This window comes from Gopherus evgoodei, chromosome 14, assembly GCF_007399415.2.
Source record: "Gopherus evgoodei ecotype Sinaloan lineage chromosome 14, rGopEvg1_v1.p, whole genome shotgun sequence".
NCBI lineage: Eukaryota > Metazoa > Chordata > Testudines > Testudinidae > Gopherus > Gopherus evgoodei.
Genome location: NC_044335.1, coordinates 3,757,161 through 4,018,631, shown reverse-complemented (window position 1 = coordinate 4,018,631; position 261,471 = coordinate 3,757,161). Strand labels below are relative to the sequence as shown.

The 261,471-nt window shown below is 50.1% G+C and overlaps 5 protein-coding genes and 1 pseudogene across 14 annotated transcripts; 4 read left to right on the top strand and 2 right to left on the bottom strand.

Moving 5' to 3' along the window:
* Positions 1-34,244: 34,244 nt before the first annotated feature.
* STK35 (serine/threonine kinase 35) lies at positions 34,245-66,081 on the bottom strand. The gene is made up of 3 exons (XM_030532770.1): positions 65,520-66,081; positions 55,800-56,547; positions 34,245-39,361 (listed from the first exon to the last, which is right to left on the bottom strand). The coding sequence occupies exons 1-2, from the start codon at positions 66,025-66,027 to the stop codon at positions 55,835-55,837; spliced, it is 1,221 nt and encodes a 406-aa protein (XP_030388630.1). The 5' UTR covers positions 66,028-66,081; the 3' UTR covers positions 34,245-39,361; positions 55,800-55,834.
* A 19,016-nt stretch (positions 66,082-85,097) lies between these two features.
* Positions 85,098-98,389, top strand: PDYN (prodynorphin). 3 transcript variants are annotated; one of them, XM_030532772.1, is made up of 5 exons: positions 85,098-85,174; positions 85,754-85,924; positions 86,339-86,408; positions 95,135-95,282; positions 96,168-98,389. In XM_030532772.1, the coding sequence occupies exons 4-5, from the start codon at positions 95,154-95,156 to the stop codon at positions 96,825-96,827; spliced, it is 789 nt and encodes a 262-aa protein (XP_030388632.1). In that variant the 5' UTR covers positions 85,098-85,174; positions 85,754-85,924; positions 86,339-86,408; positions 95,135-95,153; the 3' UTR covers positions 96,828-98,389. The 3 variants fall into 3 exon arrangements, with proteins under 3 accessions (XP_030388632.1, XP_030388633.1, XP_030388631.1); XM_030532773.1 differs by lacking the exons at positions 85,098-85,174; positions 85,754-85,924 and adding an exon at positions 92,314-92,986 and having other exon boundaries at positions 86,387-86,408; XM_030532771.1 differs by lacking the exons at positions 85,098-85,174; positions 85,754-85,924; positions 86,339-86,408 and adding an exon at positions 86,809-87,633.
* Positions 98,390-108,497: 10,108 nt separating this feature from the next.
* On the bottom strand, positions 108,498-188,231 carry LOC115635018 (tyrosine-protein phosphatase non-receptor type substrate 1-like). 3 transcript variants are annotated; one of them, XM_030533203.1, is made up of 9 exons: positions 134,894-135,061; positions 134,658-134,748; positions 120,116-120,457; positions 117,723-118,037; positions 116,765-117,115; positions 115,005-115,118; positions 113,254-113,275; positions 112,295-112,334; positions 108,498-110,929 (listed from the first exon to the last, which is right to left on the bottom strand). In XM_030533203.1, exons 2-9 carry the CDS (start codon positions 134,737-134,739, stop codon positions 110,684-110,686), a joined length of 1,512 nt encoding a protein of 503 aa, XP_030389063.1. In that variant the 5' UTR covers positions 134,740-134,748; positions 134,894-135,061; the 3' UTR covers positions 108,498-110,683. The 3 variants fall into 3 exon arrangements, with proteins under 3 accessions (XP_030389063.1, XP_030389064.1, XP_030389065.1); XM_030533204.1 differs by lacking the exons at positions 120,116-120,457; positions 134,658-134,748; positions 134,894-135,061 and adding exons at positions 185,641-185,985; positions 188,081-188,231; XM_030533205.1 differs by lacking the exons at positions 134,658-134,748; positions 134,894-135,061 and adding an exon at positions 188,081-188,231.
* Positions 188,232-198,161: 9,930 nt separating this feature from the next.
* On the top strand, positions 198,162-204,198 carry LOC115635056 (annotated as a pseudogene).
* A 19,472-nt stretch (positions 204,199-223,670) lies between these two features.
* On the top strand, positions 223,671-236,712 carry NSFL1C (NSFL1 cofactor). The gene is made up of 9 exons (XM_030533218.1): positions 223,671-223,804; positions 225,517-225,614; positions 227,150-227,224; positions 230,348-230,513; positions 230,897-230,989; positions 231,724-231,833; positions 232,553-232,690; positions 233,473-233,637; positions 234,790-236,712. Exons 1-9 carry the CDS (start codon positions 223,703-223,705, stop codon positions 234,950-234,952), a joined length of 1,110 nt encoding a protein of 369 aa, XP_030389078.1. The 5' UTR covers positions 223,671-223,702; the 3' UTR covers positions 234,953-236,712.
* Positions 236,713-244,302: 7,590 nt separating this feature from the next.
* On the top strand, positions 244,303-258,451 carry LOC115634983 (sodium-dependent lysophosphatidylcholine symporter 1-like). 6 transcript variants are annotated; one of them, XM_030533140.1, is made up of 14 exons: positions 244,337-244,602; positions 246,145-246,267; positions 246,637-246,761; positions 248,079-248,211; positions 249,084-249,162; positions 250,015-250,172; positions 250,292-250,382; positions 250,902-251,023; positions 252,120-252,203; positions 252,531-252,614; positions 254,641-254,753; positions 255,393-255,536; positions 256,152-256,328; positions 257,424-258,451. In XM_030533140.1, the coding sequence occupies exons 1-14, from the start codon at positions 244,516-244,518 to the stop codon at positions 257,464-257,466; spliced, it is 1,563 nt and encodes a 520-aa protein (XP_030389000.1). In that variant the 5' UTR covers positions 244,337-244,515; the 3' UTR covers positions 257,467-258,451. The 6 variants fall into 6 exon arrangements, with proteins under 6 accessions (XP_030389002.1, XP_030388999.1, XP_030388998.1 ...); XM_030533143.1 differs by lacking the exon at positions 255,393-255,536 and having other exon boundaries at positions 244,332-244,602; XM_030533139.1 differs by lacking the exons at positions 250,015-250,172; positions 255,393-255,536; positions 257,424-258,451 and having other exon boundaries at positions 244,304-244,602; positions 250,292-251,023; positions 256,152-256,269.
* The last annotated feature ends 3,020 nt before the right edge of the window (positions 258,452-261,471 follow it).

Here is a 261,471-nt window from a genome sequence, read left to right as displayed (position 1 = left end):
CAGCAAGTCAGTGGCAGAACTGGGAAGTCCTGACTCCCTGTCTCCTACTCCAAACCAATAGGCTATGCTGCCTGCATGCACACTGTCTCCATGTCACACAGTGCATGCTTCAAATAGGAAAGCAATTCCACACCACAGTAGTTTAGAACCCCACTCCCACAGGGCCAGGAGCTGGCCTCTGTGCTCCTCCCTGGAGTCTGTGGAGGGGAGAGTGATGTTTTCCTTTTGAATTAGATATGTGTGTTTTCCTTCTGAAGCGGTGACTCAGGCTGCTGAGAATGAGCTGGAGAACAATGGCTGGCTAGCATTATCCTAGAGTGATGCATTTAGTGTATTGCCAGATCTTACGATTCAGTTTCCTGTACTTTTAAATGTGAGGCGTGTCTCTGCTTGAAGGCGATGCTGAGGAGGGTCTTTGCAGGGTCTGCCTGACTGTTTAGGTTCTTGGTATCTGAGAGCCCTCAAAAAAGAAAAGTCACTAAGGCCTGGAGCCAAAAGGCATGATGGCGCCTAACTTCCAATGCCTTTGTGGATCTGGGCCCAATTTCCTCCCTGCTTCCCCTGTGGCAATCAGGCTGATTGTGATTCACTGTTATTTCTCTCTTCTCGCTGCTCTCATCTGGGCTGTGGGAACGCTAATGTCCTGAAGGCTGTGTGATTTGTGGTCGATCTAAGTCTCCAAGCCTTGACTCTGCAGCTGAGAAAGTCCTGCTGCCACTGTCATGAGCTTTGCCTTTGAGGGTAACAGCTCCACCATTCCTGAGGAACAGAGCTGTTAGGGGAGGAGGGATGCTTTCTTCATTACCGTGGGCCAGTTCCATGGGTGACCCTGAAGCTTAACTCCGAGGCCTGGAATTTGGCCTGGCATTCCGCAGAGAGTCAGTACGGTGTGCAAAGCAACGTGTGCTGTTTGCAACTGATCACGCCGAGGAGGCGGATGCTGCTTTTCTGACTTCGTTAAGCTTGGTTAATATTGGTGTGTCGTTCCTTAATGGAGTGAGCTGCAGTGATCCAATCTTGAGACGTGGAGCAATACAGACAGCTCTGTGCTTGGTGAAATGGGGCACGTTCTCCTGACAAGTTGTAGATGAAAGCAAGTATTCTTTCTTTGACAGAGTTGACAGTCTGACAGTTGTGACTCTAAGTATGCTTGGGTTTTGCCATCCACCATAGGACTGGTGCTATTTCATGACGTTCCTAGGACAGAGGTAGTCAATTATTTCTTGGGCAAGGTCTAGTCAAGATCCGGTTTCCAGAGAAAATAACAATAATGATAATAATAAGTAACTAAAAGATTTTGGAGTCCATTCAAAAGCATCTGGCGGTCCAGATTTGGCCCCCGGTCTGCCTATTGACTCTCCCTGACCTTAGAGTTTTGTTAACTTTTTTAACAAATAAACACATCTCTTTTAAAGACCTTCCTCCCCAGAGTGACACTGGGACTGGGCATTAGTTGCCCCATCATGAGACAAAACCTCTTTTCTAAGTGATGAGATTTGGATACTCTGTTACCTAAGGGATGTGACTGGCCAAACACTCACTGGTGCTTTATTACAGATAACAGACCCTCTGCTATCACTCCTAGAGAGCTGAGTGTAATGACTGGTCCTTTCATCAGCAAATCTACCATGTGTCCTGTCCTCTGAAGCAGCTTGCAGAATCTCTGTGCAGAAATCATTGGATCAGAGCTCAAAAATGATGCTGCATGTAAGACATGCTGGTGCATCTCTCCTGAAGTTTCTTAACTGAATGAGAGTTGAGCTCCATAACGCCAGGCCTGAGCCCCTGCAGAGGAAGAGTTTGAATAGCATAGGAATAAGAGAGCTGTCACTTTAAGAAATCAGCATAGTTTTCCAAGGCAGCATGAGTTTGCCATTTCTTTTCCCAGTTGTGGCAAGATTAACTAGGCAATTGTCAGATGCAGTCCTGCTGCAGATTTTGAGGAAATAAATATGGGTAAAAAGGAAAGCGGAGTGTCCTTTTTCATGGGCAATGGGTGCTGATGGGGAGGGCAGTGGATGTACCTGGTCTGTAACCGAAATAATGAAATTAATCAGGAAATGATACACTGATATTTTCATTTCATAGGCCCAGATGCTGTTGTTTGGTCCTTGTGCACTGCTGCTTGGAGTTGTCCTTTGCCCCCTGCCTGTATAGTCTAGGAGCTTTTTGCACATCAGTATAATTTATAAAAGGACTTCATTTGAAAAGGGTCAAGTGATGGAGCAGAGGTTTCACCTCTAGAGGCCAGTAACCAAATCTGGATTAGATCACAAGTGAAATAAGCGACATGAGCTCATTTGGGCTCCACAAGAGAAGGTCTGCCACGCTGTAATGCATTGAATTTGAGTCTTGGGGCCCGAGAGGCCAAGGAGTTGGAGAGCTGACTGTCATAACGGCTGGGGTCACCAGTTCTTCCTCAGACTGGGGACTTGGGCTTGGTCCCTCTGGAAGTGATGTAGGTGATGGGGTTGTTTCCATTGCTGGTGCACCGCTCTCCGCTGGTGAGACGGGGGAGATTCCAGAAGACTGGAAGGGGGCAAATATAGTGCCCATCTATAAAAAGGGAAATAAAAACAACCCAGGAAACTACAGACCAGTTAGTTTAACTTCTGTGCCAGGGAAGATAATGGAGCAGGTAATCAAAGAAATCATCTGCAAACACTTGGAAGGTGGTAAGGTGATAGGGAATAGCCAGCATGGATTTGTAAAGAACAAATCGTGTCAAACTAATCTGATAGCGTTCTTTGATAGGATAACGAGCCTTGTAGATAAGGGAGAAGCGGTGGATGTGATATACCTAGACTTTAGTAAGGCATTTGATACAGTTTCGCATGATATTCTTATAGATAAGCTAGGAAAGTACAATTTAGATGGGGCTACTATAAGGTGGGTGCATAACTGGCTGGATAACCGTACTCAGAGAGTAGTTGTTAATGGCTCCCAATCCTGCTGGAAAGGTATAACAAGTGGGGTTCCGCAGGGGTCTGTTTTGGGACCGGTTCTGTTCAATATCTTCATCAACGATTTAGATGTTGGCATAGAAAGTACGCTTATTAAGTTTGCGGACGATACCAAACTGGGAGGGATTGCAACTGCTCTGGAGGACAGGGTCAAAATTCAAAACGATCTGGACAAATTGGAGAAATGGTCTGAGGTAAACAGGATGAAGTTCAATAAAAATAAATGCAAAGTGCTCCACTTAGGAAGGAACAATCAGTTTCATACATACAGAATGGGAAGAGACTGTCAAGGAAGGAGTATGGCAGAAAGAGATCTAGGGGTCATAGTGGACCACAAGCTTAATATGAGTGAACAGTGTGATACTGTTGCAAAAAAAGCAAACATGATTCTGGGATGCATTAACAGGTGTGTTGTAAACAAGACACGAGAAGTCATTCTTCCGCTTTACTCTGCGCTGGTTAGGCCTCAACTGGAGTATTGTGTCCAGTTCTGGGCACCGCATTTCAAGAAAGATGTGGAGAAATTGGAGAGGGTCCAGAGAAGAGCAACAAGAATGATTAAAGGTCTTGAGAACATGACCTATGAAGGAAGGCTGAAGGAATTGGGTTTATTTAGTTTGGAAAAGAGAAGACTGAGAGGGGACCTGATATCAGTTTTCAGGTATCTAAAAGGGTGTCATCAGGAGGAGGGAGAAAACTGGTTCACCTTAGCCTCCAATGATAGAACAAGAAGCAATGGGCTTAAACTGCAGCAAGGGAGATTTCGGTCGGACATTAGGAAAAAGTTCCTAACTGTCAGGGTAGTTAAACACTGGAATAGATTGCCTAGGGAAGTTGTAGAATCTCCATCTCTGGAGATATTTAAGAGTAGGTTAGATAAATGTCTATTAGGGATGGTCTAGACAGTATTTGGTCCTGCCATGAGGGCAGGGGGCTGGACTCGATGACCTCTCGAGGTCCCTTCCAGTCCTAGAGTCTATGAGTCTATGGGTTGATGAATTTGGGGTGTACGAAGGATTGGTGGATAGCTGACACTTGTGCCCCCGTGTCTCTCCACGCAGTAACCTTCTTTCCGCCCACTCTCAAATTTTCCCTTCGCTCCAAGGGTATTTGAGAGGCATGTGGGCCTGGGGATCTTTGGTGTGATGGTGGTGTAATGAACTGCACTCGGTTGGCGGTGTTTGGGCAGTTGGCCTTGATATGTCCCAGTTCATTACACTTGAAGCATCTTCCATCTGACTGGTCACTGGGTCGAGGTGGGTTACTGGAGACTGGTGAGGTGGAAGAATAGGGCGTTTGTGGCTTTACTTGGGTTGTATGTGGGGTCTTTGGCTGTCCTCGGTTGTAGGGTTTATGGTCGGTGTGCCCCCTGGGGTATTTGTTTTTCTTGACAGTAGCTTTTTTGCTTTTTGCCACTTCCATTTATTTGGCTTCAATCTTCCCCGCCTCGGTGAGATTTTTGGGTTTTCCATCTTGTATGTACTGTGTTATGTTCTTAGGAACACCATCCAAGAACTGCTCCATTTGTATGAGGAGGTGCAGTTCTTCCAAGGATTTAACATTGTGTTCTGATATTTAGGCCTTATAATTTTTTCCAACGTAGTAGGCGTGTTTGGGAAATGACACATTTGGTTTCCACTTTTGGGTTCTGAAACGCCGACGGGCATGATCCGGGGTTATCCCCATTCTGTATCTGGCCTTGGTTTGAAAAAGTTTATAGTCGTTCATTTGCTCCTTAGGCATTTCAGCTGCCACCTCTGCTAAAGGTCCACTGAGCTGTGGCCTCAATTCTACCATGTACTGGTCTTCAGGGATGCGGTACCCAAGACAGGCTCTTTCAAAATTTTCCAAGAAGGCCTCAGTGTCATCACCTGCCTTGTAGGTGGGAAATTTCTTGGGATGTGGAAGCATAATTGGCGAAGGGTTGTTAGGACTGGCTGGAGCCTGTTGCTTAGCCTTTTCTAATTTCATGGCCTGTCGGTGGGTCTCCCTCTGGAGTTCTATCTGTCTTCTGTAGGCTGCCTCTTCTTCTTCTTGTTTCCTGTGGTGGGCTGCACTTTTGGCGTCTTGTTCTCTTTTATGGGCTGCCTGTTTGATCTGTTCTTCTCTTTCTTCAGCTCCACCTCTTTTTCTCTTTTTTCCAGTTGTCGCCTGTGTTCTGCTTCTTTGCTTTGATCTTCGGCCTCCATTTTTGCCTTAGAAGTCATGGTTCCTGTTTTCTTGTGTTGGGGTGCCCTCTGGTGTTTATTGTCTGAACTGCAGGCTCTGTTGTCTCCTAGGGTCTGCCTAGCAACAGTGCCTTTTTCCCTTTCTTCCTCTAGTTAATCTTTTAAATGTAAAGTAAACCAGAAAAACCACTTTATTTGCATGTGTATAGTGCTGGTATTTGACTCCTAATGGGAGTGCTATTGTGTGACAAAAGACCCGTAATAGTTCCTTAATGGTTCCTTGCTTAATATGCAAGCCAGAAACTGCAAGAGAGAGCAGAGAAAAAAAAATTCTCTCTGGTTCCTTTTGAAACCAAACTGTCTCTGCTTAAAAGCCCCTAGCAGAGAAAAGAAAAATATAATATTCCTACTGGCTTCTGGATTCTATCTATCTCACCACTGCACACCATGTCATAACATATTCCCAGATTTGGACCTTAGCGTCCAAAATATGGGGGTTAGCATGAAAACCTCCAAGCTTAGTTACCAGCTTGGACCTGGTAAAGCTGCCATCACCCAAAAAATTAGAGTGTTTTGGGGCACTCTGGCCCCCCCCAAAACCCTTCCCTGGGGACCCCAAGACCCAAATTCCTTGAGTTTCACAACAAAGGGGAATCAACCATTTCCCTTCCCTTCTCCCTTCCAGGTGTTCCCTCCCTGGGTTCCTGGAGAGATACACAGAAGCAAGCTCCGTGAGTCTAAACAGAGGGACGCCACCCTCCCTGTTTCCAGTCCTGGAAACACAAGTACTTCCCTCTTCACCCAGAGGGTATGCAAAGTCAGGCTAGTAAATCTAACACACACAGATTTCCCCCTGACTTCTTCCTCCCACCAATTCCCTGGTGAGCTACAGACTCATTCCCTGGAGTTCCCCACTAAAGAAAAACTCCAACAGGTCTTAAAAAGAAAAGCTTTATGTAAAAAGAAAGAAAAATACATTAAAATGGTCTCTCTGTATTAAGGTGACAAATACAGGGTCAATTGCTTAAAAGAAATAGGAATAAACAGCCTTATTCAAAAGAACACAATTCAAAACACTCCAGCAACCACACACGTAAATACAAAAGAAAAAAACAATAACCCCATTGTTTTATGATCTTTGTACTCACAACTTGGAAACAGAAGATTAGAAAGCAGGAGATAGAAAAATCCTTCCCATAGCCGAGAGGAACAGACACAAGACAAGAACAAAGAACTCACACACAAACTTCCCTCCACCCAGATTTGAAAAAGTCTTGTTTCCTGATTGGTCCTCTGGTCAGGTGTTTCAGGTTACTCCTTTCTAGGTGAAAGAGACATTAACCCTTAGCTATCTGTTTATGACACTGACATGTCCCTGTAGGTCAGGATTGAGTTGAGGAAGATGGAGGCATAAGACTAGAAAAGTAGAAATGTTGCAAATCTAAACTAGGTGCATTGGCACAGCTCTTTAGGGACCTATGGTGAAATCCTGGCCCCACTGAGGTCAGTGGGAGTTTTCCCACTGACTTGGAGAGGCCTAGGATTTCACCCAGCACTTTTTAACGGTAAGGGTGTTGTACGTCTGAACTGGGGCATTGCTAGAGCTGTGTGGAGAAACTTGCACAGATCCTGCTCCAGGGAGCGCTATCAGTTCCTCACTGCCATAAATACCACTATCTACCCCAAATGTAATCAGAAAAAGATGGGGTCCCCTTAAAAATTCCCCACCCCACCGAGAATCCCAAATAGCCTGTGGGCCTCCATCTTGACTTTAGGAATGTAAAAATATACTGGCTGATGATCCTAGTTTCTTGTCATCCTTACTATAACTCCACTGAGTTTGGTGGCATTACGCCAGGGATTGGTTTGCCCATGAGACTTTACAAGACTCTGTGAATCTCTATAAATTAATATGACTATAAATTAACATGAAGCAATCGAACTCCGTGTACTCCCTTTTCCCCCTCTCATCAGCCAGGATAGGCCTGTAAGAGTGCTGACAGCTGCTATCTGTGGCATTAGTCAGTTATTCTGTCCTGTCCCCATTCCCACACCATTCCAATTAAGAACTGGTTGGTTCTGTCTTCGAGATCAAAGTATAAGGAGCCAATTGATTTTCCTCCTCTCCTCATTAGTGCGGTCTGACAATAAATAAAACAAATATTTCCAATCTTGAGGAGTGAGCAAAATGCTCAGATACTGCCTGTCACTGTGGGCTGGGGAGCTGGGGTTCATCTTTGCGGAAAATCTATAGCTGGAACAGAGGAATCAGCAGTACCCAAATTAAAAGTCACTGGCAATTTCTGTCCTCGTATTTCATGTCTATTGCTTTTATGAAATAGTAATTTACTGATAAATAAACCATCAGAGGAGAAAGTGAAATACTCGGCTGTATTATTTTTGAGCACGTTGTTCTGCCCCTGCCCCCTTTAAAAAGTTGGGGCAGATGGAGTTGCTTCAGAAGTGGTAGAGGGTTTGGGGAGACTAGATTATGAGCTCTCTGGGCAGGGACTGTTTTGTGGTCTGTGTTTACACAAAGCCGTACAATGGGCCCAATCTCTGGGGGATTTGAGTTTTTAGGATGTTAGGATGCCTTGTTAATAACATTCCACTTCCCTGCCACCAGCAATTCTGTGGTCACATCCATTCCTAGCAGTTGTGCAGTGGAACACCCCGACATTACCATGATCCTCCAACTGGACACTGCTAGCCACCTGCCTCCTCACACATGCTACTGACCCACATCAGGGGCGGGGGTGGGTGGGCCAGGGAGGGATTGATCTCCATGCCATATTGATTGGGACCTTGGAAGAATTTCCTCTGGAGCACCAAGAAGGGAAGGCACATTATGATCAACTGGCTACATCCAATATGATCAGTTCCCTGTCATCACAAGGGGTGGGCAATGGGGGCCTTGGTCCTCACAGTTTGTCTTTGATCCCATGTTTCAATGTTGCCTTGCACGTAGTCTCAAAGGTAAATAGTCCACTAGGGTCTGGGGGAAAAGGGTGGCCCTGGAAAGAAGCGGAGCAGGGGAGTATCGTTTCCTTCCCCAGCCACTTGTTCAGAAATAATCTTCATTTGGTGAAGGAGCTGCTCATTTGGGATGAGATGTACAAGTCCCACACACTGGGCCAGGGCAGGCAGGGTCTGTCCCAAACACAGTGTCTCAGATCTACCCCACCCACAACAGTTGTTACAAACCCAAGCCTGGTGGGAGGGCCCGGCAGCATTAGTCCGTAGAGAGAAGGGCAGAGAACAGAGAAGGAAGCAGGCTGGGCTCCTGCCAAGGGGAGACGAGTTTGGTAGGACAAGGGGCTTGCAGTGTTTCTCAAATGTGGCCACCAGGAGCTTTTCTTGTGGCCACAGCCTCCTTGCCTGGGTGGTGACTGGGGGGAGAAGGGGCAAAGCAGTGGCCCCTCCTCCAGGGCCACAAGCAGTGGTTGGGCCCTGCCCCCGAGACACAAAAGCTGGAGAAGCAGGCAGCCAATGAGTTCCCCACCTTCCCAGGGGCTGTGAGATTGGGCTTCAGCCCTGGGGTGGTGGGTGGCAGGCTCCAGCCACAGGACTTTGTGCTCCATTCCCCAGCCACGCGGTGGCAGGCTCTGGCCCTGAGTGCAACATCCCCTGGCCCGCGCGGCCTCCCCCAGTACTCCATCACCCCTGGCCCCCACCGCTTCCATAGCCACTTCCTCATTCAGGACTTAATTTGTCCCCAGGCTTGTCGGGGCTGAGCAAGTCTGCTGGGAAAGTGATATTTGTTTGGATGTTAATATCACATTTCCCAGCAGACTTAGTAGCTAGCAAGGCTTTAAAAAACAACCAAAAAACAACTGAAAAAGCAAAAGAAACAAGAAAAAAGACAACATGCAAAGCACCTGCTTTGTTCTGATCTTGTTTGGACATGGACATGTGCATATTTCTTTGTTTTTCCCAAAGCTGATTAAGTATTGTAGGAAAGATTGTCAGAGCAGCCACCAGCAAGAGTTGGTGGCCGCACTCTGAGGCAAACAACATTTTTGTCCTGAGAGCCCCTAGGGGAGCAGGTGTGATTGTCCAGGATGCCCTCAGTGAAGGGGATGCAGTGTCCAAAGGCTTCTGCTTCCTCTGACAAGAGGCTGCTCGACCAGTTGGTGATGGGAGAACCCAAGCAGCTTGTCTGAGACAGAAAAAGAAGGCCCAGTGAGGGCTGCCCCCTGCCCATTCCAACCCAGGCCAAGGTGCTGTGATTGGGTTAAGTGAAAAGGGCCTTATCTCGCCAGCGCCTGGTGGTGCGGGATGTTTCTGGCCCCCGTTGCAGCCAGTCACTGCTGGGATGACTCCCTCCGGAGAGCTGAGTGCAGCCCTGTGGGGCAGTGTGTTCTCTCTCTCCCCAGCCCCTCAGAAACTCCCCCCCCCCCGCTTCAGTGCCAGATTTCCCTGCTGTACACGGAGGGACACCGCTGGGCTTTGTTTCTGTGGCCCTGGTGTTGCAGGAGGTAGAAAGTCCCCGCTCCCTGCAGGGGCAGGAGGCAGAGGAGACGGTGACACACTGAGATTGGAGCTGGGAACCTGCAGACCAATATCTCCAGACTAGATGCACCTTCTGGGATTGGAGCCTGTTTGCCTGAAATTTATAACATGCTCCACAGGCTGCTTCTCACTCTAATCCCTCACTTTAATATACAGCACCAATGTACTGTATAAATCCAGCCAAAGTCTTACAGCCCCAGAGAGGAGAACGGATGGGAGCAGACGCTGCACAGCACCTGTCCCGGAGAGAACCTCAATGCAACAGTCACACAACAATGCAGGTGGTGGGCTGCTGCTGTCTCAGGTCCCAGCTCCTGTCCTGGCATGTTTACTCTCTTTAATTAAGGCTCAGGCTGTTTTGGGATCTAAATTACTTATCTGAGCACCTCACCATCGCAACTGTGTCCATCTGCCCAGCTCCCCTGTGTGGCAGGGCAGGGCTATTATCAGCACAGATGGGAAACTGAGGCACAGAGACTGTCAGCAGGGACTATCCTGTACACTGCACCCTCCAAGGGTTGTTCAGCCTTGCCCTGCGCCCTGCATCGCTAGCCTCTCTCCTCTTGTTGTGCCCCTGGCCAGAGGGAAGATGACTGGTTGGCTCGTCCCTTGGAGTGAAGGGTTCTTGTCTCTCCAAGAATTTGTGCTAACCAGACCTCCTGGGACTGGATGGCCATGTGGGAAGAGAGGACACATGCCTGGGAGCCAGGTGGGCTCTACCAAGGCAGCCTAGCTGGGAGGGTGTTTGTTGGAGACAGGATTTTGATGGATCTAGGTCTGGAACATCACAGGAGCTTCTTGGATCCCAGCCTGGGAGAAGGAGCCCAGTGGCTTCACTGGCTTGGGCGGATATTGAGTCAAGGGGCCGAAGCCGTTCTGAATGGCAGGAGGAACAACGACCTCTCCCTGCACTCCAGCATGCAGGATAGCCATCAGACATCGGCAGTGCGGTCCCTGCCATGGGCACGCTCAGCAGGCCCCCCTGAGCCAGGCCCCACTGGAGCTATTGCCTGGCGGCTCAGTTCCTGCCCGTTGCACGCCACTGGCAGTGATGTATTGCTGTGTGCTGGGGAAGAGGGGGAGGTCTGTCCTGTCACTCCCCCACCCCCACCACTTTACACACACACATTGTGGGGCAGGTAGGTGAAGTCATTCCTGTGTCAGCTCATCCATCTCTGCTGCTCTCAGGCTGGTCCCCGGGGAGGCACAGGCCTCGACAGCACTAAGTGGGTTGGAGGCGGATGCAATTCTAGAGAACAAGATTCCCTTGTAATTTGTTACATATTAAAGTTTGGGGCTGAAAACTTGTTTCAAGCTCATCTCTGGCAAGGAAATGAAGTTTTAATTCCCTCATTTCATTTGCCATTTGCCTCCTGCTGTCTCTGTTCGCTGGTGCTTAGTCCACAGAGGAGAAAGCCAGGCTATCAATCCTGAAAGAAAACAGCCATGAGAAGTGTCTTTGCTCTCTGAATGCGGGATCAACCTGAATTGTGATTGTGCAGTGCTGGGGTCTATGAAACTGATGGCGTAATAATGTTGGCCAGTGCCCCGCAGAACGTTCAGGGGCTGTGTGCGTTTCCACCCCAACAGCCCAGCTCCCCAGTCCTGGCTCGAGTGTGCCACCACTGGGTCCCCCCCAGCTCTGCTAGTGCACCTCCATTGTACTATGCAGAAACTCCTGCTATTCCAGGTCATAGCCCCTTCACAGCTCCATGCATATGTCTGAATCCTGACTGCTCCTCCAGCCTGCTCCCCTGCCTGAGCAGACACTGCAAGCTGAACCATCGGGTGCAATGCTAAAAAATACACTAGCGAGGGGACATTGCTGCCTCCATGCCAATCTGAAGCCAGGTTTCTGAAGATAGTTTCTCTTCCTCCTCGCCCCATCCCACTTGGTGCCAACTGCTGCTGGGAGTGGCTGAGACTGGATGGACTGGGAGCTCTCTGAATCCAATACCTCTTCCCTGCAGTGATTTCTGCTGAAAACAGGTGGGCTGGGTGTGGCTGTGAGTGCCCACCAGTGCTAATGGGTGTCCACCGTTCCCGACAGAGACGCCAGTGGTGGGAAGCTGGCTCTGGAGAAATGACAAGCTTCTTACAATAGTTTGACATGATTTATAGACAACTGACTAACTGGTAGCTGCTCCATCCTCCATCTGTATCCAATGCCGAGATCAGAGAAGGTTTTCCTACTCCTTGAAGTTGAGGCAGGTTGTAGATAACTCTGACATGGTCCATCTCTGTAGAGTCATCCCAGAAGTGATGGGGTAGGTGGGAAAAAGAAGCCCTTGTTCAGGTTCCGTCTGGCCTATGCGCTACTCCTGCCTGTCTTAGTGAGTCTGTGGCCTCCGCTCCAGAGTCCCCAGCCAGCGTTCCTGATAGTCCAATGCAAAGGGCAGAAAATGGACGGCCCTCACACCCCGCACTTGTCCACATGAAAGGTTTAGCAGAGTCCAAATCTCATTTCCAGCTCCTCCTGCAGCTAGGCTGAGTCATCTCCCTGCAAAGGAGGAGTGCGTGGGTTGGCCTCTGCGTTAGCCTGTTTATCTCTGCCTTCACCAAGCCTGACGCTGGCTCAACCATGGCCATTTGTCAGCCTGGGGATGAACTGAGATGAGCTCCCTGTGCCATAGAACAAGCCTCGCTGTCATCCTGCCCACTAGCTCAGCCAGTCCTCTGGCCAGAGCCGGCCCACTGGGTGTGGATGCTGCTGTGGGGACTGGAGGGCTCCTGAGAAAAGTATGGACTCAAGCCCCCAGCCGTGGTGTGAGTGGAATGACTGTGTTCCAGTCTTACAACCCAATGCCAGAGCCTCAGCGTTCAGGAGAGCAGATGCTTTAAAAACACTTGCTCCTCGTGTGGCTGAGTGACAGACTCTGCTCTGGGCGATGAGGTCAGTGTGGAAGCCCACACACTTAACCTATTTCTCCTTTTGTGTCCCTGAGCTGAACCAGTGGGGCAATAGGTTTGTACATGTGCTGCTAACCCGGATGCTGTCTATACCTCCCCGACATCTTGCACCGCAGCCCCTAGCAGTGCCCTGGGTGTCTGTCCTCTTGCTGTCCCTCGCAGCTGAGTAGCTGATTCCTCAGCCTCACCCTGTAGTGCTTTACCCGTCCCTCAGCTCCCACCACCTCCTTGCTCCCAACTGCCTCGTGCAGCCTGTGAGCTAGACACAGATCTGATAGTGCCCTGGTCCCCAAGAGAAAGGAGTTGGGTTTTTGGCAGCAGTAGAGGAGCTGAAGTCTTCATAGAGTTTAGCAGTCCTCTCTGCATGTAAAATGGAACGTCTCAGGAGAGCAACCCCAGCGTGAGCCATCTCTCCAGGTGACTGACTGACACTAAGCTCTCTGTGCTAATGATTTTAAAAGCTTTTCAGCTCTGTGCGGTCACCGGCTCTTACCTACTCACTGCTGCACTTTGGAGCTGGCTCATTTGCGATGTTACATAAATGCCGAACTGGAGACCTCGTCCCAAACGGCTGCTGGGTTTCGTCCCAGCCGCGCTTCCTGGGGCCGTCCAAGCAAGATGGTCTGAGTGGCCCCTCACAGCACCACGCAGGCTCAATCCTGGCAGTGGCCAGGCATCTTGAAGACAGGTGGCATCAAGGGTGCACAGCACCTAATGGGATCAGGCCCTTGCACGTCCGAAAAGCTTTCTTTCCCCAAGGGACCGTAGTGCTGCTTAGAGAGAACTGGAGAATGGAATTTTCTATTTTTCCACAGGGTGGTGCTAGTGCAAACTTCCCCACTCCAGGCCACCCATCCACCTCTGCCCAGACAAGAGGTGACCTCCCCTAGCCAGGAGAATGGGTGAGTTCAGTCCCCATGGTCTCTGGAAACTACCTAGTCTGGCTTCTGTGAAGGGGACACGCTCACTGGGGTGAACCTCTGTAGGGCTGGTGTGGCAGCATCTGCAGCACTGACTTGGGGTGAATTAACTCAAGACCTGAGCACCAAGAACTCTTTACTGGATGTCCCAGGGCCTGACACGACATGAGGAGCAACAGAGTGATTGCCCTGCCATGCTCTCCACATAGAAACACAGTGTCCAAGACCCAATTTATTCTGCTAGCACCCATAAGTTAAGGAGGGGAATAATGGCTGGGTACTTGGGGACGGAGGCTCAGGAATGGCCTAAGAAAAGAGAGTGACAGTAACTGGCTGCTTGTGAGATTTAGGGTTGAGGGGCCCAGGGGAGGAGAGTGACAGTAGCTGGTTCTTCAGGGACATGGGAGCATCTGTGACTGCTTTCAATCCAGTAGGGTGGCCTGATACAAAGCCAGGGCTGTGAGAGCACAAGAGAGGATACTGGGGAGGCTGGTCTCATCCAGCCCAAGGGGCCAGAGAAGGACCAATGGCTCTAGTTATTTTTTGGGAGGAGCTGTGGGCCCCACACTGGCTCTGAAAGGGTTAATGGGCCCAATGAACAAACTGGTCTGCACCTGGAAGGTGGGTCAGACTTAATGATGAGCCCCAGCTGGGGAAGGACCAGTGTGGTTAGTGCAAAGAAAGGCAGCCCTGGATCCTTCCCTGAATACAGACAGCTCGCAAGGGAGAGATGAAGCAGCCCCTGGGAGTGGAGCAAATTGATAAAGCCCTGATAAAAGGGGCAGGCTCCAGACTCCCAGGCAGAGACCACTGGGAGGGGGTCAGTAGAGGAACAGTGAGGAAAAGGCAAGTGGCATGAAAGGCCAAGCCTGAGGTGGGTGAAAGTTGGTTTGGATTTGTCAGAGGAGCTCAGGGGAGGTTGTGGTGGGAAGGCCTGGGCAAAGACCATGGTAGGAAGAAGTGCAGGGAGGTAGCAGGGGCAGGTCTGAATAGATGGACTTGGCCTGCTCACTGCAGTGTTCCTGTGCTGGATCCCTGGGTGGTGGGAGGGCTCAGGCTCCTCTGCCAGCCACTGGAGGATGTGGTCCTTGGCCCCTTACAGCGGGGGCTTCAGACATTGGAAAGTCCTGAACCAATGGGGTGTAAGGACCAGAGGACCCAGAGTTGAGCTGGAGACCTCATGTAAGGACCTTGGACTTCCGTTTGTTAGACTCATTACCCTGATGGGGTGGACTTCTTTACGGGAAGAGAGACCACTGCAGCACTGGCGTACCCATCAGTGGGGGACACTAGAGAGGAGAGAGCCTGCTTCACCACACCCAGCCATGAGGGGCCCACCACAGGTGAGTGTGCCCTTTCCAAGCCTCTGAGGCTGTGGTTTTCACCCTTTTTAGGCTGCATAGCCCTTTCCAAATGCAGTGTACTGTGTACCCCCATCTGAAATAGAGTATATTATACCTTGGATTAGATTGCCAAATCTAACTAAATCAAATGCATTGTTCACTGTTACAAGATTTTTCTTGTGTACGCCCTGATAAGAGTGTGCATGCCCCTAGGGATGCCCCTAAGGGAGGGCCAGTTTAGTGCACTGCTGGATTTTCAACCCATCCAACAAGAGACTGTCTAGGGGGACCCTGCTCTTATCTCATCTGCTTCTTAATGCTGCAGCTTTTCCTATAGCCACAAGGGAGCAGTATTGGCCCTGCTTACTGATCTGCAGATGTAGCCGTGGTTCTGTGGAGGCTTCCTGATGGAGCTGCTGTTCCTTCCCAACAGCCCTTCCACAAACAGGGGAGATCTTCTTTTCTCTCCTCATACAGCAGCTGTTCCATACCCCATATCATTTTCGTTGCCCTTTTTGGAACCTTTGTTGCCCTTTTCTGAGCCAATATGTCTTTTTTAAGATGGGGTGACCACATCTGCATGCAGTACTCAAGATGGATTTATATAGAGACAATATTCTGTTTTCTGTCTTCTTATCTATCCCTTTCTTAATGTTTCCCAATGTTCTGTTTGCTTTTTTTTTACTGCTGCTGCACATTGAGTGGATGTTTTCAGAGAATTATCCACAATGACTCCAAGATCTTTCTTGAGTGGTAACAGCTAATTTAGACCTCATCATTATACATGTATAGTTGGGATTATGTTTTCCAATGTGCATTACTTTGCATTTATCAACCCGAATTTCATCTGCCATTTTGTTGTCCAGTCACCCAGTTTTGAGAGACCCTTTTTTAGCTCTTCACAGTCTGTCTGGGACTTAACTATTTTGAGTAGTTTTGTATCATCTGCAAATTCTGCCACCTCACTATTTACCCCATTTTCCAGATCATTTATGAATATGTTGAATAGGACTGGTCCCAGAACAGACCCCTGAGGGACACCACTATTTACTTTTCTCAATTCTGAAAACTGACCATTTATTCCTACCCTTTGTTTCCTATCTTTTAACCAGTTACCAAACCATGAGAGGACCTTCCCTCTTATCCCATGACAGCTTACTTTGCTTAAGAGCCTTTGGTGAGCTTTCTGAAAGGCTTTCTGAAAATCTAAGTACACTATCCACTGGATCCCCCTTGTCCACATGCTTGTTGACCCCCTCAAAGAATTCTAGTAGATTGGTGAGGCGTGATTTCCCTTTACAAAACCATGTTGACTATTCCCCGACAAATTATGTTCACCTATGTCTGACAATTATGTTTTTTTATTATAGTTTCAACCAGTTTGCCCGGTACTGAAGTCAGGCTTACTGGCCTGTAATTGCTCGGGTCACCTCTGGAGCCCTTTTTAAAAAATTGGTGTCACATTAGCTATCCTCCAGTTATTTGGTACAGAAGCCGATTTAAATGATAGGTTACAGTTGAACTCTTGGGTGAATGGCACCTAGTGTCCAGTCATCAGTAGAAATGCACAGTTTGCCCCTCACCATCTCGCTATTGGTGAGTCAATCCCTGTGCACATCTCTGAAAAGTGCTTATAAGTGTGGGTGTAAGCAGGTGCATATTAAAAAGTTCTAGCAGTTGAGTATCTCCTCTTCCTGGGCTGATGTCACTATGATGACTGGCTGGTAGCTTTGTTCTTCAGCAGATCTTTTAATTAATTTCTTTGCTTGTTACTCAATTTGTACCTGCTGGGCTGACAATTGTATTATGGGTAATGACAGGTGTCCCTTGGACCATTATGGGAAAATTGTGGGTGGGGAAAGACAGGCCAATATGTTTACTGACCTCAGACTGGTAGCTATAATGGAGCAGAATTTCTGCATATGCGATTCAGCCCCTACAAGGGTGTGTGAGGGAGAAATGCAGGATTTGACCTGGTGGGACGATGCAGATTGTCACCCAAGGAATATTTATGTTAAAATGTGCTATGAAGGCAATGCCCTGAGCTGGATACTGCGTTTGAGACTGAACGGGGTGTGTGTGTGTGCTTGACAGCACTGACACTCGGCAGGCAGTTCCCGTGAGATTTTTGGTTTAGGATGACAGACATCTGTCAAGAACAGCTAACATGGGGAGAGCACCACCATTCTGGGGCAGGGTCTCATGGGAACAACGAGGGCCGGCTCCAGGCACCAGCGCAGGAAGCAGCTGCTTGAGGCAGCCAATGGAAAGGGGTGGCACGTGCGGGTCTTTGGTGGTGGGTCCCTCGCTCCCTGGGAACAACCATTTTTGCCTGGATTTGGCTGTGTTCAAACTGGCACTGGAACATAACCGCCTTCCAGTTCCAGATCCATCCTGAAATCCAAACTGCAGGGGTCAGCTTGTACCTGGGGATTAGTCCCAGCCAGTGAAATTCCAAGATCTGGATTAAAGGCTCCATTTTTGGTTCCCCTCTAACTAAAATGCATCCCTTGCTCCTGGTTGGGGGTACGTGCAGCGTGGAACAAAGGTGAGAACTCAAACAGCACTTTCTAGTCATGTATCAATGGAAAGACAAGGACATGCAAATGTGGGGCTAGTTGAGCTAATGTGTGCAATTGCGCACCTAATTTGCGCATGCAAATAGGCTAACAGCATACGAAGTGCCAGTTAGGTGCTCGGGTAGCTAATTGTACGAAGTATGTGTGCGATGTTGCTAAGTGTGTGTGTATCAGAGTGGTGCTGTTTTAATAGAAAAACTAAAGCTTGTGTGCAAAGCTTGTGCAGATGCTGGGGGCTGCTGGCCACTTGTCAACACCGTCCTCTGTGTTACACAAGTTGGGCTCCCTACTCTGTTTTTGGGGGAGAGGGTGTTTTGTGTCCTGGGGTTTCTGGAGGCAACTCAAGCTTCATGCGTGGAAACTAGGGTGGCCAGACAGCAAATGTGAAAAATCGGAAGACGGGGTGGGGGGTAGTAGGAGCCTATATAAGAGACCCCAAAATCCAGACATCTGATCACCCTAGTAGAAACCTAACAAACGCATGCCCATACCCCTCTATCATACAGCTGGGCCTGTTATGCAGGATCATGCAGTCTCCCCGTTGGTATGAACAACAGAGCTGATGTTGGGAGGACTCTTCTTTCATGTGTCTAGTGGGTTGGTACTTGTGCTGTAATGAATGCCAGCCATTTGGTTTGCCGCTTTGCGGACAGCTTCACATTTCAAAGGGTTGGTGATCCCAGTGGCTGGCAGGCAAGCTGAGCTCCATCTGGTTCCCATTAGCCAGCCTAGGGCAGAGGGGCATGTTCCCTGACCTTCTGGGTTATTAATAACTCAGGGCATTTCACATGTGTGTGTCTGAGCTTTGCAGGGATGCTTTTTCCCTTGGCTAGGAGTGGTCATGGGTCCCTTCTTGCCCATTCTGAACAGGCTGTCAGCAGGACTCTGGGAATATGGACCAGAGCATGGGCAGAGGAGCACTGACCTCCTCAATTCCGTCTTGCTTTCATCTCTTGTCATAGGGTGCCTTAGGGCCCCATACGGTCTGTACCACAGCAGGGTCCTAAACAGGCAGAGACGGCACTGATCAGGGAGGTGATCATGAGCTCCTCCCCAGAACTAGGTGAGCCACAGCTAGAATCTCGCATTCAGGGTTGGGAGCTTCAGTAGCTGCAAGATGTTTACAAATGGAAGGAAATCCACAGAAGTGCCAGCAAACGTGAAGGGACGAGGGGGTGGGGTGCATTGGGAGACAGAACTGAGTACGCACATGTACGGCTTGGTTAAACACGGGCCGAGGGAGGATGTGATTACTGTCTGGGAGAATATGAAAGGTGGGAATGCCAAGGACAGGAACTGCTTAGGCACCTCCAAGGGGAGGTGCACGAAGACTAATGGGAAAAGTGAGGAAAGGAAAGCGTTGAGGGTGTGTGTGTGCGGGGGGAAGTGTCCTGACATGGAGATCTTAGACAGCGGAACAGACTCCCTGGGGAAGCAGTGAGAGCCCTATTGACCAGGACTGGCTCCAGGCACCAGGGAAGGAAGCAGCTGCCTGGGGTGGCCAATAGAAAGTGGCGGCACTCCATTCGCTATTGGGGTGGCACGTCCGGGTCTTCAGTGGCAGATCCTTCACTCCCTCTCTTCCTCTTCGGTGGCAGCTCAATCAGGTCTTTCGTTCTTTCTCTCTTCGCCGCTTGGGGCAGCAAAAAAGCTGGAGCCAGCCCTGCCATTGACTGAGGTGAAACCCTGGAGAATGCATGCTGGGGAGCAATCCTGCCTTTTTGGGGGTGGAGAAGATGAGCTTGTAGGTGTTTGGTATCTCTAGCTTCGTTGAGCCAGTTACAATGAACTGGAGAGCACATGGGGCTGTTTAAGCCCTGGGGCTAAGCAGCATTAATTGCTCGTGGCGTATTGGTAGCAACGGAGTCTCGCTTTGCAGCGCTCACAGTAAGAACATGGACCCATGGTATTGGAAGGAGAGAGAATCTCCAACAGAGGAGGGGAGTCTCGTCCTGGAGGTAGAGCTCGTGCACTGGAGAACTTGCTCCCAAGGAGCCATGTGCTTTTAAGTGCTGAGGACTGGCCCCAGTCGAGTTGGCAGCTCTCCAGGAGCTGAGGTGAGGAGCCTCCTCTTAGCTGGTGAAGGCAGGAAGGGGTCTGGGGGAGATGGAGACAGGCGTAACATAAAGCATTTCTCTCCTGTGTTTGGCATCGAGAGAGATTGGAGCCTCGCGTGCTGCACCATGTACCTGGCTAGCCTCCTCTGGAGGGCTGGCACTTCAGACAACAGCTGGGCTGCACCAGAACGGCAGCTGGGAAAGGGTTGACAAGAGCAAACATTTGTCCTTGGAATGAAAGGACCTTCTGTCCTGACATCAGGTTTAGGTATGAATCACTGATTAGGGAGCAGGTCTGGGCTTGCAGTAAACTCCTGTCCATGTTTACATCAGTGTAAATCTGGAGCAACTCCATGGAAGGCACTGGGGGTGAATTGCATTTAAACCTGTGAAAACCAAAGCAGAATTTGGGCTGTGGTTTCTAAGAGTTTTGAGAGACTTGCCTGGAGTGAATGGCAGCTTGCTGCTCTTGCTGTGGCAGCTGGCTGGTCAGGATGAGGGTGAAGAGTTTGAGTGGAATAGAACATCAAAAAATCCATCTAGAAATCATGGAGTGAGCTGGAGAGGGGCAGAGGAGGGTTCAGAGCGGGCACTGCTGCCTGGAAGGAGCTGGGCTCTGAAGATGGCAGGACTCTGTTCTTGCTAAGAATGGAGGCCGAGTTGGTTCGAGGACAAAGATAGAAATGATGGTTCTTCTGTTTCCACATGGAGCCATTTGAATTTAAAAAAATCCCCACAAAATCTTCTTTCCAATTTTACCTCCTCTCCCCTTTGTTTCCTTTTCTGTTTTGCCAGTGAATGCAGCAGGTGGACAATAGCTGGAGGATTCTCTTTTCTCCCTTTCCTGCTCTCTTTTCTGAAGGGGCCTGTACCACTCATCAGTACAGTGCTGAGCACCATTCACTAGTGCAGGGAGTGACGTGATTCCTAGCCATTCTCTCATCCTCTTCCCGGGTGTGCCGGGCAGGGGCTTGTTTTGGGAAGTTTGGGGGTTTGTGACTGACTCTTGAAAAGCTGAGGATTGAGGAATTCTCCACAAGTTAGAGCAGCAAAACGAAACATGAGAATCATCCTGGTTCCCAGTCACTCAATCATATTAGCAGCAAACTGGTAACTGGGAGGGGATGGAATTTAAAACTGCTGCTTTTTTTTTTTTCATTTGATTTCATTGATAAGCTTGATTCTTTCCCAAAAAAAATCAATTTAGAAAAAAGGCCATTGATTGAAGGGGAAAAAGTCACTTGAGTGGGGGGAGCCAGCTGAACTGGAGCTTCCTTATCTTATCTCAAGGCCTGGTCTGTCCATGGAGCAATTTTGAGCAAAGCTCAGGACTGAAGGAAGAGGAAGACTATTTTCCCTCTTCCAAAAGGCTTGGCTTGAAAGGAAACCTGCTCTCCCTTGAGTCTAGCAGAGCATGTTCTATGGAATGAGAGAAATGAGGGAAGGCAATTTCACCCAGCAGAACGTTCACCATGGGAGCCCTGCTCTCACCGGCTGATCAGGGCACGGGTTGTACAGGGCCAACTGTGTTGAATTAATCCTCCTCTTGCCCTTGGAAAGTATGGTCCATCCAGGTCAGGGCTGGGGTCCCTGGGAGAGGCTCCTCAGTAATACAGGAGCATGGGGACGGTGTAGTCTCAGCTGGTCTAAAGTGGAGCAGAGAGAAGTTAAGAGCTGGACAAAGGTGGAGCTTGTTGGGCACTTTTGCCACTGGGGATGGGAATTCCTCCAGGGAGAGGCTTGGGTAAAGCAGTTCGAGACCAGCTGAGAACAAGCTGGCAGGGAGGGTGAATTCCATGTACCTCCCTGGAGCTGAGGATTCCTCCACATCAGGGTTGGGGATCCATGCGTGCAGGAGCTGGTGAGGCTGACAGCGGAAGTAATGTAGAAACAGTGTCCGCTTCTTATGGGGGTAGAGGTGAGTCCTGTGGGCTGGCCAGTTGGAGAAGGCAAGGACCTAAGTAAACTGAAATGGCACAAGATCCCATGGTGCCCTTGGGTAGGGGGGTGTCCTGAGGCTGGGGGATGGGGAAGCTTTCCAGTGCAGCCTAGAAGGGGTGATATTTCTCAGTCAGGGATGAGATGTATTAGTGCATGAATTTCCTTCTCCCTCTAAACGCTCTTCCCAAAGCTAGGATTGCAATAGCTCCCGTCTCGCCCAGAGAGCAGCTACCTTCCCACCAAGGGAAAGCAAAACTAGCCAGCAAACAAAGCTCTTGGAAAGCTTTTTCTTGGCTCTCTTCTCCTCTTAAGAATGAACTGAACCAAAGGAACCCAACTCGGAGCCCGGGAAGGTGGAGGATTGTGGTTCCCCGTGCTCAGGAGGAACCAGAAGCTTGCCCCCACCATTGGAACAGTGGTGGGGTTGGGGATTTTCATGTTACGGTCTGAAGACCAGCTTCACAGCTGAGTAGAGATGGGAGCATCTGGGCAGTGTAGAGTCCCACCCATTTACTAATGGAGGGAGCGCAGCCTCCTGGTCTGCATCTCCAGGAGGACAGGGAGGAATGATACATGAGAGAACAAAGCAGTAAGACTGGGGGAGGGCACTCGGCCAAGCCTCAGGGAGAAGATGACGACTGCATTATCTCTGTCTGGTCCCTAGGCCACCAGTGTGGTGAGGAAGCCACAGCACTGCCAGGGCTGTGAGTTTGCTGCATTCAATCAAATACAGCTACAAAAATCAGTGGCCCAAATAGCCAGGCCCTCAGCTGTGGCATGAAGAGACCTCACTTGTCACACCCTCCAAGGAGGGGGACTGTCCCACAATTCCATGGGCTTGCAGACTTGCAGACTGGTCAGTGCTGGGGAGGGTTTTCCATTTGACAATGAGAAGAAAACTCTGTTCTCGCTCCTCCAAAAAAACCTGCCCCTGCGACTCCAGTTCCAAAAAAATATCTGTAGGGGTTTGTTCCCTCTACACTTCCAGCCAGCCCTGGCCATGCGTCCGTGTGCGCATGCACTGGAGCAGACAGGCCATCTGCTAGAGGGCCATGGCATGTACCCAGGGCCACCCAGAGGGGGGGCAAGTGGGGCAATTTGTCCTGGGCCCTGCGAGCCCTGGCCCAGCAGCATTTCGGCAGCAGGGGGGTCCTTCAGTGCTGCCAAAGACGCAGAGCAACTGAAGGGTCCCCCACAGCCGAAATGCTGCCGAAGACCCGGACCGCCGCTGCAGCTCCCCCGCTTTGCCCCAGGCCCCCTGAATCCTCTGGCGGCCCTGCATGTACCAGCTCTTACACTAATGGGAAGCGTTTAATGAGCAGTTCCTACGAGTGGCAAAGCTGTGGGCTTTTGTTCTTAGGTGCTGGTGCTAGAGCTGCAGGAGCGACAGCAGGGGATCTCGTGCTATTGCATGGTGCGGTCGGCATGCGAAGGGATCGCTCCCATTCCTCACCACGCAGACCCCTTCTGCACACTGGAAATTGAATATCAACCCTGGGGCAAAGTGTGGTGGAAGCATTTAATGTATTTCTCGCTCTTCTAATGCCATTTCATAGCTGCAAATGAGGAGCCAGCACCATGTGACTGGCCAGCTCTCTGTGGCTCACCAACTGGTGCTCCAGGGACCACGGTTGACCATGGCTTGCAATCTGCTGTGCTAGAGCTTTGCAATGCTAAGGCATCACCCCCTGCGAGGGTGGAATTTATGTCTCCAGAGAGCTCAGCTTGGATGCAACCTCTGGCTCTCAGACAGACCCGGCTTCACGGCCACTTTTACCAGTGTGCTAACTGAGAGAATTCACATGGCTCAGCTGGTATTCAAAATCTAGGAACTCAGCTCTGTTCCACCTCTAGCCACCAGTCCACATGTGATCTGCGTGGTTGTCCCGCTCAGGGTATGAAGCTTCTGCTTCCTCCCCTGCACACAATGGAAAATGACAGAGAGGAGCCCTGTCAGAGGAACAGGTGTCAGAACGTGGTGTGGTGTACCCATGCGTTGTCTTCAGCCCACGTGGGGGAGAGGTGAGAGGAAGTGAAGTGCTCATCTGAGGGTTTATTACCTCTGCAGATGCTGGGTTGGTTCATTGCATTGCTAGGTCCTCACACTCCAACATCCTTTGGGGAAATCGAGCTCCTGGCAAGTCAGACTTGATCTTTGACACTGAGGCAGAGCCACTGCCCACTTTTGCCAGTGATGATGCCAGGCTGTAGTAAATCTGTGGACTCTACTCAACTCAATGTGCATTTCCCTCTCCATCCTGTTTCTTGATCCTGGCTGTATCTGGAGTCTCTTCTCTCTAGTCTCTGGGCTACGTGGACCAAGGAAGGCTACTACTTCAGATGCCATTGGCCAACACCTGGTCTGTAGAGCAGTTCTAGGTTTTAATTCTCTATTCTGATTTCCCCCTTTCCCACCTATGTGGCTGCACCTGGGTACTGGTCTGTGTGTCACAGGAGGCCTGGGCTCTCATGCTCCTCCCCAGGAAGCAAAGAATGTTTTTGTTTTCCCTTTACCACCATTTGCTTCAACTTTTTTTTTCTGACATTTCTCCAGCTGTGCAGGAAAAGCATCAGATGCAACTAGCAATTAGCTCAGCTGGCACCATCCTATCCCAGGGGACAATGCACAGAGGTTTCAGGAGAGTCTCTCCTTGGTAATTCTGCTCAGTCAGACAGCCAGGGGGAATAGGGCAACAGAGGAGGACTTGGGAAAGGTTCTGCTGGCAAGTGGGACTTAAGGACTGATCCCAGCTCTAGATGGAGATTCTGGCCTTGTGCGGTGTGAGTACAGCACATGGGAATGGTTCTGAACTCCCAGCAGCAGTGTCTGAGTGGATGCATGGCTGGGAATGGAAGAGCTCCCCCAGTGTAGGTGCTGGATTGACAGCAATGGTGCTTGACACCTTCCATCCACAGAAGAGGTACAATATGGGCAGTGGACTTGACTTGCAACACTCAGACCTGGACCCTTATCCACATCAGAATGCTCAGTTGTGGATCTATGCCCTGTTCAGCTCTTGACATGTTGGCCGTGTCATCAGAGAAGGGCTCCAACCTAGGGTATTTCATTGTGATGTGGACACTTGGCTATTAGGAACTGGAGTGGGTGAGAACCAGGCTGGGGTGTGTGATGATAGAGAAGCCCTTCCTAATGCTCAGCAGTGCACGTTCTGGTTTGGTGGGTGGAGCTCGGATGCACAGCCCAGACGTGAATAGCTGTCTCTTCACTGGACACCCTTTGGCACTTGAGCGCCAGGAGCTGCCAAGAACTTCCTCAAAGCAAGACAATGTTCCAGGGGTGGCTGTGCTTGGAATGAGTTTATCCTTGGAGAAAACACCCTCTGCACCCTCACTAGTAGCCTTTCTGCCTGCCTGATGTTGTCTTCGAGACACACGGGAATCTGGGGTGTAACTACGACAATGAGTTGAGTAAGAGTCCCTCCTCTTCACGTGCCCTCCCAGTCTATGTACCGTCATGCCCTGGTGATGGAAGAGATGCAGAAGAGACTTCCAAGATGCTGCAGCAGTGCAGGAGCCAGGGGTGACACTTGTCGCTATGGCTGCAAGACTCTGCAGCTCAGCTGGATTCCAGAGCAGCCTTGGGAAGCGAGTCAGAGCCTGTGACGTCTTTGCTGTGTGCTCCCACTCAAAGGTGTCGGGGCACAAGATCCATTTTTAAGCACTAAATGGAAAATTCCACTAACGAAGTGTGACCGATCACACTTCCCTGACTGAAGTGACACATTAGACAGGAGAATGCAGAGCAGCACTTCAGAATGTGCCGACACTCAGCTCTCCATGATGGGTTAATGAGATGACATGACAGGTGAATGTCACTGCAACCTCCTCATGTTGGACCCTTGACAGGAATTGCCCACGCTGCTGGACTGATCATGTGACCTCTTCACTGAACATCTGGTCTTGTTCAGCAATTGTCAAGGACTCGTCTTCTGTAACGAGGTTGTTCCATCATTAACCTCTAAGAAGGACTTGCCTCTGAGACTGCAGTGACTGCTGTGGGGGAGGGCAGATGGGAGGGAAGAAGGAAGATGTACCTTGAAGGACTGAAAGACCGAACCTTACATGGAGCAAACCCAAGAACGCCACAAAATTCTAGGGCTCCCAATCTCTTTTGTCAGCATATTGGAGAGAGGAGCCAACAGCACTAGCTAAGTCACACTTCAGGCAGGCATTGTGCAAACATCCTCCCTAAGGTCTGCCATGCACCTCAGTCCAGACACGCAGCATCCCTTGCTGCTTCTCCTCTGGACCCCACCCAGCTCTGCTAACGCACCTTCCCACTGGCCTGCAGTATGCTGGTCGTTCCAGTCCTGGATCTCGAATGCACAACTGGACACATGGAGCTGCACGGTGGTTGTGATGGGGGCAAGGGAGGCCTATGCAGAGTCCATCTCACAAGCTTCCACATCTGCTCTAAGCCCGTCTCTCTTCCCTGCTTTGTGCCAGGCTCCTTGGGCTTCTCTTTAAAAAAAATCTTTTCAGGGACCCATCGGAGGGCATGGGGAGAGCTGGATCTCCAGAGCTGCTGACATACAGACAAGTCAGCTATCAGTCAAACCAAGCTGCTGAGGGGCCCTGAAGGTGCTTGGATGATGGGCAGCAGTTGTGAAACAAGCTCACTCCAGTTCCTAGTGGCCAGGTGTCCATATTGTCCAGGCTGCCAGTAACACCTACAAAGAGGCTGAGGGCTGGAAGAGCTGTTGAGACTGAATTCCCTCTTGTCCCTAGAAGCGACCTCCTCCAAGGGAAGCCTGTTGAGGGGGCAGGAGCTAGCACTGCTGCTGTCCCTGCTCCGCGGATTTCACTTTCTCCTGCACTTTCAGTTGGGGCTATCCACCCTTCCCAAACAGCACGTTCACATCATTCATATGGCCAACAGTGCTATGAGCTCGCAGTGTGCACCGATGCCCTGTAGTGGGTAATTCCAAAACTCTTCAGCTGTGTCATGGGCCCAACGCCGCTGAGAAGTACTGGAGACTTTCCATTTTGTTCTAGTGTTGGGGGGCAAGGGAAGGGCTTGTGGATTTGATTATATTTGTTTTCCTCTGCTTTTAGCATGAGGTTCGACAGAGTCATGGGCTGCAGCCTGGTGATGGTTGAAGCCCTGCATGGCCAGGGGATGGGTGTCATGCCCTTTTCTATGGATTGTAGCAGTTCAAGTAGATCAGGAAGGGCTCTATGCTCCAGCCCTGCTGAGTGGTGGTGCTGAGTGTGCAGGCTGCTAACCTGGTGCATTCAGCACTGGGATGGCCTAGGCTGTCGTAAGTCAGCAGGGTGGAATGGACTGGTAGGTGGCCCCTTCTTACAGCCCAAGGGGCTCCGTGGAGGTCCCTTGGGCAGGTTTAACTCCCAGCCCATTCCCCAGGTGAGCAGTGCAGCTCCCGTCGGAGTCATGCAAATACATGCGCAGCCCTGGTGCGAGTGATGCTCGATTAAGCTCAGTGCCTGAGCCTTGTCTCTCTCTGCACCTCACTGGGGCTGACAAGGCCCATTCAGGCCTAGTCGGGCTGAATGAATCCGTTTCAGATCAGTGTCGGATGCGATTACGGAGGACAATGGTGATGGGGTCTGTTCGAGGGAGCCGGTGGTGATTTGCATGTTCTGGGCCGTTTCAGTTCCCCGGGGCAGGGTGGGGGTGTGGGTAGGAAGCATGTTCAAAACAGAACCGCGGAGGTCTTTGGGATCAGGCTGGTGCCCCATTACATAAGTTGGCCATATTGCTAGCTGCCGTCAGCTGTTATGCAAATGCTCGAGCTGCGTCATGTGGCTCCTTCCCTCTCTGGGGCTCTGAGCCCTGCCGCCTGCTAACCTGGATAGCCAGGAATGCTGCCTGGTCCCTGCAGAGGAACCTGGGTTTGCCTGTAGCTGACATTAGGATCTCTTGGAGGTGGGGGGGAGTGGGGCGCATTGTCCTTACTAACTACAATGGTCTGAGCCTACTGGCCCCTGAAGAGCCACCTACTGAGCATCCCTGTGCTAGCTGAGAGCTCTTCTGTTGGGGGGGGGTATTTGGCACTTGCTGTGGGAGGAAGCTGGCTGTGTCTGGGCCTTTCCAATGGCAGACCATCAGATTGGGAGCGGGGAGAGGTTTGTTTTCATCTCTGCCACGGGCCTGCTGGGTGACCTGCCCTGCCTCTGGCCACCCAAAACACAACTCCCTCTGGTGTCTTCATTACATGGAGGGTTTCACCCCTTTCACTTCACGTAGGTCTGTCTACACTGCAGTCGCGTGTGTGACTGCAGCAGGTAGGCAGACCCTCGATGGCTCTAATCTAGCTAGCGTGGCTACCAACAGCCGTGAAGCCACGGCAATGCAGGTGATATAACCTGCCCCGGGCCCTTGGGAAGCTAGCTGGTGCTGCAGTCTGTGCTGTCATAGCTAGCCAGATTCACCGAGCTGAGGTGCAGCTCCACATGCTGCAATTGCACGTCTGATTGCAGAGCAGACACCCGCTGGGTGAAATTCTCGGCCCCGTGTTAGACAGGAAGTCAGGTTAGAGGATCGTAACGGTCCCTTCTGGCTCTAAAGTCCTATCAACTTGGTGGTTACCTTCAGTCCTGACTGTTGCTGTGCTGTCAGTTGAAAACTGCATTCACTGGCCAGGATGCTTCTCTCCTCTTGGCCTGGCTGTTGGGGAGCTGTCCTGTGCCGGTCTGTGGCAGCAATTCCAGAACGGTTCATACTACAGCAAACCTCAGACGAGTCACATGCTAGTCAGTGGCTAAATCTCCAGCATTCTAGCCTGAGATGGAGGTGCTGGTTCAAAACCAGTCCCTCCCTGGATAGCTACGTACGTATTGTGATGCCCTAACTCTTAGCAGAGGTAGCTGCACTGTCTCGATCCTATTCCCGAGTGCTGCATCACTTGGAGAGAATGGATGAGCGGCTCTAGTGGTGAGAATGGGTTCAAAATCTGGACTCCTGGGTGTTATTTCTAGCTTTACCACAGAGTTGCTTTGTGACCTTTATTTGAAAGTGCATTTACACTCCTCACATGCAACATGCTTGTCTCTGCACAGGTCAGAGGTGCATATGCTGCATGGTGTATCCCTGCCTGCTGCACTGGACTTTTTACATTAAGGTGCACGCACCTGGTTTCACAAATGCTTAAAATTGTGGCCCCATCACTGCTAACCTAGCATAAAAACACTGCTGGAGGAGAGTGATCCTAAACTCATGGATGTTGCTCTGATTCTTTAAGAGCCCCACGGGAAAGGTCCTATAGAGCTGCAAGCCTAGTCTTTCTATGGGTGGAGGATTGTAACTTTGGACCAGTCCCTCTCCTAGTGCAGGGAGAAGCGTTGTGGCTCTGGGCCTGCCATGAATGCAGCGGCAGATGGTCTGGGCCAATCTCCCTCCGTGGATTGAACTGTCGTTTTGTGCTAGAGCTTGAAGCTGTCAGGAGCCAGGGCTTCCCGGAGGGAACTGTGATATTGCCTGTGCCAGCACTTGCACTATGATCAATGCGCAGGTTTGGCTGTGCCCACCATGCATGGGAGTGGGGTGTCTGGCTGTCTTTCGCTTGCTTCTATTCCTATTTTAAATCCTCCTGGCCCATGTGTCTGACTGCTGGGGAGGGAGCAGAGGGATTCTACAGAGTAAACAGTCTGTTTGTAGCTATTGAAGCCATAACTGTCTAGGTGGGTGCATTGTTGTGGCTTTGAGCCGAATGCTTTCCTGGGGCTGTGCAGAAAACCACTCACCCCCCTCTTATTAATGAACAGTAGATTGTTGGGGGAGGGGAGGGAAAGCAGAGGCACCTCTTGGAACATCACACCACTGCATGATCTCCCCCCTCACCTCCACAGGGTCCCCGGCTCCAGGGAAATGCTACCCTGAGCTCCTTGTTGAATGGCTGGGAAGCTCTGTGCCTTGGCCTGTATTGTACCTGGTGTGGAGAGAGCAAAGCTGCTTGTCTCCTCAGCAGTTTTATCCTGATGCCACAGGTGATGGAGTGTGCCAGGAAAAAGCATTACAGGGACTCACTGGCCTGAGTGCGTTGGCTTTGTGTGTAAGCCTCAGTCCACCTGGACTTTCTGAGACTGCAGAATTCCTAGCTGAGCTGACACAGCCTTTCATCCTTCCCTGGCAACCGCACTGACTATTGGGGGGTGAGGAGGCAGGGCTCTGGGGTAAGACTCTAAAAGCCACAGTCTGCTGCATGTGGTGGCTGGTCTATCCTGGGCATTTCTCTAAGTGGAACACCCAGTAATGTTGGCTTGGTGCTACGCTGAGTGATCAGCAAGGTAGTAGATAGAGAAGCTGACCTGGTCACGGTATTCAAATCTCAGGGTCTGATTCTAACCCATTCTCACCTGAACCTTGGCTGGGATGGCTCCTGTGAGCAGTGGTTACCAGATCTGTCCTCTTTAATTAGAATTCTTCACCTCCCCTAATATTTACTTGATTCAGTCCATTATCCTTCTGTCCTTAAAGAGCCACATGGCCAAAGCAAGAGCTGTTATCTAAAACTTTAATTAAAAAATGAAAGCAGGAGGCTGGCTCTGGCTTAGGGGTAAAAGCGATTTCTGTGGGCCAGAAAACAAGACTGAGCGTATTTCAATAACTGGTGAAATGTGAAGCACAAAACCAAGCTGAGCTAAGGCCAGAATGCCCTGGGGCTGTAGGGAGCAGCCAGCAGATGTTTTGACTAATCGGCTACTATGCTGCATACAGATTGCAGTCTTCCACCCCAGAGCTGGCCGCATAACACTGGTGCTGTATGTACTATGCACAGTTTGTGCTTTGTGCACTTTCAGGATGACAAGTGCTGAAAAAAATTGAGTTGTTAAAGAAACAGCTCTCTAAAAGTATGTTAAATGGTAGCGTACCAGGGCTGACACATTCTAGAAGGTCCTGGCTGTGGGCATGGGCATGCATGTGCACTCCGTCTAGCACAGGGGTCTCCAAACTTTGAGACAAGGACCATATTTGATTTTTTTTTTTTAAAGGGGCTTCACAGGCTGAAGCAACTATGAAAAAGATTAAATATATGCAAAATTGTTAAAAAACCAACTCTACTTTGTCAGTGTTGCATTAAATTCTAAATCAGGTATAAAAGTTAATCATGCAGGTACTGTGAAATCACACTATCTGTCAATATTAAAAATCATTTCACTTTTTTTTATTTCTAAAAACTCACATTTGTATCATACAAATACTGTTTGGTTCTATTAGTGCTGTAGTTAAAATGTAACCATTATGAAATTGTTAATTTCCATCTGCTTTACTCCATTTATTGGAGATATAATCAAGCATCTGGCTTGTATGTTTACTCTAAGGCAGGTGTCTGTGCCTGCTCGGCTTCATCAGCAACTCTTCCCTAAGTTGGCTCCCCTTTTGGGGGGACACTGGCTCCTGGGGGCACTCGCCCCTCTGCACAGCTCAGCTGAGCTCCCCCGCCCCCAAACCATGCGAGCTGCTGCCAGCAGCCCCTCCCCCTGCCTGCTCAGCTGTTCACTTCTCCCCTGTTGGTTGGAGGGCTGGACAAATGGAAGACCTGGCCCAGGTCCAGCCTGCGGTCTGTAGTTTGGAGACCCCTGGTCTAGCATATTTCAATTGATGATTTAACCTCCTATCCCCAAAAGGGTAGGATCTTGCCAAACTCTGGTAACAGGCTCGGAGTGACAGCTCTAAAATTCCATCCAGGTTACACAACACAGGGAAAGAAATGGACTTGTTGCTAGGGCTGTGATTTATCTTCTGTCAGGCTGGGAGACCAGATTCCTCCAAGACAGGGTGGGGTGGAGGAAGGACTGTCTGTATTGCTCTGAGCCTCAATGTCTGAGCAAGCAGGGGTGGGGAAAAAGCATCAACTAGACAAGTGTGCCTTTATGTGGGAGTCGAATAACACTTCAGGAGACTTGGCCTATTGCTTGGCTTTCTTCTTGGGTAGCACAGATCTGCTCTACAAAGTTTGCCCAACCTGCCATGATGTTTCTTTTCCCAAATCTGAGATCAATTTTAAATCACAGCACTATGAAGGATCTGAGACTAGGCATATCAAGCCGTGCCTTGTCAAATATCTGCCCGCCAGACACTTCTCCCCCACCGCCCTCGTTTTGAGTGGCTGCACTAATCCTCTCTTCCTGTCCTGAACCCTTGCTGTGTGTTAAACGTCCACCCCGGAAAGTGACTGGCTTTTTTTTTAAGCAGTTGCCCTATGGTTTGTGAAGTGCTTGGGGCTCATTCAAGTTTAAAGGTGATAAGTAAACTCAAGATTATTAATAGACCACAGTCAAGACAGCTGTCAGAAATTAAATGTGAATCCTCCCCCCCTGCCCAACATGTCACTTTGGTGCTACTCCCATCTATTGCTGTGCTTTTATTTTAGAGTAAGTGTAAAAGGGTCTGGTTTTGTGCTGACCTTGATCTGGGAGCAGCAGAGGAAACCAAACGCCCTGAACCATTACACTCTTTCTCCACACACTATCAGGCCTAGTCTACCCCAAGGGGGGGAATCCATCTAAATTAAGCAACTTCAGCTACAGGAATAACATAGCTGAAGTTGATGTACTTAGACCTACTCACTGCAGTGTCTTTACTGGGGTGAGCTGACTGCTGCCGCTCCCTCATCGACTTCACCTGCACCTCTCGTGGCGATGGAGTACAGGAGTCAATGGGAGAGTGCCCGGGGGTCGATGTTCGTGTCTAGTCTAGATGATCACTCGCTGCCCACCAATCCAGAGGGTAGTGTAGACCTACTCACAGCTGGGTCTAACCAACCTTGGTGGGATCCATTTTAAAAGGCCAGCAGAAGAGCTGCTGGGCCTCTTGCATATGAGTTCACTGCTCCAGGAATTAAAGAAACGAGCTCTCTTCTCTGCTGCAGGCAGGGGCAGGCTCAGTGGGAATTGAGGGCGTTCAGCATCTTGTAGGATACCATCCATTTAAGCTCCCTCTGTCGAAGGCGGAGTTCGGTGACATAGGCCAGCTCTGGCCCCTCTGCCTCTAGCAGGCAGCTGTCTGCACTTCTGTTACCGAAATGGACACACCACCGGCCTGTCTGCTTAGGGTCCTGCTACAGAGTTTGCTGAAGGTTCTCTGGTTCAGGGGCCCATAGTACTTACACAAGGTTCAGGGAAATTAGGGAGTATGTGCTTGCACCAGCGCAGAGATGGCAACTACTCCTGGATCATCATGCAGTGTGTTGTAAACAGTGACACAAGATGCAGGCTGATGACTTGGGCCCAAGGAGTTCAGTTCCAAGATGTTCTGTTTACATTTTAGCTAGTCTCATTCACCCATGGACAGGGGTGGGCAGGATGAGAAGAAGCCACTTACGTTGACTTCCCTGAAGCTGAAGCAGAACTTTAATTCCTCCTAGACACAGCGTAGGGGGAGCGTGGCTTCAGAGCACGTAGAGAACACATGCCACAAAAAGATGTCAAACTCCTCCCTGCTGTGAATCCTCGGGGTTAGACTACAAATGATAGTCTTCCGTCGTGCCTCCCCCGCCCCCCCGTGATTAGACCAAGTCATTCCACTGTAGGGGCAGGCTACTTACCCTCCAACCTCGTCAGACTGATACTAAGCTATAAAGAGAATTTTCTTCAGTTTCTGTTTTTGGTGTGACCTCTGAGAGCATCTTCACACTGGATTGCAGTAGGGATGCCATGCCGCTGGCCCAGGATGTCTAGCCACACTTGGAGTGGGAAGTGCTTCTCTGGAAACTGGCTTTCTGAAGTAGCTCTGAGGAGAGGAACATGCCCTCTCTTGTGCTCATGCTCTCCTTTGCTGCCCATCCCGTGTAAGAGACGGGACCTCTCTGGAGCAGCAGAGCCTATTTCAGAGTGTCCTTAAGTGGATGACTGCAGCTTGTCATCCCTGACATAAAATGGCTTAGGTCAGAGCTCCCAGAGCTGCTCTTGGAGGTCAAGAGTATGCTCAGCAGAAGCGGTTACCTTTTTGGCCCCAGCCTGATGAGTCCTTTCCCAAGGGAGGTTAGACAAGCCCTGAAGCCTCTCCCAGGGTAAGAAGTCATGGCTAGCTTAACCCAATGCTCTGCAATGGCGTAGGAGGTGAACAAGTGCAACCTCGATCCATTTTAGCCTCTGAGTTTCTTTGTTAACATGGCACCATTAGCTGCTGCCCCATTCATGCTCTGCCTGCTTGACCCCAGTCTGCCAACGTTTCCAATGACGCTATAGAATTTAAGACCCTGCCTTTCAGCCTCCTTCTCAAGGCCTGGAGCAGGAGACCCTCTCGGAAGCGAAACAGAAATAAACTCCCAAGATCAAGGCTTCAGTTTCAGCCAGAGCTCTAGCTGCAGCCCGCAGGAGCCTGGGCTGTGCTCATCACTTTACTTAGGGTTTCTTTGATTTGCAGGTTGCATCTTTTGCTCCTTACAATAGAAAAACCTATTCCTGGCTTGCTCTCACACTAGCACTATATTGTACGCTCTTGTCCCTCCTTTTTGTAAGACCCTGACAAGATCTGGGGGGAGGTTGGAAATCGCAGTGGCACAGGTGGCTGTAACAGGATAGAGGCAGAAGGGTAGCCTGGCTCCTGTCTTTCCCTCTCTTTCTAAATGCCACGGGGACTGATAGCTCAGCTCCCCCCGCCCCTTCTCTAGAGAGAGGAGCTGCAGGTGCTTTCATTTCACAGCTCTGGGAGATGCTACTTTCATATCTTAAGAACTTCTTGCCCACTTATCTGCTGGAGCTTGATGCTGGAAGACTCCCTAAGGGGAAGTCAAAGAACCATCCTGACCTAGCCTCTGCTGTTCTTTGTGACCATGGTGTGTGCTGCTGTTCCAAGGACTCCCATCTCTTAACAATATATTGCAGCTGGAAGGCTGAAAACAAAGAAACAAAACTCGCGTTTCAAATTGAGTATGGCTTTTCAACCCCAGCAAATTGCTTTATTCACACAAACGTCTCTTAATTTACAACGCCTCCGCCATTCATACACATCAGGGTATCCACAGTGTTCAAGGAACTTAAATACGTCTCATACCAACCCAAGTAAACCAAGTACAAAAAATATTTATATAAAGTTCACACACAGGTCCTAGATTACCAGCTTCTGTGCAAAACGAAAAATACAGATTTATTAACTAGTATCATGAAGTAACTTTAGTTTGGCGTCTGGGTTTAAGCCTTCCCACTCTATCTAGTTCAGTAGAGAAGATGCATTAAATATCCAACCACAGATTCCCCCTGGGAGCCACACCTTAGCGTTTAAAAACCATTGAGATGGCAAACTGCAGGAAGATGGAATTTGTCACGTTGCAGTTAGAAGAGGCCACTTCCTACTGTGCTTTTCACCCTGCCTCCCCTCCCCCTCTGACTCTAAAGTGTGAAAATGCTTAGATGTGAATGGTGTAACTGCTTTGCCACTGGTTGTTTCAGGAAAATGGCAGGCTGTCATTTCACACTGCAGTCAAATGTTTACACTGGAAGTGGACAGCACAACGTAAGCAGGCACCAGTTTACGTAGATAATAGCTAGCACTGTAGTGTAGAGAACAGAACAGCCTATGCAATGATTTCCAGGAACTATGGCCAGAGGTGCCAGCAGCAGATGTACTGCTTGCAACATGGAAGGAATGGATAAATCTGAATGCCAAGTAATTTGCTTTGTTCAGCCACACAAACTAGTGTTGCCAAGCATCAGAAGAAACACAAGGTCCAGCTCCAGGGGACGGCAGCCAAGCCTCAAATCTGAACTGCTTCAATAAAAAGACCAGTGTCTCCAAGAAAGTTGGTTGGCTCCAAAGCAATATGCAGTACACAGCTTGAGGGGAATTTGAGCAGCATGGTCTAGATCCAGCAACAGATGATGTAGGGGTGGATGCTGAAGAATGGGGTAAGTGCTTGATTAGTCTTCTAGAGAAGTCACTGAAGGGCACCAACTCAGCTCCAGAGGGAAAGGGAGATTGGCTTTAAAGCAACAGTAACACCAGTAGTCCCTGGGAAGGGTTTTGCCTAACATGCTTTGGCAGTGTGTTTAGAGGAAACCAAACAGAGCAGCACTGTGTTCCCCACTATTATGGCCTTTGTAAATTAAACTTGATATATTTGAATTTTTTTTGCCTCCATTGCAGCTGGCTGTTCTCTTTACAGCTGCACCCTGTCCGTGGGCAGGCTTAAACCCAGAGTTGATACTGCATAGTGAGAAGATTTACACAAATGAGGAATTTAACAAAAAAGTTACCATCTTTGTGGAAGTCTCTTATTGCTCCACAAAGGCTCTGGGAACCTCCTGATATGTTAAGGAGCTGGATCCTGAGGAGTAAAGGAAGACTAGAGAGGGACCACTGTCTAGCTGTCACTAGCCCCTCTGAACCTTAAACACAGCAGCAGGAGAACATGGGGGAAGCTAGTTTGACTCCTTCTCTAACCAGGCTATCGAGCCCATCTCAGCACCCCTCGCCTTATGGAATACAGCTGTGGTACTACAGCCACCCCAGTGTTGGTGTGATGCTGGAGGTGCAGACCTCCATTGCAGGTTGGTGCAGCTACCGCATTTCAAAGTTCTCCAGAAATGTGGCTAGTTCTTTCACCCCCACTGTAAACAGAATATTTAGAAGTAAACAATTTTAATACAATCCTATAACATGGACAGGGCCATGTCATCTGTTCTAGCAAAAACCTGGCTCGTGAGAGCGAGCCTCAAAATCAGTGGAACCTCCTTGGTAGGAGCCCTCAACTCTCCCCCCTCTGGTTAGGCTTAGACCTCATAACAGCTAGAGTTGTCCCTCCAGTGTCAGTTTTTAAGTTCAGTATCAAGCGTGGTCAGTCAGAAATCAGGAGACACTCTTGTATGAATATGAGCTGCAGAGACCAGGCAGTCCTGAGCCTTCGGCTTAGCTCCCCTTTCCCAGAAGCTGGAATTACCCCAGCTGTAAAGCCTAATGCCAAAAAATGTATACGATGGGTGAGATGTTTCAGCCAGCAGCAGTAAGGTGGAGGAGCTGGGCAGACACTTGATGTCAAGCAAGAGGAAAGAGATGCCGCTCCCCAGAAAGCTTTATGTCCTTGCAGGTTAGAGCTAATCCCTCTTTTGATGCTGTTGCCCTAGGATGAGTTTGGGCAGGGCCCAGAGGTGAGGTGTGGTGATACACCACGACCTGTAACCAGTATGGCTCTCTCATTATTCTAGTGATCTTAGAGCACTCAGCAGTAAAGCCGCCATCGGCAGGAAACCAAAGGAGAGAAGCATATTTAGACTGACCAGAAACTAAAGGGGAAATGACCCAAGTGGCCAAAGGCTAGCAGCCCCCGAACTCTTCCTGGAAGTGTTTTCTAAATCCTATAAGGCACTACGGTCTATCTAGTTAACAACAAGCTGTTTTAAAAGATATCTGCAATACAAAAGGTGAAGTGAAAATGTGAGAGCTGAAGTCATGGCAGGGCTGAGGGTGACTTTACACTAACCAGCTGGCTCAGCGCACGCTCTGCCTGCAGTGCATATAAGTCGGGGAGTAGTCATGTCTTCACTGAAGTTTCCAGAGAGAGGGAAAGGGGGCACTCATAGATATCCAATGGAAAGGATTCCTTAGTACCTCCTCTGCAGGTGAAGACCTGAAGCAAGTGGCACTGTGTCTGTTTGAAATCTGCCTCCCCACCACATACAGCAGTGCTGGAGAGAGCGCACAGTGTTGAAGTACAAGCTTGAGACTCTCATCCTAAGACAGGTGTAGTTAATACAGTCTTGGACTTTGGGGAAAGTCCAAGGAAGTGCGGGAAGCAGCTGGCTGCCTGATGTCGACCGCCACATGGAAGAGCAGTTCTCTTGTGAACAAGAGTGCAGGAATATTGGGTTGCTTCTAGAGAACATGGGTCAGGAAAACAGCAAGGGGGATGGAAAAACAATGGGCAGAACAGCACGAAAGCCTGTGTTATGTTTCAATGCACCCTGTGACTGATGAGGGGCTTCAAGTAGTGAGAAAATCCACTACTTCGTTACTCCAGAGGGTTGGGGCAGCTTAGATGCTGCTACAACAGCCCCCTGCTAAACTGGGAATCAAACGTAGACTAATGAAAGTGAATGGAGGAGTTACAAAGCCAGACAGTCCTCTGTGGTTGATAACCAAACCCAAACGTCCTAACCCCAAATAACCATCTTGGGAAGAAGTGAGGGTACTGAAGGTCTGGCTGTAGCTCTCCACAGCACAGAGAAGCATCTCAGTGGGGGTGCAGGAAAGAGGACTGGGTCCTAATCCTGGGCTTGTGCTACGCTGGTTACTATATCTGTGTGAAACCTTCAAAACACAAGGTGTTCAATCAGCTGGGGGAGCACATAAGTACAACTATATGCTATTGCTCTGCTATTCCCCTAATGCACAGCACAACCTTCCTGGTGAGGTGGCACCCAAATCTTCTCTGGTCACTGCATTCAAGCTCAGCAGAGCTGTCAAGGCATACAGGTTTAAAAAAAAAAACCACCAAAAACCAACAACTAGACACCATCCTTAATCTAGCCCTAATGGAGTTATTGCATTCTCATTCACTTTCAGGGGATGGTGCAGAATACTGAGTAGACAGACAAGTAGCAAGTGGGTGCACAAAAACGTCAATGAAGAGAATTAAGACCGACATGTCCGCACAGCCAGCAGGCATGTTAGTACGGTACAGATCCTGTATGATTAGGTCAGCAGGGCCCTTCTCTAACTGTGAAGCCAGTCACATCCTACCAGAGCGACAGTGGAATACGTAGGCAACTGGGTGAGGAAGATTTAGTCTGGAAGCACAACTAGTGGCTCCTAGACCAGTATCCCAGCAGGGGTTTGTTTGGGAAGCCATTTCTAGCATATTTAAGAAGTCACAAGGTAACAAGGGTGCTGTGCTTTACACTGAGCAAGGTCTAAAGCACTACTGAAGCCGTCACACAGAGTCAGTCCCAGAATGTCAGTGCAGCTCCAAATGCAGGCCAGGAAACTAAGTATTAACTGTTCAGCTTGAGATTCCCACCTCCTTTCCCCTACATCCCACTGATGCGTAACCTGAAGTGCCCAAGCTCAGCCAGCATTCTCTTTGCCCTTTGTAGACCACAGTTATCGTGCAAAGGGCAAACAGTCTTCTGCAGGAGCCTTGAAACCACACAGTGAGTGACTAGCTGTCAGGGCCCCCTACCTCCAATACTGCCAAGTCCTTCACGGCTGAAGTTTGGCACAAGTGACTTCAGATCTTTCTTTCAGCTACTTTCTTCTTTTGTCATATACATCCACCCTACAGTTCAGTGAGTCACCTGAAAATCTGTCCCATCCACTCCACAGGCCCATTACAGAATTAGGCTCTCAGTTGCCAAAATCCACAGATGACTTTTTTATTTGGGTGGGGGGGGGGGACGAGGATCTTTCCACTACAGCACTGATCTTGCATAATCAATTTATTTTCCGTCTCGTTATTTTTGCTATGCTACTCTAATGTCACTTGCTTTATAGCTTGGGCAGCACCTGCCTGTTAAGGAGCCATCAGGTTCTGAGCCACATGACTGTTTGTTTCCAACATGGGGCTTCAAAGACCTTGCTTTCTACAATCTCCCAACTACAGAGCAAGCCCAGTGAGCTTCTCTCCCCTAGATAAAGGATATTAACTTTAAAAAACCAACTTGGGCACATCCTGACTTTGAGCCTTGGTACTTGGCAGCAGTTGAGGGAATGCTTTGCAGAGCTTCTAATTGCAATCAGTGGTGGTAAAAAGCCACAGGTCTTTCCCAGAAGAACCTGGAGCATTCTAGTTGAATAACAAGGCTGAAACGGTGGAGGAAAGGGGTGGGGATGTGAGGGAAGAGAAACATGTTCTTCTTGACTGCATTCAATAGTCTTGTAACCAAATGGGCTGCAAAGATTCGGCTCTTCAGAAATCTCACGTGACCAAAAAACCCAAAACAAAGGGAAAACTTCCCATTGCCAGAGATCTTGTTGTCAAGTGATCTTCAAACCATCTGCTTCCCTCTGTGCATGTAAGTGATGGAGATTGTAGGTCCCTGGTAAATAAACCTAGAAACAAAAATAATAAAGAGAGATCAGATATTGCCACTGTTTCACCCATCAGTCTAGGGGCTGTACCTGGAAAAATGTAATGTCCTGAAAGCCTCTCCACGGGCTGGTCAAAATGGCTACCCCTGACACAGTGAGAGACATCGGACCTTTCAAATCCTCTCCTTCTGCTCACCTTGCTTTCCCGCCTCCCTGCATTTCACTTGCACCATTACCACCTGCCAGTTGCTGATGGATAAGAATTAGGGATTAAGGCTTCACACCGACTGGAATCCGCCATTCCAATTTTCTTTCATCTACTATAATGCAATGGCTTCTAGTGGCATAAAACAGTAGTTGCTTAAAAACAAACAAAAAAACAGACAAATTCAACTGGGAAAGGAAAAGTAAAATGGTAATAGAGTGAATGGATTCTGAGATCAGATACTTGGTAACTGGACATGAGTGGAACTGACTGTAGATAGATACCACTGCAGAGAGATTTAAGTACTTGTTTCCAGTCCTGATTAATCTAAAATATTGGTCTTTGAAACTCACACATCCCTCAGCCTAGCCATGTTGTCACTGATCCAGGACTGACTATAGCAGCTCTGGACCTCAGAATGTTGTTTTTCTTCTCCAAAACAAATTCACAGGTAATCCAATGTATTAATCTTGGCCACATGCTATTTATATGTGCCCAAACTGTGTTGAGTCTCTGAGCTCAGTCACTTAACTATGCATAACACCACACTATATTTAAGTACTGTAGCTACATCCTAAAAGGCGTCTGCCATGGTGTGCTAGATGAGTATCTGTTAAAACATGAAAGCACTTTTTCCAGAGGCTCCATATGATGTGTTCATGAGCATGCCCGTTTAAAAACCACTTTCAACTGTCTGTCCGCATGCCCGACTAAAGGAGGAACAGTGTGGCTGTCACACGCAGGTATGACCATCTTCAATTCACTAACAGTGAGAAAGCTTCTGAGGCTTCTCAAGTTGTTTTGCTGGAGGCAATTAAAGAAATCCCCCTTGCTGTACACTCAAGAGGAGCAGAGACTGTTTCTTATTGGCTGTGAATGTTAACTCTCAGGGATGTTAGATTCCATCTCTGCATGCTAATTGCTATGGTCTGCTAGTTAGCTCATTCATGCGACTTACAGAACAGACGGGGAGTCAATTTCGAAGGGGCTAGACTGGCAACACAAGAATGTTCCTATGCCTTCCTTCCATGTTTGACTTGTAACTAATCGCTAGACGTCACGCACTTTGTTGCGCACACCTGTCTAGTCCTCCCACAAGCTGATGTCTGCACTACCCAGATGCCAAGTGCATTCCCTGACATTCTGAAATTGATTGGAGGTGGTGTTCAAAAGTTATCATGTTACATCCCAACAGAGAGATGCTGTCATGTTGAGTGTAGGATCTCACTTTGCTGGGCCAGTAATAATACTAGAGGCTGGCCCTCTTTACTGCTGGTATAGCTAGGATTCCCAGCCCTCCAGGACTGTCCTGGGGTATCCAGAAATTAAAGATGGTCACGTGATATCTCCGGAAATACATCCAACCAAAACTGGCAACCCTAATTGTAGATCAAGCTCACTGCATGTATTGGAAGCTCCTGGCATCCCTTCATTCTGCACCACTCTCTGAAATCTTGGAACTGATCTGATGCAGTGTTCAAAAGTTATACGGACAAGCGGAAAAATGCCTTGCTTTTGTTTGGCCAATCCCATCAAGCTACATTTCTCTAATACAAACTCTGAGCCAGGGTATGGTGGCAGTGAAGTAAATGGGAGTTTCACTATCAACCTCAATGGGGACAGAATGTGCCCCATCAGAAGTGTCACCATCCTACAACCTTGGTATCCCAGGAGAGCCAACAAGTCCTTCCCCCTCCAATGACTGAAATCAGTTTCCCACTAAAACAGTGCTGCTGACTTAGCAGCGACAGAATTAACCTGTTGAGGAAAGATGGTTACGCCCCAGAAAATCACTGAAATCCCTTTGTGTACTAAAATCTTGTTAAAGAATAAACTTCTTAAAGGAAGAAACCTCCTCTCCTGGTGCTTGAAGCAGAGTGGATTGAATTTAAATCACTCAATTATAAGCATGATTTAAATCGGCAAGCAGGAAGCCTTGATTTAAATGAATTTTAACTAAAAAATACAAATGCAAAACACAATTATCTTCCTAAAGAAAACTTGATTCTCACTGATTGGTAACCATTAAAACATGTTGACTAGCAACTAAATATAGTCTTTACGCTACATTTGGTATTTTTCTGCTTACCAGGACAACACATTGTATCTACACACATTTATTTAAGCAGTCATATAGCTTAACATACATTTATTCAGATTCTTAATTTTTACTTTTTTATTATGTTAAAATTCTGAATGATACTTATTACAAGTTCAAAAATATCTAGTAAATTAGTGTCAAGCTCTATTTGGATGGAAATTGGAATTTAATAAATGTGCAGAAATGGGTTATTTATTTTTTTTAATTAAACAAAACTATCTCAAACATGCTGGGGGGGTATCAAAACATATTTTGCATTTAAAACCAACTAATCTGTTAAGCAAAGGAAGTATTATATGTAGTTTGTGAACTGAAGTGATTGTTTCTGGTCATCACGTCTTTCAGGATTTTAGAACTAGTAGATCTTATGCTCTCACACCTAGTTTTTAATCATTGATTGGAAGAGGAAAAAAGCCTTCCTGCTTTTTTCAATTCCCCATTGGTTTCTTAACTTTGAAAGAACTAGTCATTGAACTAACTTAGTTGAATAAACTGAAATGAAGAAAATATTGTCTGTTGCTGTCGAAGAGGTTACTACTGACAAAAACCGGTTTAGCACTTTAAGCAGCTGGAACCAGAGTTTGTTGGCCAGTGACCTTCCAGCAGTTCAGTGCTGACTTTCTTTAAAATTTTGGCAGAAAATATGTACAGCTTGAATTTTTTTATTTTAATAGATTAGGGTAAATTTAGGCCTTAATGTATCAAGTATCAGAGGGGTAGCCGTGTTAGTCTGGATCTGTAAAAGCAGCAAAGAATCCTGTGGCACCTTATAGACTAACAGACGTTTTGGAGCATGAGCTTTCGTGGGTGAATACCCACTTCTTCAGATGCATGTCTGGCCTTAATGTAGGTTGTCTAATTTTAATAGGTTGATTTTTTAAAAAATGTATTTATTTAAATAAATCAGTTTAATCTATTTTTATCTACCTTGGCTTGAAGTAGTGAAACGGGAATATATGTATTAACTGTGCTTTCTAGGAGAGTATAGATGAAAAATGCTAGTCAGAACAGTGTGCTAGTGCAGGGGTCGGCACCCTTTCAGAAATGATGGGCTGAGTCTTCACTTAGTCACTCTAATTTCAGGTTTTGCGTGCCGGTCATACATTTTAACGTTTTTAGACGGTATCTTTCTGTAAGTCGATAATATAGAACTAAACTACTGTATGTAAAGTAAATAAGGTTTTTAGACTGTTTAAGCAGCTTCATTTAAAATTTAAAATACAGAGCCCCTGGACCAGTGGCCAAGACCCAGGCAGTGTGAGTGCCACTGAAAATCAGCTGGCGTGCTGCCTTCGGCACCCGTGCCATAGGTTGCCTACCCCTGTGCTAGTGGATTGACCAGACAAACTTTCACTACAAAGACAAAGCATTCTGCCATGGGCAAAGGCACCTGGAACATCAGGAGCATGTTTCTTAAAGGAAATTACACAGGAAAATTTCTAGAATGTTTCTCTTATGCTGCAACCTCATAAGCAGGGTCATGTGGCTCTTCTGCTCCAATTTTACTGGAACCAGAGCATCTCCAGAAGAGATCCGCATTTGAGAGATTTCCCCAAGTTCAAAGTTTCCCAAAATAACTTTTGACAAAAGGAGAGATGAAATGATGCACGCTATTTCGAGGGGGTAAGTGCAAGAGTTTTTAATCCCTCTACTGATGACATTTATAGTCTTAAGTAGCTAAAAATGTTCACATGGGCATCAACAGCTTATCAATTACTCGACTGAGACCTGGTGCGTGTTGGGAGTTCTTGTACACAGTTCCTAGCATAGGAGGGCACCTATGGCCCAGGTCACACTGAAGAGAGCCGGAGCTGGCATGGGGGCAGTCCTGCAAAGGGTATCAGTCAGTTATTTTTGGTAGCATAGTGTTCTTACTAATGTGGGGGAGGCAGAGATTAACCTGCAGATTCTCACATTAATCACATTATCTCCCCTGCATGGGATGAAAGGGCACAGAAGAGGTAGGGGAGGGACTTAATCACTACCATGGTTTGCTAGATTCTACATCATGCTGCTTACAAAGCAACCTAATTTCCTTCTCTGACAGGGTTACTGGATTAGGGAAGAGGCCAGAGGCAGTAGATGTAATATAGAATGATTTTAATAAGGCCTTTGACACAGTCCCACAGGGCATTCTCAGAAGCAGCCTAGGGATATATGGTCTAAAGGAAATGACTATAAGGTGGGTGCGGAACTCGTTGAAAGGCTGTACTCAAAGAGTCGTTATCAAGGGCTTGCTCTCACATTGGGAAGGTGCATCTAATGGGTCCTTGAAAGGTCTGGCCTGAGTCTGGTACTAGTCAGTATTTTCATTACTGACTTGAATAACAGAGTGGAGAGGATGCTTATAAAATCTGCAGATGACACCAAGATGGGAGGCGCTGCAAACATTCTAGAGGACAGGATTAGAATCAAAATAACCATGACACATTAAAGAATTGGTCTGAAATCAACAAGATGAAATTCAGTAAAGATAAGTGCAAAAACCTTCACTTAGGAAGGAAAAATCAAATGCACAACTACAAAATGGGGAATAACTGGCTAAGAAGTAGTACTGCTGAAAAGGATCTGGGTTTACAATGGATCACAAATTATGAGTCTACAACGTGAAGTTGTGAAAAAGGCTAATATCATGCTGGGGTTTATTAACAAGAGTGTCGTAAGTAAGACACTTGAGGTGTCCTGCTCTACTCAGCAGTGATGGGGCCTCAGTTGGAGCAATGTGTTCAATTCTGGGCACCCCTTTTTAGGAAAGATAAACAGGAGGGAGCCCAGAGGAGAGTTACAATAATGATAAAAGATTTAGAAAACCTGACCTATGAGGAAGGGTTAAAAAAACTGGGCACATTTAGTTTTGAGAAAAGACGACTGAAGGGGGACCTGATATGTCTTCAACTACTATGGGTCCTTAGAAGCATTAGGGCAGTTAAGCTCTGGAATTGGTTTCCAGGGGAGGCTGTGGAATCCCCATCAGTGGAAGTTTTTAAGAACAGGCTGGATAAACATCTGTCACAGCTGGTCCAGGCTTACTTCATCCTGCGTCCCCCACAGCAGGCTGGCCTTGATGACCTTGTGAGCTCCCTTCCAGCCGTACATTTCTGTGATCCTTTATGGAATTTCCCCCAAACCATCCCCAGGCCCAAGCACATGAAGGGGGTTGGTGAAGTTTAACAATGGCTAAAGACTAATGAATCCAGCTCAGGTTGATAGTGAGCAAGAGTCGTTATTGGCTATTGGACGTTTGGGACCTGTGTGAAATGAGTGTGGTTTTTTCAGGCCAGTTTCCAGGAGACAAGCATCCAATCACAAAAGCAACGTGGCTTTAATTGTAGTCATGTTGATCAGGGAAGAGATGGGATGAGCCATCCTTTCATCCCTCAACAGGCCCCTCCAGATCAGGGTTGAGATCTTTTTGTTTAGCAATCTGGAGCTTGGTCCATTCTGAGGATATGGAAAAATTTTTTCTCCAAGACTGTCGGTCTAGCACTTTAAAACTGAGCTTACAAATGAAAGATAAAACAGAAGACTGCTCTTCTCCAGCCTGCAAGTTATTTGTGGGACTTAGTTCAAATGTATTAGGGCTGTTTAAGTTAATAATTTTAAATTAATGGCTTTCCTTTGCTGTTATATTTTAATACCAGATAGGACTGGACTATAGCCAACAGCTCAGCAACGAATTCACCACTGAGATAGCTTGTATAGGCTCCCACCCTGAGGATAGATGGGCAGTGGGACCAGCTGCGGAGAATTATTGAATTCCTTAGGAAAGAGGAAGAGCCGAAAGTAAGGGAACCAGCAGCTCTAGCAGACAGCTGAAGGCAAAAGCAGAGGCTGTGTGCTCTTGGGGCCATACTGAACCAAGACACGTGAAGTGAGCTAAGGAGGAATTTCTTATTTGGCCCTTAAAGGGATAAGGGTTTGGGGTTGGTTGCTTGCTTCCTTACCTAGGTGTTTGTAATCCTGACATACAAGGTGTTTGCTAATCCTGCTTTGACTGGCCTATTCTAACCCCTTCCCCAACTGTACAAATCCTACAGATCCCTCTTGAGGGAATGGAAGGTAGATGGGAGGAGTTAGGAAAAAACAGCAGCCTCCCGTTGTCTGGCCACAACCCCGATCCCTCTGAAAGGGTGCGCCCTGAAGGTCAAGAAGCTGGCGAAAGAGCGTTGAGGGGAAACCAATTCCATTTTACGTTGCATTGTGGCTGGACCTTCAGCTCTGGAGTTAGTACTAGCTGGTTTGCTTTCAGAAGCCTGGTCTACAGGTTTAGCTACGTTGCTGAGGGGTGTGAAAAATTCACCCTGAGATACATAGTTAAGCCAGCTTAAGCACTCACATAGACATCTGTAGGTCAACAGAGGAATTTTGCCATCTACCTAGCTACTGCTTCGCAAGGGGGTGGAAATACTATGGTGACAGAAAAACCCCTTCTGTTGCTGTAGTAAGAGTGTGCACTACAGTGGTGAAGCTGCTGAAGTGTAGCTGTACTGTACCAGTCTCCTGTCCTCAAAGACAAAGACAGTCATTAAACTGCTTCTTTCCCAAAGAGACAGTGGAGACACCATCCTTGCCTCTACTCCTCTTTCTTCCTCTCCAACTCAGTTTGTGGTTGATGACTCGCACGCCACCTTTATTAAGAGACTGGAAGTGTCTAGAGATCTCAGCTACTAGAATGTCAGTCACTACTAAGTGTCCTCATTTCTGCTGCAGAGTATGCAAGGGTACCACAGGAGACCCAAAGACTGTGCTGTCACTGCAGAGGCATCCAGACCTAAGCAATGTATTTTCGAACATGAGGAGATAGATGAGAACAGACATTTTGTTTTAAAGCAAGCAGATTGCTAAGCTTGTTTGTGAGATCCCTCCCCCTCCCTTCCCATGCGTCTGGCCCTCAAGAGGCATTTCTCCAGCGGGGGTGTGTTGGGTTAGTCCGTTTCAGCACCTAGTTCAGTAAACTGTGCTCATTAGGACTGAGGCCCATTGGAACTCTCAATTAGCTGAAGGAAACCCGGAGCAGAACACAGCTGTTAGAGTACATAGTAATTAGCAACTACCTCTTAGGCCTTAATTTCTTTACCAACTCTCTGAGAGTGCCTCTGAAACTAGATCCACACAGCTACAATTAGCCTCTAAAGAGAATGGGGTTCAGGTGTGACTGCTGTAATTAGAGGATCAGAGACCAGACAGGGGCTACTGCTCTTACAGAAAGGACTACAGTAAGGTCGGGAGAATTTCTGGCTGAGAGATGCTGGTTAGTGCCTAGAAACCAGATTTCTATGTCAAGAGTTGCAAATTGGGATAAACAAAAAGCATATGAAGAAAGACGCAAGAGAAGTATTGCAGGAGTTCTCCATGGATGGACACACGGAAATGGTATCCCAGTCCATACTTGGCACAAGACAGAGGGACTGAGGAGCAGCAAATCAGAAAGGAGATTGAATGTGTCTCTTCGTGACTTTGCATAGTAGCAGGAGAAAAACTGCCACCTCACTTAATCATAATGTGATCGGGTGAACAGGCAACTAGTCACCAGAAAATGGTAAAGACACTCAACGGACAAACTCCAGGGGAGAAGTGAACCTCTCTACTCGTTTCTCAGAATTAAGATGGTAGTTGTGATTGATCTCTGAAAAAAACTATTGCCAAGCTTAAAATGAACACAGGTTTTGTCAAAGTTGGGCCTCAAACATCCGCTTTGCAGAGGTGAAAAGGGCAAGATTTGCAGACATAAGCTAAGACTTGTGGTCAACCAGACGCAACACACGCAACCAGATAACACATTATGCTAACTCCTATGAAGAGAGATAAGTTGTGACCCCAGGCACAGCTTGTCTAACCCACATTTAAAACAACTGGCTACAAGGATATAAGTAAGCATAAATTATACAGCCCAAATGACAACGCTAACCACATTAAAGATTTGGCTGACCCTAATTGGTTGGCCTGTTTTAAGACATGGCTGACAGATCAGATAAAAAGTACAAAGGTACGGGACCATGTGTGTGTCTGTCATAAGGGAAACCTGACCCACCCCTCTGAACTGAAGGGACATGCACTTTTCGACACTTTATACCCGGACAGTGTGGAAAACGGCCGACTGAAGGGTAACGTATTTTCGGACGAATGCAGGGTAAGTTTATGGAGTAAAGAAGTGTGGTTGCTCAAGCTGAATTGATCAAGTTGTATCGATACTATAGTGTTGTTAATAGCAGTCAGTAGCTGATGAATAATAACTTTACATGTACTTGTCTTCAGTATAACTTTCCATTTATATTCATCCTTATTCAGTGTTGGTCTTTTTTCTTGCTTTTCTTATTTTGTCTGTGTTGCCTTTATAGTCAAAAGTCATTAAAAACCTTTTCTGAGGAATAATGAGTAGTTTTAATTTTTCTTATATGGGCACTACTCGACCTCATTGCATCTGTGTTGGGTGGTGGGAAGAAGCGATCACCCAGGGCCCAGTTAAGGTCCTGATGCGTATTGCCCTCTTCCTTCATCTCCGCAGTAGTTAGAGGCTGAAAGAAGAGGTAGTGCAAGGAGTGGGCTAGTCTGCTGGAATAAGTCAGTTTCAGAGAAAGACAACCTCTGCTGGGCACTGAAATCCCATCACTGCCCCCTACTCCACACACTCCAGCCTGAGAAGTATTCTCTACAATCAGACCACTCTTCACATTCATTTGTAATGTTAACAAAAGCCAGAGCAGCTCCGCCACTGGCTCATTCCCTTACCGAGCCCCTTTCACCGCTGTGCTAGTCAAAGGCTAGAAGCTACACCTCAGCTCCAGTATAAGCCCTCCTGATGAGAGTAGAATGCGATCTCTGCTACTGCTATGGCTGAACACCACCTTTTTAAAAGCAGACTCTCAGAGCTGTGAAATCCACAGATTTACATTGCTTGCCTTGAAATTTGCTGTGCCTCAGAAGGCTTCAGATAGGCTTAGTGGTCCGAATTTGGGGGTCATTTGAACGAAGGGTCCCTAAGATACTCAACCCCCTTTCCATTTTATTGCGCTCCGTTGCTCATCTAGTGCATGGCACCCCCTGACCCTTTCAGGAGGTGCTACTGGAAAAGTTATTGATCTGAGATCTCCACAAGGACATATGCCAAAAACAACAAGCCAACGAGACTAGGACCAGATGGTTTCCAGGCAGCTTGCTGTTACCGTGCCTGTGTGGCTGAAGGGGACGTGCTGCGGACAATGAACCTGAGACATCCATGCATGCTGTAAGTGTGAACCTTCCCCTGGCAGAAATCTGTGAATGATCAGTGGGCATGGTTCTATCATCTACCTGTTAAGGGGGTTTAATATTGTGTGCAATGCGTCTTGAGTAGTTCAGCTAATTTAGAAGGGCCTCTAACTACTTTCTGAAAGATTAATTACATGTGTTCTATGCGGCTGTGAGAATGATTGCTGGACCTGTGGCTGCTCTTCCACCTGCAGCATTATTAAAGGAGAGTGCTAGCACTGATTAAGGAGGATGAAACAATGATCCCGTAGTTACCCAAACTCACTCAGCACCTAACCTCTTCCAAGTCAAACTTCCTTAAGTGTCCGTGTTTCTGCCTCTGAGGACACGCACAGATGCCTCCCCCTAGGTGACTAGACACCTATTTCCTGCCTAAGTCCCAGAGTGATGAATGAATTACAAGACAACAGGCATTCGACTGCCTAAGTCACGTGCTCAAGGCCATCTACCAGAGTAGGTCCCCTTCGAAATCTGTCTGGATGAGGAGGTGGTGGTGGGAGTGAGGCTCACTTCAGAAAGAACAAGAGTTTCCCACCTCTCGGGAGAGTTTGCTAACCCTTGAGCTATGGGATATTCTCCTGTGGGGTCCCCCCAGTCTCTCCCATAGAAGCTATTGCACTCTGGGTAGATAATGAGAGTGGTTAGAGCAAGGGGACTGGGCCCAGGATTCCCCACCTCTCATGTGGGTGCCCTAACCCCTGGACTAGAGAGAGAGAGAATGGGAATGGCTGTCTCTGGACTATGATAGTCACTGGGCCAGAGAGAGGGAATAACTGCAGTCCAATAGTTAGGATGCCCACTTGGGAGGCAGGAAGCCCTGGGCCTAGTCATCCTGGGTGCTGGAACAGTGCAAGCAAGGGTGGGATGGAAAGGAGGGAGGGTCAGAACTATGTGGGGAGACTCCACCTGACCTCTCCCCCCCATAAAACCCTCCAATTATAGGTACTTGCATGGCCCCCATTACTGTAGAAGCTTAGTCTCATTAATGTAGTTACCCTCAGTACTCCTCGGGCCAGTGTTGTTCTCAGTTTTACAGATGGAGAACTGAAAGCCATACAGGAAGTCCATTGCAGAGCAGGGAATTAAATCCAGGTCTCCCACATCCCAGCTGCCTCCTCTATGGCCCTCCTCCAATTTCTGTCCTTCCCTTCAAAAGATGTCCCCATTAACTCCATGCTTTCCCCATCTCCTCTACCTGGGGGTCCCGTGTTAATGCCCGCCTCTCCATGGGGAGGACAGTGCTGGACAGGCAGACACTGCAGATGATACAGAGGCAGTGAAGGTACCAACGCCCAGCCAGTGCATTCTGTGGCCAGGCTAATATTAGCTGAGAAGCCTGAGGCAGTGCAGGGAGAAGAGCTGGGTGTTGAGAAACTTTTTTAAAAAGAACAATTAAATGACTAAGAGTTTAAGCCAGGGTTCAGGTTACCCCGTGGTGCCTCATGCCCTTCCCTAATGTGGAGAGGGGCTACACGAAGACCTCTGAAAACCAGGATATACAGTTAAGATAAACAGCATTGCAACCTTAACTCTGCCCCTCTGGAGCTGGCAATAGCCACTGGAAGTTATCTGCATGGACTTCTGCTGCATTCACTGTGCTATAGCCCTACTGAATGGTGGAGGGATTGCTAGAGCAGCCTGACAGAACTGTGATTGTGACAGGGTGATCTAGGGAGTCCGAGGCCCTCTCCCTCCTCACCACGTGTGAGCCAAGGACAGAAGTGTCCAAGTATCTTTAGGGATGCAATGTCTCATTTCAGTGCTGCACAGGGTCTTCTTGCCACGGTGATTGTCAGCAATGAGGTGGGACAGGAGTGAACTGTGGGTTTAATGATTGTCAAGTGAAAGCGTAACGCTGGATAGAATGCTGTCCATGAGGGCGAAGGGCTTGTAAAATGTGGTTGTTGCTGTGGAGCAGGCACAGTGAGTGTGGTGTAGGCAGCTCTTGTCCAGTACATCTCAGCTAAACACAAGTTTTACTGTAGCACAGGGAAGGTGTTAGACTTAGTCCTATAGTGCTCACGTAGCCTATTCCCTGTGTATTCTACACTAGCTGCAACGGCAGGGCACCAGCAGGTGTGTTATGGGAATATTACGGCATCACTCGGGGCAAGGGTCAGATTGTAGTGGGTGGTTTTTAGCTCTATATTTCCTGAGGGTTAAGTGTAGCCACTCTCCCCCTTCTGGAAGGGCTCAGGGCACTACCTGGCAACCTGAAACTGTCTGGACATGTGGGAGTTGTGTAATACCCAGTGCTGGCAGCTCTGTACAGCCCTCTGACCCCAATACAACTGTTCTAAAATAACTTTCCATTTGCAAAGAGGAACAGCTCTTGAAGTTTCAGGAGAGCATTAATCAGGATGTTTATAGCTTCTGGAAGGTAGTTATGCAAGATCACTCTAAGGGGATCAAAGTCTCAGCTATCAGCACAGGAGAGATGTTGCCTTTACTCATCTTATGATCTGCTTATTTCCATAGCTAGGTTACTAGAACCACTGTGATGAGAAAAACCAAAATTGATGAGATCTTACTAGTGTGTGCGCTCGTCCCCCCACTACCACTCACGTGAGCAGAGTAGATCTCTAGACAACTCATCCCTGCCAGAGTGCCCTAGGTTCCTGGCTGTATAAATAGTTAACTATGTCCAATACTAAACTGATGTCCAAATATAAACCACTTGCCTAACCTGTAACCATAAGGGGTGGTTTGCTGCCACAATTAACACCGGGCGAGGGAAACCTGCCGCATACATATGCCACAGTGGTAGCCATAACATTAGAACACAGTGCACAGCTGGGAAAAGGGGGAACTGATGCCACTGTCTGATCAAGCAGTACATTTGTTCACCGGAACACAACAGGATGATAACTGCAGAGTGAACAAGGAAGGAAATCCTGTGTGTCTCTAGCCACAAAGGAACTGGCTGGGCTGCTTCTGCCCCTTCAGTGTTGCTCTGCACCAAGGAACATGGCAAAATTACAAGGGCAGAATCAGACCCACAAGATGGAATCTACATTAATGCTGATGGTTACTTACAAGTAATATTATCCAACCACTTCCATGCTTACAGTCAGCCTCCCCCCTTGAGGCATGGAGAGGTTAAGTACTTGCTAATGTGTAATGCAGGTGCAGTAACAATGCTAAACACCTACAGGAATCAAGGGATTAACCTGAGGTCACCCACCAGGATCAAACAGCTCAGTTTCTGGTTGTACTAGAATGACTTCTGTATCACATACCTCGAAAGGGAAAGGTTGTATAAAGTGTGCATATAGAAGCAGGGGTCCTGTGAAAGTCTTACCCCCTGTGTCTACTCAAATGAGGAGGAGAAAAAATATTCCTTTTATGTCAGTGAAAGATGAACACAAACACTGCAGGGAATGCCTGCTACTCTTACAGAGTAAGTCTCAGGGTATGTGGAGTCAGGAGCAACAACTGGGACAGTCTGAGTAACCACATGGGACAGACAGCTCTGGGATACTCAGCCAGGCTGGTAAAACCAGTAGGAAGATCACCTTCACTGTCTCCAGCTCATTGGTTCTGGCTGGCTTCAGCAGAACAGCAGGTAACCATAAATACTGGTTAAATATAAAATCTGCTGCATGGCAGGTCTGTAGCATAAGCGCAGAGACATGAGCCCCCTTGGACCTTGAGAAGCCAGAAGTGGCCAGTGCAATACCAAGAATGGGCAAGCTCTGGCTGGCAGCACTGTGTGCTGTCTAAGTTAGGACATGAACTTCAGTTAAAGTCTGAAGTCTCTTGCCATTTAACTCCTCAAACAGAAATGAGAGGCCTTGTTCTGAATGGCACATACAGCAATTCAAGAAACAAGGTCCATAAGGGTCAAAGTTACACTTGCTGTGGGAACTGACTTGTGGTTAAATGCTCAAGTGCTGGGGCATTAATGCTGACCTCAGGCACTGATTTGTTCATTCTGAGCTTCTCAGGCAGTTTCTGACTTAAGCAGTGGGAATGTTACAGTAAAGCTCAGCAACAATGAAAGGGGCCTGTTGTGGATTTGAAGGTGTGAATGCTGTTTAAAAAGCCATGCCTGTAAGAGCACTGCTGCACAGTGAAGGAACCAGAGAAATTCTTCCCCCTCGTGTAACATGATGCGCCAAGTCTACAATGAACATATCGCCGGCACTCAGCTCAGCTACTGGGGACAAGCAAAGCACGGCCACTGTGGCACATTCAATTTAGTTACTGAGTGGTAACCACCTCTGTGGCAGCTGGGTCACTAAAGGAAACATTTGGTGAAGATGAACTGCTGGCTCCATCCATGGATAGGGAAGGGGGGAATCTGAACAGGCAGCTAGGGTCTTACATAAACAGCTGCAGAGCAGGACTGTCCTCTATTATCCCTGCATTTACTATTCTGCAGATATGCGCAGAATGGATTTTCCCCAGAGGGCACTGGCTTGTTACATAACTCAGCAGCATAGTGTTAGCAGAGCATGAGTGATCACAGATGGCAACAGCAGAGGCAAAACATGGACCACTTGGGAGATGCATGATGCTGGGTGCTTTAAAAATAGCATATTCCCAACCCCCACAGGAGCAAAACATCCACCTCTTCCCTTAAAACCAAGAGGTGAAGTATGCTATTCTAGTAGCACCTAGTCACACCAGAACAAGGAAGGATCAGTTATCACTGAAGTCCATTTCAAGGGTTCACAATTCTGCTCATTCATTCTTAACCCCCTACCTCAACCCCACCAGGAACCTGCATTATACACAGCCAACGATCCACCAGCCTGTGCACTATAGCAGCCCCACCATTCAGTCACTCACTGTGATGGACCTTTTATCACATACATGGTACTAGAGGGCGAGTATCTAGAGCAAAGTCTCAACTAAGGGTGTCTTTGCTTTCCTAGGTAAAGTCATATCCTTACCTCCAAAAAATAAAAAAAAATTAGTTTCTCACAGCAGCTCTTCAGCTGAGAAAAGCAGCTGTCGATTGATTGATGCTGGTAAGAAATGCCCCAAATAACCTACTTGTCTGGGCACATTCCAAACTGGTGCCTAGAGAAAGGGGACGGAGAGCACATCTTTATTACATCATCTCTGGAATGCTCACTTCAGGTCAAGGCACATCAATAGCAGCAAGGAAATTAGGAGCCAAGGCTGCCAAAGTGTCCTTAACTCATCCTGTTGTACATGCATATTACTGCAGAGGCCTGTCTCTACTCTACGGGTTGATCTTACCACATGTTGCACAACTTCACCATGAGGGGCGGGAAACAGTGACATGTGCCAACCAGCTCCAATTTGTAATTTCCTTTAATATCTAATTTGAGTCTAAGCTCCTCAGTCCCTGAGCACAGCGAGCAGAACAGGTGGGCTAAGTTCCAGTTTAGTCATTTTCCCACTAATGAAGTGTCACGGATCTCTCCTGATCAGCATTATACAGAGAGCACTGCAGGAGCTTTTGACAGGCCAAGGTTCTCCAAAGGCAAGTTTTACTTTCATCTCCCAGATCTGCAATTTTCCAGTTTCAACCTGGTTCTCTGGCTGGGAGAGCCCCTAGTAACTGCTTCTGTTTCTAAGTGGCTCTGCCACAAATAAATACTTCCCCGTTACTGAGGACACCAGCTCAATGTAACCCCATTTCCCAGTTCTACAGCTCTGACAGACTAGGCTTTTGGCTATTGGAGTCCTTTAGGTTCTGAATACAGCAGTGGCAAAAGCAAATGAAAGTTTCACTTCCTCCTTGAATTCTGGAGTTTCTAGATGTGGTTTAGGGAACTGAGCCTAGAAGGAAAGTGGTTCCATTTAAACTGAGCTGCGAGCAATCTGTTAAAATACAACAATTCTGTAAACTTTCTGCCTGTGAATGCTTATATCACCCAACCGTGCCAAATACAGGAACACGTGCCTGGCATTGCACAAGTATGTTTCACATTCAGAGGAACTCCCTTATTTAGTACTGGGAAGTAAAAATGAAACAAGACCAGTTACATTCCTTCTAGGTGAAGCAGGATTGTAAATGTTGAAAACTCACCTGTCACTTTGCCCAGTGTATTCCTAAGCAGTTTGTAGAGCTGTTTTACCTCTTCAAATTCAAGAGGGGTGTTATCAGTCCAGTACATTATATTGGGGTGGGAATGGATATGCAGAGCCCAGGAAATCTGATGTTCACTCTTCCAGCTTCAGGATTGTCTAAACTAAGCTTAGCCTGATTGCAACCATTAAGCAGAGGAGGATGTGGAAAGGAGGATGAAGTAGCTGAGCAAAACTGTATTGCATCTAAAAGATAGCTAGTGAGTAGAATATGGCACCTTATCATGGGAAAGCCTCTGTGCTCACCTCAAGTGGCCTCTGAGCACAGTGATAAGCTTCATTTTTGTATAAACAGAAGAAAATTGCTATATTACATGCAAACACCACAATTAAGAGAACATTAAGGCCGCTCTAGTTATCGACAAGGCTGCCGGTGAAGCCTTCTGTCCCCTCGTGTACACATGATACAAGGATACTATTCTTCCCCAGCAGGATCCCTCTCTCTTATTGGTCAGAGCACAGGGAATGAGCCAGCAGGAAAGTTTCTATCCCAGTTGTTTGAGTGGTCCCTTGCCTCACCACACACTAGCCAGCTTGGTCAGTGAGTGTGGTAGGGGTCCTCTCAGGCAACTGAGACTTGTGTTAGACATGTTTCCAACACAGGATTTGGAGAACATTAGACAGGGCTGCTGCTAGTTCTGTTTTCCATCTCCTTTTTATGATTTTTTTGTTTAAATAAAGGTGGTTGAAAGCCTCAGGAAGTAGTGCTTACATGAGTCAGTGGATAAATAGCTCTAAGAATATAAAAGGCTCCACTGTGCCATTACACAGTACAGCCAATAAGTGGGATGGTGCAATAGGTAGAGAAAAGAGTTGCAGAAAAACTGCAGAACACTTACCCAATTGCAAAGCGCACTAATGCTTTGCCCTGAATTTAAGCAGCACATGTAACCTGGTCCATTCTGGTTTCAAGCTCAAAGGCATCAGGTCGGTCCTGTGGGTTAGCAGCTAACATGTCTTTCAAGAGTTGCTTGATTCCCTCAGACATGGAAGTCCTGCGTTTCTGGGGAATATGCAACTCCATCTTTGGGTTTTCTAGCAGTGCTTCCCCAACGGGCACAATCTCTGTGCCCTGCTTGATGTAGGTCCCCAGTAGCTCTTTCTTGGTCTCTGCATCGATGAAAGTTATCCTCTCAATCATGGCCCAGATGATGATGCCCAGGGCAAAGATGTCTGCCTTGGCTGTGTAGTGTCCCTCCCAGACCTCAGGGGCCATGTAGAAGTCAGAGCCGCAGGCTGAAGACAGCCAGTACTTGTTCACATTCACATTTTTGTTATCATTCCCACCTTCCTTGCCCCGAGCCGTCAGGCCAGCACAGACCTTGCTCAGTCCGAAGTCTGCCACCTTGAGAACAGGGGTGCCAGACTTCTCGGTGATCAAGATGTTGTCTGGCTTCAGGTCCCTGTGCACAATATGGTTCTTGTGCAGGAAGGCAATTGCGCTGGTTAGCTGTAGCATGAAACTCTTGTTAGTGGCTGGGTCCGGTCGCCGCGAGAGCACGTACTGATTCAGATCTCCCCCTTCGCAGAACTCCATGACGAACCAGAGATAACAGGGCTCCTCAGCATAGCCCAAGATTCTCTCACCTTACAAAAGAAAGAAAGAGGCATGGTAATGGCAGACACAGCAAGAGTTTAGCAATGGTGAGGACAGTTATGTTTTAAATGCAGCGGAAAGTCCTGATGAGTCTAGCCAGAGCTGCCCTCATGAGGACATGCTGGTGATCACTACTGCTAAGTGTGTCATTTGTAAGTTATGCAGAAGGCTGCAGACTGGCTGACTGACACCCTCATCTCTATAGTTTAACTGCTTTGGTGTCCTGTGGAATAAGGGGGCTATAGAATATTTTTCATTTCCTATCACAGTCACAACTGTACCCTAGACACCAGCTTAAAGGATGGTTTGCTTTAAAAGTTGTTCTACAAGTGGCTCTGAGAAAAAGTAAACATGGATCCATCCTCCGTAGTTTCTACAGAGCTCAGATTGCAAGTAAACAGTTTTACTATCAGTCCTGCAGGCTCCACCTGGAATCTGAAAACCAAGCCATGTTCTTCAGCTTCTGCATTTACCACCAATAAGATTCTGCAGTTCGAATTCTCGGCCTTGCTGATGATCTAGGAATCAGAAGAGAATCGAGCTTGCTCTCCTATAGGGTTTCTTCTGCTGTGGTGACCGGCACCACTAAGGGCTGTCCTACTCTTAAGTTTCACTGGCAAAACTCCATTGGTAAGTATCAGAGGGGTAGCTGCGTTAGTCTGTATCCACAAAAACAACGAGGAGCCTGGTGGCACCTTAAAGACTAACAGCTTTATTTGGGCATGAGCTTTCATGGGTAAAAAACCATTTCTTCAGCTTATGCCCAAATAAATCTGTTAGTCTTTAAGGTGCCACTGGATTCCTCGTTGTTTCTATTGGTAAGGGGTAGGTTTTTTTTTGCTAACTTAGGTGTATAAGCCTCATGTACAGTACAAAGCCTACTGATTACCATTAGAGATTATTTGGGATGATATCTGTGCCTACAGCCATATTTCCAGCAGGGAGGGGAGGAATCTTGAACTGTTTGCCTTCTAGCAAATAGCACTTCCTGAGTATAGTGAACTCACGTGATGCAGGAGAGAAGATGGAAGTTGACCTTGGTTATACAGACAGAAGCTGTTAGTGCAACTTATTTCCTCATAAATTGTTGAGAATTACACTTCACCATAAACCCAGAGTACTCAACTTGATTGCCTCTACTTTTTCTATCAAATCACATGGGCAGAGTTGAAAAGTTAAAATGTGTTAAAATGACTCCACCCTCCAGCAAATAAACATTCTAGCACAGGCTCCAGAGAACGCGTGGGAAAGAAACTAGGATTTCCAATGGCTGATAAAGCCAAAGAACACCAAACAAGCCAAGTCATCAGCTCTTTAATGGCCAGTGATTGGTATGGGTAGGTGGAGAGAAATGTTGGTTATTTGCATAAACAGTCTGTAACCATGACTACTACCATGGAAATTAGAAAAGGAGAATCTGGCTGCACCTCCCTGTCCTATGTGAATAATAAATAATAATAGGAGATTACCTATCTCCTAGAACTGGAAGGGACCTTGAAAGGTCATCGAGTCCAGCCCCCTGCCTTCACTAGCAGGACCAAGTACTGATTTTTGCCCCAGATCCCTAAGTGGCCCCCTCAAGGATTGAACTCAGAACCCTGGGTTTAGCAGGCCAATGCTCAAACCACTGAGCTATCCCTCCCCAGCAATGAAAGTTAGATCATAGGGAGGAGTGGGAGGGAGACCCTTTAAACCAGCAGTTCCCAACCGGGGTCCAAGGCCCTCTTAGGGCCGCAAGCAGGTTTCAGGGGGTCCACCAAACAGGGCCACCATCAGAGTCATTGGAGCTCAGGGCAGAACGCTAAAGCCCTGTCACCCAGAGCTGAACCTGAAGTCTGAGCAATTTAGTTTTGTGGGACCACCTGTGGTATGAGGCCCTGGGCAATTGCCCTGCTTCCTACCCTGCCAATGCTGGCCCTGGCTTTTATATGCAGAGAAACAGTTATAGCACGGGTGGGCTGTAGAGTTTTTATAGCATTGGGGGGGCGTGCTCAGAAAGAAAAACGTTGAGAACCCCAGCTTTAAACAAGCCATCAGAAAGTGGGGTGCTGGTGGCCAAATCAAGGCTCCCTAATAAGAGTATTGAAAGAGGGAATCCCTCCAAGCTACAGTCTCTGTGGCAAACAGTCTATTTGGGGAAAGAAGGGTTATTTGTTTCTGGAGATGAAAACTCAGAACAGGAAAACAGCATCTACTGTCTGAGCCGCCCTTGGTGAGAGAATGGGAAAAGGACATGACAAAATGGAAAACCAAAGACAGAACTACTGGTCTTGGGAACAAAAACGTTTGCACAGTGAAAACAGTTACGTGCACTTAGTTTATAATTTTATTAACTCAGCTTAATTAAAACTCTGACAACACCTCCTTAAGACACAAGGTTTGTTTGTGTATACCCTTCAGTCAGTGCTGCTCCAGCCCTCTGCAGGAAGATTTTGGGTGGGATGGCTATTCCTGTTCTGGTAACAACTCTGAACAGCTGTTCTACGAGTTGTGTATTCTATGCATGAGGACGTATGGACTCTGCTTATAACAGCAATGTCACACCCCTTGTGTGCATGTTATACAGAAGTAGGAGTGCAGGTAGTACCAGGCTATAGGGCACATGTGGGAATGCAAAAGCATTCCGATTCTAGTGGCAGTGATGGCACCTTTCTACAAGTGTGACCTGTGTGGTGGTGGCCAAGCTCAGTAACAAAGCCAGTCAGTTTCCAACTGGCTGAAGTATTGGCTTAGCAATGAAGAAAAAGCCTTCAGTTTTTAAGAGCAAAGTGAGGAGTGTTGCGTTTTGAAGCACATTCTCTGCCACTGGACTCCCACAAGCCAAGTGCTCTCGTGTCAAGACAGCTGGACCAACAGTAATAGGCCAAGTACAGGCTAGTAACTAGGGGTGGGACACTGACCTACCAGGTCTAGGCCAGGAGCACTATTTATTCCCTTACTTATTTTCTGGGTTATAGAAAGTATTTTAATTTGTTAAATCACCTTGCTGCTGTCAGAACAAAGAGCCTCCATTTAAAGAGCTGACAAAGTAGCTAAAATGGAATTTCTGAAAGTGAAATTAAGTGACCAAGAACAATGAAAAGTTTAGACAATAGGTGTGATTAGAGCTGGGAAAAAAGCAGCTCTTTGCACCCGAGCCTGGGCCAGATGGGGACCAAAATGACCTTCAGCGTAATTTAGGAAAGTCCTTAGTATGCTTTGGGTTATGCTGGTTGCAGTGATCCCATAGGCTCTCCCCAGCACTCCCCTCTGGCATGTCCCCTTACTCACACACCAGGGAGTAAGGGGCATAGAACTGGCAATGGCAACTACCTCCCCTATATCAGGACCAATCCTATACTGATCCTTCAAGGCTGCTTTCAAGCGATTTCGTGCTATCGAGACAGCGCAAGTCAGCTGGAACCAACACAGAGAATCTGGCCCAATAGTTGCAATAAGTGACAAGTAATGTTACACTCTGGTTGCATGTGCACACTCACACAACTGTGGCGGCGGGTCTGAAGACTGCATGCAGCGGAATTTTGAAGAGGGTGCTTGTTGGCACTCGTGTGGTGAGGACCAGGTGACGATTTGTGTGGGACCATAAACTACACTGAGACTAATCGTAGGAATCCTATACATACAGGATAGAACATTGCCCTTGGGTAGGAATTTTGCATTTGAAATTCTGCTAATTATCCAGTCTCCTATTTTGACTTATGCGGGAATGCTACACACCAACAGCAGCAAGAGCAGACACCTTGCAGTAGGTTTAGTGGGAAAAGCAACATGGGACACCAGCCCCCTTCTGTTCCTGCATTTGCCTTCATCCTCTCCTTGATCTTTGCCCTTTCTTTATTTGGCTTTTGGGGTGATTTGTTGGCCACTCTCCTCTTCTCCTCTCTCCCCTCACCCCCATTGTTGGGGTCCTTCCCTTTTTTGTCTCTGAAGGGTGCATAGAAGGACTGAGTTCTAGTTAGTTTTCCTCAGCAGTTTTTGAACTTAGCATAGAGAAAATTACTGGGAACAGTCTCCTTCTGCCTCTGGGTTTTTACTAGGGTGACCAGACAGCAAATGTGAAAAATCGGGATGGGGGTAGGGGGTAATAGGAGCCTATAAAAGAAAAAGATCCAAAAATTGGGACTGTCCCTATAAAATCGGGACATCTGGTCACCCTACATTTTACACACAGAGCAGGCAGCAAAGGGAGACTAAGAGAAAAGACTGATTTACATCATGGATCAGTCTCAGAACTTGTCTGAGTGTTTACATAAAGTCCCACTGAATTCAAGGACACTGCACTCTAGTCTAGGTGGTGTAGGATGGATAACGTGCGCTAACCCCTTCATTGCTGCAGTGACGTTCTCCTGAAACACCTATTGGAACCTCAGCATTTCAAAGTGACTTAATTTAGTCAAATCACTGAGCAAATTTAACAGCTATCGAATTGGTGTCCCTTTCGCCATTGTTGAAATTAGATGTAATCTTAAAATACACTTGTTAGCTGTTAAGATTCATATGCCAAACAGATATGGCTAGCACACAGCACTGAAAAGAGATGGCCACAGACACTGTATAAGCCGGTGGCATCTGAAAGTAACAGGCTATGCACTGCTATGTTGTAACCTGTGTACAGGCCGTAGAGTCATGGATACTGTAGAAGTATTTTGAGAGTTATGGCAGGGAGTCCAGGCTGCTGTGCAGCCAGCCTGCTCATGTTAGGGCAGTGCTTACTAGCACGTCAGCTATCTATGTTCAGTTTCTCTAGTAAGCTAGTTCTGTACATTGACACCATTGGCTAGAACAGTCCATAGGGCACGTGGTCGAACATGAGCCCTGAACATGTGTATGTATGAAGGCTTTGCTGATGAGGGAGCAGTGAGAGGGAAGTACACACAATTGAGACTAATGGAACTCCAAGCCAGGTGCTCAGCTTCAGCTGTATTTTGCTTTAACCAGAGATGCCGAATAATGAATTTTGGATCATAAATGACATTCACTCTGCAAAAGAATTTGAACCCTACAGTCTAGTGGTCTGTTACTTGAGACTCAGCCAAAATGAGGAGCACGAGTTAATCCCCACATCCTGAACCTTGGCACATTGGCACAACATCTGTGCATGCCTGTAAATAGCCTGGCTGAGGTCAGGCAGAATGGCACGGCAGGGATTCTAAGCACTGGGCACATGGGCCAGAACACTGTTGGTAGGGGGGAACAAGAGGGGCATGATCAAGCCCAGGTGCCTTGGGTGACTGGGGAAGGGGTAACTGAGGTACAGTAGCTTTCGGTGAGGTCTCCCCCACCTATCAGTATAAGTTACATAGCTCTGGAAGTAACTGAGCTGCAATCTGTTGAGGTTTTTTGGGGGGTGAACCGATGCATTTTGGAACATATAGTGTTCTTCACCTAGCAAATATCAGAACTCAAGCTTACTGACAGGTCTGTGATGACAGGATAGGTATGGGGGGTGCAGTAGCTTTGAGGGAGAAATTCACCAAATGCAGGTTCAAGCTGGCTTTGATTGTTGCAACGCAGTGCATGTCTCCCCCTCAGGATAGGAAGGGGATGGGGGTCCCAAGGTAGTCTCCCCAATTTACAGCTTCTTGCAGCAGAATCTTTTACTCTCCTATACAATTGGCTCCACTTGTTGCCATGAGGGGAGGGAAGGTCTGAGGGAGAGGGGGTGGCTGCTGGACCTCTCTGCCTGAGGGAGTTTCTAGGGTAGGGGAGAACATACCAGAATCTTTCAGGGAAGAATATTGTCTTGGGGATCCTCTTTCCCCAATTTCCAGGGAAGGACTCCACTACAGGGACCGTACGAGGGCCCCGAGGGGAGCCCCCATGACCTTTCTGCCAGGTCTCCAGACTCAGATAAAGCTGGCTCTGCTTATTATAAATAAGGTGGGTCCCACTGGAGGAGGGGCAGGGCTCTCGCCCTCAGGGGTGGTACCCATGTGTAGGATTCTAATTATCTTTCAGAAAGTTCTCCCTGAGGAACATGCATAGTTGATTGCCTGTTGCTGGGTGTATGAGAAGGAATCCCTATGAGGGGTATGGGAGCCTCCCTCCTTTCTTGGGGGTGGGAGCATATAGTGGGACCCAGAGGTGTGGCTCAAGCAGAACAGGTCTTCCTTACAGCTGAGTGGGAATATATGGGCTATGGAAGGCCCCTGGCTGAAGTTGTATGTGGGGGAAGAGGTTGCGGGAGGGGGACCCTATACCAGATACAGGTAGAGCGATCTCTGCTTGCTGCTGTGCAAGGGGGTTTATGGAGGATCCCCCTGAGGACGTATAGGAGATAGCGGAGGGAGAGGGGGGAGAAGCAATACTTCTCAGGGATATCTCCACCAGGTGCAGGTAAAGTGGACAGCTTGCTACTGCATGGGTGGGTATTATGAAGGGTTCGGGGGGGTGTGTGTGTCTGAGGGAACTACAAGGGTGCCAGGACTGTGTACAGGTCCTGTGGGCAAGTCCCAGTAACTTTCAGGGAGGTCTCCACCAGGCTCAAGTTGAGTTACCTCTGCATGTTGCAGAGTGGGTGACTGGGAGTCACTGTGTGGGGTGTATAGGAGCTCCCAGGGCTTTAGGAGGTGCAGAGGTTGCTGTGGGGGTGTAGGGGGATCTGATAGGGCTGTGGGGGCATATGGGAGTTTCAGAGCTATAGGGTCACCATGTGGGTTGCTGTGGGGGCCCGGGTATCTTTTAGGGAGGTCTCCACCAGGCACAGGTAGAGCAGACTGTGGCTGTAGCTAAGAGGGCGTTATAGCGGGGGAGGGGGGTCGCTGAGTGGGGTTTGGGGGCTCCATGGTTGGGAGGAGTACCTTTCAGGGAGGTCTCCATCAGGCACAGGTAGAGGGGTTGTGGCTGTCACTGGGGGGGGGTGTTATACAGGGGGTTGCTGAGGGGTGTTTGGGGTCCCAGGGCTGGGGGGGGGCGAGGGGAGGGGTCTAATACCTTTCAGGGAGGTCTCCACCAGGCGTAAGTACAGCTGGTTGTAGCTGAGGTGAAGTTATATGGGGGGATTGTTGAGTGGGGTTTGGAGGTGTCTATAGGGGGGGCGGTATCTTTCAGGGAGGTCTCCACCAGGCACAGGTAGAGCAGGCTCTGGCTGTCGCAGAGGGGTTATACCGGGGGGTGTCGCTGAGAGGGTTTTTTTTAACCAAGAGTTAATTGGTTTGACACCTCTGCTGGATGACAGCTTGGCAGTAAATAAATCCATGGTTTTGGGGGAGGGGGGTACCTTTCAGAGAGGTCTCCATCAGGCACAGGTAGAGGGGGCTGTGGCTGTCACTGGGGGGGCGGGGGGGGGCGTGTTATACAGGAGATTGCTGACAGGTGTTTGGGATCCCAGGGCTCGGTACCTTTCAGGAAGGTCTCCACCAGCCGCAGGTACAGCTGGGGGGTGTACAGGGGGGTCCCAGGGGGTGTACGGGGGGGTCACTGAGGGGGGTTGGTACCTTTCAGGGAGGTCTCCACCAGCCGCAGGTACAGCTGGGGGGGATACAGGGCTGGGGGGTGTACAGGGGGGTCCCAGGAGGGTCCCAGGGGGTGTACGGGGGGTCGCTGAGGGGGGTCGGTACCTTTCAGGGAGGTCTCCACCAGCTGCAGGTACAGCTGGGGGGTGTGCAGGGGGGTCGCTGAGGGGGGTCCCCGGGGGGGTCGCTGAGGGGGGTCGGTACCTTTCAGGGAGGTCTCCACCAGCCGCAGGTACAGCTGGGGGGTGTACAGGGGGGTCCCAGGGGGTGTACGCGGGGTCGGTACCTTTCAGGGAGGTCTCCACCAGCCGCAGGTACAGCTGGGGGGTGTACGGGGGGGGTCCCAGGGGGTGTACGCGGGGTCGCTACCTTTCAGGGAGGTCTCCACCAGCCACAGGTACAGCTGGGGGGTATACAGGGGGGGTCCCAGGGGGTGTACGGGGGTTCCAGGGGGTGTACAGGGGTCGCTACCTTTCAGGGAGGTCTCCACCAGCCGCAGGTACAGCTGGGGGGGATACAGGGGGGTCGCTGAGGGGGGTCCCAGGGGGTGTACGGGGGGTCGCTGAGGGGGGTCGGTACCTTTCAGGGAGGTCTCCACCAGCCGCAGGTACAGCTGGGGGGTGTGCAGGGTGGGGTCCCAGGGGGTGTACGGGGGGGGTCACTGAGGGGGGTCGGTACCTTTCAGGGAGGTCTCCACCAGCCGCAGGTACAGCTGGGGGGTGTACAGGGGGGGGTCCCAGGGGGTGTACGGGGGGTCGCTGAGGGGGGTCGGTACCTTTCAGGGAGGTCTCCACCAAGCGCAGGTACAGCTGGGGGGTGTCCAGGGGGGGTCCCAGGGGGTGTACGGGGGGGGTCACAGGTTATACAGGGGGGTCGCTGAGGGGGGTCGGTACCTTTCAGGGAGGTCTCCACCAGCCGCAGGTACAGCTGGGGGGTGTACAGGGGGGGTCCCAGGGGGTGTACGGGGGGGGTCGCTGAGGGGGGGGTCACAGGTTATACAGGGGGGTCGCTGAGGGGGGTCGGTACCTTTCAGGGAGGTCTCCACCAGCCGCAGGTACAGCTGGGGGGTGTTCAGGGGGGTCCCAGAGGTGTACGGGGAGTCGCTGAGGGGGGTCGCTACCTTTCAGGGAGGTCTCCACCAGCCGCAGGTACAGCTTGGGGGTGTACAGGGGGGTCCCAGGGGGTGTACGGGGGGGGTCGCTGAGGGGGGTCGGTACCTTTCAGGGAGGTCTCCACCAGCCGCAGGTACAGCTGGGGGGTGTACAGGGGGGTCCCAGGGGTGTACGGGGGGTCGCTACCTTTCAGGGAGGTCTCCACCAGCCGCAGGTACAGCTGGGGGGTGTACAGGGGGGCCCCAGGGGGTGTACGGGGGGTCGCTGAGGGGGGTCGGTACCTTTCAGGGAGGTCTCCACCAGCCGCAGGTACAGCTGGGGGGTGTACAGGGGGGGTCCCAGGGGGTGTACGGGGGTCCCAGGGGGTGTACGGGGGTCACTGAGGGGGGTCGGTACCTTTCAGGGAGGTCTCCACCAGCCGCAGGTACAGCTGGCTCTGCTTGTTGCCGTGGCTCATGCGCTGGCCCAGCCCGTCGCGCTGCAGCACGCACTCCTCGAAGCGCACCACGTTGGGGTGGCGGCGCCGCAGACTGGTCAGGGCCCAGAACTCGGCCAGCGCCAGCTCCACGTTCTCGGGCGCGTCGCAGCGGATCCGCTTGACGGCCAGGCGGGCGCCGCTGCGGCCCGACACGGCCTCGTACACCACCCCGTAGGAGCCGCGCCCGATCTCCGCCACCAGGCTGTAGCGCGGCGCCCCGGCCCCGCCGCCCGCCGCCGGCTCCATGGGGCCCCTCAGCGCCGGGCCCCGCTCCTGCTCCGGCCGCCGCCTCCGCTCGGCCGCGGGCCTTTGTGTCCCTCTGCGGCCGCCGTCCGCCGCGGCCGTTTCCATGGCTGCTCCGCCGCGTGGGGCTCTGGCTGCTGCCGCCCGGGACCCCCACTCCTCATCCCGCCGCCCGGGGCGCATAGGCCGCCTCCGGGAACCGGAGCCTGCGAACGACACAAGCCCGACAGGCAGGGATTGAGACGGGGGGGCGTGGGACTAAGTCGGAGGACAGAAAAGCGCGCCCTGCCTGCCCCTTTAAGGGTTGAGCCAATAGCAGCTGCCGAGGCCGAACCATTCTGGGGGGAGAGAGAGGATAGAAAGAGGTCGCCCACCCCAAACGCCTCCAAGACAAACAGGAGCCGTAGGTTCCACGGGCAGCTAGACAGAAGCCAATTAAAAATCCTAGTGGGGCATTACTAGCCTTGCCAAACTTTACCATTGTCTCAGCTCCCAATCCATTGCCTGGGTCCCCCCCGTTTAGAATGGTTTGTTCCCCGAAGTGTAAACACTCCATCGCTGGCTTCCGGGAGTTGGGAGAGTCCATTATGTACCCAGGGGAGGGGGAGAGAGGAAGTGCTCATTTACCTGTCTCCCTGCCTGCCCGTGTAAAGCCCACGCGGCTGGGCCTCGGGCCGCTGCCGGGCACGGGGCGGAGGTGCTGCTGCGGGGCTCAGCGGGCGGGGCAGGGGGCGCTGAGAGGCCGCGGCTGCTGCTGCCGCGCTCCCCCCGGCCGCGGTGCTGTGGCCTGGGCGCTGCGCGCGGACAGTGAGGCGGCGGCGGCTGGGATAAGAGCCTGGGCGCAAGAGCCCCTTACGTAACCCTGACGTAACAGCGGCCGGCTCCGGCCTGGGGGAGGGGAGCCCTTGCGCCGCCCTCCTGCGCGGGGCGCGGCTGGCGGTAGCTACAGATCGGCGTGGGGTGCGCAGTGCTGGGGTGTGAATGGGGGAGGGGCGTGCAGTGCTGGGGAGTGAATGGGGGAGGGGTGCGCAGTGCTGGGGTGTGAATGGGGGAGGGGCGTGCAGTGCTGGGGTGTGAATGGGGGAGGGGTGCGCAGTGCTGGGGCGTGAATGGGGGAGGGGTGCGCAGTGATGGGATGTGAATGGGGGAGGAGTGCGCAGTGATGGGATGGGGGTGTGAATGGGGGAGGGGTGCGCAGTGCTGGGATGTGAATGGGGCAGGGGTGCGCAGTGCTGGGGTGTGAATGGGGGAGGGGTGCGCAGTGCTGGGGCGTGAATGGGGGAGGGGTGCGCAGTGATGGGATGTGAATGGGGGAGGAGTGCGCAGTGATGGGATGGGGGTGTGAATGGGGGAGGGGTGCGCAGTGATGGGATGTGAATGGGGGAGGGGTGCGCAGTGCTAGGATGTGAATGGGGGAGGGGTGCACAGTGATGGGATGGGGGTGTGAATGGGGGAGGGGTGCGCAATGCTGGGATGTGAATGGGGAAGGGGGGTGCAGTGATGGGATGGGGGTGTGAATGGGGGAGGGGTGCGCAGTGATGGGATGTGAATGGGGGAGGGGTGCGCAGTGATGGGATGGGGTGTGAATGGGGGAGGGGTGCGCAGTGATGGGATGTGAATGGGGGAGGAGTGCGCAGTGATGGGATGGGGGTGTGAATGGGGGAGGGGTGCGCAGTGCTGGGATGTGAATGGGGGAGGGGTGTGCAGTGCTGGGGCGTGAATGGGGGAGGGGTGCGCAGTGATGGGATGTGAATGGGGGAGGAGTGCGCAGTGATGGGATGGGGGTGTGAATGGGGGAGGGGTGCGCAGTGATGGGATGTGAATGGGGGAGGGGTGCGCAGTGCTGGGATGTGAATGGGGGAGGGGTGCGCAGTGCTAGGATGTGAATGGGGGAGGGGTGCACAGTGATGGGATGGGGGTGTGAATGGGGGAGGGGTGCGCAATGCTGGGATGTGAATGGGGAAGGGGGGTGCAGTGATGGGATGGGGGTGTGAATGGGGGAGGGGTGCGCAGTGATGGGATGTGAATGGGGGAGGGGTGCGCAGTGATGGGATGGGGTGTGAATGGGGGAGGGGTGCGCAGTGATGGGATGTGAGTGGGGGAGGAGTGCGCAGTGATGGGATGGGGGTGTGAATGGGGGAGGGGTGCGCAGTGCTGGGATGTGAATGGGGGAGGGGTGTGCAGTGATGGGATAGGGGTGTGAATGGGGGAGGGGTGCGCAGTGTTAGGATGTGAATGGGGGAGGGGTGCGCAGTGATGGGATGGGGGTGTGAATGGGGGAGGGGTGCGCAGTGTTAGGATGTGAATGGGGGAGGGGTGCGCAGTGATGGGATGGGGGTGTGAATGGGGGAGGGGTGCGCAGTGTCCTGCCATGAGGGCAGGGGACTGGACTCGATGACCTCTCGAGGTCCCTTCCAGTCCTGGAGTCTATGAGTCAGTGCTAGGGGGGGAGTGAATGGGGGCAGGGTGTGCAGTGCTAGGATGTGAATGGGGGAGGGGTGTGCAGCGATGAGATGGGGGTGTGAATGGGGGAGGGGTGTGCAGCATCGGGATGGGGTGAATAGAGAGGGCTGGGCAGTGGTGGGATGGGGTGAATGGGGAGGGATGGGTAGTAGGGGGTGCAGTGTCAGAATGGGGGTGTGAATGGGGAGGAGTGTGCAGTATCGGGATGCGGGTGTGAATGGAGTATGGGTGGGCAGTGTTGGGATGGGGGTGAAGGAGGGGTGTTAAAGGGAGGGCTGGGTAGTGGGGGCTGTAAATGGGGCTGGGCAGTGGTGGGATGGGTTGAATGCGGAAGGATGGGTAGTAGGGGGTGCAGTGTCAGAATGGGGGTGTGAATGGGGAGGAGTGTGCAGTATTGGGATGGGAGTCTGAATGGGGTACAGGTGGGCAGTGCTGGGATGGGGGGTGAGGGGTGTTAAAGGGAGGGCTGGGTAGTGCAGTATTTGAATTTGTTTAGCTACACCTTCTCAAAATCCTCCTTAGGGTGCACTAGTCTGAATAGCTTTGTCTCGTCAACAGCTTCCTCGAAGCATTAATAAATAGTTGTGGACACAACACCACTTCCAGGGATATCTCACTGAGAGCCTCTCAGTCTACACTGAGGGGAAGCTGTTGGTTAGATGATGAACTGCGGAGGTCACATTTTGGTTTTGATTTTGTAATCCCCAAAGCCAGAGGTGGTTCAGATCAAATCCAATTTTATCTAAATCATCACAGGTTTTTTTAAAAGAGGATGGTAGAGTCTGGCTGAAAAAAATCAGTTTTGGTTCATCTCTATTATTTGTATTTATGCAATGCCATAAATGCACGTGGTTCTTTATCAAACAGTGAAAGACTGTGAGGCTGAACTCTTTAAGGACACAGGCTTTGGAGGCATAACTCGCACTCATTCTAATGGGAACTGTGTCTAAACCCCTAGATGGCTTTGAAAATCTCATCTTGGGACCATGCCTTGAAATGCTTGTGGCTTAAAGGTAAGAACAGGAGGAGAGGACAGACACAGAAGCTGGGAAGACAAAGATGATAGAAGTGCAGATGAGTGATGTGTGGATTTTGAGGTCTACATGGTGGTTCATTTTTTGACAAGTATTTTTCATCCACACCAGGAATTAGCCTCTGAGACTGGTGGTATCAAACATTTCATAAAGCCTGCAGACACTGGGCCAAATCCTGCTGTAACTCCATTGAAATATATGGGGGATTTTAAAATCTGCAGCAGTTTTGGCTCTTAGATGTATACTGGAGCATAGATATTGTAGCACTAGACTGACTCATTGGAATCACTAATTTTTACTACTATATACCGTAGTCTGTTTCTAGAAGCTGAGCGAGAAAATTTCTGGGCTATCAGATAAACTTCTAAATGTGTTTGCCCCGCGATGCATTGCTACAGCAGTTCCCAACGCCCAACAAATGCAGTTTGCAAAGGCCTGCATTGTCCCAGTGAATCCTGATTGTAGTTTAGTGACACCTTATCAGCCATTTGAATGTGTGCTGCTGCAAAGTCTGTCCCATAACTAACTTTATCCAATCACCTGCTAATTTCAAATGCCATAGTTTCATCTGACAAAGTTAAACAAATGTCTGCTCCCTATGGCCAGCTTGTCAGGATTTAATAACCTTTTTTCAAATAGAAAATTCCTTGCGAACATCACTGATCATGAATCTGAAGCTTTAATTCTGTCCAGTGTTATTTCTCTCAACTTTGGAACAGCTCATTCTGGTGCTTTGGGTTTCCAGGCTTGCGATAAAGAGAGATTTGTTGCTAGGGCTTCTTAAAGCAAAATAAACTGTTGGAGATGGCTGCTCCTTGCCAGCAATACAGGATTTAAAGCAGCACCCATCCCTGTTACACCTTGCATCACAGGGCATGGCATGGGGTCAGTGATCTGCCTGAATCAGTCGAGTTCATAATATTAAGATTAAGCAGTGAAACCCAAGAGTTAATTGATTTGACACCTCTGTTGGATGATAGCTTGGCAGTAAATAAATCCAGTACTTAATACACTTGGAGGCACAGCGGAGGTTCAAGAGCTCTGACAGCTATTTGGGTTATATTAAAAAAACAAACCCAAAGATAATTACTAAAGAGTCAAAGAAACATCTGTGAGTCTCCATCTGTAATTACTTCCAAGTCTGTATTCATCCTTGCAAAGCTCTCCTTGATATAAAGAACATTGAGACTCTCAGGGTGACTCAGTGCATAAGGGGTTGGGTCTCCTGTACTTGTTAACCCTCTGCTCCCAGTTACTGGCCATGTGATTATGGCAAACTTCCCGAATTTCAATCCCTCCAAGTCACTTTTAGCCTGGGGCGGTGGTGACAAACCTGGAATCTGTCCTGGCACCGTTCTTACTAGTGGGGCTGAACTTAACTGGGACTGAAGCAGTCAAACTGCATTTCCTTAATGCCTCTTGTGAGGGTCTCAGAGTGTTTGACAAGCATCCATACAACTTGTCTACATGACAGGGGTGCGGGTAAGCATCAAGGGCCCAATTCTGTAACCACTTCGCATAGTACTTCCTACTGTGAACAATCTCACTGAAGTCAGCACAGCTGCTCGTGTGAATAAGGGCTTCAGGATTTGGGTAACTAGAAAAATTAAGGGCAAGACTTTAAAAATATAGGTGTGCAGAATGCACCCCTTGGGGCCCATCAGAGGTGCTGCGGGCCGTCTGTTTCCATTGCGGGAGGTGAAAGGCAGCAGGATGAGGCTCTAACTTGGCCCGCTTTGTTGCTCTCAATGTTGCTTCCTCACTCCAGATCAACCTAAGTATAAAGAGGTCGTTGGGGGGAAATCAAACAATTATTTTTCATAAAGTGTTGCAAACAGATATTTGCAATTTCTTTTGGGACCGTTACATAACCTCAACTATAACCCTTTCCAGGACTTTTTATATATGCACGATTGGCAGTTTTGGCACCAAAAATTACAGCTTGGCATAACTTCTGATAGATTCTTTGGAACTGAAATTTATTAATTTAAAAATTGTGGGGTTTGCCCCCCAAATTCAAAGTATTTCAAGTGACTACTAGGTGATTTTTAGCTCCTAAGTGATGATAATTGAGCGGGAAAACATATTCCATAGGCGGCTTTTGCAAAACTGGATCGACATTGTGAGGCTGGAAAAAATGTGAAATATAATGGGACTGATCCAAAGCTCATCAGTCAAAGTCAGTGTGTCTTTCCATTGACTTCAGTGGGCTTCAGTGGGTCAAGCCCATTTCTGAGAGTCCAAAGTCCGTTGTGAGTATCGCAGCACCCACAGTAGCTATCACTGTGAAGTGTATCTCTAGCTGACTGAAAGCTGCCACCTGCTGTGCAACCTCTCCCTGGGAGATCCAGGCCATGTCTTCCAGAAAAGCTTGTGCCAATTCCCCTCTGGGGGAGGTGGGAGATTGGCGGATCATGGCACACCTCCCCTCTCTTAAGCAAAGTCAAAAGTCAGTGCAAGGTCCCCTCCACCCATTCACTTTCTGGGATGCCGGTGGCCCTGCCAAACCCAGAGCACATCACTCAGGGCAGCCAGCATGCCAATGAGCTGTTGGGAAGAGGTGGTTTTGTGTTCAAATGGGTGAATAAAATTAACCTTTGGTTCATTCCCAAGCTGCTCTAGGTGGTTGGTGAAGGCATGGGAGGGCCTACAGGGTCCCAAGGTGCTGCCTCCCCTAGTTTCCAGCTGCTTTTATAGCAGTCTGTTTGTTGGTGTAAAGATGGCTAAAAATGCACAAACACTCTGAAGGGGTGGTGAGGCTGAAAGAGGACAATGTAGATGGGCGCTGGGGCAGGGGCCATTCCAAGTGGAGCATTTCTTTCAGTGGATGTCAGTTTAGCCTTTAAAGAAGGGCAGAGATGGCAGCACATTTCAATACTGAAGAGAGAATCAAAAGTGGAGTGGATCCCGAGGGTTACAGTCATGGGGGTCGAGGCGAAGTAGTGATGTTTGGCAAGGGGAAAGGCAGAAGTGAGGGGCTGCAGACCAAACTCCTAGTGGAGAAAGTCTCCTAAGAGTGGGATTTCCTTTTGCACTTCAGCAGAGTGTCCAAGGTGACCCAGGGGGATTTATACCCATGCTCCGTATGCAGCTGATTCAGGCAGCATGGAACACAATCCTCCCTCCAGGTACACACGTGGACCATAGAAATGTACATTTATGGGCTCGGCAGATTGCCAAAAGGGAGGCGTGTTCCTGTGCCTGTTTTGTCAGAGCTCCCTTTCTGATATGTGCAACTGGCAGGCCAGTGCTTGTATGCAAAGCCGTCCCTCAGTCAGCCACTTAACCTAGGATGCTTTAGTAATAACTGCTTATAATTATCGCTGATACGTTGTCCTTCTCTCTTATTTTCTGTCCCTGCATTGCTTTCCATGAAGCCTGCTAGCACATTGTCCCTTAGATCCCTTTCTGCAAGTTTGCAAATCCTACCACAAAAACATTTCTTATTAAATAAGAAAAAAGAAAAGCTGCTTTCCCTGCTTTTTTCTTTCCTCTTTCTTTTTTCTCCCCTCGTGATGCTGAAGGCCTTTAAAAATGGCATGTAAAGCTGGAGGCGATGACCGTAAAAGCGAGTTTTAGCATTATTATTATGTTGGCGCTCCTCTTTTTTTAGTTGTTGAACTGATCCCCTCCTGAATAGGATCTGGGACAAGGATGCTCTGTCTGAAGCAGCATTAGAGAGCTCCCCTACAAATGGAGTGTGGCCCTCGCCGCCTGGTGCAAAACAACACTGGTGATCAATACATTGGGAAAACCAGGTCCCCTTGGAAGATGGTACCTTTGTGAGTGTTGTGTTAACCGATGGATTTCAGTTTGTGCAAGGCGAAGTACAGAATGGCTGGTGATGGCGGGGGCTGGGATGGGAGATTTGTTTCTTAGGCTTTCTGACGTGAACTTGAAGTGGGAAGATGCATTTGATCTTTACATGCTGCTCCTGGTTGAAAAGTCACTGCCTTAGAATCTTCAGTCCTCCTCTTGCTGCTGGACTGAGTTTAATTTGCCTGCACAGTTCATACAAATGCATCTAATTAGCCACTTGCATGCACAGTTATTTCACTTGTGTGCACAATTATAGTAATTGTGAATTTAAATTAAGCATATGTTTCCATGCATATTTTGCATGCCTAGCTTTTTTTCCTTATAAGATCTAGCCAGTAATGTCCATACAGAGCAGGTAGGAGCTCTGTTTTTACAGTGTCACCCTGAAGACCCCTACACCGCAAACTGCATCATTCTCAATTTATCTGCTGCACCTTGGAAGGACAAAGGTTTGTGTAGATCCAGCCAAGATTTTAACCTGTGGTTTCAGGGATTTGGTACCTAACTCATTAAGAAATCCCACCTCTAAGCAGTGAAGCCTTAAAAGCAAAAATTATTCCATTTTCATATTATGGGCCTAATCATGCCTCATGGTGAATCCTTGTGTCTGCAAAACTCCTGCTGGCTTCAGTGAAAGCTTGTCTATGTTAGAGAAGTTTACCATGCTAAGAGATCCTCTGTTACAATGTCACTGTCACCTTGCCTTCCCTCGAACGGCCAGCCACACAAGGAATTGCTGTGTCTCTCACATGGCTGAGATGCTGGGGGTTGAATTCTGCACTGTCAAACATCTTGCTTCTCACTCCGCGTGGCTGAGCATAAATTATGTTATGTTTTGAAAGCCCGCATGCTCGTTACCCAGCTCCCTCTTCAGAAAATAGCAGGACAGGCTCCAAATGCTGCCGTGACACTAGAGCGTGGTTCAATGGCTGTGACCATTACGGCAGACTATGATAGCTTTTTTAGAAGGGGCTAGGGAAGGAACAGCGAAGGGGAGCTGATGGGCCTGCAGAGAACCTGTGGACCACACTTCAAGTGTTTTGTGTTTCATTATAACCCACTTCTTCACTCAAGTCTCCATATATGGGAAGGTGAAGGTTAAACAAAGAGACCTTTAATTCCTTTTCAAGTGGAAGTGTTAGTAGGGGAAACATGCTACCTTAAATCTCTTGATACTTGCCTGCAGGCTGGGTTTGCCTTGGCTGTTGGTGAGGATGGGGCTTTGCAGAGCTAGCTGTGTTTGTTGGTGCCAGTGCAGCCTTGTAACAAATGACACGAATGTCTGCCCCTCCTGCCAACCGGAGGGCAGTTTATCAGGGCAGGGGATGCTCATTACAAGGTTGGAAGGGCTTGCTGGTGCAGTCGGCAGCTTTTTCACTAGTTAATTTTGTATGAAGGAGTGGGCTAATAGATGGAGATTGCAGTTTGGTGTCAGATCACTTGGCACATGCTGTGATGGAAGATCTGATTAAGCGCAGATTCGGCAGAAGTTACAAAGTGAGAGTAGGTGGCTGCCGAGATCATCTTTTTTAAACTCAATTCCCTTCTAACTAAAGTCACTTTGTCTCCTGCTACTGACTGAGAGGGGCCATTAACACAACTAACAGCTCTTGTGGTAATGCCTTGTTAGCAAGGGTAGAGTTCTGAGTTCAGGGCAGCAGAGGCCAGCATGTTTGCTTTTAAGAGGCTCACAGTATTCAGTGACATGTCAGGCATAATGGAAGTTATGTGATTCTTTTGTTTATTCGGGCTCATCGTTTCATAACGGCATGACGTAGCTGCTAGTGTTTGATTGCACAAGCAAATTATGTACTTTTGTGTGCACAAGAATTATGTATGCAAATGGCTAATTAGTACGAATAGACACACTCATTGTCTTTGAACATTTATGGTGGGTTTTCTGAAGAACTGTGTTGTGTTTTTTTTCCACCCAGATGCAGGAATCAGTTGAAGATGCACTTTGAATTTACAGCTGACTGGGCTGTTTTCTTGTGATGTTCACAGTGTCCCCACCCTGCACCATCCCCTCTTCCCTCTCCTTAAGGAACACTGCCATTTCCCTACCTATGTGAGGCTCTGTGGGTAGCCTATGGGACTACAAACCAGGGAATTGCCTCTGCTACTGCTGTGATGCTGAACACCCTCAGCTCTTATTGCCTATGCTGTGTGGAGGGCGTTTGACATATTGCAAGATTAGGCCCTTATTCAGTATCCCTAGCTGTAAAAGGAGATTATACTCTTACACAGTGATGAGCTGGTAGTACTGGAGAGACACACTTCACATCTCCCTGTGGCCCTTGAAACATAAAAGGTGTTTCTCTTGGAGAAGTATCCGTTAAGAAGAGGTAAGGATTAGATGCCTGTAACAAGGAGAACTTATGAGAAATGTAACACATTTCTGCCAGCTGTTCATGGTTCTTCCAGGATTTGCTTTGGTTTTCCAATAAATTAATCAAGACATTTTGAGCAAACACTTCTCAGTCCCATCTCCACACAGGGGGCTGGCCTAGATGACCTCTTGAGGTCCCTTCCAGCCCTACAGATCTATAAGTCAATGGATAGCATTGCAACTGGCAGTAATGGGTGGCTTGGCTGGCTGTGCCTGTGTGGGCTGAAAGTAGTTTGGCCTGGAGGGCGAGCTATCCCATTGGTCTCTGCAAATCAGGGTAAAGGCATGGCGATGGGGTGATGTGGGAAAGCGTGCCTTCCACTGCATCTGGTCTGTGGATAAGCAGAGGGCTATGTGCCAGATTCATCCTGTTCTATGAAGACCGTGGACTTGCACCAGGGTTTAAATTGGCCCTTCTCTAGGGCCATCAATCTGGCGCCTTTCCCCAGCACTGACTTCAAGTAGAAAGGAGATCAAGGCTGCTATTCTCATCAAGAACATTAAAAGCACTTTTAGCTTTGGCTTCTTTTAGCTGGGTGAATCCTTGCAGTTCCATGCAGTTATGGTAACTAAGGAACTGGTCACTTTTGAGCCTCTTGTGAGGCATTCACTTCCATCATTAGCGACAGCCGCTCATTCTCTCCCACGTCACTTCATCTCAGGCAGCGGCATTCGAGTTCCGCTGAATGGCGTTCTTAATGATGGCACCAAGCAAGGTGTCACGAAGAGCCTCAATTCCCAAGGCTGAAATGAATCAGAATATATTCATAAATAGATGCAGATACAGCAGCATATATAATAGCTTCATGGTGTCAGGGCAGGAGGCTGACAGTTTGACTCATCCCAGGGTCTAACCCCTTTGTGCCATTGTTTCTTTAGGAATCCTTCATCTTGCGCATGAGAGGAATAAGCCACGTCATCGGAGACAGGCTATTTTAGCAGTTGCTTCTCAATCTTACAGCTCCACCTATGAAAGCTGCCCAGTTTTCTGGCTGGATTCCTCATGGTGGTCTGAACCAATTCCCATCAAAGTAAACAGGAGTCTTTCTACTGACTTCAGTGGGCTCTGGGTTAGGTTCTTGGGTGGCAAGAGAGATGCAGCCCATTCCTTCAGTTGGTTAGCTACCAAAAGCAGAGATGGCTATATATGTTGGAAAGACCTTGGGCTCAGATCCTCAAACGTATTTAGGTGCCTAGCTCCCATTGATTTCAATGAGAAATATGTACCTAAATACCTTTGAGGATCTGGGCCTGGGGACTGTATTGATTTGGCTACAGGACAACTACCACATGGACAGCAAGAAGGCAAGTGGATACCAACCCATAAACATACGTTAGCCATGACCTGGAGAGGAGAGATGCTAGTTGTCTCCATTGGTTTATTAAGTCTCGGTCCTCTCTGCAGGACATGGTGATGCGGGTGCCAGTTTTTAGCTGTCTTTGTGAGGCAGGTGCCTGTCCATCAGCACTGGATTGAGACCCCCAATCTCACTGCATGTGGGCCACCAAACAGCTGTCAAATGATGACAGATTTCCATCACTGCCAACGACCTAGAAAGGCTCCATGTCCCTCTGTCAATCCCCTGAACTACCTGTTCTCCCAGGAATGAAACGTGTGTTCTGCTGATGCTTAGCTCAGTACTCACCAGATTGGAGTTACCTGTCTTGTCACCAGATGAGCCCCGTCCAGTGATGAGCAATGGCTTTGGGCAGTATGTTGAGAAGGGACCCCGACAATGGACATTGCTGCCCTCTAATAATCGAGCACCTTCTCCTCACCTTCTTGGGAAAATAATACACTGTGTGCATAGCCTTATGTCACATCTGTGCTGCAATGCCAGTGGGTAGGCAGTCAGTGTTGGGTAGTACCAAAGGGGGCCGGCTAAGGAAGCCGGTGCTTGGGGCAGCCAATGGAAAGGGGTGGCACATCCGGGTCCTTGGTGGTGGGTCCCTCCGTCCCTCTCTTCCTCTTTGAGCTGCTGCCAAAGTGCTGCCGAAGAGGAAGAGAGGAAATGAAGGTCCCGCCACCGAATTGCCGCAGAAGAATGAAGCGGCGCCATTGAGCTGCCACCAATGGGCTTTATATATGTAATTTTTTTTCGCGTTGCCACTTGGGGTGGCAAAAAAGCTGGATTCGGTGTTGGTACCAAATGCCTTCATTTCACTGTGACCTTGCCCTCCATTCCCTCTTATGGGTTTTCTCCACCTGTTGCCTCTCGTCACATGCTGAAATTGCAAGCTCCTTGTGGGCAGGGACTGACTTTATTCTGCCTGGCACAATGAGTGCTGAACCTGGTTGTGGCCATCTGGTACTACCGCAATAAAAACAGATGGGACAGTAATTCATCTGAGGATCTCAAAGCACTTTGCAAATGTCAGTGCAGCTGACCTGTAAGTTAGTAGTTGGGCCCTTTCCTGCTGCCCCAAACTGGTGGTTGTGAAGGTAAGATTTGTGCACCTCTGACTCTCTGCCGTCGCTGATGTGGTGAATTAAGGGGTGCCTCCCTGTAGAGCATTGGGAATCACTGCAGCTGAATCCCAGGGAGTAAGGTTCTCTTGAAGTGAGTTGGCCTCACGCTCAGATGTTTTCACATCATTGGATTTTATTCTAGTTTGTAAACAACAAACAATCGTTTCTAAATGGCCAGTGCAGTGAGGCTTCTGGGCTGAGCTGAGTGGAATCCTGAAACCTTCCGTTCATGGCAACAAGGGATGCTGCTGCAAATGGATATTTGGTCCAGGTCCCTGTACTAAGAAGACTGCCAGGGACTTCCCTTGGTACCCTATCCTATCCTTTACCTCTGTCCCCCTTCTTCCTCCACTCACTGACAAAATCCGGCTTCACACCTAGCATAGACCTAGTAGGGCAGCAGGTTGCATCTGCTCAGGGAGAATGAGGGGTGAACAAGCTACTTAGCACAGGCCTTTTCTGGGAAAAGTGTACAATGTAATAAGATTGAAACCAACAGAATAATTTAGAAATTGCTTTTAAAACCAGAGCGCTATCTCCTTTCTGCTCAACAATGCAACAGAATTTTATTGCAGCCATATAGCAATTAATAGAGAATTTATATCCCTGCTATCGAATTACCTCAGACCTCAGTAGGAAAGTTCTCCTTTTCTATTCAATCCCATAAGCTCAGGCCAGGGGGACTTCTGAAGAGTTGTGGTTGCCTGCTGTTAACTTGTAGCTCTTACAATTATCAGATAAGCAGACTTGAATTAACAGTTGTAGCAGCAGTGTTTAACCAGTGATTTCTTTGTCTAAAGCTTCTATTCAGGTTGGGTAACTTTTTGTGACTTCGGGCACGGTATGGCTGGGAGGTTCACAGCCCAAGCTCAGTGTGACCCAAAGGACGCTGATGGCCACTGCAGTGGGGAAGGTGGAGGTACCACTAAAGATGCTTGATGTCTCCAATCTCCCAGAGACATTAGAGAAGCCTCAGCATGCAGCTCCCCCTGCTGGCTCCATCCCCATTCTACAATGCAGTGATTTTTTCTTATTTGGATCTGTATTTAGTTTTTACTGTGGGCCAATTAACCCTTGCACCCGGGTTGGCCAAGGGGTTCACAGAATACTAAGAACTGCCCTGACCATGTAGTTACTGCGTATTTATAGGCCTGGAATATTCTGAACCAGCAGAGTCCAAAAAGCTACGACTAGTGCTGGGGTGGAGGCTTCGAGGCGGTGTACAGAGCAAGAGCCTCTCACTGTATTAGCTTGTTTCATTTTTCCTGCTGCTGTCCTGGTCCAGTTAGTCACTGGGTTTAATTGTAAAAAGGCATATTTGGCTCATGGGGTCTCAGGTGACAAAACAGCCCAATATCTCCAGACCTCACTGCTCCCCCCGCACCCGCTGCCTACTGCCAAACGGAGGAGTTTCCTTCTTCCAATAGAAGAGTGTTGCCTGGTTTCTCCTGAAAGAGGCCTCAAGAAGCAGGGCAGCCGGCCTACTGAGGACAGTGGCTGCTGGAATCTGGGGCTGGCTGGTGGGAGATGAACAGTGGGAATGGTGGACACCAAACTCTGGCAAATGTTTTGTTCTGACTAGCCGGAGTAGCTTTGCTTAAAAAAGAAATCCAGTTGCCATCCCTCCCCAAGCAGATCTTGTTGTAGTTAGAGTGAAAGTTACTGGGGAAAATAACCACGCTGAAGATGGAATTAAACTGTGTTTAACTGACACTGCAGGAGCACCTGGGAGCTAATCCCAGCTCTGCTGGGTTCCACCAAAACTCTGCCACTGCCAGAGCTCTCCAAACATCACTCACCAGCGTGAACTCTCGTTGGCTGATCGTACCTGGAGGGCGGGATACGCCTTGGTCCTGAGAGTTCTCCGTTGCTCGAGCCCCTTCCCAGCAGGCCGAGGCGTGGCTGCTCTGCTCTCCAGTGCAGACGCATTGTAGGAACTGTATGAATTCTTTTCTCATGTTTGGGACTGAACCACTTGGTTGCTAGCAGGCCTCTCTGCCATTATCTGACCCAAGACATTATCCCCATCTGATCACCACTGTAAGAAGCTCTGGCTCTTTTCTAGTATGTGAGAATGACATTGCCCCTGCTTAAATATTGATCCAGAGATGGTCTTTACGTGGTCTCCATGGTACAGGCCTTATTCTCTTCTGTCATATGATTGGCCACCAGTGGTGTACGATGGGAGGTAGCCGGGCATGAGACTGATGCCAGTCAATGGGTACTCAAGTGCTGGGTGGCTGTCACTTTTCTTTCCTACACCTCTCCACAGTGTGCCTGGTCTCTGCCTATCCCCTGGAGAAAATCCTCAGCCTCCTTCCAAACCTGGATGTGGGCTTCTCCTACTTACTCCCAGGTGATTTCTTTAACGTCTCCTTCCCTCCCTTCTGCCCTGTTCTGTTCCTTCCCAGCTCCAGGCTTTTGCCCTCATCAGGATCACTTTGATGTCCATGGTGCTTAAGAGCTGAGTGGAAGTAGGGAGTGAATCCGTGCCCTGCTGCCAGGAGCGGCACCAGGGTTTTTGGTGCCCCCAAGTGCAGGGCCGGCTCGCCTGTCCTGCGACCTGCCGCAGGCGTGCCTGCAGATGCTCCACCGGAGCGCCGGGACCAGCGGACGTTGTCCGCAGACACACCTGTGGGAGGGCCACCGGTAGCTGTGGGACCAGCCGACCGTCCGCAGGCACGCCAGCGGGAGGGCCACCGGAGCTGCTGGGAACAGCCGACCGTCCGCAGGCACGCCAGCGGGGAGGGCCACCGGAGCCTGTGGGACCAGCCGACCGTCCGCAGGCACACCTGCGGGAGGTCCACGGAGCTGTCTGCCTGCCCTCCCAAATCCTGGCGGTCGCCTAAATGGAAGCGCCGGCCTGCCTGCTGTGCTGCAGGTTTAAGTTGGGAAGCTGGGTACAAAGGCCAGGGGCTTTGGTGTGAAGTGAAGAGGAAGGAGCTTGGCACACAGCCTTCCTGAGCTGATATTTAAGGATCTTCTGAAGGGCTGTTTATTTCTATGACTTCTGGTCTCATGCATGTTGAAAGGAGCTCACTGGTCATAACCAACTTTCCCCTTCTATCTATTTGCTGAGACTGCCACTAAAGCAGCAATGTAAGGCCAGTTGTCATTTTGAGGAATTTTTTTTTTGATGTAGGAACAAGACCGAGAAAAATAAAACTCATTTTCCATTCAGCACCGACGTCATGTGTGGTCAGATGGTGGTAACTCTCGTTCGCATTCTGGGTGGACTGGAAGTAAACTGGCACTCCAGAGATGCCATATCACCATGACCAAGCCTTTGAGCCATCCAGTCTCCAAGGGCTGCAGCTTTATGTACCTATTGTGGTTCCATCAGGACTGTTCAAACAACCTTTGGGAAATAGCTGGTCTCTTGAAGACCAACATGTTTCTATCATCAGATCTAGTGAGCAGCAGTGCCACTTTGCTTCCCTGAAAATTGCAGCCAGTACCTCCATTTTGATGGTGATACTTCCAAGAACTGCTGCCCGAGTTGGGCATGGTGGTTGCTATTGCATGGGGACTTGCAGCTAGGCATGGCCCCTGGGCAGTGAGTTACCTGCTCCTGTCTGGGAGTCAGTGCTGGCTCTGGGGTTTTCATCTGCCTGGGGACAGCCTGTAGTCATGCACACGGTGAACCCATAAGATGCAGTAGCAGGAGAGGGCCAGAGAGGGCTAGAAGCACCTCGCTGAATGTAATAATGTTCTATCTAGATGCCATTCATCCTTTATTTAGGGACAGCCCCATAAATCCCAGTGCACTGTGATCTGTCTTGGTAGACCTGAGAAGTAGGTGCTCGGACTTCCCTGGATTTTAAGTGAACTCACAACAATGTAATGGCTCCACCATGTTTTTTCCAGACTGTTCCCAGTAGGTATGCATCTGCTCACTCTGCTCGACTGGTGCTGCTATGGATACAACATGCTTCTTCCAATATAATGTTCTACTGCTCCTAGTATTTTGTAGTCCTCGGTGTCCACCTCCTCTGGCTTGTATGGCAGAGCTGGTGCTGGCTGGAGCATGTTGTCTGAACGGTTACGTGGTATTCCCTGGAGATTGACCAAAGGTGACGCTTCCTGTTCCAGGCAGATCATCCTGGCCATCGAAAGGGGGGGACTCAGGAAGAAGCTGATTTCATTCAAGGAAATTTGGAAAGTTCCAGGGAACTCTGCAAGCTGCCATCAAAATTCAGGGGTTTTCAAGCAGCTGCCAGTTGGCCCTGGTGAAGAGGGGCTACAATTGTGAAGAGAGGAGCTGTGTGACATTAGCTGAAATTAACTCCACTTGTTTTTCCACTAGCCTGCGACTCATGTTAATCCTCTCTCCTTCCTACCCAGCTTTAACTGCTCTAGTTAAGAAACTTAACTTTTCTATTACTGCACATTTGTCTCCTTTACCCAGGTGCTTAATTAACATTGTCCCAGCGAAATGTCAGCATGAGTCAGAGACAGTCTCCATTAGGAAGAGACAGATGAATATTAATTACACTTACTAGTGAGTGGGTTTTCTTTTTTGTTCATTTCCCTGACTCCGCTGAGGACCCTGTAGCTACATGCTCCCTGGCCTGAGCAGCTGAGCTGGCACCAGATGGTCAGTGAACTGAGAGTGTTAGTGGAAGTCAGGCTGTGGGAGATGGAAGGGAACTCAGCAATGCGAGACGAGAGGACTCTCAACACTAGCTATGCAGAGCCGAAGATGAGAGAGAGAATCTGCAATATAAACTGAGATTAATATAAACTCATCTGCTCTAGGAAGAGAAGCAATTTTGACTTTCCCCTCTAGCCAAAGGAAACAAACTCTTATTAAGAAATCTTATTACTAAGTACTTTAATCTTAGAGTGAATAACCCAAGCCTGGTGCTTGGTCTCCCAAAGCAGGTTTTTCTACGGTGCAACTGAACTGGTTCAAAGCAAAGCAGCTGCGAGGACTTTCAGGTGCCCTTTGGGGGCTGAATTCCATCTGATGTCCAGGATTCTCTGTGAATTCTGAGTCTCTAAAGATAAGCAGGGTTAACAGGGAGCAGGCAGCTCTTCTCTCCCTCTGTCCTTGTTTGTGAATTGCACACAGCATGTGTGCATTCAGTATGTCATACGTTCGGGGACAGATTTAAAAACAAAAAACAAAAAAAACCCTGGCTTCTAGTTTTGCACTTGCAGTTGTGTGGGCACAACAGATGTCAGATCAATGTTTGATGAAGTGGTGCGTTACAGTCAGGTAACGATGTATCTGACATCCATTTCAGCTCTCACAATAGCTGGTGCAGCATGGAAGCTGAGACAGGTTCCGTTTCCAGTCAGGCCTTATAGCTGCGCAGGCACTGTTATGGGAACGCGGCTGATGGCACTCAGAGGTGATCAGACACTAACATGACATCTAACGGGTCCATATAAATACAGGTTATAAAAAAAGGGAGCCTGGGTTTTAAACATCTGGGGTCTTAACTTGGGAGAATAAGTTGCTAGAAATGACAGTTTTCTGTGTATGGAGAATGTTTCCAGTATTAAGCATTATGCCCACATAAAGCCTCATCCAAAACCTACTGAAGTTAACGGGAAACTTTGACTTGTCCTCAGTGGCCTTTGAATCTTACCCATTGTGCCTAACAACAACGGTTAAATCGCTCTGAGGATAGCTGTGATCTTAACCAGCTAGACCAGGGGTGTTTGTGGTTTGCAGCTGCTTTTTACTACACTGGTGCCTGAGTCCACGTATGCAAAGCCAAGCAGAGGAATGGGCTGAGTTAAGAAGGTGACTCCAGCCCCTCGGTAGTGTGCCCTCCCATGACAAGTCTCTTATCTATTAATGTCAACACACGTTAGTCAGTCAGATGTGAGCAGCAAGCTGGAATCTCTGCTCCTTCATGTAGGTTGGGGAACTTCTCTTTCAACTCCCTGGCCAGAGCTATCAATGGAGAGTGGTGGTTTGTCTTTCCAGTGGATCAATGAAACCCATCATCTGTCCCTGAGGACCGTTTTTAGAAATGCACAATGCTTTGTAATAACTCTTTACAGAGTATTGTTGTGAGGGCACCAGCCTTCTGTGACTGGAAGCATCTTATGGAAAGGTAGAAATTGCTGCTGCCCCTCCATTTCCACTCTTAGTCTGGCGAGCAAAGATCCTGAACACAAAAGTCCTGTCTCAAATGGCAGTGTCCCATGGCCTTCCCCTTCCTCATGCTACTTTTGGAATAAAACTAGTCACATTGACTTCTTGTGGAATTCAGTGGCTAGTAACATAGGGTGAAATTTACCCCATGCAAAGGGTCAGCAGAAGATCCCATGCTTGAACTCAAGCAGAACTTAGGTGGTTCATGGGCCTTATGTCGATCCTCTGGACAGGCGTGATTTTCACCCCATGTGATTACACAGGTGTTCCATGTAACCTGCCCTGAATTGGAGCTGGATTTTCAGAGGGCCTGCAAGCTGTACATCTGCAGAATTAGCATGAGCAAAGGTCACATGTAAACAATAGTTGGGTTATTGTGCTCCTAACAAGCTGACATCTGTGCACAAATTCCCATCTTTATGTGCAAATGTGGAGTTTGCGTATGCAATAGGCTTGGCCAGTTAGGTGCAGAATCACCCTAGTTTTGTGCACGTCCCAGTAAGAAACTCTTTGAAAGGATTGGGATTTAAAATACTTTTATTAAAAGCTGAATGTTTCTCGTATCTCATGGGCATCTCTCCATCCCTACCAAGTGGCCTCCTGAGGCTTTTGTAGAGAACTAAGATTTACCTGCTAATTCAACCCATCTCTTTATTCACAAGAAGGAACTTCAAGTATCCAGCAAGCCAATTTTCAAGCTAAGGGGAAGGGAGGGGTTGCTGGGAAACATCCCTCTGGAGAGAGAGATGGTAAAAATAGTACGCTCTTCAGATCCTGGATTATCACTAATATTTGAAAGGCATCACGTGCAGTAACCATGTCAGAGCCTCTCTCATTTTTAAGGCATAAACTTTACTGGGGGAGGAGGAGGGAGGGAGAAAGAGAAGAGCTTTTTCTGTTTGTGCCCAGGCATCCATGCTGGTGCAAAGGAGATGCAGAATCATAACCTCTTGTGCGTCACCCCAGTCAGGCGTCTCCTGCTTGCTGGTCCCTGCTGGTTTCTTTCATTTGAGACTTACTGGAAAGAAAGAGAGGGAAAGATAGTGAGTAAATTTCTGGGAGTTTTTCACACATGTCTGAAAGAGGATGAGGTAAAGGGCGACCCTAGGCACATTGCTAAAGCGCTATAGCCTCTGCTCAGTCTGTTTTTGTGGCTATATTTGCTGCTTGGGGTGAAACTGGCAATAAGGAACTCTACCGATGAGAATGCCCCTTGTGTAGCTTCTTTCATCTAATGCTCTTACATGATGAATGACCCCTCTCAGATAAATTGAACCGCTATTTTACAGATGGGAAAACGGGATGGCACAGAGGGTTTTTGGTGACTTGCCTGTAGTGCCCAGATTTTCCACAATGTACTTTAGTCCATGCCCAGTTTTCCTCAAGCTTAACCCCTGATGCACGTGTGCAATTCAAGGCTTGTACACTCAAATTTAGCTTGTGCACCTGCACTGAGGGTTGGCAGATGTTTAAAAATGCCCTGATGCCAGTCTGGGCCCTAGTGAATCAGAATCAGGGTGGGGAATAGAATCTGGGCACATTTCTGTCTCTCCCTTGTCCGGCTGCCTCCACTCCCCTCCTCTATGTTAATGGTATTCCCATCTCTTTGTCTCTTTCCCAAGGTAATTATCAATAGCTCGATGTGCAGGGAAAGAGGAGGTGGAGTGTGCGATGGGGGAAAGTACAACCAACCCCTGGCTGTGAATAAAAACCTGCATTTCAATAGCAAGCGCAGAGGTGGAAGCTTCGAACAAGTGAAGAGGCTTGTTCCGTATAGAGCGCAGAAGGTCAGGGTAAGGGACTGCTGGGAGGGAGGGAGGGAGGGAGGAGAGAGTTGAAGCAACCGAGGAGAGCCCCTGTGGCCTGCGAATCTCTTTGCCTTCAGACACACTAGTCCCCTGGTGGTCCCTTCCAGCTCTTTTCTGAGAAGAAGCAGCTGGAGAACATAGGTGTCTTGGCATAGTTGCCAGTAGAGGTAAATTCTGGGCCTCCCTGGCCTTGTGGACAGATGTCTCAGCAGCATGAGGGTGCCTGGGTGGTGGTAGAGGGGGGGAGTTGAGGGTGGGGACAGGGGGGAGGGCAGGAATCTGAATGCTGAAGGCCCTGTGTCCCAGGTTTAATATTTGGAAATACACATCCAGTTAGTTGGGCCAGGCCTTTCCCCAGAGTCCATGTGACTGTGCATTCTCTCTTTGTCTTGTCCATAGCTCTGGAAGCTTGACTCCATCTCAAAGACGTTATTGAGCTGACGAAGGCTTTCTGGCAGCTGGAAAACAGGTGAGGGCAGGTGGCAGCTTCACTGGTTTTGACTCTTTACGGGTGATGTTTGAATTTTGTGCTGGTGATAGATCAACAGGCCTGGAGGCTGAATTCCTTTCTTGAGCCACAGGACAGACCAAGCAGGGCAGTGGCAGTGCCGTCTCCGTGTGCTGCCTCCTGCCAGAGTGGCCTCCCCTCTGATCCCAAGGAGCCATGTCTGGGGGTGGTGGGGATGGCAGTTTAGTCCCCAGGGTGTATTCAGTCCTGCGCCTCTTTGCCAGCTACTGTGTTCATAGTGAGTTTCATCTATTCCCTGGCAGCTGGACTGAGACCCACCAATCTCATCTCATACGGGCTGTCAGATGGCCAGCAGGTGGGTGACTTTCAGGTGACTACCAGTCTGGGCTGGATTTGAATCAGCTACCAGAGGTGAGAAGCACCTTGCTCCATTGCCAGCCTACGAGAGGAGTCTGTCCGTTTGTGTTGCAGCTGGTGACTTTCACCCTAAGTTCCAGGCTGCTTGGGAATGGCTCGTCTCTGGGTCTGGCGCATCCTCTGGCTTATCGCAACATGGCCAGCAATCCCACAGCCCAGCAGTGTCACTAGGAAAGCCACTTGGCAGGGCAGGCGCTCAGGAGGCTGGAGTGGGTTAGACTTGGAGATTTGCAAATGTAACCACATTCGGTAACCTCTGTGTGTGTGTGTGTGTGTGTGTGTGTACTCTCCTCCTTCGTAATCCCTTTTGCACACTCTTGCTTTGAGCAGATGCCTCGTGCATGTTCCCAGGAGTTACTGTTTAAAGGGCCTGGGGACATTGGAGGCCGTCTCAGGGTGGTGGAGAGGAGTCTCTGACTGATTATTCACAGCTTCCGTCTCCCCCCATTGGCTCTGGAGAGCCTATGCTGAGCTGGGGCTCAGTGACAGGAGGAGGCTCCATGTCAATAAAAAGAGGGGATCGAAAGAGTAGGGCTGTAATTCCAAAGGGGAACAAGCAGAGCTCGGCCATCCTTGGTGCCGTCAGGGGGCTACAAAGCCAAAAGCTACAGCTGCAAAAAGAGAGCAGTTTCCTCCCCCACCCTCCCTTAACTGATGACCAGATTATCCTGAAGCTGAGGAAAGGAGGTGGACAGAATCTGCTGAGACTCTCAACTTTCCAAGGGAGGCCTGCAGCTCCCAGAATCAACTTTCCACCCAAACTCTGCCTGGGGTGGGGAGCTCTCCAGGGACTGGGAGGAACACACAGGTAAGACACCAGCTGTGTGTGTGTGTGTGTATGTGTGTGTCTGTCGGTCTGTACAGGTGTGTGTATGATGCACTTCTCTGAATCCAACACTTTTTGGAGTTTAATTCTCTGCTTTCAGGTTTGCTTTTCCTTTCCTTGCATTTCAACTTCTAATAATGATGCACAGGCTGCAGCTTGGGTAGCAATTCTGTCATTAAAAGGGACTTGATTTGCTTAAAACCCCTGGTTGGTTTCTAGTGCCAAGTACCTCTTCTCAATTGCTAAACTACTTAACTACATGCAAATAAGGCTCCGTGTCTCCAGATATGTTTTTCATCCCTATAGCTGTCTGTCGCCTACTCAGTCTATCTGTGTAAATGTCTTTCCTATACTTCATTTCAGTTCAGATACCATATCTTTCTATTTTCAAGAAAGGACAGAATTACTTATGCTGAAACAAATCACATTTCAAAATAAACTAGAAAGTGCACATGGAGGTTAAGGACAACACCTATTTCCTTCCTTTATAACTCCCTTAAAAAAGACTAGTATTCGACAGCAGTAGCACCTAACTCTGAAGTAGCAGCAGTGGAAGTTGCAAAATAATGGCCCATTGCTGTAGAATTATGCAGCGTTTCTGGTTTAAGGGTTGGCGTTTTGTTTTTGTTTTATTTGGTAAAACAAAACATGCATAAAAGACATTTTTCAGGTCATTTTAAGAGACAAAATGGATGCAAATGAGAGGGGAGGGGAAATATTAGAAATGTTTATAAGGTCCTGAAAACATCCAGAATGATAGATTTTAGAGAGGAGAAACTGGTGTAACCGGGCTGAGGTAAGTGTACTCTGTCTATGTTGTATAAAGTGCAAGGTATGTTAACTTTATATTGCCAATAATAATTATTAAAAAAAATTATCTTCATATCTTTCACACCTTTCATCTGAAGACCTTGCAGCCCTTCTTAACCACTAATTATGTTGCATCACACCGCTTATCAATCCAGTAGGTGAATATATAGAAAATCTGATTCTGAAATGATCACCTACAGGAATAGCCTTCACTTCCCATTTTTCATTCTGTTAGTTAGTTAAATACACTGTACATTTGTTGCTTTCTTTATAATGGCACACAATGTCCTCAGAAATGGCTGAAGGGATTTTGCATGAACTTAAAAACATAATCCACTTTTGATCAGAGACCAAGCAGGGAAGAATTCAGCCCCAAAGGTGCATATTTAACTTAATTATAGGTAGCTGCAAGCAAGAAGTTAAATTGTATTACATCTATTAAAATTCCATTAATGAAAAGATCTATCTCTCCAGGATGTGTCTGTAACATGGTGTGTATTGGTGTGTGTGTGTGTGTGTGTGTGTGAATATATACACACATTATAGTGTGGGTATTGCGTACATATATAAAATATGGTAGATATTTATAACTCTGCTTTTCCTCTTCTTTTCTTTATCTCTTCCCTTCCTTTTGTTCCCTCCTTTGCTTTTATCTTACATTGTTTCTCTCTCTCCTTTTCTTTTGTTCTATTTTTATTGGTCACTTCTCCATTTCTGAGCAGAGCACAGCTAAGCTCTGTGTGGAGTACTTCTTACAGTGCTGGGTGAGTTATGTTCACGGGAGAGGTCTCTGGCTGCCTGATGACTGGTGACCGTAGCCTGCAGTTTGCCCAGAGGATTTACAGCTGCACAGGGTGTCATGAAACCCCCTGTCCTCTGGCTGTGGAGGGTGTGGGGATTAGGTTCGGTGCATTGTGCCTGATCCAGTAGCTTAACTATCAGGCAAATGCTCTGATTTCATAGTCTGTTAGTCGCTTCTGGAATTGTCACACTCAGGTTTGAAAACGCCTGTGTGATAAATATTATCAGATGTGTAAGGTGGTGCCCGGCTTCTCCAAATGGCACAGAGGGCTCCTTTTCTGATCTCCTCTCTGAAATCCAATACCAGATAGCCAGGGATTTAATTCACTGCTCTGCATTTTACAAGGCGTTTTAAATCATCTTGGTAGAAATCAATATATAGGAGCTGATGTCATGGAATGCCGTAGCTAACATAGCAACAAATAGGTGCCAGTTCCCTGGTGCCAGACATTTGTTTCAGTTTAGAGATCAATGATGTTTTCAGTGCTGGATCAGACAGAGAAAAGCTATTAATGCGGAAAACTCTGGATCGATAGTGAACAGGGAAAATACGAATCTCCAGGCTGTATCTACACGTAATTTAAGCAGGTGAAGCGCCAGTGAAGCCAAGTAGTATCTGGAAACACCAGGTGTGAATTTGGCCCTTCTGTCTTGACTTAACCTAGTAAAGGAAGGAAGCAGAGTTGGGCCCCATTAATCCAAGCAGAATGTAGAATGTGGGGCTGGCTTGACTAAATCGGGATTTGGATAAAGCAGGGCAACTCTTCACTGGAATGGCTGTATGCGTGGGCCAGTCTGAGACCGGGAGGTGTTCAGAGCGAGGCTCGACTGCATGCCCCAGTGAGAGGCTGTGCCACAGGCCCTGTCGAATGCAAACCTGATTGAAGGCCTTGCACTGCTTGCAGAATGCTGGGCTTCTAGGCAAGAAAAACGCCAGTCATCCTGTGTCAGGTCCCGCTCTGTCAAGCACCACTTTCCCAAGCCCCCAAGTGTGTGTCTCCCTCCCCTCTCCCTCCCCTCATCCCCAGGCCTTGCCTTGGGTAGGGGATTTTCATGGCTAGAAAATAGGACTCGTTGCTGTCTTCTTTCCATGTGCTGCTGGAAACCTTCCTCAGGCTTTTGTGTGATGCCAAGCGTCCAGTCCCACTGGGCACCTGGATCGAAGTGGGGCACTGGGGAGTCTGATCTTGTTAACAGACCTGGCATGAGGAGCTGAACACGTTGTGTTTATTGACAAGTAGCATATTGGTCTTTTTCTCCGTCCTTCCTTTTAACCGGTTCTATACCAGCCCCTCCTCTTTGGTGCTTCCCTTCCCCTTTTCTTCTTTGCTTTCCATGCAGAGCCAAGACCTTCAGCATTTCAGTCTTCCAGACTGAGAGCATTATAAATTAGGCTGTTAAAAATCAGTTTTGTTTTCGTGCTGTATTGAGCTTTCTCTTCCTGTTGTATTACAGCAGGGGTAGGCTCCTATGGCACGCATGCCAAAGGCGAAACACGAGCTGATTTTCAGTGGCACTCACACTGCCTGGGTCCTGGCCACTGATACGGGAGGGCTCTGCATTTTAATTTAATTTTAAATGAAGTGTCTTAAACATTTTAAAAACCTTATTTACTTTACATACAACAATAGTTTAGTTAGATATTATAGACTTCTAGAAAGAGACCTTCTAAAAACGTTCAAATGTATTACTGGCACGCGAAACCTTAAATTAGAGTGAATAAATGAAGACTTGGCACACTGCTTCTGAAAGGTTGCTGACCTGTGTGTGACAGTTATGCATCAATATTGGCATTAGCTGAGTTTTCTCTGACCAGTTCTATTTGCATGACTAGCAGAGAGGCTAATAAAGTAACAGGGTATCTCATATTCCTGTTTCTAATGACACGTCCCGAGAGGTTAACAAGGAGGGAGAGTGACTTAACCATTAGTGGTTTGAGTGGGAGGCTGGGGATAGGGACTCCTGGGTTCTGTTCTATTGATTTGCTATATGACCTTAAGCAAATCACTTACACCTTCTGTTCCTTTTATTACTCACCTTTATAACTATGATAACACCTATCACAGTCATGGTGTGAGGCTTCCTGGCTTTTCAAGTTCTTTGAGATCCACAAATGAAAGGCACTATATTAGTGCAAAATATTGTCATTATTCAGCCATTCATTTACTGAGCGTCTTGATAACAGCTTTGAGCCTGGTGAATTCGATGTTCTATTAATGCAGATAGTTCAGCATACGATAATGCAGATAAATCAAATTACATTAAAGCGTAGCCTGAATTAATAATCGGAACATTAACATATTTCTTCATTAGTGCCAATTATGGTCCATTAACAGATACTGACTGAGAATGCAAGAGACTGCAGTACTCGTCAGTAATCCCTGATGGACTGCTTCTGAGTTTTGCCATTGTCCTGGAGACAAAAGGGACCAAGAAGGTAGCAGGATATTTATCACATGGTCACAATAAAGCAAGGGGACAACTGGTGGCTAATTTTCTGCTTAAGCATGTTTTGGAGACAACTAAACTTCTTACACATGTGGTTCAAGGAGCAAAATGTTCAACAGTGCCTCAATTCCATTGAAAGTCAATGGAACTTAGGTTCCTAATTCATATGGGTACTTCTGGAATTGTACTGAACATAAACAATTAATGACCTAGGGATCCCAGGAATGAAGGTTCGGGAGTTGGGAGTTGAGATGTTCCAGGTATCTTGGGCTTGTGTGACCTGCTGTGCTTCTAATTTCTGAAAAAAATGGCTTAGTCCAGGATGTTTAGGTGTCATGCAGTGGAGGGGCACAGGGACAGTGGCTGGCGCATGTAATCTCATGGCAAGTGTGAGGGTTGGCCTGTGTTGCAGGCAACGTGGGTTAAATGGCATATTCCTGTGCCAGGCTGAGTTCTCACACTGCCTCTTCTTCACTGCTGGTTGGAAAATAAAAGCACCTCTGACATAATTTTCTCCTTGTCGAGGGGTGTAGGGATCAGCCACCTTCACTCCACAGGCCAACGGCATTTTGCTTTATCCTCAGCCACCCATTTCTCTATTAGCAGAGGAATCTTGGCAGGAACAAGGCATCACATCAAATCCCCGGCTTCTCTGATGCAATGCCAGTGAACTCCACAGCAAGACTCACTTTGGTCCAGTTTAGTTACCACTTACTCTGTTCCTAGTGGAACAGTGGATGTAAGTGTTCTGAATGCCTGTCCCTGGGAGAGGCTGAGTTTGGGTATTTGGGAGGCATGGGGTTTGTGTGTGTGTGTGTGTGGGGGGGGGAGGTACAGAAGACTAGATATTAGGAAGGAAGGTGTTTGGGGGGGTGCAGAATATTGTGAGAGAAGAAAGTTGTGGTGAGGACAGGGCGCGCTAGCAGGCCATTAGGGAATCTTTCTAGGGTGTCTCTGGGGTGGAAATCTCCAACTAATATGGCTGGTGCTGTTAGCCAATTCCATGTGTCACGGCCCAGCTGCACCATCTGCTCACTCATGAGTGTGACGCGATTGGACATAGATCCAAAAGGGAGAGGAGTGCTTCGTGTGGCCTCTCATTTGATGGATGAAGAATCCAAAATGTGACATGGAGGTAGGTTAGTTTCAGAGCCTAGTTTCCTGAACTCCACCTCTTCCCGTCTCCTCCTTCTGAAGGCTCAACGCCCGTAGGGAAGAAGACCAGAGTGTGAAGTTTTCATTGCAGCTGGGAACTGAGGAAGTGGGCATTGGAAAGGTACTGCCATCCGTCACTGGATAATGCAAAGACCTTGAATTCCTTCCTTCCTTCCCCGTGCTCTTCTTTTGTGAATAGCTGCTGTGGATTTCATTGCCTTTATTCTTCAAGGCCATGTGAGAGAAGCAGTGATTCACCTTCTCTAAGCCCCTCGGTAGCGCAGGGACAACAACACTGCAGAGAAATTCATGCTGCTGTTGATTAAGAAAGAATCTCTTTAAAATGATAAATAAAAGGCTTTAGAATAAATGTGTTTGAGTTGCTCTTACTCATGCACCGGGAGGAACAGGTTACTGAACAGCATTACAAGAGCAGGACCCACATCTTCCACGAGCTGATGAGACTAGAAAGATCCTGTTGATGAGAGACATGCTGTATGCAGGCATGTTTAAAATAGTCCCCAGGACATTAGGAACATTGAGAGACAGGTCAGAAACGTACACAGGGACACTAGGACTTCCTTAAATACAGTAAGAACTTTGGTATCTAGCATATTGGAGGAATGGGGAGGCAGTTAATCAAATATTCCTGTTAACTAAGAATTCTACCTATCAATGGAATACCAATTTTCAAACAATTAGAATACGATAAAATGAATGAAGTATAAAATAGCGTACAGGTACTCACCAATCCAGCAGTAGTACTGCACTGCAGAGTGGTTGGTTTCTTGAAGCACTTAGGTGTAGACGGGTAAAGTTTTCTATACAGTAGGTTATCCGATGACACTACATATCACTATGGGCAGTGCATGGTGTACACCCAGATCACTAAAAATACACTTAACACTGAAACTATACTGAATATAATTTAATCTTTCTTTGATGATTCAGAAGGCACTTCAGGATCTTGCAGTGCCACAGGGTCATCATTATCAACCTCAATTATCATTGTAGCTGTAGAAGGTGTAGGAAATTGGGCTGAATCTGTAATGATCCTGACAGACCCTGGAAGCTGCTTTTTTGAATAAATCCCTGATACCATCTTGCTGACTTGCATAACGTGCTGGGCAGTATACTCGTCCCCGTTACTAGACAGAAGATTTGTATTGGGAGATATCAGAAATGCCAGCTAACAGAGCTTTCCAGCTGATAAAGTGCTGGATAACACAGCTTTTACTGCATATTGGAGTCAAAAAGCCAGATTCTCAGCTTGTGTAGCTTGGAATTAGCTCCATTGACTTCCATGAAGTTATGCTCATTTATATGAGCTGAAGTTCTGGGCTAAGTTGTGTATTAGGCACGTGTGCAAAACTTACCAGCTGGGTGGAAGTGGTGGGTTTCTGAGACATCTAGGTGGAACATGTGTGCATGTGCCTCTGTGTGTTTATGTCTGCACATAGGTGGCGGGGTGTGTTTATGCCTATATGTTTCGCGCTGAAGTCGTATCTTGCAATTCTGTATCATCATTCATGCTGCATCAAAGATCAGCAAACGCCCCCTTCCTGCCATTCAGAGCAAATGTCAGTGGTGATGCCGCTCACGCCCCTGCAACCTGTCAAGCAGCTCAACAGCCTCTAGAGGAAATTCCTCAAGGATACTGCTGATGCCCAGTGGCAGCCATTTCCTGTGCATGTCTGTGGGACTAATGTGAATGTGCAATGCTAAGCACAAGCTGCAAGGTCACAGCTAACCCCGCCCTCCCACTGGCAGCCTGAGGACAGGCTGCGTGGAAGTAAAGCCTCATAGACTAGGCACTGGACAGGGATTCAGGAGATCTGGGTTCAGATCCCAGCTCTGCTCCACACTGCCTTTGTGACCTCAGGCAAGTCACTTTGAGTGAGGAACTTCAGACCTGTGCCCCATGCTCCATTGCCTTGGGATCGCCTATACGTAGGTACTGTTGGTTAAGGGCAAGTGTGACATCGGTGCAATGCCCTCTGTTGGCGGACTATCATCTGCCTTGGCTGGGGCATGTTGCTTTCTAACTCCTATTGGCCCAATAGTTTTTGCTCTGGAAGCTACGCTGTGGTCTCTGACTCATGGAGGACTCCCAGGCCAAGTACTGAATTTTCCACACAGTGGGCTCACCCATGTCCAAGTGCTGTGGGTGCCCCTGGCTATGGGAGGGTAGTGCTGGGGACCCATTGCCTGGGGTTTGCATCTGATGGTGAAAGATCAGTGGTTTTTCTCTCTCCCCTCCTCACCACAGGAAGTGCCTACTGTGCAGAATGGAGTGGCAGGTTCTGGTGTTGGCTCTTTGCATGGGTTTGGCTCATTCGGCCTCTGCAGACTGTGCAGCCCAGTGCTCCATGTGTGCCGTGCAGACCCAGGATCTGGAGAAACCCATCAGTCCCCTGGTAAGTGCTGGGTCCTATGTCAGGTGCAGTCTGGAGCAAACTCAGCTTTGGAGCTGAGATAAAATGAGCTCTGTATCCAAACTGGCCCCTGTTTTAGCCTATTTCCCGTCTGGGGTAACACTTGATCTACAAAGACCCAGATTTTCCAGACTTGCACATCTGTGTTTGCATGCCTGATTTGGGGGTGTCGTTGCCATGGTTGTGTGTGTGCAACTGCAGTAATTGTGCACACTAATGTGCTTTTGTGCACACAGTTCTGAAATCTAGCTGAACGTGAGCATTTCTTCTTACCTTGTATAGGGCAGTGGCAGAGCTGCAGAAGTAGCTGGTCCTGCTAGGTGGGGAAAGGTTGGACAGAGAGCATAACTGCTCTCAGGACTTTGCATGCTCTAGCAGAAACCAGAGAACAACAACACGGGCCCAGTTCTCCACTGCCCTGCACTTTGTGCAGTCATTTACACTAGTGCAAAGTCTGTGTCAAAGCTACCAGTCTGATGTGACAGCATCTCACACCCACTTTGCACTAGTGTCTATGATGATCCCAAGTGCCGCGCGACGCAGAATCAGGGCCGTGGGGCTGGGGCTCCTTTTGATCTCTGACGACCTTTCCCTCTCTGTATCTGGCTCTGGAGGTTAGAGGTGTGGAAGCATCTGCTTCCCACTGTGGGACCAGATTACTCAGCCGTCCACTGCAGCAGGGTGGGATGCAGGCTCTTACAAGGTAGGATGTGGTGGGATCCCAAGGAGTAGAGCTAGAGTCCATTCCAGGACTGGGAAGGGGAATCCTAAGACATCACTCCTCCCTCTCGAGGGTACTGGAGAGAGCCCTGGTGGTTGGGAACAGCCGGCGGGTGTTATGGGTTTGCTCTCATTGGTGTGTTGCAGATCTGTTCACTGGAGTGTCAGGGCTCCTTGCTGTCCCGCGCAGAGTGGGAGAGGTGCCAGACCGCTCTGGCTCTCCTCGCCTCACTGATGGCAGCGGTGGAGGGCCAGGGCCTGTCCCCTCTGGAGGCTGAGGCGAAGGCAGAGCCAGAGGGGAGCCCCATCCCCGGCGAGTTCCCCAGCAACCTGGTCAAACGCTACGGCGGCTTCATGAAGAAACTGGACAAGAACAAGATTTTCTCCCTCTTTCGTGAGAACGCCCACAGCAAAGGCAGCATGACTAAGAAGTATGGTGGCTTCTTCCGCAAGCCAGGGGAGAGGGCGGCCTCTGAGGTAGCGGAGGACTACCCAGAGCTGGAGGCCAGGGAGACAGGCGACCACAGCGAAGAGCCTGAGGAAGGAAACCTAAAAGACGAGATGAAGCGCTACGGGGGCTTCCTCCGCAAGTACCCCAAGAGGAGCTCAGCGCTGGCCCCCGACGGGGAGGGGCAGGAGCTGGAGGACCTGCACAAGCGCTACGGGGGCTTCATGCGCAGGATCCGCCCCAAGCTCAAATGGGACAATCAGAAGCGCTACGGGGGCTTCCTGCGGCGTCAGTTCAAGGTGACAACGCGGTCGGACAAGGACCCCAACGCGTACTCGGGGGAGGTCTTGGACCTATAGAACCCCCTCTACAGCCGGAATACTTCCAGTTTGGACTGCATCACTCCTCCCGACCCACATCGCCCTCCCATGCTCAGCCAAGCATCCCAGGCATCACACACAGATCCGGCCTGTGAGCGGAGACCCAGGCGCACCACTCTGCTGCTGCTTCCCTGAAGAACCAGATATTTCGAGCCAGGAAGGGATTGCAACCTGCAAAGTTCCTCCTCAGTTTCTGTCTCTGTCAGCTCTGGGACTTGCACCTGCTGTTGTTTCCAGTACCGAACCGATCAGCCCAGCTATGGGTTTAGTTCAGCTGTATCGAAAGCAGATTACTTTAATTAAGTCTCAGATGACTGACTATTGATCCTCCCTGTGATCCTTAGCGATGAGCCCAACTCACCTTCCAGTCGGAATACCCCAAACGCTGGGGAAGTTCAGCTCTGGATCCAAACTTGGTGGCTGGCCCCTTTGGTCCATCACGGACCAACCCAGAGCTCCAGGTCCAAAGGCCTCCCAGCTTTGGGGGAGTTTGGCTCTAGCTCCAAATCAGAACCATACCGCTGTAGTTCTTTGCCGTGGAATCCCATTTTCAAAGGTCCCCAGTGCTGGCACCAGGTGCTGCCAGGCATTTCCAATTTAAATATTCTAATGGGAACAGAGGCATCTGCTACTTGCCTTCTAGTCTATCCATTCAGATGCCTCTGCTGAGAACATCCAGTGTCTCCCAGAGGGACCTGTATTTGTATGGGAAGGCATCTTGCCTGGAGAGCAAGGTGGGCTTGCCCTATGGACTTCATTATATTCCAGCTAAATCACAGCTGTGATCCGTTCTAATACACACAAGAGAAGCACGATCCTAATGAAGCAATGAAATCACAACAGCGTTGCACTTCTGAAGGCACCCGAGTCAGCCTCTCGTTTGTCGCCTGGGGTTTTATGCACACAGTCATTAAGGGAGCAGAGTGAATGGAGGTATTATGCTGCCAGATTTGCTGGCAGAGTCCGGTTCTTTATGCCTTGGAGTGATTGTGCGCACAGAATTGCAGGTGCAAATAATTAGGAGCGCAGACTGACGCTAGCTGTCCCCATTCTCTCTCTCTGCTCACAGGAGATCGCTCCCACACCCAATGACAGAAATCAATGAGGAGCCATGTCTGAGAGTTTGGCTCATCATGGAGTTCTCGTTGCAACCATCAGTGATGTTCTCCATCCTCCAGCTAGTGCTGAATTGCAACAGGCCAACAAAAATACCCTGAGACAGAGGCAGGAAAGGGCGGGGCTTGGCCCATTGTTTCCTTTTCCAACCATGGGCAAAACTGGGAAATTAAACTAGATGAAAGCTATGAAAGGGAATGTAGACGAGGTCTGGACTCTGCCTGAGATGCACTGTTTGGCTCAGCACAGGCCTCCATCAGCCCTCACCTGCTCCCTTGTGCTGTTCTGAAATGTACAGATTGTTTCGGAGTCTGGTTACTTTTCGTTATTACGTTTACAAGAAGAAATAAAGTTTGGTCTGTCTTGAGATGGGTCACGGTCACCCCCTTCCTTTTCTGTACGGTAAATAAAAAGATGTTAATGAGTCTGTGTCTGGTGATGCATCTGTCCACAGCATGGGGGCCGGGCCGGGATGAGGACTTATCGCAGTGCCACATAGGTCTTTGGGGAAGAAGCCCTGGAAATTAGGGATGCTCTAGGTGTACTTGGTCCTGCCTCAGTGCAGGGGTTGGACTAGACGACTTCTCACTATGGCTCCTTTGGGAGAGCAGCCAGCATCTCATAGGAGTGAGCCCTAAACCTGCTGTATGTGCATGGAGCAAATGTGGGTGCTTTTAGATTCACTGCTGAGTACTCGGATTATTCAGCTGGGGGAGGGGAGCAGCAGGGGCCAGGACAAGGACACAGAAAAGAAAACAATGAATGCCCAGTACCCCTGCTTCGGCTGGGCATGAAGCCCTGGCGTACAGAGGGACACAAAGCATAGAGAACCCGTGGAATTATGACCCTCATCCAGGATAAGGGAGGAAGAGTCCAGAGAGTTCTGCTACTCCCATCTGAAAATGTGTCTGTGGGCTTGTCTACATCAGAAAGTTGCAGCGCTGGTGAGGGAGTTACAGCGCTGCAACTTTGAAGGTGTACACATCTGCAGGGCACCACCAGCGCTGCAACTCCCTGTTTGCAGCGCTGGCCGTACTCCCGTTTTGTCTCGGGTGTAGAGGATCCAGCGCTGGTGATCCAGCGCTGGTAATCCAATGTAGACAGTTACCAGCGCTTTTCTTGACCTCCGTGGAAGGAGGAATCCTCTGGTAATCAAGCTGGTTTCCTTTCCCGGTTTGCTCTCTCGGTCCCGGAGCCACCCAGCAAACCGCAGGGAAGGAGACCTGCTTGCTCGGGGTTCCGGGACCGCGAGAGCAAACCGCGGCGAAGCTGGTCTCCTTTCCCGGTTTGCTCTCTCGGTCCCGGAACCCCGAGCAAGCAGGTCTCCTTCCCTGCGGTTTGCTGGGTGGCTCCGGGACCGAGAGAGCAAACCGCGGCGTTCCCGGTTTGCTCTCTCGGTCCCGGAACCCCGAGCAAGCAGGTCTCCTTCCCTGCGGTTTGCTGGGTGGCTCCGGGACCGAGAGAGCAAACCGCGGCGTTCCCGGTTTGCTCTCTCGGTCCCGGAACCCCGAGCAAGCAGGTCTCCTTCCCTGCGGTTTGCTGGGTGGCTCCGGGACCGAGAGAGCAAACCGCGGCGTTCCCGGTTTGCTCTCTCGGTCCCGGAACCCCGAGCAAGCAGGTCTCCTTCCCTGCGGTTTGCTGGGTGGCTCCGGGACCAAGAGAGCAAACCGCGGCGAAGCTGGTTTCCTTTCCCGGTTTGCTCGGTCCCGGAACCCCCCTTGAAGCCGCCCAACAGCGCTGCAGTGTGGCCACATCTAACACCACTTGCAGCGCTGGTTGCTGTAAGTGTGGCCACTCTGCAGCGCTGGCCCTATACAGCTGTACTAATACAGCTGTAACAACCAGCGCTGCAAAATTTTAGATGTAGACATGGCCTGTGTTAGAAATATAATAATTCCAGCCTCTCACCCACACATCAGGGCAAGGGAAATATCAGCGGGTCCTCGCCCCCTTCACAGTCCGAACGGGTGGGTTGGTATCGGGTGGGAGCTGGTAATTGTTCCTGACAGGTTTGATCTGTACAGCAGAGCCCACCCCCTGTGGATCCACCTCCACCCAGTCGCACCCACCTCCTCAGCCCACTCAATCATTCCACTCCAGTCAGCAGGCGATGCTGCTCTCTGTTGAGAACACACCTCTTCCTGGTGCTTTCTGTGCTCTGAAACAAGCCATGCCAAAAACTTCCCAACCGCAGCTCCCAGACTGCAGGTGAGCAGAGCTCTGCCCAGCAGAGACAATCCCCCAGTCTCCTGCCATTCTCCTTAGGAGAGCCATTATTACAACAAAACCAGCAATTTGCAGGAGATGTCAGGAGGGCAGGAGCTGCAGTAGATGAAGGGAGACCATGTGGCATACTGGGCAGGGCAAAGGTCTGGGAGGCAAGAAACGTAGCTTCAATTCCTGGCTGTGCAACTGTTGAAATTCAGCCCTGTGCAGCCAGCCAGCACCAACCTTAGGCACTGCATGCATCTCTCTAAAGTCCTTTCCCCAGGGCTAAATTTCACCTTTTGCAGCCCGGAGCAAAACCCTTAACCCCCTGACCTGTGTCTCCTGGGCCCCATGGACAACAGAGGGCTAAGGAGACTTCTCCAGATACATGGAGCTAGGGATGAAACAAGCAGCATAAGTGCAAATGATTAATTATGAGTGTGAGACAAGTTAAGGAGGGATTCTTCTATCTTCCCTAGCACTAGGCAGGTCCCAGTGTCATGTGTCAGCTCCCAGCTGGTCCGTCATTCCCCTGGGGCCCGCAGGAGGGAGGCTCAGAGAGCTTGAGCCTGATTTTTCACCCCTTGGTGATTCCAGAGGAGTTAGTCCTCATTTACCCCAGCTAAGTGGGATCAGAATCAGGCCCTGCTCCTGCTGAGGAACCGCCTCCTCTCCTTCCCCTGGAACACAAGAGTAAAGCTGACAAACAGTTCCCATGGCAACAGCTGCCCAGGGCCCATCAGCAGGTGTGACTCAGCGCTAGAAGTGGCTGCCATGACCTTCAATGGAGCAGGAGCCATCGGCCAACAGCTTCACAGCAAGAGGGCGTTGGAGCAGGGGGCCTCTGCGTGAGCGGCCCAGGACACCCCCCTCAGCAGGAACAGCTGGCGGGTGTATGTGTAAATGCCCCAACAGCTCCCAGAGGCAGAGAATAGCTGCACCCTGGAGAACCTGCCTGGGCTGACAATTGGGGAGGGGGTGGGGCTGTCCCCCAGCTGGCTCGTTAGGAGGGGGCGGGGGCTATAAAGAGAAGGCAGCAAGCACCTTACCCAGGGTGGGGCTAACAGAAAATTGGGGTGTGCTGGGTCAGAGGCAGTCAGCTGGTCTCCTCAGTGCCCATGTCCAGGAAGCGCAAACCTGGCCTGGCTGGAGAAGACTCTGCCTTTTTCTGGAGCGCAGTAGCAGGGCTTTCACGGGTACTTTGGGCCGGGGTGAGGGAGGCCTGCAGGGGGGCATGGGGCTTGGAGGGCCAGGGCCTGGCTGGGTTTCTGTTTGTGCTGCAGGATCCAGGGCAAGTGCTGTGCACGTAGGCTGACTGTGGCCTGGGAACCATCATGAGGCTTAGATGGGGGTGGCCTTTCCTGTGTGCCCATGCGATCTTGGTTGGATGCAATTTGAAGCAGGTTGTGCCTTCCTGTAGCTGGGGATGAATGCTGTGTGCTGGCCCTGAGAGCTGTGGCTTTCCTGCTGCTCTTCATCCCCTGTAACTCCTTCTACTGGGCAGCCCAATTAGCCACCGAAGGGGGAGGCTGCCCACTGGTGCTAATGCTGCTGAAAGCTCCTCGGGGAGGGCGCCCTGAGATGCTGCCTGTCTCTGTAGATGATTTGCATGGCAGCCCTTTGGGGAACACTTTCTCTGCTTTACAAACTCTGGGCTTGGGGGTCTATCTGCTGGGGCTGTGCCTGGGGGCTATTAACCACTGACCTACAGCACCTGTGGTGTGAAGGGTGGCTGCCGACTCGTGGACAGGCTGGTGTGTACCCTGGAGGGTAGTGGTGGGGCTGGTAGCAGCTGTACTGCTTAGCAGTGGCTGCAGACTGGGTTGTATGTTTCATGGGGGCAGAGAACTTTGGTCTGCCAGGGAATGAGTTTCTGTGGCCAGCTCAGGCCCATGGGAAGGAGGGCTTTGCTCACAGGACACCCCAGTGCCACCCTCTTTCCCAGGGGGATGCTTGATGAGGCATCACCTTGGTGGGGAAGGCACCCTGCCTCCATCCTAGGTGTGCTCTAGCGTGGTATTGCTGGCAGCTGCCAGGTAACTTATCCTGTAGCCTCCCCTTGTGGCCTGGAGATGCCTTTGTAGCTGCTTTGTAACATGCAAAGTAGGCAGAGGGGTGTGTGTGTGTGTGTAAACCTAGAGTTGCATAATGGGAGTTAAAATGAAGGTGTGTCTAGTGAGTCTTCCCCACCCCCAGTGAGTGAACTGTCCTCTCCAATGGTTAATGATCCACCCTCCTCCCCAGCAATTATGGCTCCTTGGGCCACAAGGGCTCTTCCAGTACAGCTCGTGTGTCAGTTTATCTGGGGACTGATAGAGGTACAGACCCTGCTCCGGGGAAGTACATTTCAGGCTTTCCGCGTATGCGACAGACCTGCAAGTAAAAACAGCAGCGCGGGGTGGCACCATCTAGCCAGTGAGAAAGAGCTCTGATCTCTCCAATAGCTGATACGTGAGCTCCCCTTAATGGTGAGTCTGGGACAGAGAAAAATCAACAGGCTGCTAGTTAATGTCTGGTGTCAAAAGCTGAGGGTCCTGACAGAAGCTAGAGTGAGAGGAAAAATCTGGCAGAAACAGTTCAAGTTTAACAAACACAGAATAAAGGGAAAAACCTCAGCAGCCCAACAGTGTAGCATTTCATTTCAGAAAGGAGGACTACACAAAAATGAGGACGTTTAGTGAAAGAGAAATTAAAAGGTACAGCGCAAAAAGTGAAATCCCTGCAAGCTGCATGAAAACTTTTTAAAGATACTAGAAGAGACGCTCAACTTAAACATAGACCTCAAATTAAAAATCAGAAGAGAACCAAAGAAGAGCCACCATGGCTAAACAACAAAGTAAAAGAAGCCGAGAGAGGCAAAAATCCTCCTTTAAAAAGTGGAAGTTAAATCTTAGTGATGAAAATAGAAAGGAGCGTAAATTCTGGCGTATATAATTAGGAAGGCCAAAAAATGAATTTGAGGAACAGCTAACAAAGACTCGAAGTAATAGCAATTTTTTTAAAGTACATCAGAAGCAGGAAGCTGCTAAGCAACCAGTGGGACCACTGGATGATCGAGGTGCTAAAGGAGCACTCGAGGATAAGGCCATTGCAGAGAAACTAAATGAATTCTTTGTATCAGTCTTCACGACTGAGGATTTGAGGGAGTTTCCCAAACCTGAGCCAGACTTTTTAGGTGACAAATCTGAGGAATTGTCCCAGATTGAGGTGTCATTAGAGGAGGTTTTGGAACAAATGGATAAACTAAACAGTAATAAGTCACCAGGGCCAGATGGTATCCACCCACGAGTTCTGAAGGAGCTCAAATGTGAAATTGCAGAACTACTAACTGTCGTCTGTAACCTACCATTTAAATCGGCTTCTGTACCAAATAACTGGAGGATAGCTAATGTGTCACCAATTTTAAAAAAGGGCTCCAGAGGTGACCCTGGCAATTATAGGCCAGTAAGCCTGACTTCAGTACCAGGCAAACAATTTAAACTATGGTAAAGAACAAAATTGTCAGACACCTAGATGAACGTAACCTGTTGAGGATGAGTCAACATGGTTTTTGTAAAGGGAAATCATGCCTCGCCAATGTACTAGAATTCTTTGAAGGGGTCAACAAACATGTGGACAAGGGGGATCCAGTGGATATAGTGTACTTAGATTTTCAGAAAGCCTTTGGCAAGATCCCTCACCAGAGGCTCTTAAGCAAAGTAAACTGTCATGAGATAAAGAGGTAAGGTCCTCTCATGGATTGGTAACTGGTTAAAAGATAGGAAACAAGGGGTAGGAATAAATGGTCCATTCTCAGAATAGAGAGAGGTAAATAGTGGTGTCCCTCAGGGATCTGTTCTGGGACCAGTCCCATTCAACATATTCATAAATGATCTGTAAAAGGAGGCGAACAGTGAGGTGGCAAAATTTACAGATGATACAAAACTACTCAAGATAGTTGAGTCCCAGGCAGACTGTGAAGAGCTACAAAAGGGTCTCTCAAAACTGGGTGACTGAGCAACAAAATGGCAGATGAAATTCAGTGTTGATAAATGCAAAGTAATGCACATTGAAAACATAATCCCAACTATACATGTAAAATGATGGAGTCTAAATTAGCTGTTACCACTCAAGAAAGGGATCCTGGAGTCATTGTGGATAGTTCTCTGAAAACATACACTCAGTGTGTGGCGGCAGTTTAAAAAAAAAAAGGCAAACAGAATGTTGGGAATCATTAAGAAAAGGATGGATAATAAGACAGAAAATATCATTGCCTCTATAAATCCATGGTACGCCCACATCTTGACTGTGTGCAGATGTGGTCGCCCCATCTCAAAAAAGATGCATGTGACTGGGAAAAGGTTTAGAAAAGAGCAACAAAAATGATGAGGGGTGTGGAAAAGCTGCTGTATGAGGAGAGATTAATAAAACTGGGACTTCTCAGCTTGGAAAAGAGACGACTAAGGGGGAATATGATAGAAGTCTATAAAATCATGCCTGGTGTGGAAAAGTAAATAAGGAAGTGTTATTTACTCCTTCTCATAACATAAGAACTAGAGGCCACCAAATTAAATGACTAGGTAGCAGGTTTAACACTAAAAAAAGGAAGTACTCATTCACACAACACACAGTCAGTCTGTGGAACTCCTTGCCAAGGAAAGTTGTGAAGGCCAAGATTATAACAGGGTTAAAAAAAGTACTAGATAAATTCTTGGAGGACAAGTCTATCAATGGCTATTAGCCAGGCTGGGCAGGGATGGTGTCCCTAGCCTCTGTTTGCCAGAAGCTGGAAATGGGCGACAGGGGATGGATCACTTGATGATTATCTGTTCTGTTCATTCCCTCTGGGGCACTGGCATTGGCCACTGTCAGAAGACAGGATACTGTGCTGGATGGACCTTTGGTCTGACCCAGTGTGGCCGTTATGTTCTTGTTAACATTCCTCACCTAATCAAACAGTGCTTCTTGGCAGGGCTAAAAGCCAGTCTGCAGACTGGCCAGGCCAGTTGGAAATGGGGGCGTGTGTGATTACCCCACCTCAGGAAAACCTGCCCTGTCAATGGGATGCATTGAAAGACCATAACTTTAAATTGTTGGAGGAGGAAGAATGAGCAAAACGAAAATTCTACCTGGGCATGATCTGCCACAACACTGCAGGGTGACTGGCTTCTTTGTGTGGAAGCTGCTTTGGGCAGAGTGTGTCTGTTTCCAATGGGAGGCTAGCTTCAGCCGTAGCTGGGGAAACAGGCCTGTGCCATAAGTTGCAGCTCTCCCACTAACAGACAGGCAACCCCTTCTCCTGCCTCTTTAAGGTTCTTATCCTCACCCCTCTCTGACAGGCACTGGTGAGGGGTTAGCTGAGTAACGCACAGGGAGGCTATTCAACAGCTGGGGGTTTTTTCTTCTTTCAGAGCACCAGGTAACCCATCTACACTGCAGCACTGACCAGTAGCAGGCCTAGTTGTTAGGGTCCCAGCCTTCAGCTGTGTGCTGTGAGGAGCTGGAGCAACTCCAGAGACCTTCCTCTTCCCTGGAAGCTCACTGTGATGAGTCTCTTTTCGAAAGCAAACTTTGAATGGGGGCTGGATTTGCACACCCTCCGCTCAGCCGTGGTTGAACAAACAGAACCAGCTGGAGCGCTGGGACGAGATCCAAAGGGCGGAAAGGCTGGACTGCAGAGAGAGGAAGCAGTTCTGCTCCAGTGATAAAATGGTGGAGGGGGGAGGCTCAGCACTTGCTTCTGAGCTGGGGGATTGTAAATACTGAAACCTGGGGCTCCTAGTGCCCCGCTGACCATAGGAACAGGAAATCTTCCTCTCTGTGTACTCAGTCTTGTTCGTTTTGTAGTGAGAGTGGCTGCTGGTTCAGCTCTTGGGCAATCCGAAGTGAGTTTGCTGCTTGAACTTCTCCTCTGGCTTCAGTCAGCCACAGCTGTACTAAAACTCATTGCTATACTCCCCAGCTCCCCAACTCCCAGGACCGCCTTCCCCCACACACACGGCAGGCAGGCTTACTCCCCAGATGGCTATCAGAAGGACACTGCTGGGAGGCCCTGCTGGGAGAGGGGCTCTGGAGGACACAGCCCCGCCTTGCTCAGTGGGCCTTGAAGGACCATCTGCATGACAAGCAGCTTTGGGCCGGGGACCTGTTCACTGTTTTAGGCTGATGTTGGTTAATGGGTGGCTCAGTTTGGGAGAGTAGGCAGGAGGGAGCAGGGCTGAGTTACTGCTCGGACAGGGTTAATTCACCGAGGGGGACAAGTCGCTGCTGCAGGATGGAATGTAGGGGGCTGCCCTGCTTAGGAGTTCATGCCACCCCTAGACCTAGCTGTGCTTATCATTGTAGACGGACTGTACAGGGGATCCCGACAATGCTGGAGCTCCATAGCTGGAGCAGTCATGGTGGAAGGGCCCATTTCCAGAAGAGGGCTCCTCTTCTAAAACACCTGTTACTATTGACTTCCACCTGTCTGCATACAGGGCTACGCCTGGGGGCAGCTCCATCAACAAAGCTAGGATTTGATAATTCACAGCCCCTGTGGCCAGACCCCAGCCCTTCACTCCCCCACTTCCACTCCCCTGGGCCACCCACCACAGCAACACGTTCCCTGGGGGAGAGGTGGAACAGCAAGAGTGGAAGATAAAGACGCGTGGGCACGCAGGTGGGTTGTAAATACACAAGTGGCCCTTGGACAGGGTAAACAACTCTTGAATCTTGGAAAGGATCATGGCTGGTCTAAAAACATTTTGGGCTTCCTGACAGTTGGGAGTCACTGAACTATTCCTCCTAGGTCTCTTGTTCTTAAGAACGATCCCAGTATTTCTGCTCCCTCCTGTTCCCAAACACAGCAGACAGCCGTGATGTCTTGGATCATTCTTGTTGCAGGCCTTAGTGTTTTCCCATCATTATTCCCACCACACGTTCTTCCTTCTGGAAAGCTCAGTTCCACCGCACAGAACCATCCAATGATTACTACCCTAGACTTATGCTCCTGAGTCCTCCTGTAGTCTGCTTGCTACTGCCTGCAGGACCTGGTCTCTGCAGTTCTCGCATCCCCCTCACAAGCTGTAGGAGCCCTGAAGGTCAGCCACAGCCTCATGGGAATCACTTGAAAAGTTTCCACACACAGTGTCTGCGTCACATTGTTTTTCTCACAGCTGTATGGAAATGGGATCTGTGGATGTCTTGTTGAATTGCTTCATGGCAGCTGATAAGCCTGGCACGAGAAGTGGGGAACATATTGCATGCCAGCGGCTTATGTCACCAGGTTCTACTGCTTCCTCCCTCTCCAGTTCAGTGCAATCTCCTGACAAACCCCCTCCCACATAGATCCCCTCCTTCTCCACATGATGCTGCTCAGGTACCTTGCCCTGCTTTTTGAGTCTTCTGTTGCAAGGGATGGACCTTTGTCACCCTCCAAACAATGAGCTTCATCTCAAACAGAAGTAGGCTTCAGCCAACAGTAGTTATGAGAACCTGTTTTGGGGTTCAGCTGGGAGCTACCATCAGCACAAGCTATGGAGTCTTTTACAAGAGGCCCAGCAAGTCTAACCACAGGCAGATGGTTACTGGACTTCATCTGAGATCCAGACATCTAAGCCACAGAAAGCTAAACTAAGAAAGAGGAACACAGGCTGGCTTTCAACACTGGTTTTAACCGCCTCTGATAGCATTCTTGGATGCTCTGCTATGGACTGAGCAATCAGCAAAACCAGATGACTGGCAGAAAGCTTCGGGGGGGCAGGGGAGGAAGAGATGTGAGGGAAAAGGAGCATGGGCTGGTGTTTAGAAAAGCACAAGACTAAACTAGCTCCTGAGTTCTAATCCTGGTGCTGGCTGCCTTACGATAGGATTTAAATGCACAACTACCTATCTGCAGTTGTGCATGCAAATTGTCCCACTTGCCTGAATTGCATGTGCAGTTGTGCTCAGTTTCCATGACCGCACTTGCACCTTTGAGTGGCAGACTTGTTTAAAAACCCGGCTTTTCACCGCCCTGTGGCTTAGTCTGCCCGTCTGCTCCATGGGGATCACATTGCCCTGCCTTGCAGAGGGGTCACAAGGCTGCACTGTGAAGCCCCTGGAGCTTCTTGGATAGAAGATGCTTTAGACGTACAAAGCAGCTGTGCTCAGCCCTGCAAATTCTTCTCCCCGACACCTCCAAGGGAGGGACGGAGTAAAACTGGGCAGTACAAAGAGATGGGGCGGGGGGAAGGATCTGAGAACATGAATGACTCAGATTGCCATCCCGCTCCCCCAGGGTATCTAACCCAGGAAGGATGTCCTGGCTTCCCTGTGGCAGGGGGCCCTGAGCACTGCAGTTGGCACTGACACACAAGCAAGACAGAACTTTGAACTTTTTATTACAAAAATATCCTGCAAGCAAAACAAAACAAAAAAATAAAGTTGCAATCTGTACAAGTGGTCACCCTGCTGGTTTTGAAACATCCTGTCCAGATCTCCTGGCTTCCCCTTCCTCCTCCCCTGCTCCCTGCAGGATCAAGCAGCTAGAATACAATCTGGTTTCCAATGCAACTTAGTACTAGATTATTTCTCCCTCGTCCGCCCTCCTTCCAAGGAATAGTACCACAGGTCCCATGTGTTCCCTTTAATACTGCTGAGGAAAGGAGGGCAGTGAAAGGGCATTTGGCCATCACAATAACTGGGCAAAGGGGCTACATTCAGGCCTGGCATAAACGAGTATAATCCACTGCCTAGAGTGCCAGCTGCCTAGCCCAGCTCTTCTTGGCCCTGGGACTCTTGAAACCTGAATCCTAGGGATAAGGTGAAAATTGAACCTGTGCATTATCTGCAACCTCCCATGGAGAAACTCAGGAAGATGGCTGCTTCTGAAATGCCACTCGTGGCTACATTTCAGCTTTGTCTGTCACTTTTCTTTGCTAGGACGGTAAGTCTGCCCGGCAGTGGGGAAGGCCGCGAAGTCAGAAATCCGCTCCCCTCCCCGCAGCGCTGATGGAAGGTTACTTGCTTACCAGAACTTCACTTGACAGGGTTGGGGATTAGCACGCTGACTTTGACACTTAGTTTTGCACGTCTCATCCTAGTGATGAACACACAGCACTCCATCCATGGATGACACACAAGCATTGGCTTTTAGCTCTAAAGATTAACAGTTTGACATGTCAAACAGTCAAAGCATGGTGACGTTGTTCTCTGGGAGATGCCCTCCCCCGTGCATCAAGGCTCTCTTCTTCCTTCCAGGCACTGGGGCCGGGAGTGCTGGATGAACAGGAAGTGCTGAAAGGCAGCATAGCCCTGGGATTAGCCTGTGCTCTGGCAGTAGAGGTTGGCTTGCCTCTTCCCCCCACCCTGGCTAGCACAAGCTTCTGTAGGAAGCCCGTTGGTCCCAGTCTCAGAGGATAAGCTCCGTGGTTGGTAATGAGGATGCTCTGTACCAGGGGAACACAGGCCTGGAAGAGGTGGTGCCTAATAGCTCAACTAGTGTAGCTTGCGATTGGCTCCTGGGTCAGATAAAGAATCTCCGCTCTGCCCAGGGAGCTCCGCAGGCTGTGTTCCCCAGCCCAAGCTGCTAGGTGCTGAGAAACATCCTCACTTTGTTGATCTGATTGCAGAGCGTGAGACACACAGCCTGGTGTTCAACCCTCAAGGGCAGGAGGGGGTCGCTGGTCTTAACATACTGCCCAAGGATGGGATGATTGGGGAGGGGAAACCTCAGGTGGAAACTTAAGGAATTACTTATGACACACTTAGTTTGGAGGGAAATCTGGGCCTAAAATGAGCAGTCTCGTTCAGAAGCAGGTTTTGGAGCAGGGGAAGGGAGGAAGTTTGAGAGGAAGAAGTAGTAGTCACTCCAGATCAGTGTCTGCTCTTCACAGAGGGACTCCAGCAGGCAAGCTAGTTCGCTTATGTTGCCTTGAGAACAGCAGTCCAGAGCCTGCTGCCAGAGAGCTCTCTGCCACTAAGTTATCTCCCAAAATGGCCGCTGCCGCCTTCAGGTGGCTGATCTGAGGCAGCCTGGCTGGTTCTTCCACGCACACGACGTGCTAAATTGGCTGCAGAGAAACTCAGGTGTTCACTAGACTGACACAGCCCTTGTTTGGAGAGGTTACGAGATGGAGTAGGCCACTGCACCAGCAAAGCACTGAAAACAGTCTGTCTGCTTAACACGTGTGAAAGCAAACTCCGTGCACTGAGCAAAGGACCTCTCCAGTCTTGTGACAAATCACTGGGAGAGTAGAGGGAGAATAGCAGAGATACTGGTTCAGAAATAAAAGCTGTGCTGTGTGAAGGTCTGGGCCTCTCCGGGCTGGGTGTGGAAGTTGGTATTAACTCAAGTGAGGAAGGACACAGTGGCATGGGGAGGCTTCTGCACGCTGTGTGAAGTATTCCAGACCCAGGAATGCAGCGCCCGTGGCTTGGCACACACTTCCACTGTGCTCCTGGTGCCTCCATTGAGAGCCAGCGTTGGAGGACCAGGGCTCCACGTCCAGCTGGGGGCCCGGCATACTTCACCGAAAACCCAGTGAGCCTCGGACTGCTTTTAGCCCTGATCATTTCCTTTGGATTTGGACGCTGGCATACTCTGAGATGGCTTCCTCAGGCCGGGGGGCAGGTCTCTTGGGTGACTTGCTGAGGTGGACCATGTCCAGGTCAGCATAGGTGAGATTGTCTTCAGTGGCTGCCGGCTGGATGCAGGCATATTCCGACTGTGGACTCATCTCCACAAACCGGGGCGTCCTCTTCTTCTGCTTGTCAAAGTTCAGGTCTGCGTAGGTCAGGTTGTTGGGATCAGAATCCTGAGTTGGGGGAGGCAGAAAACGGAGTCAGTAGGGAGCTGTGTCACCTACAGATGGGGTATTAAGCCGTTCATCCTGAGTTAAGAGCCTGGTCTAGTGGCTATAGCAGGAGATTGGGGAAAGAGCTAGATTCTACTCCCAGCTCTGCTGCTGACTGACCCTGGGCAAGTCATTTAGTAGCCCAGTGCCTCAGTTTCCCCATCATAAACTGGGACTACAACTACTTCATTAATGACTACAGTGCTCTGGGGTCCTTGGATGGACCTGCTAGGGCAACACAAGTATGATGTGCTCAAACCTAAAGTCCTACCACCTGACACCTGGGGTCTGTGATGAATTAGTGGTGCTGGATCCTGAGACAGGTGTCCCCATTCCAAAACCAACCCCTCAACTATGGGCATCAACTGTTATCTGCTGAATAAGCCAGCCAGTTGGCAAAGACGGAAATGGCTCTGGAGACTGATCTACCATCCTGGGCAGGATGACGGCATGCTGGTGGGACAGTGTGGGGTAAATCTAGCCAGCAGCAGTGCAAGCTGTACTGTTGTCAGATAACTTGGCTCTAGAACTGTCATTCAACCTCCTGGGAACACTTGCTAGTGTTTCAAGAGGGGTGGAGAAGCACGCTAGTCCACAGGGCCCAAGACTAACCAAGACACTCGCTGGCTGCCTTCAGGCTTCTCAAGCAACTGAGCTGCACTATTACCATCCACTGCAAGAATTCTCCCTTCAGTCTGCTGGCGAAGGATGCTCAGAAGGAAGAACCAGCTGGCAATACCAAGCTAGAGACTGCAATCCACTGCACCCCTGTCGGTCTGGAGATGCTCCACTGGAGTCAACAGAATTACTCTAGACCTGCAGTGGTATAAGTGAGATCATGGTCTGGGCTGCTGTGTCCTGAATGGATGAGGTCTTACCAGTGTTCGGCCAGCTGTGTGCCTATATGAGCGTGAGCATGTGGACAAGCTGAGGCAGGGAGGATAGAGCTCAGTTCTGATCGGTAAATTACTCATAGCCGCATCACAGAATGCAAAATAACTCTAGAAATAGCTTCCCTGATTTATTGTACAGCTGGCCCTAGTCACAATAGATCAGACTTGTTCTTTGGGGAGGGGTGTGGATGAGGAGAAGAGAAGAGAAATTCAGTGCGATGGCGGCAACATCCCTATGCAATTTAGAGAGGGAGCATTTGTCCTGAACTGTCTGTCTCCCCCTCCCACCCCAGCCACGGAAGTAGGCTTGTATAGCTGAGATTCTGAGCACTTAATAAACTGCCACGATTTTAGCCTGATGCTTGGTATTTTCATGGTATCTTCTGCTGCTCAACCCTCTCCACTTCCCCAAAAGAATCTAGTTGTTACACACCTGGGGAGCTGGGCCAGGGCTCTTCTCAGGCTCGTGTAGCCTACAGAAAAAGCAACAGAACAGAGTCAAACAGTCATTGTATTTTAAAACAGTAGCACTGCTGGGTGACTAATGGGCTTAAGTGGGGACACACACAATTGACTGTATAAAATTGATTTTCTATAAATTCAACCTAATTTCATAGTGTAGACATACCCTAAGTTTTGCAGAGGATTCTTTCAGGTTAGGATGGCTGAGGACTGACTGACGGTTGATCGCAGGACAGAGGGGAGAACCATTGGACATAAGTGCATGATAACAGAACTAACCGCACTCCGCAGAGTTTATCCTCGCACAACACACAGATATAAATAACCAGCTGGCCATAGGATGAAGATTTGAATTCCCTCAGGCTGCCTGTGTGTGGCATGGACAATGCAGAACATGTGGCTGGTTGTCTGCTCAGTTAATGAATGTGAGGGTGTATGCTCAGCCGGAGCCTCCGTTCAGCAATGCTATGGGAGAACCATCTCCAGCGATGTCGGCTTGCTGGCTCGTAGCTGTGTTTGCACAGAGTGACTTCGCTGAGCTGTCTCTGGGTGGTAATTCTTGAACAGTCGTGAGCTGTAACAGGCTGAGTTGTGGCTCATGAGCTACTCTTGCCTTTACAATGGCTTTGAGGTATTCGACCCTGCCATGTCACTAGAGCTAGAGACCAATGTCTCCATAGCACGGATCTCCTCTTCCAGCCACTAGTGACTGAGCATCACATCAACCACCATGTACAGGTGAAGAGCTTTCAAAGTGAAGCATAGACCATCCTAAACCGTAGGGATTTAAGTTACAAACTTGGAACCTAGCTAAAACTTGATTCAATTCATCCCTGGTGTCAACACTTTGACTTCATTAGCTCCTGTGGCTTTAAATTCCCTCATTGATTACCCAACAGTTCAATGAAGAAAGTGGAGAGCAGTGCTTACCTTACAGAAGGGGAGCTTTTTCCTGTTAAAAAGAGAAACACAACTTAAAAAACCATACTGTAGTAATCACCCCTCCCCACAGCATTTCATGTTAGTTTATATTTTTTAGCTCTTTTGCACACTATTTACTTTTTTTCTAACTTTTTTGGTGGAAGTTGCTAGATCAGGTTTTCCAGAAACCCAATAACAGCATCTTCCTGCAAACTCTGCTGAACGTGTTGCAAAGCTCCTTTCCTTTGATTGCAGGACAAATCTTTGTGAATGGAGTCTAAACCTTTCCTATTTTAGGAGTGTCTTTTGCACGACACACAAATTGTATCAAATACAATATTACGGACAGCCTGGGGGTTTTCAGAATGGGCCTGTTTTATGAAGCTAAACATGGCAGCATGCTAGAGTAGTGATGGGAAAGGGGTCAGAAGCCTGTAACAGTATCAGAGTTCTGAGGTCTTATTGCTCTTGCTGTTTAAAATGTTATCAGTTCTCCTTGATGAGATTATCCCCTGGTAATTCCCCTCCCCTCTTATTTGTGGGATGAATCTTCCAATGCCTTCCAAGCACACTACTGGGAGCTGTGATTCCTCTAGCAATTGGCAGAAACTAGATGGGGGATGGTAGCAGTGAGACTTTTCCCATTTACCCTCCCATCAGACAAGGGGGACAACCCTACTGAGAAACCCTGAGATCACAACCAGCGCTGATGTTTCAGTGATGTATTAATGGGGTGCTGCATTGTTAGGCAAGAAAATACTGCAACAAACCAGTGTCTGAAACACCCTGAGCTTACAGCAAATGTACAAACACACCCGCATCCCCACACGGGCTGGTCTGGAGCCTCTACAATCCCTTGTTGGACTAGCTGGTGCAGCATCTGAAATGAGGTCTTAGTTCACGGCCTGGCAGAATCAGTGATGCGTTTAGGAGCGGTATTCCCTCCATGCGGGGAGTGGAACAAGTGGTGCAGCTGCATTCGTCCTTCCCGCAGTGCAATGCTGAAGTTATCCCAACACCTGCTCCTAGCAGCCGTGCTGGGCTCTATGGGATGGGTGCTAGAATCTATGGGATAGTGTTAGAATCTTAGTAGCACCCATATGTTCTAATGCACGGGGGTGAGAGTGTCTCCATCCAAAATGGGGTTGCCCCATGGACATGCTAAGCCTATTACAAGGACAAACACAACCCATCCTTTCATGCAGTCAATGCTTTCCTTGCTTGGTGTCCATACAGCATGCCCTCTAGATAGGGTGTTAAACTAAGGGTCCTTTTACTCCTCATCTGTCCAGGAGGATATCAGATATCCTCTGGGCATTTTTTTTTGAGAGCACTAGGAGAGAACCCTAGTGTCCTGGCCAGCATTCTCCCTCAACTAGAGCTTTTAAATTCCCATAACTGCCCTTAACATCTGTAGTCATTGTCCCTACATCTCTCTAGCTTGCATCTTAGTAGAGAGTTTCAGGGTCCCTAGATGCTATTTAAAGAGAAGAATACAAAGTGTGACTCATTCATATGAGTTCCATAATGCATAACAAATCTATTCCAGTGGCTGTTACCCTTAAGCTATAACTGACTTTTCCCTATAGCTGCGAGTGAAATTCTCTTCCACCTTCCCCAGGTGAACGCTAACCAGTTTGGTTCAACCCTCCCTTCCTGATGCTTGTGTGTTTGTAAAGCACTGCCTGCGTGTATGGGAAGAGAGTGATCTAGCCAGGGCACCCCCTGGCAGGCACCCCTGGAAAATAATTCATTTTTACCTTTGCGTTGTCGTACTCTGATGAGGTAAATAACGGCGATTACCAATACAACCAGCACTGCACAAACCACTGCTACTGCTATGTAGATCTTTTTTTCTTCAGATAAGTAACTATCTGTAATGAGAAAAATTTGGGGATCATAGGAGGCCAGCGTCAGAACAGTCAAACAGAAAAACTCCTCGCCAGACGGAGTGAGTTAAATGTAGAACATCTGGGTGTGTATTTACAGGTAAAGGTGAGCTAGGCCTCAGGAGCCTAAAGGAGCCAGGAGCTCAGCTCATGGAAATTCAGACTCCCTTTGGTCTCTTTGAGAATCTCAACCACAGCTCAGGTCTGCAGTTTGGTACAAATGGGAACTTCCCTGGAGTTTGATTGTACAGACCTGGGGTTCCTGCTCATAGCTGTTGTAGAGATGACAGGTCTGTTCTGAAGGAGAGCTCTGCACTTCTTGGAAGCATGTCCATTTCACCAACAGAAGTTTGGTCCAATAAAAGAGATTCCCTCCCCCACCTTGTATGTCTCAGGCCTAGTCTGTGGGGTTTAGAGGAGGATTTGGAATCCAGTTCGCTAGGTGCTCTAGATGTGTGGATATAGTTGGCTGAAGTTTTTCTGGCAAACAGTGAAGTTACCAAAAAGTGTACGTGGTTGGGTTCTTTATACCAGAAAGACTTGTGAATTCAGGCCAAATTCAGCTAATCTTTCAGCGGAAACAAACTAAAATGGCTTGTTTTGGCCATTTCAAAGTCCAGAGTTGGCTCTTGTTTATTTTGAAATGGTGTTTTGTTTAGATGTTTAGCTAAAGTTCTGTTTTACATAGAAAAAAGGGTGAGACACCCAAAGCAAACTTCCATTTTTGGGTCAAAATAAACCGTATTTGAGGTGTGTGGTTTTTTTTTTTTTAATTTTGTCCCTGCATCAAAAATCCATTATTTGCTCAGCTCTAATAATGACCAGTCTCAGCCCATCTGCTGAGTGCATCTAGTGAAGACCAGCAACTCAAGTTAACGTGTTCCCATTAGACTGCCCCATAGCTATAGAAAAGGGGCAGGGGAAGCCTTTGAGTCTCGGTATAACTTCTGGCAGCACTAGACAGCAATCCCCCCCAAGCGGCACAGCAGCCACTATAACTGTTCATCTCACACAACAGTGGGCTGGAGAGGAATATGGGAGAGACCCTTAACCGACAGACGCACACCATGTGGAGGGGTTAAGTTCTGTCTTGGGATACTGAGGAAGAGTCAAGAGGTAAGTGATCAGCTGTACAGAATGTTCATAGTGAAACCTCCAACAGGCCGAAGGCTGAACTCAAGCCCCCAGGCAACACACAGGGGCTGGCTCATCCCCAAACCAAACACACAGGTTCAGTTACTCAACTGAACCCTCTGCGTTTGCCCAGCTCCGGCTGCAGCTGTTTGCATAAGATACTAGCTGGCCGGGTGGAACCTCAGCTTCATGTCTGCAGGAGTGATGATGTCTGAGCCCCTTGGCAAGGGCCTCTGTCACAGCCCTGCAGGGCTGCTGAGATCATCTGCCCTGGGCACAGAGTGTGGCCAAAGTGACAGTTCCTGCCCTTAACCTTCCCCTTCCCGCTCTGCCCAAGGGCCCCAGGGGAGCAGAGCTGAGCTATCATCCCGGAATAAAAGAGTGGCTGTTACACTGAGGCGCTCCCCTGGCGGAGATGGGCTGAAATGGCCCCTGGTTCCGCAGAACAGACCTGGCATTTCCCAGCAGTGCAGGGGAGGGTTCGACTGCACATTTACCTGCAGCAGATGAAGTGGGATCTTTGCCTGGCTCAGCAGGTGGCTGGGAGAGTCTCAGCATCGCACTGGCATTGATGGGGGGCTGGGAATCATGCACAACCCGACAGGTGAACATGGACTGACTCCTCTGCTCGGTTGCTTTGACCTCCAGGGAGCTCTGGAGTGTGTACGTCCCATCTGCATTCTCGGACAGGGCAGAGGACTTTCCCAGATTCGTCTCATTTCCGTTCTCCAGCCAGGTGAGACTCGCATCCTTCGGGTAAAACCCCTCCGCGTGGCAGGTGAACGTCACAGATGTGTTCAGTGCGACGGGCACCGCTGGGGCAGTGCCCACTTGCAGCCTGGGTGGAACTGAGAACATAAATATCCAGCGCTCGGCATCTACAGAAATTCTCCTTTTCCTGCTGAGTTACAGGGAAATTTCTGGGGCTGGACAAACAGACCTTCCCCCAGAGCCCATGTTCCACTTGTGACGTGATATTTTTCCATGGGCAAAGAACTTGGCTATCTCTAAGTTGTCTTCCCATGTGTGAGAGCTTTGGCCCTCCCACAGGAATAAACCCAGGGGAAGGCAAATGTTTTAAAAGGAACAGAATGCAAAACCCCAAATCGGCCGTGTCCCCAATTTCCCTCCCCTTCTCCCTGGAAAACCCCCTGACAGACCCAGCCTGGGACATTAAAAGGGAGAGTGGTGTCTTACCAAGGTTTAAACAAAGTCAAACACCTTCTCCCCCCCCCCCCCGCCCTCTACTAGGCTGGAGTAGAGGATGTGCCAGCCCAGGGTGAAGAGTCTCAAAGTTTTAAGGGCACAGGGCAGAGTCCAGATCTGAAACTGGATTTCAGTGACTCCCCTCTTACCCCCCTGACCCTCCACCACCCATCCCAAAGGCTGAAGGATCCATCTCTGCCCCTCCTCAGTAGCGGAGCCCCCAGTCATCAGCCCCGGCTGCGCTCCTACCTCGCAGGACATCGCTGAGCGTGTAAGTCGCACGCAGGGGAGCCGGTAAGGTGCTGTGCTCTATCTGACAGGTGAGCTGGGAGCGGGCATCTGCTCGGGTCAGGCTCACCCCTACGGTGCTGGACACGTTGTAGGAGACGCTCTGGTGTGCAGGGAGAACCTGGGTCTGGGGGTCTGGGAGTTTGGCCCCATTTTTGAGCCAGGTCACAGTGATGTCTCTGGGGGAGAATCCTCCTGACGTGCAGGTGAAAGTCACTGGGGGACCCGGCTCTGCCCTGCTGGGGGGGCCGGACACGGACGGGGCCGACGGTCTGGCTGCCGGGAGGAGCGTTTATCAGTCAGATCCCCCTGTGACTGAGAGCCCATCCCCCCGCCCCATGGGACCCATCTTCCCACAGGGACAGCCGGAGAGCAGCGGAGCCCCAGCCACTGCCCCACAGCAAACACAAAGGGTGGGGGTGTAGGGAGGTTAGTCATGGGCAGAGATGCTGAACCATGTGGATAGTGGGGGTGCTGAGAGCCATTGAACCAAACTGTAAACCTTGGATAAAATGGAAACTACTTCAAGCTGGTGCTGGTGGTGGGGGGGGAAAACAGCATGATATCACCCCTAGTTCCAGCACCTATGGTTATGGGGGGGAAATAGCCCCCCCTTCTTCCCCCAAAAGCAGGGCTAGATATGCGCCTTAAACTGTGCCCCCAAGAGCCCCACGCGAGGCAGGGAGCTACCTGAGCACATGGGAGAGGACTAGGACAGGCCTGTGTGCTAAGCCCAGCCCTCTTGTGGTAATCGGGCTTAAGTCCAGCTTTCAGGGGGTGCCCAGCTCTATGACGTGACCCATGAATAGGAACCCCTGGCCTGGAGTCGGGCAGCGGAGGTGCCTTAGGTGGTTGTGGTGTGAATGAACCAGGAAGGTGTGTAACGCCACACACCAGCTGGAGTGGTGATGGGGGTGTGTCCCCCTTAGCCTGGCGCTAGAGTGCTCAGCTGGGGTGGGGTGACCCAGGTTCAATTCCTCTCTGCCTGGGGGGTGAGGGAGAGAGTAGAACAGGGGTCTCCAGGTGAAGATGCTCCACTGTGGAGCCAGAGAGAGAGGAGGAGGCTGGAGCCTGCTGGTTTGGTCACCCAGGTTGGAGGTGAGAGCCCAGGGCTCAGACCCCTGCTCCAGTGACTCTCTGCACAATGGGACAACTTCAACGGAGGGACTGAGGGAGCCCCCCAGAGGGTCCCATGGGTGCAGGGGTTAGAGCACTCTCCTGGTGGGGGAGGAGACCCCTGTTTAACTCCCCTAACAAAGGGGGATTGAACCCAGGGCTCTCACACCCAGGTGAGTGCTCGAACCAACAAGTTTAAGGGGAGGGGGGCTGCCTCCACCACCACCACCTCCTCAATTCTGAATGGGACCCAATACACTAGGTGGCCTCTGAGCACGTCAGGCAGGCAGGTGCCCAGTTCCAGGTTTGTGAATTGCTCTGGGGCTGAGGCAGCTGGATGGCCGAGGGGAAAACCAGAGGCCTCGGGAAGTTCAACCCTGAGTTCAGGCTCCGGCAGGGCTTGAGCATTCGGTGGGTTGCAGTGGACCCTACCTCTGGATTGCGGTGCCTAAATCCAGCCTAAGGCCCCCAAGTCTGGGGTTTAGGTGCCTCAGCATCGGTGCTAGAACTGAAGTGGTTTCCATCATATGCAGGGTTTATAGTTTGATTCAATGGCTCTCAGCACCCCCCCGATACACATTGTTCCAGCCCCCTGGTGCCTCCGTACCCTTGTGAATATAGCCCCAGTTGCCTCATGACTCATTCACATACCCGAGCTCAGGGGCAGTGAGCTTCAAGAGAAGGCATTAAATGAGTTGAGGAGAGCGAAGTCCCCCCAGGATTGCATCTGGCTGCAGCTCAGTTGCACACACAAGGAGCGAACTAGGGCTGGATGCTCCAGCCTCCCAGGTGCTGTGGGGCCTCCCCCCAGCTCTGTACAAGGCAGGGGAAATGGCCCTGCAGGTGGGACTCGAGTCCCAGCTTGGTACACTGGCATCAGTGGGGTGATGCCTGGATCAGCCTGCCAATGCCAGCAGCACCTGCATGTTTGTGGGGGAAGAGAAGGGAGGAACTAAGCTGACACCTGCCTCCTCCCACCAGACCCCCCTTCTGGTGCTCATCGTAATGTGAAGCCATCTTCAGGGGGCCAAGGTAGGAACAGAAATGGAGATTTTTTGCCTGGTGCTCAGATCCCCCAGACCCATCTGTCACAGGGCAAATCTCCACCAGGCTGCTTCAGCACCAATGTAGGTGAGTCCCATGGGAAATGCAGCTCCCTGGGCTGAGCTGGGTTGTTCCCCGCCCTGGTACCAGCCCCGGTGGGGAGGGGCGTGTGGCTGGGGGGAGCTCGCACTCACCGCTCACAGACACGGCCGTGCCAGAGCCGGATCTGAACTCCTCATCGGCTCCCAACCCCTTCTTAAACTTCACACAGTGATAGACCCCAGCGTCCTCGGAGCGGGTGTCATTGATGTGGATGGTGAAGTCCGTGTCAGAGCCACTCACAGCCCGTGTCACCCGGGGGAATGATCCTGCGTCTGCATAAACGAGCCGGCGGCCACTGCCCGAGTCCTTGAACCACCTCACGGGTCCTGCTGGAGCGAGCCCAGTCACAGAGCAGGTCAGAGTGAGAGTCTCTCCCGCTGACACCGACACGGCGCCCTGGGGCTGCAGCAGCTGGAACTCCTGGGCCCCGGCACCTGTAACAAAAACAACCTTCATCATCCAGCTCTTTCTTTTCTTAGACACACCCCTTGCCCCGGGGGCGGGACACAGCCAGTGGCACTATTACAGGAGGTGACCTTTAGAGTGACAGGCAGCACCATTCCTCCCGTGTCCAAGGGCTGAGCCCATCATGTCTCTTTTAGCAGGAGCTTACAGCATTGCTCTGCATTACAGCAACATCCCAAACCATCTCCCCATCGCTCTGGGGCTGAGCTGCCGCCTGCAGAAGACAGGTACAGTCGAGCCTAAAAATACCTATCAGGTTTATCTGTGTTGACTGAAAATAGCTGGGCTGGGCCAAATCTGCTGGCCCATGCCCCAACCAAGGCCCTCTGGGCCTGTTGGTATCATACAAACAGTTCCCATCTTCAGTACCCAGGTGACAGGCACCTTATACTTACCCTAGAGAGTTACACACCTTCAAAGTCTCTATCCCTTCAAATTGCACACACAATGAGGTGGAAATATCAGTCTAGACAAACCACAATTTGTTGTTGTGCTGGATGATTGCCCTGGAGAAACTAACATTTAGTCAAAGCAGCCAAGAGTCCTGTGGCACCTTATAGACTAACTGACATATTGGAGCATGAGCTTTCGTGGGTAAATATCCACTTCAACATGCATCTGAGGAAGTGGGTATTCACCCACGAAAGCTCATGCTCCAATACGTCAGTTAGTCTATAAGGTGCCACAGGATTCTTTGCTGCTTTTACAGATCCAGCCTAACACGCCTACCCCTCTGATACTTAACATTTAGTCATGCATATAAAATGTATGACTTGTCTGTGGGTATCTAACAGTGCTTTAACCCTTACCATACAATCCCAGGTGAGGATGGCTTACTATCTCTTACTACCTGTGAGTCATGGTTTTTTTTTCTTTTACAAGAAAATATTGTAGGTGAGACAGGGACCCCCAAAACAATAGCAGTTACAGCACTGCCACAGCATCACAAATTCTTCTGTGTATTACTGATAGTAATTTCATTCAAGAAATCCCCCTGGGCTGAGATGTGGTGGACATTCTTGGTCATGATCAAAGAAGGGATCTACAGCACTGAATACACTCCTACCCCAAAACATGGCTGAGCAATCAAGCTGGGCCATCTTGAAAAGTTTCAGTGGTTCCTCACAAGGCTAGAGGCCTGTCTGCAATAATCCCAGCCTGATAGCTGGGGGGCTGGTTTGGGCTTTGCCCTAGTTGTTAGGTGGTGTGGCTTCACCCAATGCCTGTTGCCCAGTTATTTATACTCTGCTGAAACTATTCCATTCAAGGTCCTCTAGCCCCCAGTTGTACAGGTTTGAGCTCAGCGCAGGAGGGTTCTTGTGTGGAGATTAGTTATGTCACTTGGGTTATACCTGATGCCGCAGGTCTCATCCCCATACAATCTACCCAGAGGTCTGAATGGTGAAAGGAGGACGGGGGGAGAGGTTCTTCCAGCCACCACTTCCCTCTCTCCAGCTCCTGCTGCCCCCAGTCTCTGTACAGGGCTCCCAGGAAGAGATGTCCTCCTGGCTCCAAACTCTGCAACAGCAGTAGCCGTGCTGCTGAGTTACTGGTAAACTCCCTCCTGGAGGATGGGGCGGAGCGGGAATGAGGGGCCGAGCTGGAGAGCGACGACATCCTGCTAAGGTATGAGACTGAACCCAAGTGTTCATCAACAGAGCAGCCAAACTGATACTCCCCCCCCCACCCACACACACTGCTGCCAAATGCAAACTAAAGAAAATATTGGTCTTCTAATCAGCCAGTTAGTCACCTTTACAGGGTGTTTTGTATTGATGATATTAGGAAAATAAACTCCAGACAAGTGTGACTTTCCTGGTGACTGTTTAACGTGATCAATATAAATGGCTGGGTTTACAGTTAGAGGGGATGTAACTGACCTTTTCTTAGTGGGTGACAATGTTGTCCAGCTATATTCTCCTGCCAATCCCAGCCTGGCTCTGACGCTGCAAAGAAACTATTTTAACACAGGAGAGATCTATTCCTTTCAGTAGGGTATCATTAAACTTCTTAATTATGTAATGAATGCCCAGGGTGGCCACCTCAGAAATGGATCTTGTAACAACAGATGCTGGTTTTACTTGTGAACCACGTGGCACTTCCTTCATGGGCCTGACAGTCCTCTTACTACAATGGAGTTCTTGGGAGTAGCTGTTAAATGATACCCGCACAAGAGAGGCGACTCAGGCTCCTTATCTCTATGGTGTAATTGCTCTAATGATTCTGTGCTCCATACATTACATCACTTCTTTGCTCTTAAGTTAACACAGGAGAGTATAAAATTCTCCTGCTCACAGGAAACAAGAACCGATCTTATTTAACCTTTTTATTACTGACCTTGGCACAAAGAGCGGGAATGTGCTAATAAAGTTTGCGGATGACACAAAGCTGGGGGGTATTGCTAACACGGAGAAGGACAGGGATACTATTCAGGAAGATCTGGACCACCTTGTAAACTGGAGTAATAGTAATAGGATGAAATACAATAGTGAAAAGTGCAAGGTCATGCACTTGGGGATTAATAATAAGAATTTTAGATATACGTTGGGGGCGCATCAGTTGGAAGCGACAGAGGAGGAGAAGGACCTTGGGGTATTGGTTGATAACAGGATGACTATGAGCCGCCAATGTGATACGGCTGTTAAAAAAGCAAATGCGATTTTAGGATGCATCAGGCGAGGTATTTCCAGCAAGGATAAGGAGGTGTTAGTACCGTTATATAAGGCGCTGGGGAGACCCCACCTGGAATACTGTGTGCAGTTCTGGTGTCCCATGTTCAAGAAGGATGAATTCAAACTGGAACAGGTCCAGAGACGGGCTACTAGGATGATCCGAGGAACGGAAAACCTGCCTTATGAAAGGAGACTCAAAGAGCTTGGCTTGTTTAGCCTGGCCAAAAGAAGGCTGCGGGGGGATATGCTTGCTCTATATAAATATATCAGGGGGGTTAACGTTAGGGAGGGAGAGGAATTATTTAAGTTTAGTACTAATGTAGGCACGAGGACGAATGGGTACAAACTGGATATTAGGAAGTTTAGACTTGAAATTAGACGAAGGTTTCTAACCATTAGGGGAGTGAAGTTCTGGAACAGCCTTCCGAGGGAAGTAGTGGGGGCAAAAGATTTATCTGGCTTTAAGACTAAGCTTGATAAGTATATGGAGGGGATGTTATGATAGGATAGTTTAATTTGGGCAATTGATCTTGGATTATCACCAGATAAGTCTGCTCAATGGTCTGCGGGGAGATGTTGGATGGGATGGGAACTGAGTTACTGCAGAGAATTCCTTCTTGGGTGCTGACGGGTGAGTCTTGCCCACATGCTCAGGGTTTAGCTGATCGCCATATTTGGGGTCGGGAAGGAATTTTCCTCCAGGGCGGATTGGCAGGGGCCCTGGAGGTTTTTCGCCTTCCCCTGCAGCATGGGGCATGGGTCGCTTGCTGGTGGATTCTCTGCAGCTTGAGGTCTTCAAACCAATTTTGAGGATTTCAATAACTCAGTCCTGGGTTAGGGGTTGTTATAAAAGTGGATGGGTAGGGTTCCGTGGCCTGCCTTGTGCAGGAGGTCAGACTAGATGATCATATTGGTCCCTTCTGACCTATGAGTCTATGAGTCTATGAAACTAGCCAGTCTCTGCAGCATGTTGGGGTTACACCAAAACTTTCACTGGGCTCCCCTGATTAACATTTGGTCCTGCAACCAGTTGTGGTAGCATGGAGTCCTGGGCCTGTGCCACGTACCATTGACTTTGTGGCAGTATGTGAGCATGGAAGTCCCTGCTAGAGGAACTGGCAGCAGGGTCAGAGCATTAGTGAATAACAATAATAATTGTTAGCCCTTACAGCGAGCTTTACAATTCTAATGCACTGTACAAAGATGAATGCATTGATCCCTACGTTAGCCCTGTGAGGCAGGTTGGTGTTATCTCTGCTCTATCAGCAAAAAGGGCCATTTGAAAAACACCTCACGAACTTAAGAACATAAGAACGGCCATACTGGCACAGACCAATGATCCATCTAGCCCAGTATCATGTCTCTGACAGTGGCCGGTACCAGATACTTCAGAGGGAATGAACAGAATGGGGCAATGAGTAAGTGATCCAACCCCATTAGCCAATCTCTGCTTCTGGCAGTTGGAGGCTTAGGGACACCCCAAGTATGGGGCTGCATCCCTGACCATCCTGGCTAATAGCCATTGATGGTTTTTTCCTCCATGAACTTTTTTCAACCCAGTTATACTTGTGGCCTTCGGAACATCCCCTGGCAATGAGTTCCGCAGGGTGACTGTGTCTTGTGTGAGGTACTTTCTTTTGTTTATTTTAAACCTGCTGCCTGTTAACTTCCTCAGGTGACCCTTAGTACTTGTGTTCTGTGATGGGGTGATTAACACTTCTCCATTCACTTTCTCCACCCCAGTCATGATTTTATAGACCTCTATCATATCCCCCCTTAGTCATCTCTTTTCCAAGCTGAACAGACCCAGTCTTATTAATCTCTCCTCTATGGAAGTTGTTCCATGTCCTGCATCATTTTTGTTCCCCTTCTCTGCATCTTTTCCAATTTTAATGCAAGAAACAAACTAATGTAATTAATACAAATACAAGAATAGGTCTTATTTCCTGCATTTAAATCTTTATCTTTACTTGGCATCTATTGAATTCAAATACTGAATCTTAGAATAGCAGGCCTGGGCAGCACCACTTGGCACTAAGCAGATGCGATATTTATGCCAGTTCTTCCTAATTAACCAAAAGTTACTACCGTTCCCTGCCAATAGGCTAAGGCACTTCCCTAGGAGACATCTCAATAAAGCAGCTCCCCAGTTAACCAGAGTGTGCTCTATTAGTTAATGCAAGTGGGCACTTTTGCACAGAATTCTCCACCTTGTGAGCCTGAATGTTCATTTGCACTTGCATGGCAAGGCTGTGTGTGTGTGTCCACATGCATGTGCAGAAACAAGCCACTGGTCAACTATGTGGGAACTTTACCTGAGGTCTCTGAAAATGTCCTGAACATTCCAATTTACCTTCAAAAGGTAATGATGATGATGATGATGATAAAGCAGCCTCGGATGAAACTTCACTGTTACCCTGACCTGTCATGCTCAGCTGACTGAAACACTACCTGGTTATCTAAAGTAAATTAAGTGCTGCAATACCTAGGCAGAATAAAGCAGGCAAGGTGAGGGCTCAAGACAACCAGAAATAATGAAAAGTGCTGTAGTCAAGACCTGTAGAAGCAGCAGCAGGAGGAGCAACATAGGTGGAGATGCTCTGTAGCCTATACAGATATTTGATGTATGTATTTTGGCAATACTTGTCATTCTCGTCATGCTAATATAGTTATTGGAACTGAACTGGACAAGATTTCTATCCATGCCATTGCGTACGGTTACATTTTTAAACGCTCCATGGAGGGAAGTGTAATATAGTTGCAGAGCTTCTGTGGATGTTAATGGCACTCACAGCTAGAGTAAATCACTGCATGCCATATTATTATGGGGAGTCAATAGATGGCAACTGTAACAAATGGTGTTAAGTTTAACCAAACATGTAAGCACTTAGCTCTTAAGGAAATGCTTAGTGTTAGCTGTGATGCGCTTTTTTAAAATGCTGAGCATTTCACCAGTAAGGTCTGTTCTCTTTGCCTGAATCCAGTAATAGTCTTCAGTGCAGCAGCTGCACACAGGTTATATCCCCACCAGAAAATTAAAGACTTGGACTCAATATTGCCCTGTGAAGAGTTCCCAGTGGTGCAAAAGGGTCTTACAACTACTGTAGAGACCAGATGATTTTCTCAGTTAGCCTAAATCCCAACTGAATGCCAACCACTTTCCCATCATGGTGGCCAATATCAAAATGCTTCAGAGGATGGTGCAAGACACTCCCTACTGGACAACTATGGAATGACTTGCCATAGGGGAAGTTTCTCCCTAGACCCTGTTAGTTAGTGGCTGGTTGATGCCCTGCCACAAGGTATTTTTTTAATCACTTATAGTTTTTTATCCTCTATAATGTAACTCATTAATGTTCTCTTCATTCATATACATTCTCAATCCTTTGATACCTGTGAAATTATTGACATCAATTATTCCTTGTGGCAGTGAGTTCCACAGGTTAATTGTGCGTTGTGTAAAAATATCCATTTTAAATTTGTTGCTTTCTGCATGTTGTTCCTTTCACAGATAAATCCTGGGTTTTGGTGTGACTAAGAACACCAGGACACTGAAATTTCCTCAAAAATAGAATGGGGCTGATACAGCATCAGCATTTTGATCCTGAGACACAAAGTGTGTCCAAAAGGACTTTTTTCATTTCAGTAGGAGCTCAGTGGCATTTCAGAATGTGCAAGCTCAGTCTAGTCCCCATTTCATCTACCCATGAGTGGTGTCAGTCTAATAACTCTGGGCTCATACAACATTAAATGTTACTTTGTCCCTGAGTTTCTCAGATACCCATTTACAGCAGTGTCCCTCTCTGGAGCACGTGCCTGGTGTGTGAGAAGTTCTTTAAAGGGCAGTGGGTAGAGAGACTAGAGCATGTGTGAGCAGTGAGAAGAGAACGTTAATCTCCACTGGACACAACTGTGAAACAAGCATCACACTCACTTTCTAGACTCAGACATGCCTCCATTAGTAGCAACCAGCAAAGAGTCCTGGGGCACCTTATAAACGAACAGACGTATTGGAGCGTGAGCTTTCGTGGGCGAATACCCACTTCATCAGATGCACCCATGAAAGCTTATGCTCCAATACATCTGTTCGTCTATAAGATGCCACAGGACTCTTAGTCTGGATCTGTAAAAAGCGACAAACACAGCTACCCCTCTGATACTTGACATTAGTAGCTTTGATCTATTCCTGCAGCGAAGCAGCCGAGCGTTCACAGACATTTGAACATGTGAATGTGGCTGAGCCTTACTTGTACCAATGGTCAGAGACCAGGTTTAAGCTGCGTCTTTGAGAACTCTCTCCAGAAGCGACTCTGTTTGTTTGGCTCAGCACGGAACGAGTGTTCCTCAAACCCATCAGCAGAACGTAGCACAAAGGCTGTGAAGAGCTGACGCAGATAAGCTGTCCTACTGACACCTTATCTCTGAATGTAATAGATACAGATCGAGCATTTCTGTAACAGAGCCCACTAAGCAGCCCAGATAAGGATCTGACCACACTGGTCATAGCTAAGGCTGCACTCAGACGCAGCTACTTGTGTGCACAGGAGAAGGGAAAGTTAAACTTCTGCTCTGCACCTAGCCAGTACATCTAATAGTCTAATTTTTCTGGGTGCCTCAAGCAAGGCCTGTGTGACCCAAGAAGTAAGAGATCTAAAAGCTTTCTGCAATATTGGTTCTCGTTCCTGCTTCCTGAGATTTAGAGCTCCCATAGCTTCTCCAAACCCTCCTATGCTCTCCCAAGAAATAGAACCAATAGCATGTGACTTCTGATCATCTGACCAAACACAACAGCTCAAATTTTGTCTAAAGAATCCTTGCAGCAAACCGATCAATTCAAAGAGTATAAAAAGATGAAATTCATACAACAACCACATCGGAGGAAATCACAATCATTTTGGTATGCACGAAGAGGCCAAGCTCATCAAAACAACTGTTAACCACGAATAATTCACTCGGCTCTACTGTGCACACAAGTTTTGTTAGCTCTGGATTTAATTTTTGTAAATGACTACAACTGACCAATAGCCTTGAAACACAGGGAACAGATGATAAGGAAAAAAATCCCACATCTCTCCCAGCTAATTTGGGATTGTGTTCCTCATTTGGGTCTTTATCTTACCTTTATCAAATAAGATCTCCTTTCCCTATGCATCTCCATAATGGGTGACATCAGCTGGGTTTCCCCTGTTGACAGTCACTAGATTTAAGTATAACCCGTTGGTGACTGTGTGTTACAGATTCCTCTCTGTGCCCTATGCACAGAGGATATAAATCTCTAGAGAACATTGGCTTTTAGCTCTGGAGGTCTCTGGTTCAATCCCCTGTTTGTGGGCCAAGCTGGTAGCCATCACATAAGCTCTTGGGACATGGAGTTAGGTTGTCGTTGGTGGATGGCTCCCTGCCATGGAATTGGCACCAGAGTCATTGTGTTGGGCTTGAAGGAATTGTGCCAGGGTTGTCATCTTGACTACTCATTTGCTGGAGTCTGGGCTCAACTCTGGACGTGATTTCCACCTGGCGGGCTGGGACAGAGGGCGTGGGGGGAATGGTTCATACTGCTGCCTAATGCATGCAAGGCTGGCTGACAGGTTTAGATATGTATACTGTTCCCAGAAGCCATGAGTGCAGAATTATTACACAGAAGTAATATTAAATATCGGCCTTTGCATGTTGTACAGAGATTGCTTTGAAAATGGACCTAACTGGCTAGCAGAGCTGTTCTCTTCCATGATCACTTGGGGATAACAGGAAAGCAACTTCTGCTGGAAAAATAAGAGCTTCTATTGTATTGCCAATGCATTGGCCTCATTTTTGGTATTAGAACTGCTTTGTGAAAGAATTCTAGGACATTCTTGTCCATTTCCCACTGCAATCCTCACTAGCAGCCCAGTCCAGCAAGTCTCACTCAGGTGCGACTCACAATGTTTTCAGTGGCAGTTTGCCTTGGAGATCCTTCAACCCTATCTAGGTTCCTATGCTGACACTCATCACCGTAACCTCTGAGCTTCCTGTGGACTGGGCCCTAAGGAGAACGTGATGGAGGGGAACTGAATGCTCGCACTGCAGGTGATTTATTTCTCCAACAAAAGTTCATTGAGAAGATAATTTTCCTTCTGCATCATGCTCACAACAGCAATGTTTGATTAAATTACATCTACTAAAGAGGGGGCAGTTTCCAACATTAACTGTCTGAAACAACCTCACCCTGGTCTTATCAGACAGCAAAACAAAATTCTGCTCTGTCCAGAGGAAGATCCTGGATAAACTTTTCCAGTTGGAATGAACCTGTCAATATCAGTAGCCCTAGGCAGAGGGAGTGTGTAGGCTAGTACAATATACAGTGTGTAATGGACGTGAGAGAGCTGTCTTCTTCCTCCTCTCTCTCGCCATCTGTCGATCTCACTGAGAGGCAAGCACTATACCCAGAGAGGAGGAAGATGGGGAAAGTGTCTGCTCTGGAATCCTGGGGGGTCTGAGGAGCCTCAGGAACAGATATCAATGGGTCTGGATATGGTTCAGCCAAGTGGTGTGTATTATTTATCGGTTTCTATTATCAATGCAGGCTTTCAGAGGGACGGAATCTGATCTCAGTTACACCAATGTAAATCTGGAGTAACTCCATGGATGTGAACGGAATTACTTTGCATTTACACCAATATAACTAGGAGAGGAACTTGGGCCATGAACTGTAACTGTTGGTCACTGTTGTTGAAACCCACTATACATAGTCTCCAGTTAGGATGGCATTTCCCCTCCCTGGCAGCCCCGCATCTTCAAGCTACTTAGCATGTATAGGAAGTGGCAGAGTACTAGAGACTTTCTTTCGTGCTCCTGGAGCTCAATCCCGTCTGTGTTTTGAAGTGAGGATCTGCAGGCAGCTCGTCCGTATCATGCACTGGCTCGTCCAACCCTATTCTTGCAACGTGTGCGCATCTGAATGGCTGTCAGCTTCTAATTGAAGAGGAGTTTGTGGTTAATGAGTCTGTTCATTGTAGTCGAGTCCAACTGGTGACACACATTCGGCCACAGGTCAGCCAGTTGTGTTGTTGCAGCTGGTGAGGTCAGTGCACTAGATGTGGCTGTTTGTTTCAGATGGAGCTGGCACTTGGAGAGGAACGATCAGTGTAACTATGAAACAAATAGCCAACAGCAGCGATGGTGTGAAGCTGCCACTAGCTTATCTGGCGGCTTTGGTTTCCGAGTCATCTCTGTCAACGTTGCCCAGCTGTATGCGCTTTGGGAATATATTTCAAATGTTGCTTTTGCCCAACCTGTATCAGCCCTTCTCCCCCATTCTCCCAACTCAGCCTCTTCTCCATAACTTGTGATGACCTGTTGTTCCGTAGATCAGACATAAGCAACTGCTGATATTACGATTTACTGTAATGGCTCAGAAGCATTTGCAGGATGGGCACAGCACGCAAGCTTCTGCTATGATCTGCCATGCTAGCATTTCCTAGCTTCAACTAGAGGTATTTACATCACACGTCTTACAAGTATACAACTATCACTGGAGCTGCCATACAAAACAGGCCTACCTCTCAGCATGCCTATTGACATAGTGGGCTAATTAATTCCTGGTATAATTCTAGCAATGTCAGCAGAGTAACTCCAGGGATGCATTTGGCCCAGTATTAGTTTAGAAATGGCTTGAAATGCCAAGACCCACTAGTGGTGTGAGTCCCTTCCCCTCATCACTATGAAAAAAAGAGGAAGCTGCGCTGAAAACCCCTGAAAAGACATGCATACCTCAGCATACAAGCAAGAAAATGCAAAGTTTAGGCTGAAACTCCATTCCCTGTCACACTTCAGTGACTGAATATTTTCTCTTCCGCTACTTACTTTCCCCACAATTAACTCCCTCCCCATTATCTCTTCAAAGCAAAATATAAGCTTTGTTACAGGTGAGCTTCCGAATCCACCGGTATTTCAATGAGCTTAAAATCAGGCAAGAATCCGCCCATCCCCTTCATGAAGGCTCTTACTACACAGCACCGAGGCACTGAGTGGGAAGGTGTTCAGAAAGTTTCTTCTAATAGTCTGTGCAACTCAGCTACTGACTCAGATGCTGATCATGTGACACACATACTGTACAGTGATCAAGATCATGAGTTCCTTCTGCTGCATCACACACATGGAAAAGAGATAATTTCCACAGCCAACTTCCACAAACGAAAGACAAGCTGTTCCTCCCAAGTGAACACTCATTCAGCAACAAATCACTTCCCATGCACAGCACTGAACAGTTTCTTAGAAAACCCATTTTCTTAGGAAACTGGCAACTTGTGTTTTAGGACCCAGTCCTGCAAGGTGCTGAGCACCCTTAATGCCTTTAAAAATTAGAATTAAGGATCAGTGAAGGAGAGTTAAGTGTGTGCTCATCCCTGCAGGATTGGAACCTTAATGCTCATCTGCTGCAATCTACTTTGCCATGATGTTAAACTTCAGGGTTAGCGAAATGTTGTTTTTAAAAGCACTATATCTCATCATGTAAGGCAACATCCTTGTAAGTGTGGAAATCCTCATATCGCAGATCCAGAACTTGTACGGTATAGAATTCATCATGGGGGGAAGTGGCGAAGTCTAGAGTGAATTACGGTGAGCCTAGCTGAGCAAGGAGGCACCAGCATGCACAGCGTCCCATGGCACATGCTCAGTACCATCTATCCTCACCTTGGTTTTTGCTTGGCTTAGGAGAGCAGTAAGTTTTCTGTTATTTGTAGTTTAAACTTTCCGGTTTGGTGAGTGATTAATTTTTCCTTTCTCCCCATTTTCAAGTAACTTGCTGCTAAGTGGGTTGGAATGGGCTACGGTTTAATTGCAGGCGAGTTGCAGCGCTTGCCTAAATTCTTGCCAACAAAAATAGCTTTCCTTCAAAAGCAATTTAAAGAAAACTGGAAGGAGCATTGTGAGCGTTACTAGGAGAAAGGACTTCACATTAGTAAAGAAATATGCAGCTGGTTTGAATATTTGCAGGCAGTGCCACTGTCATTTGTTGGAATGAGACAACTTCAGCTGGAGAAGGAGCCCAGAAATAATTCACTAGGTGCAATGCTTAAAATTCCCCCGCAATGGGGATACCCAGTTAAGAAAATGAACAGGTGCTTGCTATAAATGAGGATGGAATTTGCAACTTGGAAAAAGGAAAAAAAAGCCACAGATATATTTACACAGCGCTATATGGAGCCCCAGACAGCCTCTGTTGGGTTACAGGAAGGGTGTATTTCACCTGGGTGACATCAGCCGAAAGAGTATGTAGTTCACAAGGGAAATATCATCTGCTTCAACAACTCTTACTTGTGACCCGCTGTCTCCCCAGCACTGGCAGAACCACAGAAACATTTATCCGACTCTCCTACACAGGGAGAACTTAGAGAAATGAGACCCAGAACTGAACTAGGAAAATCGGTGTCGGGGAGGTGGTGGTGGTGGTGGTGGTGGTGAGTCATGGCTTTGATTTGGCAAATCTCTAGTTCAAAGTCAGCTTTACCAGTGATCAGCCAGTGCTGCTTTTTTGCAAGAAAGAAATATGCTGGGTTGTTGTGCCTTTTCCCCACCCCCTCAGAAACCTCTTTGTGGCAACTCTCCCTGAACCCATCAATCTTAGACAGCAGTGGTCAGAGTCAGCATGGAAAGAAGCCTACATACATTTTCACCTGAAAATGTTTCCCTTATTATTGGTATGCAAAACCCCTCTTGGTAACTGACAGCCTAGAGAGGCACTCGCTTTCTCTCTCTCCCCTTTTTTTTTGTCTCTGGTCAATGGCATTTTCTGGCTAATTGGCTGGCTTTCGAGATGGTTGGACATTAGCAGGAGCTGGCTACTCCAGCATCTTTCCTCTGAGGGCTTCCAATGAAATGCAGGCCTTGACTTTGGTCGCACATGGGGCCTTACATGAATTAGAGAAGGCAGGTTAACCAATTGCTTAATCCTGAGATAGAAATAAAATTACTGCCAGCATTTCAGCTGCCAGCGAAGCACCATTGAAAGCAGCCACCTCAGGGCTCATTTCCTGGTGGAAGAGGGAGCTTTACTGATCCTGATGGAGGGAAGGGAGTGAAAAGAGGGAAATGCAAACGACAGGAAAAATAAATTCTTTAGATGCACCACAGTCACACCTTTCATCATAGATCTCAGAGCCTTTTGCAAGCATTAAACAAAACTGGCAGAGGCAGGAATGTGAGCCAGGAGCCTTGATTGATGCTCAGATACCATGGGGCGAACACTGTGTAAATGCCTAGATTAGGCTCTGTCTACACTAGCACTTTTGTCGGCAAAACTTTTGCTGTTCAGTGGTGTGAAAAAAAACACCCTCCTGACCGATGTAAATTTCGATACGAACAGTGCTGTGTCAGCTGAAGAGCTGCTCCCACCACCAGAGCTACAGCCCCTCGGTTTCATTGTGCTACTGGGAGAGCTCTCTCCTGCCGGCATACACCGGCTACACAGGAGACCACTGTGCCACTGTACAGTCCGGCGTGTAGCCATAACCTAGACAGGGTCGACCGGAGCCTGGCGTCAGTGTGTGCAACTTCCCTTGTGATGCAAACTTCATGTTGGGCGTAGTTTGGCCAGAAAACTGATGCACAGTGGTGCAAGTTACACTGATTTGATGTTCAGTGATTGTGCAAAGTGAGTGAGCTTTGCACACCACACAGTGCAGGAAGGAGGTTAAGCAACAAGAAAAGCAACTATCAACAGTGGGTAAGAAAACAGCTATTTTACAACTGCCCATTTTACAGCCTCCTACACAAGCTCATGAAAATTAATCTGGAACAAAATAGGGTGTGAATTTAAAGCAGATCAGCTATTCCTGATTAACTCCCTATGTGGATGCTCTTATTCTGGACTAAGAGCATCCACACCCTGTGTTAAGCAGGAACAACTTCCTGTGCAGACATGCCCTTAGTTGCTCTTCTATCATGCTGACCCTTGGTGTGTAAATTACACCAATTCTGCACATTGCTTGAATGGCAGATTTGTGCAGTTTTGACAAATTCATCAGGTACCCCCATCTGCTGACAAACTCGCATTAGCCCTACAAGCGATTTGCCAGTTCAGAGCTGCTGAATTCAGCCCCTCCTGCTCCTTTTTCACCAGGGCAAGGCAGAGGTGTTTACCTTGTAGCAGAATCCATGGATCAGAGCAAATCAAACAAACCCTAGCCCTGAGTCAAGCCACACAGTGGCATCCTGGCTTCCCATAACCCAGGTGGAACCAGGGGGGCCAGAGCCGGGTTACCACCATCCAGAGCAGCCCAGTTACAATCTCCCCTGCCCCTTTAATTCCCATCTGTGACCCCCTCCCCTGCAGCAGTGCTGCCGTAGTTGAAGGTCAGTACGCATTTATATTGCGCACCAGACACTCCTGGCTGGAAAAGGTTTCTGTAGGGGACCCAGACCTCAGGGAAAGGAAGAGAGGGGGTGGGGGTCAGGATCAAGACGGTACCTAACGATCATTCTGGCAGGGATATCCAGCTCTGCCAGCAGCACTTACCGGGCCAGCCGTGCAGGGCGAGAAGCAGCAGGCAGGGCAGCCAGCAGGCAGGGCAGCAGAGACGGCTGGCGACAGGCTCCATCGCTGGCCCCTGGCAGGGACAGAAGGGAGAAGAGTCGCGTGAAGAGCAGGGGCCTGGGCCGGGCAGCGGCAGGAGGAAATTGCGCTGGCGCCCCAGCCCGAAAGGAGGAAGAGGACTCGGACTCGGACTTCCCGGGGAGCCGCCACCCACCCACCTGCGGCAGCCGGCGGGTTGTGCCCAGGCGGGATCCAAATCCCCGGCGCGGTGACCCCTGCGAACCAGCCGCCTTCTTCAATCACAAGCCAGCCGCTGCAACGCCCCTAGGCGGGCGGAGCGGGCAGGAGCCCGGGGGCACCTGGGCTGCGAGCCGCAGGGGGAGCGCTCAGCCCCGGGGCGCTGCAGCCGAGAACCGCGCGCCCTGTGCGTCCCCGGGACAGCAGCGCGGACCCTGCGGCCGCTCTGTCCCCCAGTCCCGGTTGGCGCTGAGCAGACACCCGCCTCCCCGGTTGCCTAGCAGGCGGGGCGGGGTGAGACGCTGCTTCCCCCGCCCCGCGCTTGAAGGTGGCTTGCGGGGCTGGTGCGCCGGGGCCCTGCCTGGCGCCGCACACGCTTGTTTGTCTAGGGTCACCCCTGGCTGCCGGAATCAGCCCCACGCTGCGGGTTTAAGGTGGGCTGGGAGAGTTCCCGCCCCTCCGTCCTGGGCTCCCGCCTCACTTCGGCTGCTGCTCGCCCATTGCCTTCGCCAATCGCTTCCCCAGCCAGGGGAGGGCGTGGAGCCCGGAGCCCGCCTTGGTCTGCACCAATCCTCTCCCGGATGCTCCCCATGGAGGCTAGGGAAAGGCCGAGGAAGAACTGGAGGGCAGGGCAGGAAGCAGTGGGGATGAGAGGATGGGCTGCCCAGTGGTTAGAGCACTAGTTTATGACCGGGGTACTAGTCGCTGTTCTAGCCCTGACACGTGTTTGTCCAACCTGCTCTTAAAAATCTACTGTGATGGAGGTTCCACAACCTCACGAGGTAATTTATTCCAGTGCTTAGCCACTCTGACTGTTAGGAAGTTTTTCCTAATCTTCAACCTAACCCTCCCCCCCCTTGCTGCAGTTTAAGCCCATTGCTTCTTGTCCTGTCCTCAGAGGTTAAGAACAATTTTTCTCCCTCCTCTTTGTAACAACCTTTTATGTACTTGAAAACTGTTACCATGTTCCCTCTCAGTCTTCTCTTCTCCAAACTAAACCAACCCAATTTTTTCGATCTTCTCTCATAGGTCATGTTTTCTAGATCTTTAATCATTTTTGTTGCTCTTCTCTGGACTCTCTCCAATTTGTCCACCTCTTTCCTGAAATGTGGCATCCAGAACTGGACACAATACTCCAGCTGAGGCCTAATCAGCACAGAACAGAGCAGAAGAATGACTTCTCGTGTCTTGCTTACAACACTCCTGCTAATACATCCCAGAATGATATTTGCTTTTTTTGCAACAGTGTTACACTGTTGACTCATATTTAGTTTGTGATCCACTATGACCCCCCAGGTCCCTTTCCACAGTGATCCTTCCTAGGCAGTCATTTCCCATTTTGTACGTGTGCAGCTGATTGTTCCTTCCTAAGTGGAATTATTTGCATTTGTCCTTATTGAATTTCATCCTATTTACTTTAGACCATTTCTCCAGTTTGTCCAGATCATTTTGAATTTTCATCCTATTCTCCAAAGCACTTGCAACCCTGCCCAGCTTGGTATTGTCCGCAAACTTTATAATTGTACTCTCTATGCCATTATTTAAATCACTGATGAAGATATTGAATGGAACCGGACCCAGAATTGATCTGTGTGGGACCCCTCTCGTTATGCCCTTCCAGCATGAGTGTGAACCATTGATAACTACTCTCTGGGAATGATTTTCCAACCAGTTTTGCACTCACCTTATAGTAGCTCTATCTAGGTTGTATTTCCCTAGTTTTGTTTATGAGATAGTCATGTGAGACAGTACCAAAAACCTTACTAAAGTCAAGATATACTACATCTACCACTTTCCCCCATCCACAAAGCTAGTTACCCTGTCAAAGAAAGCTGTCAGGTTGGTTTGACATGATTTGTTCTCGACAAATCCATGCTGACTGTTATTTATCACATTATCTTCTAGGTGTGTGAAAATTGTTTGCTTACTTATTTGCTCCATTTGGCGGTGACAGCCCCACCCTGCCCCGAGGAGAGCAGTGAGGCGAAACACATTCCCAACTGTGAGGGGCTCAGAGACGTCGGTAATGGGAGTAGGGTGACCAGATGTCCCAATTTTATAGGGACAGTCCTGACATTTGGGGCTTTTTCTCATATAGTTGCCGATTACCTCCTACCCCATCCCAGTTTTTCACTCTTTCTATTTGCTCTCCCTAAATGGAAGCTCTGTGGGACAGAGACTGTCTTGTTCCATGTCTGTACAGTGCCTTGTGTAATGGGGTCCTGGCCCAGGACTGGGGCTCACAGGTGCTACCATAATACATGTTAATAATAGTAAGCGCCTTAGCTGGAAGGGTAGGAAGATGTGGGGCTGGGAGCAAATAGGGGAGAGAGGGGGAGAATAGAAATAGGAGAAAGGAGGAGTCTCTCTGCAACCTCCTGAAGAGGCCCTGGGAATCCCTTGTTAAATTCCAACAGCTAACTGAAGGAAGGGGAGAGGTGCCCCCGACAGCACTGACCCCCCTCTCACAACCATCCATGCCAGACAAACCCCCGACTCCCCTGGCCCTCACCCCAAAGCCTGGTCTCCATCTCCCCTACCCACTGCACTGCCCTCCGAGTCCTCAGGAGCTAAGAAGAACCCTTCCAGCAAGTGCACTTAATAGGAATTTGGTTGCCAACTGGTACCGACTCCTTCTGTGGTATGGCGATGAGGAGAGCTTTGTTTGAGAGGGGAAATGGATAAACGGATGCCCTGCGCGACGTGCCGTTTGTCACAGGCTGACAAGGCCTGTTTTCCATCAATGGAACAAAAGCCCAAGGCGGCGAGGGAGGAAAGGGGGGAAGTGCGAGGATGAGAGGATGGAGGCAATGGGAGGGTGAAAGCAGAGGAAGAGCAGGGCAGAGAAAGAGCGTGAAGGGAGAAGGCAAGAGTTTGGTTCTCCCTTCTCACACTGCAGCGTATTCACGGGTACGTCTACACGGCAGTAAAAACCTTGTGGTGCTGAGTCTCAGCTGACTCAGGCTCAGGGGGCTTGGGGCTAAACAGCAGTGTAGACCCATGGGCTGGTGCCTGGCTCTAAGACCCTCCCCCCTCGTGGGGTGTCAGAGCCCAGGCTCCAGCTGGAGCCTGAACGTCCACACTGCAATTTTCTAGCCCTGCCGCCTGAGCCCTGAGAGCCCAACTTGGCTGACCCGGGCCAGCAGCACCCCTGCCATGGGTCTTTGATTGCAGTGTAGCCATAGCCCAAGTGCTGTGCGTATTCCTGCAAGACACCAGACCCACTATACTGGGGACGATGGGCATGGCATTGCTACACTACTACGCTTCTCACACACACACAGGCAAGCAGAGCCTCCATTACCCATTCAGACCTTGGTTTTCTCTGTGAACAAGGGGCCAGTTGTGGCCAGGGTGCTTCTTCCTGGAAATGAACAATGATCAACTCATTGAACAATGGTCAGCTGGTAACAGTTTTCATTCGCTGCCAACCTGGGTCAGAACAGATGGAATGACCTACCGAGTAAGGCTGTGGCTGCCCATCGGGCCCCGAAGGATTTCACCACTGTACCTGAGCCTACCCTACAAGCAATATGAATGCATAGCACACAGGGAGTCAAAGTGGGCTGGAGAGTGGCAGATATTTGGGGGGAGTCTTTGCTGCTGTTTTAGCTTCTTATCAGAAAGAAAAATCCTTGATTGGGGCCAGATAGACCAAATATTCTTATGCTCACACTGCCTAAGACAGTTATCCATACCCAGGAGCAGGAAGAGCGCAAATACCAGCTAGCTACTGTCCCGCACTAGACTTCAGCCAGAAGGTGGCGGCAGACCTTGCTCTGCGACTGCTCTTCTAGAACAAGAATAATTCCAATGTTCTGGAGAACTTTGCTGTAATTCTTCCAGCAGTTTGGCTTGCAGCCTCCCTCCGCCCCCATTAACCGTAACACCCTTGGGAGGGTGACAGAGTGCCATAGCTAGTTTCTTGATTTATGTCATGCTGTAAACAAAAAACAAAGCTACTTCAAGAGATTTGGAAATGGTCCCCCCAAGCTGGGCGCATTGTCAGCCCATATAACTTCATGTTCTTACCACTACAACCCCTCTCCTCTGTCCTGTAGTTTGCTACACCCACATGTTGCATCTGGTCTTAATTTGCATGCTCTTGAAAGCAGGGAACGTATTTTCCTATGTGCCTGTGCTGTGCCTTGCTCAGTGAAGCCTCAAACCTGATTAAGGGCTTCTGGGTACTATCATAATGCAAATATCTTTGTGGTCAATGTTATTCCAGTGGAAACAGCGGCCATCCTATGTAAAAAAAAACTTGCTACCACCATCTTTATCTCCCTTGTCTGTCTGGCAAGCGTGTAAGTGAGCAGTAGGGAATGGGGTTTGTGAGCACACTGGAACCATTTTGTCTCACGTTCATGCTTCATGTGGGGCTTTTTGTAAGGCCAGAGGAGCTTGGTCTGGGCTTAAAACAATTCCTTGCACAGTGGTGGGCATCCAAATGGAAAGCAGGAGGCACTGGGCAGAGGGTTATTAAGATCCTATAATAGATCCTCTTATAGAAGCATGAGAGATCCTCCTCCCTAGATTTCGATTCATTGGCACCCCCCAGAACTGAATTCTGGAGCAGTTGGTGCTGGGCGGACCAGAAGGAAGGGGGAAGATATATGGGTGCGATGCATGCAGCTGTCTGTGGCATTTCTCCGCCCTGATGGTTATTTTTAAATGGAGCCAGAATTCCTGGAGGCCTGTTTGACTTCAGCGTGTCTGGGCTATTCTCCTGTGCCATGCTGAAGGTTCAGACAACCTGTTTTGAGGCGATTACAAAGTGGAGACAGCCCGTGTGCAAGCAGCAGCTACAGAACGGTTAGGAAGGGAAGTTACAGAGCTAAAAAAAATTGCAAGGAGAAATGTGCTGAAGCAAAGCAGATGGTTGTGGCGTGAGCTCATCATGGAGCTAAACTGGTGTTGCTTCCTTATAAAAAACATATGGGCAGGCCAGCGGGCTCAGCAGTCTGCCCCCCTGCCCCGTCCCTCCGGCTCCAAGGCTGTTTGGGTTGGTTACACAAGCTCCCCATCAAAGCGAGTGGTGTTTTCTGGGGCCCGCCCACTCAGGAGGCCCTTGTGCCATAGAAGGGGCTGCAGGTTAATAATCTGTTTGTGATGAAAGCGCCATTTCCCCTGGCTGCTGAGTGCCTGCGAAGGAGCGAGAGCTCAGAGCCTTTCAGGAGATATAATGCCGTAATTAGTAGTTTCCTTCGGAATCAAACTCCCACCGTTAGCAGGCAGCTTGCTGCGCTATTCATCGGGGTGGGTTAGCGCTGCCAGACGTTAAATACTATTATTGGGCAGCCAGGCTCCGCTCGACAAGTTTAGCTTCTGCTTTTGCTTCTTAATTTAATCTGAAACTACCATTTGAGCTGGGGTGGAGGCATTGGATTTTAAAGGCCATTTTTTCCTTAGTCAGCCCCACTGGCCTTTCCTATCTGCTTCAGCAGCCATACAACCAGGTGGCTCCGGCATCCGTTGGTGTTAAGTTGCTCCTAAGCAATCCAGACCTGGTGCTGGGAGAACTCTGTGCATTCAGAGCCGCTCTGACAGGTTGCAATAATAAATAACTCACTGCTTGCAGGGTTTGCTTGGCCGGTATAACTGAAGAAGAGGAAGCCCCAGGTTTCAGTCTTTCAGGAGAGCTTTTCAGGAACAGGTTTGCTTTCACAGCTTCAAGGGCTGGACCGAAGAGCTTTCCATGCTTTCAATCCCTTTCTTGGGGAAGCATTACAAGGCCAGTGGCAACAGTGCTGGATATTTGAGCCCTCTATGTCTGTGGCTGGATCAGTCACTCTGTGGGCTTCAGGCCTTAAATTTTTTTTCAGTGACCCCCAACAAACTGACAGGCCCGATTCTCTTTCTAAGAGGTTGGTTGGGGTTTTAGCTTGTCCCCCGTGACACAGGAGCATGAATGAAATCTGGTAAATAGCTCAGATTATTTCTGGACTCAGAAAGTCTCCCTATTTTATATTATGCATTCTTCAGGAATTGCAGCAGTAACACAGCTTGTACGTAGCACCACCACAGTGTTTATTCAGAACACTGCAATAAAGCCACGTGCCACTGGCACCAATTAGGAGGGGCAGTGGAAAATGCAGTTCTGTCAAAATCGAAATGCTTTGCAATCACGTTGATTTTGTCTACATATCATTTGGGGGGAGGGGAATTCTGGCAGTGGAAAACATCCCTTTTTGACAATTTTTAAATGAATGTTTCATCATGTTACATATAATTTAAAAGTTGAGATTGAAACAAAATATTTTAATGCAAGCTTAAGTAGAAAGGGCATGTGATTTTGTACTGGAAGATCTGAGTTCTACTCCTGAAACTGCTATCCAATTCTGGGTGGCACCATAGTATCAAGGGATGTCTGGGCTGTCCACAGATTCTTGACAATACTTGAGTATTTATCCAGAACATTTACATTTTTAAGCACTGTGCCAACATCAGCACAATTCCTTCCGGAAGTGGGTAAGTGGCACTGCCCCTAACTGACAGACTGGGACACATGGAAAGGTGGAGGATGGCATTTTCAAAAGTGGGCACTGATTTTGAGTGCCCAACTTGAGACACCTCAGGTCTGATTTTTCAGGGATGCGGAGCTCCCTCCTCTGCCATCGACTTCAGTTGGAGTTGTGCCCACTCTGTGTCATTGAAAATCCAGGTCCAAGGTGCTGCAGGCTGGGAACTCAAAAAGCCAGTAGGGAGTTTTGAAGGTTGAAGCTATTTGAAATGCCTCCTTCTCATTCCCCTCGCCAGTGGTGTCAGAGCCAGGATCAGACAGGACTCCTGGCTTCTGAGCTCCATGTCCAGTCCAGCATAACAGTGATTTTCAGCCTTTGCTCCATCACGCCCCACTTTCTCAAAGGCACTGAGTCTGGAGCCCACCTTCCCATGTGCTAGAGACAATGTTAATAACCTATCCAGATGCTGGCATCTTTATGGCTATAGTGGCCTTTTTTCTGATGCATCTCGGGGACAGGAGGCAGCAGGTTTGTAAGCAGAGAGTTTATCCGGCTGGGGACAAACTGACCCATGAGGCAACCAGACTGTGACTTGTGAATCCCTCCTGAGGAAGGGGGACAGCATGGGCAGAACCCTGTGCCTGCAGCCTGTTCCACACTGAGTCCCTGTACTCTCAGCCTACTTCCTTTGCAGCTGACAGCAGATCCCTCCACCCACATGCCCACCCTGCAGGCTGAGCAGTAGCGGGGGCAGCATGGAGTGGAAAAGGAGAACATCTCCCTGCATGCAGCCCCAGCTGCAGACTCACTACAGGGTCAGACCTGTTCAGTCTGGGTGCATGCTGGAACTGGCATAAACACACGGAGGGAGTCCATAGTGGACTCCAGGCTGCCATGGGGATTTATCTACTACTGTAAATGCAGACACTAAATGCAGACGGACAAGCATTTGAGGCCAGAGCCACCAGCAGCATGGTCAGGCCCCATGATTTGTGAGCCAAACCAGTCACAGTGCTGGGTGGGCAACGGGCACTGCTATATAGATTATTGGCTCTTTCACACCCGGATTCCTCATGTAAGGGGGAGCTAGCCTGAGTCCCTAGTATAGGCTGCCCCTCATTCATCGCCAGCTTTGCTCCCCTCTTTTCTTGGTGTCAGAATAGAGTGTTGAGTGTCTTTTGCCTAACAGAGAAACACAAGTGTGCTCAGAAAAGGAAAGAATTTCGTCTGGTGGGATTCAAATGTTAAAGTCTTTAAACATCGACTCCAGTCAGGTTTTCTCATCCCCTTTTCATCACGCTTCCCACCCTGCTTGGTTTCAGACAGCCAGGAGAACGCTGGTAGCTGCTCTTTCTACACCGAGAGAGTGATTTAAAATTACACACAGATGTGGAGAGGTTTTCAATTCTTGCGCAGTGGGACCACACACTGCATTCCTGACAAGTTCTAGTTCTATCAAAGTAGCACCATTTTATCACTAATGGAAATATTCCATTCACTCACTTGCTAGGGCTTTTTCCTTTAGAGACAAATATTTTACAATCTTATTAGGACAAAGCAGTTTATATTATGATGTAACAGGGACCTGCCTTAGAGGTTAATAGCAATCAGCCTTCAGCCTTATGGCCAACCACTTCTAAAAGGTATGGCCATATGAGGCCATACCACCCAGCCTGTTGGGTCTTCCAGCTTCATTAAGTCTCTCAAAATCCCGGGCAGGTGAGGAAGTCTCTTAAAATGATAATCAGACAAGAGGAAAGAATACCACAGGCTAACGTGTAGAAACTGAAATCGATGGGGAGTTCTCCTTTAAAATCAATGCCACAAGAAGACCTCAGTCTAGGGTCTGATCCAAAGCCAGCTGAAGTCAAATCAAAGATGCTTATTGACTTCAGTGGGTTTGGATCAGGCCCATAAAGTTCCTGGACCTCCACAACACATCAGCCAGCATGCACAGGAATTCCTCCACCCTTTAACGATGATCTCAGATTATTTCACATGCTGAATGACTTCTCTCCCAGTTAGAAAGAAGAAAGGGAGTGGGAGGAAGTGCTCCCAGCCTGTGGAACCTGAAGGGGGAATGGGGGACCCTCTGATAGGAGGAATGGGGGGCAAACGGAGGCCCTGGCAGGGAAGCCACTGGGGGGAATTGCAGGGAGTCCCTGAAGGAGGGGGCGCTGGCAGGGTAGCACACAGGGAGCTTGTGGGTGGACTGAAGGGCTGCCAGGAGTGTATGCAATGAGCTCAGCCTCCATAAACTACCGAGTGTAGCTCTCATTTTCAGCCCCAGACACTGCGCAGACCACCAGAGCTCTGAGCCACTCCTCAAATTAACTGACTTTTGTGTTTTCTCACAACCAAACCAGGCCGTGAACTCAGAATAGAAGTGATGCACCACACTGCTCAGTCTCCTGGCCTAGCCCCGAGAAGCCCTCTCTGACTCGAGAGGCAGGAGCCTGGAGCAGATTTTGTTATGAGCCCTTTAAAAGCTAGGTATTGCTATTGCACTTCTGATATTTAGCACCTCCAGGGAGCCAAATGTACCTTCAGCCTAGTTGGGTAGCCTGCCAAATTAATCCAAGACACCCAGTACAGAAGGAGCTTAAATTAGTTTGATCTGATGTTAGCTTATACTAAACAATATGTTAACTTGATGATGGAAAAATTCCCTTGTGCCAGTGAGAAGGAGTGATGCATAGAGCCTGCTGAGCCTCAGATGAGGGAGAACGTAATTTATGGGGGGGAAGGGAGCAGGCATTCGTATCTGTGTGAGGGTCAGACTCATGGGCTCCTAAAGAGACCTTCTGACCCATTTTAACAGCCGCAGACCATATCCTCCCTGGCCTCCTCATTGCACACTCATCTGAGCACAGCTGGCTTGTTTCACTCCACTGCAATAGGTCTCTGCTCTCATGGGTGTCTCACAGTCAGAGACGACTAACCTCAACAAGATTCTTATGTAGCCCAGGGAAACAAAGGGACAGGTGCTGCATTAAGAATCTATTTGCTATCCCTCTACCCTCAACTACTTATCAAAGAAGCAAAGGCCATTATGGCAGCGTCGGGTAAAGCTGCCTTGTGAAGCAGAACAGTTGTTTGATGGTGGCTTTTCTTCTGTGTGTTTCCTTCTCATGTGTTTCTGATGAGCCTTTCCTTGGCTGTGATATGTGTCACTGGTCTCGCTCTATTTAAAGATGAACGGCAAAGTCAAGAAACTTGCGTACTGTGCCTTTAGGAGGGGGCCTCAAAGGAATTGTCTTTATTATTTATTCAGCAAGGATTTTTACCACTTGATTTGCTTTTCATAGCAGAAATCCCAGGTCCTCTGGCAGTCCTAGGAAGCTGTGGATGGTGGTTACAGCTGGAGGCTGAAACCTGAGCTATTGCCCTACCAGTCCCAAAGCGAAGGGCAGGGGGGCAGGGAGGACCCAAACTGTGTGCGTCTAAAGGAACAGTGAAACTAGGACACAACAATACAGCTTGCTTCACAGCTTACTGTGAAAAGCCACCAGTTATTGTAGGCCAGTGGCTCTCAAACTTTTGTACTGGTGACCCCTTTCACACAGTAAATCTCTGAGTGCGACCCCCCTTCCTTATAAATTAAAAACACTTTTTAATATATTTAATACCATTATAAATGCTGGAGGCAAAGCAGGGCTTGGGGTGGAGGGTGACAGCTCGCGACCCCCCGTGTAATAACCCGACCCCCAGTTTGAGAACCTCTGTTGTAGACTAATTGGGGAGGAGTATTTCTAATCACATTCAACTTAATTTTAGTCACACTCATGTTCCACTGGGAGATTGTGCTGTTTTGCCCTTGGTCAATGACTTCTGCAGAACTGCTTACGTCTGATTGCTTAATGTTAAAACCTGACTCCCAACGCACTGTCTTCTCGTCTGCCCCAACAACCACAGCCGAAATCCATCTCAGCTCCTGAGCACAGGAAAGCGGCCTTTACTCTATGTGAATAACAATACAAACCCATGAAAACGTTATTGGTTGTCTGTATTGTGGTAGTGCCCAGAGACCCCAATCAAGATCTGGCTCCATAGCTCCAGGTGTTGCATGCATGCAGTGGGACGGTCCTGAAGCTGTTACTTGGAACTTAGATGGTTCTGTGTCTCTCAGAGCTATGCAGGGACCTGTCAGCTGCTTTCTGGCTCTGTTTTTGCTGGAATATGGCACCTGCAGCGGTGGAAGCAGAGTAATTCATCCAGGCTTCCTTAACATATTCCTGCAAGTTTCCTGCTGGGGAATTCCTATTGGCCTGAGTCAGAGCAGGAAAGGTGGGCATATCCTGGAAGCCTGCCCTATCTTGACCTGTATGGACTTGAAGTGTAGCTGTGTAGAGGTACCAGGGTGCTCCGGCTGTGGGCTGAAAACCTGCTCCAGAGCATTCAGAGTCAGGAAGCGCTGAGAAGCTGAAGAATCTCTGGAATTACTGGCTGGTTAGTTACAACGAGGAGTTAAACGTCCTGGCTGGGCTCACGTCACAGGGAACGCTCCAGCAGCGTCCCACTCCAATCTCTTCCCTGGCTTCCTAGGGCCCTGTGCGCCTTTCTGCTGTGCAGAGCCCTGGGACACACACCGAAACCCTCAAGCTGGGAGCAGGAGGGGAACAGACCCTGGGCAGCCAACTCCAAAGCTGGAGTCCTTCTGCATGAACCCAGCATGGTTAAGGCTTCAAGGGCATTAGAAGGATGTGGCTGGCGAAGGATGAGGATCAGGGGACCTGCACCTCTGTACACAAACTCCTTGGCAAAGCAGTTTATTTTCAGAGCCACATCTGCTTCCAGTGTGCACCTTCTGCCCCCATTAGGTACATGACTGGAGCAGGGACCAGTGACCCAATGGCTCCTGCGCTGCCCTTGCTGCTAGATGGGAAGGAGACCCAGGGGTTTTCATGAAGAGGCATCATCACAGTGCTGACTGTAGGGTTGGAGTTTTGAATTTTCAGGGGCCTGGTGCAGGTGGAGGGCTCTGTGTTCTTATCGACATGGTGATGGTGTGGTCCTAAATGAAGATCCTGATTTTGTGACTTGTGCTCCAGTTTAAGGGCCAGCGTAAACCTAGCGGAGCCTCGCTGGCTTCAGTGGAGTCACGTTTAGTGTTCGCTGGTGTAAATAAGCTAGATTCCTATCTTAGTTGCTCAGGTGTAACACTTTGAGGGGCTCTAGGATTACACTGGAGTAACCAGGATCAGAACGCAGCCCAGAATCTTGACCGAGCTGGTATTCTCCAGCCTGGTTCCGTGTTACCGCGTTGTAGCTTCACTCCGTTCTGTGATGTTACTTCTGCCTCAGGCTGCCGGGACCAGAATATGGAGAGCAGGTGTTTCCACATTAATGGCTGAGGACGTCAGGGAATGCTGGTCCCTGGGTAGTTTTTAGTGAAACATAAAATACTACACAGCTCTGGTGGTAATGCTTGTTTGTTCCCCTCTAGAAGGAACAGCTTCTCCTCATGCTTTCAGCAATGTGCTGGAGAGTTAACCGGCTCTCTTACAGCAAGTTTGACCTACTGTCCATTATCTCTTCATCTACTTGTGCAGCGTGTACGTGAGCTCATCCTGGTGATCTCTGCAAGGTGGGCGTTACTATGAGCACTGGCTGCAAAACAGGGACTTCACAGCTTCCTTTGCTGGTTCTTGTTACCAGAGACAAGAAATACATAATCCGCCCTTAGCCCTGGGACACTTAGCAGTGGCGCCAGCTGAGAAACTCGGAGAAGCAGCAAGTGCTGGAGGACAGGAGTGGCACAGAGGTGCAAGCTGCCAAACCTTCAGAGAGTCCCTAACCCTCCCCTCTCAACTAGGGGCCCTGAAGAGCATGGAAAACTAATTACCAATCCCTAGTTCCCAGCCCTCCTCCCACTCGTCAGGGCCGAGGTAGTGTTCTTGGCAAGCACTGGAAAGCGAAGCCTGCCTGTGCCAGCAGCAGTGTGCTCTGTGCATGAACAGACAGAGACAAATATACTTGCCAGCGGTGTAAAGTCCTTCACTCCTCACAAGGCCTGTTTCCCACAAACAGCACTTAATTGTTCCTGATGTCTAGCTGGGCTCAGCCTGTGCTCGGGGGACGTGCTCTGCTGCTGGCTGTCACATGGGGAGCGGGGCTATGAAAAAGAAAGCGGGGGAGCAGGAGGAATATACAAATCGGAACCTAGGCTTGCTGTGTTCAGGGCTGAGGATTATTTCTTGCCATGATAATTGTAAAATAAGCTGTGACTTCTTAGCTGAAAGTAAGAATGCCGCAGGAAATCGGGACTGATTCGGGAGCATTCATGTCTGCCAGAGGGCAAAAGCAAGCTAGTGTGGCATGTTCTGTGACTCCCATCTCCCTGTGGGACAAACACACCTGCCTGTACCATGGAATGGAGGACAGAATAGCTGCTGGGCTTCAGTTCAGCAGGCAGGCGTCCTACCACTGAGATGAAGGCACAAGGCCGCGAGCTGGATGCAAACAGACCTGAGGTTCTTGGCATAGTCTGGGCGAGGTGTGATCTGTCGCATCAGTTGCAGGGTGTGTAGGTACCAGCAGCCCAGAGCTGCATGCCCTACCTTCTGAGTGGAGTCCTGGTGCCTTTGATTGGGTGAGGAGGAGTAACAAGCACTGCTGGAGCCTTTGATCTTGCTGAGCAGAGGCCTTTTAACTTTCCCTGGCTGTCTGCAGTCTCTCTGTGGCCAGCGTTGTTTTATCCCGGCATCTACCTACGTTTCCCAGCACTGTTGCTTGGCTGCTGGCTGCACCTGGTCAGACCTCATGTCCCAGTCTCCCAGGAGCCTTCTTTGAGGACATCCCCAGGCCCTGTGCCATTCTCTATCTGGGCATTATCCTTAGGGCAAAACCAGAACCTCAGCCATAAGCCACCCTGCATTTTATAAGAGGAAGGAGTCGGATCTCAGTGTCTGGAGCCAAATCTTCCCCTAGGATTTTGATTCCAGGTCAAGCCCAGGACCGGACAGGGGCTTGATTTCAGGTTCCCATTCAGAGGCAGCTAAAATCTTTCAGGAAGAGACATTGAATAGGATTCTTTCCATTCTGGGCCAAAAGCTCCAGAATTCTTGCTCTTAGAGAATTCTCCTACTCTGGGGCCTGTCTCTCACCAGAGGAGATGTGATGGGGGCTAACCCATCCCAGCCTCTGGTTCAGCTTTGACATCCCAGCCTCACCCACATCTGCATCCAGATGCTGCTTCCTCAGCCCATCTATTTATGTTCCAGGGGCTAATAAGGGGACTGGGGTCGTGCTGATGCCTGATGTATTTATTTTGCCCTTTCCAGGGGCTGCAGCTGAGCCCATCTCTGATTTGTGTTGTGTCCCCTGTCATGACCACTGTGCTGAAAAGATAGCTGCCATTCCTCAGAAAGTAAACATATGTGCATGGGTTGTTTTTACACAGCACTTCTCCTCCTCTGGGTATCCCAGAGTTCTTAAATCGGATGCTGATGGTGCAGCGTCTGGGTCGGCTGACGTGGAATCGTGATGTGCCCTGGACTGGTTCCTTTGTTCATCACACCTAGTGAATGGGAAACCCCATCATCCGGCCCCACAAAGGGCCCGGGGACAAGACTGGTGCAAGGATATTTTGCGCCCTAGGCGAAACTTCCACCTTGCGCCCTCTGCCCCCACCCCTCCCCCCAGAGCATTGCTTATTATAAACTTTCAAAAATGAATACTCATAAAGTGGCATTGTTCATTAGAATTAATACATATTCGGCTTGAAAATTTATTAATTTCATTATTTAGCCTACATATTTAATGAAAATAATTGAATAACCTGACAGGGTGTGGGGCTGGCTGGCTCTGGGCAGGGCAGGGGATGCGAAGCTGGTTGGAGATGGGGTGTGGGGTTGGCTGGAGACAGGGGGTGCGGGACTGGCTGTGTGCAGGGCAGGGTGTGGGGCTGGCTGCAGGCCAAGTAGCACTGATGCCCTGAGCCAAGTAGCACATTGTCAAGCAGGATCTCCTGAGGGGGCTGCTTTCCAGTGGGAATTGCCCGGATGCAGCGTGTCTGGGGTGAGGGAGAGATTGTCTGGATCCTGAGAGAGAAATTAACAGCATCAGTGTGAGGAAATGGGCCGATGGTAGCACACTCCCCCCTGCAGATGTGCTCACTCCCTGCCAGCCACTCCAGTCCTTGGCCTAGCCTGAGCCGAGACGACCCAGCATGTGACGGACTGAGATGGAGACTTGGAGGAAACCGCCACCTTCATTTTCACCTGTGACCAGCAAAAGGATTTGAGCCCAATGTCTAGAGATGCCGTGCAAGGCCACGAGCCCTCTCTCACACTTCGCTAGCTGAAGGAAATCGACTCTTGTGTCTAAGGCACAGAGCTGGGTTCTGTTCTCTGCTTGGCTACAGACTGCTCCATGACCGGGCACCATAATAGCTCTGTGTTTTCCATCTTCCCCTTCCATAAAATGGTTCAGCTACCGCTCGGCAGTGTCTGTGCAGTGCTTGGAGATCCTTGGAGGCAGGGTGCAGTAGAAGTTCTTAAATCCATCCATCCCCTTTTGATGCCTCCAGGATCTGCAGTGGGCTAATCCCTCAGCCCTATACTGGATACCATCTGGATTCTTTTCACTCCCTCAGAACTCTTCCTTGATTGCAAAGTGTTATCGCGAGAGAACATCCAGTGCTGAAACTGCAGATAGTGCTCTTCTGTCTTCCAGGCCTAGGTGACTGTAGCTCATTGCTGGCTGGGCTGCTTGATAAAATCTCACAGCAGCTGTTGATAATTCAGAATGCTGCTGCTGGGACATTTATCACATTCGTTTTTCGCAGCCCATCGCTTCCTGCTTGCCATGGCTTTCTGCTAAAGGAGGCTGCAGGACTTTGAAGTCCTGGCTTTGAGATGTCTGTTCTCTTTGGCATTTTTTAAAAAGAGCCCAGGCCAGACAAGCCACTGGAATGGGTGGTGCGACATCTGCCGAGGATGTGGCCCTGTGTCCTATATGTGTTGTTCTATGTTGCTGATTGTGTCCCAGTGGGGCATTAAAGCACTTGGGTGGAGGAGATAGATAGGAAGTGTGATCACACCCTAGGGGACAATGTCAACGGGGGGCGACAGTGATATGAGTGGCTGTGATAACAGTTCTAAAGGTTATTTGTGCACAACCCACATCTAACCCTTGCCACAGTAGTTAGGGCAGTTTGCAGATGCCAAAGTGACAGCCAAGCTTGCGTGAACATAGAAGCCTTGTTTCTGCTGATTCCCTCTAGGATCTAAACAGGGATTTGCTGCTGCTGGGTCCTGCCTTCAAGCTGGGGCAGATGGGGCAGGGACAGGACCCCCCATAGGAGTGTGGCTTTAACCCCAAATGCCTGCTGCTTAGATCCTCCTGTCCTGACATCAGCCGAGGTGACAGCCAGTTCAGGCATGGAGAGAGACTCCCCAAGGCAGAGTGGTTGGTGTGCAGCAGCTCTGCAGACATGAGGCTGTTGTGGCTTGTGAGCGCACAGAACTCTTTATTTCAGAGCACAAGAGACTGTTCATACTTAGTGATTTTCATGCTTTCAGCTGTCCACCATAGGGGAGGCTGCGACTGGCCTGCTGGGGGAAATCCTTGCTGGAAATGGATGGGAGAGGGTTTCTCAAATCCATGAATGCAGCAAAACCGCCGTGATTATTTCCAGCTCTGTGATGTCGACGCACATACAAGCCTTCAGCTGATGCACTGGTCCCAAGGCCAGCTGCTTTCTGGGGGCTGGCATGGACTAAGTGATATGTCACAGGTGACAAGCGAGAATGTGACATGCCATTCACTTCGCCGACATACAGACCACAAAATGCTGCACCCCCTTCTCCTGGAACCCAGCCCACTAGTGCCAACAAGGATGAGTAGGCAGAGGGTCTGTACTCGAGGGGGTCGGGAGTTACTGGTTTCAGGGTTAGGGATCAGGGATTCATACAGCCTAAGGGCTGTGTACTGTGCAATCTTGAAGATATTGACCAGGGTTAGCCATTAACTGTTGTGACCCAAATTATTCCAGCGCAAACGTACACTTGCATCAGGTGGCGGTAGCTCCCAGCTGGGAGGATGGTCTGTGTAAATTCAAGAGAGGGCCCATTCTGTGCACCTGGCAGTTGCAACAAGGCTCCTGAACCGGCAACATGCTCTTACCTCTGGCCCCCCAGCTACAGGATTCAGCAGTTGATTCCGTGCTGACCGTGTGTCTGAGCACTGCAGAGCACAGACCCCCTCTAGTCCGACCCTCAACCCCCAGAGACGTGCCGGGCAGAGGGGCATCTGAAATTATAGTCACTGCCCCGCGTGCGTGTGGAGACGCGGAGACAAAGATCTAGACATAGAGGAGGAGGGGTCCCAAGCTGTGCTGTTGGGGGCTGGCTATAGACACCCACTATTTTAATGGAGAATGAGCCTTTCCTTCACCCGACATCATTCCCAAATGACTGACACTGCCCTGCCTCCCGCGGGTAGATAAACAGCACCTTGCCTGTTGGCCTCTGCGTCTGATCTATTATTTGGCCAGACATATCTGTGAGTATTTATATGCATCAAAAATGAATGGAGAGACTTAAAGAAACACCACGTCCTGGCCTAGCTCACAGAAGTTCTGCACATTCTTATCTTATCTCTTTCAATCATCAACCATCTTTCCCACCGTGCAGTTCTGTAACTAACCACCGTTTACGGAAGTGCCTGGTGCAGATATTGGTTCCCCATTGAGATCGGATTTGTGGAAGAAAACTCCAGACGTGTCCAGGAGTTATTAAAGTGTGTATTGAGCGACACCAAACTGGAGGAGTTCCGCTACAAATGATTAGGTGGGGAATTTTCAATGACTGCTAACTGCTCCTCTCCCAAGAGCGAGGGCCCCTTGGATAAAAAGCCCCATGTAAATACAAAATGTGATTAGTGACAGACTTAGTGTGGCCATGCTCTCCAAAGAGACAGGAGAAGTACAGCCCCAGTGGCAAAACAGAAGCTCAGTAACGTGAGAGGAAAAGAAATTCAATCATGTAAGTCTTGCCAGTAAAATGCTAGGGTGATCGCTGCGCTGTCACCACAGCTTCTAACCATGTGCATAAATATCTGCCCAGTTAGCTACATGTGAACTCTCTGTAGCCTGAAGGATTAACAAATGAAATTATCTACATCTTAATGCGAGTTACCATCACCAAGCGTAAGCAGTTAACTCCATTAATTAGTCACTGCATGATTCTAACTGAAACACCAAGCCTTTCACAAGACTGGACATTGGGGAACTGTCTGAGCCTGTGCTAATGAGGAAATGATTTAACATGCTAGTGTCGCAATCCACAACACCGGATACAACCTCCGAACCGAGCTGGACTTCCTTAAAGCACAATCTTTCACCGTGGATGATTAAGAACAAATAAACCTTGGAACACAGGCATTTCTGTGACGCTCCCCTGGTGGTATCTGAACTGGTGATCTGTTAGGTCACTCCAGTCCTTGATGCTGGGAGCTAGCCTTACCCTGCTTTGCTGGGAGAACCCCCACTCCCAGGCCGTTCATGCACAGCCTGTAGCATGTAAGCTGCTCCCAGCTATGTGAGTGAGCACTTTTGGCCAGCCGCTGCTTGGATTGTGCAACCGAATGACACTAGCCAATATCTCCAGTCCCAGACACAACCTGAGGAACCTCCATCTTGCAGGGTCAAGTTATGCCTGCTGGACACTGCAAGCTTATATGAGTTTGTCAATTTAACAAAGAAATTGATATGTATGAGGCTAGGTATCCCAAGGGGAGTCTCTGACATGCATCAAACCAAACACGCTGCTTCAAGTAGAATAAACAAACAAATTTATTAACTACAGAAGATAGATTTTAAGATTTTAAGTCAAAGCACAAGAAGTCAGATTTGGTCACATGAAATAAAAGCAAAATGCATTCTAAGCTGATCTCAACACTTTCAGAGCCCTTACAAACTTAGATGCTTCTCACCACAGGCTAGCTGATAGCTCTTCAGCCAGGCTTGCCCCTTCAGTCGCTTGGTGGTGGTTTTTGTAGATGGAGGTGGAAGAGAGAGGAAGAGCATGGTAAACGTCTCTCTCTTTTATCATGTTCTTTTTTCCCTACTGGCTTTGCCCCCCTCCCCTACAGGGTCAGATGAGCATTACCTCATCGCAGTCCCAAACTGACCAAGGGAAGGGGAGTGATTCACTCAAGAATCCAACAGATACTTTGTTGCTACCTAGGCCAGTGTCCTTTGTTCCTGTGAGGCTGGGCTGGGTTTGTCCCATACCTGCCCTGATGAGGTGTGAACTGCCCCTCTGTTCCATACAATAGCAGATCTTAAAGTGGCCATCCTGCAGCAAAAACAACTTCAGGACCAGACTTCAAAGAGAAACTGCTGAGCTTCAGTTCATCTGCAATTTTGACACCATCAGCTCAGGATTAAACAAAGACCGTGAATGGCTTGCCAGCTACAAAACCAGTTTCTCCTCCCTTGGTTTTCACACCTCAGCTGCTAGAAGAGGGCCTCATCCTCTCTGATTGAACTAACCTCGTTATCTCTAGCCTGCTTCTTGCTTGCATATATATATCTGCCCCTGGAAATTTCCACTACATGCATCCGACGAAGTGGGTATTCACCCACAAAAGCTCATGCTCCAAAACGTCTATTAGTCTATAAGGTACCACAGGACTCTTTGCCTCTGTTCCTAGACAGTTTTGCCTGAGTTTCTTTTAAGCCATTTTCAGCCTCATAACTATATACATGAAATTACAACCTATAACATTACTATATCAACAATGCTCAGAACCTCGTGAGCCTTCCGAAGACACCCAACATGACAAACTTTGCATTGGATACCACACAATCCTATTATAAGGATGACCATGAGGGTGCAGGGTGTTTCCCCAAGGTACATAGTGTCACAGTTCCCATTCCCTGTGTGTTAACCAGTTATTACCTAAAGCAAATCCATTCTCTTCCTTCCCTGCCAGCCCAAGTCTTTTTTCCTTTGTTATCCGCTCTTGTTCACACATCTCAGCAACAATCTGCTGTGCTCTCTGAGTGAGAGGGTTTTTTTCAAAAAATATTGTGCTTAATTCACATGTGGAACTCACAGCCGCAGTATATAATAGACACAAAGAGGTTGGTGGAATTCAAAAAAGGATTAACCATTTATAAGTACCGGTAATAAAAATATATTATATTAGGCATGATCAAAATATATAAACCAACACAAGCCAAGCACTGATTGTTTCCCTCTGAGCAGTCGATGGCATAAGTGATGTTGCTTAGATTTTTATTATTATCATTATTTGTATTTATTTGTATTACCCCAGTGCCTAGAGTCATAGTCATGGATCAGGATCCCATTGTGTTAGGAGCTGTAGAAAGGTTTTAGTTTCCATTTTATAGCTTATTCTGAAGTAACTGCTACTGGCCATCGTCAGAAACAGGCTACTGGACTAGAAGAACCATGTCCTGTAGGCAACGAACTAATAATATGAAATCTACTTTACATATTAGCTTCCTCCTGTGCCCAAGTGCACATTCGGAGCTATTCCGATCAGATGGAAATGTTTCCTTATATCTAAGCAGGAGATTTCCCCTTGGGACTGGTAGGAGAAGTAGAATTTGCCCTATCGGTTTCTTTCTCAATCTGCCCTGGGCATTGCCGCAGCGAGGGACAAAGAGCTGATGGTGCTCTGGCTGTCTGAGCCAAGAAGCTATTAGTAAGTCCTTACATTAAAAACTTCACTCTTTCAATCAGAGGATCTCTACTTTGGTTAGTTACGCTTTACTCAGGATGAGTTTCTCATAGGTCTCCTGGATTTGAGCTGGAATTTCCTTCTTGAACAGTCTGTTCTCCATGTTCTTTTAGGTACTTACCCTTTTCCTCACCAGGCTAACTGCTTCTCTTGGTCCTGACATCTCTCCTCTTGCAGCGCGGTTCTCTTCTCTGAGCACAGCAGCTTCCTACTCCTCATGTCTGCTGCCTGGACATATCTAGAGTCTGATCTTCGGACTGCAGTGACAAAAATAAATTCCTGTTGTGTCTCACTCCAGTTAGCCCTGCAGAGGCCACCCGCTTCAGAGAGAGTTAGTGGGATTTATTGCTCCTTGTTCATAGCTCACAGGGTGGTTTGCTAAGTTCCAATTAGAAGGCCCGTCAGAGACATTTGTGCAAACCCAGTAAAGTCACTAAAGTTGCACAGGGCAGCAGCCTGGGCTATACTTTGAGCTACAGAGCCAAGCACCTTAATGACTGCTGACAATGCCCAAAAAGGAGAAAAGAAGCCAGCTTGGCAGTCAGATCCTAAACTCTGTCCGCAGGGTTGGCAGATAGCACAAACTCTCTTGTAAGCTCGGCCCAGCCAGTCTGTAAGATGGTATAAATGTGGGAATCCCACAATGCCATTTTCACAGAGTCACTTTTCTGATTAGAACCACTAAGCACCCTAACCCTAAGCACCTCTCAGGAACAGCCTCTCGTCCGGATCCCATTCAGTGCAATGCCCGATTTCTGCCTGCCCTGTTGTAGGAACTGGTACTGCACTCATGTGACAGAGGACAAGATAGGAGATGCACAAGTGAGCAAAGGGATTTTATTAGGAAGCAAAGCGCCGAGTGTGGAACGTGCTGTAAGACGCCGTGTTCTGTTCTGCTCACCTTCGCCCTCCAAGAAAGTGGTGGTGATTTTTTTTGTTGGTTTTTTTTTTTGCTGCCAGAGTGGGCGGGCCAGACTCATCCATATTTCTCACTTTCTTGCTCGCGAAAATGAGAAATGTTTATTGATACTTTGCTTTGCTGTGGGGTACGTTATTTTTACACGTTGCTATAGTTACCGATACCATTATAAAATTAAGCTTGAACCTCGTGGTAGAACTGGATCTGTCAGAAGCAATTATTTTAAAAGAGCGAGTTGTTTATTCCCCCCGCCCCCCAGGTAACGTTGGGCTGTAATGTATGCTTGGGGAGGGCAGGCTGAGGGCTGGAAGTGGATGCAGCGATTGTGGAAGGAGCTGGGCCGAGAGCTTAGGGGACTGAAGTTTGCAGTTTATCCCCAGGGAAGGTAAAGCCAAGGCGGCACAGGGCAAGTCTCGCGTACGTGCTTCCGGCCTGAGCTAGGGGGCTCACGCTGGGGGGAGAAGCTGGGTCACTTTGAGAAGCATCATTACTAGTGTTATGTATTTGGTGCCAAGGGCACCAGTCCTGGGCCAGGACCCCACTGTGCTAGGAGCTGTACAAGATGGTTCCTGCTCCAGGAGCTTAATCCTTGGGTTAGTGAATGAGCGCACTAGCCAGGGAACCCCTTCTGTGCTGGGAACCGGGGGTGTTGGCACTCGTCAACTAGGCGCTGGGATGGGATAAGCTCACAAATGACTTTCCTGTGGGCTCCTGAACAGGCCTGGCTTTGGGTCACTGCTTGTCAGAGTGGTGTGAATTTGAGCCAGGCACCTAGAAGGGAAAAGCTCCCAGCCCCCCTTTTTGCATGTTTCCTGCTAAATCCTCTCTCCCCTCTCCTGAGCGCGCTGGGACACTCCACTATAATACAGCGTCCACGTGGCATCCAGGAGACATTTCGTTTTTGCATATGGCTTTCTCCTGGTGCCAAGTGCATTGTGTACACTCAGAGCCTAGCACAAGCAGATTTGCTTCCCCGTTTGTGTTCTGAAATTGCTTTCAGCACTCCTCTTGGCTTCTTCCAGCAGTTTCTGTTGCTTCATTCTCTAGTTCTCTAAATATTTTTTCCTTTCTTTTGCACTTCCCATCAGAGGGTAGCTGTGACTGCCTGGTAGATGCTGCTGCCAACTTCCTGAGGCGTGCAGCCAAGCAGAGGAAAGTTTTAAGGAGGCTCCACATGCACGGCATGAATAGCGACTGGGATCGCCACATGGTGATGGCTTCCTATACACAAAGAGCAGCGGCATCCTCTCTTTCTGAATGGCTTTCCTTAGAGTGAAGGGAACAAGAGAAAACCAAAGTACAGTCTTTGTGGAAGAGCACAGTGTGTGTGCATCCCTTCTGTAACATGCTGCATCGCGCACGGCCCCTTTGCAAAATGATGGCTGCCCCTGCGGGCTGGCAAACACCAAATACATTTAAAGATACAGTACACTGAAAAATAAACTCACAAGTCCAGAGGCACATATGCCAGCCAGCCATTTCCAGGGATATCTTTTATAGGCAGCGCTTAAATCCTGTTTCCAACAGGCGATGGAAGTGAGGCAGGTCATGAAGAATATGAGATCATCTAAAAAACAGATATAATCATCTCCGAATTACAGACGAGTTTGGTTTAGGACCCCCCTGCCCCGCTAACAAACAATAGTTCTCTTTTATTTGAAAGACACCCTCAGCAGAGGAAGTTAGGGCACTAGCCTGTACATTGGAGACTGTTTCTTTAAGGGCTGAGCTTTCTAGACAAAGAGTTGGGATGGGACACTGTGACTGGCCCCTGACCGAGCTCTCCCCAAGTCGGGCTCTCCCTGGCAGGGCTGGGGTTGCACACATCTCACTGCTGCTGATGCGGGGGGGTTGTGGCGCAGAGATTTGGTGGCTGGGGTTCAGCTGAGTTTATTTTTGGTTTTGGTTCATGTGGTTTCACACGCTTTGGTTTCACACTCGTTTTGGAGACTGGACTCAAAGCCAGGTGCAGCTGGGGCTGGCGAGTTTCATGTCATTTTTGAACAAAACCTCAACACTGCTCTTCCCCCCAGTACTTCTGGGTTGAGTCTTGAGGCTGTAACTGCAGCAGGCAGGTTTTGAGCGGTTTGAGGGTTGTGACGAAAGGTTCTCATGCCTCTTGCAGGAAACTCGATCACATGCAGAGCTTCAGAAACCAAAAAGCAGAAGTCCCCAGGACTAATTGCGTCAGCAGGTCGAGGGAAGCCTCAAACATTGACAGGAGCAGAATGTGGCCCTCAGCAGAATAACTGCAACTAGGTGCCAGCCTGGATCATTCCCTGGGTCTGTCTAGCTCAGTAACGTGTCTCGGACACTGCCTGGAACCAAGTGGTTCAGAGGGAGCTACAAGAACCGCACAATAGGCAGATGTGAGTTATTTCTGCCCTTCATCCTGATCCCGAATAGTTCAAGATTGGCTTAGACCCAGGGAAATTTTTCTCCTTTCCAATAGATATTTAGCATTTACTACTCTAGCTCTGGCTATTCCTGTGACCCATGTAACCACCAAATCCTTCTTTGACTCTTGCTAAGCTCTTGGTATCAATGGCACCTTGTGGCAGTGAGTTCCACAGGCTAATTGAGCATTGTGTAAAAAAGTATTTCCGTTCGTCAGCACTTAACTTTCCACCGTTCATTGTCATAGAACATCCCCTTGGCCTGGTGATGTGAGACAAGGAGAACAGCAGCTCCTGATCTGCCTGGCCTGTATGGTTAATTATTATATTTCTCTTCCTTAGCAAATAGAACAAACTCCAGGCCAGGGGGCTGTAATTCACAGTCCTGTGTCTGAACATCACCAGATGTCTAAAGCCCAGTCTAACTCAGTGGGAGCCTCCCTGTTTGGGGTCAGCTGGAGCTGGGTCAGGTTACTCATGGAGTCAGTTATTCTTCAGCCTGCATAAGAGTGGCAGAATCTGGCTGACAGGGAGCTATAATTAGATGCTACGTCAAGGGAGGGAAAGCCCATGCCCTGTGCGCAATACAGAGCCACTAGATTTGGAAGGATGTCCAGTGTGGCTGATGGATGTGGCTTTAGCCTCCCTATTGTGTGGCAGAGGACAGCCAGTTCGACAGATCAAGCATGAAGCAGAGAGCACAGGTGATAAATATAGATCTGCCAGCAGCAGATTTGCTGAACTTTGGGGTTTGATGTCGTTTGTTCTTTTCAGCTTCCTTTTTTTCCCTGCTTCCATCTCGCAGCCAACAGGAATGATAGACTCTCTGGCTGGGGGTGGATGTGTGTGTGTCCTAGAAACCTGCTTTCACAGCTGTCTGTAGAGACACAAATGGGAAATGAGTTTGCCGTCCTCCTTCCACTCCTCAAAGGATGTGTATCCACAACAGCACACCGCACCATGCGATTTAGTGGGGCTGGCAACCTCTGTGCAGGGGAAGTTGTGATGCTGGCATATGTGGAGTGCTGCAGGCTATGATTGCGGTGCATTGATGGACAGAGAACACCTGCACATCACCTGTTCACCTGGGGGGAGAGTCACCCCCTTGGAGGAGTGAACTCCATCCACTACATCTGACCTTAGCTGCTAGTATTAGCATTAACACTCACCTGGCCAACTGTACAGATACAGACAATTATATTCCTCTTAGGCAGGGCTCTATAGACCTCCCTATTTTCTAATTCCTCAGACATCTTGCTTTATCAAGGCCAGTTCATTGCACGCAGATTAACAAAGCAGAGACGCCAATTTTAAAAGTGTGTGGGGGGAGTCATTTTGCTGGCTCCTTTTTGTTTGATGAGGGAAATTTAGTCAGAAGTTTTAACCAAGCGAACCACAGTTACTGTGTCAAACTGACTGGCCAACTTAATTAAGATCCTCTTGCTAATGTGTTTTCACTCATGGAGGCCATGCCTATGCAGTTGGAAAAATGTCTGTGTCGTGCTGGGGAGAACTGAATCCTTGCACTAAATCACTAATGGCGGGGAGGAGAGAAGAATATATCAGAGGCAAGTGCACGGTACCGAAACAGTTCCTATGACAACCCCAAATCTCAAACCTGTTTATCCTCTTTCATAAAAAACCTACAGTAAGCCACAAAAGAAGATTTAATAACTGGCATATGAAGGAGATCAATGACACCATAAAGTGTATGACCCTTTTACTTTCACTTAGCTCATTTCTCCATAATGAAAACGCTGTCCTAATAAGTAAACAACCAAGATTCATCGCTGGTTTGTCCTCTGAGTTTCGACTGCCTCCCTTGAGCTTGCTGAGAAAAACACATTCCTGAGGAAGAAGACTAATGGCATTTTAGACACAGCTTCATTTTCCACCCAATGGAAACATGCATGTGGTGGCACGTAGTTCTTGCTACTTTTGGAAGCAGGGGAATGAAAAATAGGATTGCGCGTGTATGAGAAGTGCCACAGGGTAGCAATGGGGTTCAAAACATACGTCCATTTTTGCAAGAGAGTGGCTTTGTACAATAGATTATCCGAGTCCCTGAAAGGAGGCAAAGTATGATTTGAATATACATAAAGACCATGGGTTACCATGTGATAGCTGGCTGGTGCCACGTGTAACACGTTTGGGGGCCTCAGGCCGGTTCCTACTGGATGTACCCACTTTCCAAAACAACCACCCTCACAACTGGCTCCTTGCTGGCAGACTCAGCAGAGATGCCAAGGATCGAATGGCCCATCAGACTGAGCTCCCTTCCCCCCCAGATCCATAGCAGCAAAAGGCTTTTGAATGGAGCATGAACAAGGGTCCCTAACTGGGCATGATCTCTCTATTAAACCACAAATAACTAGCTGTTGCCTGCCGTGCCGTGCCTGGCACTGTGATCAGTATGGGTTGGTGGGCCTCTTTGGGTCCGTGATAGCAGGCCAGCCTGGGGGAGCTTACACTGGTGCTGTCCTCTCCTCTGCCTCGCACAGAACAGCTCAGACTCCTGGCACTGGAGTCTAATATCTTTCACAAGCTCTTTATGTTCCTCTTAAAGAAAAGTGAGACGTACAGGTCTGGGAACACAACCATCCCAGCTGAATGTGCACACACAGTCTGTCCGCAAATATCAAAGGTCAGCAGTGCTGCTGACCTGGCATCATGCAGGGCACTGTTGAAATGTCTGCTCTTTACACTGTAAGAGTGAATTTGGCCTGTGGTATGGAATAGTTCAGTCCCAGGAAGGCTCTGTACCCACCATGCTCTGGAAATACTCCCGTGAGGAGGAGAAAGTGACAGCCCCAACAGCACACAGACATGTAAAAACGTTTCTGCATTGGCGTGAGATAGCCTGGGATGGACCTAGGGGCTGTGCACAAGGAGCCTACAGCTACCTTTCTGTTCTGCCCACCTGATCCTGGAACCAGCCTGGGCCAGTTGTGCTCTTGGCACAGGATAGAGCAGCCTGGGGGCTGCTCTAAACTGAGCCTGGCTGCAGTGGCCCCCCAAGGGGCTGTTCTGCATCCAGAAATAGGCAGAGCCTTGCAAGCACTGTTGCCACACTTCCTTTCCCAACACATGCTCCCTTGGCCAGCATAGCAGCCTGTAAAGGGGCAGTTACCCTGCTCCCGGGAGAAAAGGTGGGCTGATTGGGGAAGAAGCCACTGCTGGGGCCACACCTAATCAGGCCACATCAGGCCCTGATAAAAGGGCTAAGGGAGGAGCTGGGTCAGAGTCTCTCTCCAGCCTTGGAGGGAGAAGGGCCTGGCTGCCTGGGAACAGAGGGTACCTGACACAGAACAGGGCTGGGGAAAGGCCAGAGGAGCTGGGGAGCTCCAACCTGACAACTCCCCAGGCTGAGGCCTTGGGTGAGGCCTAAGGAGGTTCTGGGGCTACAGCGGTGCAGCCCGGGGATAGACATAGGCTGCTGGTCCTACCCTTTTGCCAGTGATGTGTGGCCATTACAGGCTGCAGGCAGGGTCGGCTCTAGTCATTTCGCCGCCCCAAGCATGGTGGCACGCAGCGGGGGGCGCTCTGCCACTCGCTGGTCCCGCGGCTCTGGTGGACATCACACAGGCGTGCCTGCGGATGATCCACCAGAGCCATGGGACTAGTGGACCCTCCGCAGGGACGCCTGCGGGAGGTCCACCAGAGCCGCCTGCTGCCCTCCTGGCAAGTGGCAGAGCGCCCCCCGCAGCGTGCCACCCCAAGCGCGCGCTTGGCGTGCTGGGGCCTGGAGCTGGCCCTGGCTGCAGGCTGCCCCAGAGAACAGGACTAGATGGCAACTGGCAGTAGCCACTGTGGCAAGGTGGGTTTAGTGGGTTGGGGGTTCCCCTGGGAGGGGAGACCCAGAGTGTGGGATGCTGCTGGGGCAGAAACCCGAGGTAAAGGGCACCGGGGTCCAGGAGGGACACAGGGGTCTGAGGCAGGCGAGACGCTGGCCAGCAGAGGACACTCCGAGAACTGGAATTGAGCTAATTCCCGAGGCCTCCAGGAGGAAGCGCCGCTCCAGTCAGTGCTTGGTCTCCTACACAGCTCCTCCACCACCGAGGGATTCCTGTGAGTGTGACTGCTCCCAGAACCAGCTAAGCCAGCTCTAATGCTGCTTTCCTCCAAAAGAACAGTGTGGAGCAGCCTTCACAGGGACCAGAATCTGGCAGCAAACGTTTGAGCCAAAATATAAAAGCCAGTCAGTGTTCCCAGACTTGTCTCCTGGTTTCTGACTTGTGGCGTGGAGGCCAGCACAAGCTCATGTTTCCCAGCTGCGCTGGCTTTCCTGGGGCAGGCTGTGGATGGACCCCTTCCTGTCGACGCTGGGCTTTGAGCAGGGTCAGGCCACCCAAGTGTGATGGAGCCCCCTGAGGAAAGCAACCTGTTCCCCTTGTTCCTACCCTGCAAACATAGACATGTCAAGGACCCTGGATCCGGCGCGGCTAGTCCCTAACCCTGGTGACCTCTCCAGCAGAACACAGCGAAGGCAGGATGGGGCTTCATGCGCCTCGGCTCTTCCTGGCTGTCTGGGGTCACAATAAGGAGAAAGTATTTCCATTTTAACATGCGTATTTGATCAGCCGAGTCCGTTGTCCTCCTGCTGGTGTGAACTTGCTTTCCACCTTCATGTGTGCTTCCCAAGCAAATAAAAGGGAGACTAAGTCTGTTTGATCTCTCTAGTGGGGGGGAGTATACGGGGGACAGAAACTCAACCCTCGCAGCCGACAGATCCGGCCTGCGACTAGGTCTTGTGGGCACAAAGCAATGCAGCAGTGGCATCAAACGCAGAAGACTGTCCTGGAGCAGAGGCAGAAGGGACCTTTGGAGACGTTCCTGTGTGTTTGGAAGCAGGCTAGCCCAGCCAGTGCCATCTTTCTGCAAAAGGAGAGAGGCAGCGCCATGCAGCTACTGTAGGCGGCCAGCTGGGCTTATTCAGCTCTCGACATTTCAGGAGATAATCACTAGCTCATCTAGTATCTGTCTAGTCCCCATCACCATAGCAGCTGAGCAGAGTAATTCAGACAAGAGCCCTGTCATGATGAGAGATTAGACTGCACTGAAGCACATCCCCCCGCACCCTCTCTCCCAGCTCCGGGTCAGACTCCATCCTGCTCCCCATTCAGTTGGTGGAATCTTTGCCATTGACTTCAGGGGAGGCTGGTGTGACCCCACGGTCGCTCTTCTACAGAGACATTTCAGGCTGTCCCTGGTTTACAAAGCCCCCATCAGCATTCTTGTGTGATCATGTATCCGCTTGTTGTGTAGCTCCCTCATACTGTTTCCTGGCTCATTTTTACCTTCCAGTCCTGGTTGTGTTTCTCCAGTGCAGTCCCTATTGACACTGGTTTACACGGCCCTGGGGCTGGGGACAGTAGTAGATCTTTGCAGCCTGGCCTTGGTCTGCAGCAAGGCTGGCAGTGCACCGGGTGACAGCTGATGGACATGGGTTCAGATTATCTAGCTGTTCCTCTCCAGCACTCTGTGGGCGGCTGCTGTCTCGAGCCCGACCGGGGTTCTCAGATGCAGGATAACACAATTTTTATTCAGACAGGGCCTTTCACGGGAGCTGTTCAGCGCCGCTTTGCTGAGAGAGAAAGATCAAATACAGGAGATGAAAGTGGCTGCTCAGTCAGCACTGGATGAGGAGACCAAAGCTGGGCCGGCCTGGGAGTGAGAACAGAGAAGTGGCGAGGTACATGCAAAGATCAGTCTCCCAGTGGAGACCAGCTCAGCTCAGCTCCTATGGCGGAGGTCAGAGGGAGTCTCTGTTTTAGTTCACTGAGCAGCACTGCTGCCTAGGGACCACGGGAGTCTTGGCTTAAGCCTCAGCAGGAGTCTCATCTGCAGGCTGCACACACTGAATGGGCAAACCTCCTTGTTCCAGTCTGTCCCGCTGGCAGACTCGAAGGAAGCTGCAGGTGCGAAGTGGGCAGGGATGTGATTTCTGGGTCTTGGGCCTGTTTGGCCTTCTGTCTCGCCTGGGCCTGGACAGGCTGCAGAAGCAGCACCCTGGCCGTGTGGTGGGACAGGTGTCCCTTGTATTGGCCTGAGGCAAATCAGAGCAGCATTGGTGGGCTCCAAAGGGCCCCTCTCAGCCTGAGGGAGAGTCTCTGAGATGCAGAGCAAAGGAAAATGGGGAGGCAGGGGGACAACTCTGTACAGCCGAATGAAAATAGTCCAGGACATTCTCTGGAGGGGGGATATGCATCGATGTGCTGTAAGGTACCAGCATTAACTGCAGTCCCCAAGATTTCAAAGAGCTCCTGAGACATGAAACTGCCTCCCTGTGAGCTGCCTTTCCCTGTCACAGTCCAGTGACACTGTCTGTTCATCCATCCGAGCCAGAGACTCTCCAGTCTGTGAAGCGCTGAGAACCCCAAGCACATCGAGTCGTGGGGCAGGAGGAATCAATGCAGGCAGCGGAGCGCTGCTTTTCTTTGAGCTCACCCAGGGCTCCAGCACAAGCTGTTTCTCCAGGCTTTCTCTTCTTTGCGGTTTATTACCAACCTGAGCCTGTTTTCTGGGTCTCTAGGGAAGATGTTTCCCTAACATCTGGAGTTTTCTGACTTCAACGGTGTCCCTCCCTGGGGTAACTGGTTCCATACGGTGGTATTCTCACTCGCTTGCCTCTTATCTTTGCCAGGCTGGATGGCGCAATACTCTTTGTAACAGTGCTAGAGGTTCCACAGCTTTGCAGACCCATCCTTAACCCCCTCCCTATTAACATATCAATGGCAGCTCAGAGCCTCAATATCTTTGAGGATCTGGGCCAAAATGCTTTACAAGCATTCATTAATCTAGCCTCACTTCCGTTCTGCAAGGCAGGCAGGTTGTATTATCCCCATTTCATAGATGGGGAAACTAAGGCATAGAGCATTTATGTGACCTGCCCGAGGTCACACAGTGATTCAGTGACACAGCTGGGAATGAAACCCAGCTGCCCTGACTCCTGCTGCTGTGCACTAATTGAGACCGCACTCCCTTCCCTTATTAATTAAATCATCCCTTGGATTGTCCTTTTTTCTGAATCCTGTTCTCTGAACTAATTACTCGGCATTATTGCAAGCTTTCGTTCAGCTGGGTGTGCTTCCCTGGCTGTTTGCAAGCCGTGTTCTTTCCTTGATAGTTTCCATCCATGCTAGGCGCAGATAATAATCTGGCACTTTTGTAACTAGCTTGGGTAGCCAACTGCTTTTTCTTGGGCTCCCCAGAAGCTGTTTCCCATCTCCCATTTGTGTCCTGGGGTTAAGTTGGGTGCACTGCATGGAACTAGTGTCACCCTGGCAGGGCTGGTCTTCAATCATGGCATTTATCTGTCTGGCGAGAAACCAGCCCGAGCACTCCGTGCTGGTTTTGAAAGGCACAGGGTCCCATCTTGTCAGGATGGACCATCTTTTGTATCAGAATACAAAAAGGGGTTTGTTTGCAGCAGCAGGAGCCATTCTGTTTGCTTCTGACCAGTTGCCAGGAAGTCCAATTTATAGCATCTAGAGACGAACTGGTTTCTCTTTTTGTCCAAGGCCAGTTGATTGATCCTTAGCTTGTCTTTGTCAGGAAAGCAGCGGAGGGCCTGGAAGCAGACTCTGCCCAACCCCCTGGTGTATCTGGGGCCTGGCCGCTTCTCACTTCCAGGGCTATTTCTATTTCTCTTCCCTCTCCGGACTTCAGGGCTTTGCACAGAGTCTTGCTGTTGCGTAACTATGAGAACAGCCTCCTTCCAAAGCCTGTCGGGGCTTCGCTTTTCTTTCCCAGCTCCTCTATTGTGTTGGGATGAATAAAAAGCTGGAACACACTTACACACAGGCTTCCACCAGCCTATTTCTCCAGGTCACAAATCATGGAGATGGAAAAGCCCTGTTACATTCCCCAGGCCGTCACCTGAGTGAGAAACTTCTCTCCCAGCAGGTCAGGGGCCCTGCAATTCTGAGGTCCATGTCCTCATTATCCCTGTCACTGTAACCCAGTGAGTTCAGCAGAGCTCCATTCCTAGGTGCTCCTGGGACTGCATCACAACAGTGCTTAGAACCAAAGAACAGCGTCCCAAGTATAGTGCTGGGGCCAGTGGGGCTTTTTGCTTTGGGGCCAGATGCAAATCCAGATGGGGTCTGATTTCTGGATGTCGCTCAAGATGGTTGTGGGTGTGTGTGGGGGGAAGCCAGCTTGTGAAATTGCATCATTGTCAAACTCAGCCCCTCTCTGTGGCTGGGCTTTAGCCCAGAACCCGACCTTAGCTCTGATCTGGAACCAGATGCCATCTTCCTAGCCCATTTCTGATAAACAGCACTGCATACATGACGCCCTGTAGCTCTACTCTGTTTTACTCTATTCAGGTTCTCCTACTGTGCCCATCACCGTGTTATCTGACAGCTACTGTACGTAATTGTGCGCACGATTCCTGAGCACCCTGTAACTGTAAATGTACAGAGGGATCCTGCCTGTTTGCCGAGAGCTCTGCCATTTTAGAGAGAGTCTCTGGGCAATGTTACACTCTGCTCTCTTTGTCATGGGGACAGAGCTGGTCTTTCTTAATGCAAAAAATAAGTTGCCCATGTTTTGCTCATTTGTATGAAAACCATAGTGATCACTCTCCAGGTATTTTAGCTGCCCGCCTGGACGGTGACAGGAAACCGACACTATCAGCATTTCTTTGTGTGGTGGAGCTAACCAAGAACTGTCACCTAGGGCCAGCCAGTCCACTCTACATCCCAGGCCTGTCAGTCCCTGCTCTCCATAATCAGGTCTCTCTCACTCATGAGCTCATTTATACTTCGTCAGACCCAGCAACTCATTCTGCTTTGCTGCTTTTCCCTTCGTGAGATAGTCCAGGCAGGTTCCCATGCGTCCCCTGAATGTCCCAGGGCCTCCACTGTTTGCCCCCGGGAACGTAAATCCCTCTGCAGTTTGAACTATGCACCTCACCAGTTCTCCATGGACCCACTGTCACCTCTAATTCTGGCTACTTCCAGAGCCCAACTCGGGACCCCCAAGCCCTGCTGTCAGTGGCTGACCAGTAGCCACGTTTTCAGAAGTGGGTGGTCACGGATTGCAGGTTCTTGGTACTCAAAGTGAGAAGGTCCTCAGGGGATCTGAGCTCTCCCAGCTCTGACTGGCTCCAGCTGGGACAGTGGGAAGTCAGCCTCTCTGCAAGCAAGGGGGTCAGAAGTGTCTCAAGCTGGGCACCGCGAACTGCGGTACCTGAAATCAGTGGTCACTACTGAAAACATCCCTGGCCTTTTCTTGTGAGATAAATCCTGGACTCATCTTGGCCTGGCAGAGAAGAGCTAGTCCCTCTCCTCCCCTCCCTCTTCCTCCCTCCGCCCCCCGGCCTTCGCTGCCTCCCTCCAGGACAATCCTGAGCACTGCAGAGTCTCTCTCTTTACTGACTTGCTATTCATTGCCTGATACTTTCCAGCTGCTCAGCCCAGGCAGGCTAATGCGAGATCCCTAAGGAATGGGAGGCGCTCTCCCCGCCACAGCCCCTCCCCCAGATTTAAGTAGCCCCAGAGCTAACTGGTGCCTTGCAAAGTAACAATACACCGCCCTGGATTTGTGTTCTTACCGCGCTTTGATACAGGCCAGGAGCTTGTTTTGTGCTTTCACTGCCAACCACACACTAGGCGGGTGGCTTAAAGGATTTTCCCACAATAGCCATCAAATCCCTCTCCTGGCCAGTAAGCCGCAGAACTGGTCACTTCCCAGGTGCACCACTCTCGGGAGGCTTCCTCTCCTGCTGTTTGTGTTTGTTTACATCAAAATGGAGTTTCCCTTTCCTGGCCCAGCCAGGAACGCAAAAGCCCTGTGAAACACTGAGCCTGGTTTCATTTCCCCTCATCCCCCCACCCTCTCTGGTTTCGGTCTCAGTGTGGTGACAGGTTTCAGCAGCAGCCGTGTTAGTCTGTATCAGCAAAAACAACGAGGAGTCCTTGTGGCACCTTAGAGACTAACACATTGATTTGGGCATAAGCTTTCGTGGGCTAGAACCCACTTCATTGGATGCATGGAGTGAAAAATACAATAGGCAGGTATATATATTACAGCACATGAAAAGATGGGAGTTGCCTTACCAAGTGTCGGGTCAGTGCTAACGAACCAATCAGGTAAGGTAGAAGTGGGCTATTCTCAACAGTTGACAGGAAGGGGTGAGTATCAGTAGAGGGAAAATTACTTTTTGTAGTGACCCATTCACTTCCAGTCTTTATTCAGGCCTAATTTGATGGTGTCCAGTTTGCAAATTAACTCCAGTTCTGCAGTTTCTTGCTGGAGTCTGGTTTTGAAGGTTTTTTTGTTGAAGAATTGCCACTTTTAAGTCTGTTATTGAATGTTCAGGGAGATTGAAGTGTTCTACTGTTCTACCACAAGGACTCCTCGTTGTTTTTGGTCTCAGTATGATTTCTCCTTTTCGAGATCCTTTCCTAAATTGTTTGCACAAAGTATGTGTTGGGCCCCTCCTCTAAGGGAAAGGACCCTACAGATGCTGTCGGTTTCCTGTTCAGGGAACAGTTTTTTTAAATGAGCAAAACCAGGGCTGGCTCCAGGCACCACCAGGGGAAGCATGTGCCTAGGGAGGCATTCCGTCCATTCTTGGGGCGGCACAGTTCGGGTGGCTTTTTTTTAATTTTATTTTTTTGCTTCGGCAGTTTGGGTGGCAGTCCGAGAGGCTTTTATTTTTTTTTTTAGTTGGGGCAGCAAAAATGGTAGAGCTGGCCCTAAATAAAATGGAGGAGTGTTGTCTAGGGGAATGTCTATCCTATGAAGCCTACGTCAGCACAGCTCTGCTCCCTAGTGTAGACACAGCCTTCACCAACAGAGGGAGCTCTTCTGTCGGGGTAGGAACACCACCTCCCTTAATGACGTTAGCTCCTCTTCCATCGACATGGCTGAATCTACATTGAGGGGTTTGTTGGCGCAGCTGTCAGCCAGGCATCTCATTTGTTCCCCCCACACCCAAACTCTGGACCAATGTAGCTTTGCTGACATCACTTTTAATTGCAGACCAAGCCTAGTATTGGCTAGAATGAGAGACGTAGGTGTAGGACTCCTGGGTTCTGTTCCCAGATCTGCCATTTTTGTGTCCAGCGCTACAAAAGGAAGTCTGGTTTACAGGTTAAATTTAGATCCACAGAGCTATGTTGTGCAAAGGTGTGAGAAAATTACAAGCTGCTGAGCAACCTGACTCTGCTGACCTAACCTCTGCTCTAGATGTGGCTAGGTCAATGGAAGAACGCTTCTGTCAACCTCACTACCGCTGCTGGGGGAGGTGGAGTTTCTGCAGCGACGGAAGACCCTATCTATCACAGTAGTCTGCATCTACACTCCGGGGTTACAGCAGCCTAGCTATGGTGCTATAGCTAGGCTGGTGTCGACCCTGTAGTGTGGACAAGAAGCCTTGAGTCATTTCACTTCTTTTGTCTTGGCTTCTGTATCTGTCCAATGAGGATAAAACGTAACAACCCTCTGAGGAGGTTGTGAGACCTACTTAGTGTGTTTGCAACATGCTTTGAGATCCTCTGTTGAAAGGAGCTATAGAAGTGAGAATGTTAGTACCAGAAGAGTCCAGATCTGGCTCTGGCTTGCAATTACTCTGAAGTTCAGATATTTTGGATTTAAAGGGTTTCTTTTGGGCCCATTAGAAAGCTAAGGGGCCTTCTGCAAAATGGACACTGCCATTTGGGTTCAGCCTTTGAACAAAGAACCAGAGTTCAGGGATAGTCTGACCTAGTGTTCTACCAAGGGCCAAGCATGCATTTTTAAGCTACTTCACTCTTGCTACCCTGATCCCTCAGCTGCCACTAATGATCACCAGTGTGGAGCCTTTGCCAGTGCCTCTGAAATATTACGTGTGCAGCCTCTGCCAAATTTCCTGTCTCCCTCATTAAAATAGTTAAACACCTGCTTTACCACTTACCAGAGACAGTCTCTGCACTGCCCCGCTGAGCTTGGATGCTGCTTCTGTGCATGGAATTCACCTGCTGCTTAATTCTCCTCTTTCCAATCTTTTATTTTTTTCCAATGCTTTATTTCCCAGTGAGTTACATGCACCAGAGAGTGGCCGGGCACCTCCCACTGCCTCTTCATGCAGCTTGACTTTATGAACTCCTTTAATACCCCACACCAAGGTAGTGCTGGGCTGGGCTATTGAATACAAAGCTTGTCATTGTCATTCAGCTTGAAAGCACCAGCACCCTCCATGTTTCCTTCCCAGGCACTTGACTATCAAAACGACTTTGCAGTCATGCAAACAGATTTCACAAACAGCTTCTCCGAGGGTGGCCAGACAGCAAAAACCGGGACGGGGTGGGGTGGGGGGTAATAGGAGCCGATATAAGAAAAAGACCCAAAAATCAGGACTGTCCCTATAAAATCGAGACATCTGGTCACCCTAACCTCTAATCTGGATTGCCTAATAACTGTTGCTTTTAATAGAAACTCGCTTGACCTGTCATGGGAGCCGTGATTAAGCTCTGTTGTATTGATACGTATCTCTTGCCGTCTCATTTCATGTCCTCGTTTCAGTCTCTGAAAGAGAGCCTGAGAGAGGAATCTGGAAGCTGGCATCAGCCAGAAACCTCCAACGTGATAGAGCCAGTGATTGGCACAGAGGGGTTTCAGCTCTGTACAGAACATGTGTGGTTGGACTTCTAAGTGTTCTTTCGAATTCTAGATGGAGAGGTGCCTGGCTGAGTGCATGCATGGCTGGATGCTGTGTATCAGATTGTGTGTCTGCCTGCTGCACATGTATCAGATTGCGTTGGAGTGCGGCAGGTGTGTTGGACTGGGTGTAGCACATGTGTCAAATGGCTTGCTCCCTTCCTTCACCCCGATTTATAACAGGGACGAGACACCCTTTTTAATCAGGATTTTCCTCCCGGACCTCCCAGATGTGTGTGTGTGGCTGCTGCTAGGGGAACATCTGTATTGATGATGTTTTCTTCTGCAGAACAGACAAACACCGGCAGACTGGAATCAAATTCAAACCTGCAATATCCTGAATGCATCGACTGCAACAAGTTGGGGGAGGGGGAAAAAGGAGACGTTCCAATTTCCAAGCTGCTGTGATCCCCAGCTCCAAATTGAGATTTTTGATATCTGGAAAAAATCCCTTTATGGGGTTAGTAATAAAAGCTAAAGGAAAATGGTAGAAAATGTCCCTTTGATACAAGAATTAGCTTAGTTTTCCTTTGAATTCCAGGGGGGCATGTCAAAGTGCTGAGAGTGCTGAGGCCTGAGGCGTACTGGAGCTCACCGATCCAGTGCTGCTAACTACACACCAAATGCTCTGACAGCCAAGGAGTAAGGCAGCTCTGTAATGGGAGAGAAATTCAAAGCACTGCACAGTGACACGGGAAGCAGCAGAGACAGCACAGTGTGTGCTGCAGCGTGTGTCGGAGAAGAGCACAGATTCCATAGTGCAGAGGAAACTGTTCAGAGCAGAGAGAGTACCTGGGCAGAGAAAGATAACCAGCAAAGAGGCTTTTAGGGCTGTCGTCAACAGAGCTGTTGTTTTTTAGGTGTATTAAGCATCTTCATCTGGGGAAACTGAACCACGTGAATGAAATTACACAGAAGTGAGAAGCTCAGCCAGCACAACACGTTCGGTGCCCCCTGACATATATTGTGACAAACGCAGACCAGTGGGGTACAGGAGTCTGGTAGAGAGCAAATATACTGGTCACTGGATGAGTAGTTTTCTGTTCCCTGAGTGACCAGAGCAGGGGCTGCACTAGAGTAATCAGGAACCTGCTAGAACCAATTAAGGCAGACAGGCTGATTAGATCACCTGCAGCCAATCAAGGCAGCTAATCAGGGCACCTGGGTTTAAAAAGCTGCTCACTCCAGTCAGGGAGGGGGGGGAGCCAGAGGAGAGGAAGTGTGTTTGAGGAGCTGGGAGCAAGAGGTGCAAGGAGCTGAGACTGAGAGGCTGTGCTGCTGGAGGACTAAGGAGTACAAGCGTTATCAGACACCAGGAGGAAGGTCCTGTGGTGAGGATAAAGAAGGTGCACAAGAACAAAGTGGGAGAGCCAGACAAGGAATTCCATTGACACACAGCCACGTAAAGCCTGGGAGCTTCATGCAGGATTTCTCATGTTCAGAGAACAGCCGGATCTCAAGAAAACGCAGTGCGACTGAGCTGTGCTCCTGAAGGATGAATGCAGGAAAGTCAGGAAAGGACCCAGCTCCCAATTGAGGCAGGGCTTGACCCCGAGGAGAGTTGTGCATCCAGACACTGATGTAGCGGGACTCCAGTGGAAGTCAAGTCAGCCTCATACAGTAACATCTGCCACAAAGAGGGACTGTGTGTCTTTAAACAGCAGAGGCTGGTGGGGGTGGCAGCCATTATGGTGAAGCTCACTCCTTCCCCTTCTTGTGTCTTTCAGTCAGCCAATGTAGCAATCCATCCCCCCCCCCCGTCCTTCCCCCAAGCCTCTTGGTTCAAGGACCCTCGAAGAGGAGAGATGGGCAGAACAACCCGTCCTCTCGTTATTTTGGCCACAGGTTAGGCCAGGGTTTCTCCAACACAGGTGACTGCTTGTGTAGGGAAAGCCCCTGGTGGGCCGGGCTGGTGTGTTTACCTGCCCCGTCCGCAGGTCCGGCTGATCGCTGCTCCGAGCTAATGGGAGCTGCTGGAAGCGGTGGCCAGTAAGTCCCTCAACCCGCGTCGCTTCCCAGCGGCTCCCATTGGTCCAGAGCAGCGATTCGCGGCCAGTGGGAGCCGCGATCGGCTGGACCTGCGGACGGGGCAGGTAAATACACCAGCCCAACCCACCAGGGGCTTTTCCTACACAAGTGGAGACCCCTGTTTGAGAAACTCTGGATTAGATCTAGTTTTCGCCATACCAATTTTTGGCTCACTGATTTCCGTTCCTTCACTTTTCTCGCTCACCAGGCATGATCTTAACAATGTCCTTGAGTTCTATCCAGTTGCCTGTTTACTGGACTAGGTCAGTCTGTCCGTCTTGCTTTCTTGCCTTTTCCCATCAACATTGGCTGTCATAGATAACAGGTACAGTGACATTTTTGTGACCTTTCACTCACTTTTTACAGTTAAGCTGGCAATTAGGATAATTTGTTGCTGCCTAGGCCAGTATCCTTTGTTCTTGTGAGGCTGGGCTGGGTTTGTCCCATACCTGCCCTGATGAAGTGTGAACTGCCCCTCTGTTCCTGGGCAGTTTTGTCTGAGCTTGTTTTAAGCCATGAGGACACATTTTCAGCCTCATAACTATATACATGAAATTACAACTTATATCATTACTATGTCAACAATGTTCAGTGCATCATGAGCCTTCCACAGACACCCGACATGACAAACTTTGCATTGGATACCATACAATCGTATTATAAGGATGAACATGGGGATGCAGGGTGTTCCTCTGAGGTACAGAGTGTCACACTGATTCAATTCAATTCACTTGACAGTAAACCTGGATGTTCTAAGTGCCACAGGTGGTTGTATTGATGGGGCCTTCCTACATCGTAGGCAGGGGTGACTCTATGTTTTTGCCGCCCCAAGCATGGCAGTCAGGCGGCCTTCGGCAGCTTGCCTGCGGGTGGTCCGAGGTCACGCAGATTCGACGGCGTTTCTGTGGGTAATCTACCTCTCCTGTGTTTTCGGCATACCCACTGCCAAATTACTGCCAAAACTGGCAAACCTCCTGCAGGCGTGCCACCAAATGCTGCCTGACTGCCGCTCTCATGGCGACTGGCACGCTGCTCCCCTGCAGCTTGCTGCCCAGGCATGTGCTTGCTGCACTGGTGCCTGGAGCTGCCCCTGATCGTAGGAGCTGTCTGGGGGAAGTTGGGAGTTTTGGTAGCTAGTATGGGGGCAGTAGGGCACTGTGGGTGGTGTGCCAGGCCCTGTGGGAGCCATGGAAACCTGGGCATCTTTGCTAAAATCATCAGCAAAGAAGGCTCCAGTGGTTGGACTGGGCCACCTTGGGGGCATGGCCAGTGCCCAGCCCCACGCAGATTGTATCTGCATTGTGCAGATGGCTGTAGCGTCACAGACACCATCAGCACCTGCCCCTCCTACCTGCATGGCTCCAGGAGCTGGGGACAGCGCAAGGCCATTAGCTTGTTCCAAGGGGGTTGGATGGTGAACGAGGGAGAGACTAATCAACACATTAAGTTGCTTTAAAAAAACAGATGAAGTTGTGAATCAGGAAGTTTACTTTTACCAGGGTAAAGCAACAACCTCCTCCTCCTATTTCTCTCCTTCCTGCGCGATCACGGTAGCCTCTGAGAAACTGACCCCTGTAGCGTACGAATGGCCCATGTGCTGGGGGTGATGTACAGCGTGCTGCTAAGCAGATGCTCCCTTAAATGATTCACGTCGGCAGAAGGCCCAATCCTGAGGGGTGCTGAGCTCTCAAAACTACTGTTGATGTTCCTGGGAGCTGCAAAGGCCCCACATCGCTCAGGATTTGGCTTGCTGTTTGCAAAGCGCATTGGGATTCTCTGGGAGGAAGATGCTTTATTAAACGCATGATATTACACAATCTGAATGCTCCAGAAGGCTTTGAACATGATTAAGAGCTACGGGCTGGAAAGGCAGCTTGAGAGGCCAAGTTACATGAGGACAGTTCTAATACAATTAAGTAGCAAAAGCGCCATAAAAAGAGGCAGGCAGCTGGGGTACGGAAAGCACTTTCCCGGTTAACCGCTAGAGGGAGCGGTTATATTAATTCAGTCTGTATTTGCTGTTGGGGATGGAGAGTTTATTTTGCTCCCAGGTTATTCGGCAGGAACCAGCAGGAGGCTGAATTTGATACAGTCATTTTGCTGGGCTGTGAAAGGGCATTTGCGTTTCTGAGTATTGCATGGAAAGGGACTGTCCGAGAGTGAGGCCAAGGAAAGAACCTGGCTTAACATGATCAACGCCTCTCGATTCCTCGCTCCTTCCATGTGCTCTCACAGCACTTATGGCTGCAGACCCTAGATGCCGGCTGGGGCTTGGGATTTTCGTGTATTTTAAACTGTCTTTCTGGAAAGGGATACAAGGTTCAGATGCACAAAGGGTTACAAATGCCGCTGGCCTGTTCCCTGGGCACTGTGCCGGATTCCTCCTCATTTATACGCGGCAGGAAAGAAACAGGAGCTCGGATCTGTCCTGTGCAGAGGTGCTGTAGGGTCCAGATCCGCATTTCTTACTAGTCTAATCTCTGTGCTACAGAAAACTCTCTGCTTGTTTGGTGCTGGGTGATCCTCTTTGGAAACCCATTCAGACGCTGTGCATGTAAACTGCCCCTGTCATTTCCTGCCCCTCGTTTGCATGCAGAGAAACTCTCAGGACTTTCTTCCTCCTGACGCTAATGAGCACAGCAGGCCGCTCGAGGGTACACTGGAATCAGATCCAACCCCATCTGTGATGAGAATACAATCTAGCACCACTCGCAGCCCTGGCCCGCAGGGCCTGCTGCTCATGCCATGTACACAGAGGTGACTCAGGAGCCACGCCGCTGAAGCCTAGGGGGTGAGGGTTTCGCTGGTTCGTGAGAGGAGCATCAGGCCTAATGAACCTGTGTTGGTTTCAAGTCATATCCTTCATCCAAATCTGCTGTTCGCTATGACAATGAATCATGCAGGGCCAGATGGTGCCTAGCCCTTAGATGGGGGCGTGGAGGGGGTGGGCGGCGGAAGGACCCTTATCCCCACCCCTTTCCCTGGCTTATGTAAGTGTAGGTGAAATTACAGCCCTGGCACCTGGGGCGTGCAGGGGTTACTCCCGCCCTGTTCCCCTGGTGCAGACATTGCCGGGACTCTGCCCCATCTGTGCATGAACCAACGCAGCTGTCTGGGCATGCGGGACTTTGCTGCACCTTGCAAAGAAGGCAGCCAGGAGGCAGCCGCTGAGAGTCTGCATGCTACTCTGGGCCAGATCCTGAGCTGGTGTAAATTGGGGTAGCTTCACTGCAGCCAGTGGAGCTACTCTGATTTATACCAGCTCAGGATCTGGCCCCCATGAGGCAGAATTGCCACCCTTGCCTGCCCCCGGGCAGTGCTGCTTCACGCCATCCCTTGCTAGGGGCTGTACCAGCACAGCCCCATCCAGCCCTTCGTTATGGAATCATTTCCCTTCAGTGAATATTTCAACCCACCTCTCCAAAGTGCCGAAAACACCACGGGCTTCCACAGGTGCTAGGAAACCTTCAAACTGGGGGGGCTGATCCCCTGAAATGGAAGGTCCTGCACAATTTAGCAGCCCCTTCATTATCTTCAAAAGGGCCGTGCCCCAATGCCGAGTTCCTTTAGGCAGGCTAGCTGTCTATCCCCTCGGTAGGGCTGTGTCTACAGCACCGTGGTGTAGATGCTCCCCACCGTGATGGGAGGGTTTTTTCCATCAATGTAGATAATCCACCTCGCTGAGAGGAGGGTGCTAGGCGACAGGAGAGGGGGGGAGCTAGGCCGACAGAGAAGGGGGGAGCTAGGCCGACAGAGAAGGGGGGAGCTAGGCCGACAGAAGACATAGCTGCACCTACAGCGGGGCTTAGGGTGATCTAACGACATCACACTAGGAGCGACATATTTCAAGGCCCTGAGCGATGTGGCTGGGTTGATTGAATTTTTAGGTGTAGACAGACCAGGCCTAAGGTTCCCAGTTTATAAGGCTAGAAGGTTTGACTGCGATCATCTAGTCTGACCCGTGTGCCACAGGCCATAGGACTTCCCTTCATTAATTCCTGGTTGAACCAGAGCAGATCTGTTAGAGAGAAAAAACCCAGGATGGAGAATCCACCACAGCCCTTGGTAAATTGTCCCAGTGGTTAATTATCCTCCCTGTTAACATGCATTAGTCTGTCTATTTGTCTAGCTTCCTCTTCCAGCCGTTGGATTGTGTTATATTTTTCTCTGCTAGATTGAAGTGCCCTTGATCAGGGCCAGCTCCAGCTTTTTTGCCGCCCCAAAAGGCGAAGTGAAAAAAAAAAAAAAGATCAAAGTGATTGGCGGCATTGCGGTGGCAGCTCAATCACGCCACTTCATTTTTAGGTGGCACTTTGGAGGCAGCTCAAAGTGGAAGAGAGGGACCGATGGACCCGCTTCCGAAGACCTGGATGTGCTGCCCCTTTCCATTGGCTGCCCCAAGCACCTGCTGCCTGCGCTGGTGCCTGGAGCCGGCCCTGCCCTCGATTATCGATGGGCTCCCCTTGTAGGTACATACAGATAGTGACCAAGTCACCCGGTGGTAGGATGAGTTCTCCTGGCCCCCTCCCCGAGTCAGGATGGGGGTAAAGAGCTCCTCTGGGCACAATCAGCCCCAAACCAGCCACCGGTGCGGCTTATCAAACCTGGAGAGGGGCAGCCCCTCGAAAGTGGGGATCCAAGCCCGGTGCAGGCTGGCACTCGGAGGGACACAGGGCTGGAGCTCCCAAGCCCCTCTGAGAAGGAGCTGTGGGTCAGGAAAGCTGCCGAAGATCCTCTGGAGAGATAGAGGAGCCATCTGTAGTTTGCTTGGCTTCCCCTAGAACCCAGGGTGCTGAGTCTGGCCCCTTCCCGATGCCCGGGGGGTTAGAAACCCAGCCTCCCTTCCCGAGGGCAATTTGCCTTGCGCGGGGCGAGTCTGGGCTGTTTTGTGGGCTGCAGGATTGTTTGGTTTGTTATTTGGGACTGCAGCCAGGAGGCCCCAAAGTCGTTCAGCGGGAAGGGGTGGAGTGAGGATGGAGCACCCCTGGGAAAAGGAAAAGTCAGCCCCATGTGTGCATCCCACCATTAGAAGACTTCATCCTAAGAACAACCTCAGAAATCACAGAGGCAGTGCATATGCTGGCCTCTGATAACATCCGTTCAAAGGCCACAGCTCAGATTTCACAGGCAAATAGTCGTTGGCTCTACTTAGAGAGAATATAATTGAAATCTTTAATTGTTTATGAAAACAGGAACATGCCAGGCGGCTGCTGCCTTTCCAGGTCATGAGTTCCCCAATTCTGAGTCACACCCGCGATATCGCAATAAGGTGCCAGGGAACAAGAGACTGTGTCAGTTTCGGGCCCCCCACGGGGCACACCTTGTGTGACCTGATGACTGTGCGCTGCTTCCTCCTCTGACAGTCTCTCCGAGGCTGTCCAGAGCCACGCTGCCTTCTCCCTCTACCTGGCGATGGCCTGGGTTACCTTCACGGCAGCATATTCAGAATGCTCTGCTGGGGCGCTCTTCTTGGGCTGCTGGAGCCCGGCCGAGTGCTGCAGGTCAGCGTAGAGCACGTCAGGGTCTTTGTTATCAGTGGGCTGGAATGAAAGGGTTTGTGAATTGGTTCCTGGGTGCAGTAGCAAGCTATGTACGTGCTGAGTTATGCATGAGCACAGGCACAGTATGGTATCCTCATGTTTAGAAGAACAAACTGCCCTTGTCTTATCCCTCTTAATTACTCCATGGCCCACTGTGGTGTAGCTTTGCACCCAGGGAACAGGGAGGGGGAAAAGAGGAGAGATTGCAAAGTTACAGTCAGCCCGAACCGGGCAGTTTCCTCCCCTGCTCTCCAAGCAGTTTATTTCTTCATCCCGCCTCTGCTCTCAGCACATACGGCCACCAGAGCGGTACGTGATGCCCTGGTTTGAGCTGAATGCTGTTTCGTTCAATAAAACATTCCTACACGGCCTGCAAACTCCCGACTTCCCTGGGTACAGTCCATGCCTGGCACTGGAGGGGTTAATGCCAGCTGGGTTGCCAGTGAATCACACACACAGACGCTAGGTTTAAAAAAAGAACGCGAAGGCTCTAGAGAAACCTCAACAGGAACCTGAGCTAGCGGCTGAAAGGCCACCCAAGCTGCAGTGCGCCACGGGGGAAGTAGCCACAGGCTGGAAAATCTCCCTGTGCCTGGGCGACAGCAGGGGCTGGAAGGGGTTCAACTCTGGTACCAATGCAAGCCAGGAAAATCAACATGACCCCTTCCTGGGCCAGGTGCTGCTCCCCGCTGCTGCCCCTTTCCTGGTAACGTCCGGGAATTGCCAGGATGACCTTGGGTATATTTGCGTTGCAGTCAGAGGTGTGATTGCAGCACATGTAGGCATTCCGGAGCTAGCTTCCATCTAAAGAGCTTGTCAAGAGGGCAGTGTATGTGTAGTGGAGGTGGGCTGGGCTTGCCACCTGAGCAGGTCCCTGGGCTGGGTCCCCAGCAGGCTCATACCTAGGGTGGCATGCTGCCATCCGTGCAATGTGGACACACTGCTATTGTTAGCAAGCTAGCTCGGATTTGTCTACAGTGCTGCAGTGACACACCCTGACTGCAGTGTAGACAGGGCCAGAGAGGCCTCTGGTGGGACTGTCCCCCACCTAGGAATAGCGCATAAGGTTGCTCCTGCTTTGCTTCACCTCCGGAGAGGCCCAGCACAGAGCCTGGCCCCACATGACTGACTTCCCTTCCCATGGGAATTACTGTGGTCTCTTCTATTCTCTGTCTGTCTCCTGGGGCTACTGAGTCAGTGTGCGGGTGCTGGGCATTGGTGGCCTGGCCCTGTGCCATACAGGAGGTCGGGCTGGGTGATCTGGTGGCCCCTTCTGGCCTGGATCACTATGACCCTGGTGTTTTAACAGCAATGACAGGGCGATGAGCCTCATTCTCCCCCAGTTACACTGATGTCGCTGCGTTGGCCTCAGTGGACTTACTCCCGCCTTACACCAGTGAGAGAAGAACCTGGCCAGTGCCTCAGCGCGCTGCTGGGAGGTGACGCAGGCTGGAAAGTGACAGCCCAGGTGGCCTCTTGGGCCACTCGGTGAACCCATTTGGGAGGCCGGAAGGGGAGCAGCTGGGGAGCTTCCCTGCACTCCAGCTGGGGCTGCTGCGTTGGGTTTTGTGCAGCCTCAGACATCCTGGGAGTGGGACCAAATGCTCGCGGCCCCTACGCATCAGGGCGAAACCCTGTGGGCCTGGTCCTAGGAAGCAGGGAGGAGGCCCAGTGCAGCTGGGGGTATGTCCAGAGGTGAAGGTAAGCCGGTACAGTACGGTACGGCATACTGGACTGGCTTCCCAGGCCGGTGATGTGAAAGGCCTGGGGATTTAAAGGCCCCACCCCTTCTGGTTGAGATCACCCCCCTCCCCCCAGGACTCCAGCTAGCTTCTCCCGCTGCTGCAGCTAAACTCTGATGTTAGCACCTAAGCGTGATCTGAGCCAGTGCAGGTTACATGTCTCCTCAGGCTGGGAACCGCACCCCTTGCTTGAGCTGTGAACTCTCCCTTTTTATCAGCATCCTGCCATACCTGGCTCTGAGTCCTCGTGTTCTCTGGAAGGGGAATCTGGGACCTGTGGGAAAGAGAATCCTAATAAGACACAGAAAAAAGGCTTTTGCCCCCCCAAGAACTGAACTGTGTAGAAGAAAAGCAGCTGGGCCCATCCGCGGGACAGAATCTGGCCCTGAAAGTTTGCCCGGGGTTCTTGGCCAAACCTGAAATTGGCTTTGTATTTGGGGTGATTTTGGAGGCAGACATTCTGTGTGCTTGCTTTTTATATTGCTTTGCTGGACTCTTAAATACCAAGGTAACAGGTGCCTAAGAAACACCTAGACCACAGAGCAGTGTCCCAGCATAAAGACAAACTACTGGGGTCTGGCTTCAGGTAGAATTCAAGTCACAATAACCAAACACAGCTACGTGCTATGGATAAAAGATCTTTTACAGAACAAAATGCGGTGAGGGGTTTAAGCCAGGAGGCTGTTGGGTCAGACAGAGAGAGAATGGGTTAGCTTGACTAACAGAGCTGTTGGATTAACATCAATTTTATACAGACCTGGCTGTGCGGGGGCTCCTACCTAGATGGGCAGAGGAAAGAAACAACGGGTCAGTTAGTTGTGATAGGAGCAGCAAATATCCCTGGAGTAAATGGAACAGGCTGGTTGAACCGCTGTACTCACCTCTCTTCTTTCTCACAAAGAAGTAAGTGGAGACAAGGAATAAAATGACCAGGAGGACACAGACTGTCCCAGCAGCAGCAGCCACAGGTGAAACCTGGGTGTGACCTGAGGAAATAGAATCTAGAGGCACAAGTTGCACTTCAGGGGGTGGCAGAGACCATTCTGCAGCGCATAAATAATTGACAGGTGGGTTTGTCTGCGATGCTTCTGTACCACGGTCCACAGTCCTTCCAGGACTGCCGGGGAGCCTGGGTACCAAAAAGTTATTGGAATGGCTCCTTTATGAGCATACATTCCATCTAGGCAGTGTTACTGACACCTGGTGGGAGGATGCGCACTATTGGAATGTTAAAATCAACAGTTACAACCTCTTTAGGAAAGACAGAGTGGGCAAAAGGAGAGAGGGGGGTGACACTCTATGTCAAAGATGGCATCATCTGTTTCTGAGTCACTGATAACTTAGAAGAAAATGATTTTGAATGCTTGTGGATCAATGTCCTAACAGGTAAAGCACCAGATGGGGTGTTAATTGGGGTCTGCTACAGACCCCCAAATTATACTAGGGAATGGGATGGGGCACTTCAATTTGAGTGACATATGCTAGGGGTCTCATGCTGCCAGGATTAAAACATCCTCGGAATTTCTAAACAGTATAGATGACAATTTCCTAACACAAAAAGTGTTGCATCCAACACAGGGGAATTCTCTATTACAGCTTGTCATGATAGATAAAGAGGAACTGAACACAGGACTAAAAGCAATGGTATTTTAGGTACAGGTTGTCATGATCTGATCAGATTTATGATGTGCAAACAGAATAAAGTCCAGACAGGTGATATAGATATATACATGGTGCTTTCAAAGGGCCAGTTTCACAAAACTGAAAATAATTATGAGCCAAATCACATGGGAGGAAGAATTTAATCAGAAAAAAGTGAACAATTAGGAATTGTTTAAGAACACTCTACTAGATGTCCCAAAAGCCACAATCGATGAAGAAGGCCATGTTGGTTAAAAAACTTACCTAGTTTAAAAAGGCAGTGAAGGCAGCTATTATTTATCTATATCTATATAAATAAAACAATTGGAAGAAAGGAAAAGTTGGTAGTAATGAATAAAATCAGAAGCTAGGAATTTTAGAAAATTGATAAGGGAAGCAAAGGGGATACAAGGCAAAATCTATGACCAGCAGAGTTAAGGACAATGAGTTTTAAAAATATATTAAGAACAAAAAGAATCATAACAATGGAACTGATCCATTACTTGAAAATGGTAGGGTTATAAGTAATAATGGAAAAAAGGCAGAAGTGTTCAATAAATATTTCTGTTCTACACTTGTGGAAAAATCATATCATGTAGTCATGTCATATGACAACACTCTTTCCATTCCACTAGTGGTCTCTGGAGAATGTTAAACAGTAGCTTCTAAAGTCAGATATTTTAAAATCGGCAGGTCTGGATAATTTGCATTCAAGAGTTTTAAAAGAGCTGGCTGAGGAGCTCACTGGATCATTAATATTGATTTTCAATAAGTCTTTGAACACTTGGTAAGTTCCTGTAGACTGGAAGAAAGCTCTTGTTGTGCAATATTTAAAAAATGTAAGAAGGATGATCTAGGCAACTATAGGCCTGCCAGTCTGACATCAACCCCTGGCAAGATGATGGAGGAGCTGATATGGGACTTGATTAATAAAGAATTAAAGAAGGGTAATATAATTAATGCCAATCAATGTGGGTTTATGGAAAATAAATCCTGTTTAATTTAATATCTTCTTTTGATGAGATATTAAGTTTAAGGGTAATAGTGGTAATATACTTGAACTTCTTTAAGGCATTTGATGCAGGATATTTTGATTGAAAAACTGGAAAGATATAAAATTAACATGGCAAACATTAAGTGGATTAAAAACTGGCTAACTGATAGGTCTCAAAATGTAACTGTAAACCAGGAGTCATCATTGAAAGAGTGTTTCCAGAGGGATCCTGCAGGGATCAGTTCTTGGCCCTACACTATTAAACATTTTTATTAGTGACTTGGAAGAAAACATAAAAACACCACTGATAAAGTGAACAGATGACACAAAAATTGGGGAATGGTAAATAATGAAGAGGCCAGGTCACTGATACAGAGTGATATGGATTGCTTGGTACTCTGTGCACCAATTAAACAATATGTTTTTTAGTGTGGCTAAATGCAAATATATACATCTAGGAACAAAGAACGAGGCTCCAATCACGCAATGGGGGACTCTATCCTGGGAAACAGGGACTCTGGAAAAGATGTGGGGGGTGTGCTGGCTAATCAGCTGAACATGGAGCTCCCAGAACGATGCTGTGGCCAAAAGGGCAAATGAGATCCTTGGATGCATAAACAGGGGAATCAGGAGTAGAAGTAGAGAAGTTATTTTATCTCTGCATTTGGCACTGGTGCAACTGCTGCTGGACTCCTGTGTCCAGTTCTGGTGCCCACAATACAAGAAGAATGTTGATGAATTGGAGAAGGGTCATGAGAATCATTTAAAGGATTAGAAAACTTGTCTTATACTGATTGACTCCAGGAGCTCAATCTGTTTAGCTTAACAGAGAGAAGGTTAAGGGATGCTGTGACATTGCACTTTATATGATTTTATGAAAATATGCTAATGAGTGTGAATATAATTTAACTGGAATATGCTTCATGCAAAAGGGCTCTTGTAAGGTATCATTACAAAGTTTATAATCTACTGAGTGTGATCATTCTATTTGTATGAATGTATCACTCTTGTATCTGAAACTAGTAATGTGAAATATAACTCTGAGGTCCTATTGTAATGATGCAAAGTGTGGGCCATTAATGGTGGTTTGGAATCTTGATGGCTCCATTAACCAGGACAATTGTCTGTAGATGGCTCTGTTTTACTTGCCAGCACACACGTATACAGGAAGACTTACAAGTGGGTAATGAAGTCTTATAGTGACATATGAACATGTCACCTGAGCTGGAATCCATCTTAAACCTGGTGCTCTTCCATTTAGAAGGGGCGGGGGAAGACCCAGAGAGAAAAAAGATTCCCGCCTTGTGCCAAAGCTATATAAGGGGGTGGAACAGAACAAAGGGGGCTGCAATCATGAGGAATCCCCTAGCTACCACCTGAGCTGGAACAAGGGCTGTGCCAGGGAAAAGGACTGTGCTCAGACTAGGAAGGCATCCAGTCTGTGATAGAAGCTTATTGAAACATCTCTAAGGGTGATATTTTATCTGTATTCAGCTTTCTTACTGTATTAGGTTTAGACTTGCATGTTTTATTTTATTTTGCTTGGTAATTCACTTTGTTCTGTCTTCTATTACTTGGAACCACTGAAATCCTACTTTCTATATTTAATAAAATCACTTTTTGCTTATTAATTAACCCAGAGTATGTAAAAATACCTCTGGGTGTGGGGGGGGGGGGGCGGAACAGCTGTGCATCTCTCTCTATCAGTGTTATAGAGGATGAACAATTTATGAGTTAACCCTGTATAAGCTTTATACAGGGTAAAACGGATTTATTTGGGGTTTAGACCCCATTGGGAGTTGGGCATCTGAGTGTTAAAGACAGGAACACTTCTTAAGTTGCTTTCAGTTAAGTCTTCAGCTTTGCTGCACGTGGTTCAGACCCTGGGTCTGTGTTGGAGCAGACAGGAGTGTCTGGCTCAGCAAGACAGGGTTCTGGAGTCCTGAGCTGGCAGGGAAAACAGGGGCAGAAGTAGTTTTGGCACATCAGGTGGGGATTCTGTGATCCAACCTGTCACAGATGGCTTGATCATATTCCATAAGTACCTACATTGGGGAACACATTTAATCACGGGCTCTTCAGTCTAGAAAGGTCTAACATGATCCAATGGCTGGAAGCTGAAGCTAAACAAGGCGTATTTTTTTAACAATGCAAGTAATTAACCACTGGAAAAACTTCCCACAGGTTGTGAGGATTCTCCATCCCTGACAGTGTTTAAATCAAGGCTGGGATGTTTTTCTAACAGAGCCGCTCTAGGGATTATTCTGGGGCAATTCTCTGGCCTGTGCTATCCAGGAGGTCAGGCTAGACACAAAGGTCCCTTCTGGCCTTGGAATCTATGTTAAAAACCCAGGCCAGGATTCAGGGGGATGCTGTGTGGTGACACTGGGCAGCACAGGCCGTGTTAGTCTGGAAGCTGGAGAACCACAGGGTGTGCCTGTGTCCTGCAGCCTTACGAAGATTCATCATTATCTCAGTTACTGTTGAGTCCTGTGTCTTCTATAACGCACAAGGCCTGTTACAGCTGCAAGAATAGCGAACAGAATGGGCAGGAAGAGTTTGAGTTTGGTTTGTTCCCTCCTGCCCTGGTACCAGCCCCTGGTGGGGAGGGGTGTGTGGCTGGGGGGAGCTCGCACTCACCGCCCACAGACACGGCTGTGCCAGCGCCAGATCTGAACTCCTCATCGGGTCCTTGCAATCCCTTCTTAAACTTCACACAGTGATAGATCCCGGCATCCTCGGGGAGGGTGTCATTGATGCGGATGGTGAAGTCTGTGTCAGAGCCACGCACAGCCCGTGTCACTCGGGGGAATGATCCTGCGTCTGCATAAACGAGCCGGCGGCCACTGCCCGAGTCCTTGAACCACCTCACGGGTCCTGCTGGAGCGAGCCCAGTCACAGAGCAGGTCAGAGTGAGAGTCTCTCCCGCTGACACCGACACGGTGCCCCGGGGCTGCAGCAGCTGGAACTCCTGGGCCTCGGCACCTGCAGTGCAGAGACAGTGTGGGCGAGTTTTAGTTAATGACAAGGATAAGAAGTTGTTATTATTCCTTATATTGTGTATTATTTGCAAGTGCTCACAGTATGTTGGGTGAGATCTTCCTCTCCACCCATGAGGAACTGGAGACTTGGTTCTGGAAGCCCATAGTTGGTCTGATGTCTCTTGGGTTTAACCATTTACCTCCCTGCACTCTGCTCAGTCCCATCTAAACTCCTCACTTTGTTGAGTCCCAGGAGATCAAGATGGGGGGTTGTTCCCACCTGAACCTTTAATGTTCCTGGTGCTGTAAACAAAAACCAAGTTACAACCCAGGGGCAAATTCCCAGCCTGGGCCTCCACACTGGCATGTCTTAAATCAACAGGTACTTTTGCCCTAGCAGATGGGTGGTTGGGCACCAAATTACCCAATTCCTATGCACAAATCTGGGGACTGCATGTGCAAAGCTTTGTGTGTGTCTGTGCGTGTGTGAAGTGCACAATTTGCATGCCCTATTAGATGCCTGGTTGAGGCTGGCTGAATGCTTTGGCCCACAGGCCCAGATTCTGCTCTTGGACTGGCTTGTATTGGGATTGGTAGTCCCCAGATCCAATAAGATTATGCCCCCCCCCCCAAACCCTGTGGCAACGTTGCCCAGCAACCCCATGCACCCTCTTCTGGAGCTTCACTCCATGGCATTGAGCCCTCCACTTATGAGCATCAGGGAGCAGCTGCTGGCTGAGGGAGCCTTGGCCGTGGGGTTTCCATGGAGCTGTGCTGCCAGGAGCTAGAGGGGAGCTGAAGAAGGCCCTGGAGTCAACGTGAAGCTGCAAGCTTGGAAGCTGGTGGCCATGCTATCTAGTGGATCCTTCAAGATCCATGTTTGGGGATAGTGCTGCTACTGGGGGCAGAACAAAGCCTGCCCTTTTCCCTGCCCCATGAAAAGAATTCAGAGAGCCGCCCAGGGCACATCCCATGGCTAGTACTGCAGAGAAGTTGAGTCTGGTTCTCTCGGTGCAGAGTCTGGGGCAGGTCATGGGTTGCCATGTTCCTGGCTGGATGCTGGTGAAGTCACTTGTTTGGCAGAGGCAGAATCGGCTCCGTGTGTTGCTTGTGCTGAACATGCAAACCTGGAAACAACGTTCTGTGCAGAGTGACTCTGCAAGTTATGCCTGGGCATTTCTCTTCCCTTTTTTTATTTATAAACTCGGGGTGGTTGCACGAAAGCAGGAACTTTGTCTCTTTAAGAGGTTATGCGTTATTGCTGGTTATTCCCCACCTGGAGCAGCTGGGCTGGGAGATCATCAAAGCTGTGATGGCAGAGGGGGATGGGAAGGGGAAGCGGATGGGTCAGATGATCTCTGCACAAACCAAGACCCTGTTCTCCTGCAGATCTCCTCACTGAAAGGAAATAAGCCCCTGGAGAAGCAGTGAATGCGGGAAGAGGCGGGGAGGACTCATTTCTAAGTATAAAGCTTTTCAGGAGTTTTCTGTCCAGCGTCAGCTGCTCTTTAAGAAGCTGGGTCCCAGCAGCTCTTCCAGGATTAACATCACTCGCTGCTCTGCTGTAAAACCAAGCAGGTGATGTGGAACCAGCTCTGCCTTGACTCCATGCAGCCCAGCTCTGCAGGAGGGAGGTCACAACAGTGCAGAGCTGGGTGCAAGCAAAGTGCACAGGACACGTGGGTGCTGCCTGGTCTGTGCTCTGTGCATGTACCTGGAGGAAAACTGCAGAGGAGCTCCTGGAAAAGAGTCCAAGAGCTGTGATGTTTTTGCAGAGTCGAGTCCCATTCACCAGGAAATACCTTTAACCTTGCAACGCCATGTCCCAGGCTCCCCGGGAGGGTAAATGCTCTGTGGTTATTTTAAACACACACACACACACACACACACACACACACACACACACACACACACACACACACACACACACACACACACACACACACACACACTTTCTCTCTCTCTGTGTCTTATAAATAGACATCTGTCTCTGTCTCCCCCCTGCACAGAGATCCCTAACTGGCTGATTCCTTTCCCTGTTCGTTAACCCAGCCAAATTGTATTGCGAAGCTCCCATCGCTTGCCTGCTGTGTACTCACCTGACCTGTCCATGGAAGAGAGACCCAGCAACAAGCTCAGCAGCTGAAGCCGCGCCAACGTGCGGAAAGCCATTTGCAGGGCTGAAGGTTGGAGACCAGTCAGCCCTGTAGGTTTAACAATGGTCTGAGCTCAGCCAGCTCAGCTGGCAAAGGAAAAGGAGAAGTCACAACAGGAAACAGAAACAACTGGCACATACGTAATTATCACGTTCAGTGCCTGCCCTGCTGCTTGAGCCATCGCTCAGGAAAAGACCCGGCGGTGCCCAAACTAACGAAGGGTTACAACACGGGGAGGGAATGTTCATACCATTTGAACACTAGCAATGGACCCAAAGTGGTGTCTCAAATCCAAACCCCTTCAAGGCAAAGGGCTCTTGTTCATCACTCCATCCATTTACTTCTTCATTAGCGTTATTACAGGGTGCTGGAGGACACAGCAGCGTCTGGGCCCCGTTGCGCTAGGCGCTGGTAATTGACGGTCCCTGCCCCACAGAACTTGCTGTCTATGAAGCCGAGACAGACAAGGGGCAGAAGAAGGAAGGTGCTGTTATCCCCACTGCACCGCTGGAGACAGAAGCACGGAGATAGTAAGCGGTTTGCCTAAGGACCCACGAGGTGACTCCGTAGCAGATATGGTGAAAGAACCCAGCTCACCTGTGCCATAACCACAAGACCTTCCTGGCTCCCGCAGTGTGAGTTCTGCATTGGACCCAAAACTGGAAAAGGCCATTTCGTGGCTCAGGTTTGGCTCTCCAGAGAAAAGCTCGTCTCATAAGATCTCCACCATCAAACCCAACCCCAGCCTAGACCTAATCCAGATCCAACCCCACCTCCTTGGCCTGTTCACATGGTTCATGTGCTGTGAGCAGTCAAGTGACTTCCACCCTGTCATAACATATTCCCAGATTTGGACCTTAGCGTCCAAAATATGGGTGTTAGCATGAAAACCTCCAAGCTTAGTTACCAGCTTGGACCTGGTAAAGCTGCCACCACCCAAAAAATTAGAGTGTTTTGGGGCACTCTGGTTCCCCCCAAAACCTTCCCTGGGGACCCCAAGACCCAAATTCCATGAATCCCACAACAAAGGGGAATAAACCATTTCCCTTCCCCCTCCTCCTTCCAGGTGTTCCCTCCCTGGGTTCCTGGAGAGATACACAGAAGCAAGCTCCATGAATCTAAACAGAGGGACTCCACCCTCCCTATTTCCAGTCCTGGAAACACAAGTGCTGAGAGAGAGAGCCAAGCTCCCCCCGACCCCCCTCCTTCACCCAGAGGGAATGCAAAGTCAGGCTAGTAAATCTAACACACACAGATTTCCCCCTGACTTCTTCCTCCCACCAATTCCCTGGTGAGCTACAGACTCAATTCCCTGGAGTTCCCCACTAAAGAAAAAACTCCAACAGGTCTTAAAAAGAAAGCTTTATGTAAAAAGAAAGAAAAACACATAAAAATGGTCTCTCTGTATTAAAGTGACAAATACAGGGTCAATTGCTTAAAAGAAATAGGAATAAACAGCCTTATTCAAAAGAACACAATTCAAAACACTCCAGCAACTACACACATGTAAATACAAAAGAAAAAAAACAATAACCCCTATTGTTTTATGATCTTGGTACTCACAACTTGGAAACAGAAGATTAGAAAGCAGGAGACAGAAAAATCCTTCCCATAGCCGAGAGTGACAGACAGAACACAAAGGACTCACACACAAACTTCCCTCCACCCAGATTTGAAAAAGTCTTGTTTCCTGATTGGTCCTCTGGTCAGGTGTTTCAGGTTACTCCTTTCCAGGTGAAAGAGACATTAACCCTTAGCTATCTGTTTATGACACGCCCACTCAGATGAGCACTGAAGGGGCCTGTCAGATTAACAGCCCTGTTCAGAGAATCACTACAGAACAGGGGTCTCAGGGAGTGGCTGAACATGCCGCGGATAGTACATTCTCTGGTCTGACTTTGGGGGGTGTGGGCAGATTTCCTTGTCTTAAACATCATTGGGGAATCTCCTTCCCAAAGAACAGCCCTCTGCCAAGGCCCTCTCTTCCCCCTTAAATACCCCAGCAGTGTTAGCCTGGGTGCTTTATTTCATGGGGGTCAGAGGGCTGGACTATGAAGCTTCATGGGAGAACACGGGTCACCAGCCACTTTGCTGTGAGAAGTAAAATTAAGAGTGGGGAAAAAACAGTTTTGCCTGCACAGATTCAAAACTGGAAATGTCACTAATGCAATCCACTTCCTTCTGCATCAGGGGATGGTCTGATCCCTAACTCCGAATTCTCAATATCTCTTGAGCCAATGGGGAACTGGCAAAGGCTGCAGTGTTGAAGGGTCTCCCCACTGCCATCATGATGGCTTTCTTGACCCATACGTCTGCATTGTCTCGGCCATGCCTAGTGCTGCTGCTTCTCCTGGAAATCCCTGGTAAGTGACACGTGTATTGCCCATGCGGGCACAAACCGTCTAGACTGCTTTCCTGCTCCTTGAAACAGTAATAAATTCCCGATGCGTCAGTGGAAGATCTAAGCCCCTGTATTATTTTATACCATGAGAGGAAACTTCTTCCTGACCCCAGCTGGTGACAGCTTGCTCCTGGCGAGCCGTTCTTTGCCTCCGTCCCATCACAGTGGAAGGGGTTCTGTGGTGTACAGAGATCCTATTTGGATACAGGAGCGGGGCTGAGACCTTATTGCCCAGCCCCCTTTTCACAGATTCTTCGGTCTCACTCCATTCTTTTTGCAGTTCATGTATACCGAGAAATTGTCTTCACTGAGCTGCCCCCAGAGCTGCCTAGACCTTTGTCCTGAGAAATTACAACAGGGTCAGAGCCCATGAGCATGCACTGCTCCTCCTGACCCCACCGTCCCCGTCACCCCAGCTTGATCAATCCAACGGTTTCCAGTTGTCACCTTACTGAACTGCTGTTGTGGACACTTAATAAATACCCGGAAGATCATCCAGCCTGATACTGAGCCCTGGGTTCCCGTACCCTTCCCAGACTGAGAACTGGTCATTGGTTCCTACCCTTTCATTCCCTTCGCTTCACTTGACACCTCTCATCCCAAAGTTGGCGCCTGTAAAAAGTCCCGTGGGGGAGTTTACCATGGTCAAGTCTGTGAGAGTCTCATTTACTCAGCACGTTGCTACAGAGCTCTGCCAACCCAGTGGGGCTGCCATGTCGGGTGGCAATGTCTGAGGAGCAAAGTGTCTCTCCCTTTATGGGAAGTGGGTGACATCCAAAGCAGCCCTCGTCGCTAGTGGTCCCTCTGTAACATACACTGAGCTGGTGATTTATCGCTGAGGGAAGCAAGGCCTGCAGCCTACTCCTCTCCTGGCTGGACGTAACACAGGAACTTTTGAATTTTAATCTATCAATCCCAACACTTCAGGAATGGTTATAGGTGCCAAACAGGAGGAAGCCAATTGATTTTGGTGAAAACTGGAAAAGCAGAAGGCAGAAGTGGGGGACACATGGAGCCCCTTGTCTCTGGTTAGCTCGCACACTGGCTTCAGCTCGGTCAGTAACTAGCTCGAGATCGAAGAATTGGGTGATGACAGCCCATAAACACCTTCCAGTTTAACAGGTCAGCTCTGCCCGACATCCCAGGGCAGAGTAACATGCTGATATCCTCCATGACTTCTCTCCCGGGCAGAAGGAAAAGAAATAATAACAATCAGGGCTGGTGTATCCACTAGGCAAACTAGGCGGCCGCCTAGGGCGCCAAGATTTGGGGGTGCCAAAAAGCAGTGCCCCAAAATTTTTCTTTACACTACAGTGGAGTCACATCTTACATGGGGGGTTAGGTTTAAAGTCACTGTGTAAGAGGAAAATCGCATATAGTGAAAATTACCATAAAGTACAGTATACACTAGAACAGGGGTCCTCAAGTTATGGCACACATGCCAAAGGTGGCACGCAAGCTGATTTTTTTTAATGGCAGGCTGTGGGCCCCGGCCACTGCTGAGTGTGCTGCCGACCTGGGGTTCCGTTCGCCCAGCCGGCAGTGGGCTGAGCAGGGCTGGCAGTGGGGTCCCAGCTGCCAGCCCCGCTCAGCCTCCTGAAGGCCTGGGTGAATGGTCTGGGGTTCCGTTCACCCAGGGTTCCGTCTGCCGGCCTGGGGTTCCGTTCACCCCGGCCGCCATGAGGCTGAGAGGAGCCGGCGGCTGGGATCCCAGCTGGCAGTGGGCTGAGATTCCAGCTGCCGGCCCTGCTCAGCCTGCTGACGCTCTGGGGTTCTGGCTGCCGGCCCCTTGCCAGCCAAGGTCTCGGCCACTGACCCTGCTCAGCCTCCTGCAAGCCTGGGTGATGGCAGGAGGCTGAGTGGAGCTGCCAGCTGGGACCCCGGCTGGCAGCTGAGTGAATGGAACCCCAGGCAGGCAGCAGGCTCAGTGGTGACTGGGACCTGCAGCCTGCCATTAAAAAAAAAAATCAGCTCATGTGTCACCTTTGGCAAGTGTGCTGTAGGTTAAATATATGGCGCTATACCTATCTTCTAGAACTGGAAGGGACCCTGAAAGGTCATTGAGCCCAGTCCCCTGCCTTCACTAGCAGGACCAAGTACTGATTTTGCCCCAGATTCATAAGTGGTCCCCTCAAGGATTGAGCTTACAACCCTCAGTTTAGCAGGCCAGTGTGCTAGCCACTGAGCTATCCCTCCCCCCATCAATAAATACATGGGTTGAGGACCCCTGTTCTGGTGTATACTGTATTTACTGTACTTTATGGTAATTTTCACTATACACGATTTTCCTCTTATGCGCTGACCTTAGAACCTAACTCCCAAGTAAGATGTGACTCCACTGTATTCATTTTTGAAAATTTATAATAAGCGATGCTCCGGGGGGGAGTAGGGGACGCAAGGTGGAAGTTTCGCCTAGGGTGCAAAATATCCTTGCACGGGCCCTGATAACAGTGAGGGAAATGGCAGGGCATGGTGGAAGGGGAAAATGGGGGACTCTGGTACAGGGGAGATGGGCAGGGGGCACACAGAGCCACTGGTTTATGGCAGAGGGAGGAAGGGGAAATGAGGGGGGGCGCACAGAGCCCCTGAGGAAAGGGGGACCCTGGTGTGGGAGACGGTGGAATGAGGGGACACTTAGAGCCTGTCATGAGGCAGGGAGTGGTGGAGTTGCAGGGAGGCCCTGAGGTGGAAGGGGCTGGCAGGTGGTGCACAGGCGGGAATGGAGAGGTGCCACGAGCCCTTGGTGGGTGGGAAGAGCTGGGCTTGGGAAGCTATGAAGCTGGCCTGCCTCTAGTTTACCCCTGGGATTTGTGTGGCTGGAGCAGCGCAGCAGCAGGGGCTCTGGGCCCTCGTTCCTGCTCGTGCCCCTGCGGCTCTGCCCCTGCCCCGGCTCCCCTGCTTACGCTCAGCACAACAGCTCTCTGGTCCCTGCCTGCTCCTAGGAGCCGGGGTGGAGCTCTGGAAACGCGGCTTCGGGGCAGCCTGCAGGGGTCGCTGTGGAACGACACAAAGTTGCTCCCCAGGCAGCTAACACCCCTCCCGGGGCAGGGCCCGGCTCTAGGCAGGGCTGGGAGCAGGATCCACACAGCGGTGCCAGGCGTGGGACTCAGCCCCCTGCTGCTGCGGGACTGGGGCTTGTCAACCAGCATCCCCCACCTGGCCTGTTCTCTCCTTCCAGGGGCCGAGGCCCAGGAGTTCCAGCTGCTGCAGCCCCAGGGCGCCGTATCGGGGTCAGCGGGAGAGACTCTCACTCTGACCTGCTCTGTGACTGCGAATGCTACAGCAGGAGCCGTGAAGTAGTTCAAAGGCTCGGGCAATGGCCGCCACCTCGTTTATACAGACACGGGATCATTTCCCCGGGTGACACAGGCTGTGCGTGGCTCTGACACAAACTTCACCATTCGCATCAGTGACACCTTCCCCTAGGACACCGGGATCTATCACTGTGTGAAGTTGAGGAAGAACATGACAGGACCCAATGAGGAGTTCAGAGCCGGTGCTGGCACAGCCGTGTCTGTGACAACTGGGGCATCTCTGAGCCAAGTATGACCTCAGTAGCTCCACTAACATAGCAGTGATGGGTGGCACCTACGCCCTTCCTGCGTTTAGGGCACTCTAGGGCCCTTGGCCAGCCAGTCCCTGCCCCAAACACCCAGCTGGGGCAGGATGAGCCCTGCCAGCCCAGACCAGGTGGGAGATTTTCTTCTGTTGCTAAGTGTAAGGTCCCAAACAGGTAGCTGCTGGAAAGCTTCCACCAGTGTATTAACCCTCTCCCTGCCAAACCATCTCCTCCCTGGCGTTACCAGGCGGCTGATCCATTTCTTGGTGGCGTCTATGCAAGTGGCCATGCCCGATTGCTGTCTCTGGGGTGGATTCCAGCAGGACTCCTTAGCTGGAGTGCAATGAAGCTGATGTAACACGCCCTGCCTGGTGGTGGGCCCCCTCCCCAGGTCACTCTGCCTTATCTCAGCTCACTCCGCTCTGGGCTTCCCTGTCCTGGCCAGCCCAGGTTCCAACCCAAAGCTGGTTGCAACCTCCCAAGAAGGTACCAGGGGGACAGCTGTAGTTCTCCCTGTTCTTAGCCTTCTCAGTCCTTCCTACCATCCATATCCTGATCTATGACCTGGGGAGGTCGTCCCCTTTCCTAGGGGAGGGGGAATTCAATTACCAGCTTCTCATAATCGCAGGACATTTCAGAAGCAAAGTCCCAACTACCTTTTTTTCTCAGTTTAAACCTTCAGCTGGATGATGATTTACCCTTCTCCTGACTGGGCATGTGTGGCATTTGCCCTGGGGAGTCTCCTTGCTGGGCTGGGTTAATGCTACGGGAAGGTCATGCACTGACTCTCCTCTTTCATCTCTGTGGTTCCTTCCTTTACCAGCCCCACGTCTGTTTCCTGGTTTTCTTGCACCCTTTGTGGCCTGCCAACTTCTCTGTCTGCCCGTCGGTCCCTGCAGTCTGGGAAATGAGTTCATAGATGGGGCTGCAGTGACCCCCGCTGGCCAGGCCAATGGAGCCCAGGTCTGATGAGCTGTACCAAACTCACCCACCTCCTGATGGAGCAGCTGACAATGAATTCCTGACGTGGCTCCCTGCCCCCTTCATCCTGTCTCTCTGTGCTGTCTGCATTGACCTTCGCTTCGGGGAGCAGAGCTCGAACATGGGGTACAAGGCACAGGATTCAGGTGTAACACACAGCATGTCTGTGAGACCCAGTGGCCCCGAAGCAGCTCACCTGAGTCCTGCGGGTTTGACGCTGATGTTCAGACTCTTGCTCCCTGGGCTGGCAGGAGCTGGGCGTTTTACAGATGTGACACCGTGATTTACAGGAGAGAACTAGTCTAGTGGGGCTGCCCTGGCCCAGTGATGGAGCAGCCTGATTCAACTCTATTCTCCTCTTGCAGGAGGCCTCTGGGCCTGACTGTGAGATGGGAGGGAGGAGAAGACACAGTGGTAAATGGAAGCCGAAGTACAGTGAAAATGAAACAATTTGTGGCACCCCCGTTCCCCCCTGTTAAGCATCCGCCTTCTGCTCTGGGCAAGATTGGATCCTGTAGTTACCCTGCTGGTCTGTGCTCTGGGACACGGAGGCGATGGGAGCAGGGAGCCCTGACCATCTGTAGTGCTGGTTTGTGCCTTTCTTGTGATTCTGGACTCCGGCTGGAGCCTCCTGCCTCTGCTCAGCTGTGAAGAGGCAGGAGAAATTTGTGCAAAATCTGGCAATGCTTGAAGTCACCCCTGACTGCAGAGTCTGCAGCTCTTGTGCTGCTGAGCCAGCTGGCCTGCCCCATACCAGGATTAAAGCTGCTGTTCCCATGGGGATGGAGTTGGGGGCAGGAATGTCATGGAGCAATTCCCTAACGTTTGCAGCTGTTTAATGTCTCACGTCTCTGGTGGGCCTGGGGGGAGGGGGGGGGCAGAGCCCCCTCCCCACACTGTGCAGGAGCTTCCTTAACCCCACCCTAGAGAAGTGTCTGTGAGTGAACAGATAATGTAGCGACTCATCTGTTCATTGCAGGTGTTCTTTATAAGGTGCTTCATGGTTATTGTCAGTCTGGGAACCCTGTCTCTGTATCCAGCCGAGCCTGGAGACTCTGCTCGGGGCGCACGGTTTATCTGGACACTAGGACGGTTCATGGTGTATTCCCCACCCTTTGTGCTGGCTGGGCCTGCTTCGAATTTGGAGTTCTCTGGCCACCCATCCAGATCTGTCCTTGTAAAACCAAGTTACACACTAGGGTCGGATCTCCTGGCTCAGCCTCCCAGGTGGTGAGTATAAGTCCGCAGGGACCAGGGGGCCTTGGCACAAGCAGGGGGAGCTGAGCACCACCCAACCAGTTCATGTGCCAGATTGGGGGGACTCCACGTCCAGAGGGTGTGGGCGATAAATGGGCATGTGCAATTTCTGGAGATAAGTTGAAGCCACCTAAAAGCTGGGCCCAAGGTGTTTCCTGCCAGCAGACCCTGCCCTGGGCCTGCTTGGGTTGGGCATCTTCTCCCAGCACCAATGGCAACTCTGCCCCTACAGCCCAGGTGGTCTGTCATTTTCCAGAGATCCACAACACACAACACAACCTGCCTCCTTTTAGTGGCACCCAGGAGCAGCTATTGGCAGAGGGAGGCCTGGCAGTGGGGGCCATTGAGTCACCCTGCCAGGGAGCTGAAGGGAGCCGCGAGGGCCCCAGGGGCTGGTGCAGCGTACAGAGCTTTCCGGCTGATGGCCCTGGCTTCTGATAGACACTGCGAGCTCCACAATGTCTGCGGCCAGACCAATTGCTGCTTTTATGGGGGGCAAAGGCCACTTTTTCCTCTGCCCCCGACAGAAGAATTTAGAGGCAGTTCCCTGGGCCCCCCACAGGACTTTATGGCAGGTAGTTTGGATCTGGCCCATTGGGGCTGTTTCTCTTGGCAAGTCCCAGGCAGGCTGTGCAGAGTCTGGGGCCGGATGTGGTGTGGATGTTCATGGCGGAAGGGTGGGGAGTCAGTTTTTGAAAATTGATGAAACTTGCACTGTGGCTGCAGAACCTAAAGCCCTTGTGTCACACCCTTTGCGATTACACTTCAGAGACCCAACACCTGGCTGCTGGGTACTCGCTGGAGTGTCTCATGAGAGACATAATCGATCAAGCAGCTCAGAACCAGGGACCTAGAAGCACAGACATGAAAACACAGAGGAGCAGAGGTTGATGGAGCTTTAAGATTAGAAATGGGACAAAAACAAAAACAGACTCTCAAATCCTAACCCATGCAAATATTTGAAGGGGGCATGTTTTAATGCCGGCCTCCATTTATTTATTAATGATCATCAGGATTATTTGTACAATCTAGAGCACAGTGCTGAGATCTAGGCCCCACGGTGCCAGGTGCAGTACAAACACAGGGTAAGAGACAATTCCCTGCCCTAAATAATTTACCATCGAATGAGCCAAGTCAGACAAAGGCAATTTCAAGATGGGAACAGAGGCCCTGAAGGACTCAGTGACTTCCCCAAGATCACAGATAATTGAACGTCTCCTGGATCCCAGTCCAGTGCTTTTAGCACAGACCTTCTTTCTCCTCTCAGCCAAACTGGATCCAAACTAACTCCCAAAGCCAAACTCCAGCCTAGATCTAATCCAGATCCACCCTCTCCCTGCCCAGCCCATCTCTAATTAACAGATCAGGTGCCCGGAGTGGCCATGTGCTGTCCCCCCACTGAGACATGTATTGAAGGAGCCTCTCTGGTAGCAGTCACAGCCAGGGACTAGCTCCAGAGCAGGGGTCTCTGGGCCCAGCTTTCAGACGTCTCTGTGGACAGTGTTTCTGAACGTGCAGTGGCTGGTAAATGCTCTGGTATGGTGTTCGGGAAAGAGATTTCAACACTGTCAGGGAATTCCCTTCCCAAAGAGCAGCCCTCTGCCAGGGCCCCTCTCTCTGCCCTTCAATACCCCAGCAGCGTTAGCCTGGATGCTTAAGCTCGTGGCAGTCAAAGGCTGGATTACGTGAGGCTTCACAAGAGAACACAGGTCACCAGCGCTTTGCTGTGAGAAGTAAAATTAATGGTGTGAAAAAATGAATCTGCAGAGAAGTGAAGCAGGAAATGTCACTAAACGCAATCCACTTCCTTCTGCATTGGGGGACGGTCCAATCCTGAACCTCAAACTTCTCAGTATCTCTTTGGACAGTGGAGAGCTGGCAAAGGCTGCGGTGTTGAAAGGTCGCCCCTCTGACAACTAAATGGCTCCGTCGACCCCTGTGTCTGGATTGTCTCTTCCATGCTTGGTGCTGCTGCTTCTCCTGGAGATCCCTGGTGAGTGTAGGACATAGATACTGCCCAGGTGGGCACAAGCCACCCAGTCTGCTCTCTTGCTGCTTGCAACAGAGGGAAATTCCAGCTGCTCTAAACCTTGGGTTGGCAAACTTTCAGAAGTGCTGTGCTGAGTCTTCATTTATTCACTCCAATTTAAGGTTTTGCGTGCCAGTAATGCATTTTAATGTTTTCAGAAGGTCTCTTTCTAGAAGTCTATAATATATAACTAAACTATTGTTGTATGTAAAGAAAATAAGGTTTTTAAACCCTTGTGTATTTTATTTTGCAAGAGGAACTTCCTGACCCCAGGCTGTGCTCAGCGTGTGCTTTGGAATGTGAGAACCGGTCACAGTGTTTACACTTGATCCCAGCTGGTGTCACTGCAGGGGCTGTTCTTATTTTTGTAAAGGTCTGATCTTTTGTAGAATCTTACTGAGCAATTAGATTCAACAACATCTTGCAGCAGTGAATTCCACAGGTTGGTTAGAACTGGGTTAAAAATATTTCTTTTTATCCCTTTAAATCGTGTTGCTTTCAGACTTCGTCGGGTGCCATGTCTGTGCGGGGCCATCAATGGGGCCAAATAACCCCCCGTTAATGGGCAGTAAGTGACACCCCCAGAAGCTCCTTCTCTGCGGCTGGAGCAGCGTAGCAGCAGGGGCTCTGGGCCCTCGTTCCTGCTCAAGCCCCTGCGGCTCTGCCCCTGCCCCGGCTCCCCTGCTTACGCTCAGCACAACAGCTCTCTGGTCCCTGCCTGCTCCTAGGAGCCAGGGTGGAGCTCTGGAAACGCGGCTCCGGGGCAGCCTGCAGGGGTCGCTGTGGAACGACACAAAGTTACTCCCCAGGCAGCTAACACCCCTCCCGGGGCAGGGCCCGGCTCTAGGCAGGGCTGGGAGCAGGATCCACACAGCGGTGCCAGGTGGGGACTCAGCCCCCTGCTGCTGCGGACTGGGGCTTGTCAACCAGCATCCCCCACCTGGCCTGTTCTCTCCTTCCAGGGGCCGAGGCCCAGGAGTTCCAGCTGCTGCAGCCCCAGGGCGCCGTGTCGGTGTCAGCGGGAGAGACTCTCACTCTGACCTGCTCTCAGACTGGGCTCGCTCCAGCAGGACCCGTGAGGTGGTTTAAGGGCTCGGGCAGTGGCCGCCTGGCTCGTTTATGCAGACGCAGGATCATTCCCCCGGGTGACACGGGCTGTGAGTGGCTCTGACACAGACTTCACCATCCGCATCAGTGACACCCGCTCCGAGGATGCTGGGGTCTATCACTGTGTGAAGTTTAAGAAGGGGTTGGGACCCGATGAGGAGTTCAGATCTGGCTCTGGCACGCCGTGTCTGTGAGCAGTGAGTGTGAGCTCCCCCCCCAGCCACACGCCCCTCCCCACCGGGGCTGGTACCAGGGCGGTGGAACAACCCAGCTCAGCCCAGACACTAACCGGGGAGCTGGCGCTTCCCACCGAGACTGCAGCAAAGTGGGACCTGGGTTGACACTAGCACCTGTATGGGGGGGGGGCGGTGGATTTTAGGGGGATGTGGTGGGGAGAAGAGGGAAAAATTTCCATTCTAGCCCCAGGAATCGCTGCCCCCCAACGAAAACAAGTGTCAGGCGCGCCAGGGTGTGCGGGGGGGGGGGTGACTGGCTGGGTGGGTGCACTGTGGGGGGGCAGGTGTTGGGTTGATTCTTCTCACTGATCCCTCCAGAAGGAGCTGGCGGGCGGGGGGGGGGCGCTCTGCCGCCCTTCGCAGCCTCCAGCCCAGCCGGCTGTGACTCCTCACACTCAGCTAGCGGGGGAATCGCTCCCCAGCCCGGGGGGTTTCTCCTCCCCTCCCAGTGCCCGGGGCAGCCCCATGGAGACAGGGAGCGAGGACCAGGCATTTGCTCAGCCACAGGGGCTGGGGCTCCGCTGCTCTCCGGCTGTCCCTGTGGGGAGATGGGTCCCGTGGGGTGGGGGGGCATGGGCTCTCATTCACAGGGGGATTCTGACTGGAAAAAACGCTCCTCCGGCAGCCAGTACTCCGTCGGCCCCGTGTCCGTGGTCCGGCCCCCCCAGCAGGGGCTAGAGCCGGGTCCCCAGTGACTTTCACCTGCAACATCAATGGAGGATTCTCCCCCAGAGACATCACTGTGACCTGGCTCAAAAATGGGTGCCAAACTCCAGAACCCCCAGACCCAGGTTCTCTCCTGCACCACCAGAGCGTCTCCGACAACGTGTCCGCACCGTAGGGGTGAGCCTGACCCGAGCAGATGCCCGCTCCCATCTCACCTGTCAGATAGAGCACAGCACCTTACCGGCTCCCTGCATGCTACTTACAAGCTCAGCGACGCCCTGCGAGGTAGGAGCGCAGCCGGTGCTGATGACGTGGGGCTCCGCTCCTGAGGAGGGGCAGAGATGGACCTTCAGCCTTTGGATGGGTTGGTGAGGGTCAGGGGGTAAGAGGGGAGTCACTGAAATCCAGTTTTCAGATCTGGACTCTGCCCTGTGCCCTTAAAACTTTGAGACTCTTCACCTGGGCTGGCACCTCCCCTACTCCAGCCTAGTAGAGGGCGGGGGGGGGGGGGGAGAAGGTGTTTGACTTTGTTTAAAACCTTGGTAAGACACCCACTCTCCCTTTTAATGTCCCAGGCTGGGTCTGTCAGGGGGGTTTCCAGGGAGAAGGGGAGGGGAAATTGGGGACACGGCCGATTTGGGGTTTTGCATTCTGTTCCTTTTAAAACATTTCCTTCCCGGGTTTATCCTGTGGGAAGGCCAAAGCTCTCACACATGGGAAGACAACTTAGAGATAGCCAAGTTCTTTGCCCATGGAAAAATATCACGTCACAAGTGGAACATGGGCTCTGGGGGAAGGTCTGTTTGTCCAGCCCCAGAAATTTCCCTGTAACGCAGCAGGAAAAGGAGAATTTCGTAGATGGCCGAGCGCTGGATATTTATGTTCTCAGTTCCACCCAGGCTGCAAGGGGCACTGCCCCAGCGGTGCCGTCGCACTGAACACAATCTGTGACGTTCACCTGCCACGCGGAGGGGTTTTACCCGAAGGATGCGAGTCTCACCTGGCTGGAGAACGGAAATGAGAACGAATCTGTGGAAAGTCCTCTGCCCTGTCCGAGAAATGCAGATGGACGTACACACTCCAGAGCTCCCTGGAGGTCAAAGCAACCGAGCAGAGGAGTCAGTCCGTGTTCACCTGTCGGGTTGTGCACGATTCCCAGCCCCCCATCAATGCCAGTGTGATGCTGAGACTCTCCCAGCCACCTGCTGCAGGTAAATGTGCAGTCGAACCCTCCCCTGGCACTGCTGGGAAATGCCAGGTCTGTTCTGCGGAACCAGGGGCCATTTCAGCCCATCTCCGCCAGGGGAGCGCCTCAGTGTAACAGCCACTCTTTATTCCAGGATTATCGCTTGGCTCTGCTCTCCTGGGGCCCGTGGGTGGAGCGGGAGGGGAAGGTTGGGGGCAGGAAATGTCACTGGTCTCACTCTATGCCTGGGGAAGATGCTCTGTGCAGCCCTGCAGGGTGTGAATGTCCCTAGAGAGGGGCTGGAACATGGTCAGTCCTGCAGAGCTGGGGATCCAAGGACTCTGACACTGCTCAGGGATTTGAGACTTTGGGGTAAGAGTGCAGGTGGCTCCTGAGTCCTTATTCTCCTGCTCTGCGAAGCTCGAGGTCTTCCTGGGGCCAGCCAGCAGCGTGTGGATACAGCTGCCAGCCAGAGCTGGGCAAACTCTGCAGGGGCCATTTGCCAACCTGCTGTTCACAGACAGGAACTCGCTAAGGCCCATGAAAGGCCAGTTTCCTCGGAGCCCATAAAGGTGCACGTGAGCCGGGGCGGGATGGTCAGGAGCCAGCAGTTCTCTTGTCCGCGGGGGGGTTCCTGTCCATTGGCTGATCTGATCTGATCTGATACTGCAGGTCAGAGCCTGTTCTCCAGCCCAGCTCTTTGGATTGGCTCTTTCCTGGAGAAGGTGCTGACCGCCACCTTCCTCCTCTTCCTCTTCCTGAGAAATAAAGAGTAAAAAGGTAAATGTAGATTTGCTGGGAGTTACCCTGGGAGCCAGAGGGAACGGATTGCAATGCTGCAGCCCAGGAGCAGAGCAGGAAGCATTAAAGTCTCATAGGGAGTCAGTGTGGTGGGGTTGGATGCCTCTGGGGCTGCTCATAAGATACAGACCCTCCCAGTGTGATGCCAGCCCAGATCACTAGTGGTTTTTTCAGGGCCCCAGTGCAGTTCCTAGAGCCCATGTGGCCCCATCCCCAGGTGGCCATCTCCCTGGGCACTACCTGCTGCTCTCACCAGGCATCAGAGACCCCAAGGATTGGGTACAAGTGGGAAGTGAATTGCTCTGACCCATAGAGTGGATCCTGCTGGCTCAGGGTGAGCTCCATGGCGAGCTGGCGGGGCTGGCCAGGCTTTCCATCACTGGCTGCACCTCCGTCACAGAGAAGCCCCTTTGCTCCTCTCCTGCCCACCCGCAGCCTCCTCCCCACACACTCCCTCCATCTGGAAAATGCCTCCCGGGTTCCGCTGGGGCAGGTTCCCTGGGGGACACAGTCCAGGGCCCTGGTGAGCTCCGGAATCCCTGCCCCAAACAGCCAGGCAGGTCGGGGGAGCCCTGCAGGGGCCAGGGACACACAGGGGATCAGTTCCCCTTTATCTCACATTAGGCACATTGTCTCAGTCATGTCGCTGCTGAAAATCCTGCCCCAAGGTATTCACCCCCCAGAACAAGAGTCCCACTCCAGCCCGAGGGCCCGGCATTCCCGGGTCCCTGACCCTCTCCTGCGCCAAGTCTGTATAGAGCGTCCCAGCGACCCATTGGTGGCTCTGGACTGGATTCCTTAGTTCCAGAGCCCTGTGACTGCTGTTAACCAGCCTCCCCTGGCATTGCTGCCCAGGTCCCCGTATCTGTGCCCCAAAGAGAAACTCCTAGCTCGTTCCATCCTGCTCAGCCTGATCCTCAGCCCAGAGCTGGTGGCGCCGTCCCTCGGGGAACACAACGGATATAGCTTGAATCCACTCCAGCATCGCTGTCCTCTGGGCTTCCTAATACTCGTGCCCTGGTCCTGATCCCTGACCTGGAGGGACCCTCCCCTTTCTAGGTAGGGGGGAATTCAAGTACCAGCTTGTCACAGTCACGGGAAATTCAGGAGAGTCAGAGCCCCAAGTAAATCTCCCCTCAGTTAAACGTACAGCGTGGGATGACTGCTCCCCGACATCCCCAGCTCAGAGCATGATGGGGGCTGACATGGAGCGAACTAGAGCAGTTTGCCCCTGGGCCGGGTTAATGCTAAGGGAAGGGTCATTGACTGACTCTCCTCATTCACCTGTTGGATTCTTTCCTTTTGCAGCACCTGGTCTATTTCCCGGTTTTCTCGCACTGTTGCCACCTGCCAACTCTGTCCCCGCAGTGCAGGAAATGAGTCCCTAGATGGTGGAGCTGCAGTGACCCCTGCTGGCCAATCAGATGGAGCTCAGGCCCCTGATGGGATGTACCCTCCACTCACTTATGCCTACTGATTGCGAAGCCGCTGGAAGGAATCCTGACCGGGCTCCCTGCTCCTTTTAGCCCATTGGTTCTCAAACTGGGGGTTGCGACCCGGTTGTGTGGGGTGTCGCAAGCCCCAACCCCTGCGTGGACTGCAAGCCTCGACCCCTACTCCCATGCGGGGCTGCGAGCCCCAACTCTGGCCAGGTGCAGTGTTGTGATCCCCGACCCCAACCAGGAGTGGGGCTGTGAGCCCTGAACTGGGGCATCTGGGACACAGTGAGCCCTGACCCCTGTACCTAGCCCTTATCTCGGTCAGTGTCTCCTGCTCGATGCTTCTCTTGGAAATTTCTGTTGAGTGTGAAACATATAAATCACCCACGTTGACACAAACCAGCTAGTCTGGTCTCTTGCTGTCCGCAATTCCAGATGCTTCCAAACCCTCCATAATGCAAGAATTGTGACATTTCTACCATGAGGAGAAAGTTCTTCCTGACCCTAGGTGATGCTCTGGGATCTGGAGCATGAGAATTAATAACCCTATAGCTTTAGCTCAGCTGGTGTCCTGCAGGGCTGTTCTTGTGTGAATAAAATAAACTCTCTGAGCCATTAGCTTCACTAATACCCTGCAGCAGCAAGCTCCACAGGTTAGTTATTACTGGTCTAAAAATAATTTTCTTTAGACTCCATCAGGTGCCTACTATTAATCCTGTGCAAAGAGGGCAAATAGCAGCGCTTGTCTTTTGCTCTTCACTATTTTACCTCTTTAATTTCTTTTTCCTCTTTGAAACAGGCCTGTTCTTTTGAAGTTGCTCACTATCTGAAATGGTCCTCACAGCCTTTCCCAAGGTCTCTGCTAGTTTGGTTGCTCCTCCATGTCCCTTTCTGATTTCAGCTGGAGGAATATCATTTTAGATGAGGCCATTTAACGGGAGTGCAGAATTCCAGGGGAAAGAAACTACTGAGTGATACAGCTGCAGAGTATAATTGTCTCATTGCTTCTTCCTAAAGCTTTATTCTCTAGTCACTGGTTTTTAGCAGCGTGCACCGAGCAGACACCTTCACTGAGCTGCCTGCGAAGTTGCAAGATCACTGTCCTGAGAAATTCTAGTTCCTTTTTGTGGCGTTTCCCTCAATCTCCCGTGCCGCTCTCTCCCGAATCTTGATTAACCTAAAAAAATCAGATCACTCAGAACTGTATTGAACAGCCCCATCCTAGTGCTGATCCCTTGTTTTCCTGCTATTTCTCTCTTACCATGCAGAGCATGGGGCATTTGGTCCTACTTTTCTTTTCCTGTCTCTTCACCTGGTCCGTGACAGCACTTTACTCCTCACTCTGTAGCTGTTTCCCTGAAACACTCTTACATGGGGACATCTCAGGAAGCATGTGAGAGCCTGATTCTGTTCTGCGCACTGGGTATGTTCCTGAGGAAAGCAGCCAGGTTAAACAGAGCTGGGGAGCTTCCCTGGCTATGTGTGGTTATCTGAGGAGCAAAGTCCCTCTGCATTGATTGGAAGTAGGTGACACACAAAGAAAGTCCCTCATCACTGGAGATCACTGTAATTTGCATTGAGCAAATGATTTATTTACTGTGTCCATTTTATGACCCACTGCATCCGCCTGGGGCCAGTTCCATTGGCCTGATGCAGTCTGTGATGGAAGCTTCACCTGCCCTAGCTTTTGAGGCCACTGAAATCAGAGTAAAGACACTGACTGATGGCAATAGGTTTTGGACCAGGTTCCTACCCCGTTACAGGTGCCAGCGGCCAGAAGTTCCAGGTGCTGCAGCCCCAAGGCCCAGCAAAAGGAAAACCTGACGTATGGAGTGTGCAATGCAGATGATTTCATGTGAATTATATGAGGTTGCTGTTTGACCCAATGGGTCCCTGATAATGTGGGTTTGATCCCAAAGCTCAGCCTCTTGCTCCCCTGGGGCGGTAGGAGCGGGGAGCCTTGCACATGTCACTTTTTAGCTGATGGGAATGGAAACAATCTGAGCTGTTACAGCCTCTGTAGCTGGCCTGGCCCCAGAGCAGCCTGGAGAGCTTTCTTAAGGGAGCTTTGGGCAGGCTGCTGGCCGTGGGGCCTGGCTGCAGGGAGTGGGGGATGATCCCTACACAGTGACACTGGGGAACGAGGAGCGCAGAGGGCCCCATTCTGTGCTGGTCATTTACGCCAGGCCAGCTGGGCATGCAGTGTGGGGAAGTGCTGCTCTGCTGGTTAGCGAGGGGTTGCACTCACCTGGCACTGTTCTATGGTAGGTCTACACGGCACACTCCATTCGACGGTGTGCAGGGCACATACACCACACGCCTCCCGAGTGTAGATGGTGAGACTTTGGTTAGGCAAGTACAGTAAAGACATCCCTGAAGCCCGTGGGTGGGTACCCGTGTATGTACCTTACAGGGCTCTCTGTTCACCCAAGCAGCACGTCCCTGCATAGGCACTGACTCTGGGGGTGCTCCAGGGCTGAAGCACCCATGGGAAAAAATGGTGGGTGCTGAGCACTCACCAGCAGCCCCCCGCCGATCAGCGCCACCCTTTCCCCCCAGCTCCTCGCACCTGCTGGCGGCCCTGCCAATCAGCATCTCCCCCTCCCTCCCAGGGCCTCCTGCCTGCCATGGATCAGCTGTTCCATGGTGTGCAGGAGGCGCTGGGGTGGGGAGAAGTGAGGGTGGGGCATGCTTGGGGAAGGAGACAGAATGGGGCACAAAGAGGTGGGGCAGGGCAGAGCGGAGGCGGGAATGGGCTGGGGCCTGAAGAGGTAGGGCAGGGTGGGGCCTTGGGGAAGGGATGGAGTAGGAGTGGGGGTGGTGTTACCAGATGTGCCTGTTACTTTGGGGTATGCTGATTTATTAGGGGTACTTTTCTTGGGCAGGGGTGTGTGTCTGTAATTCTATCAATGTGCTGCTTGTGTCATGAGTGTTTTCATATGGAGCTCTACTGCTCCCTTCTGCAAGTCCTCCCCTCCCCCCCATGGAGCTATCCTGCAGGTCCTAGGTTCCCCAGGGCTGGGTTCCTCCAGCCCCAGAACCAGATAAACACATACACACACTCTATCTCTAACAGAGCCAGTCTGAGCAGAGCGGTCAATCAACACTCTCAGGGTGACCCCTTATATGCCCCTGGACTCAGTAGTCTGGGTTGAGCAGTGCTTCCACGCTGTCACCCTTGTCTGTCGTAGCTTCAGCACGTCCCTGTCCCCACTTTCACATTACAATAGTACTGGCAGTAACCCACTTGATGAGCAAACCTCACGGTATTTTGGGGCACTGCAGGGATCTTTAGCTTAGGTAAGAGAAGTGTTGCTGCAGAGTAAATGGGGAAGCTAAAAACGCAAAAGAGTAAAGTTCAGAGAGAGAGAGAAGCAACCAGCTTAATCATCAAAGTTATTTATTGAATAATAGTGATAACCACACAAGAAGAGCCTGAACCAAGATAACAGTTACATTAGTAAAGGTTACAAAAGTCAAATATAGAAAACTGTACCTGCCTGAGGCAGAAAAGAAAACAGAGAGAGCTAGAGCTGAGATCTCACTCCATGAAGCTGGAGCTGGTCGGGGTTACCAGGTGATGGTGGGAGCTCAGGTCCTGAGTGCTGGAGACAGGCAGCGCCCCCAGCACCATGCGGAGTTTGGATCCAGGCATCAGAACACTTCCTCGAACATAGGTAGGGGGTTTTGTAGAGAAATAACAATGATTCAAGGGAGAAGACTGGATTTGTTTATGGGTAAACATATGACCCAAGGGTTTTCTTTAGGCTAGACAATAGGGGCTGATCACTCCTAGCTATGGGTGGTTTTCCTTCCAGGGAGCTCACAATGCAATTAGGAGGCTTCAGTATTTTGGATACCAATCAAGGCTTTACTACTAGAATTGATCTGCTAACGGTTGAGATGGGAGTGTGCAGGAATAGGTTCATTAACATCTGGAGCAGGGATCCCCCAGGGCACAGTGCATCCCTGCTTTTCTGGTCCCAGAGTTCAATGTGGTCCTTGCCTTGGAATCACTGTTCTCCATTCTCTAGGCTAACGGAGATGCCTGCCAGGCCCATCTTTGATGCAGATGAGGCTGGGGAGTTGCCTTAATCCTGTCACCCCTGTCAGGAGGGGTCTAGGTGTGTCTCCCACCACCCTTCACTGCTCTCTGCAAGTCTTTTCTCTGATCGGCTTTGGTTCATGCAGAGGCTGGGGGTGTGTGTGTGGGGGGTGTCCTTCATGAGTCAGACAGGCTGGATGCTGTGCCCTGGTTCCCCAAGAACACACAGAGCTGACTGGTATCAGTGAGGTCTGGGGCAGAGCAGGGGTCAAGCACCCCCCAGCACAGGAGAAAGTCGGTGCCTCTGACTCCCTGTCTACTCTGCTTTTCTTAGCAGTGTCGTTTCCCGCTGCCTCCCTGCTACCAGAGCCCATCCCTGCCTCAGGGAGCAACCGGAGCTTGTCCCCTGCCACAGGGAGCAACCGGAGCTTGTCCCCTGCCTCAGGGACCTACCGGAGCCTTTCCCTGCCACAGGGAGCTACCGGAGCCTGTCCCCTGCCACAGGGAGCTACCGGAGCCTGTCCCCTGCCACAGGGAGCTACCGGAGCCCCTCCCTGCTGCAGGGAGCTACCGGAGCATGTCCCCTGCCTCAGGGAGCTACTGGATCCCGTCCCTGCCGCAGGGACCTACTGGAGCCTTTCCCTGCCGCAGGGAGCTACCGGATCCCGTCCCTGCCGCAGGGAGCTACCGGAGCCTGTCCCCTGCCTCAGGGAGCTACCGGATCCCATCCCTGCCGCAGGGACCTACCGGAGCCTTTCCCTGCCGCAGGGAGCTACCGGATCCCGTCCCTGCCGCAGGGACCTACCGGAGCCTTTCCCTGCCGCAGGGACCTACCGGAGCCTTTCCCTGCCACAGGGAGCTACCGGAGCCCGTCCCCTGCCGCAGGGAGCTACAGGATCCTGCTTCTGCAGCAGGGAGCTACTGGAGCCTGTCCCTGCCACAGGGAGCTACTGGAGCCTGTCCCCTGCCTCAGGGAGCAACTGGAGCCTGTCCCTGCCGCAGGGAGCTACCGGAGCCCGTCCCCTGCCGCAGGGAGCTACAGGATCCCGCTTCTGGCAGCAGGGAGCTACTGGAGCCTGTCCCTGCCACAGGGAGCTACTGGAGCCTGTCCCCTGCCTCAGGGAGCAACTGGAGCCTGTCCCTGCCGCAGGGAGCTACCGGAGCCTGTCCCCTGCCACAGGGAGCTACCGGTAGCCTGTCCCCTGCCACAGGGAGCTACCGGAGCCCCTCCCTGCTGCAGGGAGCTACGGAGCATGTCCCCTGCCTCAGGGAGCTACCGGATCCCGTCCCTGCCGCAGGGACCTACCGGAGCCTTTCTCTGCTGCAGAGAGCTAACGGATCCCGTCCCTGCCGCAGGGAGCTACCCGGAGCCTGTCCCCTGCCTCAGGGAGCTACCGGATCCGTCCCTGCCGCAGGGACCTACCGGAGCCTTCCCTGCCGCAGGGAGCTACCGGTATCCCGTCCCTGCCGCAGGGAGCTACCGGATCCCGTCCCTGCCGCAGGGATCCTACCGGAGCCTGTCCCCTGCCGCAGGGAGCTACAGGATCCCGTCTTTCTGCCGCAGGGAGGCTACCAGATCCTGTCCCTGCCACAGGGAGCTACCGGAGGACCATCCCCTGCCTGCAGGGAACTACCGGAGCCTGTCCCCTGCTTCAGGGACCTACTGGAGCCTGTCTTCTGCCGCAGGGAGCTACCGGAGCCCATCTTCTGCTGCAGGGAGCTACTGGAGCCTGTCCCCTGCCTCAGAGACCTACTGGAGCCTGTCTCCTGCCTCAGGGAGCTACCGGAGCCTTTCCCTGCCACAGGAAGCTACCGGAGCCTGTCCCCTGCCTCAGGGAGCTACCAGAGCCTTTCCCTGCCGCAGGGAGCTACCGGACCTGTCCCTGCCGCAGGGACCTACCGGAGCCTGTCCCCTGCCACAGGGAGCAACTGGAGCCTGTCCCTGCCGCAGGGAGCTACCGGAGCCTGTCCCCTGCCTCAGGGAGCAACTGGAGCCTGTCCCTGCCGCAGGGAGCTACCGGAGCCTGTCCCCTGCCACAGGGAGCTACCGGAGCCTGTCCCCTGCCTCAGGGAGCTACCGGAGCCCCTCCCTGCTGCAGGGAGCTACCGGAGCATGTCCTCTGCCTCAGGGAGCTACCGGAGCCTTTCCCTGCCGCAGGGAGCTACCGGATCCCGTCCCCTGCTGCAGGGAGCTACCGGAGCCCGTCCCCTGCTGCAGGGACCTACCGGAGCCTGTCCCCTGCCTCAGGGACCTACTGGAGCCTGTCTTCTGCCGCAGGGAGCTACCGGAGCCCATCCCTGCCGCAGGGAGCTACCGGAGCCTTTCCCTGCCACCGGGAGCTACCAGAGCCCGTCCCTGCTGCAGGGAGCTACCGGAGCCCCTCCCTGCTGCAGGGAGCTACCGGAGCCTGTCCCCTGCCTCAGGGACCTACTGGAGCCTGTCTTCTGCCGCAGGGAGCTACCGGAGCCCATCCCTGCCGCAGGGAGCTACCGGAGCCTTTCCCTGCCTCAGGGAGCTACCAGAGCCCGTCCCTGCTGCAGGGAGCTACCGGAGCCCATCTTCTGCCGCAGGGAGCTACTGGAGCCTGTCCCCTGCCTCAGAGACCTACCGGAGCCTGTCTCCTGCCTCAGGGAGTTACCAGAGCCTGTCCCCTGCTGCAGGGAGCTACCGGAGCCCATCTTCTGCCACAGGGAGATACCGGAGTTTTTCCCTGCCACAAGGAGCTAAATCAGATATTAGGAATGGCAATATACAAAAACCTGTAGGAGAACAAAACACTTCAACCTCCCTGGCCACACAATAGCAGATCTTAAGGTAGCCATCCTGCAGCAAAAAAACTTCAGGACCAGACTTCAAAGAGAAACTGCTGAGCTTCAGTTCATCTGCAAATTTGACACCATCAGCTCAGGATTAAACAAAGACTGTGAATGGCTTGCCAACTACAAAATCAGTTTCTCCTCCCTTGGTTTTCACACCTCAACTGCTAGAACAGGGCCTCATCCTCCCTGATTGAACTAACCTCAGTATCTCTAGCTTGCATCTTGCTTGCATATGTATATCTGCCCCTGGATATTTCCATTACATGCATCTGAGGAAGTGGGTATTCACCCACGAAAGCTCATGCTCCAAAACGTCTGTTAGTCTATAAGATGCTACAGGATTCTTTGCTGCTTTTACAAGTGTAGAAGCTACCCAGCAACATATCTATTGCCCATATGGGCACTAACTGTCTAGTCTAAAGCTTGTTGCCCTTCTATGGATCTTTTCTATTTCTCCTTTTCCACAGTGGCATGACAGCATTCCCTGTTATCGTCTGAGCCCTTCTTAACAGCATCTGATTTCCTCTCTCTTTCTTGACTGCTGCTGCATAGAGATCAGTGTCTCCCTTTGGCTAGGCACAGTGCTGCAGACAGTTTGTTTTCCTCTTGGCAGTTCAAATTAGCTCGTAACCCACCAGCATGGAGTTTTTAAACTTCCTTCCGGTTTGCACTGAGAGATGAGTAATGGTGTGTCGCCATAGGAACCCGAGGTACGTTCTGGGGGAGCTAGCCCGTCCTGCTGCCAGTGCAGCCAGGGCTATGCTGCTAGTTTTAGGGCACTCGCTCAATCAAAGCTAGTGGGGGGCATGTCTCCTGCGGCTAGAAATCCTGCCCTCCAGCTCCAGTGTAGACAGACCCTTAGCCTGGCTGCTCTTTGGCGCAGTGCCCATCATTTTGCTCTGTGTTCACAGCAGCCCCTCGGACAACGGGATCCCGGTCTGTGGCTGGGCCTCCCAAGTGCTCCCACAGTGCAGACGCACAATGAATAAGTAGTCATGAGCGCTGAGTCTGATCTGCTGGTGTGGAGCACTATAGTGCCTTTGTCCAGCTCGCCACCGTCCTCCATTGCCCTGATTGAGCTGACTAATGGCGAGGATGCCACGTGGCTATTCAACTGCACTTCGAAAAAAGAGCTGGCCCAGCCCCCGTCCTAGCACTGGGCACCCCAGCATTTGCCTTCTTTCCCCGCTGAGCTGTGGCCATTTGCTCTTTGCTTCCAGCTAGTGCCATAACCCAGGGCAGCACTTCACCCCTTAGCCTGCGCTGCCAAGCATTCCTCTTCTGATGGGGGGCAGGCAGAAAGGGTAGGGATTCCCTTTGCCTAGGCCCTTGCTAACTCCTTAAGGAGTGCAGTCAGGGAACTGGGGAATCTGACCCGTCAGGCTAGGCTGTAAATGGCACAGTCTCAGTGTTGCCGACTATTATGAGTTTATCGTGAGTCTCACAATCCTGGGAGTGTTTCTTAGCTGCTGGAATCAGCAAACTGCCAGTTTTGCTTTGCTTTTCTATATTGTTATTTGCTTTTTTATTGTGTTTAATTTTTTAACATTTTTAAAGTTATTTTAGTTTATTTTTAACCTAAGTTTCTCGCCCTCCTTGTGGAGAGAAGCTGGAGAATGTGAGGTGAGTGTGCCCTACAGGCTGATAACCCAGAAAAAAAATACACCCCCACCCCAAAAATCTATTTTTAATCTCCTGATTTTAAGCCAACCTCGTGATTTTGGGGACCTGACTTGTGATTTATTTTTTTAATGTTAGGGGCTGGCAATCCTGCTGTCTCGCCATTGACTAGATGCGTAGGAGATGCACCAGGAAGCCCCTTGTCACAGGGAGATCCCTCCTTGTATTTCTGCAGTGAGCTAGAGACGTCTTTATTTTAATTTCAAATCCCCACTGAAGAGCCTGACTCTGTGTGAGTGAGTCTGGGAGGGGTGGCTGTGCAGTGCTTCGGTTCGGCCCTGCAAACCCTGCTCTTCTAGGAGACACTGGGACACTATGCCCCATATTCTTCATAGAGATATGATCATGATATGATTATAGCAGATCTAAGATGTATTTTCTGCGAGATGGGTCATGTGAGGTATCATGGGAAAGGTTCTGATTTACTAACTGTGATTATCCTATTCGTATGCATGTATCATTTCTGTATCTGACGTTAGGAATATTGAGTATGTATCAATTATACCTGGCGAACGCCCCCAGAGAGAATGCAATCAGTCTAGATGACTGCTGTGAAGAAGAGCCATTAGAGAAAACAATAGGTCTCAGAAGATGTTTATCACCCACAGAGAGGTCTTCCTGGGGACCCTGCAAACTAACTCTGAGTTATGGTTGCAGGGTCATGTGATCAAGTCACATGATACCGGACTCCATAATAATATGAGTATTTTTCCACTGACCGGAAGGTAGGAATCACACTGGAAGACAAGGGATTCCTGCCATATGTAAAAACTATTTGAGGAAGGGGAGTGTCATAATCATGGTTCATTCTTCACTGGCTCCCCACCCAAGAAGACTGCTGCAAACACCTAAGAATCAAAGTCTGAGGGGGAGAGGGGAGAAGAACTGAACCCAGGCTAGTAGGTGGACTAATCTGTGAATGAAATATCTGAAGTGTTTTAGCTGCAGGCAAGTACAGCTGGCTGTCAAGAATCTCTGCAATCTGCCTAAAACTGCATTTAGGGTGAAAAATTACTTCTTGCCACCAGTTTCTTTAGTATCTTAAGCTTAGCATGTATGTTTGTTTTATTTGCTTGGTAATCTGCGTTGATCTGTTTGCTATCCTTTATAATCACTTAAAATCTATCCTTTGTAGTTCATAAACTTATTTTTGTTTTCTCTAAAACCAGTTTGTGCAAGTCGTAACTGGGGGGGGGGGTAAAAAGCTGTTCAAATCTTCCTCCACATTGAGGGAGGGGGCAAATTTCATGGGCTTACACTGTATAATTTTCTGTGCAGCGCAAGACAATACGATTTTGGGTTTATCCTCTAGAAGGGGGCGTGCACTTGAGTGTTTGGGTAGTTCCTTAGCCTTCCACCTCCATTGTTAACGCCACATACTCAACACCAAATGGCAGGATAAAGTCAGCAATGTAGAGGTTCTTCAAAGGGCAAATTTACCACGTGTGACAGCCCTGCTCAAGCAAAGACGACTGTGCTGGCTGGGCCATCTGCAGGGGCAGCTCTAGGGATTTTGCTGCCCCAAACACGGCAGGCAGCCTGCCTTCGGTGGCTTGCCTGCGGAGGGTCCGCTGGTCCCATGGCTTCGTGGTGACCGGCAGAGCGCCCCCTGCGGCTTGCCGCCCCAAGCACATGCTTGGCCATCTGAGTAGGTTGGAAGATGGATGCATACCCAAGGACACGCTGTACGGGGAGCTCTCAGAGGGAACAAGAACAGGACGTCCCAAGCTTCGCTAGAAAGACACACACAAGCGAGACATGAAGGAATTTGGAATTGATCCTGACTAGTGGGAAATTTTGGCAAGTGATTGTGACAAGTGGCGCCATTGTCTCCATCAGAGTATGACAGTCCATGACAGAAGCTGACTCCCCAAAGCTTGAAGAGGAAAGAGCCTGTAGGAAGCAAGAAGCTCCCAACCCAGACACAGCCATTTGCAATAACTGCCAAAGATCATGCAAATCTCACATTGGCCTATTCAGTTACATGAGACATTGCAAACCATCTACATCATGGGCTGCAACTCCCACCATCTCTTGCAGACAAAAGGATGCCAACAACAGGCCTAGGGGGAGGGATAGCTCAGTGGTTTGAGCATTGGCCTGCTAAACCCAGGATTGTGAGTTCAGCCCTTGAGGGGGCCACTTAGGGATATGGGGCAAAAATCTGTCTGAGGATTGGTCCTGCTTTGAGCAGGGGGTTGGACTAGATGATCTCCTGAGGTCCCTTCCAACCCTGATATTCTATGATTCTATGAAGCATCCCATGCAGGGGCTAGTCAGAAAGCCTCTTTGCATGTTACAACAGCTGGGTGTTTCCCTGCTTGTATGTGGGCTGGTGAAAGCATGAGACTGGGAGTAGGCCTGCAGCTTGTCACAGCAGTACAGTTAACAGGAGCCCAGTGTTGGTGGGGGTCCAGCTCTCTCTTTCCCCAGACAAAGTTCACTGGAAAATAACAGTCCAGAGTCCAGTCAGCAGGCAATGCGATGGGTTTAGCAGGGCTAAACAAGCAAGCATATTCCAAAGCCCTTCCCACCCGTCAGCCTATCTCTATATGCCACTGGTGTTTAGGCTTCCCGTTATAATGGGCCCGGGTTGTCTGGTACACTCTGGGGTGGGTTTACTACTATTTACACACCTTACAATTGATTGCTGCTTTTCATTTTGCTGTGATATTATTGTTTAGTCTTTACCCTATTTATTCACATTCTTCTAACACCCAGGCTGGAGGGTCAGGAGGGTGGGCTCAGTGGTACCCTAGTTCCAAGTGGCACTGGAGGGGGGGGTCGGGATAACCCATCACAGACATCTCCCCTGAACATGAGCTGTAGCATGATCTCCGTCTCCCTCGGTAATTCTCTCACCCGTGCAGGGCTCCCAGCTCCAGGTGGATGTGAGAACAAGTCTCGAACAGCAGGGCTCAGACTCAGGCATCTAACAGAGTAGCATGGATCCTTGATACTCTGCTCAGGCTGTCCAGATTCAATCTCTCTCTCTCCTCTCTCCGCCTGGCCTGTTCTCTGTGTTAGGTGCCGGGGCCCAGGGGTTCCAGCTGCTGCAGCCCCAGGGCGCCGTGTCGGTGTCAGCGGGAGAGACTCTCACTCTGACCTGCTCTCAGACTGGGCTCGTTCCACCAGGACCTGTGAGGTGATTTAAGGGCTCAGGCAGTGGCCACCGGCTCGTTTATGCAGACGCAGGATCATTCCCCCGGGTGACACGGGCTGTGCGTGGCTCTGACACAGACTTCACCGTCCACATCAGTGACACCCGCCCCGAGGACGCTGGGGTCTATCACTGTGTGAAGTTTAGGACGGTGTCGGGGCCCGATGAGGAGTTCAGATCCGGCTCTGGCACGGCCATGTCTGTGAGCGGTGAGTGCGAGCTCCCCCCAGCCACACGCCCCTCCCCACCGGGGCTGGTACCAGGGCGGGGAACAACCCAGCTCAACCCAGACACTAACCGGGGAGTTCACTGAGCTGGTGTTAAAGTGGGGCCAAGGGGAGACTTATGCCTCTACGGTGGGGGCTGCAGTACAGGAAGGACCAAGAGGAATTTCTGCTCTAGCTCTGGATTTGCTCTGGAGATTCCCCCTTCCTGCCCCCCCACTACCCTCCTCACCTAGCTGAGCAGCAAATGCTTGTGTGTGTGAGAGAGAGAGAGAAGCCGTGCACAGCAGGGTCCCTTCTTGCTCATTTTCCTCCCAGCGGGGGAGACATACGGGACTGAACTGTTAATTTCTCTCTGCGAATCTCTCCAGCCAAACAGGGACCTGTGAGGGTCTCAGCATCCCCTGCTGGGGTAGATGCAGGCTCAGATTGACCTGAGCCAGGGGCAGGGGCAGGGGCATGGGAGTGAGCACGGGATGGCTGGGAACCAGCAGTTCTCCAGTCTGTGCTGTGCCCGTGTGGGGATGCTGGGTGGGGTGGGGGTGGGGGTGGGGGTCTGGGCATGTCACACTTACACACTTCACAGAAACTCCCAGGGAGCTCCTGTCCATTTGCTGATCTGATACTTTTCTACCACAGGTAGGTGGCCGTTAGCCATCCCAGCTCTCTGGATCGGGCTCTTCCTGGAGAAGGTGCTGATTGCCGCCTTCCTCCTCTTCTCCTTCCTCTCCACGATGAGCAAAGGGTACCTGTCGCTTCTCTGTCATTAGCGCTGGGCAGACACAGGAACTAGCATGAGTGGCATTAGTGCTGCAGCCCAGGGACAAAGCCCCCAGGGAAGGGAGCGTTATGCTCTGGATGTCTGTGGGGTCCCGACTGGCTGGGCGGCCTCCATCCTGGAGAAAGTGATTCCTGGGAAGAGGAGAGTAACTGGCTCAGGCAGGGCTGGATTATGCAGTCCAGGCTTTAGCCACATGGGTGCACAAGAGCTGTGGGCTGGGCTGGGCTGGGGGGTGTGTCTGGGCAGGCAGCAGAGGTGAAAGTAAGCTGGTACGGGCCAGTACTGAGGACTGGTAAGAAAAAGGATACTGACTGAGGGAGAGAGAGAGAAGCCTGCTCTCTACATAAGAATAGTTTAAACTCAGCTGTTCCCTGATGGTTCAGCCACCAGGGCTAGCTTTCTGGCATCCTTGTTAATTTCACTCACTGTAGCTGGGGGGATGGGATCGAGGGGAGGGTGTGTTTGACCATGGCAGGGGCAGTCCTTTTCTGCCCCCGGGATGAGGGGATCTCCCCAATACTAATATACACCACAAATACAAGCATTTGGCTGTACAGCTTAAATCCAGAGCTAATAAAAGCAGGTGGAAGGGGAAAACTCACTGTCACATTGGTTTCTCAGCTCCTCCCTCTCCCTCCTCCTGCCAGGCTGCAGACAAGGCTCTGCATTCCTCCCTCCCCATCCCCAGCAGGGGTTCTCCTCTAGGCTCTAGCTTGCAGTACGGACACTGGCTGAGATGCCTGCTGCTGCTGCCTGCAAAAGAACAGTTTAAACTCAGCTGTTGCCTATGCAGTTCACTGCCCAGAGTTAGGAGCCATTTCTGGCATCCTTGTTAATTTCACTCCCAGTTGTTGTTGGGTGTGTGTGTGACCATGGCAGGGGCAGTTCTTTTCTGCCCCCGGGATGAGGGAATCTCCTAAACACAATCAAAATCAGGAACCATTTCCAAATCTATCTCATTCCCTCCCCAGCAGAGCATCATGGTTGTGATGTCCAAACTGCTTGCAGATCCTCTTTGAAATATCAGAGGGTAGCCGTGTTAGTCTGGATCTGTAAAAGCAGCAAAGAATCCTGTGGCACCTTATAGACTAACAGACGTTTTGGAGCATGAGCTTTCGTGGGTGAATACCCACTTCCTCTTGCATCTGAGGAAGTGGGTATTCACCCACGAAAGCTCATGCTCCAAAACATCTGTTAGTCTATAAGGTGCCACAGGATTCTTTGCTGCTTCCTCTTTGAAATGTTACTGTTTAAAAAAAAAAACACAAAAAACATGGAGAACATGGTGGAAAGATGTGTCATGATGATTAGGGTTTATTTTGGGCAAAGCAATTTTGCTAAAGCAACTAAAGATTCACAGAGAAAGCAAATAGCCTCCATAGACAGAACCACAAAGGGATTGGAGGGGAAAACTGAATATTCAGGGAAATTATTATGCCTCCTTTGAAAGAAATAGTAGTTTTCATTCCAATCCACCTTCTTTATATATTGATTTAAAAAACTGAAATGTCCTTAGGACATCGGGTGCAATCTCAGATCTCTTTTTGTTTGGTCCTGCCTGCAGAGTGCAGAGGCTGAAATTGACAAAACTTTCTCTAAATATCTTGTATATTTCATGAAGGCTATTCCAGTTGTCCTGACTTCCTCCTTACACTCCTGACTTCCTCTTCCCCTGACTCCCTCCCTGGCTGACTGGCTGTGTTTTTTTGCCTTCATTACTTACTCTTTGGCAGACCCAGTCCAGCGGCACCTGCTGGCTGTCTGCAGGCAGCAGCCCACAGGAGCCGGTTGCTGGGGTCGCTGCTGGTTGGCGGCAGGCTGCAGCTACATTGTTTGTGACACATTCATACACATACACATACATACATACAGAGGTGAAAGTAAGCCCGTCCGGTCCGGTCCGGCATACCGGCAAGAGCCAGTACGCAGTGCTGAACCGCATCGACTTCCATGGTGGGGATTGAAAGGGCTCAGAGCTCCCCACTGCTGTGGCCAGGCTGGGGCCAGAGCTCTGGCAGCTGGGCTGGGGCCAGGATTTAAAGGGTTCCGGGCTTCCCTCAGCGGCAGGAGCTCTGGGTCCTTTAAATCCCTGCCCCAGCCCCACAAAGCTCGGGGTTCCCCCTGGCAGCCAGAGCCCCAGGCCCTTTAATTTGCCCCTGAGTCCCGGGGGCTCCCAGCCACCCCTGCAGCTGGGAGCCCCTGGTTGATTTAAAGGCTCTGGGTCTCCCAGCCACAGCTGATTCCCCAGGGCCTTTAAATTGTGAGAGGCCACGCCTCTTCTGGATGAGGTCACGCCCTCCTCAGGACTCTGGCAATACCGATCAGTCCTGTAAGTTACTTTCACCTCTGGCAGGCAGGGGCTTCCCCCCACCCCCAGCAATAGCAGGGGCCCCCTGCCCTCTGCCTGGGAGCAGTGGCAGGGCCCCTCCTCTGCTCAGGAATGGCAGTGGGGGCCTCTTCCCCTGAGGGCCAGCAGCAGAACTGTGTCCTCCCCCCATCCTCCAGAAAGGCAGAAGTGGCAGCAGGACCCCCCACCCTGTGTTTGTCCCAGCAGCTAGGGGGTATCAGTGGCAGAGGCTGGGGAATTGGGCCCACTACATTCTTCCCCTGCTACGCAGCCAGCGCTGGGCTGTGGTGAGGTTGGCAGGAGCAATGGGCCTTGGAGAATTAACACCTCTGCTACCAGGCTAACGATGATTTACCGGCTGGACATTCTCCAGCACAGGATGTGAGGCACTGGTGGCACTTTCCCCTGGGGGCTCCTGGCTGGGCTGGGCTAAAGCTCAGGGAAGAGTCATTAACTGACTTTCCTCCTTCATCAGTTGGATTCTTTCCTTCTGCAGCCCGAGGGCCGTTCCCTGGTTTTCTCGCACTGCCGCTGCCTGCCAACGTCTCCGTCTGCGCCTCCATCCCCGCAGGCCAGGCAATGAGTCCACTATGGATGCACCTGCAGTAAGCCCTGCTGGTCAGGCAGAGGGAGCCCAGGCCTGATGGGATGTATCTGTCAAACTCATCCACCTCCTGATGGAGCAGCTGACAGGGAATTCCTGACGTGGCTCCTGGCCCCTCCGCCCGTCTCTCTGCGCTGTCCGCACTGACCTTCACTTCAGGGAGCAGAGCTCAAACAAGAGAAATTTAATTATTGATTTTATTCCTTTCAGATGGAGTAAAATGCAATTTACTCCTGTGTGACACGCGGTGGGCTGTGACCCGGTGGCCCCACAGCAGCGCTCCTGAGTCCTGCGGGTTCGACCCAAAGGCTCAGACTCTTGCCCCCTGGGCTGGCAGGAGCTGGGCGTTTTGCAGATGTGACCTTGTGACCTGATTGGAAGGAACTAGTCATGGATTGTTACCGCTGGGTCTGCCCCTGAACAATCTCGGGAGCACCCTGGAGAGGGGGGTTTTAAATGATATCGTTCTCTGGGAAGAGGCCATTGGGCCTGACTGTGAGGATCACAACACAGTGTGATAAATGGAAGCCCTCCCCCCACATTAATCACCCACTTCTCTGCTCCGGGCAACCTCCGAAGAACAAACTCACTGCGCGCACCTGGGCTGATGCGAGCAGGGAGCTCACAATCCATGGAGCTTTATTACGCCTTTCCTGCTACTTTCAGACTGGCTGGAGCCTCCTGCCTTCATGAGTGGGCAGCGGGTAACTCGGTAATCACTTCTCATTGAAGAGAGCTGCGCTTACCTGGACACGCAGAGCCCTTGAGCCGACCTCCCACAGAGGAAGGGCTAATTGTCCCATGTAGTCAGTCAAGGACAACATCAAGCATTCTCTGTGGGCGCAGGTTGTGGGGCTTGGACTGAGAATTTCCTAGTGTTTTGAGATCTAGGTTTGATGCCCACACTCCTGAAAGCCCTGGAGAGCTGGCAGTTGTTCTGTGCAGCAACGACCTTAACGCCCCGAGTGACGTGTCTGTAAGTGAGGAGCTAATGCAATGGCTGATCAGTGTGTTGCTGTCTGTATTGCTTATAAAGTGCCCCTGCTGTGCTGTGGGCCACTCGACTAACTGGTGTGGAGCTGGGGGCACTGGGTGCTGCAGAATGGGTTGTGTGGCTCAGTGGGCGGAGTTGAGGGGCTAGGGCAGAGGTCAGGGCTGGAGGACACGATATTAATGGAGGTGGGGTTGGGGGTGCAGAGCTGATGTGGGGGCTGGCACATGGAATGAACTGTTGTCGGGATGCAGTGGCCAAAATTGTATCCCTCGCTATAAACTGGCAACACTACGTGACACGCACACATGGGGTGGGGGGTATAAAAAATCAGAAGATAGCTCAAAAACCATTCATCCTTTTTTAAAAAATCTCATAATTTTGGGGGCTGTCTCTGATTTTTGGGGTCTGATGTTTTGAATGTTGGGGTTTAGCAGTACTGCTGCTTTGACAAGTCCCGTGGGGGTTATGGGCGGCCAGCCCTCCTCATTCCTGGTGCTCAAAACAAACACACACACACCCCAAATGACCCCTGCACGGCCATGGGTGAGAATCTCCTTTGCTAAGCCTGTGCTAGATGCTTTCCTGCCCGGCTGAAGGGTTTAGTTAGACGCCAGAGCTCCCACAGCCCTGTGGACTCTAGGGGAGGGTGTTTAAGCACTGGGAGCTTGCGAGGGCTGGAGCACTGGGTCTGGGGTCTGAGGTGGGCAGACTCTGGGGTCCCACTGCCTCAGAAGGGGCACAGACATGGGGCCTGCACCTGAGAGACCCAAAGCTAGGATCAGTGACCAATCTCTGCTCATGGACTCAGGGTTTGGCTCTGTTTGCAGCAAACTGGTGTCCATCCACAAGAGGGGCCAGGATGGAAGAAGAGTAGGTAGAAAATATGGGGTTGGGGGATGAAACCCCCTTGATCCATGTGCAGAAGAGTCCCCTCTGCTCATGGGTCTCATCCTGCTTGCCTGTAGGGCCAGGTCAGCTGTGGCTGCAGCACAGTCCTCCTGGCCACAGAGAGCATCTGCCAAAGGTTTGGTGCTCTGTGTATGGAGAGAGTTGGGGATGGGGGGCTGTGTAATCTCTACCACAGGTCCCTTCCATACTGGAGACTCCTCTTATCGGAGCACTAATAATTCACCGCAGACACCTCGGGTAACTGATACAGTGCAGGGCCGCCCAGAGGATTCCGGGGGCCTGAGGCCATCGGTGGCACGTGGCTCCAGTGGACCTCCCGCAGGCGTGCCAGCGGAGGGTCCGCTGGTCCCGTGGCTCCGGTGGAGCATCCGCAGGCATGCCTGCGGGAGATCCACTGGAGCCGTGGGATCAGCAAGCGGCAGGGCGCCCCCCCGTGTGGCAAAATTCTAGAGCCGGCCCTGTTCGGCGGCGGAGGGCCCTTCCATTCCGGGACCCACAGCCGAAGTGCCCCGAAGACCCATGGCAGGGGCCCTCCACCGGCTAATTACTGCCAAAGCGGGACCCGCCACCGAAGTGCAGCCCATTCTTTGGCGGTAATTCGGTGGTGGGGGACCCCTGCCGGGGGTCTTCGGGGCACTTCGGCGGCAGATCCCGGAACAGAAGGGCCCCCTACCGCCGAATTACCGCCGAAGACTGGGTTGCACTTCAGCGGCAAGTCCCGCTTTAGCGGTAATTCGCTGGCGGGGGGTCCTTCCCCCCCAGAGCAGAAGGACCCCCCCGCCGGCAAAGACCGGGAGCAGAAGAAGCTCTGGGGCCTGGCCCCGCAAGAGTTTTCTGGGCCCCCCGGAGCAAGTGAAGGACCCCGCTCCAGGGGCCCCGAAAAACTCTCGTGGGGGCCCCTACGGAGCCCGGGGCCTGGGGTAAATTGCCCCTCTTGCCCCCCCGTCTGGGCGGCCCTGATACAGTGTCATAGCCTGATGTGGGTAGAATGGGGATGAGGAAAAGAATCTGGTGAGAAATAAAAACTCAAATAAGGTGAAAATGAAACAACTCACTGGTCTGGCTGCTAATAAGCAGCCGCAGCATCAGATCCTAGAGGTGGCCATATTGGGCTGTGCTCTGGGACACGGGAACAGGGAACACAGACCATCTATAGTGATTTATTGTGCCTTTTCTGCTGCTTTGAGCCTTGGTCTGAAGCCTCCTGCCTCTGGATCTTGAGAAGGCAGGACTTTTTTGCATTTACTTCTGTATTAAGATAAGCTGCTCTGAAGATGCCTGAATTCACCCCCAGATGTGCAGAGTCCTTCACTTGCGCTCCCACTGATCCCATTGTCATGGGAGGTATTGCAGAGCAGAACTGCAGTGTGACCTGCTCTTACAGCCTATCTCCTGGGACCCTGCTGGTCGTATGCTGCCGGGAGAGTGTGCAAGTCTGGGTTGTGTTTGTGGGAGTGTTTCCCCCACGGTGGGAACCGTTTTACTGACCACCTTCACGTCTGTCTAATTTGCCTAGGGACTTTGATGACCCTGCCACAGTACTATGGGAGCCGCACACAAACGACTGATTGTAGGCTGTGCCTGGGTTCTCTACCTTTGAGGGCCTGGGCCTGTCTCCTTTTGGCACCCTGGGAGGTAGGCTGAGGTTATTATGCCCATTGTATGCAGAGAATTCAAGCTCAGAGAGATCGGGGCCAAAAAGTTCAAAAGCAGCCCCTGATTTGGGATTGGCTCTGGTTTGGGGCACACTCCAGAGAGGGCATCATTCACATGGTGACTCCCAGTGCGGGAGGGATGCTCAGTGTTTCTGAAAACTGGGCCCAAGTTGGGCGCCCAAAACCAATGGCTGCTTTTAAAGCTCTTGGTAAGTGGTTTGTGCGTGGAGGCTGTGACGGGGCTGGGAACTGAGCCCTCATCCCGAGCTTGGCGGAGCCGGGGTCCTGACGCACCCCAGAAGCACCCTAAGCCCCCGCGCCGACTGGTCCTGGGGACCGTCCGTGTCTCTCCCTCCCTTGACCCAGCTCCTGGGGGTGTGATTGGGGGTCAGATGCAGGAGGGGACTGAGCACCCAGGATGGGCCGTGGGACAGGACCCACGTGGGAACCGGTGACTCTAGGGGCCCCTGCGTTTCCACCTCCCCCCAGCAGAGGGCAGCGTGTCCGCCTCTGCGCCCGGCCGGAAGCCTCCCGCTCAAGGAGCTGCAGGAGGCGCTGGGCGCCGGCAGGTGGCGCTGTGGGCGGCGCGCGTTTCCGCACGGAGGGCTTTGAGCGCTGCACGCCCGGCCCGCCAGGCGCGGCCTCCGGCGCGGGCCGGGGGGGATTGGCCGCTGCACCGGGAAGATGGCGGATCGGCAGGAGGCGCTGAGGGAGTTCGTGGCCGTGACCGGGACCGAGGAGGAGCGAGCCCGCTTCTTCCTGGAGTCGGCGGGCTGGGACCTGCAGGTAGCGCCGGGCAGCGGGCGGGCGGGCCGCCGGGGAACCCGGCAGGGAGGGGACCCGCCCCCCCGGCCTGGCCTCCCCTCCCCCTCCGGCTCGGGCCCCCCCCCCCCTCGCCGCGGCCCAGACTCCTCCGCTGCCCGGCCCCGCTCCCCTTGCCCCCCCCTCCCCGGGCTCCGGCCGCTCTTCCTGCCGGGGGGGCTCGTTGGGCGCGAGCCGGTGCCCGCGTGAGCAAAGGGCCCCCCAGGCCTGTCCTCCCAGGCGCCGCGCTGCACCGCGTGAACTGGCCACCGGCTCCTCCGGGCAGCCCGTCACGGAGACCGTGTCTGCCGCAGGCTCGGGGGAGGGAACTCAGGCGCTTCCTGGAGCTGGGCGCCCTGTCTCACTTAGCTAGTTCCCAGGCCTCCTGTAAATCCCTGCAGGCTTCTGTTGCATGACAGAGACCAAGTCTCTGCCCTCCCTCCGCTTTTCTCTAGCACAGAGGGTTCATCCAAAAACCTCCCAGCACCTTCTGGCATTAGTTAGGCCTCACAGAGCCATTGGCATAAGTATTATCCAGCTAGGGAAACCAAGGCACAGTAATGAAGTGACTTGTCTGACCACGTTCACACAGTGATGGAGCCAAGACTCTTGACTCCCAATATTCTGCAGTAATGTGCCAACCCCCCACCCCCGTACCTGTTATATTTTAATAATAACTGAAACTCTTTAGAGGCAGATTAAATCATCAAGTGAAAGAACTGAGTGACAAATCACTTCCCTTTTGTAATTCTGAAACCTGCAAATATTGATGTAACTGATTGAGGCAATCTGCTATTCAAGTAAATAATGTTTATCACTGAGTTTTCTTAGCTTGAGGTATAAGATTCCATAGACGTGTGATTAACCCAGACAGGCACTGGTTCTCTCATATATATTAAGAGCACTGAAAATTTCTCTGATTATCCTAATTTCAGCTGCCTGAAACTAACTATTCCAAGTCTATGCAATATGCTTAATCAAGGTTGTGTATGATACAGACTCCTGCATTTAGCCAGTTAGGTAGAGTGGAAGGATCTGTGAATGGTATCCACCTGGTCAGAAGTGGTGAAAACCTGTTATTGCTAGTACAGATTTAGCCATGGTGTGAACAGGACCCGAAAATTGTAAGTGAATGTGTGATCACCAGTTTGACCAATTGCCTTTTTCCCTGAAAACTTACCCTCTGGCCATGTCTACATTAGCTCATTTAATTAAGGGTTTGTGTATGCTTGGAAATTTACTGAAATAGCTATTCTATAATAATTATTTGTGTATAAATCCCCATGGAGATACTCTTATTCTCGAATAAGGCCGCCTTTTTCAGATTTGGCTAAATCTGCTTTAGAAGTAGATTAAACTAAATCAGAAATAAGCACCCTTCTTCTGGAATAAGTATCCCCACAAGGAGTTATTCCAAAAGAGCCATTTCTGAGTGTAGGCAACCCCTGCCATGGCAGTAAAAAACTGGAAGCTGCTAGATGAGCCTTGTTTCTGCTAAGACTCCTGAAGGTGGAAACTGGTTTGTAAAATTCCTTAGAGTGGATATGGTTTAAGCGATTGAGTGTGACAAAAGTTCTAAGTAAATACAGTATATTAACCTTTTTAATAGATATAGTTCTGACATCTTTCTAACTGCAATGATGTATAAGGTGATTGGGCTTATTCTTTTAAAACCTACTGTAATTCTGTCCTTTCAGATTGCTCTAGCTAGTTTCTATGAGGATGGGGGTGATGAAGACATTGTGACGCTTCCTCAGCCAACTGCCAGCTCTGTGTCCAGAGGCACTGCACCCAGGTGAGGAGACACTTTCCAAATTATACGGGCCTCTTCATTAAGCAGTTATACATGTGGGAGTGGAAGCCACCTATCAAAGTACTTATACTGTGCTCATCACCTTGCTGTGTAACAGTTATCAGTGAAGACATCCATGAATTCTGTTCAGCTTTATTTCGTAAGTTTCATTAGCCTTTGTGAAAACCCCAGCAATGTTATATTCTCCTAGCTTGGATGGGATTGCACATTTTATCCAAAGAACTGTGTAGAATGATTTTACCTCATTGCTCAAGAAGAATAGATTATTCTGTTTTAGTTTGCGTTGGGGCCAGAAGAGAACTCAGTAGATTGATGTAAACATTTTCTGTAATACAGATGAGATCTGCACAATACCATAATTCTCTAGCATAGTCTGCAATTCTTTACATTGCCTATCTGAGGATGCCAAGGCACTTTACAAGCTTCAGTGAATTTGGCCTCATCCTATCCCTGTGAAATAGGAAAATATTATCCCCATTTTACAGATGAGGGATCTGAGATTATCATCTGATTGGTTAGTTGTCTGTGTGAGATGAATTTGATGGTCTAAATCCAGATTCTAGTGGATAAGTGTCCACATCACAAAAAATTGCTATTTCAGTTAGCACCCTAGCAGGTAGCTCAACAGAAACACAGAGGATCAATAGACGTGTAACGTGAACTCCATTCACCTTTAACAGAGGCTCCTTAGAACAAGGCAGCATAGGATACCTTCCATTTTTGGGGATTATGCCATAACTATTCTGTGGATAAATAAAGGTTCCTAAATCTAGTACATCTGCAGGGAAATTACTGAAGATTATATTGGTTGTGTTCGTGACCCCTTTTCAAGCATTGTGCGTACACCCATCTGGTATTTGTAGATGTGATGGGGAAAGGCTCAGATACTTGGAGACTGATTCACCACTCTTACACCAGTTTTACACCAATGTGACTCGATGGTCCAGTGGAGTGAAGAATCTGATTCCTAGGATTGGAAGGGACCCAGATTAATCCACTGTATAAGTGCAGAAATTCTTCTACTCCAGCTTTCTTCAGTCCAGATTCCTTTTTTTCTCTTGTACAGAAACCTTTCAGATCTTTCTCTACATATCATAGACACAAAAGGCACAAACCTATTTATTTCTAGCGATATGTTTAGACTATTCTAAGAGTGTATGTCGTTGGTTTTAGTTGCGGTGGGGGAGGGAGCTAGGAGTAGGATATTAGGATATTCTCCCTTATTTTGATAACAGTCCCCAAGAGGGAAAGAGCAGGTGGGCTTTGCTGAATGGTTAATGAGGACAGCAATAGTACCTGTCCCCTCTGAGCTGCCATTTGATCAGTATACAGAGGATGTTTAATTAGTGCAAGAACTGAAGTTCAGTGGAAATAAATGCTGCTTAACCCAGACACATAGTAAAGGACAGGAGCACAACATAACAGCCACTTTCCTGCTTGTATAGTTCACGTTACATGAGTGATATAGATCTATCTCTTTTGGGAATGTGTGCGCTCATTTGGTTATCGTTTTACAGTGACCACCGAGTGACATCATTCAGAGACCTTGTTCATGCTCAAGAAGACGATGATGAAGAGGAAGAGGGACAACGGTCAGTCTCCGGTTAAATACGTAAACCATATGGTCTTTTGTCTTGTGGGGGAGCATGGAATTGTACAGAACCTTATTTAAATCAGTATTTTAACCACTGCTGATGAGTCTCACGTTTTTGTGCTCACTGAGTCTCATTCTGAAAGGCTAGTCAATGAAAATGGTTTCTGCAAGGCCAGGCTTAGCACTGCTTGTAGAAATGTTCTGTACTGGTTTGTGAGTTGAGATGTTCAATTCAGTGGTGATCAGTACAGTTCTGAATGCATGTCCTTCTCTCCATTGTTAACAGAAGTTAATTTCAGGGCTTGCGCAATGAATGTTTGCACTTTTGCTAGAGCAGTGAGCCCCAGCACTCCTGTATCTTTGTTTGAGACGCTGCTATATGGGAATGCGGTTGCAGTTCTCCTTTTCATCTGCGTTTTTCCCTTCTTTTGAGCATCATTTAGGAAATATTAGTGAGAAATTTCCTGCAGTGACAGCTATAATGACAGCTAGGAGCAGAGCTTTAGATTAGATTCAAAAGGAGCAAGTGAGACAAGCCCACGGGCAGGTATAAAACAAAGCGATGTTAACAGAGGACTAAATGTTGAGTGGGGTGGAGCAGGAATGGAAAATTACGGTAGGGTCATAGGAGCAACAAGAGGGGTAGCAATGGGGGAAGTTGCTCAACCATCTTAGATGTCTGTATTCACAAATGCCAGGAATAGGGGGAGTAAACCAGAAGAACTGGAAGTATTAGTCCATAAGCTAAATTATGACTTAATTGGCATCACAGAGACTTGGTGGTATAGTGGGGTTATGGCTTGCTCAGGAAGGATAGGCCAGGGAGGAGGTGTTGCATTGTACCTCACTATGTGTTCTTGTTCTGAGTTCCAGAAGGAGATGAGAGTCAGACCAGTTGAAAGTCTCTGGATGAAGATAAAAGGAGGGGGGAAAATGGGTGATGTCATGGTCTCCTATAGACTAACAAATCAGGAGGAAGAGGTGGTTGAGGCGTTTCCAGAACAAATAACAGAAATATGCAAAACACAAGTATTAATGGGGGACTGTAACTACCCAGACATCTGTCGGATATTTTGGGTTTTGCTGTATTATTTTTCCAATAAGTTCTTGGAATGTGTTAGAGGACGGGGCTTTGTTTCAGAAAATGGTGGAAGTAATCAGTGGGACAGCCATTTTAGATTTGATTCTGGTTAGTAAGGAGGAACTGATTGAAAAATCAAGGAAATTTGGGTGAAAGTGATCATGAAATGTGAGATTTCATGATTTTAAGGAATGGAAGGAGAGAGAGTAGCAATGGACTTAAAAAAGCAGAGTAACAAACTCAGAACTGGTAGATAAGGTCCCAAAAGGAGTTCAGCAAAGAGGACTGTTTCTCAAAGAGACAGTATTAGAGGCTCAATAGGAAACCATCCTGATGCGAGGGAAAGATAGGAAGAATAGTAAGGGTATGTCTACACTGCAAAGAAACGCTCGCTGCAACAAGTCTCAGAGCCCAGGTCAGCTGGCTCGATCTCACAGGCCTTGGGCTGTAGGGCTGAAAATAGCAGTGTGTATGTTCTGGCTTGGGCTGGCGCCCGGGCTCTGAAACCCGTATAACATCCTGGTAAGCAAACTAGGAAATGTGGTCTAGATGAAATTATTATAAAATGGGTGCACAATTAGTTAAGAGTAGTTATCTGTGGTTCACTGCCAGACTTGGAGGTCATATCTGGTGAGGTCTGTAGGGTCAGGCCTGGGTCTGATATTAGTCAGCATTTTCATTAATGACTTGGATAATGAAATGGAGAATACGCTTATAAAATTTGCAGCTGACACCAAGCTGGGGGAGGGGTTGCTAGCACTTCGGAGGACATGATTAGAATTCAAAATGACCTTGATAAATTGGAGAGTTGGTCTGGGATCAGCAAGATGACATTTAATTAAGACAAATGCAAAATACTGCACTTAGTAAGAGAAAATCAAATGTACAATTACAAAATGGGTGATAACTGGCTGGGAAGTAGTACTGCTGAAAGGAATCTGGGGGTTATAGTGGATCACAAATTGAATACAAGTCAACAATGTGATGCAGTTGCTAAAAAAGTTAATATTCTGGGGTGTATTAATAGGAATGTTTAAAAGACACAGGAGGTAATTGTCCCCCTATACTCGGCATTGGTGAGGCCTTTAGCTGGTACTGTGTCCAGTTCTGGGCACTTCACTATAGGAAAGATGTGGACAAATTGGAGAGAATCCAAGGAAGCATAACAAAAATGATGACAGATTTAGAAAGTTTTAAAAAATGAGCATGTTTAGTCTTGAGAAAAGAAGGGTAAGAGAGGACTGGGTAAGTTTTCCAATATGTTAAGGGCTGTTATAAAGAGGACACTGATGAGTTCCTCTCCATGCCTACTGAAGGTAGGACAAGAAATAATCCACTTAATCTGCAGCAAGGGAGATTTAGGTTATATATTAGGATAAACTTCCTAACTATAAATGTAGTTAGATTATGGAATAGCTTCCAAGGGAGGTTGTGAATCTCTGTCATTGCAGGACTTTAAGAGCGAGTTAGACAAACACCCTGTCAGGGGTGGTCTCAGTTTAGTTGATTGTGCCTCAGTGCAGGGTGCTGGACTGGATGATCTCACGAGGGCTCTTCCAGACCTACGTTTCTCTGATTCTATAAGTAGTTTATGGGTGACATGCAAAGCAAATTGAATGAAGCCATACAGAATCCCTGTGAGGTGGCCAAGTATATAAACACTCTTACTGATGGGTAAATTAAGGCACAGATCAGTTCAGTGACTTAAGTTGGTTGTGTATCTGTCAATAGAAACCAGGATAGCAGATAACCAGTCCCATTAGACTAGATTTTCCCCCTCCACCCATTTGTTAAATGTGAGAGCTTTATAATATATAATAATAATAAATAATATAATTATAATAATAATAAATAATATACTACTAATAATAATATAACAAACTGTGCAAGAACAAAAACTGTGTGGGCAGCCACATCCTGGACCTGAAACTCAGTCTTATCCTGTAACCTCTTGGGGCTTCTCAGGTCCATGTCCTGGAAAATCATTTGTCCAAGTAACTAACCCCAAGTCCCTAGATGATAAATGTGTGTTCTGTTCAGGTTTTATGCTGGGGGCTCGGAGAGAAGTGGGCAGCAGATCGTTGGCCCTCCAAGGAAGAAAAGCCCCAATGAGCTGGTGGAGGATCTGTTCAAAGGAGCTAAGGAGCACGGAGCGGTGGCTGTTGATCGGCCGGCTAAGAGCCCCGGCGAGAGCAGCAGAGCAAAAGTGAGGAATGCTGGGGTCTTCCTTCCTTTCCTTATTTAAATCTGTTTTTAATGGAGTTGTTCTCCCTCCACCAGCTCAGTGACAGCTGTTCTATATTGGTGAGTGCTGGGATTATCTTGTGAGTACAGCTGTATCCAAGCCCCTCCATTAGAGTTGATCTAGGATGTGTGCCATAATGGCAAGAAAAGCTAATTCACAGTGTCAGATGATTAACTGGCGAACAAGTTGGCCACTGCAGCTTTGAGATGTGTTATGTAGCTTATAACCATATTGCTGGTACAGTGAAGTCCATGTTTTCACATGGTGATGTTCGTGAAGGGGAAGCAAGCGTTGTCTGGGTGCGTATCAGTCTGTAATCTCTTCTGCATGCCTCTCTCTCGTAGCCATTTGCAGGGGGAGGGTACCGCCTTGGAGCTGCTCCGGAGGAGGAGTCGGCCTATGTGTCAGGAGAGAGGAGGCAGCATTCTGGGCAGGACGTGAGTAGCTCTCCCCTTTCAACTTTGCAAAAATCTTCCTTGGTGGATTATTTTATTTATCTACAGTGTCTGTTTTCCCTCTTGATGAGCCTAGAGAAGGAAATGGACATAGAAGGCTGAGGTGTTGTAAGCCTGGCTTTGGTAAATTCTTAGACTGGAGAGTGCTCTTTGCTCCAGGTGTAGAAATAATGAATAATCAAGTGTTCTGTAGGCAGTGTTCTGCTGACTTGTTAATTAAAAACCTGGAAGCTCCACATAGGCTCAAGGACCTTTTCTCAACATCTCTAGCTGTGAATTTAATGCACCTGAAAGGTGGTGTACAGAAGGCACTAGAGAATGAAATTCCCTGTATCCCCACAGGAGGAAGAGCAGCAGTAGCAGCGTAGGCTTCTCTCCTCTGCCTGACCAGTGTGTTCCATTGTGAGCTTGGCAGGGCCGCCTCTGGGGTGGGCGTGTGGGTCAGTCTCTGTGGCTCATGCACTCCTTGGCTTTTTAACCAAACCTGCCAAAAAGAGGGTGATCTGTGATGGTGGCTTTGTTGTGGAGTGATACTACCGAGCAGCCGGCAGATTTTTTTTTCTTTCTTTTGTCTGTGTTGGCTTAGAAGAGTCCCCACTGGAGCACAGTCCTCTATTTGAAATCACACAGATGTTCAGGCTTTTCACGGCCAGTCATTGCTGTGTTTTGTTAAGACACGGGCAAGGAGCTAACTTTTCTGTTTGGGGTGGTCGCAGGTACATATTGTACTGAAGCTGTGGAAGAGTGGATTCAGCCTGGACAACGGGGAGCTGAGGAGCTACCAAGACCCATCCAATGCCCAGTTTCTGGAGTCTATCCGCAGAGGGTATGCAGCATGAGGGTTGGGGGAACCTCTGATGCGGTGTGCCTGAGAAGGAAGAGGTTTTATGCTAAAATATAGGAATGTAGGAAATCCAGCATGCTGGGAATCAGAGCTTCATACAAATAGCTCATTTCATCTGAAGCATTCTCATAAATTTCTTAATGTGGTAGCAATGGGGTGGGTAAAATACTGCAGTTGCCTTTATATCAGGTATTTAGCTGTGGAAGCAGCCCCATCCCATGAAGGGATGTGACTTTGAGGATTTGAAGTGAGGGAACAGTCTCTTCCATATGTGGGGTGCAGACTCCTGAGGATTACGAAAGGCAGGTTATCCCAAACGAAGGCTAGTGCCAGAAACCTTTCATGTGTGTTAGGCCCTGGGAAGGTGAGTCCTCCTCAAATCCTGCTTAGCTGATGAGATGATGACGAAAGGATGCTTTGATTCCTGGGGACAGGCAGGAAGTTTCTAAGAGCCTATGATGGGACTGGCATTTGTGATGACAGTTCCCTGGGCAGCGTAAATAGGAAACAAGCATTATCTGGGTGCATGTTCTGTAATCTCTTCTGCGTGCATGTCTCTATTGTAGCCATTGGCTGGAGTGGGCACCATTTTGGAGCTGCTCCAGAAGAGGAGCCAGCCTGTGTATCAGGAAACCACAGAAGGTAGTTTTCAGCACTTAATGTATGGATTTTATTACAATGCACATTCTTCTTGCTTCCAGGGAAGTCCCAGCTGAGCTCCGCAGGTTAGCACGCGGTGGACAAGTGAACTTGGATATGGAGGACCACCGTGACGAGGATTTTGTGAAATCCAAAGGTGCCTTCAGGGCTTTCACTGGAGAGGGGCAGAAACTGGGCAGGTGAGAAGACTGCAATTCTGATTTGGTATCAGTTGCCATAGCCCATCTGAGCTCTCACAGTTTCTTTCTTTAACAAAATAGCAGTTGATTTGGCTGGTTGTTAAGATGAAGGAATAGGTGGCATTTTATAAGCAAGATTAATAGCATTTAATGTCATAGGTGTTTTTAACAAATATGAAGGACTGGCTTTAACTCCTTGCTCTTAGTTCCCTATTGCAAACTCCTGTGAAGCAATTGCAAAATGGCATTGATGGCAGATATAAAGTGTGATGCAGAGATCAGAGCACAAGTCTCTGAGCCACAAACATGAGTTTGATTCCTGACTCTGATCCTGATTCTGTGGCCTAGGTCAAATCACTTAACCTTTGTTTCCCCATGTGTAAAAAGAAGATAACATGGTGGAGATTAATCATTTAATGTTTGTAAATGCTAAATATTGTGTGTGATGGGCACCCTCAGTTATGGTGAAGAGATCAGTCTGAAGCAAGGAGATGGGAAGGTAGTAGAAACCATGATTAGATATCTGGGAGCATGGGAATGTCTAGGTGAGGTTGAGTTGGGGTTGGATTGGAAGACGGGAAGTAGTATAATCTGTTGGCTCTGAAAGGTTGGTTTGGAGATTAGATAAGTGTCTGAGGGCCCGGATGTGTCACTGATCGGTTCCTGAGTTCCTGGTCTCAGTGCTAATGTGTTTGCATCTGTGCCTCTTCTGTGGGAATCCTGATTCCTGGGCCCAGAAAGAAGTGGTTTATAAAATCTGTCCTCTGTTTTCCTCCTGTTAGCACTGCCCCCCAGGTGATGGGCACCAGCTCTCCAGCACAGCAAGCAGAGAATGAAGCCAAAGCCAGTTCTTCTATCATCATTGATGAGTCAGAGCCCACCACCAACATCCAAATCCGGCTCGCTGATGGTGGGCGACTGGTCCAGAAATTTAACCACAGCCACAGGTACAAGGGCAGCTGGAAACGCAGGTTACTAACTGGGAAGGCCTGAGTGACACTGCGAACTGTACACAGCTGGAGCAGATGTTAAAATCCTGGCTAGCCCGCTAAAGGGAGCTCTGGGGAGCCTTCTGTATAGGTGAATAGGAGCAGAATTACTGTGGGGTTTGGCGATGCTTGACTATTGACAGGATAGGATTTGTTTTCCTACTTGAGCTGGTGAGCTCTCATTTGAACACTTCACTATTATCAGTGTAACTGTTTGTCGTGCCAGCTAAATTATCCCAAGGGCTTTGCACATCTTCAGATAATTAAGGAGCTTGTCACAATTGACTTCTTCTGACTCTGAATACAAACTTGTTTGCTTAGCCACTCTCTCTTCACTGCAGATAGCTTGAGAGAGGAGATTCCCCTTTAAAACAGGTTCAGCGGGAGGAGCAAAATTAATTCGCTGGAGTCCATTGCTCAGTAGGATTTAAGCAGGTGACTTCTGTGCTGAAGTCCTGCTCAGCCAGCCAGTCTTGGAGAACACAACTGGTCACCCATACTTTCCTCCAGTTCTCATAGGAGAATTGAACCACATCTCTGCTCAAGCAGGGGAGACTGGAAGACAAAGCTCTTTTCCAGGCCCCCTTGTTATCCGCAATGGTATCATGCCCCCTAAGAGTTCCGATAATCTGGGATCTGCTGCTCTCCTGCCCATCCAGCACTTTATAAATGACATAGCACCTTTCGTCCAGAAGGGATACCAAAGCATTTTACAAACTGTACATCCAGGAATCTCTTGATTCACTAACGTGCCAAGACACCATGGTGATCTGCAGATATTAAAAACGTACTAGTACAGCCAGCAACCACTGCACGTGTTTAAGGCAGGAAGTTACAAAGACTATTTAGTTGTGACCACAGCTGATAGGTAGAAAGCAGTTTCATGTGTTATTTCAGGGGACTTGTGTGTCTGTATGGATGTGCAACAGAAAATGAAAAGTCACCTTTAAAAGTAGCTGAAATGTGAAATCTGCTTAATGTGGCCTCTGCTGTTTGCTGGCAGTGTTGGTGCCATGACATTGCAGGGGTTTAGGTTACTCTGTTTTCCACACATTTGTGCAGTAAATGAAATAACAGGGTCACCATTGTGTGTTTGATCCCTTTGGACAGCATCCGTGACATCCGGCTCTTCATAGTAGATGCCCGGCCAGCGATGGCTGCTACCAGCTTTGTCCTCATGACCACCTTCCCGAATAAAGAGCTCTCTGACGAGGACCAAACCCTGAAGGAAGCCAACCTGCTCAATGCTGTCATCGTCCAGCGATTAATATAATGGAACCCACCTCTCTTCACGCGTCTACCTGCTGCGCGCATGTGTCGTTTCGTCCTGTATGCGCACCTGCGCCATGCAGCACAGTGTCACATCTACCTGTAGCTCTGGGTTCTTAGATCTTGGTTGGACTTTTTTCTCATTAGTTGCATTTCCCATGTTTTTGTGATGATCAGTGGACTTTAAAATAAATAAACAAAACAAACCTGTTTTGAAAGAGGCTGCAGCCTTTTGTGCCACAAATTCTCCCACTGGACTTGTCCCAGTTGCTTTATGGATCACGTTACTGACTGTAGGGGAGGAGGGAGGTCTGGTGAAAGGGAGCTCAAAGGAAGTAGTTTCCATCCATGCTGGGGAAGAACAACTTATAACAACCCATTACTCTTCGCTCCTCCTGGGCCTTATGCAAAATTCTTCCTTTGTTTCAGTGTGTTCAATAAAAACCATCCCAGAAATGTGTGATCTGATTGCCAGACTGACACTGACATTGCTGTAACACCAGCAATGTCGATAGAGCCATGGGAAAACACAATTCTCTTGTACCTATGTGGGTTAAAGCTTGGATTTGCATGTAGGGCGTAAGGTTAATGCTTTTCTCATCCTTTTTGAGAAGTAAAGTTCTTATTTCCCCCTGCCCCCACTACAGGTTCTGACATTCCTCACAGGAGAGCCCTGCGTGGGACTAGTGTAGAGCTTTGCAGAGGGACTAGGGTCCTGCAGGACCCACCAGCATTCTAGCGGGAGCAGGATTAAAAAATTGTCCCATGCAGGGCTCTACCTCACAGCATCCAGTCTGGTCTAGTTGTTTTCTCCTCCCTCCATTGTGCAAGACTGTCTGCAGTTTTGCCTTGCTGTGTGCTGAGCTGCTTCATGGCTTTGGGAAGTACAGCCTGCTCCTTGGTTTCCTCCCCAGGAGGGCAGGGTGCTGGGTCTGCTGTGGAAGTGAATGGAAGTGAAAAGCGATAAAGACAGATCCACTCTATTTTCATGGAAAGTGGAGATTTTTGGTAAGGAATTTTACAAATGAATTGTTGAGCTGCTAGGAATGGCCGGGGTGTAGCTCAAGGCTGTGGGGAAGAGATTAACCCTTTAATTTACTTTCTCACCTTTGTTGAGGACCAGTATAGCTGCACACTTGGAGTCCTCTACTCTTTGTTTCACTGTTTGCATTGTGGGCTCAGGTCTCTTCTTTTATTAAGAATCCTGGGGGTGAATTCGGTGCTCCTAGAAATGAGGGGCTAGTGGGATTAGTTTGAGCCAGGCATAGTGCATGCAGGTTGTCCCAGTGCACCTTGCGTCTGACTCGGTGTTCCGGGTTTATCCCGTGCAGAGCCGGCCAGCTGTGCTGAATCATTAGCTTTGTGGCACCAGCTAATTCGATGCTACACGGAGACCAGTAGCATTGCTCTGATGCAAGTGACCACATGAGTTGTTAGAGCATGCACCCCGTTTTCCAGGCTTAGTCACGCGCGAGCATAGCGCTCGAGCACTGTAACGCTGCCTCCCCTGATGCTTCACAGCTTTCTGTTCCTCAGGTTTGGTACTTGCACTGAGCAGAGAACAAACACTAGGCCTGCCTGCGCAGGGGAGGGGTTGGGTTCTACAAGCTCAGCATGAGAAACTTGCTTGGCTAGGTGCATCAAGCACAACAGGCAGGGGAGTGGATAGCAGACCTGCTGGGGGTTGAATGACTTAGCATTTTTCATGATTAAATGGCTACTGGATGTAGGTAATGGCAAGTGTTGTAAATTGTGAAAGTGACCCTTAAAAAATAGGAAAATGTCTTCTGACCCTTTCTAATGTGATGCATGAAATTGTCCACCTTTGTTGAGGAACAGCTGGCATCTGCTTTTGCACTCTGGGTGTGTGTTACTAGCAGGTTTGCTCTGTACAGAACAATCTTCAGCTAATTTGGCATTAATATCTTGGCAGTATTTGCTGTTCCGCTGGCGGTGAGCCACGTTGAGTTATGGAGTTGGGGTTTAGCACAGATGGTTTAATGCTGTAAGTGGTGGAGAGTCACATTTCAGGATAAGGTGACTGTGTGATCAGCACTCAAAAGAGCATGAAGGTGGATTTTTCCCCACAGCCGGAGTAGAGCCAGAGCTGCTGCATGCCAGGATGTTTGATTCAAAGCGATTTGTCAGAGGAGAGCTTGGATCTCACAATCATTTGTCCCAAATGAACCTGGTTTCTTGTGATGTAATGCCACCAAATGGCAGGCTTGCCTCAGCTTGCCCTTTCGGGAGAGTGCATATGTAATAGTAATAACCCACGTGCAGCAGGGGTGCAATTGCCTGAGCGGAGCTAGAGGAGTTTAGTAAAGGAAGAGGCAGGGAAGATAAATCCCTCATTTCCCCTCTAACTGGTGGTGGTTTTCCAAGATAACTGAGGCAAGAGGCTAGCTTTCATTTTTGTCTCTGGCTGGGTGTGCCATAATGCTTGTCAGCAAGTCAGTGTGATTCAGATTAGATTGCTTCAGACTGGGGTTGTGATTGGTCTGGTTCTGCTGGATAACTGAAACAGTTTTGTAGCCTAGTTTCTATGAGAACCCTTGAAATCCCATGTGCTGTGATTTGGGGTAGATGGGTAGGGGGCTGGAAAGGGAGGTTTGATTTCAGATCATGTTCCCTAGCTGCTTTTCCATTATGAAAAGTGTATTACCTCTCCAAGCCAGAGGGTGGCACCGCTGCCAAGGTTTTTAGTGGGAAGCATCTCTGTTACTGCACTGCCCAGGAGCTTTCAGCTCTGAATATCCGAGGAGCTTTGCAAGGCTTAACTCTCTATCTCACACATTTGTGAGGCCTAGTTTCATGTGCTCCCTTGTCGCCTTGCTCTGCTAATTTTCCTTCCCTCCTTCTCTCAGGCTTTCCTATTAATATGTTGTCCTCATCTCCTGGTAGCTTCGGTTATGTCAGCAGCATCTCACACTGCAGGGCTGTGTAGAGTTTGCCTGAGCACAGCCGTGCAGATGGATATAGATCTTCTATAACTACTACTATTGACACGGCGGGGCTTATAAAGTCGCCTGGCTATCCAGTATGTGGCATCTTCCTGATTCAAGCTTGTCTTCTTCAATAGACAATATTAATAATAGACAAAGGAAAATTAGTGATGCTTATTGCTGGAGACAAACGTTAAAAATGCACCAGAGTGGACGAAAGTAGAAGGTGAAACGGGGCTGGAAAGCACACAATGGTTCTTACAAGTGGGATGGCGAGTTGCCTTTTTTAACCTGTTATTGCAGGCCTTGCGTGCTTCACTCTGAACTCCTCCCTGCAGGGGAGGGAGGGAGTTCTCACCTCTGCAGCTCCTACTGCCGGGGTGTCCATTCGTTAACATAGTCAGCTTTATGAGGGCAAAAATGCCTTTTTCCTGCACTCCTGGGTAGATTCAGTGGGCTTCAGCTGTTCATGTTCTGCTGTTTTTCTGTGGGGGAAGCTAATCTGTGCCACACTTGATAAAACCGATGGAGAGTCAGACTCATACCGCTGTTTCGTTTCCTTTTTAAAGACAACGTTTTCTCTTTCAGGGCCCAAGACACTGGATTGTTAACTTATTTATTATTAAAGCAGCCAATTTCCTCTCTCCCTGCTCCCAAGCAGAGTTATGCCTGCATGTCTCATGGTTTATAATGCACCCCGGCAAAAACTCACTGTCGGGTTAGAATTTACTCCTCTTGATTTCTGCCTATTTTTTGTGTGTGTATGTTTGTGAGAGACCCTTTCATAGGTCTGAGCTTTATTTGTAAAGAGTAAACACTGCTGTGTGTGGGAGAGAGAGAGGGTACTGCTCAGAGTTTAATAACTCAGACTGTTCTGTTTGTGGTTGGCAGTCGTAGCTGTATAAATGTTCCCACTCCCCTGACAAGCATTCTCACTGCAATGGCTGTCTCCTCCAAGAGGTGAGAAATCACAGGCCTCTCTCGTGTGCCGCCTCCTCCATATTTGGTTCATTGTTCCTCCTCCCTTTCTAATAACTGCACATTTTTCACATACTTGTGCAGCTGAGGCCCAACCTCTCTGCCCTTCTCTGAGCAGGTTCTGCTCTTCCCCTATGTCCAGAAAGCTTGTACTTCCCCTCTGCAGTGCTATATGCTGCTTCCACCTCTGTTATTTCGACGTGAGGGTCTCCTTGGTGGTAGATAGCTTCACTACCCTGATGTGACCTGCTCTAAGGTTACCTTTTAGTGGGCATTTTCTGTTTGGTTTAACATGGATGGATCTATAATCTTTTAAGGATTTGATTTTAAAGTAGCAGGTCATCATTGTTGCCTTTTGGCTGTAATCAGCCATATTTAGTTTAGGATTGTGACACTAGGAAGTGTCTGATCATAACACAGCACATCTCCAAGAACTAGAAACTGGACTTCATGCTGCTGCCCGACATTACACGTTTAAATAGAACTTCTGAAAAACCAGAGCCCGCTCCCAGGATGCTCTCTTGAAGTTCAGTCTATTGCTGGGGACCTTTCGGCTTTTATAAAATAGAGCTGCTTTACAAGCTTCACCTCCCTTGCCTAATTGTCATTGAATTCACACCACTTTTGGAGTTAAGTTGCCATAGAAAACCAGCTCAGGGTGTGCACGCACATAGTACGTCACAATAGGACACAGGAGGCCTGATCCAAAGTCCACGGAAGTCAGTGGAAAGTGTCCTGTTAACTTCAGTAGGTTTTGGATCGAGCCTTTTAAACAAGCGCATAGACATATGCAGCTGCGTGTATGTTCACAGGCCTGTTGCACATTTGAAGGAATACAGGGCTCCGCTCCCTCTGCCCCTAAATGTATACGCTTTGTTTCTAGCGGTGAATGGGAAATGCCTAAAAATCAAGGGCCCAAATCTTATACATCTTAAACTACAGAGTTATGATAAAACAAAGTAATTTATCCTTTATTCTCTAGCAAAGACCAGAGTTCAGAACTCTGGGTTTCCCTTCTCCCGTCTGGGTTCACGTTTATGTCAGCAGGGTCTGAATGAGCTCTCCCCTAATGTCTAGTGATGAGCTGGGGGAAGAGGGTTTAAGGAACAGACTGTATGTGCAGGAACACCTCTCCTCTACCTAGATGCAGAGCATGATGGAGCTGCTTTGCCAAAGTGATCAGTTTGGGCTGGTGGTGGGTTACAAATCACTTCAGTACTAAGTGCAAAGGTAATGAAATGTTATCTTTACTGTCTGAGCAAAGGGCAGCAGAATTGCACTTAGCCTGTCCTGATTGAGGGGCTCACCCCCAACTGATCCTCACTCACTAGGCAAGGGGCAGGCATGCCAAATCCCAATGAAAGGGGAGAGGGTGGGGTCAAGTGTCCCTACGTGGTGGTGTGAGCTCTGCCTAAGGAGTCCTGGGTACCATTTGATCCTCTCTGTCCACTGTGTAAAGACAGAGCTGACTGGATTCCATTGAGTCCTTGTTTTCACCTCTAGTGATCACTGAACCAATCAGTGGTACCCGGGTGCTGAGCCTGAGACCTGGGTGCTGTGAAAGAGACTGCACAGCCTGCACTCAGCGTGGTTCCCCACTACCTGCCGAAGTCACTGCACGCTGAAATTGCTGAGAGCTGGGGTAAGTGGCGGAACCTCGGAGTGTGATGTCCCACGGTAGGGACAGCCCAGCTGTAATGAGGGCTGCAGCAGCTGAGGGGTTGCGTGATGCCTCACTCCCTCGCCACCTCTGAACTCTGGGTCTTCGCTGACCAAGGACACCAACTGTGAGCCCAGTGCAGTGGAGGGAGAGGGCAGTGGGCTGCTGAAGAAACATTTGTTGGACTTTCAGACCGCAAGGTAAGAAACCGGGGCAAAGGACACCGCCCAAGACACTCTGGCTGGAGGTTGCTCTTAATGTGTTTGAATGGTGGTTGTGGTGTTTTCCCAGATGAATTCTCGGTTCCTTTGCCCCTTGTATTAAGTTCTCTTCGCTGTGCACAGATTCAGTGCTTGCAAGAGGAAGTATTGCGCCCGGGGGTGGTTAACATTCACAGATGACTGGGTGACGGCCCAAGCTGGTTCCGTTTTGTATTAAGAGGAACCCTGTGATACAGAACCCAGCCCTTCTTCCTGCCAGCTCCGCCTGGCAGAACGGTTACATTTATAAGCAACTCAAGCCATGTAAGGAGGCACTTCAATGATGATTCTGGGCAAAACCATGGTAGTCAATAGGAGTTCTTGCATGAGTAAAGGCTGCAGGATCGGGCCCTTTTCAAGATCTGCTCTCTAGACACAGGTTTCTGTATGTCTGAATGGAGAGCCGAGCGACTGAAAAGCTTTTCAACTCTTTGTAACTGGAATCAGATATTCAGCACTGTGCACGTACAAACACATTCGTTTGTGTTGCTTGTTGTTGTAGCAACCGTACAAATCACCCAAGTAGCTGTCAAATTGAATGTACATGTGCACTTGCAATAATTATGCATGTAGATTAGACCTGGACTAGCACGTACAATTGGGAAGAGCTGGGCCTTTCTGTTCACACCTCTGTGTGGAGGAGCAGAGATTTCAAACTGGCATTTTTACACTGGATTAACCCTTCAGTTTACATGAGGAAGGAAAAAAACCCTGAAGTTAACGGGCTAATGCTAAGGGTTGAACTGTGATTCTTGTTCTCACTCAGGTAAGTAATGTATATGCCAAAGGTTTATGGCAGTAAATTTATGTAAAAGATATTTACAGTGACTAAAAAGCATTGAATCAGTCTTGGAGCTGGTGCAATGTGCTTTCTCTAATCTTCGACACCAGCTGCCCAGAGCCTGACACACACAGCACCTGCACTTCCATTCCCCTTTCTCTTCACTCCTAGCCATGACCACTTGCACATTCATCATACAAACTCCATTAAGGAGTCTGCTGCCGCTCTGTGAAGATATTGCTGTTACCTATCTTTGGTAGGGCAGGGAGGAATCTGCCTTCTTGGGGCTGGAAGATGTAATTTATCCAAAGGCTGGGTTTGCTGCAAAGAAATTGCAGGGCTGAAGACGTTTCGATTGGCAGGATTCCTTTGCAGTAACCAGCCCCGTACTTCGCTGCAACCTAAGAAAAGCTGGTTAATTAGCTCTGTTTGGAACTCCTTCAGGAGCACATTCCTTAGCCATGAGCTGCCTTGACTCTTGTTCAAGGGCTACGTCTCTCCAGTCCCGAAACACTCTGGCTGGACTGATGGTAATTTCTTTCTGCTTCTCCTGAAGCTGGAGGGTCTGGTCTGACCTGAGTGTGTACACAATGCTGAAGTGTAGCAGCAGTTGTGCAGATTCCTTCCCACCCATCCCCAAACGTGTCTGTAATCAACTGAGACCAAATCCAAGGCAAACGGGATCTCTGTAGCCTTTCTCTTACTGCGGTAAGTTCTCCCTCGGACCCTCACCCTTGAACGTTCACAGGGACACAGCCCCATGCTCTGAGTGTCCCTGCACCTCTGACTGCTAGCTGCTGGGATTGGACAAGGGGATGGATCACTCATTAATTGCACTGTTCTGTTCGTTCCCTCTGAAGCACCTGGCACTGGCCTCTGCTGGAAGACAGGCTATAGGGTTAGCTGGACCATTGGTCTAACCCAGTCTGGCTGTTCTTACATTCCCTTTGCATCAAGATCTGGTTTGGGCAGCTTCCGGGCTTTGGTGCATGGCATTGTTAATCACCTGCAGCCCTGAGAGCTCCCACTAGCCCAGGTATGAAGGTGTAATGGCAGAAGAAGGTTGGTGCCATTTCTTAAAATTGCTCACCCTGGCACAACCTCTCAAGCCTGAGAGGGTTGCAGACATGACCTCCTGGGTCTGCATTACCTCTAGTGACCTCTGGCCTAGGCTTGATGTGAGCGTGAGTGGGGATACAACAAAAGGCCTTAGCAGGACCTGAATGGAGTAATAGCAAAGCTTTCCTCTACTACAGGGAATTGTGTGGCATTAGCCAGGCAGCGATGGACATAGCTGTGCTGCAGCCTTAATAGCACTTACACCCCTGGTCCCCAACCTTTTCCGGGTGTCAGGCACTGGATGATGAGCCACCAAGGACCGTGGCCGGCAGACAAGCATTCGCTGAAATGTTGCCAAGAAGCGGCAACGTCAAGAGGCATCGCCACCGAAAATCAGCGGCATTTTGGCAGCGACCCCTCTTGATGACGCTGCTTTTCAGCAGCATTTCAGCGGCGGTGCCTCTTGATGATGCCGCTTTTTGGCGGACGCTTGTCCACCGGCCAGTACGTGAGCGCACACAGATGCCCTGGCAAGTGCCATGGTGCCTGCGGGCACCGTGTTGGGGACTACTGACCTACACAAACTCCATTTTTATCGTGTACGGAAAAGGCAGCCTGCTGCACCCAGAAACCTCAGGAGAGTCAGAGGGGACAAGGACTGAGGGCCTGACTGCCCAAGGCTGTTTTGTGCCTCTCCAACTCGTGCAGTGTGTGCCTGGGGGGAGTTGTGGGTTGCAGGCAGGTGCAAAATGATGCATTTGAAAAATCTGGCCCCTTGTGGATTTTTGTTTGGGATTCACAGTCTTTCCCTCCCTGCTGTTAGGTATAATAAAACTGCCTTCGGTATGCTGGTGGGAGTCGGAGTTGGCTGCAACTGCTTCGGCTGTGGTACTGTATCAGTAATGCCTGTGATCCAGGACGTGAGTAAAATGGTGATGAAAAGACGTGCTTCTGAGTCAGTCATGGCACTGTTATTCGTGGAGCCTGGTGCCTCAGCCTGCAAAATCTCCAGATTTTGTAAATTAACCCACGCTGGAGGGGACTGGAAAGGGCTGATGACAATCCCTCACCTTTCTGTTCTACAGCAGGGTTCCTCAACCCACAGGGCACCAGGATGCTTCAAAGGGGCTAGTGGTGGCTCCTGTCCCCCAGGGCTGGCTCAGCTCACCCCCTTGCTCCAGGCACTGAAGCCACCAGGGTCCCAGCACCACTCAGCTTTGGCCCAGCTGTCATGATGACAGGAGTCTGGGTAGGCTGAATGTGAGCAGCTGCAACCCCATTAGCCAGATCGTGGCTCCACTCCTCCAAGTTGGTCCAGTCAGGGGGGCCGGGGGGCAAACCTGAGCAGCGCCTCAACCCGGGAGCTTGCAACACCTGGAACGGATAGCCAACTCCAGCCACCCCGCTGCACAGGAGATGCCACTGTGGGGTGAGTGCTGGGCAGGACCCAGCCCTCTCCCCGGGTGCAGGACCACCCCCAGCCCCTCCCCCAGACTATTTCCTGGGCTGTGACACCCGATAAACATTTACAGACGAGTCCTGGGCCCCCAAAGGCTGAGAGCCACTGACCTACAGCCCCCAGCCACTCGCTGAGTGCTGCCTCCAGCCCTGGCCTGTTTCAGTGCAAACCTTCCTCCTCCCCCTCCAAAGCGCGCACAGGGCAGCGTGGGACCTGAGCCAGGAGACTCCCCCGGGCCGCTCACTAGGCTCCTCCCCGGGGTGTGTGTGGTCAGTGGCGGTTCTGCCTCTGCCCGCTGAGAAGGCAGCTCAGCCCCTGCCTGGGCCGGGCTCTCCCGTTCCTCCCCCGTGCGCTGCTGGGGGTTGTTTTCCCCACCCAGGAGCGAGGCTCCCTTTGCCTGGAAGGGAGGCAGCGTGTTTGTAAACATGCTTCCAGACAGGCCGGGCCGTGCGCCGCTGCCCGGGTTAACCCACGCGGGAGGCAGCCCTGCGGCGGGTTCGAGCCGCGGCGAGGTAAGAGCAGCGGGCCACGGGCTTGGGGCCAGACTCTCACAGCCCAGTGCAATCTCGCTGGCTCGGGGAGCCAGGGGGTATTTGAAGGGCCTCGGTCGTTTGTATGACTCAGCCTGAGAACACCCTGTGTACGAGAGGCGTTTATATTTGGTTGCTGGTGGCACTGAACTATGCAGACGCTCAGATATCCCGAGACACGGGGGTAGGGGGTGGTGGCTCAACTTATGGTAATGGAGACACGCTTCTGACCTGCAGGGCTCGGACAGGGCTCCCAGCAGCACGAGGTGGGACAGACTGGTTAGCACACGTAGTTAGCGCCTGTTGCAAGGCAGCACGCAAGGAAGTGTGACCTGTCAACACCTCTGCAGGCCGCCGGGGGCCCTGAAAAGATGGGGAGGGAAGTACAAGGGGAGAGACACTTTTGCAAAACCAAGAGATTTTAAACATGGAGCTGCACTGGAAACTGTTATTTAAACAACTCAGCACTCCCTGCACTGCATGCCCGCCAGCCCTGGCAGCCGCGGGCTTGTGCATGAGAGCCGCAAAGTGCAACTGTCTATAAACACAAGGGAATCCCACTTCACTAGATCCTAGATCTTTGCTGCAAGCTCTGAAAATCAATAAATCTGTCTGCACTTAGCTGAATGATGGACTCTGTCATCAGCCCGTCTCCTTTCCCCTAAACTGTTCCCCTGCACCTTCTCCCTGATCTATAAAAACCCAGTGGACTCTGGACTTTATTCTGTCCCTGGATCAGCAGCGGTGATGCTGTGTGAAATTTGCACTTACGTGTTATCATGAAGCCTCAGCGGAAAAGCAAGAGCGAAAGGGTGTTATCTGAACAGATCAGTGATTAACTGGTGCTTTAGGACAAGATTCTGAGTGTGGTGCAGTGGAAATGTGGTTTTTTCGCAGACATACACCAGGGTACATGAGAGAATGAAGCCATTAGTGTCTGTAACTTGGGAGATTCATGTCCACAAAGTACTGAAGCAGCTGATCCCAACAGCATGCAGTCAAGGCAGAAGCCCGCTAAATAGTCCCACGTGGGTGCACACGGGACAAGGAGTGAAAACGTGCAGGCTGGGAAGAGCAGGAATGGAAGTTGCATTAGTGTCTGAGACTCCTAGCAGAGTTGGGCATCTAGCCAACTAAACGCTGATGCAGAAAAGTCTATCTAGCAGGAACGTACCCGGACGCTGCACAGCCCACAGATTGAAGCCTGAGGTGCACACATGGGTCGTTGCTCCCTGCTAGGCCGGAGCGTGGTGAGCGGGCTGCGGTCACATACTCAGGCCTGGAAGGAAGAAAGAGGAGAGCCTCATGTCACACCAATGCCTGGGGCTGCTTCAGATTGTGGAGTCCTCAGCCCAAGTGACAGCTGCAGTGGCAGGGATCATGGGTAGGGGGAAAGCTGAGACTCTAGGCCGGGCTGGGAGAATATCCAGGGATGAGAAGAGCAACAGCAGAGAGTAGGGTCGCACACATCTTGGGCGCAGGTCAGTTTGCAGCAAGTGGGGCTCATTTGTGTCTTGGTTCCAGATGCAGCTGGCACCACTGCCGTTCTACAGGAAGCTCTGTTACGCCATAGGGGGTGCTCCCTACCAAATGACAGGAAATGCCCTCGGGTTCTTCCTACAGATCTTCCTCCTGGACGTTGTGCAAGTGAGCGGCCGCTTTCTCGCTGGATGGTGGGGCTCGGAAGCAGAGCGACTCCGTACAGGAGTGTGCATGTGTGGGGCAGTCTGGGTGAAAGTGGGTCTTGCAGCTTGTTCTTAGAAAAAGACCTTGATGGTGCCCCACAGCTTAAAGTGCTATGATTTCATCAGGAGCCTTAGCAAGAGCTGCAGGAGGAGGGTGTGTGTGTGTGGGGCGGAGAGGTTTCCATGTCATTCCAGTTCCCAGAAAGAGAGCCTGGAATTCTGCCCAGAGCTGGCTGCTCCAGAGCCGAGTCATTCGGACTCTTTCCACCTTTGGCTGGGCTCTTGTTCACTTTCGTGCTGTGGTCTGATACAGCCGTTTGTCTCTCCCCAGTTGGAACCGTTCCATTCCTCTCTGATCCTCTTCCTTGGGCGAGCCTGGGACGCAGTTACAGACCCCGCTGTCGGCTTCCTGATCAGCAAGAGCCCCAGAAGGAGGCTTGGCAAGCTGATCCCATGGTGAGCACTGGGAGCTGAGGCAGAGCGGGCGTTGATTTGGCTTTGGAGGCCAGGCAAAGCCTCTGGCTCTGCGCTTAAAATGGGCAGTTTGAAAATGGGGAGCACTGAAAAGAATCAGTCATCTTGTAACAATTGCAATTTCTGCAAGATTCACTAAATATTCAAGGTGCCTGGAGGTTTGCTCCCCAGTGGCTCTCATCTGCGTTCTGTGGAGCCCTCCAGACAATCCGCTAAGCTGTGGGAGGGGGGCAAGCTCTCCCATGAAGTGAGCAACACAGTAAATATACAGAGGATTGCAGCTCTAATATTTAACCCCTGACCTTGCAGCTGGGTCCCTGTGGCTGGACCCCTGTCCCCATGGATCCCACTGCTGGAACAGAGCCTCAAATATTCGAGCCGGGGCTGTGATAAGCAGATCTGGGGCCAGCCTGGTTCTGCTGCTGCCTATCTGGTTTTTCCTTGCTTTGAGCAAAGCTACCCTCCCCTGCTCACCCTGGGCCTGCAGAGGGTTGCCCCACCTTTCTAATCACACAAAACAGAACAGCCCTTTCCTGCTCGCTCTCCCCCACCCTCACTCACTTTCACCGGGCTGGGACAGGGGGTTGGGGTGTAGGAGGGGGGTGAGGGCTCCAGCTGGGGATGCAGGCTCTGGGGTGGGGTCAGGGATGTGGGGTGTGTGGGGGGCTCGGCTAGGGCAGGGGTTTGGGGTGGGGGGAATGGGCTCTGGGCTGGGGGTGCGGGCTCCAGGTGGGGCCAGAAATGAGGGGTTCAGGGTGCAGGAGAGAACTCCGGGCTGGGGTAGGATGTTGGGGTGAGGGGGGAGTGAGGACCCTGGCTGGCCCCTAGGCGCATGGGCGGCCAGGGAGGCTAAGTGCACTGCCCTTGTGCCTGCAGGCACCACCCGTAGCTCCCATTGGTCGCAGTTCCCAGCCAGTGGGAGCTGTGGAGCCGGCACTAGGGGCGGGGCAGCATGCAGAGCCTCCCTGGCTGCCCATGTGCCTCGGGGCCACAAGGACCTGGCAGCTGCTTCTGGGAGCTGCATGGAGCTAGGGCAGACAGGGAGTCTGCCTTAGCCCTGGGCCCCACTGCACCACTGACCGGACTTTTAACAGCCCGGTCAGTGGTGCCGACTGGAGCCGCCAGGGTCCCTTTTTGACTGGGTGTTCCGGTTGAAAAACGGACGCCTGGCAACCCTAATCCTGCAGCGGATGACCTGTGGCATGGCGAGCAGCAAAGGAGGCCAGTGCATGAGGCAGGAATAAACCCGACTCTCACTTTGCTTCGGTGCTTGTGTCGAATCATCTCTTGCCCCTGCAGGATTGTCTCCTCCACGCCGTTCGGGGTGGTCTTCTACTGCCTGGTCTGGTCCACCCCCTCGGACACCATGCCTGTCTCCCTCAAGTTCCTTTGGTACCTGACCATGTACTGCTTCTTCCAGACAAGCATGAGTGTAAGGGCACAGTGCCTGTGGCTAAGCATGTCCGGAGCTGTCTTCACCTTGCTGCAGAGAACAGGCTAGGCAGGCTGCTTGTCCCGTTTTAAGCTGGACCATCCTGTTTCTAAATTGTTTGTCCCCTGCCTGGGACTGACACGAAGCCGGATGTGTTTGTTTCCCATATCACGGGTGAGGGATGCCATTCTGGAGCACGCTGTGTGTGCGTGAGATCATGCCAGCGGGGTGGGGTGGCATGTTCTTCAAAATGATGCGCGCTGGGGGCGTGACCTCGCACGGAGTGTGCATGCAAGGTCACGCGAGCAGGGGCTGGGTCACCCAGGAATGCCAGGGGCCTGCCACGGCCTGCGAGTACCAGAATCTCTGCTATGCTGGAGGTGCCCGAGTGGCCCTTCGAGAACAGAAACTCAACCTGTAGGGGAGCTCACAGCAGCCCCAGTGCCAAACTCTCCCAGCAGGGAGTGCTGTAGGGAATCCTATAAGACCACTGGCTCTGAGCAGAGCTCACAGCTGCTCTGGGCCCCGACTTTCCCAGCGGGGGTGCTGTAGGGCATGGTAGAGGGTGACTGGTTATGGTGGAGGTCAGTCTGTAGGGTGGGGTAGAGCTCACAGTTCTTCCCATCCCAGCTGTTCCCAGCAGGGGACGCTGTAGGGCACGGTATCTGGTTGGTCATATAGTGACCTCCTGAACCAGGGCCCTAGTTTTAGTTTTCACATCTGTTCTCTGTGGTGGTAGCTCCTGCAAGGGGCTCACGTCACCACAGGTGTTCCCAGGAGGGGAGGGGGATGTCTGCCTCAAGAGGGTGGGATGTGAGAGACAGAGGAGAAGCAGCTGAGTTGTCTGGTATCTGAGCTGTTTTTCTCACCAGTGCTATCATGTGCCGTATTCCTCCCTGACCATGTTTCTGGGAGGGAATCAACGAGACCGGGACTCGGCCACTGCCTACAGTAAGTGCCTCTGCCTGGATGCAGGGTTTCCTTCCCGGTCCCAGGCCTGTGTGTTCTCTCCAGTGTGAGACTTCTCACTCCAGGCCAGAGGGCATGTTGTCTCTGGATCTGGGTTTGTAATAGGGTCACACCGGGTGTGAATTTGACCTGATATGTTATAAAATGTAAAAAAAATAAATAAAAATCCCCTACTTGGGATCCCCAGGTTATTGTCGCCAAACAATAGCTGGGCTGCTGTGTTAACCAGGGATGCCCTGATGGCTTGGATCTCTCTCAGGGCACGTGGCATCCCTAGAAGAAGTTCTTCTTTTGTTAAACCAGCCCATCCCCGGCACAGGCAATATCACACGGCACGGGGTGTGCTTATCCTGAACACACACAGGCCTTGGGCTAGTTGCTGTAAAAAGTCTCTGTGTAGAAGCATTTATTAGACAAACAACTCCCATGGGGAACCAGGACTAGAGCTTAGCACCTCAGTTCCAAAAATTTAGGGCCTCTACCACTGGAGCGAAGGGGGAAATTTTAGAGCAGGCAGAAACAGTAGATCTCTTATCTGCTTTGTGAGCAGCCACCAGAGGGCAGTCTTACCCTTTCAGTAGGGTGACCAGATATCCTGATTTTATAGGGACAGTCACGATTTTGGGGTCTTTTTCTTTTATAGGTTCCTATTACCCCCCACCCCACTCCCGATTTTTCACATTTGCTGTCTGGTCACCCTACCTTTCAGGCATACAAAGCCAATACGTTAGTTTGCAAGGCACATGCTGACCTCCCTTTCCCTAGGGGATCTGCTCTGAGGCTCAGGCTGCAAGGCTGACTGACCCCTCTCCCATCTGTCCTGGCTCTTGGCAGGAATGGGGGTGGAGGTGTTCAGCACGCTGGTCGGCTCGGGTATCCAGGGGCAGATAGTCGGCGGGTACCATGCCAGCATGATGAAAAGCTGCAGTGTGCCCAATGGGACTCTGTACAACAGCACCTTCCCAGGGCTCACTGACACCTTGGAGAACACAGTAAGCACCTGGCCATCTGCTCCCTGCCCCTCTGCAGAGCTCTGGGTGGGAGAGCGCTGTCTGTGCTCCCTGCAGCCAGCGCCTAGGTTGTGACGACTGCATCGGCTCTTGTCTTCCAGCGCAAGGCGTACGTGATCGCCTCCGTGGTCCTGGGCTCACTCTACTGCATGGCCTGCCTGATTCTCTTCCTCGGAGTGAAGGAGCAGCCTGGTTAGGTCACTTCTCTGGCTCCTCTTGCGATGGTTGGGAGGTGCCCTGTGGCCATGGCTCTGGGGGATGGGTGCAAGTCCTGCGGGGGAGGGAGTTGGGAATCTGCTGGCTGGGTGGGCTGTCGGGGGAGACAGTGCCTGGCCTGTGGGTGGGAAGGACGCAGGTCGAGGGGCATGGTGCATGCTTCAGTCTCAAGATTTTCACCAGCCTGCAGTGTTGTGGGAGTTGGTGGCTTGTTGCTTTCCAGCCTCCTCCACCATCCAGTTGCATCAGCTCTGAGGAAGCTGCTTCCCTCGGCTGGGAAGGCAGAAGGAAAAATGAGACCGCAGTATGGCAAGGCCGGTCAGAACCCTGGTCAGGCTGGGAGGCTGGGCCAAACATGGCGAAGGCCTCATCAGTCACGAGGCAGCTTGGGCTAGTGTTTGCGGCTCTCGGCTTGAACGTGTACAGTAATCACCATCATCCCCGTGGGGCAGGGCTGGGGGTGACTCTGCTGCAATTCCCTTCTCACCCCTTCAGGGCCCCTCAGTCCCTTGGGAAAGACCCAGCTGCCCTTCTTTCACAGCCTGCGAATAATCCTGGGACATCTGCCCTATGTCTGGCTGCTCGGTGGCTTCCTCTTCATGTCCCTGGCCTTCCAGGTACGATCACAGCCCTGGCTGGCGTGGAGAGGGGTGATTGCAGCGTGGGCAGCAGCTGGGCTCTTTCCGCAAGTCCTGGGGCAAAAGTATCTGAACAAGGAGGAGAAGCAGGTCCCTGAAGTGTAGAGGGATGGTGGGGGACCGGCAGCTTGAAACACATGAGCTGTGGGGGAAAAGGCAAGGAGGGACCTGCACAGACTCCCGGGGCTTTTACCACCCTATTGGACAGGCTGTGCCCAGCCCCTGGCTCTACCTTTCCCATCCCTGCCCACCAATACAGTCCCCCATTGCAGCAGCCCCTGCTGTGGGACTGTGGTGATAAGACCCCCGACGGGGTCAATAGGCCAGGAGGGATCCTGTGCAGAGCCTTTAACTCTAGGGTGCGGGTTCAAATCCATCCCAGGTCTGCAGTGATTGACAGTTGTTCCTGCTAGACACTGTTAGGTGGCCTCTTGATCATCATGAGTCCCGTATTCTCTTGTCAGATTCCCCAAGGATGAGTGTTGGTATCCTAGAAACCACCTCACCTACCTGTAGCCGGCAGCCTCGGCAGAGAGACCAAGGAGTGAATGGACAAAGAGAATGAATGCCCCCTTATTGTGAGGAGGGGGTCTATCCAGGGCACATTGGCAGGTGCTATGGGGGTGTTTGCTCCATTGATGCCCATGAGGTGCCTGATCCATGAGCAAAGAGAGAATTTGGGTCTATGGGGCGGCTGATCTGACTCTTTTCACCAGCACAGAACTCACAGGAGCTTTTGTGGCTTTAAAATTAAAATAAAATGAAAAAGCCCCCGAGAGGCAGGTGGGAGATGAAGGCCTGGTGATACGAAGTGCAGGCGTGGGACCCAGCCAGTGACTCACTGGCTGAGAACTGCATTTGACAGGTGGGTTCTGAGATCCTTGGAAAAATGGATGGGGAGTCAGCAGCGTGTGTATGGGTGGGGGGGGGAGAGGCAGAACAGGCATCTCCAGCCAGCTGGTGAGGAGCAGCAAAGAACCCTCTGACCTCTCAGCTTGCTACGCTGCAGGCTCCTTCGGGGCTGGACAGCAGGCCCAGGAGCTAAGCGCTGAGCATCTGTATGTTCCCTTCCCAGATCGCTCAGGGGATCTTTGCCTTTTTCTGCACGCACGCTGCTGGGCTGGCTGGCAGGTTCCAGCATTTGGTGCTCATCATGCTGGTACGTTTACACAGTGGAACCCGTCTCCCCTCATAGCCCCACTCTCTGATGCCAATGGCGCCCCATAGCGTACTCAAGGGAGGGGTCAAACCCCCACCTATTCATGGCCCCTCCCACTCTTTCACCTCGCATGACAGAGGTTGATCTGAAGCCCCCAGTGTGGGCAGGGCAGGGCAAGAGGATAACGGTGCCCTAGGCTGGTCTGATGGATTTCAGTATCTTTGCTGCCCATGTCCCCCATGCCATAACATGGATGTCTCTGGGGGAATGCTCTGAGGGTCCTGGAAGGCCTTGCTGAGTCTCCTGCTGTGGCTCTTTCTCCCACAGGTTGTGGCTTCCCTCTCCATTCCCTTCTGGCAGTGGTTCCTGGTGCGTTTTGGGAAAAAAACAGCTGTGTTCGTGGGCCTATCAGTGAGTTTCCTTTTGCCTCTGGCTTTAAATAGATATTTAAACTGAAATTCCTACAGCACTTCTGCCCTGCACCCCGCAGCACCTCCTTCTGGAAGAGCCTGGGACTGGGCACCCTGCCCCCCGTCAGCCCTCCTACCCTGCTCCCTACAGCACCTGCTGCTGGGAGGGGCTGGCACTGGAGTAACTGAAAGCCCCTCCCCTGCCCACCTGTGCCGTTCCTTGCAGGGATCTCTGCTGCATGTGGCCCCCACCGGGGTAACAATGAGCACGTCCATAAGCAGTTGTGCCCCATTCCCTGGAATGTCTCCTGCTGAACAGAGCTGGCTCTGGAGCCTCTGTGAGCCCTTCCTCTTTAGCCGCCCCCCCCCGCCCCCCCGCTGTGGAACACATGCCCACGGGGAAGGCGAAAGTCTGACCCAGCACCCTTACACGAGACTCCCAGCAAACACTGCAGTGCAGCCACCTCCAGGACGCGGTGGGCTCGCTGGCACCAGCACCGCCCTGGAGGGCTGGCTGAAAATGTCACCGGGCTGAAAAGCCTCCTGGGCTAATCACACAGGCTCAGCTCGGTGCAGGGAGAGCAGAGAACGTGCAGCATGTAGATGCCCAATCTACTCTGCTGTGATCCCTCTGCTACCCACGCTCAGCTTTGTGTAAAACCGATCGGCCAGAGCCCAGGCAGGGACCAGTATAGCGACTGCAGCATGATTCCCTTCCCCTCCCCCATACTGCTCTGGAGTCTCACAGGGCTGTTTGTTCCCTGTCCTTAATACCCAGGGAGAGTAAGAAGAGTTGATTAATGCTTTGCATTCCCCTAGAGCAGTGGTGGGCAACCTGTGGCCCGTGAGCCAGCACTTCCTTGCAGCCCGCAGTGCCCATTAGCCGGGAATGGCAAACCGCGGCCACTGGGAGCTGCAGGTGGCTGTGCCTGTGGACAGTCAATGTAAACAAACTGTCTTGCGTCCGCCAGCGGATTATGCTGATGGGCCATGTGCGGCCCATGGGCTGCAAGTTGGTCACCACCTCCCTAGAGCCTACCACCCCTCAGGTTAATTAACCTGTCCTCCTGCTCGCCCATGCAATGGGTACAGCTGAGGCACAGGGAGGTGAAGGAATGGACGTGGGACTGTGCAGGGAGTTTTCCCAGGGAGGTCAGGGTTTGCTGAGGACACCCCAAACCTCACAAGATCAAGCCCTAGGGGTCTGTGTCCACACCTGTCAGTGTCAGTGAGAGCTGGGGTGCTCCCTTAGGGCTGCATCTACTGTGCTGAGCTCTGCTCTAAGCCTGGTCCCCATTGTGGGTGCTCATCTCTAGGGGCCACGTTTACAAAGGGACTCAGGTACCTGACGATGCAGACAGGCATCTAACGAGATTTTATAAAAGCACCTTGGCAGGTTATGTGCCTAACTCCCATTGACAGTCAGGGGAGTCAGGCACCCAACCTGCTTAGGTGCTTTTGTAAAATCCCACTGCATCTTTAGGCACCTAAATCCCTTTGTAAATCTGGATCTAGGTCATGTAGTGAGAATGCAGAGCCAGAACCCAGGAATCCAGACGCCCAGTTTGACCACGGCACCATGCTCCCTTCTACACTGGAATCGTATTTGATTTCTGCTCCTGCGGGCGTTCCTATGGCACTCATGATTTCTAGTAATTAATGCAGCATTATGTTATCATCTGTGGAGCTCTGTCCGTGCTCTCAGGGGGCTGCACAGACCACAGGAAGGAGACATGCAGTCCCTGCCCCGAGGAGCTTCCATAGAGTACTAGACTATAGAGGGGGCACTGAAATATCAGAAATAGTCTCACGACCAAGCGTTGAGGCAGAGTTGCTACTGGACTTGCAGGCCTCTGATGCAGGCAGCTCTGGTGGGAGAAGTGAGGTTTAGTCCATAGTAGGTATTTGTGAGCCGAGGAGGTGTTTGCATGGACAGTGAGGAGCACAGTCTTTGGGTCCTAGGGCGTGAGGGCCACACGCATGCAGAGCAAAGGGAGCATAAGCACTTTTCTCTCTCTTGGCTGTAGTTAATTATCCCTGCCCTCATCGTTATCACCCTAGTGAGACACAACTTCCTGCTCTTCGTCTTCATGGTGATATTAGCGGGATGCAGCATGGCTGTCCTCTACTTGTTACCCTGGTGAGTGGAGCGGTTCTCCAAGCCACGGCTGGGGCTGCTCATTCCTGGATCGTTAAAGGGCTAGGTTGGTAGGAGGAACAAACTGAATGCAGAGGAGGGAGAGTTTGTTGGGAAGCCTGGTTGATAAAGGCCTAGATGTGGGTGCATCTGCATGGCCAAATTCCAGAGCAAAGGGGGGTGGGCACGTTTGTCGTGGGGGTGAGTGGCATTAGACGGGGAGGTTTGTGTGTCACTGAGTGATTGTACAGCACTGGCATTGCATCAGTCTGCGAACAGTGTAAACGCCGAGTTAGCTGCACACGTGGCCCTGCTTTAAATTATGCAAAACACTTATCTTCTCTCTGCCTCCTGCAAAATAGCATCCAAGGCCAATGTCCAGATTCATGCAAATATGTGCACATATTTGCATGCCTAATTTGCACATGCAGGTAGAGCAATTGCTCAGCTTAGGCACATAAGTGCACATGCAGTCTTGAAAACCTGGGTCCTACTGTGTTTTTTCCCCAAATCATAGTCCAAAGCTTTGGCTGGTGCTGGAGGGCTGCAGTGTCAAAACCCGGCAATGGCTAACAAGAGAGAACCAGGGCAGGCAGCAGTGTTGGGTTTGACTAGCACCTTTACCGGGCTTTTCATCCCCAGGTCCATGCTACCAGATGCAGTGGATGATTTCAGGCTGAAGAACCCGAACTATCTAAACCTGGAAGCTTTTTTCTACTCGTTCTATGTTTTCTTCAACAAGTTTGCAGGAGGACTCTCCTTGGGGATATCAACAATGAGCCTACAGTAGGCCTCAAAATCTACTTTCTATTTTTCACTGGGTTCACAGGTACCCCATGGGAGAGGCTGGAACAGGAACCGCTGGGAGCTCCCCATGGCCAGCATTCTACACCATTCCCCACAGCACCTCCTGCTGGGGGTGGCTGGAACTGGACTAGCTGGGAGCTCCCCAGGGTCAGCTCTCTTATGCTATTCCCCACAGCACCTCCTGCTGGGGGTGGCTGGAACTGGACTAGCTGGGAGCTCCCCAGGGTCAGCTCTCTTATGCTATTCCCCACAGCACCTCCTGCTGGGGGTGGCTGGAACTGGACTAGCTGGGAGCTCCCCAGGGTCAGCTCTCCTATGCTATTCCCCACAGCACCTCCTGCTGGGGGTGGCTGGAACTGGACTAGCTGGGAGTGTCCCATGGCCAGCTCTCCTATGCCATTCCCCACAGCACTTCCTGCTTAACCTGCAAGTGAAGTTGCTGTTTGCTCCTTTCCAGTTCTCTGCTGTGACTGTGGTGTGTGTAAGCTTTGCCATTGCCAGCACTCTGCCCAGGGGCTCCTGTTTCTAGGGGAAACGAAGGCCAGTGTTTCCATGGCTGAAAGCTGGTGCTTTTTTTATTGTGCTTCTCTTCAGTTTTGCAGGTTACAGAGCCAGTGACTGCACACACAACCCCTCTGTCATCCTCACGCTGCAGATACTCATGGCCCCTGTCCCAATAACCCTGCTGCTCATTGCCATGGCCATATTACGCTTCTACCCCATTGATGAGGAGAGGAGGAAACAGATGAGGGTGGAGATGGAGGCAGCTAGGTAAGTGCAGTGCCCTCTGAGGAGAGTTTTCTGTGTTCTGCAGTTCTTTGGTTCGAGCCTCCATGCTGGAACTGCCTAATACGCCTAGCACAGGTCTCCATCACAAAGGAGATGGCTGACTTGGAGGGACTCCCCAGCATGAGTATATTATAGCCACTCTGCAGTGGAACTCAACTCAGATCTCAATCCACACTCAATGGCAACCAGCCAGCAAATCCTTCTACACCTTTTCCTAGTTAGGAGAGGCTGGGACTGGGAAAGCTGGGGGTTCCCCTATAGTCTGCTCTCCTACACCACTCCCCGTAGTGATTACTGTCTTTATTCAGGCCAGGTCGACACTACCGCTTACTTCGGTAGAATTTACGCCACCCATGGGGTGTGCATAAGCCACCCCCCTGAGCGATGTAAGTTACACTGACCTAAGTACCGGTGTGGACAGGAGTGTGGCAGTGGGAGAGTTTCTCCTACTGACATAGTCACTGACTCACCTGGAGGCAGATTGATGATGACGACGGGAGAGCTCTTGCCCGTCAGCATACAGCATCTTCACCAGACACATGACAATGGTGCAGCTATGCCCATGCAGTGCCTCTAGTGTAGCCATCATACTTTTTCCAGCACACTGGGGTTTTTGAAGTTCTTTATACAATGCTATGCCACCAGTTCCAGGGTCTGCTGCAGGATGTCAGCTTGGGGGCCCCCTGAATTGGGAAGCTTCAGGAGGTATAACATGGCTGGCCAGCAGTGATGGCTCCGTCAGATGTCTCCTCTGCACTCTGTACATTGAGAGGGGGATGACCAGAACAATACCCCCCATTTGCAAGCAGGCAGTGCTGCCTCAAGAACTATTGGAGATATGGGTCCTGAAATGTGTGTCTGAGTCTGAGTGATTGTCACCTCGGCTCCCTTTTGTCCCCATGCCTAGATGTTTGGGGAGAAAAGGAGAATTTGTCAGGAAATAAACCGGTTTATGGCCAGGGCGCTCCATGTTGATGCAGTGGGACTGGGTCTGGGACCAAGCACTGCATCCTCCCTCTCACTCTTTAATGTGGATTTTAAGTTGGACTTCATATTCATTTCTGTTCTTTTTCACAGTAATTGGGTAAAGAATGAAAACCCAGGGGAAACTAAACCTTGAGCCAATGTCGGGAAATTCACTTGGAAAGAATCCAGTATTGCTACATGGCCATGAGGATGCATCAGTGTAATTTAAAGGCTCAGTTGCCTGTTGTTGCTGATTTTCCCCATCACAAAGGACACAGCTCTGCTTACTGCCTTTCCCTGTGCCAGCCCAGCCCTGCAGTGCTTCTGCAGTGAGGCCAGCAGAGCTGACGTGACCCCACAGCACTGTGTGCTGCATGGCTTAGCTTTTGCTTTTCTGGCTGCTCTGGCACACTCAAAACAGGACCACAGGGTGTGGGAGATGTGGAGAGTTTCTCTTTGGAAGATCAGGATCATTAGTACCGAGAACTAAGTTTTGGGGGAGATACAATTTTTTTGGAAGGGTGTTGTATGCGTGATATATTTCTAGGTCATCAAACTGGCAAGATGAAGTCTCCTACACTGTACTAACCCACCCATCTCATTAGGAACAAAGGAATTGTCACACCAGAACAGACAGATGGTCCAGCTCATCCAGGATCCTATCTCTGATAGTGGAATGATCAATGCTGGCTGCTTCAGAGGAAGGTGTGAAACACCTCCTTAATGATCCTGACTGAGTAATACTGTACCTGTGAGGAGATGAGGGAGGAAGGGTCCTTTTGATCCCATGTGGTGATCAGTTCCTGCCTTGCAGCATGAAGATTTACTTCTGTCAGGTTCCTCGGTAAAGGTAGGCAGGACTAGTGGCAAGAGCTTGGGATCCCAAAACTGAAGCCAGGGATCAGAGCCAGTATCAGATCCTAGTACGCCCCATGGGAGTCTCTTATGGTCAAAGAACCAATCAGGGATCCCTAGACCACTGTTAGTCAGATCACCTGAGGTGGAATTTCCTCTGCAGGTTGTAGGTCACAGAGAGTGGCCCTGGTGAGTGTACCTATTGGGCGTCTGGGAAGTGGGCGGGCGGCCCGCCCACTGCTAAAGGATCCTCCCCCAGCCTAAGGGGAGGAACCACAGGGCCACAGAACCCACTGAGTGCGGGGGACAACTAATAAAAGAACAGGGACAGGAGTGAGGTCAAAGGGTCAGAAGGAGGGAACCAAACGGGGACACCGAGCAGAGAACCCCGGACAGCGCCCACTGCCCCTCGAAGGCGTCAAGGGAGCCAGTGGACGCCGCCCAGAGGAACTCCGCCCGGATGCGTGATCGGACCATGGAGCGGAAGCAAGCCCCACAGTCACCGGAGTCTCCATCGGCCAACCTCCCCTCCCTGGTCGTGGGGATGGGCTTTTTCGCCAGGGCGAGGAGGAGGTTGACCAGGAGGTCCCGGGACTTCGTGGGGCCACGGATAGGCAGTGCATACAAAAGGAGGTGAGGGGAAAAGTGTAACCAGAAACGTAAGAGGATGGCTGTGAGGAGCCGGTGTAGGGGCTGCAACCCGGCGCACTCTAAGTAAACATGCGCCAGAGTCTCCCTCACGCCGCAGAAGGGGCAGGTGTCCGGGACAGGGGTAAACCGCGCCAAGTACACGCCCGTGCTCACGGCCCCATGGAGGAGCCGCCAACTGATATCCCCAGTGGGCCTTGGGACCAGGGTGGGCCCTGGTGAGTGTAGGGATGTTGGTTGCCTTGTAGCCCTGCGCAGGCCTGGGATTACAACTTCCCCCATGCAGAGCAGCTGACTCACTATTCTCCAACCAGAATGCCAAGCCAAAGGGAACTGCTGAATTCAGCCACTTGGAACTGTGGGTTAGATACATTGTAGGTAGTCACTCTGAAACGCTGTAACATGGGTACCAGGTCTGAGGTATTACTGCTGGTTAGTGACAGGGCTGAAGGAAGCAGGGTAGATGTAGGCTGTGAGGCTTGGGAGGGGTAAGGAAAAGTGGTTCACTGCCTGTTGTCAATGGCTAAGCACCTGCCTTCATCATCTATCACAGAGAAAGCTACAGTATTTTGATCACCTGCTGACATGACGCTGTTCCTGGAGAGTGGCCAGTAGGATGATCCTAGTTCACCTTGTTTCCCAGAGGCTTGGTCCCCTGTGTTTTTAAAGAGAGAATCTATTAATCTACAGAAAGATACCAAAGTTCAAGTTTAGAAACTCAGAAGAAAAGCACATGCCCAAAAAGAGAAGTATACACACCACACGACCTCTAGTATCACTATTTCCAAAACCAACCATGGTTCCCTGCCTTGGGTTCATTAGCAGGCAGTTCAGCTAGTTATCAATCAGATGAATTTTTCTGTGAAAGGGGTTGCAGGAATGGATTAAGCTACCTGCTTCTTAGGGGTTTATTGCAAGGTCTGCCCTGTGCCTGCCAACTGCAGGGGTGTCAGATTCACTCAATGGAAACAGCTGAATTGCACTTTTTAATAGTTTCTAGAACAGCTCTACAAAATCAGCATCTTGTACAACCTTCAGCACACTGCAAATCTCCCACTGCACAAAGATCAAGGGTTGGCTCTAGCCCTCCGTTGTGACTAAAATTTCAGTAAGTAAAATTTAATTGCCTTTGGCATCATGCATTAGCTTGTTATTTTTCAGGCCAGTGCTATTTCTGCCTTTTCTTTAAACCAGTGGTTCTCAACCCACAGGCGGCCCAATCAGCACACAGCTGCGGCCCATGTGACATCAGGGCCATACAGGTAGAATATATATATAGTATGGACGCAGCAAGCATAACACACAGAGAGCTACATATGAGGCAGACAATTGTAAATAGGTTGAGAACCACTGCTTTAAACATTTGAGCTTGCAGCTACCCAATCTGCACACACAATGGCAGTATTTGTGCAAATTAGCCCCCAGTTTTGCACCCACTTTATTTGAAAATCTGGTGCTTAGAGTGGCATCACGAGGCTTAAGAGTTAACCACACTTCGCAGTGAATGGGGAAGATCTCATCTCAGAGCTGTAGCAGGATGTCTGCAGATAGCCTGGCAGGAAAGCAACAGTATATCAGTTACGCGCAGATCACATTTACTTTGTCACCAGGGCCAGAAATGTAATTCAGGAAGGCTGGTCTGGGTGTTTTGAACCTAGTGGGCTATGGCCCATTGCTTCCCATTCAACATTGTTGTCCATGTATTTTGATGGCCTTTGTGTGCCAAGAAATGAAACGTGATTAGTTCTCATGCTAAAAGTCGTATGGTTGATAAGAACTGTGTTCAGATGCATTTGCAATTGCTATATCGCATCATTCAGGTTGGGAAGGATGTGTATTGTGCTGCACCATCCTTTCAGGTGGATTTGTATTTGTACATTTGTATTTTCTGATGTCAGTATTTTTCAACTGTTTTTTTTAATTATAAACTCAAAGGTAGATTTTGAAAAATATTAAACCAGTGCAAACATTAATGTTTTCTCCCCTTGGCATTTCTTGCTTTGCAAGCAGGAGAAGGCCTCCCTTCACAGCTCTCCCTGCATATCAGCCAGCTTGGTGGGGAATTGTTCAAGGAGAATCAGCTTGTTTTGCAGGTTGTAAAGTTTCACCATGAACTGAGATACTAGAAGCTGACACCTCATTCTGTTCCCTGCTGAGTGCAGACCTCACTGTGGTGGCACCAAGGCTGACTACTGAGGTCTTCCAGCTCATCTCTCTGTCTCAGGCAACCCTTGCTATACGTCCTTCCCCATTAAGAAAGTTCTGTTAAAGAGATCCTGGAAATCATGTGGGCATTGCAGGTGTCCAGTCCACTGTTCAGTAAGGAACAAGATGAGAACACCAAGCTCAAGGGGGATTTGAATCTGGGTCTTCAGAAGTGACCGACTAACCCACCAAGCTTTCTACAACAGTTAACGGGGAACCACGGACCTAATGTAGCTCTTTATTTTTCTTCTGAGCTTTATGTCTCGAACCAGTATTTTCTAACATAGCCTTGTGGTGGAATGTACACGCCTTCACATACAGTCTGCCAGGGAAGGGATTATGGCAGGGCTGGGGGGTGACTGGGCATACTTGAAACGGCTACAGCTGTAAAGAGGGCTTGGCTACACTCGAAACTCCAAAGCGCTGCCATGGGAGCGCTCCCGCGGCAGCG

Excerpts from the sequence above, each read along its gene's own strand:
- PDYN (XM_030532771.1), top strand. The coding sequence starts at position 87,290 with ATGCTGAGCTGGGGCTCAGTGACAGGAGGAGGCTCCATGTCAATAAAA. Across the intron at positions 87,634-95,134 it reads GGACTGGGAGGAACACACAG|GAAGTGCCTACTGTGCAGAA; the intron begins GTAAGACACCAG and ends TCCTCACCACAG. Across the intron at positions 95,283-96,167 it reads AGAAACCCATCAGTCCCCTG|ATCTGTTCACTGGAGTGTCA; the intron begins GTAAGTGCTGGG and ends GGTGTGTTGCAG.
- LOC115634983 (XM_030533138.1), top strand. The coding sequence starts at position 244,516 with ATGCTTCCAGACAGGCCGGGCCGTGCGCCGCTGCCCGGGTTAACCCAC. Across the intron at positions 248,212-249,083 it reads TCTTCCAGACAAGCATGAGT|TGCTATCATGTGCCGTATTC; the intron begins GTAAGGGCACAG and ends TTTTCTCACCAG. Across the intron at positions 252,204-252,530 it reads ATTTGGTGCTCATCATGCTG|GTTGTGGCTTCCCTCTCCAT; the intron begins GTACGTTTACAC and ends TTTCTCCCACAG.
- STK35 (XM_030532770.1), bottom strand. The coding sequence starts at position 66,027 with ATGCGCCCCGGGCGGCGGGATGAGGAGTGGGGGTCCCGGGCGGCAGCA. Across the intron at positions 56,548-65,519 it reads GGTGGAGACCTCCCTGAAAG|GTGAGAGAATCTTGGGCTAT; the intron begins GTACCGACCCCC and ends TTCTTTTGTAAG.
- NSFL1C (XM_030533218.1), top strand. The coding sequence starts at position 223,703 with ATGGCGGATCGGCAGGAGGCGCTGAGGGAGTTCGTGGCCGTGACCGGG. Across the intron at positions 231,834-232,552 it reads CTGGAGTCTATCCGCAGAGG|GGAAGTCCCAGCTGAGCTCC; the intron begins GTATGCAGCATG and ends TCTTGCTTCCAG. Across the intron at positions 232,691-233,472 it reads GAGGGGCAGAAACTGGGCAG|CACTGCCCCCCAGGTGATGG; the intron begins GTGAGAAGACTG and ends TCCTCCTGTTAG.
- LOC115635018 (XM_030533203.1), bottom strand. The coding sequence starts at position 134,739 with ATGGAGCCTGTCGCCAGCCGTCTCTGCTGCCCTGCCTGCTGGCTGCCC. Across the intron at positions 113,276-115,004 it reads CAGAGTACGACAACGCAAAG|GAAAAAGCTCCCCTTCTGTA; the intron begins GTAAAAATGAAT and ends TCTTTTTAACAG. Across the intron at positions 110,930-112,294 it reads GCCCTGGCCCAGCTCCCCAG|GATTCTGATCCCAACAACCT; the intron begins GTGTGTAACAAC and ends CCCCCAACTCAG.